The 278,757-nt window shown below is 47.2% G+C and overlaps 7 protein-coding genes, 1 long non-coding RNA gene and 21 pseudogenes across 10 annotated transcripts; 3 read left to right on the forward strand and 26 right to left on the reverse strand.

Moving 5' to 3' along the window:
- Positions 1 to 49,391: 49,391 nt before the first annotated feature.
- LOC125539783 (uncharacterized) lies at positions 49,392 to 52,892 on the forward strand. Of its 2 annotated transcripts, none has more exons than XM_048703299.2 (7): positions 49,392 to 49,600; positions 50,293 to 51,353; positions 51,727 to 51,780; positions 51,867 to 51,926; positions 52,006 to 52,086; positions 52,415 to 52,462; positions 52,559 to 52,892. In XM_048703299.2, the coding sequence occupies exons 2-7, from the start codon at positions 50,372 to 50,374 to the stop codon at positions 52,633 to 52,635; spliced, it is 1,302 nt and encodes a 433-aa protein (XP_048559256.1). In that variant the 5' UTR covers positions 49,392 to 49,600; positions 50,293 to 50,371; the 3' UTR covers positions 52,636 to 52,892. The 2 variants fall into 2 exon arrangements, with proteins under 2 accessions (XP_048559256.1, XP_048559255.1); XM_048703298.2 differs by having other exon boundaries at positions 50,311 to 51,353.
- Positions 52,893 to 54,005: 1,113 nt separating this feature from the next.
- Positions 54,006 to 55,238, reverse strand: LOC125534150 (BTB/POZ and MATH domain-containing protein 1-like). Its single transcript, XM_048697439.2, has one exon. The coding sequence runs from the start codon at positions 55,209 to 55,211 to the stop codon at positions 54,210 to 54,212; it is 1,002 nt and encodes a 333-aa protein (XP_048553396.1). The 5' UTR covers positions 55,212 to 55,238; the 3' UTR covers positions 54,006 to 54,209.
- A 2,894-nt stretch (positions 55,239 to 58,132) lies between these two features.
- On the forward strand, positions 58,133 to 60,637 carry LOC147986803 (uncharacterized). The gene is made up of 2 exons (XR_015617425.1): positions 58,133 to 59,856; positions 60,062 to 60,637. It is a non-coding gene; the product is annotated as an uncharacterized LOC147986803 (long non-coding RNA).
- A 123-nt stretch (positions 60,638 to 60,760) lies between these two features.
- LOC125539784 (BTB/POZ and MATH domain-containing protein 1-like) lies at positions 60,761 to 67,633 on the reverse strand (annotated as a pseudogene). The gene is made up of 2 exons (XR_015617424.1): positions 66,517 to 67,633; positions 60,761 to 66,049 (listed from the first exon to the last, which is right to left on the reverse strand). The product of XR_015617424.1 is annotated as a BTB/POZ and MATH domain-containing protein 1-like (transcript).
- Positions 67,634 to 70,098: 2,465 nt separating this feature from the next.
- On the forward strand, positions 70,099 to 70,671 carry LOC147986804 (uncharacterized). Its single transcript, XM_087542164.1, has one exon. The coding sequence runs from the start codon at positions 70,099 to 70,101 to the stop codon at positions 70,669 to 70,671; it is 573 nt and encodes a 190-aa protein (XP_087398290.1).
- A 706-nt stretch (positions 70,672 to 71,377) lies between these two features.
- LOC125537931 (BTB/POZ and MATH domain-containing protein 2 pseudogene) lies at positions 71,378 to 71,851 on the reverse strand (annotated as a pseudogene).
- A 2,795-nt stretch (positions 71,852 to 74,646) lies between these two features.
- LOC147986805 (BTB/POZ and MATH domain-containing protein 2-like) lies at positions 74,647 to 75,768 on the reverse strand. The gene has a single exon (XM_087542165.1). It carries the CDS (start codon positions 75,766 to 75,768, stop codon positions 74,647 to 74,649), a length of 1,122 nt encoding a protein of 373 aa, XP_087398291.1.
- Positions 75,769 to 102,320: 26,552 nt separating this feature from the next.
- On the reverse strand, positions 102,321 to 103,641 carry LOC125537932 (BTB/POZ and MATH domain-containing protein 3-like; annotated as a pseudogene).
- Positions 103,642 to 112,853: 9,212 nt separating this feature from the next.
- On the reverse strand, positions 112,854 to 113,579 carry LOC125537933 (BTB/POZ and MATH domain-containing protein 3-like; annotated as a pseudogene).
- Positions 113,580 to 116,164: 2,585 nt separating this feature from the next.
- Positions 116,165 to 116,748, reverse strand: LOC125537934 (BTB/POZ and MATH domain-containing protein 3-like; annotated as a pseudogene).
- Positions 116,749 to 119,716: 2,968 nt separating this feature from the next.
- Positions 119,717 to 121,235, reverse strand: LOC147986806 (BTB/POZ and MATH domain-containing protein 3-like; annotated as a pseudogene).
- Positions 121,236 to 121,693: 458 nt separating this feature from the next.
- LOC147986807 (BTB/POZ and MATH domain-containing protein 3-like) lies at positions 121,694 to 122,420 on the reverse strand (annotated as a pseudogene).
- Positions 122,421 to 125,005: 2,585 nt separating this feature from the next.
- Positions 125,006 to 125,589, reverse strand: LOC147986808 (BTB/POZ and MATH domain-containing protein 3-like; annotated as a pseudogene).
- Positions 125,590 to 128,558: 2,969 nt separating this feature from the next.
- Positions 128,559 to 130,077, reverse strand: LOC147986809 (BTB/POZ and MATH domain-containing protein 3-like; annotated as a pseudogene).
- Positions 130,078 to 130,540: 463 nt separating this feature from the next.
- Positions 130,541 to 131,261, reverse strand: LOC147986810 (BTB/POZ and MATH domain-containing protein 2-like; annotated as a pseudogene).
- Positions 131,262 to 137,394: 6,133 nt separating this feature from the next.
- LOC147986811 (BTB/POZ and MATH domain-containing protein 3-like) lies at positions 137,395 to 138,913 on the reverse strand (annotated as a pseudogene).
- A 458-nt stretch (positions 138,914 to 139,371) lies between these two features.
- LOC147986812 (BTB/POZ and MATH domain-containing protein 3-like) lies at positions 139,372 to 140,098 on the reverse strand (annotated as a pseudogene).
- Positions 140,099 to 142,683: 2,585 nt separating this feature from the next.
- On the reverse strand, positions 142,684 to 143,267 carry LOC147986813 (BTB/POZ and MATH domain-containing protein 3-like; annotated as a pseudogene).
- A 2,969-nt stretch (positions 143,268 to 146,236) lies between these two features.
- Positions 146,237 to 147,755, reverse strand: LOC147986814 (BTB/POZ and MATH domain-containing protein 3-like; annotated as a pseudogene).
- A 458-nt stretch (positions 147,756 to 148,213) lies between these two features.
- LOC147986815 (BTB/POZ and MATH domain-containing protein 3-like) lies at positions 148,214 to 148,940 on the reverse strand (annotated as a pseudogene).
- A 2,585-nt stretch (positions 148,941 to 151,525) lies between these two features.
- On the reverse strand, positions 151,526 to 152,109 carry LOC147986816 (BTB/POZ and MATH domain-containing protein 3-like; annotated as a pseudogene).
- A 2,969-nt stretch (positions 152,110 to 155,078) lies between these two features.
- Positions 155,079 to 156,597, reverse strand: LOC147986817 (BTB/POZ and MATH domain-containing protein 3-like; annotated as a pseudogene).
- Positions 156,598 to 157,055: 458 nt separating this feature from the next.
- Positions 157,056 to 157,782, reverse strand: LOC147986818 (BTB/POZ and MATH domain-containing protein 3-like; annotated as a pseudogene).
- Positions 157,783 to 160,367: 2,585 nt separating this feature from the next.
- Positions 160,368 to 160,951, reverse strand: LOC147986819 (BTB/POZ and MATH domain-containing protein 3-like; annotated as a pseudogene).
- A 2,970-nt stretch (positions 160,952 to 163,921) lies between these two features.
- LOC147986820 (BTB/POZ and MATH domain-containing protein 3-like) lies at positions 163,922 to 165,440 on the reverse strand (annotated as a pseudogene).
- A 463-nt stretch (positions 165,441 to 165,903) lies between these two features.
- LOC147986821 (BTB/POZ and MATH domain-containing protein 2-like) lies at positions 165,904 to 166,624 on the reverse strand (annotated as a pseudogene).
- Positions 166,625 to 219,941: 53,317 nt separating this feature from the next.
- On the reverse strand, positions 219,942 to 222,615 carry LOC147986822 (uncharacterized). Its single transcript, XM_087542166.1, has 4 exons — positions 222,490 to 222,615; positions 221,873 to 222,375; positions 220,236 to 221,564; positions 219,942 to 220,002 (listed from the first exon to the last, which is right to left on the reverse strand). The coding sequence occupies exons 1-4, from the start codon at positions 222,613 to 222,615 to the stop codon at positions 219,942 to 219,944; spliced, it is 2,019 nt and encodes a 672-aa protein (XP_087398292.1).
- A 761-nt stretch (positions 222,616 to 223,376) lies between these two features.
- LOC147986823 (uncharacterized) lies at positions 223,377 to 224,069 on the reverse strand. Its single transcript, XM_087542167.1, has one exon. It carries the CDS (start codon positions 224,067 to 224,069, stop codon positions 223,377 to 223,379), a length of 693 nt encoding a protein of 230 aa, XP_087398293.1.
- An 8,852-nt stretch (positions 224,070 to 232,921) lies between these two features.
- Positions 232,922 to 233,782, reverse strand: LOC147986824 (BTB/POZ and MATH domain-containing protein 3-like). Its single transcript, XM_087542168.1, has 2 exons — positions 233,625 to 233,782; positions 232,922 to 233,519 (listed from the first exon to the last, which is right to left on the reverse strand). Exons 1-2 carry the CDS (start codon positions 233,780 to 233,782, stop codon positions 232,922 to 232,924), a joined length of 756 nt encoding a protein of 251 aa, XP_087398294.1.
- Positions 233,783 to 278,757: the final 44,975 nt, after the last annotated feature.

A 278,757-nucleotide genomic window follows, 5' to 3' on the forward strand; every position in this document is an offset into this window, starting at 1 on the left:
ATTTCAAGCTACACCGAAGGAATCACTGATACGTCCATTTTGCATCATGATTTTATATCGATTTTTATTGCATTATGGGCTGTTATTTCACATTATGTCACAATACTTATGGCTATTCTCTCTTATTTTACAAGGTTTACATAAGGAGGGAGAATGCCGGCAGCTGGAATTCTAGGCTCGAAAAGGAGCAAATATTAGAGACCTATTCTGCACAACTCCAAAAGTACTGAAACTCCATGGAATACCTTATAATAAATAATGAAAAATCCTCGCCAAAGATGAAGACCAGGGGGCCCACACCCTTTCCACGAGGGTGCCCCGCCTAGGGCATGCCCCCTGCCTCGTGGGCCCCCTGGTGGCTCTCCGATGACCATCTTCTCCTATATGAAGTCTTTCGTCGAGAAAAAATAAGAAGCAACCTTTCGGGACGAAACTCCACCGCCACGAGGCGGAACCTTGGCGGATCCAATCTAGAGCTCCGGCGGAGCTGTTCTACCGGGGAAACTTCCCTCCCGGAGGTGGAAATCATCGCCATCATCATCACCAACGCTCCTCTCATCGGGAGAGGGCAATCTCCAAAAACATCTTCATCAGCATCATCTCATCTCAGAACCCTAGTTCATCTCTTGTATCCAATTCTTGTCTCCAAGTCCGAGATTGGTGCTAGTAGGTTGCTAGTAGTGTTAATTACTCCTTGTAGTTGATGCTAGTTGGTTTAATTGGTGGAAGATCATATGTTCAGATCCTTTATGCATATTATTACCCCTCTTATTATGAACATGAATATGCTTTGTGAGTAGTTACGTTTGTTCCTGAGGACAAGGGAGAAGTCTTGCTATTAGTAGTCATGTGAATTTGGTATTCGTTCGATATTTTGATGAGATGTATGTTGTCTAGCCTCTAGTGGTGTTATGTGAACATCGACTACATAACACTTCACCATTATTTGGGCCTAGAGGAAGGCATTGGGAAGTAATAAGTAGATGATGGGTTGCTAGAGTGACAGAAGCTTAAACCCTAGTTTATGCGTTGCTTCGTAAGGGGCTGATTTGGATCCATATGTTTCATGCTATGGTTAGGTTTACCTTAATACTTTTGTTGTAGTTGTGGATGCTTGCAATAGAGGTTAATCATAAGTGGGATGCTTGTTCAAGTAAGAAAAACACCCAAGCACCGGTCCACCCACATGTCAAATTATCAAAGTACCGAACGCGAATCATATGAACATGATGAAAACTAGCTTGACGATATTCCCATGTGTCCTCGGGAGCACTTTTCCTTATATAAGAGTTTGTCCAGGCTTGTCCTTTGCTACATAAAGGATTGGGCCACCTTGCTGCACTTTATTTACTTTTTTTACTTGTTGCTCGTTACAAATTATCTCATCACAAAACTATCTGTTACCACTTATTTCAGTACTTGCAGAGAATACCTTGCTGAAAACCGCTTAGCATTTCCTTCTGCTCCTTGTTGGGTTCGACACTCTTACTTATCGAAAGGACTACGATAGATCCCCTATACTTGTGGGTCATCAAGACTCTTTTCTGGCGCCGTTGCCGGCGAGTGAAGTGCCTTTGGTAGGTGGAATTTGGTAAGGAAAAATTTATATAATGTGCTGAAATTTACTGTCACTTGTTACTATGGAAAGTAATCCTCTAAGGCTTGTTCGGGGTATCTTCACCCCGACCAGTAGAGAAAATAGTTGCTCCTCAACCTACTGAACCTATTGAAAATGAAATTCCTTATGAGTATCCTTCGGGTATGATAGAAAAACTGCTAGCTAATCCTTTTACAGGAGATGGAACAAAGCATCCTGATGAACACCTAATATATGTGGATGATGTTTGTGGATTATTTAAGCTTGCAGGTATACCCGATGATGTTGCTAAGAAGAAGGTCTTCCCTTTATCTTTGAAGAGAGACGCATTGATATGGTATAGGCTATGTGATGATACGAGATCATGGAACTATAGAAGATTGAAATTGGAATTTCATCAAAAGTATTACCCTATGCATCTTGTTCATTGTGACCGCAATTATATATATAATTTTTGTCCTCGCGAAGGAGAAAGCATCGCTCAAGCTTGGGGGAGGCTTAAATCAATGTTATATTAATGCCCCAATCATGAGCTCCCAAGAGAAACCATTCTTCAAAAAAAATTATGCTTGGCTTTCTGAAAACAATCGCACCATTCTCGATACTTCTTGTGCTGGCTTTTTTATGATGAAGACTATTGGATTTAGATGGGATTTATTGGATAGAATTAAACACAACTCTGAAGATTGGGATCTCGACAAAGGTAAGGAGTCAGGTATGACACCTAAGTTTGATTGTGCTAAATCTTTTATGGATACCGATATTTTCCGTAAAGTTTAGCACTAAATATGGACTTAATTCTGAGATAGTAGCTTCTTTCTATGAATCTTTTGCTACTTATGTTGGTCTCCCTAAGGAGAAGTGGTTTAAATATCATCCTCACATTGAAGTAGTAGTTGCACCCATTAAAGTTGAAGAAAAGACTGTCACTTATAATGATCCTATTGTTCCTACTTGTTATGTTGAGAAACCACCATTCCCTGTTAGGATAAAGGGTCATGCTAAAGCTTCAATTGTGGTTCGTAAAAGCAATATTAAAACATATACACCTCCTGAGCAAGTTAAAGTAGAACCTAATATTGCTATTGTTAAAGATCTCTTGTCTGATAATATAGATGGGCATGTTATTTACTTCTGTAATGAAACTGCTAGAATTGCTAAACCCCGTGATACAGATAAACCTAGACATGTGGTAGGCATGCCTGTAATTTCTGTTAAAATAGGAGATCATTGTTATCATGGCTTATGTGATATGGGTGCTAGTGCTAGTGCAATACCTATTGACTTATACAAAGAAATTATGCATGACATTGCAGCTGTTGAGTTAGAAGAAATTGATGTTACTATTAAACTTGCTAATAGAGATACTATTTCACCAATGGGAATTATTAGAGATGTTGAAGTCTTGTGTGGGAAAACTAAATATCCTGCTGATTTTCTTGTTCTTGGTTCCCCACAAGATAGCTTTTGTCCCATTATATTTTTTAGACCCTTCTTAAATACTGTTAATGCTACCATAGATTGCACAAGGGATGTTGTTACTGTCGGCTTAGATGATATGTGTCATGAGTTTAATTTCTCTAAATTTAGTAAACAACACCATGAAGAAGAATTGCCTATTAAGGATGAAATTATTGGTCTTGCTTCTATTGTCGTACCTCCTAGTGATCATTTAGAATAATATTTGCTAGACCATGAGAATGATATGTTTATGAATGAAAGAAGGGAAATAGATGAAGTATTCTTTAAACATGAATCTATTCTGAAACACAATTTTCCTGTTGAAATCCTAGGGGATCTCCCTCCACCTAAGGGTGATCCCGTGTTTGAGCTTAAACCGTTGCCTGATAATCTTAAATATGCTTATCTTGATGAAAAGAAGATATATCATGTTATTATTAGTGCTAACCATTCAGAGCATGAAGAAGAAAGATTATTGAAAACTCTAAAGAAGCACCGTGCTGCTATTGGATATACTCTTGATGATCTGAAGGGCATTAGTCCCACTCTATGTCAACATAAAATAAATTTGGAAGAAGATGCCAAACCAGTTCGTGATCCTCAACGACGTCTGAATCCTAAAATGAAAGAAGTGGTAAGAAAAGAAATACTAAAGCTTCTAGAGGCAGGTATAATTTATCCCATTGCTGATAGTCGGTGGGTAAGTCCTATTCATTGTGTCCATAAGAAGGGAGGTATTACTGTTGTTCCTAATGATAAAGATGAATTGATTCCACAAAGAATTATTACAGGTTATAGGATGGTAATTGATTTCCGCAAATTAAATAAGGCTACTAAGAAAGATCATTACCCCTTACCTTTTATCGATGAAATCCTAGAAATATTATGCAAACATACACATTACTGCTTTCTAGATGGTTATTCTGGTTTCTCTCAAATACCTGTGTCGGCTAAAGATCAATCAAAGACTACTTTTACATGCCCTTTTGGTACTTTTGCTTATAGACGTATGCCTTTTGGTTTATGTAATGCACCTGCTACCTTTCAAAGATGCATGATGGCTATATTCTCTGACTTTTGTGAAAAGATTTGTGAGGTTTTCATGGACGACTTTTCCGTCTATGGATCTTCTTTTGATGATTGCTTGAGCAATCTTGATCGAGTTTTGCAGAGATGTGAAGAAACTAATCTTGTCTTGAATTGGGAAAAATGCCACTTTATGGTTAATGAAGGTATTGTCTTGGGGCATAAAGTTTCTGAAAGAGGCATTGAAGTTGATAAAGCCAAGGTTGATGCTATTTAAAAGATGCCATGTCCCAAGGACATCAAAGGTATAATAAGTTTCATTGGTCACGCCGGATTTTATAGGAGGTTCATTAAGGACTTCTCAAAAATTTCCCGGCCTCTAACTAATTTATTACAAAAAGATATACCATTTGTCTTTGATGATGATTGTGTAGAATCATTTGAAATACTTAAGAAAGCATTAGTCTCTGCACCTATTGTTCAGCCACCTGATTGGAATTTACCCTTTGAAATTATGTGTGATGCTAGCGATTATGCTGTAGGTGATGTTCTAGGGCAAAGAGTTGATAAGAAATTAAATGTTATCCATTATGCTAGTAAGACTCTAGACAATGCTCAAAGAAATTATGCTACTACTGAAACAGAACTTTTAGCAGTTGTATTTGCTTGTGATAAGTTCAGACCTTATATTGTTGATTCTAAGGTAACTATCCACACTGATCATGCTGCTATTAAATATCTTATGGAGAAGAAAGATGCTAAACCTAGACCTATTAGCTGGGTTCTCTTTCTACAAGAATTTGATTTGCATATTGTTGATAGAAAAGGAGCTGAGAACCCCGTTGCAGACAACTTATCTAGGTTAGAAAATGTTCTTGATGACCCACTACCTATTGATCATAGCTTTCCTGATGAACAATTAAATGTCATAAGTACTTCTCGTAGTACCACTTGGTATGCTGATTATGCTAATTACATAGTTGCTAAATTTATACCACCTAGCTTCACATACCAACAAAAGAAAAAGTTCTTCTATGATTTGAGACATTACTTTTGGGATGACCTGTTGGGGAACGTTGCAGAAAACAAAAAAAATTCCTACGTTTTCACCAAGATCCATCTATGAGTTCATCTAGCAACGAGTGATCGGATGCATCTACATACCTTTGTAGATCGCGAGCGGAAGCGTTCAAGAGAACGGGTATGAGGGAGTCGTACTCGACGTGATCCAAATCACCGGTGATCCTAGCACCGAACGGACGGCACCTCCGCATTCAACACACGTACGGTAAGCGTGACGTCTCCTCCTTCTTGATCCAGCAAGGGGGAAGGAGAGGTTGATGAAGATCCAGCAGCACGACGGCATGGTGGTGGATGCAGCAGTCACCGCAGCAGGGCTTTGCCGTTCTACTACAAGAGGGAGAGGTGTAGCAGGGGAGAGGGAGGCGCCAAGAATTCAGTGTGCAGCTTCCCTCCCTCCCCCCCTTTATATAAGCCCCCTAGGGGGTGCGCCGGCCCTAGGAGATGGGATCTCCTAGGGGGGGCGGTAGCCAAGGGGGAGGAGTGCCCCCCAAGGCAAGTGGAGGCGCCCCCTCCCCTAGGGTTCCCAACCCTAGGCGCATGGGGGCCCAAGGGAGGGTGCACCAGCCCACTATGGGTTGGTTCCCTCCCCACTTCAGCCCATGGGGCCCTCCGGGATGGGTGGCCCCACCCGGTGGACCCCTGGGACCCTTCCGGTGGTCCCGGTACAATAGCGTTGACCCCGAAACTCTCCCGATGGCCGAAACTGCACTTCCTATATATAATTCTTCACCTCCGGACCATTCCGGAACTCTTCGTGACGTCCGGGATCTCATCCAGGACTCCGAACAACTTTCGGATTACTGCATACTCATATCCATACAACCCTAGCATCACCGAACCTTAAGTGTGTAGACCCTATGGGTTCGGGAGACACGTAGACATGACCGATACGGCCCTCTGGTCAATAACCAACAGCGGGATCTGGATACCCATGTTGGCTCCCACATGCTCCTCGATGATCTCATCGGATGAACCACGATGTCGAGGATTCAAGCAACCCCGTATACAATTCCCTTTGTCAATCGGTACGTTACTTGCCCGAGACTCGATCGTCGGTATCCCAATACCTCGTTCAATCTCGTTACCGGCAAGTCACTTTACTCGTACCGTAATGCATGATCCTATGACCAGACATTTGGTCACTTTGAGCTCATTATGATGATGCATTACCGAGTGGGCCCAGAGATACCTCTCCGTCATACGGAGTGACAAATCCCAGTCTTGATCCGTGTCAACCCAACAGACACTTTCGGAGATACCCGTAGTATACCTTTATAGTCACCCAGTTACGTTGTGACGTTTGGTACACCCAAAGCACTCCTACGGTATCCGGGAGTTACACGATCTCATGGTCTAAGGAAAAGATACTTGACATTGGAAAAACTCTAGCAAATGAACTATACGATCTTGTGCTATGTTTAGGATTGGGTCTTGTCCATCACATCATTCTCCTAATGATGTGATCTCGTTATCAATGACATCCAATGTCCATAGTCAGGAAACCATGACTATCTGTTGATCAACGAGCTAGTCAACTAGAGGCTTACTAGGGACATGTTGGTGTCTGTGTATTCACACATGTATTACGATTTCCGGATAACACAATTATAGCATGAATAAAAGACAATTATCATGAACAAGGAAATATAATAATAATCCTTTTATTATTGCCTCTAGGGCATATTTCCAATAGTCTCCCACTTGCACTAGAGTCAATAATCTAGTTACATTGTGATGAATCGAACACCCATAGAATTCTGGTGTTGATCATGTTTTGCTCTAGGGAGAGGTTTAGTCAACGGATCTGCTACATTCAGGTCCGTATGTACTTTACAAATATCTATGTCTCCATCTTGAACATTCTCACGAATGGAGTTGAAGCGACGCTTGATGTGCCTGGTCTTCTTGTGAAACCTGGGCTCCTTGGCAAGTGCAATAGCTCTAGTGTTGTCACAGAAGAGTTTGATCGGCCCCGACGCATTGGGTATGACTCCTAGGTCGGTGATGAACTCCTTCACCCAAATTGCTTCATGCGCTGCCTCCGAGGCTGCCATGTACTCCGCTTCACATGTAGATCCCGCCACGACACTCTGCTTGCAACTGCACCAGCTTACTGCCCCACCATTCAAAATATACACGTATCCGGTTTGTGACTTAGAGTCATCCAGATCTGTGTCGAAGCTAGCGTCGACGTAACCTTTTACGATGAGCTTTTCGTCACCTCCATAAATGAGAAACATTTCCTTAGTCCTTTTCAGGTACTTCAGGATATTCTTGACCGTTGTCCAGTGTTCCTTGCCGGGATTACTTTGGTACCTACCTACCAAACTTACGGCAAGGTTTACATCAGGTCTGGTACATAGCATGGCATACATAATAGAACCTATGGTTGAGGCATAGGGGATGACACTCATCTCTTCTATATCTTCTGCCATGGTCGGACATTGAGCTGAGCTCAATTTCACACCTTGCAACACAGGCAAGAACCCCTTCTTAGACTGATCCATATTGAACTTCTTCAATATCTTATCAAGGTATGTGCTTTGTGAAAGACCTATGAGGCGTCTTGATCTATCTCTATAGATCTTGATGCCTAATATATAAGCAGCTTCTCCAAGGTCCTTCATTGAAAACTCTTATTCAAGTAGGCCTTAATGCTGTCTAAAAGCTCTATATCATTTCCCATCAAAAGTATGTCATCTACATATAATATGAGAAATGCTACAGAGCTCCCACTCACTTTCTTGTAAACGCAGGCTTCTCCATAAGTCTTCATAAACCCAAACGCTTTGATCATCTCATCAAAGCGAATGTTCCAACTCCGAGATGCTTGCACCAGCCCATAAATCGAGCGTTGGAGCTTGCACACCTTGTCAGCATTCTTAGGATCGACAAAACCTTTCGGCTGCATCATATACAATTCTTCCTTAAGGAAACCATTAAGGAATGCCGTTTTGACGTCCATTTGCCATATCTCATAATCATAGAATGCGGCAATTGCTAGCATGATTCGGACGGACTTCAGCTTCGCTAGCGGTGAGAAAGTCTCATCGTAGTCAACCCCTTGAACTTGTCGATAACCCTTAGCGACAAGCCGAGCTTTATAGATGGTCACATTACCATCCGCGTCTGTATGGCTCGCCTCTCAACGGGCAAGTCAGTCAAAGTCCATACTTCGTTTTCATACATGGATCCTATCTCGGATTTCATGGCTTCCAGCCATTTGTCGGAATCCGGGCCCGCCATCGCTTCTTCATAGTTCGAAGGTTCACCGTTGTCTAACAACATGATTTCCAAGACAGGGTTGCCGTACCACTCTGGTGCGGAACGTGTCCTTGTGGACCTACGAAGTTCAGTAGCAACTTGATTTGAAGTTTCATGATCATCATCATTAACTTCCTCTCTAGTCGGTGCGGGCACCTCAGGAACATTTTCTTGAGTTGCACCACTTTCCGGTTCAAGAGGTAATACTTCATCAAGTTCTACTTTCCTCCCACTTACTTCTTTCGAGAGAAACTCTTTCTCTAGAAAGGATTCATTCTTGGCAACAAAGATCTTGCCTTCGGATCTGAGGTAGAAGGTATACCCAATAGTTTCTTTAGGGTATCCTATGAAGACGCATTTTTCCGACTTGGGTTCGAGCTTTTCAGGTTGAAGTTTCTTGACATAAGCATCGCATCCCCAAACTTTTAGAAACGACAGCTTAGTTTTCTTCCCAAACCATAATTCATACGGTGTCGTCTCAACGGATTTCGACGGAGCCCTATTTAAAGTGAATGCGGCAGTCTCTAAAGCATAGCCCCAAAATGATAGTGGTAAATCGGTAAGAGACATCATAGATCGCACCATATCTAATAGAGTGCGATTACGACGTTCGGACACACCATTACGCTGAGGTGTTCCAGGCGGCGTGAGTTGTGAAACTATTCCACATTTTCTTAAGTGTGTGCCAAATTCGTGACTCAAGTATTCTCCCCCACGATCTGATCGCAAGAACTTGATTTTCCTGTCACGTTGATTCTCAACCTCACTCTGAAATTCCTTGAACTTTTCAAAGGTCTCAGACTTGTGTTTCATTAAGTAGACATACCCATATCTACTCAAGTCATCAGTGAGGGTGAGAACATAACGATAGCCACCGCGAGCCTCAACACTCATTGGACCGCACACATCAGTATGTATGATTTCCAATAAGTTGGTTGCTCGCTCCATTGTTCCTGAGAACGGAGTCTTGGTCATTTTACCCATGAGGCATGGTTCGCACGTGTCAAATGATTCGTAATCAAGAGACTCTAAAAGTCCATCTGCATGGAGCTTCTTCATGCGTTTGACACCTATGTGACCAAGGCAGCAATGCCACAAGTATGTGGGACTATCATTATCAACCTTACATCTTTTGGTACTCACACTATGAATATGTGTAGCATTATGCTCGAGATTCATTAAGAATAAACCATTCACCATCGGAGCATGACCATAAAACATATCTCTCTTATAAATAGAACAACCATTATTCTCGGATTTAAATGAGTAGCCATCTCGAATTAAATGAGATCCTCATACAATGTTCATGCTCAAAGCTGGCACTAAATAACAATTATTGAGGTTTAAAACTAATCCCGTAGGTAAATGTAGAGGTAGCGTGCCAACGGCGATCACATCGACCTTGGAACCATTCCCGACGCGCATCGTCACCTCGTCCTTCGCCAGTCTCCGCTTATTCCGCAGCTCCTGCTTTGAGTTACAAATGTGAGCAACTGCACCGGTATCAAGTACCCAGGAGCTACTACGAGTACTGGTAAGGTACACATCAATTACATGTATATCACATATACCTTTCGTGATGCCGGCCTTCTTGTCCGCTAAGTATTTGGGGCAGTTCCGCTTCAAGTGACCACTTCCCTTGCAATAAAAACACTCAGTCTCGGGCTTGGGTCCAATCTTTGGCTTCTTCCCGGCAGCTTGCTTGCCGGGCACGGCAACTCCCTTGCCGTCCTTCTTGAAGTTCTTCTTACCCTTGACTTTCTTGAACTTAGTGGTTTTATTCACCATCAACACTTGATGTTCCTTTTTGACTTCTACCTCTGCTGATTTCAGCATTGAAAATACTTCAGGAATGGTCTTTTCCATCCCCTGCATATTGAAGTTCATCACAAAGCTCTTGTAGCTCAGTGGAAGCGACTGAAGGATTCTGTCAATGACCGCGTCATCCGGGATATTAACTCCCAGCTGAGTCAAGCGGTTATGTAACCCAGACATAGTGAGTATGTGCTCACTGACAGAATTGTTTTCCTCCATCTTACAGCTGAAGAACTTGTCGGAGACTTCATATCTCTCGACCCGGGCATGAGCTTGAAAAACCATTTTCAGCTCTTCGAACATCTCATATGCTCCGTGTCTCTCAAAACGCTTTTGGAGCCCTGGTTCTAAGCTGTAAAGCATGCCGCACTGAACGAGGGAGTAATCATCGGTACATGTCTGCCAAGCGTTCATAACGTCTTGTTCTGCAGGGAGAACAGGTGCGTCACCTAGCGGTGCTTGTAGGACATAATCTTTCTTGGAAGCTATCAGGATGATCCTCAGGTTCCGGACCCAGTCCGTATAGTTGCTGCCATCGTCTTTCAGCTTGGTTTTCTCTAGGAACGCGATGAAGTTGAGGACAACGTTGGCCATTTGATCTACAGTACATGTTGTAAAGATTTTAGACTAAGTTCATGATAATTAAGTTCATCTAATCAAATTATTCAATGAACTCCCACTTAGATAGACATCCCTCTAGTCATCTAAGTATAACATGATCCGAGTTGACCAGGCCGTGTCCGATCATCACGTGAGACGGACTAGTCAACATCGGTGAACATCTTCATGTTGATCGTATCTTCTATACGACTCATGCTCGACCTTTCGGTCTTCTGTGTTCCGAGGCCATGTCTGTACATGCTAGGCTTGTCAAGTCAACCTAAGTGTTTGCATGTGTAAATCTGTCTTACACCCGTTGTATGTGAACGTTGGAATCTATCACACCCGATCATCACGTGGTGCTTCGAAACAACGAACTGTCGCAACGGTGCAGAGTTAGGGGAACACTTTCTTGAAATTATTATGAGAGATCATCTTATTACTACCGTCGTTCTAAGTAAACAAGATGCAAAAACATGATAAACATCACATGCAATCAAATAATAATAGTGACATGATATGGCCAATATCACATAGCTCCTTTGATCTCCATCTTGGGGCTCCATGATCATCTTGTCACCGGCATGACACCATGATTTCCATCATCATGATCTCCATCATCGTGTCTCCATGAAGTTGCTCGCCAACTATTACTTCTACTACTATGGCTAACACGTTTAGCAATAAAGTAAAGTAATTTACATGGCGTTTCTCAATGACACGCAGGTCATACAAAAAATAAAGACAACTCCTATGGCTCCTGCCGGTTGTCATATTCATCGACATGCAAGTCGTGATTCCTATTACAATAGCATGAACATCTCATACATCACATATATATCATTCATCATTCATCACAACTTTGGCCATATCATATCACAAAACACTTGCTGCAAAAACAAGTTAGACGTCCTCTAATTGTTGTTGCAAGTTTTACGTGGCTGCAATAGGGTTCTAGCAAGAACGTTTTCTTACCTACATGAAAGCCACAACGTGATTTGTCAACTTCTATATACCCTTCATAAGGACCCTTTTCATCTAATCCGCTCCAACTAAAGTGGGAGAGACAGACACCCGCCAGCCACCTTATGCAACTAGTGCATGTCAGTCGGTGGAACCGGTCTCACGTAAGCATACGTGTAAGGTTGGTCCGGGCCGCTTCATCCCACAATACTGCTGAAGCAAAATAAGACTAGTAGCGGCAAGAAAGTTGATAACATCTACGCCCACAACAAATTGTGTTCTACTCGTGCAAAGAGAACTACGCATAGACCTAGCTCATGATGCCACTGTTGGGGAACGTTGCAGAAAACAAAAAAATTTCCTACGTTTTCACCAAGATCCATCTATGAGGTCATCTAGCAAAGAGTGATCGGATGCATCTACATACCTTTGTAGATCGCGAGAGGAAGCATTCAAGAGAACGGGGATGAGGGAGTCGTACTCGACGTGATCCAAATCACCGGAGATCCTAGCGCCGAACGGACGGCACCTCCGCGTTCAACACACGTACGGTCAGCGTGACGTCTCCTCCTTCTTGATCCAGCAAGGGGGAAGGAGAGGTTGATGAAGATCCACAACACGACGGCATGGTGGTTGATGCAGCAGTCACCGCAGCAGGGCTTCGCCGTTCTACTGCAAGAGGGAGAGGTGTAGCAGGGGAGAGGGAGGCGCCAAGACTTCAGTGTGCGGCTGCCCTCCCTCCCCCCCTTTATATAGGCCCCCCAGGGGGTGCTCCGGCCCTAGGATATGGGACCTCCTAGGGGGGCGGCGGCCAAGGGGGAGGAGTGCCCCCCAAGGCAAGTGGAGGCACCCCCTCCCCTAGGGTTCCCAACCCTAGGCGCATGGGGGGCCCAAGGGGGGGCGCACCAGCCCACTATGGGTTGGTTCCCTCCCCACTTCAGCCCATGGGGCCCTCCGGGATGGGTGGCCCCACCCGGTGGACCCCTGGGACCCTTCCGGTGGTCCCGCTACAATACCGTTGACCCCGAAACTCTCCCGATGGCCGAAACTGCACTTCCTATATATAATTCTTCACCTCCGGACCATTCCGGAACTCTTCGTGACGTCCGAGATCTCATCCGGGACTCTGAACAACTTTCGGATTACTGCATACTCATATCCATACAACCCTAGCGTCACCGAACCTTAAGTGTGTAGACCCTACGGGTTCGGGAGACATGTAGACATGACCGAGACGGCTCTCTGGTCAATAACCAACAGCGGGATCTGGATACCCATGTTGGCTCCCACATGCTCCTCGATGATCTCATCGGATGAACCACGATGTCGAGGATTCAAGCAACCCCGTATACAATTCCCTTTGTCAATCGGTACGTTACTTGCCCGAGACTCGATCGTCGGTATCCCAATACCTCATTCAATCTCGTTACTGGCAAGTCACTTTACTCGTACCGTAATGCATGATCCCGTGACCAGACACTTGGTCACTTTGAGCTCATTATGATGATGCATTACCGAGTGGGCCCAGAGATACCTCTCCATCATACGGAGTGACAAATCCCAGTCTTGATCCGTGTCAACCCAACAGACAATTTCGGAGATACCCGTAGTATACCTTTATAGTCACCCAGTTACGTTGTGACGTTTGGTACACCCAAAGCACTCCTACGGTATCTGGGAGTTACACGATCTCATGGTCTAAGGAAAAGATACTTGACATTGGAAAAACTCTAGCAAACAAACTATACGATCTTGTGCTATGTTTAGGATTGGGTCTTGTCCATCACATCATTCTCCTAATGATGTGATCTCGTTATCAATGACATCCAATGTCCATAGTCAGGAAACCATGACTATCTGTTGATCAACGAGCTAGTCAACTAGAGGCTTACTAGGGACATGTTGGTGTCTGTGTATTCACACATGTATTACGATTTCCGGATAACACAATTATAGCATGAATAAAAGACAATTATCATGAACAAGGAAATATAATAATAATCCTTTTATTATTGCCTCTAGGGCATATTTCCAACATGACCCACATCTTTATAAAGAAGGAGTAGATGGTGTTATTAGACGTTGTGTACCTGAGCATGAATAGGAACATATCCTACGCAAGTGCCACTCCGAAACTTATGGAGGACACCACACGGGAGATAGAACCACACATAAGGTATTGCAATCCGGTTTTTATTGGCCTACTCTCTTCAAGGATGCCCGTAAGTTTGTCCTATCTTGTGATGAATGTCAAAGAATTGGTAATATTATTAGACGTCAAGAAATGCCTATGAATTATTCACTTGTTATTGAACCGTTTGATGTTTGGGGCTTTGATTATATGGGACCTTTTCCTACCTCTAATGGATATACACATATTTTAGTTGCTGTTGATTACGTTACTAAGTGGGTATAAGCTATTCCCACTAGTAGTGCTGATCATAACACTTCTATTAAAATGCTTAAAGAAGCTATTTTTCTGAGGTTTGGAGTCCCTAGATATTTAATGACTGATGGTGGTTCACATTTTTATTCATGGTGCTTTCCATAAAATGCTTGCTAAATATGACGTCAATCATACAATTGCATCTCCGTATCACCACAGTCTAGTGGTCAAGTAGAATTGAGTAATAGAGAACTCAAATTAATTTTGCAAAATACTGTCAATAGGTTTAGAAAGAATTGGTCCAAGAAACTTGATGATGCATTATGGGCCTATAGAACTGCATATAAAAATCCTATGGGTATGTCTCGGTATAAAATGGTATATGGAAAAGCATGTCACTTACCTCTCGAACTAGAACATAAGGCATATTGGGCTATTAAAGAGCTCAACTATGATTTCAAACTTTCCGGTGAGAAGAGGTTATTTGATATTAGCTCACTTGATGAATGGAGAACGCAAGCTTATGAAAATGCCAAGTTGTTTAAAGAAAAGGTTAAAAGATGGCATGACAAAAGGATACAAAAGCGTGAGTTTAATGTAGGTGATTACGTACTATTATACAACTCTCGTTTAAGATTTTTTGCAGGAAAACTTCTCTCTAAATGGGAAGGCCCCTATGTTATCGAGGAGGTCTATCGTTCTGGTGCCATAAAAATCAACAACTTCGAAGGCACAAATCCGAAGGTGGTAAACGGTCAGAGAATTAAACATTATATCTCAGGTAATCCCATAAATATTGAAACCAATATTATTGAAACTGTAACCCTGGAGGAATACATAAGGGACACTTTCCAGAACGTTTCAGACTCCGAAAAGGAATAGGTATGTGGTACGGTAAGTAAACTGACTCCAAAACAATTTTTAAGGCAATATTTCTCCGTTTTGGAATATTTAGAAAAATAGAAAATTAAGTAGCAGTCCGGGAAGGACACGAGGGCCCCACGAGGGTGGAGGGCGCGCCCTACCCCCCTGGGCGTACCCCCCTACCTCGTGAGCACCTCGTGTGCCTTCCGGACTCCGTTTTCTTGCACGATACATATTTTGGTCGGTAAAAATTCACTATATATTCCCCCGAAGGTTTTGACTCCCGTATCACGCAATTATCCTCTGTTTTTGTTTCGAGCAGTCCCGCTGCAGATTAGATCAACATGTCTTCCCAGGATTCGGAAGGAGAAAGCTATGTGGATGATTACTTAGCTAATCCTAAGGTCTATGGAGATGTGGAGCACGATGGTTGGACCACGGAGGAAGAAGAGGACTATGAACCCAATGGTAAGGAGGAGACGAGCTCAGATGAAGATGAAGCCCCATTACCTCAACCGGGGGATATGCACGTGGAGTTCAAAAAGTCAAGTCTCCCTGATAGGGTAAAGAAACCAAAATTTGAGTTTATCCATTTTCGTCTCTTGCACGAAAATAAGCAGGACCTATGCAAAAAGATATTAACCCTGGAGTGGGAGATTGATGATCTGAGGGATCAAAATGCCGTCCTCAAGCGTAAATTAAGGGAGAAGTCTATGCCATCAACTAAGTCAACAACACCTCCACCTTCTTCATCAACCAAGGAGATATAATCACATGGGTATGGGCACTCCCCTTGGCAACCGCCAAGCTTCGGGGAGGTGCCCCGGTATCGTATCACAATCACAACTCCTATCTTTACCGTTTTCCTTAGTTCGATCCTATTAGTAGTATTTTGATCTAGTAGAATAAAGTTTATGGCATGATCTAGTTTTGAGTTTTGCCTTATGTCCTTCTATGTAATCGAGTCCGTGAGCTATATAATAAAGATTAGTGTTGTGTCAGGGGCTTGATTTTCTTGCTATGATTTTGGGTGAATAAAAGAAAAGAGAAAAAGAATAAGAAGAAACAAAAGTTCATATTGATCTTATTGATAGTAATGACTTCACATAGAAAGAGTGTGACGATTAAAAGTTGTTGGGAGTTGGCAGGCATAGCTTTGGTCGTCGTTGCAATTAATAGGGAGTAATAAGGAAAGAGAGGTTTCACATATAAATATACTATTATTGACATCTTTTATGATTGGGAGCACTCATCGAAATATGACATGCTAAAGAGTTGATGTTGGATAAGGAAGACAACGTAATGGGTTATGTTTTCTTACATCTGAGATAATGTATGTTGTCATGGATCATCCAACATGTTGATCTTGCCTTTCCCCCTCATGCTAGACAAATTCTCAGCACCAAGTAGAGATACTACTTGTGCTTCCAAATACCCTTAAACCAGTTTTGCCATGAGAGTCCACCATATCTACCTATGGATTGAGTAAGATCCTTCAAGTAAGTTGTCATCGGTGCAAAGCAATAAAAATTACTCTAAATATGTATGATTGGTGTGGGAGAAATAAGCTTTATACGATCTTGTGATGTGGAAGTAATAAAAGCGACGGACTGCATAATAAAGGTTCATATCACAAGGGGCAATATAAAGTGACGTTCTTTCGCATTAAGATTTTGTGCATCCAACCATAAAAGCGCATGGCAACCTCTGCTTCCCTCTGCGAAGGGCCTATCTTTTATTATTATCTTCTACCTTATGCAAGTGTCATGGTGATCTTCACCTCTCCCTTTTTCATTTTATCCTTTGGCAAGCCCAGCATGTTGGAAAGAACCTGATATATATATATATATATATATATATATCTAATTGGATGTAGGGGGGCATGAGTTATTATTGTTGACATCACCCTCGAGGTAAAAGGTTGTGGGGCGAAACTATAAGCCCCTATCTTTCTCTGTGTCCGATTAAAACTCCGTAACCACAAGTATTGCGTGAGTGTTAGCAATTATGAAGACTAGATGATAGTTGAGTATGTGGACTTGCTTTTTAGCTCTGACATAGACTCTTTCTGATGTTATGATAAATTGCAATTGCTTCAATGACTGAGGTTATAGTTTGTTGGTTCTCAATAAGGTTTCTGATTCATACTTTTGCATTGTGAATAGATCATCACTTGAACATAAGTAATCATATGACAATATTTATGTATGTTGCTGTTATGAGAATAATCATGATGCCCTCATGTCTGTATTTTATTTTTATCGATGCCTCTATGTCTAAACATGGGGACATATTTATTGTTATCGGTTTTCGCTTGAGGACAAGCGAGGTCTAAACTTGGGGGAGTTGATACATCCATTTTGCATCATGCTTTTATATCGATATTTATTGCATTATGGGCTGTTATTTCACATTATGTCACAATACTTATGGCTATTCTCTCTTATTTTACAAGGTTTACATAAGGAGGGAGAATGCCGGCAGCTGGAATTCTGGGCTGGAAAAGGAGCAAATATTAGAGACCTATTCTGCACAACTCCAAAAGTCCTAAAACTCCACGGAATACCTTATAATAAATAATGAAAAATCCTCGCCAAAGATGAAGACTAGGGGGCCCACACCCTTTCCACGAGGGTGGGGGGCGCCCCCCTAGGGCGCGTCCCCCTACCTCGTGGGCCCCCTGGTGGCTCTCCGATGACCATCTTCTCCTATATGAAGTCTTTCGTCGAGAAAAAAATAAGAAGCAACCTTTCGGGACGAAACTCCGCCGCCACGAGGAGGAACCTTGGCAGATCCAATCTAGAGCTCCGGCAGAGCTGTTCTGCCGGGGAAACTTCCCTCCCGGAGGGGGAAATCATCGCCATCGTCATCACCAATGCTCCTCTCATCGGGAGAGGGCAATCTCCATCAACATCTTCATCAGCACCATCTCATCTCAAAACCCTAGTTCATCTCTTGTATCCAATTCTTGTATCCAAGTCCGGGATTGGTGCTAGTAGGTTGCTAGTAGTGTTAATTACTCCTTGTAGTTGATGCTAGTTGGTTTAATTGGTGGAAGATCATATGTTCAGATCCTTTATGCATATTATTACCCCTCTGATTATGAACATGAATGTGCTTTGTGAGTAGTTACGTTTGTTCCTGAGGACAAGGGAGAAGTCTTGCTATTAGTAGTCATGTGAATTTGGTATTCGTTCGATATTTTGATGAGATGTATGTTATCTAGCCTCTAGTGGTGTTATGTGAACGTTGACTACATAACACTTCACCATTATTTGGGCCTAGAGGAAGGCATTGGGAAGTAATAAGTAGATGATGGGTTGCTAGAGTGACAGAAGCTTAAACCCTAGTTTATGCGTTGCTTCGTAAGGGGCTGATTTGGATCCATATGTTTCATGCTATGGTTAGGTTTACCTTAATACTTTTCTTGTAGTTGCGGATGCTTGCAATAGAGGTTAATCATAAGTGGAATGCTTGTTCAAGTAAGAACAGCACCCAAGCACCGGTCCGCCCACATGTCAAATTATCAAAGTACCGAACGCGAATCATATGAACGTGATGAAAACTAGCTTGACAATATTCCCATGTGTCCTCGGGAGCGCTTTTCATTATATAAGAGTTTGTCCAGGCTTGTCCTTTGCTACAAAAAGGATTGGGCCACCTTGCTGCACTTTATTTCAGTACTTGCAGAGAATACCTTGCTGAAAACCGCTTATCATTTCCTTCTGCTCCTTGTTGGGTTCGACACTCTTACTTATCGAAAGGACTACGATAGATCCCCTATACTTGTGGGTCATCAATCACACCATAAGGCTGTGAAGCATATTCTTTGATATCTAGCTCACACACCAACACTTGGATTGTGGTACCCCAAGGGCTCGGCTTTTGATCTCATTGGATTTTCAGACTCAGACTATGTTGGTGATCGTGTGGACCGCAAGTCAACATCTGGCACATGCCATTTCCTCGGACGATCTTTGGTCTGTTGGTCCTCGAAGAAACATAACTGCGTATCACTGTCTACTGCTGAAGCTGAGTACATTGATGTTGGTTCTTGCTGTGCTCAACTACTATGGATGAAGCAAACACTCAAGGACTACGACATCAACGTGAAGAATGTGCCACTATACTATGACAATGACAGTGCCATCAAGATTGCTCATAACCCAGTTCAGCACTCGAAGACAAAGCACATTCAGTTTCGTCATCATTTTCTTCGCGATCATGTGTTGAAGGGCGACATCTCTATTGAGCATGTGAAGACTGAAGAACAGCTAGCCGATATCTTCACTAAGCCCTTGGATGAGAAGAGATTTAGCAAGTTGCGGTGTGAGCTAAATATCCTAGAATCTTCGAATGTTCTTTGAAAAGGACACTCATCCTAACACTTATGCAAAATTGATGACTTATTTGTGCAACACATGAAGAAACGTTTTTCTTCAATCAATGAAGAATAACACTCTAAGTGTGAAGAAATTAACGAAGAATTTGATTCTCAGAACCCTACGACAATTGTACGCCGGGTCTGAAATCATCATTCTTATACGGTGGGCCACGCCACCACAGAATGTTGAAAATCTTCAATTGAGTTTTTCCTCAGTTCTTTGAAATTCCTCAGTTGTTTTTCAACTTGCATTGTCTTCACCATTTCCGTCATTTTTCTTCATTGGATATATATGTTGGGGAACGTAGTAATTTCAAAAAAATTCCTACGCACACGCAAGATCATGGTGATGCATAGCAATGAGAGGGGAGAGTGTTGCCCACGTACCCTCGTAGACCGAAAGCGGAAGCGTTTGCACAACACGGTTGATGTAGTCGTACGTCTTCATGATCCGACCGATCAAGTACCGAACATATGGCACCTCCGAGTTCAGCACACGTTCAGCCCGATGACGTCCCTCGAACTCCGATCCAGCCGAGTGTTGAGGGAGAGTTTCGTCAGCACGACGGCGTGGTGACGATGTTGATGTTCTACCGACGCAGGGCTTCGCCTAAGCACCGCTACAGTATTATCGAGGTGGACTATGGTGGAGGGGGGCACCGCACACGGCTAAAGGCTCAAACGATCAATTGTTCTGTCCATGGGGTGCCCCCTTGCCCCCATATATAAATGAGCAAGGGGGTGCGGCCGGCCAGGGAGAGGGCGCGCCAGGAGGAGTCCTACTCCCACCGGGAGTAGGACTCCCCCCCTTTCCTAGTTGGAATAGGATTCGGGAGAAGGAAAGAGAGAGGGGAAGAAGGAAAGAGGGGGCCAGCCCCCCTTGCCCTAAACCAATTCGGTTTGGGACTTGGGGGTGCGCCCCACACTCCCCTTGCTTCCCTCTATTTCCACTAAGGCCCATGTAGGCCCATTAAGCCCCCGGGGGGTTCCGGTAACCTCCCGGCACTCCGGTAAAATCCCAATTTCACCCGGAACACTTCCGACATCCAAATATGGGCTTCCAATATATCAATCTTCATGTCTCGACCATTTTGAGACTCCTCGTCATGTCCTTGATCACATCCGGGACTCCGAACAACCTTCGGTACATCAAAACATATAAACTCATAATATAACAGTCATCATAACGTTAAGCGTGTGGACCCTACGGGTTCGAGAACTATGTAGACATGACCGAGACACGTCTCCGGTCAATAACCAATAGCGGAACCTGGATGCTCATATTGGCTCCCACATATTCTACAAATATCTTTATCGGTCAAACCGCACAACAACATACGTTGTTCCCTTTGTCATCGGTATGTTACTTGCCCGAGATTCGATCGTTGGTATCTCAATACCTAGTTCAATCTCGTTACCGGCAAGTCTCTTTACTCGTTTCGTAATACATCATCCTGCAACTAACTCATTAGTTGCAATGCTTGCAAGGCTTAATACAACATTCCTTTATGCTTTGCAGAATAATTCTACATTATCTCCTATCAACAATATGTCATTCACATATACTTATCAGAAATGTTGTAGTGCTCCCACTCACTTTCTTGTAAATACAGGCTTCACCGCAAGTCTATATAAAACTATATGCTTTGATCAACTTATCAAAGCGTATATTCCAACTCCAAGATGCTTGCACCAGTCCATAGATGGATCGCTGGAGCTTGCATATTTTGTTAGTACCTTTAGGATTGACAAAACCTTCTGGTTGCATCATATACAACTCTTCTTTAATAATCCATTAAGGAATGCAGTTTTGTTTATCCATTTGCTAGATTTCATAAAATGCGACAATTGCTAACATGATTCGGACAGACTTAAGCATAGATACGAGTGAGAAACTCTCATCGTAGTCAACACCTTGAACTTATCAAAACCCTTTTTGCAACAATTCTAGCTTTGTAGATAGTAACACTACTATCAGCGTCCGTCTTCCTCTTGAAGATCCATTTAATCTTAATGGCTCACCGATCAATGGGCAAGTCAATCAAAGTCCATACTTTGTTCCCATACATGGATCTCATCTCAGATTTCATGGCCTCAAGCCATTTCGCGGAATCTGGGCTCATCATCGCTTCCTCATAGTTCGTAGGCTCGTCATGGTCAAGTAACATGACCTCCAGAACAGGATTACCGTACCACTCTGGTGCGGATCTCACTCTGATTTACCTACGAGGTTCGGTAATAACTTGATCTGAAGTTACATGATCATCATCATTAGCTTCCTCACTAATTGGTGTAGTAGTTACAGGAACAGATTTATGTGATGAACTACTTTCCCATAAGGGAGCAGGTACAGTTACCTCATCAAGTTCTACTTTCCTCCCACTCACTTCTTTCGAGAGAAACTCCTTCTCTAGAAAGGATCCATTCTCAGCAATGAATATCTTGCCTTCGAATCTGTGATAGAAGGTGTACCCAACATTTTATTTTTGGGTATCCTATGAAGATGCACTTCTCCGGTTTGGGTTTGAGCTTATCAGGTTGAAACTTTTTCACATAAGCATTGCAACCTCAAACTTTAAGAAACGACAGCTTAGGTTTCTTGCCAAACCATAGTTCATACGATGTCTTCTCAACGGATTTAGATGGTGCCCTATTTAATGTGAATGTAGCTGTCTCTAATGCATAACCCCAAAACGATAGTGGTAAATCGGTAAGAGACATCATAGATCGCACCATATCTAATAAAGTATGGTTACGATGTTTGGACACACTATTACACTGTGGTTTTCAAGGTGGCATGAGTAGTGAAACTATTTCACATTGTTTAACTGAAGGCCAAACTCGTAACTCAAATATTTTACTTCTGCGATCATATCGTAGAAACTTTTATTTTTGTTACGATGATTCTCCACTTCACTCTGAAATTCTTTGAACTTTCCAAATGTATCAGACTTGTGTTTCATCAAGTAGATATACTCATATCTGCTCAAATCATCTGTGAAGATCAGAAAATAATGATACCTGCCACGAGCCTCAATATTCATCGGACCACATACATCAGTATGTATGATTTCCAACAAATCTGTTGCTCGCTCCATTGTTCCGGAGAATGGAGTCTTAGTCATCTTGCCCATGAGGCATGGTTCACAAGCGTCAACTGATTCATAATCAAGTGATTCAAAAATCCCATCAGCACGGATTTTCTTCATGCGCTTTACACCAATATGACCTAAACGGCAGTGCCACAAATAAGTTGCACTGTCATTATTAACTTTGCATCTTTTGGCTTCAATATTATAAAAATGTGTATCACCACGATCGAGATCCAACAAACCATTTTCATTGGGTGTATGACCATAGAAGGTTTTATTCATGTAAATAGAACAACAATTATTCTCTAACTTACATGAATAACCGTATTGCAATAAACATGATCCAATCATATTCATGCTCAACGCAAACACTAAATAACATTTATTTTAGGTTTAACACTAATACCGAAAGTATAGGGAGTGTGCGATGATGATCATATCAATCTTGGAACCATTTCCAATACACATTGTCACTTCACCCTTAACTAGTCTCTGTTCATTCTGCAACTCCCGTTTCGAGTTACTATTCTTAGTAACTAAACTAGTATCAAATACTAAAGGGTTGCTATAGACATTAGTAAAGTACACATCAATAACATGTATATCAAATATACCTATGTTCACTTTGCCAACCTTCTTATCCGCCAATTACTTGGGGTAGTTCCGCTTCCAATGACCGGTCCCTTTGCAGTAGAAGCACTCAGTTTCAGGCTTAGGTCCAGACTTGGGTTTTTTTCACTTGAGCAGCAACTTGTTTGTCATTCTTCTTGAAGTTCCCGTTTCTTCCCTTTGTCCCTTTACTTGAAACTAGTGGTTTTGTTTACCATCAACACTTGATGCTTTTCTTGATTTCTACCTTTGTCGATTTCAGCATCACGAAGAGCTTGGGAATCGTTTCTGTTATCCCTTGCATATTATAGTTCATCACAAAGTTCTACTAACTTGGTGATGGTGACTAGAGAATTCTGTCAATCACTATTTTATTTGGAAGATTAACTCCCACTTGATTCAAGCGATTGTAGTACCCAGACAATCTGAGCACATGCTCACTGCTTGAGCTATTCTCCTCCATCTTTTAGCTATAGAACTTGTTGGAGACTTCATATCTCTCAACTCGGGTATTTAATTGAAATATTAACTTCAACTCCTGGAACATCTCATATGGTCCATGACATTCAAAACGTCTTTGAAGTCCCGATTCTAAGCCGTTTAAGCATGGTGCACTAAACTATCAAGTAGTCATCATATTGAGCTAGCCAAACGTTCATAACATCTGCATCTGCTCCTGCAATAGGTTTGTCACCTAGCGGTGCATCAAGGACATAATTTTTGTGTGCAGCAATGAGGATAAACCTCAGATCACGGATCCAATCCGCATCATTGCCACTAAAATCTTTCAACTTAGTTTTCTCTGCGAACATATCAAAAATAAAACATGGGAGCTAAACGCGAGCTATTGATCTACAACATAGATATGCTAATACTACCAGGACTAAGTTCATGATAAATTTAAGTTCAATTAATCATATTACTTAAGAACTCCCACTTAGAAAGACATCCCTTTAATCTTCTAAGTGATCACGTGAACCAAATCAACTAAACCATAATCGATCATCACGTGAAATGGAGTAGTTTTCAATGGTGAACATCACTATGTTGATCATATCTACTATATGATTCACGCTCGACCTTTCGGTCTCAGTGTTCTGAGGCCATATCTGCATATGCTAGGCTCGTCAAGTTTAACCTGAGGATTCTGCGTGTGCAAAACTGGCTTGCACCCGTTGAAGATGGACGTAGAGCTTATCACACCCGATCATCACGTGGTGTCTGGGCACGATGAACTTTTGCAACGGTGCATACTCAGGGAGAACACTTTTATCTTGAAATTTAGTGAGAGATCATCTTATAATGCTACCGTCAATCAAAGCAAGATAAGATGCATAAAAGATAAACATCACATGCAATCAATATAAGTGATATGATATGGCCATCATCATCTTGTGCTTGTGATCTTCATCTCCGAAGCACCGTCATGATCACTATCGTCACCGGCACGACACCTTGATCACCATCGTAGCATCGTTGTCATCTCGCCGATCTTATGCTTCCACGACTATCGCTACCGCTTAGTGATAAAGTAAAGCATTACAGCGCAATTGCATTGCATACAATAAAGCGACAACCATATGGCTCCTGCCAGTTGCCGATAACTCGGTTACAAAACATGATCATATCATACAATAAAATTTAGCATCATGTCTTGACCATATCACATCACAACATGCCCTGCAAAAACAAGTTAGACGTCCTCTACTTTGTTGTTGCAAGTTTTACGTGGCTGCTACGGGCTTAGCAAGAACCGTTCTTACCTATGCATCAAAACCACAACGATAGTTTGTCAAGTTGGTGTTGTTTTAACCTTCGCAAGGACCGGGCGTAGCCACACTCGGTTCAACTAAAGTTGGAGAAACTGACACCCGCCAGCCACCTGTGTGCAAAGCACGTCGGTAGAACCAGTCTCGCATAAGCGTACGCGTAATGTCGGTCCGGGCCGCTTCATCCAACAATACCGCCGAACCAAAGTATGACATGCTGGTAAGCAGTATGACTTATATCGCCCACAACTCACTTGTGTTCTACTCGTGCATATGACATCTACGCATAAAACCTGGCTCGGATGCCACTGTTGGGGAACATAGTAATTTCAAAAAAATTCCTACGCACACGCAAGATCATGGTGATGCATAGCAACGAGAGGGGAGAGTGTTATCCACGTACCCTCGTAGACCAAAAGCAGAAGCGTTTGCACAACGCGGTTGATGTAGTCGTACGTCTTCACGATCCGACCGATCAAGTATCGAACGTACGGCACATCCGAGTTCAGCACACGTTCAGCCCGATGACGTCCCTCGAACTCCGATCCAGCCGAGTGTTGAGGGAGAGTTTTGACAGCACGATGGCGTGGTGACGATGTTGATGTTCTACCGACGCAGGGCTTCGCCTAAGCACCGCTACAGTATTATCGAGGTGGACTATGGTGGAGGGGGGCACCGCACACGGCTAAAGGATCAAATGATCAATTGTTGTGTCCATGGGATGCCCCCTTGCCCCCATATATAAAGGAGCAAGGGGGGTGCGGCCGGCTAGGGAGAGGGCGCGCCAGGAGGAGTCCTACTCCCACCGGGAGTAGGACTCCCCCCTTTTCCTAGTTGGAATAGGATTTGGGAGAAGGAAAGAGAGAGGGGAAGAAGGAAAGAGGGGGTCGACCCCCCTTTCCCTAAACCAATTCGGTTGGGCCTTGGGGGCGTGCCCCACACTCCTCTTGCTTCCCTCTATTTCCACTAAGGCCCATGTAGGCCCATTAAGCCCCAGGGGGTTCCGGTAACCTCCCGGTACTCCGGTAAAATCCCGATTTCACCCGGAACACTTCCGACATCCAAACATAGGCTTCCAATATATCAATCTTCATGTCTCGACCATTTTGAGACTCCTTGTCATGTCCTTGATCACATCCGGGACTCCGAACAACCTTCGGTACATCAAAACATATAAACTCATAATATAACCGTCATTGTAACGTTAAGCGTGCGGACCCTACGGGTTCGAGAACTATGTAGACATGACCGAGACACATCTCCGGTCAATAACCAATATCGGAACCTGGATGCTCATATTGGCTCCCACATATTCTATGAAGATCTTTGTCGGTCAAACCGCACAACAACATACGTTGTTCCCTTTGTCATCGGTATGTTACTTGCCCGAGATTCGATCGTCGGTATCTCAATACCTAGTTCAATCTCGTTACCGACAAGTCTCTTTCCTCGTTCCTTAATACATCATCCCGCAACTAACTCATTAGTTGCAATGCTTGTAAGGCTTAAGTGATGTGCATTACCGAGAGGGCCCAGAGATACCTCTCCGACAATCGGAGTGACAAATCCTAATCTCAAAATACGCCAACCCAACAAGTACCTTTGGAGACACCTGTAGAGCACCTTTATAATCACCCAGTTTGTAAGTGCATCTAGTGCCACCCCTAGTTGGTTTTGGAGTATTGACGACAAACCTAGCTGAGGGACTAATGTGTTTGTGAGAATTGCAGGAAAACACAGGTAGAAGTCCCTCATTGATTCGGTTTTACTACCAGAGATGACCCCTAAAAATGTACGAAGACATTGAAGACAATGGTGGTTTATGAAGATATTCATATTGAAGACAATGACAGGAGAAGACTCCCTATGAAGCTTTTGGAACTCGAAGACCTAGATCCTTCGTAGTTTTATTTCATTCATGTTGTGTCATAGGAACCACCGTACTGTTAAGTGGGGTCGAAGAGAACCAGTCAGAATGACTGAAGTGATGCCTAATTCAAATCCTATGTCTTCGAGCGAAGACTTTGAGAGAAAATCTTTCCAGAGTCAGACAAGTCAGCTTTACTTGTAGCCCAAGTAAAGTTGTCGTGTGAGTTCAAAATTCGACCGTTGGTACACGTGTCAGTTCCTTAGTGACCCAGGGTCATTTCGGACAGATCAGGTCGGGTTGCCAAGTGGCTATAAATAGTCCACCCCCCACAACCATAAACGGTTGGCTGCTCAGATTTCAGTGCACGGCTTTTGTCGTTTAAGAGCAACCCACCTCGAAGCCTTTAAAAGAAAAATTCCCAGTGAGGAGAAAAGCCCTAACCACCCAGAGCCAGAGCAAATTGGGCATCACTTAAGTCTTCGTGTCTGTGTGATCTGACGACTTATTACACTTGAGGACTGTGCATTCTCCAGACGGTTAGGCGTCGCGTTCTGAGCATCCAAGAGAAATTGTGGATTGTCAGTGAACGAAGTCTGTGAAGGTTTGGGAGTCTACCTTGAAGACTTACCTGAGTGATTGGGCGAGGTCTGTGTGACCTTAGCTCAAGGAGAAAACGGTGAGGACTGGGTGTCTTGGACTAAGTGTCCTTGACTGGGTGTCCGGGACTGTGTGTCCTTTGGTTTAAATACCTAGCCGCTCCAACCAGACGTACAGTTGTCACAGCAACTGGAACTGGTCCAACAAATCATTGTCTTCAACGCATCACTGGTTTCATCTTCACTTCCTTTCACTTACAGTTATTCATTGTGAAGCCATTGCATGCTTGCTTTATCTCTTGTCTTCACAACATGAATGTATGATCTGTTCGGCTTCATAACTTCTTCCTACCTGATCCTTATTACACTGAAGCTGTTTGTCATTGCGCTTTCACTCTATTGAATACATGACCATGGCTGGCCTAGTGTAATCTAACTTCCGCTGCATAGTAATAGGCATGATCTTCACTGTTTGTCTTCACAACTCTCACGTTTTGAAGACTTTCATAAAAATCGCCTATTCAGCCCCCCTCTAGTCGATATAACGCACTTTCAATTGGTATCAGAGCAGGGTGCTCCCTTGTTCTGTGTGATTCGGTTTAACCACCTGGAGTTTTAGCTATGTCGACTGCAGGGATAATCAAAGTCTCCGCTGCTTGTCCCGTCTTCGATGGAACTGAATATCCCTACTGGAAGAATAAGATGCGCATGCATCTTGAAGCCATTGACGTCGACCTATGGTATGTCGTCGAAAACGGCGTTCCCAAGGCTGGAGAAGGTGTCACTGCTGCTGATGTCAAGAAGTTCGTTCAACTGGACTCTACTGCCAAGAATATCATCTGTGGTCATCTGACCAAAGGACAGTATGGCCGTGTGAGTGCCTTGAAGACATCCAAACTGGTCTGGGATTGGCTCTCCAAAGTTAATGAAGGCATATCAACCCAGAGAGATCAAAGAATCAGTGTCCTTCGCAATCTCTTCAACCGCTTCAAACGAAATGACAATGAGAATGTCCAGCACACCTTTGATCGGCTCAATGACATCACAAATGAGCTTCAAGCCCTCGGCGCTACTGAGATCACCAAACATGAAATCGTCAAGACGCTGCTGAGATCACTTGATAGTTCGTTTGACATTCTGGCCCTGATGATTCAAGAACGTCCTGATTTCAAGACACTCGATCCGTCTGACATACTTGAGAGGCTCAACACACATGAGTTTCAGCTTTCTGAGAAAAGAGATATCTACGGTCCAAACTATGGGCGAACTCGTGCCTTGAAGGCAAAAGCTGTCTCCTCATCTGAAGAAGAATCTGACTGCAGTTTTGATGATCCTGAAGACATTGGAAGAGAACTTGCAATGCTAGTGAAGAAGTTCCAAAAATTCACTAAGAAGAAAGGCTTCAGGAAATCTTCACGATCAAGCTCAAGGAATGATGAAGCTTCTGCTCATGACTACAAGAAGAAAACATGTCACAAGTGCAAGAAAACTGGACACTTCATCTCTGAGTGTCCACACTGGGACAATGAGAACAGAAGGAAGAAGAAGAGCAAGGAATATGATTCTGACGACAAGAAGAAGAATAAATACTCAAGGTCTTCTTCCAAAACTTCATCAAGGTCTTCATCACACAAGAAGAGCTCATCTGGCAAGGCACGCGCGTTTGTTGGAAAGGAGATGGATTCAGAGGAGGAGTCCGCCTCTGAGGAGGCAGAGGTGGAGTCTGAGGAGGAGTCTGATTCTGGCATTGCGAGTCTGGCTACAGCATACGTCGCCAAGTCCATCTTCAATACTGAAGACAATGACTGCATCACCGACACCGACGCAAATGACAAGAACGACTCCACTCCTACCTACTGCTTCATGGCACGCGGTGCCAAGGTAATCACACGCACAACTCGCTATGAAACATCTAGTGACGATGACTCTGAATGTGATTCAAAACCTAGCTACAAAACACTTGCTAAAATTGCAACTGAACAACAGAAAGCTATGGAACATATTCAAAAATTGTTAGACAGAAGCGATGATCTGTTGGGTGCTGAAATGACTCGATCTGAATCCTTAATTGAAGACATAAAAAACCTTCACGTTAAGTATCAGGAACTTGAAGATCGTCATGATACTCTCTCAACAACTCATGAAAAGCTTTCCTATGATTATCTTCAAAGGAAGCAAGAACTTGAGAAATTGAGGGTGGCTCATGAAGATCTTCAAAAGGAAAACGAGTCACTTCGCGCTGAACAGATCAGTCCCGCTCAGGAAGGATTTGAACCACCATGTCTTAAATGCATTGAGCGTGATAATGCTGCTTCTGTTGCTGAATGTTCCTCTGCTACTACTGTTTCAATATCTTCAACTGTTGATGTGGTAACTAACCCCTCTGCTGAGGATACCACTGCTATTGCTGATGAGAATGCTAGGTTGAAGACATTGCTTGAAACAGGGATGTACAAAAGTCTGAAAGGGCATCAGACATTATGTGATGTCCTTAAGAAGCAGATTCTGAACCGAAACCCTAGGAAAGAGGGTGTTGGGTTCGTGAGGAAAATTAATGCAGATGGGTCTTACTGGAAACCTGAGCAGTACCCCAAAACTACGTGGGTTGCTGCAAAGGAACTTTCAGCAGATCCATCCAATTTATCTGGCTTCACTTGTGCTAACCCAATTGTCATTGATGAATCCTTTGATGCAAACTATAAGCTGTTTAAGAATCAGAATGGTGAAGTGTTTGCCAGGTACATTGGTACTAACTGCAGGAATGGACCGCCTATGAAGAAGATCTGGGTTCCGAAAACATGTCTGGAAAATCTTCCTGTGAATGTCTTCATGACACCTCACTTGAAGAAGACAAACCTCAAACCAAAGGCTTCATATGGTCCAAATGCTTCATACAAACAGGGAACTCACCTGAGTCGCACTAACGCAAATGTTTTGCAGGGGAACCATACTCAGGCATATGAATATGAGAGTGGTTCATCGAACCGTCATGTTCATATGACCAAAAATTATTCTGCTTATTCCTATGAGTATTATTGTCCCCCTGCTAGACTGTTTGCTAAGGCTTCAAAGCCAAAATTCTCAGATGCTGCTCTTAGACTCATAGCTTCTAAGCCACCCTTGATGTGGGTGGTTAAGAAAGCTTAACCTTTTTTTTGCAGGGAAAGGTCTCCAGCACAAAAACAAAATCTTCTGATGCTATTGCTGGGGACCATAAAAATCTTGTGGGGCGCAAGATAAACTGCCCAAATGGCATCATTATGTACTTCATTCCTGAATCGCATGCTACTCTCCCCATTAGTCCTAATCTGGATCTAAGTTTTCATAACCCACTGGTTCGCCAAATGTTTATGCTTCACAACACTCTTCGTGAAGCCTATCCCCCTAACTGCACTGTAGGGTACGATACCAGCGACTTCAAAGTCTTCAGAATGGATTATTGACAGTGGGTGTACAAATCACATGACTGGCAGAAGAAGCCTTCTTATGGACTCAACTTTACGTCCATCCGACAAGAGCCACATTACATTCGCTGACACTGGTAAAAGTAAGGTATTGGGTCTAGGTAGAGTTGCAATCTCAAAGGATCAACACATGGATAAAGTCATGCTTGTTGAATCCCTTGGCTTCAACTTAATGTCTGTCTCAATGCTTTGCGATTTGAATATGATTGTAATGTTTGGCAAATATCGCTGCCTGGTGCTAATGGAATCTGACAAATCTCTAGTGTTTGAAGGGTATAGGAAAGGTGATTTGTATGTGGTAGATTTCTCAGCAGGACCACAACTTGCAGTATGTCTTCTTGCAAAAGCTTCAGAATGCTGGCTTTGGCATCGAAGGCTTGGGCATGCTGGCATGAGGAACCTCCACACCCTTGCGAAGAAAAAGCACGTCATAGGCATCGAAGGCGTCAAGTTCAAGAAAGATCACTTATGCGGTGCCTGTGAAGCAGGGAAGATGACAAGGGCAAAACATCCTTCGAAGACAATCATGACCACTACTCAACCCTTCGAACTGCTTCACATGGATCTTTTCGGTCCCACTCACTACTCAACTTTTACTACTTCTGCATGCCTCTATGGCTTCGTAATTGTTGATGATTATTCTAGATATACTTGGGTGCACATAATCCTTTACAAGACTGAAGTGCAGGATGTCTTCAGACGCTTCACAAATCGAGCTATGAACAATTTTGGCGCCAAGATAAAGCACATCAGAAGTGACAATGGCACTGAATTCAAGAAAACTGGCCTTGATACATATCTGGATACCTTGGGCATCACACATGAATTCTCAGCTCCATACACACCACAGCAGAATGGCATCGTCGAACGCAAGAACAGAACACTCATTGAGATGGCCAGAACAATGCTAGATGAATACAAGACTCCAAGAAAATTCTGGACTGAAGCCATTGATACTGCATGCCATACAATCAATCGTGTTTATCTTCACAAGCTTCTGAACAAGACATCCTATGAACTCCTAACTGGCAAGAAGCCAAATGTCAGTTATTTCAGAGTATTTGGCGCAAAATGCTGGATCAAGGACCCACACCACAACTCAAAGTTTGCACCAAAAGCACATGAGGGCTTCATACTTGGATATGGAAAGGATTCGCACTCCTACAGAGTCTTCAACCTCTACCACTACAAAGTGGTTGAAACAGTGGATGTGCGGTTTGATGAAACCAATGGATCACAAAGAGAGCAATTGCCAAATGTGCTAGATGAAGTTCCAGCAAATGAATCAATCAAGCTTATGGGAACTGGAGAAATTGTACCTTCTGAAGCTCAACCTGAAGAAGAACTTATCATCTTAGCATCTGATCCACATGAAGACAATGCTCAGCCTGAAGATATACCTTCAAATGACCACACAGATCAGCAAGAGCAAAGTCTTCACCCCACACACCCTCGTGTTGCAAATGAAGTACAAATTGACAAAATACTGGACAACATCAATGCATCTGGTCCACTCACTCGTTCAAGGGCAACTCAGCTAACAAACTTCTGTGGGCATTTCGCATTCGTCTCAATATCAGAACCCAAGAAAGTTGAAGAAGCCTTCATGGAACCTGAATGGATTCAAGCTATGCAAGAAGAGCTTCAACAGTTTGAGCTGAATAATGTATGGGAACTGGTTAAGCGTCCTGATCCACGGAAGCACAACATAATAGGCACCAAATGGATATACCGCAACAAGCAAGATGAGCATGGTCAAGTTGTCAGAAACAAAGCTCGTCTAGTTGCTCAAGGATATACTCAAGTGGAGGGCATTGACTTCGATGAAACATTTGCTCCTGTGGCTAGGCTTGAAGCCATACGCATACTGCTGGCCTATGCAAATCATCATAACATACTTCTCTATCAGATGGATGTGAAAAGTGCCTTTCTCAATGGCAAGATTGAAGAAGAAGTGTATGTTGCACAACCACCTGGCTTTGAAAATCCAAAACATCCTGATATGGTATACAAGCTCAACAAGGCACTGTATGGCCTCAAACAAGCCCCTAGGGCCTGGTATGATACACTCAAGTACTTTCTGAAAAGCAAAGGCTTCATACCTGGTTCCCTGGATCCCACTCTTTTCACGAAGACATATGATGGTGAACTGTTTGTGTGCCAAATATATGTGGATGACATTATCTTCGGCTGCACCAATCAGAAGTATAGTGAAGAGTTTGGATACATGATGCAAGAGCAATATCAGATGTCCATGATGGGGGAGCTGAAGTTCTTTCTCGGTCTTCAAATACGGCAACAACGCAACGGCATCTTCATATCTCAAGAGAAATATCTTAAAGAGTGCCTGAAGAAGTTCGGTGTGCAAGACTGCAAAGGCTTCACAACACCAATGCCAGCCAAGCATCATCTGGGTCCCGACGACAATGGTAAAGAGTTCGATCAAAAGGTATACCGCTCCATGATTGGGTCTTTGCTTTATTTATGTGCATCTAGGCCAGATATCATGCTTAGTGTTTCCATGTGTGCTCGATTTCAAGCGACACCAAAGGAGTCGCATCACTTAGCTGTGAAGCGAATTCTTCGATATTTGGCTCACACCCCAACTCTAGGATTATGGTATCCAAAGGGCTCAGAGTTTGATTTAGTTGGATTTTCGGATGCTGATTATGCTGGTGACAAAGTTGATCGCAAGTCTACATCAGGCACATGTCAATTTCTGGGACGATCACTTGTATGTTGGTCTTCAAAGAAGCAGAACTGTGTATCACTCTCCACTGCTGAATCTGAATACATTGCTGCTGGATCTTGCTGCGCTCAGCTTCTGTGGATGAAGCAAACACTCAAGGATTATGGCATTCATCTGAAGCAAGTGCCACTTTACTGCGACAACGAAAGCGCCATCAAGATTGCCAACAACCCAGTTCAGCACTCGAAGACAAAGCACATTGAAATTCGTCATCACTTTCTCAGAGATCATGTTGTGAAGGAAGACATTGATATCATACACGTCAACACTGAAGAGCAATTGGCAGATATCTTCACAAAGCCCTTGGATGAGAAGAGATTTTGCAAGTTACGGTGTGAGCTAAATATCTTGGAATCCTCAAATGTCCTGTGATCAGGCACACATCCTAACACTTAAACATATTGATGACTTAGATGTGCAACACACGAAGTAGCGTATATCTTCAAACAATGAAGACATACATTCTAAGTGTGAATACATTAATGTGGAATTTGACTTCGGAGCGCCACGATAATTGTGCGCTGTGTCTGGGTCTAATACTTCCTATACGGTGGGTAACGCCACCACCAAACGTTCCATTTTGAAGCATTTCTCTCATGGCGTTACCTCTCAATGTCTTCACAATTGGTTTGGTTTAATTCTCAATATGTCTTCATGATTATCTTCACTGCGTTGATTATATGGATATATATGTACTGATGTTCTGTCCTCTACAGCATTCACTTATAGCTATGTCTTCTTGGTTGAATCTTTTGAACTAAGTGAATGTGATCGGACCCTAACCTCTCTATGCTTTCTATCTCAAACTCTATCTCTCCAAGTCATATGCATTCTGTTGAAACTGTCGAATGTCTTCACTGTGTCCTTGTCAGCCGAAGACATTAAGACAACCATAAAAGTCCGTTTTTAATGCTCATTCCTCCACATAAGATCCGGAGAAGCAGGAACGACCGTCCGACAATTTAGGCGTGCGTGGGACATGAAACAAATCCCAATAGCGTTGTGCCTCAAATGCGAACCGCCAGGGGCACCTGCGTAATAGCGCTGTGCCGCCTCTATCTCTATAAATACATGATTCACTGCGGTCATTATCTCCTTCTTCCACCCTCGCACGAACCCTAGCGCCACCGCTAGCACTCGACGACGCCGGCGACGACGCGCTTCATTGCCGCAACCTCTCCGACGCCGTTTTCACGCCGACCGCGGACATCGCTCTCTCCACCGTCGCCGTAGGTGTCTTCCGTCGCCAAGTTAGGGCACGGAGGATCGAACTGCTCGTCTCAACTCTCACTTCGTCTAGCAGTTCCAAGTGTGGTAAATAAAACCTCTTTTTACAGCTTCTTTTGATCCTACAGTTCAGTCACTTTCTGCCATAAGAAGTTTCTCTTCACACCAGTTAAATCTCTCGCTGCATCTCATAACATGCCTAGTATATTCACTTGTACTTCATAAAGTAGTTAGATTCCTCACTTGTACTGATCTATGGGTTCATACAAATCTGGAACCAACTTCTTATCTATAAGTGAATGTCTTCGCATAATGAGGTCAATGTCTTCTAAACCGATTTATCTTCAAAATCTTCTGAGAATGCATATGACCTCTTCCCCTTCCCTCGCACCTCAATGCTGTCACAGGTACATGTCCGTGGGAGAATCCTTTGGTTCTCATAGTCTGCATTCATTTGCAGAGTACTTGCAGCATCACATCAACTCGCCTGAAGCCAGTTCTTGCAAAAGGAAGCCTTTGAAACCTTTGAACATCTTGAAGCCTTCCAAGTTATTCATGGCTTCAGAAACAGTAGCAAAGAAGGGAGGCAGACAGCGACGTGGTGAAACGTCCAAAGATCTGCCTGATGAATTGGCAGAGATGTACAAAACTGATCCTGAAGAAAGCTATGGTCAGCGCAAGACACGAATCCAATGGATTCGAAGATATTGGGCAGAGCAATGGTTCCACTACCGCTTCGTCACTCAGGAATATGCGGAGAAGTGCGCCATCAAGAGACCGTGGGGAGATGTATTATACAAAAATCTCGTACCCAAGTCCAGAGACGAAGCCATTGCTCAAGGCTTCTATCCATGCATGGTGAGAGGACCACAGCCAGCTGAGGCACATCCGTCATCACTTCTCTGGTGTCGCGATGATAATCTCTTCAAGAGCAACTTTCAGTTTGCACAACAGTCAGCAAAGATAAACAAGAAGAAATTTGGGCTTGACTTCAACCCTGGTCCCTCCTCACCAAGGGCAGATGGCACACGCAACGCCGATCCCAATATCATCGGGCCGTATGCCAATCTTGAAGGCCTCATCACTCGCATCCTAGTCCAAGGGACTGCTGTGAATGACCCTCCAGCATATACTGAGTCAGATGACGCCCCTGCTGCTCCGAAGCCAAAGCAGAAGAAGCCAAAAGCACCAAAAGCTTCAAAGCCAGCCGCTTCTCCCAAGATCGCAAGAGTGAAGCCTTTAGCAACTGCACCTCCCGAAGCCAGTGTGCAGTCAGAGGGCTTATCACGAGTGTCCAAGCCCCAAGAAGCCTCAGCCACACACAGGCAAAGAGCTCACAGCTGCTGACATTCTGCGCTGCGAAGCCATTGATCTCTCAAGCGATGAAGATCTTGGAGATGATGCTCTTGAGCAGCTCATCAAGAGCAAGGAGGAAGCCGAAATCTTCAACAATCTGCCTCTGTTTGATGTCGCCATCATTCACAACTTCATCGATGAATGGTTTGACACACCTGACATAAGCTTCAATGATCTGCAGCTACCCATAGGCCTCAGTGTTGCCTTTCAAGGTGCAATTGCTTCAGAACTTGCAATAGCCCAGCAAATTGTAGAACTGAAGCAGAAAATTGATCATGAAAAGGCTCAGTTCAAGAAGCACGTGGCCAAGCTCAGTGTGCAAGAAGTGAAAAACTTCAAGATCATGTTGCACGAGCTGAAATAGAACTTCCTGAAAACGCGTGCCGAAGCTCAAGGCTCGCGAGAACGCATGAAGACTTTAGCTGAACGCTGCGTGCAAGCCTACAATGAGGCAGAAAAGCGCAAGGCACTTGGGCGTCCCGGCATTGACCCCAGGATGGCCGCGAAGAAGAAAAAGAAGGCGGCTGTGCCCGAACCTGAAGCGCCAAGGTCAGATCCTGATGCTCCGATTGTCTTCCCAGCTGCAACGACTGGCTCGAAGCCAAAGAGTCGATCAACCGCCTCACAGCACAAGAAGACACGGACTGCAGAGGCTAAAGCTAAGAAGAGAAAACATTCTGAAGCCTCTCCTTCTGAACCCATCATCAAGAAGCGCAAGACCAAGAAATCTCGGGCTGCTCCCACAGAGCCCCTGATAGTTGAACCACTCTGCGTCCGCTATCCTGACGCAGACCGTCAGTTGACAGTGCATGAGCCTGCTTACAAAGAGGCTCCGCACGCTGAAGACATTCCAACAGCCAACCCCAATGCTGCTGAAGACATTGGTCTCCAAGACAATGTGCAAGGTGATGCAGCCCTTCCTCAGCTTGAGACAAGCGAACAGATAAGTATTGGTCGTCCATTGACGCCAATCACACAAAATGCATCGTGGGCAGATCGCCCACAGGAGGAAGATGAGCCCCAACCCACTGCAACTCCACCAGCGCCTACATTCCATAGGCTTCGCAAAGGGCCAAGGGCTCAGGCTGCTGAAGACATTCCGGCTGCATCAGCCGAAGAGCAAGCAGAAATACCACAAGCTCCAACTCCCCCGCACCAACAATAAGCAGTTCTCAAGGAGAACGTGCCTGAAGCTGAAAATGTTGTGGCTGCCACAAACAACACCGAAGCAAATGTGGAGCCCTCCCCAACAACAGCTTCAGAAGACACCGAAGCTACTGCTCCTGAACATTCTGTGCCTGAGTCTGCTGCCGGACCACAATTCAACTATCATATTGTGCACAGGCCCCAGGTCCAGAAGCCGATCCCACGACTACCAAGGTTCCCAGGTCCTGCATCAGCTCCTGGTTCCTTCAACATCAACGGCTTCAGGGCAGATAACACGTTTTTCGACCGCTCCAAGAACCCTTATTCAAGGGAACGGATTGTATCAGATAGGTTCTGGAGCCATCAACAGCGCAGCTATTATTCATGCATCCTCTACAACCAAAGCCGCATCTTTCCTCACAAGCGCCTTGAGGTTGAAGCTGTTGCAGGTCTGCCTGGTCTGGAAGAAGCACTGGATTGCTTCAAGCAAGTGGGTTTGCTGCCATTTATCACTGACGAAGAGCACTGGAACGAAGAGCTTCTGCTCCAGTTCTATGCCACCTTGCATATCAAAGGCTATAACAGAGATCCGAAGACATGGATCCTGGAGTGGATGACAGGAAATATCCATCATGAAGCCAATGCTTTCGATCTAATTGAGCTTACCGGCCTTCCCACTCCTGGCGAATTCTTTGAAGAAGGTTGCCAACTCCATGCTGAAGCAATTGAGAGCATATTTCAGCGTCCTGAGCCAGATATGAGTCAAATGCTCTCAATGATGAAGCCATTTCCTCCAAATGCACCCTATCCAACTAAGTTCTTCGTTGAAGACTTAGAGTACCTGCCCAGAACAATATATCATATCATAAGGCGGACTCTATGGCCTGTAAAGGGACACTCTCGATATGCAACGATTGATGGTGCAATGAAGACTCTCATCTTCTGCATTCTTCACGGCAAATGCTTCAATACACAGGATCTCTTCATCCGTCAATTTGCAGCGTCTGCTTCAGAACTGTTTGGATTAAAGTTTTATGCTCCTTGGGTTATGAGGCTGATCAAGCTTCACTCTGCAATCTCCTATCAACCCTCAGCCCGCAATCATAGGATATTTTTGCCAGATATGGACACATCTGCTGAAGCAATATATCCAGAGCCGGCCAAGCAACCACTAAGTCTTCAGAATGCAGAACACCAGAGCTTCACTCAAAATATTGAAGGTGTTGAAGCTCTCTCCCGAGAGTATCCAATGGCTGGCACCACACGTGCCCCTGCATCAACTGAAGCCACCAACAGCACAGCTGCAAAGAGACCCAAGAAGCGCGCTCGTACACTCAATGACAGAGAGCTTCTTGTGGCTCTTCACCAAAAGCAAGATAGGCATCACGACTGGCTCAAGAGGCAGATGAGAAGCATCATGCAAGAAGTCAATCGCATTAGAAATCTGGCAACCAAGAATGCATTTGTCACACACGAGACCTGTCGCCGCACTTGGAAGGGCCTCACTATGATGTGCCCTGAAGCTGAACTGCATGAGGATGGCTTCACAGAGCACTTCAAATTTGACTCCACGCCTCCAAGAAGAGCGGTGATGCGCAGCACACCATCACTTGAAGAGTCAGAGTTCTCTTCTTCTGCTGCCACCGTGTCTGCCCGGATCATTGAAGAAGAAGACGACGCGACATCATCTCCACCTGCTTCAACGCACGTCGCATCTGCACCAAGCTCGTCTGCACCACCGCCAAACAACTCCACCGACCCTGCTGCGCCTGGGAACACGTAGAAACCTCTATGTCTTCAAGCCTTTTTGGTCATCACTGACAAAAGGGGGAGAAGCATATGATGGTTATAGTCTTCAAGCGGGTCATTATGGGCGGGTGCCTTCATATTTTTGCTATATTTTGCTTCGTGCTTACAACTCCCGTTCTTTTGCTACATTTGCTTCATTGAGTTGTAACACTTAGCCTTGATGGTCGTCTGCTACCTGTTTGTCACTCCGTTTTGCGAAGATAAATTCCGCACTTATCTCATTCTGCAGACGTCCATTTTCCATTATGCATGTCATTATCTTCATATACTTTTACATGCATAGTGGATTGTCATAAGTTGAAGTGGATCTCCACAAGTACAACCTGCCATGTGCATTTGCATTCAAGAAGCAAATTACTTATATGCACATCTTCAGGGGGAGCCCTTGCAACTTATGAAGAAAATTCTTTTACAATTTCACAAATTATGTTTCCCGTTGAAAACTTCAACTAGTTTGTCATCAATCACCAAAAAGGGGGAGATTGTAAGTGCATCTAGTGCCACCCCTAGTTGGTTTTGGAGTATTGACGACAAACCTAGCTGAGGGACTAATGTGTTTGTGAGAATTGCAGGAAAACACAGGTAGAAGTCCCTCATTGATTCGGTTTTACTACCAGAGATGACCCCTAAAAATGTACGAAGACATTGAAGACAATGGTGGTTTATGAAGATATTCATATTGAAGACAATGACAGGAGAAGACTCCCTATGAAGCTTTTGGAACTCGAAGACCTAGATCCTTCGTAGTTTTATTTCATTCATGTTGTGTCATAGGAACCACCGTACTATTAAGTGGGGTCGAAGAGAACCAGTCAGAATGACTGAAGTGATGCCTAATTCAAATCCTATGTCTTCGAGCGAAGACTTTGAGAGAAAATCTTTTCAGAGTCAGACAAGTCAGCTTTACTTGTAGCCCAAGTAAAGTTGTCGTGTGAGTTCAAAATTCGACCGTTGGTACACGTGTCAGTTCCTTAGTGACCCAGGGTCATTTCGGACAGATCAGGTCGGGTTGCCAAGTGGCTATAAATAGTCCACCCCCCACAACCATAAACGGTTGGCTGCTCAGATTTCAGTGCACGGCTTTTGTCGTTTAAGAGCAACCCACCTCGAAGCCTTTAAAAGAAAAATTCCCAGTGAGGAGAAAAGCCCTAACCACCCAGAGCCAGAGCAAATTGGGCATCACTTAAGTCTTCGTGTCTGTGTGATCTGACGACTTATTACACTTGAGGACTGTGCATTCTCCAGACGGTTAGGCGTCGCGTTCTGAGCATCCAAGAGAAATTGTGGATTGTCAGTGAACGAAGTCTGTGAAGGTTTGGGAGTCTACCTTGAAGACTTACTTGAGTGATTGGGCGAGGTCTGTGTGACCTTAGCTCAAGGAGAAAACGGTGAGGACTGGGTGTCTTGGACTAAGTGTCCTTGACTGGGTGTCCGGGACTGTGTGTCCTTTGGTTTAAATACCTAGCCGCTCCAACCAGACGTACAGTTGTCACAGCAACTGGAACTGGTCCAACAAATCATTGTCTTCAACGCATCACTGGTTTCATCTTCACTTCCTTTCACTTACAGTTATTCATTGTGAAGCCATTGCATGCTTGCTTTATCTCTTGTCTTCACAACATGAATGTATGATCTGTTTGGCTTCATAACTTCTTCCTACCTGATCCTTATTACACTGAAGCTGTTTGTCATTGCGCTTTCACTCTATTGAATACATGACCATGGCTGGCCTAGTGTAATCTAACTTCCGCTGCATAGTAATAGGCATGATCTTCACTGTTTGTCTTCACAACTCTCACGTTTTGAAGACTTTCATAAAAATCGCCTATTCACCCCCCCTCTAGTCGATATAACGCACTTTCACAGTTACGTTGTGATGTTTGGTAGCACACAAAGTGTTCCTCCGGTAAACGGGAGTTTCATAATCTCATAGTCATAGGAACATGTATAAGTCATGAAGAAAGCAATAGCAACATACTAAACGATCGGGTGCTAAGATAACGGAATGGGTCATGTCAATCACATCGTTCTCCTAATGATGTGACCCCGTTAATCAAATGACAACTCATATCTATGGCTAGGAAACTTAACCATCTTTAATTCAACAAGCTAGTCAAGTAGAGGCATACTAGTGACATACTGTTTGTCTATGTATTCACACATGTATTATGTTTCCGGTTAATACAATTCTAGCATGAATAATAAACATTTATCAGGATATAAGGAAATAAATAACTTTATTATTTCCTCTAGGGCATATTTCCTTCAATATATGTATGTGAGTTTATGTCCTCTACAGCATTCACTTATTGCTATTTCTTCAAGTTGCTTGTTCTGCTAAGTGAATGTGATCGAACCCTTTCCCCCTCTATGCTAAAGTCAACCCAGTCTATTCACAAATTCTTCATGTGCATTCTAGTTGAATCTCGTTTAAAATCTTCACTGTGCTCTTGTCAGCTGAAGAAATTGCGAACGGAACTTTAAAACCTATCTTATCTAAATTTTCGGCTTTGCCGCTCAAACCGTTCTGCATTCTATGCGATGTTTATCTTTTCACCCACGATCGCACACGATCGTCACCTCTCTATATGTGGGTGACACATGTCAAGAAAATGAGAAAGTTCAGGGGCACGTTCGTCCTATTTCCTCGGGCGAGCGGTTTTTCACTTCGGCTATAAATACCCCTCTCCCTTCCTCACTTCACTTTTACTCCGCTCGATCTCACTCCCTCGCTCGAGCTTCCCAACCATAGCGCCGCCGCTACCTCCATCGTCGCCGGTGAGGAAGAGCTTCACTGCCTCGACCTCGTCGCCGCCGTACTCACGCCGAAGGCGGATTTCTTCACTCCTCCGCCGTCGTAGCTGTCTTCCTCAGCCAAGTTAGGGCGTGGAAGATCTAAACCGACGAGCTTCAAATCTACACTTCCTAGTTCGTCGTGTTCTTCGTCAAGTGTAATTAAGAGTTACTTTTACTGCCCTTGTTGATTCTGATGTTTTCTTCAAATCTTCAAAAGGTGTTTATTCATCAACTCTTCACACACTAAACACCTCACATATCATCTGTTCTTGATCTGTTTCTCTAAGCAGTATTTTTCTTCAAGATTCCTCAATTATGTGGATTTTAAAATCTGTACAACTCTGGAACCTAAGTCAAAGAATGCTTAGTGAAATTCTTGAAGACTCATCTGGTCAATTTCCTCAAACTTGTTCTTTTTGCAAAAACTTTTGAGAATACATATGACCTCTCCAAATTCTTCGCACCTATACTCTGTTCACAGGTACTGATGTCCGCTGCTGAATCATTAGGTTCTCATCAACTTAACTCATTTGCAGCGTTCCTCGAAGAAAAGTTGCATACCTCTTCAGAGAACTCAATTGTTAAAAACCCTCAGCTGAAGAAAATGGAAGATGGCAAGAAACCTCGGAAGGGAGGAAAGAGGCTGGAAGTCAACACTGCATTTGAAATCCCTGAGGACATATACAAGGATTATTGCACTCCTGATGAGGCCACTCATGGAAAGGAAACCAAGAATGAGCGCAAAGTGCGCATCCAAAGAATAGAGAGGAGATGAGCACGGGAATGGAGGGAATACAGATATGTCACTCCCAAGTATATGAAGAAATTCACTCTTCATCCTCCTTCCCCAAGACCTCCCTTGGCACCTGGCCAAGAAGCTGATCCCACCAGCCTCAAGCGTGGTGAGGATTATCCTGATGAATGGGCCAAGCGCTAGGCCAAGCTTGCCAGAGTTGCTAAGGAAGTAGTGAGGAAATTCAATGAAGACTCTGCTGCTGCTGCCGCCACTACTGAGGCCTCTGCAAGTAAGCCCAAGAAGGCTATGCCAAAGAAGCCGACTCATAAGCCAAGTGCTTCTACTCAAATGCCCTCTCGGCCAAGTTTCTCAGCTATGCCCTCACGGCCAGTTTCTTCAAAGCCCTCACGGCAAATTCCTCAACCCTCACATGCTCCTCCAAAGTCCTCAGCTGCTCCGACCAAATCCTCAGCACATGTGCATCTCGCCACGTGCCAAAGGACAACAGGCATCTCTATTGCTTCAAGAGTATCTGGTAGTTCCTCAGCACCACTGCATTCTTCAATGGTCCCACTCTGTTGAAGACCAAGGCAACTGCTGGACGAGGCTCTTGACCAAGTCCTCAAAAAAAGTAGGTCACTTTTCAAGTACCGTCTGATGAAGACGAAGCTGATGATGAAGAACTTGCTGAAATCATCAGGGATAGACAAGTCAAGGCCGCTAGAGCCTAAGGCACAAGTGTGCCTCTGCTTTTGGATCCAAAGTTGATCCTTGATTACATTGATCTCTGGCACAAGTAACCCAACACTCCCATGCCTAATTTCAAGTTGACTCCTGGCCAAAATCATATGTTGACTCACTTCATTCAAGAAGAGAAATGGAAATTTTAAAAGGCCAGGCAAATCAAGAAAGCGCAGTATAAAAAGGAGCGCTTCCTTAAGAAAAACATTGTCTCTATGACAACTAAAGAACCCGTCAATATGCAGTCTGAGATCAAGAAACTCAGTGATGAATTTGACGCATACCATGCTGATTTGTTGGGAGCCAAGGTTCGTTTTGTGAGACTCATTGACAACTTCACCTCCGCTGTTGCTGCCCAATCACAACAAGAAATTCCTCAGGCTGCTGCATCTGCTCAGCCTACTGAAGAAAATGCCAGCACCACTGATGACACTCAGGCTGCTGAAGAAAATGCTAATTCCAGGGCTGATGACTGCATTTCAGCCGCTGAAGAAATTACCAGGGCAACCACTAGTGTTGTGCCTGAAGAAAATGAAGAAGTCAAGGCAACTACATCAGTTGCGCCTGAAGAAATTCAACCAAATTCCTCTGCTCCTCCTACGCCTACACCAACTCCGATCCTTCCATCTGCATCAGATGCGAAGAAACCAAGGCTGCAGAGCGTGTAGCTGTGAAGAAAAGGAAGGCATCAACTGCATCGGATTCTTCAACTTCGAAGAAAATGAAGCCACTGACAAGTTCCTATGACAATCCAATTGATGTTGTTCCTGTCTCATTCATGCCATCAAAGGACCTTGTTCCTTTTGATGAAGAATATGTGATCCCAAGCGGATCAGATGATGACATTCTTTTTGCTGCTTCGTCAGAGCAGTTGGATGAAGAAATTGAAGTGGATGAAATCCCTTCAACCCCACTTATCTCATCGCCCATGCCTCAGTTCACTGCTGAAGAGGCCGGCGTTAAAGAAATGGATGAAGAAGAAGATGTGGACATTGGAAGCACTACTCCAGTGATGAATGATGACTTTTGGGAAAGTCAGCACCCCAATTCTCCTCTGTTAACACCTCTTCAACAAATTCCTCAGTCCCCTGTAGCTACTGAAGTACAAATGGGATCTGAAGAACCGCATGCAATCCCATCTGTTCATGAAGAAATTCCAGCCACTAGTGCTGAAGAAAATGTAAATGAAGAATTGAAGTCTCAGGCTGCCACTGAAGAAGAACCTGAAATTCTCAGCCTGCGGAACCTGAGATCGAGATCCCTGAGGTTGTGATGCAATTGACTGACACTCCTCACCCCAAGCCAAAGGATCCCTTCTCGAAGAAGCAAAAATTCAAGGCTGATGACTTCTTTGGCGAGCATGTATTCTTCACTGACTACAATCCTTATGACTCTGCTCGTCTAAGGAGGAAGCATTTCTGGACTGCAAGCCAGGCAAACTTCTATTCTTCACTGCTTTTCAACAAGGACAAAATCTTCTACCATGAGCATATTCCTCACGTGGACATGGAATCATTGCCTTGTTTTTCTCCTATCCTCGGTGTGCTTCATGATGCAGGCCTCCTCAACTTTTGCTCTGACATTGTTGATTGGAATGAAGAGCTTATTCTTCAGTTCTACGCTACACTGCATATCACTGGTGATCCTGAAGATATCAACACCTGGGTCTTGGACTGGATGACCGATAACACTCACTATAAGGCACCGGCATCTGAATTACTTCATGCCCTGCCCATCAGTCCACCCAGTGAAGGAGCTCATTGCATGTACCAAGAACCTGAACTCACTGCTCATTACATGCAAGTTCTAATGAAGCCTCTGAAGCACGGTCAAGCCCCAAGGACCAAATTCCTTGTGAAGGACTTACTCTATGTGCCCAGAACAGTCTATCGCATTCCGACGAGGACAATGAGTCCTATCAAAGGCCACGATTCATCTGATGAGGACATTGTTAGCATCATGAAGAATTTGCTATTCAACATCATTCATAACATTCCTGTCAATTACTATGATTTCTTCATGAGGACTCTAGCAAATGTTGCACTCTCTCTGTTTGAGTTGAAGCCTTATGCTTCTTGGATTATGAGATTCCTCAGAACAAGGTCTTCACTCAACTACAAGGCTGATTTTCAGAATCACCTCAGCTACCTGCCCCCGATTAAAGTCCTCAAGCTGACCTTTACCTCAACCGATGAAAAAGGGAAGGCACTTGTTGTCATTTATGAAGGCATTCGTCCATTGGATGGTCAGTTTCGCAAAGTTGCATCTTATTCCACCAATGATGACTCTGCCACTCATGACTCTGCTGAAAATGCACCCAAGTCTACTCCTCAAGCCACAGCTCCAAGAGTGATGACTGACCGTGAGTTGCGTCTTAGTCTTCACCAGAAGGTGGATCGCAACCATAAATGGGTTAAGCGTCAGTTTGGTTCAATTCTTCACAACATGACTGCTACACATAATGTAGTGAAGAAAAACCATTACTACCTCCATGAAGTTTTCGGTCGCACCTGGGTTGTCTTATCACATCTGTATGGCGAGGAAGATCTGAAGCAAATGGGTCTCAAGGAGAACTTTGACTGGTCTGCACCTCCTCCAAAGAAATTCAAGAAGGTCAAAGTTCCTACCTTGGTGGCCAGCTCCTATTCTTCATCCCGCAACACCGACGAGTATGAAGACTTGGACGACACTGCGGCAGGCCCTACAACGACAAACGACCCCAACAACGCTGGCGCTCCTCCATCAACTTGATATTCTTCAGGGGCATTAGTCCTCATTTTTGATCCTTTTGGTCATTCGATGACAAAGGGGGAGAAATTTGAGTTAGTCTTCAAGCGGGTGTACTTATATGGGCATTTTTTTCTAAGTTACGACTCTCGTTCTTTTGAAGACTTTGCTGGATCGAGTTGTAAACTTAAACTCTATGGTGGTCTGATACTTTTGCTGAGTTTTTCTGCATGCTTATTCCTCATTAATGTTAATGCACACATGTTGAATTACATCAGTCACCATATTTCTTCATGCATTTCAAACTCTTCGTATTATATGTTAAATTCTTGTATGAATTACAAGATATAGGGGGAGATTTCCATGATTCGACTCTTCAAGTGTGCATTGCTTCAAAAGCAAATTCCTCACTATGCACATCTTCAGGGGGAGTTCTTCTATATCTTGCAATCAAAATCCTCAATATCAGTATTTACACTTCATATGTTTATTCCCGTTGAAAACTTAACCTATATTGTCATCAATCACCAAAAAGGGGGAGATTGTAAGTGCATCTAGTGCCCCTTAGTGATTTTGGTGTATTAAAGACTTATAAGTTAAGGGACTAATGCGTTTGTGAGTGTACACAGGTCTATAAGTCTATGAGGAGTTTGATGTTTACAGAGAAAGTCGACCCCTAAAAATGAAGTTCTTCGACTGAAGACTTTGTATTTCTGAAGACTTTCTGAAGACTTTGAAAGTGAAGAAATTGGTGTAATCCTGAAGACTTGGTATTCATTCGAGGAACATGAAGCATGAAGACTTTTGTTTTCGTAGTTTCATTTTCTCTTTATTGAGTCATAGGAAACACCGTACTATTAAAGGGGGTCGAGGAAATACTAAGGAAAAATTTCCAAGTAATGCTCAACTCAAATCCTATAGCTACCAATCCCTTCGAGTGAAGCCATTGGAAATCTCATACAGCTTAGTCAATTTCTTCAGTGACAGAGATGAAGTTCTTCTGGTCTCTGAGGAATTTGTTCTGACTGAGGAGTTAGGAATTCGCCAGTGCAGATTGCCTACACAGTGAGGAACATGATAGCCCTGAGGATTTTGCTACTCAAAATTCCGACTGTTGTTGTGCTATGCTCCAGTTGTCCCTAAATATCTACCCACCTAACGGTCATATCATTGAAGGGCATTTATGTCTTATCATGTCGGGTTGCTCCCTAGGCTATAAATAGCCGCCCCCTACAACCACTAGATGGTTGGCTGCTCTGAGAGAAACTGACACTTGTCATTTGAGAGCATCCCATCCTTCGAGGACTTTGAGTGAAAATCATCAAGTGAGGAAAACCCAAACCCAAAGTGATTGAGTATCACTGAAGAGATTGATCCTGTGTGGATCCGACGCTTGTTACCTTTGAAGATTGTGCATCTTCCAGACGGTTAGGCGTCATGATCTAGAGCATCCAAGAGGAAATTGTGGATCTCCGAGTGACCGAGTCTGTGAAGGTTTGGAAGTCACCTGAAGACTTACCACGAGTGATTGGGCGAGGTCTGTATGACCTTAGCTCAAGGGGAATACGGTAGGACTGAGTGTTCTGGACTGCGTGTTCAGAACTGTGTGTCCTCAGGTTTAAATACCTAGCCGCCCTAACCAGACGTACAACTGTCACAACAGTTGGAACTGGTCTATCAAATCATTGTCTTCACCAAGCTACCTGGTTCCATTTACTCAACCCCTTCATTTCCTCATTTCTGTGTTGTGAGCTTGTTCATATCTGTTTGAAGACTTTGACTGAAGACTTTCTCTATTTACTCAGTTCAATTTCTTCAGTCTGTTTGTCTTCATTCTGTGTTATACTGTGTTTACGCTTTCTGTACTTTGTGCTTGTTTTTCATTTCATCATGAAGACCATGCTCATGTTCTGTTATGTTTACTTCTGAGTACTTATTCCGTTGCAAGTAGTTCTTCACTCAGGAATTTCCTCACCCTGAAATTCCTCAGTGAAGATTTCATAAAAATCGCCTATTCACCCCCCTCTAGTCGATATAACGCACTTTCACACGGGCTCATCGCCGGGCAGTGCAATGCCAAGGGGTGTTGTGGGGTGCTTCAATGGCTACCCGAGAGACGATACCCGTTGATGCAAGAGACCACCAATGCTGCAAATGGGGTCACGCAACGGTGCTGCAATAGAGGGTCACCAGCGCTCCGCGCAATGCTTCAAGCAGGTGGCGAGTGCTGCAACTAGGGCTCGCTCACCATCTCGCAACATCTTTCTTGCTTCCAGGAGTCATCGGTGCTGCGATGGAGCACCACTGAGCTGTCGGTGCTTTAATGGAACCAACACGAGGTTGCTGCGAGGGTGTCACACGGTGCTACAAAAGCGTCGGCGCTGCAATGGTGCATCATCGGGCCGTCGGAGCATCATCGGTTCAAGAGGTGGTCGCAACAACGGTGTTGCTACAACCCAAAGCTCGTTGGGGCTGCTGCCGTGACCGGTGCATGGCGAGCTCGTCGGTGTTTTGTTGTGAGCTAACCGACGACGCAATTTCTGCATCTGAGTGTTGTGGCTATGCAAGCGAGCTGCGCATGTGGTGTGGGAAGCGGGGGTGTTATGTTGCAGCTTACCTGATGGTTGGAGACGCTCCGAGGAGACATGGAATGAGTAATGGTACATGTACAGACACTTACGGGCGGAATTTAATTACAGGGCATGCCTGTGATTGGAAAGAAGGGGAATGAAGCAGGCCACCCCGGTGGGAATTGGTGGGGGGGGGGGAAGAAATTTAGCGAAGGAGTGCATGTAATAGGCCTATATGTCTAGGATTATCGCGTGGGAATATTAGGATGGAAGTTATGGTGTGGCTTTTTTACCAGCGTATCAAGTGACCCACATCATATTACCAACCCAAATCATCGACTAGCTAGGCGACTGATCATTTCCTAAGATTAGTCGGCTGATGCCTAGCAGCTTTCATAGTTTATTCAGCGACAACCGAAGACAAATAATTATTTTTAGTAAAAATAATAATTTAGCAGATTTTTGGGAACCAACTGAAAGCAAATTTTTTTTAACAAATAACAAAGTTTTTTTTATTTTAGAACAAGATGATGACCTTCCTTAATTATGGCCTGCAGAGAACTGTCGGCCCATGTGAAATGTACCCACGTTCGCGGGCCGGACAACGGCAGGTGGACCTAGCAGCGCCACCAGTCCTCCGCCTCCTCCGGAGCCAGCCACGATTTGTATGGTGCGGCGGGGCGAGGCTGCCTGCCGTTTCAATCGAGCCACATCGTCCGCCCCCCCCTCCGATCCCCCGCCATTCCCTTCCCCCCAGCGAGGAGAACCCTAGCGCCCCGAGCTCCTCCGCCGCCAGCCCTGTCCGCGGCGTCCCTCCCCTCTCCTCCTCTCCCCCGCCCGCGGACGATCATCTCTCCTCCCCAAGGCGACGGCGCGCGGACGGAGGTCGTGATTTCAGGGGTAATCGCTCACTCCCATCTGTACTAGCCCACGCATGTATGGCTGGCTCATGTCTGGTTTGTTTCTTTCAGTTTTATTTTGTGAAAAATTCTGATCGGTTCTCCGAGTCTCAGATTGACTCTGGTTCCTCTGTTTTGATCCGATGATGTTTTGGGCCGTGCCACATGGTAGGACGAGATGGGATGATTTTCTAGATTGACCGGGTGGGAGGTTCTCACCCGTGCCCCTCTCGTCTGGATATTGGTTCGATTTTGTCTAACATGTTAATGCGTTGGATGGGATACTGATAAGAATTTGCCATTCAGATGTCAGCATCAAGCGTTTTATGTCCAGGAAATGTATGTTCTAGGAGCTCACTGTTTAGAATTTAAGATGTGTGGGTACATTAGTAAATGAAGAATTTAAGCCACTTGGATCGATTATTGCATAACATTTTAAATAAGGAAAGTAATTATGTTTTGTTAATGTGGGATTTATTAATTTGCTGTTATGGACAAAAATGGTTTGCAGCAGCATTCGGTTTGACTAGCTTGTGTACCTTTGTATTTTCAACATGCAGTTTACATCATTGATTTCAAACTGTGGCCATCTGGCTTCTGAAAACAGTATCATGAGAAACTGCCTTTTTTGCATTCAGTTACCGGCAGAGTTCTTGCCTCTTTTATAAAGAAAATCTGTTGTTCTGATTGAAGGTAAATTCAAACCAACAGGGTAGTCTCAGCACTCTTGGGTGAAGCTGCCGCTGCAAAAAGTTGAAGCAAGCCAGTAGAGATGACATCAGAAGGGAATAAAGCTGCTGCGCCTAATGAACCGCTGCCCATTGAGCCACTCGCAAGCTCTGGTGCAAAGCGTAAGCGTGGTCGTCCAAGGAAGTACGAGTATTCTACATTTGAACAGCCACACATGGCACAGCCCATTCAGAGCATTCCACCTCTTCGCAGTGCGCTGTATAACCCAAATATCCAACATGATGGGGTGCATATTAACCATAAATTAGGTGGTACTCTTGACACTAAAATGCACACAGTTTATGTGCTGCCTGCACAGCAGACTCAAGGTGATAGGCCCAGTCGACCTGTAGAGTCTGGTAGCACAGTCAAGTTTCGTGAAAATCAAGTCTCCAGCAGTAGTAGTGCTCATCTGCAAGGTAATTTAGGCAAGGATGTTATCATTGGCAAGCATTTTGTTGGAAAGATGACCAAGCAATGTCCTGGATTTTCTCTTATTACGGTGAGAGTGAAGGACAATCAGGTGCTCAGAGGTTGGATCCCAGATGAAACTAACCTACGCCCAATAACACCGAAGGATGATCTTGCCCCTGACCTCCCCATGCTCCAACCAAGTAAACTTCAAAAGAAAGCATCTGCAATCCACAGACAAGCTGCTCCTCCCTTACCAGTCCACTTAGAGAACGTTACAATTGCAAAGCCTCTTCAGATGAGGAGGCCTGTGGAGACATCTACCACTAAGCACATCATCCCTCCTGCTCCAAGACCTTACGTTGGTTCTGGGGTTGTTGCAGCAGCACCTGTTTCGGTTATATCTGGGAATGTATCAAGGCCTTTGCCCAAGCAAGACACTGGATATTTGAGCCAAGAACCATCAGCTACTGTGGTGCCAGTCACAGTTAAACCTGCCCAGCCTGTATTAGTATCATGCAGACATGTGGATCAAGATGTGCATGTTGAAGGAAAATCTGTCCCTGAGTTTAACACTGATTCTGAATCTTCAAGTGGAAGCAAGGAGTCATCAGGTATGCTTCTTGGATTAGATGCCCTTCTGTGGTTCAGATAAAATCCACATTGACCTGAAATCCTAATCTGTCCTTCCCCAGGACAAGTTCAGAAACTTGTCAACCCTGTCAGTTATGCATGACTCTCAGGAAACTTCGTGTACTATGTGAAGTTTTGATCTTGTGAGCTTTAATTGTATTTATGTTAATGCTCAGCACTTATTACCTGAAAAACTGAATACTGTTCTTGTGGACGTAGTTATGAAAGAATCTCCAGGTTAATCTAAGTTTTATGCAGTTAAGAAGCATGCAATTAAAAATTTGAACAAACGCTACCTGTAATATGGAAAAGAGTTCAGTTCATGTGTCATGATTTTGGATCTTATCTTGGCAGGCCAAACTCCGCGTGGTTTTCCAGCTGCCATGGACGAGACTGAGATAACATCAGGTATCACATTAGGCCCTGTATGCTTGCTCATGTCCTTGATGAGTAAATGGCTTCTTAATGAATAATTAACGGTGCTATTTTGGTAGGCTCCAAGGAACACTCAAATACTGCTAATAGCGACCAACATATTTGTAAGGAACCATCAGGTAATATGTAATTTTATTTTTATTTGGTTGATACGCTCAACAGTTATCCTGAGCTAATTCTTTGGGTGTGAAAATTCAGATAACCCAGAACTGTCTGATGAACCAAAGACAGAATCTAGCATCCTGAAAGGAGTTGATGGCTCAATGACAGAAGCCTCAGGTAGACCAAGACCCGACCTTTCTGATTAGTCTTTCTAATCATACCTTGGATGACTTTTGAGTCCTCATTTTATGAACAAAAAAATTATGATGAGTGAGATTTGTGTAGATCAGCTTAAACTGGAAATGAATGATTGGACTTGTTTGGCTGTATGAGACTAAAGTACAGTATAATACAAAATAAGAAGCTTCATTTTTTTCAAAACATCTTGATCATTTTTTCTCTTCACTCCCGTGAATAGTAATGCCACAATTACTATAGTTATATGCACATGCCAATATATTTCTTGTCTGCCATGTCAAAGTGTCCATAATTTCTTCTTTCGTAGGAACTACACCAGCGGCAGAGGCCTCAAGTGCAACTCCTAATCCCCTAGGTAGTTTACTCTGCTTGGAACATCAATTAAATTGATAGACTTCTTTTTCACTTCAAGGGCTAACAAACTGATGCGACCTTAATATTTGCATCCCAGATGATGTTCAGTCTGCTGTTAAGGAAGACGAACTGAAGGTTGACAGCAAAGAAAGCAGGCTGACAACGACGACATAGGTCCTGTTGTTTGGTTTATGCTGTTTCGGCCAAGCTTACAGGAATCTCAACGTAAAGTGGGGTCTTTCTGTGGATGGTTGAACCCTAGAGCACACTAGTATCATTCATTTTTTTATTCTTCTCTGACTTTATATGGTCAAAGGTTCAGAGGAGAAACAAATTCATAGAATCTTTTTGACCTTGCAGCTAGCTTATGGCAATGAGTAGAACGGAAAAAAATGTATATACATTTTAGCCTTTTAGGAAGATGACGAATATATACAAGCGTCTGGATGGTAAGTGGATCCTCTGCATTTCTCTCTTAAAATGCAGAGGCGCTACTGAGCTTGTGCTTTGTTAGCAGCGGTTCTACAATTGTTCTTTTGCCAAACGTTTGCTTCAGTGTAAACTACTCCCTCCGTCCCATAATATAAGACGTTTTTTGACACTACACTAGTATCAAAAAACGTCTTATATTTTGGGACGGAGGGAATACAGTATACGGCAACGGACAGGTGCTATTAAGCTTCTTCTGTTTCCCCTATACTTGCTTATCTGAGAAAAGATTCTCGAGCAACAGGAAAATAAAAGGCTGGCAGACCTGTAGGCCTGGATTGATTGATGGACTCGGCCTCAGAGGGTAGTCTGTTGTGTCATCCTCGATTGCTTAAAGGTCTAATTTTTTTTAACGCAGGTGGTTTGGAAAAGCAGAAGCCATGGTGATATCCGGCACTTTGGGTAGTTGTTTTTTAATGACCTCCGCTGGGAATTTCCTCCATCTCGAGAGGTTAAGAGGTAGGTGTAGGAACGAAAAAAACTAAGGGAAATGGAGATTCTTATACCAAACTACTCCTAGGCAACCCGTTTCATCAAACTATCCCACTGTTATTGGAATTCTGATTGATCAAACAAGAGAATCTATGCACTATTGTTATACGTTGGCCATACATAGCTATCACTTCTCATGCCACAGCGCTCCCCGGAGGAACACCCATCCACTAAGATTTAGCGCTAAATCAGTGACACTTATTTTGGAATGAAGGGAGTAACTTCTTCAAGGTCGAAGATGCCAAGCAACTTGTAGAAGGATGGCATTCATCTTTCCTTTTGCTTGAACAACCAAGTCAAACCCATAGCTATCACTTATCATGCCAAAGCGCTCTTATTCGGAGGTCCAAGATGCCATGCAGCTCGTAGAAGGCCAGCATTCATCTTCCTTTATTCTTGAACAACTCAGGCAAACCAAGCCATGTAGATGCTGAGGGGGGTGGGTGGGGGGGCAATAAGGTTTGCTAGCAATTCCAAGGTGCATTAGACGATTGCGGCAGTATGTATGTATGCAAATTCATAAGAAGCCAGAAGCTATGAGCTTTAATTTGGCAATACCTAAACCCCCATAGGTTTTCGACTTGAAAACAAAAAAATTACCCACACAACTAGGCACTTGGCTAAGGTTATTTATTCAAAATAAATTTTACATTGGTTTTTTGTACGGATACTTCAAAATTTCCAACTTCGATCAATTTCTTCTTCTCAAAGGCTTCCCTTTGTCGCCGGGTTTCTCTTGAAAAGCCAGTGGGAGGTGCTTAAACCCGTCAGTCGGTCGCCGTGGTCACCGACAAAACTTTTGTCAATTGGGATAATTCAAACTTCTGGCATGCATCCTTGAGCCGCTCGCAGTGGTGCTGATCCGCCAATGCCGACGTGGTTGTGAAGGTCTCCGCGTCGATCCTTTGGCACAACTCTTCTTCGCACATCAACTTCAGCCTGTCCAACCCGTACCTATCCGATGCAACCAGTAAATGTTGCATCACTGCCGTACTGTAGCCTTCTTCATCATCACATATAGGCCTCCAATCCGTGTAGATGTAGTGAAGTATCATGTCAAAGATGGCAGGCTCCATGTCGACGACCTTGACGCACTGCATATCCTTGTCCGCCATGGGGCCAAATAGCTGCGCCTCGAAGACGGCCGATCGCGCGGCCAAGAGGGGCCTGTGCGCGCGAAACTCCTGGCCGTCCACACGGAACGTGACGTCCGTTTCTCTCCCGTCCCTGCGCATGCCCTCCAGGTCGCGGGGCAGTTCCATCGCCGGTGACTCGTCGATGATGACGGTGAAGACACAGAGTATCGTGAAGCAGCCGTCGCCGAGTTCCGACAGGGAGTCTAGCTTGGCCTTCTTCACGAATTCGGGATAGCCCCAGTTGCAGAGTTTCCTCCGAGTGAAGACGCACTTCCCCACCATGGGGCTGACCACGTCTACCTGGCTCTTTTTCTCCAGCATGCTAAGTGCCCACCTGGTGCTCACAGGCTCCTCCTTGCGCGCGTTGAGGTAGTACACAAGCACTGAGGCGTTGTCATCACATTCGTTGTTGCAGCCATCCGGGTAGAACCTCATCTCCCAGTCGTTCCCACCGACCTTGAAGACGCGCGATTTGATGCACTGGCCCACGCCCATGCCCTTGAGCTTCGGGTAATCTGTCACCTCGAGACTGAGCGTCGCGGTGCTCTCCGTGACAGTGATGCTTCTCGACGTGGTGATCTCGGAATCCTCGGGTACGCGCTCCTCTGCTGCCGACGTTGAGCTTTTAGCCATGGCGAAGGTAAACGCCCGAGGGCCGAGGGAAACTGGCGTCTTATTTTAGGGAGAGAACGTGGATAGGGAAAACAAACATGGAAGTAATAATGACTCTACATGATACGATGGGAGGCTCTCGCAGGAACCGTGAAGAGCCAAAACTGTTGGTCCAGTCTACGCAGGAACGGTACGGTTCAACAGGGCTGAACAGAGGTAAATCATCGATCATATTCAGCAAAAACACTAAGGCGGCTGCCAAACATGCGATGATGGCAACCTTGGTATTACAACAGGAGGCGGCCAACAGGAAGTACATGGGTCTGCCACTACAAGGAAAAACACATGTTGCCTTGTAAGTTAAAAAACACTCGGCTTATAGAACCGTAAGAACTAAATTGCTCTTCTCGGTTTAGATATATAAGCCGAGTGTGAGTCCACAGAATGCACGGCTTACAGGTAATACGTGCCAGCAACCTGGATCCCCGGATGGTCACAGAACACCATGAGGTGGCACTCGGTTTATGTATAAATCGTAATAGCAGGAACGACACTCGGCTTACATGGGCGTGCCGGCTTATAGCCACGCCACGTAGCGCCACCTTAGGTGCTGTCGGCTGTGATCTCCTATATACGCCGGCTACAAGCATATTATACTCGGCTTACAAATAAGCCGTGTTTTCAATCTTTAAAACACGGCTTACATACCCTAAGCCGAAACACTCTAAGCCATGATGTTTAAACCGAGTGTAACACTCGGCGTACGCTAAGTCGTGGTTAAAATGGCCTTTGCCGTGTATGAAACATACACGGAATGCTTTTCTGGTAATGTGCTGATGTATATTGGACGTTCTATTGCACAATGCTTTGAGTATATCGAGGAGCGAGACTGTGAAGCACAGGTTTGACTTTCATGAAAAGCACAAGCTTGCTTTTTGTGAAGCACAACTATGACTTTCAAAAAAAAAACTATGCTTTCACGAGAAGCACAAGTTTGCTTTCATGAGAAAGCACAACTGTGTTTTACAAAATAAAAATGAGTTTCCACAAGAATCACATATTTGCTTCCCCGAGAAGTATAGTTATACTTCTCTAGGAAGAAAGGAAAATCACAGTTTGTGCTTCTATAAACAAAGTGAAAAACCACAACCGTGCTTGTTGGCTTTGGTTTTATTCTTCCATTTTTAGGTATTCATTTTTGCACGAACCGTTTTATTTTGGTTTTCGTCTTTTGGATTTCGTTTTTTGTTTTTTTTCTGTTTATGTTTTTTTGTGAAATGAAAAGTTCATCGCAACATATTAGCATGTGATTTAGTTTCAAAGATCATGACGCGAGAAATGCAACGGTGAAAACGGTTCAGTATTTGGATGCAAGGTTTAAGAGATAAAAACGTTAAAAAATGAATCTATGAAAATAAGGGAAACTGTCAAGTTGCAACAAGTGGCCTCCATGTCATGTGTGAAACAAAATACTTTTGAAAGCATTTTGGAGGACTGACTTTTTTTTGCCACGCCTTCCACGAATGTGATCTCGTAAGAAAAATTTGCAATCAATTAGAATATTTGTTGAAGTTTGCAACAAAAAAAATCAGTTTATTTTTTATTTTTACTGTTTATCCTAGCTCATTTGAGCTCGAGCTCAGAAGGGTACTTTCGGGAAGGAGTGAGTTTTTGCAAGGGATACCATTTAAATAGTGATTCCGCGACAGGCTAACTTTCATTTTCCCTACATATGGGTTGGGAATTTTTGCAGGCCACATGCCATTGCTTGCGTAGCCTGGGGCCAAGCTCCGCCTTTGCTCGCAGAGCTGTCTTGCGGACAGATGAACTTGTGTACTTTCTATGTATCGGTGTATTAGGCACATTACGAAAATCGAATAATTCCAAAACACTTAAGTGTGATGCATTAATTTCCCACCTCGGTTCCTATTTCTTGCCATGTAAAAAGTAATCAACAAATACGAGACATGAGGCGCGTATGCCTTCAATGACTTGAGACTATATAGCACATCAATGTCGTGATTAGTTCTCTGCATGCAAATGGTATTTGTAATTAGCAAATAAACATCAAGTTTCTTTCTTTCTTTTTTCTCCGTCTAGGTCGCGGTGCACAAACTAAGATGGACTGATATGGAGGGAGTATTTTATAACTTAATTATTCCCGCGGTTGAAGGGGAAAATTAGTCTTAATGTTCCTGGTTGAGGATCTATTTGCATGTCGCTCCAATGTAAAACGCCATTCCTTTAATGGCAACTTAATGAAACCGGGCTAACAAAACGCTTCTTTTTAATGAGCAACTCAATTAAACCAAGCTAACCAGCTCGTTGAAGATAAATATGTAAGTCATATTGGCCCCATCTCTATTACGATTTTAGCATAACGGTACAAGTTGAAGTTGCCTAAGAAAATCCATAGTGCATAACTAGCTATGTCTAGTTCAGAAAGCTAATCCTATATACCTAAGAGACTCATCCTCACTATCATATTTATCTTAACATGCAGCCTATCCACATCATCGAGTGAGTCCCAACATCACGACACATGCCACATCACAAATTATTTTATTTTTCTTTTTTTTTGTCCTCTAAACTTGCATGCATAAGCTGAAGCGACGTCCTCCCGTCTTTTTCCACATTTTTTATTTTGATTAGCCTCCGACTGGTGTTTTTTTGCTGCTATTTATGCGTCAGTGCCTTCAGTTATAGTTGTTGTTCCGTCCCCCCACTCATGCATGTGTGGAAACGAACTGATGGGATCATTAAATCCGGCCAGACATTCAAGCGGCAGGCCATCTGTCCGCAAACATATAACAATCGCATCACATCGGTGCCTCACAATATCCCCAGATCTTGAATAACTTTCATGTTGAGCATGTCAGGTGTTGTGGTGGCTCCCCTGGATCTCCCTCGACTATCTAATAGGTGCCTTATTGGTTGGTTGTCTCCTTTTTTCTGACCTGTGTTTCTTTTTGTGGAATCGTGAAGATATACGGAATATGTATTTAGTTTCTCAGATGAAAATTTGGTGTCGATGGACATGTTGTTTGCCTCCCTTGCACATATCCTGCTCCCTCATATTTCTCAACTGTTTTGAAACACTACAACTGCTATATAGATTAAAGATTTGCCTGCTAAAAAGAGCAACGCCCCGCGTCGTCTCGGCTGAGGTGGCACGGGCGGAGACTCAGTCGCGCCGCCGGGCCGCCCTCCCGCCCCCCTCCTTCTTCCCCTCGCCGTCGCCGGAGGAGGCCGCCGGGCTAAGCCCTGGCGGCGGACGGCGGCGGCGGGGGCGTTTTCCTCTCGCCAGGCCGCGAGATCTCGGGATGGGAAGGCTCGATCCCCTTTTTCCGCGTCGCGCGATGGATCCGTCGGGGGCTTCTGCTGCGGCTCCGGCGGGCCCCTGTGTCTCCTGGCAGCGGCCTTCGCGGGTGGAAGCCGCAATAGCCCCGTCGGCGGGCGCCTGGCCTCCGGCCCGGCTGCTCCTTTCCGACGCGTCGGGGCAGGCGCGGCCCCCCCGCCTGCCTTGTGGGGCGCGGTCCCCGGTCGGGCCGGTGGTGGGCTGGCCTCTGGTGGCTCCTGTTGCGCAGCGGTGGTGGGATGCCAGATCGGCCGGATCTGGCCTGTCGGCGTCTTCTCATCCGGTGGGGAGGTGAGGTGTGGTGGCTCTCCGATGCTGCTGGCGCGGTGGCTTCGCGAGAGGTGGGCGGGTCAGCGAAGGTGCAGTGCGTAAGGGTGCTGGTGGTGTTGGGGATACTCCGGGCGAAAGCTTGGCTGGTCTTGCCGACCGGCGGCGTCGGCGTCTGTGGACGTCGTTTAACCTCCTTGGAGGCGTCGTTGTGGAGTCCGGCATCCCCTTACGCCCTCGGATCTTGCTCTTCGGGTGAAAGCCTAAGGCCCGGCTGGGTCGGGCGACGGCGTCGACATGGTCGCTTCCCTCTTTGGGGTGTCGCCTTGAAGAGCTTCAGATCCCGGTTGCATGCTTCATGGGTTGGATGCTCGCGGCATTGTGGTCGGCAGGTGCCCGTCTGGCAATGCGGATGTTGCGCGGCTTCTTGTTTGTGGCAACGATGGCGGCTTCGGGCGGAGTCAGGTTTGCTGATGGTTCTTGGTAGTCGGTCTTTTCCGGCGTGTTCGAGGAGTCGCCGCTCTGGCGCTGGCTCGGCGCAAGCCCAACGCTCTTCTCCTGCAATGCTCGTCGACAGAGTCGGAGCTGCCTAGTCGCCGGCGCGTGTGGTTGGCTGTTTGGCATCGGCCGGCGCAAGCCTCGACGCTTCCCCTCGGTGGCGTGTGTGTGTTCTTGTGTGGGTTGTCAGGTCGCCCTGTGTGCCTTGTTTCTGCGGGCCAGTTGTGACGGTTTTCGCCCGGTTTTCCGTTTATTAACCGGGCAATTCTCTTCGAGCTTATTTAATGAATCGGACCCTAAGGGACTGCGTTTCAAAAAAAAAAAGATTTGCCTGCTCTGGGAAGTTACTGCAGCCTATTTAGTCTTTTTGCACTGTATTTCTACAATTGTATATTCTTGCCACTGACTAGGTGATTCCTTGAATTATTCAGGTCGTTGTAGCATACCAGTTTGATGGCCTAAATTCTATGGAGAGAAAATTTGGTTTCCGGAATCGATCTACTCAAATCAACAGGTTTTTCATATCACAAACACATGCATATTGTAAGTTCCATCCATGAAGCAATGAAATAGGCCGACACATGCAGCTAGTTTGCTGTTCTGACATTTTCCCTTTTTAAGTATATTACTTTTCTCTCTATCTGCATATTGGGTTGTCAATCTTTCCTGGAGTGGATTTTCTGCTACAGCTTCTAACAGTAACTAATCCAGGAAAGAACTTCTGATCTTTTATCTAACTGTTTTGTAGAACCCCCCAGATTGAACATATATATTGCATGCTGTCCATCCACAATAGATTTTTTGTCCATTGTTTTCAATAATCAAGATGCAACAACTGGATCAAAAAACTATGGTTTTCCTACCTAACATGTGTTCTGAGGGTTCAAGCTACAAGAAAACCTATTACTACCATAATGCCTATATATGTCCATTCAGTTGTTTGGATGCATATTATGCTGTGTAAAATACATACATATACCGTTACAATATGTCTCAAAGAAGTCGACAAAAATTTCCACTGCAACGCGTGGGGAATTTTCTAGTATGTACAAAGTTCGAGCACCGAGGCTCATCACCAGGTCCACAAGGCTGGTCATAGTGGTGAGTAACTTAGACCAGTAACATGTACATGTTACTAGTCTATGCTACTATTTAGTGATTAGTGTTATATGTATGATAACATAGAGAACTTTATTTACCCGCAAAAAAAAACATAGAGAACTTTAGTTATTACTTTGTAGAATCATTTTTTCATTGGAAACTACTATTGATTGTAACATATTATGTTACTCAATTTGTCTCTCCTCATTAGCTACTTGAGATATCATCTTTTTTGCTTATGTAGCATGCATGTTAGTACTACTTATATTACTCTCCCACTATGAGGGGCCTAAACGTTTTACCCATGTTTTGACATCTGACAAAGCAATACATGTAACATCAATCAAAATGCCAAAAGTTTTCCGCGATATAATACGACCAGAGAGAACCCTGATGTTCCATCGAACAAAAAGCCCACCAGACTGTTAGCAAATAAGCCACGGCGGGGCACTTGTCTGACCATAGTCTGGGTTGTGTCCGACTATTGTATGGCTTGGCCATAGTCTGGGCATAGTCCGACTGGTATCTTGGGTTAGTCTGACTTGTGTCTAGGCTTAGTCCAGCTAGTGTACGGGTGCGTGCGTGTGCGGTGAGTGTGCTGGATGCGAGTCCGTGGCCGCGCCCAGTCAGTGGCAAGTGTGCGTGCGTGTGTGTGTGTGTAGCAGCACGTGTACGTGCGCGCGTGCGTGTGTGTGTGTGTGTAGCAGCACGTGTACGTGCGCGCGTGCGTGTGTGAGCTGGTTGGCGAGGAGCCAGGAGGTGTGACCGCGTCGCCCGTGATGGGAGTGGTCGCATCGTCCGTGGGCACGGCCTGGCGTATGTGCGTAGGCGTATAAGGCTCCCCTATCCCTCTGTGTATTGCTGAAGCAGCTGGACTGAGTTCGTGCTCAGGAAAAAAGAGAACGCCGTTCGTGCGGTGGGTGGTGTACGTGCGCCGGAAAATACTTGTGTCCCTGTGAACTTCTTCTTCCTCCAGTTCAGTTCTTCCTCGAGTGCAGAGAGAGAGATAGAGGTAGAGCTCCGGTGAGTGAGGGAGAAGGGGCGCGGCAACAACACAGAAACACAAGGAAAATGATCAAACGAATACAAATTTGCAAATTAACGAGCAATCAAAACACTTTTCCTAGTCTATTGCAAACACACGACCGAGAGGGCACTTTCTTCAATCTTATTTCTAGGCGCAGGCCATTTGAAATTGACATTCAGACCAACAGGGAAACGTTCTTCAAAACAGATCTATGACCGACGACGACGCCATACCCTGAACTGAAACGACAGACTGAGAAAAGACACGAGCACTAAGGGGTTGGCGAAGAGGATGCTCCTCCCTCCGTGAGCTCCGCTGAAACAATTGCACTCGCCGTGAGCACATCGGATTTCTTACGCCTAGCTAGAAGAGGTTCAGGGGAGCGCCATCTCAACATATCCTTCCTTGTCACTTCTAAGAACACGAGGAGCTTGGTGTCACTTCTTAGACCACGACGGAGCTTGGTGCCGACGATGGGTGTGGTTGACTTGACACGTTTACCTCGAGGACGCCCACGTGCGGCAGCCGGAAACAACTCTAGGCATGCATCCTTGAGTCGCTTGCAGTGGTGCTGATCTGCCAGCATCGACATGGTTGCGATGGTCTCCGCATCGATTCTTTTGCACAACTCTTCCTCGCATATAAGTTTCAGTCTGTCAAGCCCATACCTATCAGCCGCGACCAGTAAATGTTGCATGGCCGCTGTGCTATAGCCTCCTCCTTCATCGGGGCATGGCGGTAGGAAGTCCGTGTAGATGTAGTGAAGCATCGTCTCAAAGATGAAAGGCTTCACGCCGACGATCTTGACGCGCCCCATGTCCTTGTCCGCCATGGGGCCATAGAGCTGAGCTTCGAAGACGGGCGACCGTGCGGCGAGGACGGGACTGTGAGCGTGGAACTTCCGACGGCCCACGTGGAACGTAACGTCCGTGCCTCTCCCGTCTCTGAGCACGCGTCCGAGGTGGAAAGGCAGCTCCACCGGCAGCGAATCGTGTGTGACGGTCACGTCGCACAGTACCGTGAAGCAGCCGTCCCCGAGCTGCGACAGCGATTCCAGCTTGGCCTTGTCCACGAATTTGTAGTGGCCCCAGCTATCGTCCTTGTATGGCCCCGAAGAGAAGACGCGCTTCGACACGTCGAAGCTTGCTACCGGCGGTGACCGGCCCTTCTTCTCCAGCATTCTCATCCCGAACTTGGTGCTCACGTCCACGTCTTGGCCAAGATAGGTCAGGAACGCTGAGGCGTTGCCGGCACAGTCCTCGTTTTCTCCGTCCGGGAAGAAGTCGATGCGCCAGTCGTAGCCGCCGATTCTGAAGGCCGGGAAGAAACGAACTTGCTGACGCCCATGCCCGTGAGCTGCAGGTAGTTGGTCACCTCGAGAGATAGAGTCGCGGTGGTTTCTGCGAAGATCGTCGACGACGTTATCTTCTCAGGTAGGCGCTCTCCTGCCATGGAGAAGGTAGGCCAGAACGCATTCACGCGGAAAACAACCTGAAGGGAGTTTTCTTTTGGAGAGACTAGTAAGCGTGCACGTGCAACGCACGTATAACCCTATGACAAGAAAACAAAAATGCTCCAAAACAAAAGTGATTAAAGACTGGACAGTTGACTGTCTAGGGTTACATCTAGCATTACGTCTAATGCCCTATCACTACAATCAACCTATCATTGGCTTCATCAACAAGTTCTGGGCCCACTATGATGCCACTTAAAAAGTTGACGTCTGTCTTGCGGAACAACGTATCTACCTTCCAGACTCACGCAGATACATGATAATTGTACTGCCAGCTTCTATTACCTCGTTACTATGAGGTATAGGTTGTATGCCCTCCATGTAGTTTGCATACAAAAGAAGGCATTAACCAGCACCATGTAGGAGAGATGACATTCAGAAGCATTTATGTAAGAACCAGTCCAAGGAAGCTTGCGAGCACCTTCAATATACTTTGGAACCTTGGCTGTTGCAGCATTCTCTTGTATCTTGTATTTTGATTTCCTTACCAACACTTCTTGTATATATCCAATAAGATACCAGTAGAACCATCTATCACAGTCACACACACACCCATCTTTTCTTTAAATGCATATGTACCAAGAAATATCTGCGATCTGGTAGCATACAGCTTCACCTCCTCACATCACCAGAGCATTAACGCTCTAAACTCATGTTGAAACACCACAACTGAAACTCAGATGTCTTTCCACGTCTGGTTCATTCAGGTTTAGGAGAGCATAGTTCTGTTGATAGAGCACAACACAATTTTGGTCCTATCTTTTTATTTCAAAACAGAATGTATGTTTTGAATTATCACCAAGTCAGAAATTAGAGAAGAGTAATAGTTATGCAAACAACCTAAATACATGGGGGATTCCTCTATACACATCCCCAGAAAGTACCATAGTAACCATCTTGTGGTAAAGTGCAGCTGTATATTTTGTCTACACCCCAAGGAAACAATGTCATTTTTTAGGTGCAGCTGCATATTCCTGTTGCATATTTTTCACATACACAATCTAATCAGACTATCAGGCACTCAATTTTGAGTGAACAAAACATTCTCATTAAGCGATTAAAAGTTTATCATGATATCTATGGTATAATAAAATAAACAAACCAAATACAAGCTATATATATGATTACTGAAAATAGTTGTTTGCTATCAAGAAAAGTAATGGTGTTGCAGCAAGATGATCTGAATGTAAATCAAATGGAGCCGAATGCTGAACCTACTTCTTGCGGCTAGCTCGTCTAACAACGGAATATGAGTAACCCATTTGTATGAGAAGACAAGTGAGTCAGAACTCTCGTGTATTCACATTGAGCGATTACATGGGTTTATATACATGCATGTCCAACGATTGAGCCCTATCTAATCATGATAAGCATGAGGATCGTGCGGAGTGCTACGGCCGTTGCGGATCGCTCCTAAAGACTCGGTGCAGCCGGTGGAGTGGGAATCGTGAAAGGGGTTCCAACAGTATGCACTACCTTATTGCAGTAGCTAAAGGGGCCTGTCCCCCACTCGCTCATGTCATCGGCTATCAGCTATCAAGGATGATGAGATGTATCATGTATGCTCTTAGCATTACTAAAAAAAGGATACCTGAACGATAAGATGTATTCTCTTAGAATTACTCAAAATCAAAGAGTCCACTTTTAAATTTCCCAACATCTGAGTTGGAACTTTATATCTCTAATTATCCTCTACTAAAAAAACATGTCAATTACTCGCAAAACCTGCCATCACCAAGACATCAAACACTTGCAGCATAGAGCATCGTATCTACCATTATATATCATCGGCTCGTCTCATGTTGCCTAAATCTACATGGACCAATCAAATAGATAGCATATGAAAGGCAAAACTGAACCAGTTCAAACAAAGGCAAAGAATCTTCAGGCTCTGTACCAACAATGGGATTGCTCCTATTTTTGATAGGCTACAGCCATGGAAAAGATGCAGCCGATGGGCGGCCCGAAGATGATGTTGACTCGGCGGCCGGCAGTGGGGAGGAGGCCATAGAGAAAGGTGGCGGCATGAGGAACACGAGAGATAAGGTAGGTGGTGTCAGGTGTGGTTGTAAGATGCATAAGCTTTCAGGGACACTAATAAATACAAAAACGGTGCTAAGATGCTTCATAATTTACATTCATCTGCCTACATGATTCTTCTCCTAGCATGTTATGAGTTTGTGAGAAAAAACAGACCCAAAGAACAATACGGCATTAATGGCACAAGTTTACATTTAGAAAGGGTAAAGGTTTCAGTTTCATCAGGGAATATATCTATTTCACGATCGACTGAAAACCAATTAGCATTCATTCAATTTTTCCAGCTAGTAGAAGATTCAAAACTGTATGTATGACTCGTGTACTGTATGTCCTGTGTGGACAACCCCAAAAAAAGGACTGAAAATGGTCAGCTTCATTTAAATTTGAGACCAAATGAAAAGCTTACAACTATATGTATGACAAAAACGTAACATGGTCTGCATGTCAGTTCTAAAGGATCTTAAAGCTGATTTCTTTGTAGCCCATTTACAACCGGACATACAGCAACTTGTGCATATACCGACACTAATTCCCATACAATCCTGGTTCATGCAAATTTAAGAAACAAGATATACAACTCCATTTCAGAAATTTCAGTACACCTAGAAAATACTGTAAAAATGTATAGCCAAATAGTAAGTCATGAGTATTTCAGTAGTAAATCATGTGCACTGAAATCGTGGATGCTGCCAAAAAATGACACCTGCTTGTGTCGAGATAATCTATCATCTTTCAAAAAGATATTGTATCATGTTAACTCTTAAATCCACTCACAACCATAAGGTGCAGTAATCTAAAGCCGAACAATGCGTTAAATCAGCTTTTCTAACAAAGCTCTATAACAGAACAAATTATGCACAACAACAATGTACAAAAGAAAGAGAAAACTCTAAACTGCTCTTTGGTAAATCGCTGCTCGATTGTAGGTTGCCTTTCACTTAAAGTTACCAAAGAAATGTAAAAGAATCAACAACAAGTTGTAACATAAATGATAGAGGAACAAACTGGAATTCTGTTGTAGAGCTCCGTATCTAAAAATGGGAAGCGAGGTGATTCTGGAAAAAATGGGAAGGGAGGCCCAATCAGTTTACTGAAAATCAAGAAATTGGAATTCTTTATTACAAATGCACTTCTGAAGAATGAATTGTACGACCAGTTTCGCAAAGGAGCTCATTTTGCCTAATATAAAAGTTAAACACCGGTATCTATAAAGTTTGTAGAAACTTTGCTCCATCCGAATTAGGATTTTCAATCATGAATTTCGTGAGCACATAGTAACCATGCACATGCAACGCATGTGTAACCATATGACCGAGGAATGCATTTTTTTCCAGCATCTTTACTCCATGTTTTATTCTAGTGCGTTAACTGATCATGAGCTCTTATTGTAGCGCGCTAACTGATCCTCTTACACATGGAATTTAATCACAACAACATTAATTTCATACAAATGTCGTTAGATATTACTGTATTAAGAACTGTAGAAATATATATTTTTAGCCATCAGGATCAGAAACTATACCTGGAATGCAGAATTGTTAGGTGACGCCTCCATAGCCAAATCATAGTCCCGCACTCTCGCTACTTCCCATAAGATCATAGTTCAGAAAGAAAAAATGTTCAGTCCGTTAAATGCGGCCTCAAACCTTACAGACAAATCTGTTAACAATCAACTAAATTCATGTTAACAAAAGAAAAAGTCTTACATCTCTATCAACAGAACTTGGGAGCAAGCATGAATCTTTGGCCACTAATAAATATGAACTGAAAAGATAGTAAATCAGTACAGGGGAGATGTAACCTTGAAGAAGATGCTGAATCAGCTGTGAAACAACCCTCTTGTATCCTCTGTATAACCCAAAAGTTCTGTAATAGTCACATAGAACAAATATCAAACATTTGGTGTGCACTAACAAATATAGTTAACCATCAGTTTCTGTACGTTCATAAGGATATAAGTTCAATCAGTCTGTTACTTCTGATCTTATGAGCTGAAGAGTGGCGCACAGAGCTGAAAAGACCAATTCCGTCAGCAACAGAGCCACTGAATAGGCATCCGACGAACGCTCCCCCCAAACATATGCTCCCCACGAAAATCGGCAGCAAAACGAACGGAATGCGCCCAAAGGGGATCGACGGGGCTGTCGCACGGACCTGGGTCAGCAGAGGAGAACGGCAGGCGGCCACGGTGCCCCACGCTCATGTCCGTGGGGCAGCAGAGGTGGAGCGGACGATGGTGCCGGAGACCCTCGCTTGCATCCATGAGGCGGCAGAGGAGAGCGGCAACCGGCGGACGGCGGCATGTGCTCGCATCCTTGAGGCGAGGAGGAGCGGACGGCGGCGACTGAGTTTTGTGTTCGCGTCCGAGCAGTAGCAGAAGAGGAGCGGACAACGGCGACGTCGATCCACGCTCGCGTCCATGGGGCAGCAGCCAGCAGAGGAGGAGCGGTGGGCGGTGGCGGCGATCTGCTCTCGCGTCGGTGGGGCAAGAGGAGGAGAGACGGCGTGTTGTGAGGGAGAGAGAAGATTACGGGATAGAAATCCCCTATCCCATTAATTGAGGACGAAGGAGGAGCGTCTGCTGGCAGAACATTTAATCTGCATCGTTCATTTGTGTGACAGACCCCTAATGTAATATGGATTGTTAGATATGATTTAGTTGGATTAATCCAACGTTTTTGGTGATTCTGTATACATTTTATGGCGTGTCTGTTGGGAAATTATGTTTGCTTTTTTAATAGTAGTATAGATGTAAACTACTTGAATAGGAAGACCAAATCATGGAAAGAAATCAAGGACTCTGATCGACTGGACTCGTAGAGTCGTAGGGAACCGTATAAAGAGCCAAAACTGTAGGTCCAGCGTAAAGGTCAAGGGCATCGGCGTATATTTATTTTGACCTTTACTCAGCTTAAATTTTGTACCAGATATTTCCAAACCAAAAATGAAGGAGTATTGGTACTCCCAAAATAAACATGGAAGTTCCAAACACACCTGACCATGCATTGAGGAGTATTGAGGTGTATATTATGGGAAACGTTTGGGGCCGGGGCACCGGCGGAACATTGGGCCGGTCTCCCTCTTCCTCGCGTCTCCTTCATCGCAGCTCCCCCACATCTCGCGCAGCTCGCCGGGGCGCGCGCCGCCCTCTTCTTCTGCCCCTCCACCCCATCCCTTCCCCCTCCCCCCCTCACCCCCCGGTCGCAGCACCACGCCTCCCCTCCCCGCTCGAAGCTTCCATGGCTTTGCGCGGTGACCATCCCATCTCGCCGGCGACCACGGGAGATGCTGCAACTGGGGGCGACGGGGTGCTACCACAGCGACGCGCTACCTCGCAGCATCGGAGCTCTGCCTACCTCACCGGACCTGGCCACGCCGGAGCTACAACCAGCCATGGCAGACTACACCCCCATAGCGATTTTTTTGCTGAAACTGGTTGTAGCAAATTCAATCGCCGGTGGTAGCAAAAATCTACTACGCTTGCAGCAAAACGGCGTCATTGTCATCACGGGGTCGCAGCTGAGATAAGAAGTTTGAAACTTTTTTCAATGCGGTTGTAACTTTTATAACTGTCGGTTGCAACTTTTCCTTTTTCGTCCATGGCTTCGTTTCCACGGCTGAAACTTTTTTTATAGTCGGATGAATCTTTTTTCATCGCTAGATGAAGCTTTTTCTGTCATCGGTTGTAACTTTTCGTCCATGCCTTCGTTTCCACGGTTGAAACTTTTTTTATAGTCAGATGAAGCTTTTTTCATCGCTAGATGAAGCTTTTTCTGTCACTGGTTGTAACTTTTCATCCATGCCTTCGTTTCCATGGTTGAAACTTTTTTTATAGTCGGATGAAGCTTTTTTCATCGCTAGATGAAGCTTTTTCTGTCACCGGTTGTAACTTTTCTTGGTCATCCATAACTCCAGTCGTATACTGGTTGAATCTTTTTTCGTAGCCGGTTGAAGCTTTTCCTATCGCTAGTTGTAGCTTTTTTTCGTTGTAGTTTGCAGCACTGGGCATCTCCCTGGGCGCTCGATTTTTTTTGTTCGCAAGCGGGGGATGAGCGCCGGCGAGCACACCGATGAGCACGCCGGTGAGCTCCAGTCGTCGCCACCGGAGCTGCAACGGTGGCCATGGAAGCTACAACCGCAGGGATTTGCTATTTGCATGGGACGAAGCTGGTGAAGAGGATGGTCGCCGAGGACTGGGACCGGGACGACCGGCGACCAGGGCGGCCGGGAAAGACGGCTAGTGAGGACGGCGACCAGGGACGAGGAGGGCAGGCGAGGGAGGAGCGGCGACGAGGGGGGACGCGGGGCGGCCGTCGAGATGGGGTTCACGAGAGGAAGACGACGATCTGGTTGGATAAGGATCCAACGGTTCGGGACGGGCCGATCTGACGGCTAGGGTGCGACCGGCCGAAGCGTTCGGCCGGCGCACCGACGCCTAGCATCGCCCGCATATTATGGACTTTTGCCTGACAGAAATAAAAAACCCTCGATCAAGATCAAGTTTTGGATTTTTTTTTAATAGAGAAGGCAGATGCTGGACTTTATTATAAATAAAGTCATCACGGCAAAAGTTTTTTCTTCCAACAACTAGACGATCGTAGGAGTAATAGAGCTTTAAGGTCTTTTAAGATTTGGGTGCTTCAAGCACACGGCCGGACAGACGACGGCCGGTTTGGGACCTGATATGGAAGAACGCAGCTCCAGCGAAAGTTCGTGTTTTTGCATGGCTTGCAGCTCGTGAGTCCCTTGCAACGCAAGCCACCAAGCATCATAGACATATGGAAAACGACCTTCCATGCTTGATGTGTGGTCATGCAACGGAGGATGTACACCACGCAGTGGCATTTTGGGAAGCTATGCGTGAACAGTGGGATCTTCCATCTACTGCTGTCCTGCGCGATGCCGAGCCTGACTGGATCTTTCGCCTGTTGGAGAAACTCTCTGACGTCCAGCGGCTGGCGTCTCTGATGATTATGTGGCGAATTTGGTATGCTAGAAATGAGGTTACTCACCACAAAACACCAGTCCCGATTGAGGCTTCGCGCAGATTTCTTACTAGCTATATCACGTCCCTGCTGGCCATTAGCAACATCCGAAGGCCGACATGACAAAGGGCAAGCAGATGATCAACTTCTCAAGCAGTCTCCAGGTGAACATACCTGAAGTAACACACACTCCATGCTGGGAGGCTCCTCCAGCAGGTCATGCAAAACTGAACATTGATGGTTCTTTTCTGAAGGAAGATGGAACGGCTGGAGCTGGTATGCTCTTGCGGGATCATGAAGGTGTTGTGATCTTCGCAGCGACAAGGGTGCTCTTCAATTGCGGTGACCCCCTAGAAACTGAAATGACGGCGATGGAAGAAGGACTTCGGCTTGCCCTCCACTGGTCTGACCTACCATTGATTGTTGAGACCGATTGTGCTGAGTTGTTGAAGGTGGTGCAATTTAAAGGTACGGACCGTTCGAGGCATGCATTTCGTATTAATGGGATCAGAAGCATTCTGCTGACTCTAGAAAGAAACATTAGTCTAGCTAAGATCAGTAGGCACACGAACATGGCGAGTCATACTCTTGCTTGTATGGGCCGTTCGCAGCAATGCACGGCGTGCTGGCTTCGGAACTCGCCTATGGAGATAGCTAGCATTGTGGACTCTGAATGTAACCATCATGGTTGATTAATGAAAAGTTCCTTTCCCGCAAAAAAGTCTTTAATACCTAATAAATAATAATACATGTTTTTCCAGAAAAGAAATAATCATACATATACCTTTATTACTTTTAAATTTGTTTTCCTCGAGTCTTTCTACAGGGGCTATCGACGCGTTTGTTTTGAAAGAATGGCGACAGTTTCCCATTACTACGCTTTCTGAAACGGCACCCAACATTTGGTACGCCAAGAACGTATTTCGTAGCAGTGTCTTCCGATACGGAGGTTCACAAACTCGAAAACACCCAAATCGAGGCTGATTAGGAAAGCGGGAGTGGGGCGGCCAAACTAAACACATCACGTATTCGTAAAGAAGAAAAGGGAACCGGAGCTTCCCAATACCTTAACCGAAGACATTACCTGAGGACGAACCAAACGCGTCTATGTGGTTCATGTCCTTTCAGATATGGTGCTGAAGTTGGTGTTTCAACATTTGTGGTTTAGAAATATCTGGTACAACATTTATTTCAAAGAACACCTCCTCACAAAATTATTGTTATGCAAAAGAACAATTAACATTTAACATTCTGTAGGTGTCTTTCTAATCAATTTTATCCTCTCGACTACTACTTTGGTCCTTGAATCCCCCCCTGCAAAGCACCATATGTGAAGACACTTGTGATGAACTGCATGCTCCAAGAAACTTATCAATCGGTCGCCAAGACGGGCAGCCATTACTTGGTCGATGATTTGAACTCCGTGCATGCAACTTTGAGGCGTTTGCACCGGTGCTGATCTGCCAACGCCGACATGGTTGTGATGGTCTCTGAGTCGATTCTTTTGCACAGTTCTTCTTCGCATACCAGCTTCAACCTTTCTAGGCCGTACCTATTTGCTGCCACCAGTAAATGCTGCATCACCCTGATGTTGTTTCCGCCTTGATCGTCGTACGGTGGCAGCGACTCCGTGTAGATGTAGTGAAGCATCATCTTGAATATGGCAGGCTCCACGTCCACGATCTCCACTCGCCGCACACCCTCCATTAGGTCAAATAGCTGCGCCGCAAAGACCGGCGATCGCGCCGCCAGGAGAAAACTGTGAGCGCGGAACTCCTGGTTGGCCACGCTGAACGTCACGTCGGCGCCCCTCCCGTCCTCGAGCATGCGCTCGAGGTGGCTGTGCAGCTCCAGAGGCGGTGGCTCGTCCATGACGACGGTGACGACGCACAGTATCGTGAAGCAGCCGTCCCCGAGCTGCGACAGCGATTCCAGCTTGGCCCTCTCCACGAATTTGGGGTGGCCCCACTCGTCGTATCTCGTTGCTTTTGGAGAGAAGACGCGCTTCCTCGGGTCGAAGCTTGCTACCTGCACCTGGCCCTTGGTGTGCAGCATGCTCAACGTGAACCGGGTGCTCACGTCCTTCACTTGGCTGCGGCAGAACACGTACGCGGAGGCGTTGCCGGCACAGTGCCAGTCTTTTCCGCCTGGGTAGAACCTCATCTCCCACTCGTAGCCACCGACCGGGAAGACGCGCGAGCTAACGAACTCGCCGACGCCCATGTCCTTAACCTGCAGGTAGTCGGACACCTCCAAACTGAGTGTGTCCGTGTGCTCCTTGAAGCTGCTTGACGACATGGTCTCCCGTACACGCACCACTGCCGTGGTCGAGCTTTTACCCACGGCGAAGGTAGACGATCGACGACGGATCACGGGCAAACACGATCGAGCCAAATAAATAACTTGGAAAGGAAGAACAGATTATATGGAATTAATCAACCCAAGGACTCCTATACGATATCGGTCTGGTAGGCACCGTAAAGAGCCAAAACTGTAGGTTTTGTATGGTCACCCAAATACTCGTGGTAGGAAGGTCATTAGCCAGGGTCTATACACAATGGACAGCACTAGGCGCCGGTCGACCGGCCGCCGCGTGCCCCATCCGATTGACCCCGCCCGCACAATTGGATTCCTCTTGCTTTTTTTTAGAAACACATGCAATTTTATTTATACTCGTAACAATTACAGATACACTGATTTAGATCTAAAATCAAAAAAAAAATATAACTCCTATGACTAAGAATTACAATGAAATTTTGGAAACATATTCTACTTGAAAAAAAATACTTCAAAGAGGTCCGTAAAGAGGCTGCAATTGGACTGGAGCAACGATTTTTTTTTTTGAAATGGAGGAGGACCCCCTGCCTCTGCATCTGGACGATGCATGCAACCACTTTATTAAAAATTCAACAAGACCTTACAAAGTCATACAAAAGTAAGCCTAAAGCCACCGCCTATGCAACATCTGTCGCTACTCCTATCCAGTTGATGTAGGGATGCTGATAGTCTGAGCCTAATACCAAACAGACCTCACAGCCAAACCTAACATCTAAGACCTAAGATCCCAACCAGGACGCCTGCCGAGTATGGGTCACCCACCAGTCCGTCACACTTCTCAACTAGGACGCCTGCTGGGTATGGGGCCGCCGCAGCTACCTGCCACCAATCCATCTTCAGAGTTGTACTGTTGCATCTACTGTGCCAGGTCTCTCTGCCATCGATGCCACCACGATGCCAGACAACGTCGTCCTCCTGCGCTAGTCCATCTTCGTACATCGGGCGTTGAGTCTCCACTGCGCCACATCAATGTGTAGGATGAAGCACCACTCCACCAAGAAATCCACCCACTGGTCCCTCGATCCCGTGTACGCCTCCAAGAATGACGCCCCAAAGGAGGAAACGACACCAATGCGCCGTCGTCATCCGATCTACTGATTTAGGGTTTCCCCAGGAGGTAGTAGATAGATGTCTTGAACTTCTCCTTGGCGATGCCTTCAAGAAGGAAACACCGCATACCAGCGCCGTCACCGCCGGCCTTGGCCAGGTTTTCACCCGGATCAGAACAGAGGACCTCCATCAAGCAACTTGTACACGAACCGTCACCATCACTGCCGAGGACTGGACGGAGAATCCAGGCCGCCGCCGCCTGACCGGCCATGGCGCCACCATGGTGCCTAGGCCGGCGTCGTCAGGCCCACCATGCCCGCCTATAGACGCTCACCAGATCCGCCGGCCAGCCGAAACCCATTTAGCCGAAACCCACAGGGGCTCCTCTGCCACAGTATCGCGCTGTCACACTCGCCGCCGGGAACCCGCCGCTCCACGCCGCCGGGAACTCGCAGTTCCGTGCGTCGCCGCCATCATCGGCCAGGCTACGGGCGTGGCCTCTGGTGGCGGCAGGGGAGAGAGGACGTGGGAGGAGGCCTTTGGGCCGGCGGCAGATCTCGCCCCCGTGTCGCCTAAGGCGACGCGGGGGCAGGGGAGAAGACGCGATTTGTTCTGTCAGCCCTGATAAATTGCTCTGGTACAACAATGTTTCACTCTTTCACCCGCTATAGTACCAGCCAAGTTTTTTTTACAGCCGGTTTGTAACAGTGGGGTCTGCTACATTTCATGTGATTGTTGTTCTGGTGCTTTGGTCCTTTAGGGTCTTAGCACTACGATTCCCCGATTGTCTACGACAATAAGTTGTGCCCGGCTCCGTCAAGGGAGGAGCGATGACGGTGGCGTGCCTTCGGCTCGCTTCAGTGCTTGTAGTCGTGGCTAGATGGTCTATGGATCTGGATGTAATTTTTATTTCTGATGTTCGTTGTACTGCCATGATTGGAAATGAATAGATTGGAAGTTTTCACGCAAAAAAAAAGTTTGATGTTCAAGGGTCCTTTGGGGCCGATCGATCTTCTCCGTGGCGCAAAGGACTCTTGATGTTCAAGGGTCTTTATTATACATATAAAAAAATTGTGGTCTTAAAAACATGACCTCATCAGTCAATGCGGCAATAGCTCATGCAAAATATAAGTATTTGCAACTCAAAAGGAAAACATACGTAGTACTCCCTCTGTCTGGAAATACTTATTACAGAAAAGAATAAAAATGAATGTATTTAGAACTAAAATATATCTAGATATATCCATTTCTCCGACAAGTATTTTCGGACGGAGGGAATATCAACTTCCTAAGAAACTGCGGTCCGTCTTTAATTTCTGGCCTGGATCAGTTTCTTCCTCTGGATGGCTACGCTTATTTGTCCCCGGGACATGATCCCCCTCCAGAGGCAATGGTCGGTAATTTGTCATGCAGAGCTCGTTGAACCCGCTACTCTCAAGGACGGTGCCTAGGACTTCCGGCGACCACGTAAGAAACTGGAGGCATGCATGCTTGAGCCGATGACAATGGTGCCGATTTGCGAGCGCGTGCATGGACATGATGGTCTGTGCGTCGATCCTCCGGCACAGCTCTTCCTCGCACATGAGCTTCAGCCTGTCCAGCCCGTACCTGTCCGCCGCGACAAGCAAACGCTGCATCACCGCAGCGCTGCGGCCGCCTTGGTCGTTGCATGACGGCAGTGAGTCCGTATAGATATAGCGAAGCATCATCTTGAAGATGACCGGCCTCATGCCGACAACCTTTATGCGCCGCATGTCCTTCTCCGCCATGGGGCCAAAGAGCTGAGCTTCGAAGACGGGCGACCGCTCGGCCAGGATAGAGCTGTGCGCGCGGAAGTTTCGGCCGCGCACCCGAAACCGGACGTCCGCGCGTCTTCCGTTCTCCAGCATGCGCTCGAGGTGGCCGGGCAGCTCCATCGGCCGGGACTCGACGTTGATGATGGTGAGGACGTACTGTAACGTGAAGCCGCCGTCCCCGAGCTCGGACAGCGGTTTCAGCTCTGTGCCCCAGCAGTTGTTGGGTTCCACCGGAGAAAAGAGTCCCTCAAACACGCCGAAGCTGGCTACCGGTTCCTCTCCCTCGTTACCCAGCACGCTCAGCGTGTACTTGGTATGCACAGGCCCGGCAGGGCTGAGAAACCACAAGTAGGCCATGGCATTGCTGGCCTGGTTGGCGTCCCACCACCCGTACGGGTACAAATCGATGCCCCAATCGTAGCCGCCGAAGCTGTAGACGTCTGATCTAGCGCACTCGTCCACGCCCATGGCTTCGAGATTGGGGTAATGAGCAGCTGCCACCTCGAAGCTGAGAGTCCCAGTGACGGTGCTCTCCGGGATGCATCTCGACGATGTGATCTCGGGCACCCGCACCCTCTTCCCTAACAAGTTCCAGCGGTTGGCCATGGCAACGGTGCCAAGAAAAGGGAGACGGGTCACGGGAGTTGGTCTGCGGCCTTGAACAGAGAGAGTTTGCATATTTAAGAGAAGAACGTGGATAGGCAGAACAAATCGGATCTAGTCAAGGACTCCTTTTTTTTTGCAATCCAATCCGAGAGCTTTTATTCAACAAAGGTGTTGTGATTAATTAGCATATATTAATTAGAAGGAAAATCTCCTCTTGTCTAATAGTGCGTGTGGTTCTCTATAGCAACCGACGCGTCTCTTTTTCTCAACCGTCGTGACTTCTAGCCTATGACAATTCATGTAAAGACGCCTTCTACTTGCGTCCTTTGTACTCATATAAATAGCTACTCTATCAATACAAAGATCAGTCGATCATTTTTCACTCAAACACGTTATCACGCACGCTCTGCCGAGAGCACACGAAGGCCTCGCCAACGTTCTCTACGGTAACAATCCGATGGAAGAGGAATTATGCCTTGTGGATAGTGCAACCACAAACTCCATACTGAGGGAGATGAAATATTTTCAAACTCTGAAAAAGATGAATGGAGATATTCTAACTATCGCTGGACGCGATACGGTAATCGTTGGCACTGGACGTGCCATATTTACCCTCCCAGGTGGTACACAAGTGACAATTGAGGATGCTTTGTTGTATCCCGACTCATCACATACCCTAATCAGTTATCGAGATATCCGTAAAAATGGATTTCACATTGAAACCCATGAAGACAACAAAGAGGAGTATCTACTCTTCACCAAAGATCATGGATATGGCAAGCAGGTACATAAAAAAATTCCTTCTCTATCGTCTGGTTTGTACTATACGTACATCAAACCCGTAGAACATGTTGCATACAAAATAATTTTTTTAAAATGTTGACGCATTTCAAACCTGGCATGATCGCCTAGGCCATCCCAGGATCGGGATGATGAGAAAAATTACTAGCAATTTCATTGGTCATAATTTGCTTGAGTCAAAATTTCCTCAATCTTCAGACTTTGTGTGCACATCTTGTGCCACGGGAAAGCTAATTTTGAGACCCTCTCACCTCAAAATACAAGCTGAACCACTTCGGTTTCTTGAACGTATTCAAGGAGACATTTGTGGTCCCATCCAACCATTATCTGGACCTTTCCGGTATTTCATGGTTCTAATTGATGCATCTACATCACACGTGTGTCTTCTGTCCACACGAAACCATGCATTTGCCAAGATAATGAGGCAAGTCATTAAGTTACAAGCCCATTATCCAGAAAGTCGAATTAAGACAATTCGCATGGACAACGCTGCAGAATTCTCCTCACGTGCTTTCAATGATTATTGCATGGCCCTCGGGATTGAAGTTCAGCATTCCGTTCCATATGTCCATACACAAAATGGTTTGGCTGAATCATTGATTAAAAGGATTAAACTCATTGCAAGACCTTTGTTAATGAATTGCAGCTTGCCAACCTCTTGTTGGGTTCATGCGGTTCTACACGCTGCTGACTTGATACAATTGAGGCCTACTGCATATCACAGTACTTCCCCTCTGCAATTGGTACGTGGAAATCCTCCTAGCATTTCCCATCTGCGTAAGTTCGGATGTGCTGCATACATCCCGATCTCACCACCACAGCGGACATCCATGGGCCCACATAGGAAATTGGGGATCTATGTAGGGTACAAATCACCGTCGATTATTAAGTACCTGGAACCCCTTACTGGGGACCTGTTCACAGCCCATCACGCTGATTGTATATTTAATGAGGAACACTTTCTAGCATTAGGGGGAGACTTCAAGTACCAGAAAGAATGTCCGGAAATTGATTGGAATGCTTAACCCATTTCGTCCTCTGATCCACGTACACAAGAGACCGAACTCCAAGTTCGAAAAATCATTAATTTGCAACATCTTGCAAATAACCTGCCAGATTCATTTACTGATCTAAAAGGTGTTACAAAGTCCTTAAACCCGGCCAGAAATGCGCCCAAAAGAGTGGAGGTACCAATAAAAACCACTCAACTCCCTGTTCCTAAAAAGAGGGGAGTAGTACGGTCTCTGACCTAGAACAAGCTTCCAGCAAGCAACAAAGGAAATCGAGGAGAAAAACCTCGGAGCCAGTAAATGCAAGTCAGCTCAACGTTGACAAACACCTTATGGGTAGTATACACCCAGTGGAAGGCCAACCTCCACAACCCAACTTCAGTTTGCACACACTGGCTGGGCCATCGGAACACCCAGACTCATGTGTATTGGGAAATCATGAAGAGTCACTAGGAGTGCAGAAAATTTCCATCAACTATATCAATTCTGGAGAATCTTTTGATCATAAGTCTACGACTGTCGACATTTATTTTGCTGAAAAAATTGCAGATATCCTTCTCACAGATCATGATCCAAAGACCATCGTTGAGTGCCAAAAGCGTTCCGACTGGCCTAAATGGAAGGACGCAATACAAGCAGAAGTTGCCTCGCTTAATAAAAGAAAGGTATTCACTGAAGCAATACCGACACCTCCCAATGTTTTCCCCGTCGGATACAAATGGGGTTTTCTCCGGAAACGGAATGAGAACAATGAGGTGGTGAGATACAAAGCAAGGCTCGTAGCACAAGGGTTCACGCAGAGACCCGGCATTGATTTCAATGAGACATATTTTCCTGTAATGAGTGGAACCACTTTCCGATATCTTATATCTTTGGCAGTGCAAAACCGTCTATCTATGCAGTTGATGGATGTTGTGACCGCATATCTTTACGGGTCACTAGATTCGGACATGTATATGAAGGTTCCTGATGGAATCTCTATCCCGAATACAAGCGCAAAACGCAACATGTATTGTGTAAAACTTAATAAGTCAATATATGGCTTAAGACAGTCGGGACGGATGTGGTACAACCGACTTAGTGAGTTCCTTCTACAAAAAGGCTACTCCAATAGTAGTGATTGCCCATGTGTCTTTATCAAAAAGTCCTCTACAGGATTTTGCATCATTTCCGTGTACTTCGATGACCTCAACATAATTGGCAACATACATGACATTGATGAGGCATGCAATCACCTAAAGATGGAATTTGAGATGAAGGATTTGGGTAAAACCAAATTTTGCTTAGGTATTCAATTTGAGCACCTTCCCTCAGGAATCATGGTATACCAAGCTGCTTATATCCAGAAAATATTGGAGAAATTCAATATGGACATATCCTACCCATCTAAAACTCCCATGGTGGTTCGCTCTCTAGACGTAGAGAAAGATCCGTTCAGGCCAAGGGACGATGGAGAAGAAATATTGGGACATGAGGTTCCATATCTTAGTGCCGTTGGAGCGCTCACGTATCTTGCAAATTGCACGAGACCTGACCTCGCATTTGCAGTGAATCTACTTGCTAGACATAGCGCAGCTCCCACCAAACGCCATTGGTCCGGAGTTAAGAATATCTTTCGATATCTCCAAGGCACAAAGGATCTTGGCCTATTCTTTCAGTTCCGGAGAAATCAGGACTCTGATATGATTGGATACGCCGATGCTAGCTATTTATCTGATCCCCATAATGCCAGATCGCAGTCCGGCTTTGTGTTCCTACATGGTGGAACTGCCATATCATGGAAGTCTTCTAAACAGACTTTGGTGGCAACATCTACCAATCATTCTGAAATTATTTCACTATTTGAGGCATCACGCGAATGTGTGTGGCTTCGCAGAATGATAAACCACATACAACAGTCATGTGGAATTGGTTCAATAGAATCACCTACCATTATCTACGAAGATAATGCGGCTTGTGTTGCACAGATGCAAACATGATACATCAAGAGTAATATCACTAAGCATATTTCTCCTAAGTGGTTTTTCCCGCATGAACTTCAGAAAAGTGGGGAAATAAATATCTTGCAAATTAAATCATGTGAAAATCTTGCTGATTTATTTACCAAGTCTCTACCAAATTCTACATTCCAAAAATATGTTCATGGAATTGGTATGCGACGACTTCGGGACTTGCAAGAATCAGGGGGAGTGTCTCCCTGAACTGTACCTGTTTGAACTATCATATTACATTTCTTTCTCTCTGTGAGTTTTATGTTTCAGGTTCTCATCAAGAATGTTAATGAAGAATTGCCGGAGAAGAATCCTTTTTGAGATGATGATGCAGCCTAGACAATCTTTCGAAATGACGATTCTACCTGATGATCATATGACGATTCTACATGGACAAGCGTAGATTAGGGGGAGTGTTGTGATTAATTAGCATATATTAATTAGAGGGAAAATCTCCTCTTGTCTAATAGTGCGTGCGGTTCTCTATAGAAACCGACGCGTCTCCTTTCCTCAACCGTCGTGACTTCTAGCCTATGACGATTCATGTAAAGACGCCTTCTACTTGCATCCCTTGTACTCATATAAATAGCTACTCTATCAATACAAAGATCAGTCGATCATTTTTCACTCAAACAAAAGGCACTCCTAGCATCATCCGCCAAAAGGCTGGTGAGTAGGAAGGACGGTCTCGAACCAATCCAACTCTCGGTGACCAACAGTGTGCTTACATGTTTAGCACAAAGGTGGGCCGGTACGTTGGCTGATCTTATTACATGTTGAACAACGAAAGAAGAAAAAGAGGAAGCTAGCTCTCCAATTTCTAAAAGTAAAGGAGCCACAACAGAAAGGCTGTTATGATGAGTATTCCAGAGATTGACTATCTCCAGGCAGTCTGTTTCCATGATCACATGTGAGAAACCGCGTAGGCTAGCAAAAATAACTCCATCGCGCAAAGCCATGGTCTCTCCAATGAACGGATCTGATAACCCCGGATAGGGTTTACTCCAAGCTCCCAACAAGGCCGTGGTGGAACGTGCTACACCTCCCGCTTCAACCTTATTGGAGTCCAAATTCACAGCCGCATCAGTGTTTATCTTGATCACCCCCTCCTCGGGAGGTGTCCATCCAAAACCTGGCAGCACCGAAGCATGTGGAAGAGGAATATCGAGTAACGCCAGGTCCTCTCGAATCCTCTTAACTGATGTAACTGGATCAAGTTGATCATCATCATGAGTAACTCTATTTCTAGAGTGCCAAATAGCCCACATCACTGAGATCATCTGAGACCTTTCCAAATCAGAAAAACGCCCATCATAGATTATATCACGGGCCCATGTATCCGGGTGCAATCGTGGCCGACGGAGATCGAACATTGCAAACGCCTGCTCCCAGAACAACTTGGCATGAGAGCAATGCACTAGAGCGTGCATTAAATCTTCATCCATCGCATGACAAACATTACATCGACTGATGAGTTTGATATGGCGGTACCTCAGAGTGCATTCATCAGGAAGGATACCACGGACGACGCTCCACTAGAAAACACGCACCTTCGGCAAAACCTTGAGCTTCCATAACGACTTCCACATCTGCTCTTCAGTCTGTGAGGTTCCGGTAACCGTCCCTTCCTCTAGAGCAATACGCTCTTTTTGATTCACAAGAGAACGGTACGCCGACTTGACAGAATAGATGCCGCTTCTTTCATGGGCCCAAGCAAAAAAATCATCACCGCCACCACTGCGTAGTGGAATATTGAGTATCGCATCCGCGTCGGGTGCAGCAAACACATCACGGATTAGTTCCCGACGCCATGACCAATTGTCTGTATCAATTAGTTGGTCCACTGTTTCCAGCGTCGTTCCTCCGGGTACAATCATAGGGGATAGTGTATCTAAACCTGGGATCCATTTGTCATGCCAAATGGAGATAGTATTCCCGTCACCAACCCTCTTGATTAGACCAACATCGAGCGCCTTCCTGCCTGCGACAATCGCTCGCCAAATGGCAGACGCCGTCTTCGGCACCGTGGCCACCAGGAAATTCCCATCGGGAAAATACCGGCCCTTTATAACCCTGGCGCATAATGAATCCGGATTGGTAATGAACCTCCAACCGTGCTTCCCGAGCAGCGCCAGGTTGAACAATTTCATGTCGCGGAAGCCCATACCCCCTCGAGCTTTTGGAGATGCAAGTTTATCCCATGCCAACCAATGCATCGAACGTCGGTCAAGGGATCCACTCCACCAGAATTTAGCCATGCTAGCCGTCAAACTTTTGCATACCTTATTTGAAAGAAGGAAGCAACTCATACTGAACATTGGGATTGCTTGGATAACGGACTTGATAAGTGTTTCTCTCCCAACGCAAGCTAGAAGTCTCTCTGCCCAACCATTCATTTTACCCCTCGATCGCTCCCCAATGTGATCAAACGTACCACTGGAGATCCTCCCAACCGCTGTTGGTAGTCCAAGGTAACGATCGCTGAAAGCCTCCACTTGGATGCCTAGTAGCAGTTTGAGATCATGTCGCCGGCCCACTGGGGTATTTGGCGAAAAGAAAACTGCACTTTTATCTCTATTAACCGACTGACCTGAGCATGAAGCATAGATAACCAAGATTTCATTCAGCCAGATCACGCTCTCCTGCGTTGCACTGATGAAGATGAGGCTATCATCGGCAAATAACAAATGGCTCACCCACGGTGCCCGCAATGACACTCGGATGCCTCTGTCGATACGCGGGTAGCCATAGGAGTTCAACAAAGATGTAAGGCCTTCTGCACATAACAAGAAGAGAAAAGGAGATACTGGATCACCTTGTCTCAAACCACATGAGGGAGTAAAGTATGGCAAAAGCTCTCCATTAACTCTGATTGTAAACTGAACCAAAGAAACACACTTCATTATGAGGGAAACAAAACTCCTGCTGAAACCAAGCTTAGTCATGATTGCCTCGAGGTAAAGCCATTCGACTCAGTCATAGGCCTTCATCATATCTAACTTGACAGCACATGAGTAATTCTTCCCCTTCTTCTTTCGTCTCATTGTGTGGACGCTCTCAAAGGCTACCACCACATTATCAGTAATCAATCTCCCGGGAACAAACACACTTTGTTCTTCTCCAACCACTGTGTCCATAAACTCTTTTAAACGATTAGTAATCATCTTCGCCCCAATCTTGTAGGGAACCGAACATAATGATATGGGTCGGAATTGAGCGATACATTGGGGTTGCGTACCTTTGGTATGAGTGTGATCGATGTGTCGTTAAACCCCAAAGGCAGCTCGCCACCATTAAGAAAACCCAAGATGGCTGGAACTAGATCTTGTTGAAGAATATTCCAGTGTCGTTGAAAGAAACCCGCCGTAAACCCATCAATTCCCGGAGCCTTCGAAGGTGACATTTGAAAGAGGGCTGCACGGACCTCCTCCGGTTCATAGGGTTTATCAAGCAACATATTCATGTCACCCGTTACGCGCTCGGGGACAAACTGCAGCAGCTCGTTCATATCGTTATAGCCTTGTGAGGAGTACAAATTCTGATAAAACGACTGCACTTCCACCATATCCTCCTGTTCGGATGCACACACTGTTTCGTCCGCCCGACGAAGATTGGAAATTCTGTTCAAACGTTTGCGCTGCGCCGCTTGTGCATGGTAATAAGCTGTGTTACGATCACCTTTCCGGAGCCATGGCACATGCGAGCGTTGTTTCATCCATATTTCCTCTTGCCTCAAAGCCTCACGGAGCTGCAGCACCGTGGCCTTTTTTTCATCATTCGGTCCTCTGCCAATAGACTGCTTCCTCAAGGTTTCAAGTCTGGATTGTAGTTTCTTTACCTTTTTGGCGAGACACCCAAACTCCCGGGCACCCCACGCTCCAAGCTTGCCTTGGAGTTTCTGCAGGGTATCCTGGATACCTGCAAGCCCCTGACCGGCACGATTCCTCCTCCACGCCTCAGCAACAAAGTTATCGTACTCAGCGTGGGACTGCCAAACATCTTCATAACGAAACAGTTTCGGTCCCCGACGTGGTTACACTTGTTGTGACTCCACCAACACGAAGCAGTGATCCGATTCCACCGCACTAATGTGGCGAACACGCACAAGATCGAACCTTTGTAGGAACTCCTCGTTCGCTACACCACGATCAAGACGGGCTTTTACATTCATCGCCCCCCCCCCCCCCCCCCCCCCCCCCGCCCCCTTGTTTATTATCCCATGTGTATGGTACCCCTGAGAACCCCAGGTCCTGGCAGGGAACAATCTTCCAATGCTTCCCGAAAGGCTAGCATTTGCACTTCCGGTCTCGCAGCCCTGCTGAAATGTTCTGTACCAAAAAGTGTCTCATTGAAATCTCCAAGGCACATCCATGCTTGGTGCGGTATATCATTCAGCATCCTCAAACAGCGCCAACTATGGTGCCTGTCCTCTTTCAAGGACTCCTTTTTTTATCCGTAGTCAAGGACTCCAATACGGAATAGACCCCTCCAACACCTATACAAATACAGTAGCCTTTTTTTTTGAGCAACGACCGTAGCCATGTAGGAACCGTAAAGAGCCAGAACTGTACGTCTAGGTGTTCAACAAAAATGCTACACGTACGGGACTTTACAGGCTGTTACGGACTCCTTCCCAACTTAATAAACATGCTATCGCAAAAAAAAAAACTTAATAAACATGCCCCCTGATTTTTTTTTGAACGTAGACGCTAGTCGCGTCCGGCTTTAAATTAATAAAGCCACACAGACAGCATCCAAGGTTTGCACATCACAAACAACACATAACATAACAGTCTCAAGAGGCTACATCAGCCACGCACAACACATCGAATATAACAGTCTCAGGGAGGACCCGACCCACTCTAGCTCACAAACTAGACCCAAAAGGGAACAGAAGACGCTTCAATTCGCTTGCCGCAGACTTGGGATACATGCAGCGATCTGCTCCATAGTGCTCTTCATCTGGTCGGCATCACATTGCTTCCCCAACGGTGCCCAGCTCTGTAAAAATAAATGACATTTGAAAATAACATCAGTCGGATTGGACGGAAACTTGTGTTCCATAGTCATTTTGTTACGCACAGTTCAAAGGGACCAAAGCAATGCTCCCACGCAAATCCACAGAATCCTGGCCTTGGTGCCCCTCTGCGCCTGTAATATAACTAACAACTCGGTCCCAGTACTAGGATTCCAATTCTGTTAGAAAACCTGTCGCACCGCGCTCCAGGCAAAGCGAGCCAGTGCGCATTGGAACATGGCATGGTTCGCGTCCTCTAGCGACTCACATACCACACACGTCCCGTCCGAGGGCCCGTTGCGTTTAGCCACGTTCTCAGCCGTCGGTAACCTATTGCGGAATAATTGCCACAGAAAAATCTTAATCTTTAGCGGCACCCTAGCCTTCCAAAGGTTCCTGGCAATATCTAACGAAGGGCCCTCCGTCAGCTTATTGTAAAGGGACTTCACCGTGAATTTACGAGACACCGACAGGTCCCAAGAGACAACATCCTCATCTAGGTTCATAGTAATGTGTCCCAGCCGCGCCAGAAGCAAGTCCCAGCTTGCTATTTCCGCCGCGTTCAACTGTCTCAGAAAGTTAATCGCAGGCGGTGTCGAGCGTAAAGCCTCTCCCACCAGGATTAGCGGGTCCGTTGTCACCTGGTATAACTGCGGAAACTCTTGCCACAGCAGCCTGTCGCCCAACCAACGATCCAACCAGAACCTAGTCGATCTGCCGCTATTCACCTCAAATCTCGCCCCTAACGAGAAGGCTGGCCTAACCGCCTGTAGCCCATTCCAAAACGGCGAGCCCGAAGCCTTGGCAGAAAATACATCGCCGTCCGGGAAGTATTTTGCCCGCAGGAGGTCCGCCCATAGACCCCCTTCCTTAGAAGCTAACTTCCACCACCATTTGGAAAGCAACGCCACATTCATAAGTTTGGAATTAGTGATCCCTAACCCACCATACTTCTTAGGGCGGCAGACCGCCGCCCATTTTAACATATGGTATTTCTTTTTAAGTCCCACTCCCTCCCAAAAGAATTTAGAGCGCGGCGTATCTAACTTCCCGTGCACCCCGTCTGCCAACAAGAACATACCCATCGTAAACAGAGGGAGGGATGACAGACTCGAATTGGTGAGAACCAATCGAGCCGCCGAAGACATAAAACGTCCCCGCCATGGACTAACCCTATTGGCGACTTTACCATACAACGGTTCCCATTCGGAGATGGCAAGCTTTTTATGCGAGATCGGTAACCCGAGGTACTTAATTGGAAAACTCCCTAGTTTACAATTAAGGAGGTTAGCAATCCTGACACGCTCGTGCTGGTCCATTCCCATTATAATAACCTCACTCTTGAGGAAATTAATCTTGAGCCCCGATGGCATTTCAAATGCTAGGAGGAGCAGCTTGATAGTAGCAATGTTGTGTTCATCAGGTTGGAACAACAACATCGTATCATCAGCGTATTGCAGATGCGTCACCCCCCCTGGGATGAGGTGTGGCACTACGCCTTTCACATGACCCGCCCCTTGGGCCCTTGCCACCATTGCAGCAAGCGCGTCTGCCACAAAATTAAAAATCAAAGGGAAGCTAGGGTCTCCCTGCCGAAGACCCCTTTTGTTTCGGAAGAATTTTCCCATCTCCCCATTAATCGACACTGCTGTTTGCCCACAGCTAATCAGGTGCATAATCCTATGAACAAAGCCCGCGTCAAATCCCTTTTTGAGCAGCACCTCCCGCACGAACTCCTAGTTCACGCGGTCATAGGCTTTCTCGAAGTCGAGCTTGAGCAGAACCCCTTGCCCTTTCGTTCGTTTTAGCTCATGCACGATCTCCGCTAGCGCAACTGGTCCCTCCAAAATATTGCGCCCCTTGATGAACCCAGTCTGACACCTACTGATCACCCTTTGAGCAATAGGTGTCAGCCGGACAGTGTAGGCTTTGGCGCACAGCTTGAACGGTACATTAATAAGCGTGATAGGCCTAAATAACTTGATGCTGCCCGCGCCCTTAACTTTGGGAATGAGACTAATCACCCCAAAATTTAAACGGGCCAGGTCCACTTGGTCCAACGCAAAGCCATTGACGATTGCGTGAAACACATGTTTCAGGCTAGGCCAGAATTTTTTAAAAAACTCTACCGGCCACCCATCAGGACCTGGGGCCGTGCCCGTTTTCATGGAGGCCAGCACACGGTCAATCTCATCCGGTAGAAAAGACAGGACAAGTCCTGCGTTTTCTTCCTGTGAGACCCGCTCGGTAGGACCCCACAAATCCTCCCGAAGGCAGAGTTGCTTCTCCTCAGCCGTCCCCAACAGGCCAATGAAGAAGTCATATATATGCTTACAGATCTCCGCCTGGGTGACCAATACCCTATCCCCATGATTAAGGCGAAGTATAGCACATTTACGTTTTCTCCCGTTGGCGAATGCGTGAAAGTAACCTGTATTTGCGTCGCCTTTGGTCACCCACTTGATGCCGCCCCTACGGCGCCAGTACTCCTCTTCAGCTCTCAGAATGGAGAGCACTTGGTCTTCCGGCGCGTATCTCTGAGCCCACTCCTGCTCAGAAAAGGCTCGAACATCCGCTTCCGCGTCAAGCGTTGTGATTTGTGCCACAAGCTTGGCACGCTCCTTTTTGGATTCGCTACCAAAATTCGCTCCCCAACCCCTGAGGAACGCACGCAGCCTAGCCGCAGCTACCGACCAAAACTCAGCCGGGCCCCTTTGGGGGCCCAACTGAGACACAATAGCATCCCACCTCTCACGCACCATGGTCTCGAAGCCCTCTGCTTCAAACCAGGCAGTTTCGAAAAAGAATCTGCTACTACGGCGAATCTGCTCCTCCCCTGAGGAGAAGACCAGAGGGATGTGATCAGATCCGATCCTAGTTTCTGCCATTAACGAGCACATCGGGAAAAGAGCTTCCCACTCCGGGGTGAAGAAGACACGATCAAGAACTGACCTAACCAGATGGACCTGTTTGTTGGTCCACATAAATCTCTCCCCGGTCCGAGCAGCCTCCCGTAACGAGGCTGCCGCAATTGCGTTGTTGAAAAGGGACACCCTAGCCCAGTCCACAATGCCATTATTCTTATCCGAACCCGATCGGATCAAGTTAAAGTCGCCTCCTACAATGACCGGGAGGTTAGCTGTCCGTTTGGCCCCCACCATCGCTGAAACCTCATCTAAAAAGCCTGCCGACTTCGAGTGATCCGCAGGCCCATAGACACCAATGACTACCCAAACCAGATTCGAAGCACGGTGCCTAACCGTGGCCATAATGCAAAACACACCAAATTCCCACACCAAGACATCACAAACATCATTATTACAACCCATGAGAAGGCCACCCGAATGGCCCGAAGAAGGAACCCAACACCAATTAAATCGCTGTAAAGGATCGATCGCAAGTAAATCACGAGGGGAAAAGTCGGCCTTGATGGTTTCCTGTAACGCAACAATATCGGTACGCTCCTTGGCCATGTATTCCCTGAGCTGCGTGCGACACCCTACGTGCCCACAACCCCGAATATTCCAAAAGAGAAACCGCATTATAGCACCCAATTACGAAGGCGAACTCCTCGCGAGCTCACCGCCTTTTGCACTCTTCCTAGCCGGCGCACGGCTGGAAGAGGGGATGTCAGAGCCTTCCCTCGGCTCTACTTCCCCTTCGGACACCACCACAACCAACTGACCCCCTGGGCAGTTTTTCTATGCATCCGAGGCCTGGCATCGCGCTGCCGCCTCGGCCAAGGCAGCTTGTGCCTCCTCGCGCGCGCACTAACGGGATAATATCAGCAGAGCTAGACCCCAGCTCCACCCCACTATCATGTAAAATCGAAGCAAGATGTTCGTCCGAGAACGCGCTGAGAATTTTAAAAGAGGGGAGGGGGTTACCTGACACGTCCAAGTTCTTGTCCGCCGCACGCAGTTTTGCGCTCTCCATGGATGAAAGATCTCCCAGCTTGGCCTTCGCCCTGGTGCTCGGCTCCCGCGTCGCCACCGGCGTGGCCTTGGAGCGCTTGGCCTTGAAGCCCACATCCCCCGCCGCCAACTCCGACCCCAGCTCGCCACGCAGAGACGCCACCATGCTTGGAGCGGGCTGGGCCACGGTCTTGTGTCCCGGCTTCCTGCCCGCCGTCTTCTTGGGCGGCCTGCCCGCTCCCCCTGAGCCCTGCTTGCCCGAGGCAGGAGTAGCACCTTCCTTGGTTAGATCAGCAACCCCGGCCTGCGCAGCCATCGGAGAGGAGGGGATTGAGGTCCTCCCCCCCACCAGCCCCGCACCATCATCAGCCCCGGATACCAACGCCAGTGAGGGGCGAGGCGTAGGGAACTGCTGCGCCAAGTTGGATCCATACACATCAAAGGCTCCTGCCAAGTCGCGCGCCAGGTTCGGACCGCTAACGGCAGTATCCTGGGTCGCCACCACCATCGCCCGCCCTTCCATCGCGCCAATCTTGTCCCACGTCTCTGTGTCAATGGAAGTGTCTTGCATGCTGTCTTCAAGATCCTCTTCTTGCCCTCCCATAACCATGTCCTTATGCTGCTGTCCTGCACTCTGCCCAGCCTCCGGCCTGCCTTTGTCAGCACTAGGAGCCACCGGAGCCGGGTCCCCGTCTTTGGACGGAGGGGGAGGTTGGGACGCTCCCGATCCCCCAACACCTGACCCCGCTCCACCCACGCCCCTGCGCTGGCTCGGCCGCTCCACCTCAACCTTGATCTGATACCCTTCATGGTTAAACCACACTTCCACCGTGCCATTCAGCTTCTCTGGTGCCTTACAAGCAAGTTTCATCCTCACTGGCCCCAACCGAATAAGAGACAATTCATCCACCACAATTGGACGCCCCAACATCTTAAAGCCTTCCTTTACCCTCTCCTCCCCGCGGTGCTTTTGTGGGATGCCGTGGAGCTTAACCCACACTTCCGGCATGCTCATCGGTTGGATCACCTCATGAAGCCTGTCCCGCACCCTTGCGATGATGTCGTGGGAAGGGAGGAAAAGTTTTCCACTTGACTTGGCCATGTGCAGAAGATCTGCTGAGGGAAACACCACCAGGAAGTCATCGTCGCCCACTTGCGTAACCTGCCAGTCCCAATCGCTTGTGACGATGTTCTTGAGTTCTTGTTTCAGAATCCTCAGATTGAGCTTGCCCGGATCCGCCGAGAGGATCGCCGCGTTTGCCACCTTCTGGTCGACCGGCCGTTCCTCCTCCGCATCTTCGGCAAATTCGAGACAGAAGAATCCCTCTCCCGAAGTTGCACTCCCCATGATCTGCAGCTTGGCCGCCCTGCCGCGCGAGGGGCAATCAGCGGAGGCGTGGCCCTCCTCCTTGCACAGCACACACAATGGTTTGAAAGTGCACTTGGATTGGTAGTGCCCAAGTCTGCCGCACTTGAAGCACTCCACATCCGGCACATCTTCCACCGGGATGGGCTCCCCCACCATTCCCTTCGCTGTCAGGAGCGGCGCCCCCCCGCGCGATTCGGCTGGCGCCCGCTGCTACTGTGCCAGGGGATCCCCATGTCCCCCACCCCAGTAGGGGTGCTCCACCGCCTTGCGTTCCAGCTCCCGACGCCGTTGCGTGGCCTTCTTCCTCTTCTTCTTTTCTTGTTGTTGCTGAATCCACCATGGAGGAGGAGGACCCCAATCCCCCTCGCGTCCATGTGGCTCCGCCTGCGCGCCGCGCTCCTCCCGAGCCGCACGTGACTCCCTCTCGCCTCTGCCGTCTCCCTTGCCACGCATCGCCCGCTTCGCCTTCTCTCACAGCTCCCGCTCCCGCCTGCGCTCCGCCTCCAGATCCGCCGCCTCCATCGGCCTCTTCTCCGCCCGCCGGTCCCCCATCACCGCCTCCGCAAAGGATCTGCGAAGGGGAGAGAGTGGAGGATCAAGCTTGATGCGCCGAGCCAAGTGAGCCCAGCGCCGCACTTCTCTTTTGGCTGCGGGAAACCCTAATCAGCGCTCCCGACTGCCCTTCGCTACCCATTTATATCCAAGCGCCGGTCTAGTGGGCGGGCCAGATGGGCTGGGCCTCTCTCGCCCCTCCTCGGGCCGCGTCAGGCCACCCACCAAGGCCACTTCCAGAGTGGGCGACCCCGCACTTGTCGTAGCAGGCCCCGCACCACCTAGGCCCACTCCGGCCCGAAGCCCAGCACCCGCAACCCTAGGCTCCCGAACCAGAGGCGCTCCTGCCCCGAGCCCCGCCGCCGCAGTCGCTACCGCCGCCGCCACCGCGCGACAGGGGGTGGGGGGGGGGGCTAGACACAGCCACTCCAGATTGCCCGCCGCCTCCGCCGGCGACTCCCCTGCGCCAACCAGCAACCCCGCCAACTTGGACCGAATGGCCCCGGCCGCCACCGCCGCAGCGTTCCCACTGTTCGGCGTCGCCGGTTTCCATACGCGCGCAGCCAACGCCCGGTGGCCCCTGCCTCCCGGCGCGAACCTACGCCGCCGCCGCGCCGACCCGGACTGCTCCCTCGCAGCAAACGCCACAAAGTCGCCAATCGTTGGTCCCGCCGGCGCCGCCCTTCGGTCCTCCGCTTCGCCTTCTTCCGCCTCGCACTCCGACTCCGCCTCCGCCTCCGACCCCGCGAATGCCCAAAAGCGACTGCCCCCCGGCCACGCCGCCACGCCCGCCGGCGTCCCCGGGGCCGGGGACGGCGGGCCGCGCCCCGGCGAGCTCACCGCGCCCCTACGAACCAGCTGCCAGCCGGTCGCAGGCGCCGGCCCCGCCGTCGCGCACTCCTCGCTCGCCCGTTCGCCAGACCCTGGCTCCAACGGCTCGCTCATTTCGAACCCTCACCAATTTTCTTCTTTATTGATAGATCTGCCCCCTGATTTTCATGAGGGTAGGCCCGCGTCCTCCCCTTACATCCAATCAAAAACTGCCACGTCAAATCAATCATGTAAACTCCTGTAAAAACCTGTAGGTGTTCAAACAGGCCCGTTGACCAGAAAAGGGGGGCCCTAGAAAATCCGGGTCTACAAATCTAAAGAAATCAAGACAAAAAGCCCGTACAATCGGCCACTACCCAAGGGATACCGGTTCGCTTTGTAAATTCTTTGTTATATGAAGGTGCTAGAATGTTCTGTCCTAGGTCTTATTTTTTCTTTGTTTCTGTGTTTTTGTGTTGATTTTCTTGCTTTCTTCTTATTATTTTCTTTCATATAATTTCCTTGGCCATTATTTTTGAATTTTCTTTATTTTTCGTTTTTTAATTCAATAAATATTAAACTCATGAATTTTTCAAATTCTCATTTCAGAATATACGTTTTAATAATCATGAAGATTTTTTAATTCATGAGAAACTTTCAACTGTGCATACATTTTTAAAATCCATGAAGATTTTTTTAAAAATCGTTAACATGTTTTAAAATTCTCTAAGCTTTGAAACTTCGTGAATATTTTATAATTTATGAAAATTTTAAATTCCTTGTATATTTTTAACCCATGCAAATCTTTTACTAAAAAGAAGGCCAAAAAATGTTGGAGTAAAATAATCGGTCAAAAAATTGGCTGGAAACCTTCAAACAATACCGGAATTGGCTGAAAGCCAACAAGACGATACAAAACACAGTCCTCGTGCTTGTGCCACAGGCTGCTCGGGATTTGGTGCACTGTTCAAGAGATAAAACGTTTTGAATAAACAAATATACAAAAAAAGGAACTTATAGGTTGTGACAACTTGCGCACATGCAGTGCGTCATTTGTCAGTGCCTCACAAGATGGGGAGTGAACTTTCGCAATTTGATGCAAACTACAAACAAACAGTCGAGCATTTGCACATGGAGCACTCGCTTGGGCGGACCCATATAGCACAAGCCCAACAGTGAGCATTTCCTCTACCTATTCCTTTTTTGTTTATATTATTTGTTACTTTTGAATTAGTTTTTATTTTGGGGATTTCCAAATAAACATGATATTGTTTTGAAACATAGAATATTTTGAAATTGATTTCTTTACAATTTTTGCAAACATTTATTGCAACCAGCGTCCTTCCCTGCCTCCGAATCGAAGGAAGAGAGTGAGCAGGTTGCGGGCGTGCATCTATGGCGGTCGGGGCGCGATTGTGGGATCGGGCGTGCATCCACGGTGGTCGGGCGCGAGAGCGTGCATCCATGGCAGGTGGGGTGTCGAGCTCCTCGCGGTGGTCAACGGGGGGAGACAGAGGTCTATGGCGAAGACCGCGTGGGTCGCAACGTTGGAGGGAGCCCCGCCTTCTCCCACCTTGATCCATCGCGATCGTAATCCGAGGTCCATGGCCATATGGTGGTTGTGCGTGCGGTGGGTGCTGGGGCGTCGGAGGGCGGAATGTGCCATCCAAGCGTCCTTGCTCGAGCTCGCTGGAGACCACCAGGTGCAGGTAACACGGCGGCGTCTCACTCACGCTAGGCCTACCCCACACAAAGAGACTGGGTATCAGAGAGTCAGATGAGGCTGCGAGAGAGACAAAGTTATGAACGAAAGTGTTCTTCCTTAGGTGAGTAGTAAAATCAAAAGAAAATGCAAAAAAATGAAAAAAAAATTGAATATTTTTTGTGATAACCTTTGGCAAATGTTTTCTATGCTTGAAAATGTTCGTCACAAGATGACATTCCTTGAAGTCATGATAAAAAAAATCTGTACTCCAAAATGCTTTAAAAAATAGGATGTTTCGGAGTACATCCCTTGAAGTCATGATAACATTTTTTTTGCCACGTTCTCTTCCAGAAATATTCATTCATGATAACCTTTTGCAAGCACATAGAACATCCGTCAAAGTTTACCGCAAAAAATCAAACTTTTTTGAATTTGTTTACTATTTTTTCGATTTTACTGTTCACCAAGATCATTTGAGCTCGGGTGCAAATACTCCACATAAATAGAGTTTTTCTTTTTCTTTGGTGGGGTCCCTCGTGTAAGTTAGAGGTAGGGAGAGGGAGTTTTCCCTTTCCTTTTTGTTAGAACTAGATATAGCATGCCAATTAGCTGATGTTTCAGATGTATATTGCGGAAGAAAATAACATGAAGAAAAATATTGGTCGTGTAATGCTAAATTTTTTATTGCGTGCACAAAAGGATTAACCCGAAGGCTACTTAGCAAAATGTAAGTGAGGTTGCTTAGTCAGACTGAGCCAGCGGACTATACGATCGTATGCACCTATGAGATTAACTGTGAGAACATTCTATGTTGTTAAGTAGACTTCCAAAATAAACTATGTTGTAAATGTTATAAAAAATTTGTGCAGGAAGGGATGCAAAATAGTTAATACTTGACATTAATGACCACACAGAGAAAATGTTATACTGGATCTTGACTGACAACCTGCAACACCTACATACATGAACAAACAGTTGAGAAGATCTCAAAGAAAGAAGAGCTGCTCATATCAATCAATGAGGATCTTAACCTCGTATCATTGATATCTATTAGAATGGTCATGCATGCGAATAAAGCATACGTGCAACTAAATTGATGTAACATGATCAATAGTACACAAGAATCATCAAAGGGACAACCACTGCCAAACCACATCAAAATGGACTCGCTGTTTAATTGAGAAATTGAGCTACTAATTCTGTAGTCAAGGGAAACACAGCTAGCAAAATAATGAAATCCAGTTTAGTTAATCTAATCCACAAATGATGAGTAAGATATGAAAAAATACCATCCAGAATTAACATGAGTGAGTCCTTGAGGCATGGATTAATGGATATATAGCTAGCTTACAGAGTCCAGAGTCTATTTGAGAGTTGATCAGACATATCTGTATATAATATATAGACATCTATTGAATATTAAAATGCATGACAATCCACATGCTCGTACCTTCAGCATACCCAAGACTGCTACTCTGAAGTAGAATAGTGGCTACTGATACAGGGAAAGTCACAAACCAAAAATTGCATAGACCACGATGAAAACTGTTTGCACACGAACACAACTTGCTGTCAACAGGAAACCAAGAATCCTCAAACGACAAAGAACATGGGTGTACTGCTTACCCGGCCAAGACATCAGTAATAGGAAGAGGAAACGAGACTTGTAGGGCTCGAAGTAAGATTATAATGGCCAGATCTACCACCTCAAAGATCAAGTCGATGGCAACATGAAGAGAAAACAGCGAGGCCAGATCGGCGACAATACGTTGAGCCGAGCTGCTCCTGCGGAGAGGGGAGGAAGAGGCCGAGAGTCAGAGATGCAGTATGCGAGGAAGGAAAAGGGAATCCATCTATTTGTGCTGAAAATCAGCAGTGGGATTTGATGGCATGGAAAAGGGAACGATGTGATAGGTGTCTAGAAGAAATAAATGACTCTCGGGTGGCAGAAGAAGGGAAGCATTGCCATGTGAACACGCTAGAAAAGGTCCGATTGCCAACCTGCAAGTGTTCTGGTAGAAAATACGATGTGGGAAAAGGCATGGGATTTTGTGCAGAAGATGAAGAGATCGACGGTTTCATCAGTTTCCTGTGCTGTTTGTTGTTAATTATTGGGTTAGCTTTAATGTTGGGCAGCATTTGCGTGGAGTAATGGGCTGCATGTTCTTGCTATTCAGCCTGCAAAAGAAACCAGGAAAAAAACCCGGAACATGTCATTTTTTGTGAGATGGAACGTTGTTGACAACCGCTGATGTGGCAGATCGTTTGAGAAGTGAATGCTGATGTGTAATCATGATGATGTGGATAGTGTGCATGATGAGAGAATAGGGAGTAGTGGGGAGCAACTTCTTAAGAATGGTAGATGGGTGTCACATGAAAGGGGAGCCTTGGAGCAACTGTAAAACTGTTTCCTTGTGACCATGAGGTCACGGGTTCGAGTCCCATAAACAATCTCTTGCAAAAATATAAGGAAACGCTGGGTACCATAGACCTAAAATTGTCGGATCCTTCCCCAGACCCTGTGCACGCGGGATTACGTGCACTGGTCCCACATGTAAGGGACGTATGACATGGGAAAAATTGTCTAGAAAATGTCTTTTAGATGGTCAAATCCTTTTGACGGGACAGAACAACATGGAAGGTAAAAAAAATTGGTGTAAATATCGGTAGTGGGTTCGAGTTTGGGAAAAAAATGTAAATGTCCCATAGACAAGTGAGTCATCAGACCTAAACATGAGATTCGTTCAACGAGGTTTTTTACATATAGTATAAAAGAGAAGATATTGATATGATAACAATCTATTTTCTGAAAATTAACCATTTTTAAGTTGATTGTCTTATAAAGTTCCCTTTTATGAGGCAACTTTCTTGGAAGAAATCACTATGCATGGTGAAAAGACGAAATGAGAAGGAACACAATATTTAATATGATAATGTCATAAGAAGGCAACCCTTTCGAATTTGGAGCTCTTTAATTAATGGCAGGATCCATTACCACCGGCAAACTAGAAGTTGCCGGTGACTATGGTATGGTTTACGGGGTTCGGCTGGTCGTAATGGGGAGTATCATGCATATGATACTAGTGTATGATACTACTTTTGTAATGCATAGTATCATACTTTTGTAATGGGGAGTAAGTTAGCATCTTAGGTTGCCTTATTAATTGTCATACATGACACAAAGTAGTACAATATTTAATACTCCCTCCGTTCCTTGATATAAGGTGTATAGATTTTTGAGAAAAAGTCCAAAATATAAGGTGTATTGCGTTGCACCACTTATTTGGATAATTTTTTAAGGGATTTGATTACATTTCCTTATATAGGGAAAGCTCCTCTATTTTCTCATGTCAATTAGTCAGGTGTAATCTCTTCCAAAACTTGTGAAATTTTTCCTCCACATGGGTTCTTTAATTTCCGTGCCAAAAACTATACACCCTATATTTAAGAACGAAGGGAGTATGATACAGTATCATAATATGCTGCCACATCTTCTCTTTTCTCATTTAATTGTCTGCCACCTTATTCAAAAAGTCTAGTTGACATGCATTATACTACTTATGATACTCCAATTACGACCAGCCTTCTAAAGTTTTCCTGAGCATTAGTTTTTCACTATTACCTTAACCATTGAATTCTTCTATCTTACAGACAATGTCATGTGCAATGAGGCACTTGGCTCCCCTACAAAATCTCTACTACTAATGTCTGAGTTGGTAGGATTGCGTCCATGGTTTATTTTCGTCTGGTTATATTTCGTCTGGTTTATTTTCGTCCGGTTTATTTTCGTCTCACATCCCATCAGCATCTCTCCTCACGTTGATTTTTTTACCCTTAGAATAAAAACTTTCCTAATCTTTCCAAAGTTTCCTAACTAGACACGTTATAAACGGGCAGGAACTGATAGCGCGTTACCAATCAGTAAAATTTAGTTTCATCACAATCAATTCCAAATCCTAATTTTTAAACTTTCCTAACTAGGCACGTCACAAACAAGCATGTAATAATATCACGTTACCAAACAATAAAACCTTATTTCATAAAAATCAAATCAAAATCCTAACTTTCCTAACGCATCGATTGTTACCTTTCCTAATCTCTACTCTTAGTATGTCGTTCGTTCCTGCTTCCTGCCCAACGTACCATCAATCGAAGGCATCCCCGCTACCGATTCTTTTACCGCTTCTTTGACGGTCGTCGGTTCGTCCCTGCCCGCACACCCATACATGGGCCAAGCGCTGCAAGAGAATGAGATCCAACCCACGTCTCTGTGTCAACAAAAGCACGGCACGCTAGGGTTAGCAGCTGCCAGCCACACCCGCTGCTCGATTGGCTCCTCCGCAAGCGCCATCGTGCTCTGGCGCACGACGCTGGCCGCTGTCTTCAATGTCCCCTCGCACCCGCCAACACACCACCGGCCCACGTCGCTTTTGCTGCCTCTCCTTATCGATACCTCCTTGCCGATCTTCCTCTCATCCTCCGTCCTTCGTCGTCGCGCAGCACATCATTGCGATGGACTCGAACTTCTGATGCTACGAGGAAGCTGGATCCAATCCCACCCTGAGGGTTTGACCTTCTCGACCTGAGGCTGCAGTGAGTTGCAGAACTCCTCGGTGACAAGCCCAACAGCGATGTACTTCGCCCGCACAAGCACCATTGGGTCAACATCATTGCCAGCGGCTGCAGCCATGCTTTTGGAAATTCCATGGCATGATGCATATAAATTGGATCTGTAGGTGGATTAAGATAATAGGGTTCAGACGATGATTTTCTTTCTATGCTTCCCCTATGGTGGGTTCGGTTTTGCATTATTGAATTTTGCTAATCTGTTGTTTCTGCAATGTACCTTACATTTTTTAGTATACTAATTTCAAATAATTAAATCATTTTCTATTGATCAGATTCATTAAGCTCCAACCGAGCAAGAAGTTTCAGTCCACCTATACTCATGGCCTCCCCTTCTGGTTTGGTAACTCACGTGCCCATTTTGTCCTGAAGATAGCACAAACTAATCTTTTATCAGGCCACAAATGCCATGTCCTAGCACTGGCCAAAATCCTTTTTTCATGTGTGAACCATATACACAAAACTGCATGATACATGCTGAAATCTGGAGCTCACTTTTATAATAGCTGATTTTTTCACCCAGCAAGTGAACTTAGGAAAGCTGTTTTTTTTTTCTTTTGTAATGAATTTTTTCCAGTCCTTTGGGTTAACAACTGGATTTTTCTTTCCCCTTTAGGTTGCAGAAGTGCAACTGCAACTGTATGCGTTCACTAGCGACAACACTCATAGATAACAATACACGTCTATTACATGTTGATGCTGCCCGCTCTTGTTATACATTTATTTTGCAGCGGTCGCTCTGTTCAATCATGGTCCATGCTATGTTTAATGCACATGTCGGATCAAAATCAATATGAGGTTATTGCAGCTTGTCTAACCACATCCGGACTTCAAATTTCAAGTTTTTGTCTTGCTGTCAGGTGCAACCAGGCCTTGGCAATCTAAACAAGCTTTATGCGACTGGCACTCTTGTTGATCCCTTATCACTCTTTCAAGCCATTTTGAGCGCAAGGTCGAGATAGTTGGGGCTTGTAACTGTGTTTTGGTGAGCTTCTTCCTTTCTTTGAGGGTTTCCCAATCCCTCCTCAATCCTAAGTTCTGGCTCAGGCTGTGATTATAATGCTTATTTGCCTAGATCTGATGGTGATAGTTAGGAATAATTCAACTTTTTTTCAGAGTATATTGAACTGCACACATAAGTAATATATATTAACCTATGTTAACACTAATATTTGTAATTTGTTGCACCATGATGTTTAATATCGCCAGGAGAAAGACATGCTGATAGCACATCCGGTTCCAATTATCATCACACTGTGTACTAATATATGCTCTCAATGATAATATGCCAACTTGCGTTGACGACACACATAGCATGTTCTTCTTTAGTATAATTATACACTATAAAATTATTGTATGCTTACCTTTTATGGAATTTCAGAGTTGAAAGGACATGAAGTTCCGATGCGAGGGGAGTTAATTTTTGTTGTCCTTTGTTTCATAAAAAATGTTGGTAGCATTTAGAACTATGTTTAGTTGGTGTAACAAGAAGTAATCACTGGTTAAAATATACAAAGAGTCTCTCTATTGGAAGGGAAAAAAATGTTACACACCATTTATTTTTCTGCTCGCTTATGCATGAAATGTATCATTTGGCCTTGATTTAATGTACTGCACTTTTCTTCATTGCTCTATGTTCTTCAGTAAGTTAGAATCATATAGAACCTGATATTTCTTGGTGATGTCTTCAGAACCCATGAATGTCATTTTGCACTGAAGGCTTGTAACCACTGGGAACTATTTGCCCTGATGTATCAAGTTGCCATGGGGGTGAGGAGGTGAAAGCTAGCAAGCCATCTCCTGATATTTGTCATTTTGCACTGAAGGCTTGTAACCACTGGGAAGTGTTTGCCCTGATGTATCAAGTTGCCATGGGGGTGAGGAGGTGAAAGCTAGCAAGCCATCTCCTGATATTTTTCTTACTGCTATAAGGAGGTTTGAGGTATTAGAATTATTGTTTTAGAGGTCCTTTTCTTACTAGCAAGCTTAATGCGGAACACTTATATTTCAGTACTTGTTTTTTTAACCGTGTTATTTATCTGCGGGTCTCTTCTTTGTCCAAAGTATGTGGTACTTATATTTCATTAATTGATACACCATTTGATACATCTGTTTACAAAAATAAATACATTAAATAGCTACCTACTTACCTTTAATTTCTTTGTGAATTACTGTAATTTTATTCCAACAAAGTTTGAGAAAAAATATAGTAGCAGTAAGTACATCTTGATCATTGCTGATAATGAATACTCCCTCTGTCCCAAAATAAGTGTCTCAACTTTATACTAGCTTTAGTACAAAGTTGTACTAAGGTTGAGACACTTATTTTGGGACGGAGTGAGTATGTATGACCATGGTTTAAAGAATCTCTACTATATTCAAACGTGCCAAGTTATTTCTGGGTTATATTGAAGCTTACCTATTCTCCAATTGATATAGACATCAAATATTCTAAGCTTTCCTTTTGTTAGCAAACAACTTCTCAAACAAGTCAGCATTATCATTCACTCAGTAGGTTATTGCAAATGGAGCTGGGAGGAACCTCCTCCTACCGCTCAGAAAAACTCACCTCTCTACGACCCAAAATGGTGACAGATTCTCTATACTAAATTATTCCTTGCGAAGAACAAGTGAATACAGCGGTCAAGGCCTTTTCTAGGTTGTTAAAGATTCTCTTCATAGTTTTTTTACAATTGGTCAAATTAGGGGTAGTTTTCTTTTCTTTGTTACCACAACAAAAAATTCGGTTATATGTAGCTTCAGTGTAAATTATAACAAGATGTACCTTTCCATTAGCTTTATTTATTGAGAACTATGTATATTTCATATTCATCTCAATATAGTTCTATGAATCTACTAAAATATATTGAAATTTGATTGTTAGCTGGATGTGCCATTGAGTATGGTTGCAAGAATGTATTAGATAGGCGGAGATGGTGGGTAGAGGAAGAAGAAAAAGGGTGATGAGTTGGTAAATAAGTTGACAATACTAAAATACATGGTTGACACAATTGTTTATGCCCTATTTGCAACACACGGGCAATGACCTATTTTATTAGAATGCCTCTCCATCTCATGTTGCATCATGTAAAGTTTTTCTTCCTATTTCTTTGTCCATATTGCGATTATGGCCAATTGGTTATCCCTTCTTTTACTATGGAGAAAAAGTTGACACTTTAATCCCATATGCTCGAAATTTTTTCATACTGTGATGATTTTAGATGAACAACAATTGTACTATACTCGGCATTTTTTTGCCATTTACTCTAACTCAGTTCAGTCCATTTATGCTTGTTATTGCAGAGAACTGTACTTGACCATGAATAGAAAATGCATGTTAGGATGAAAATCCACCTTCAATCTATAAAATTTTATTCTTACACATACTCTAGGAAAAAAACTGGAAAGAAAATGTCTCAGTAAATGTATGCGCATTACAAAGGTTAAACTATTTACTCACTCCCTTGGAGGTTATATTCCTTGTAGTTTACACAGCCGGTCCCTTTTATTAAGTTGTTGGTATTCTTATCACAGTGCCTCGCTCCACTTGAAAAGCTCACACCTCCATGCTCGAAGAACAGAAATGCTGGTACATTGTTTGCATTTTTTTTGTGTTCCACTGTTGTGTTAGAGCCCGGGATGAATGGTGGGTCCAATTTAGAACTAGGAGGTACTAGAACTAAGATAGAAAGGTGGTTGTTGTCCTTGTCCCTTGTTGTCCTGCTGCGGCGTCATCGATCACTGGCTCACTAAGAACATGAGTTAGTGGATTTTTTATAAGAGTGAGGGTTTAGAGTGAGCGGGGCGGGGGTTGGGATTGGTCTATTCAGTTATGAGCGGAATAATTTCCCTACTTTAAAAAATATGGCAAATTGCATTTCATTAGAGATGGCTTTGAAGCAAATTGCATGAGCAAGCAATTCATATATTGTTTTTGATCAAGTCATACAATTTTCTGGTTAGGATCGAAAGGTAAATGCATTGGTTTATTACTTCAAGAGTTAATAATGGACATGGTAGCATATCAGTTGCAAGCCCAATAATGGACATCATATTTTGTTTCGTGATAACGCACGACATTCAACTGTATGTTACAATGCGGCAATTTCTCAGGAGACATTGGATCTGTCTTCTTGGCTTGTGGGCGGGGGCGGCACACGCCTCGTCCTCCTTGATGATGGTGGCGGATCGGCATGAACACGGGGGGGGGGGGGGGGGAGGGGATCAGGGCAGAGAGCGGGGTGGTTGGTGGGGAGGGGGCTCCTCCTTAACGGTCTATGGGAAAGTACGGTGTGAAGGAAAGAAGTGCCATGACGAAGGTGGCGTGGGCGTCATACGGTTTTAAAGGATAGGGCTCTAGCGGGAAATCGAGTGGGAAGGGAAGGGTTCGACAGGAAAAGGGAAAGTGCGTCGTGGGGTTGTGTTTTTGTTGTGGGGACCAGGTGTTTGAGATAACATGGTGAATTGTTCGGTTAACCAGTGTTGTGGGGACCAGGTGTTTGAGATAACATGGTGAATTGTTCGGTTAACCAGAACCCTGTATATGGGTTTGAATTGGGGGTACAGGCGGTTGGATTTTTGGGAGCCCACTGGACGCTTATTTGGTGTTCGAACATGCTTGGACGTATGAGGAAAAAATGAGCTTCGACCTTAAAGATGACCTTAAGCATTTGGTTATTTTATTTACATGCATTGTAGCCCGTAGCAACGCACGGACATTCTGCTAGTACTATTAGTTATGCAAAATGAAAGTAAGTTCACTGCTTTGTACGGATCTTTTTGATCTTTTTCTTGTTTGGATCAGTTTTTTCCTCTCGGCGTCTACATTTTCCCCCTGAAGTTCCCTCCTCCAAAGCCATTGGGCGGCAACTTGGCATGAAGTGCTCCTTGAATCCCTCGGTCTCTAAGACGGCGCCAAGGACTTTTGGCGATGACATAAACCACACGCAATTACTCTTGAGAAGCTCGCAGTTGTGCTGACTCGCCAATGCGAAGGTGGACCTGACAGTCTTGACATCGAGCTTTTCACACAGCTCCTCCTCGCACATGGGCCTCAGCATGCTCAGCCCATACCTATCCGCGGCGACCAGCAAATGCTGCAGCGTCGCGACGCTGTGCCCGTCTCTGTGGTGGCACGGTGGCAGCGAATCCGCATAGATGTAGTGAAGCATCATTTGGAAGATGGTCGGCTCCACATCCACGACCTTGACGCGTCCCATGTCCTTCTCCGCCATGGGTCCAAAGAGCTGAGCTCGAAAGACTGGCGACCGCGTGGCCAGGAGGATCCGGTGTGCTGGAAACTCCTGGACGCCCACGCGGAACGTGACGTCCACGCCTGTCGGGTCACCGATACAGGGCTCGAGGTCGCCCTACAGCACCAGTGGAGTCTCCTTGCTGACGGTGAGCACGCACCGTATCGTCATTCCGCGTAGAGAAGACGTACTCCTTCGCGCGCCAGCTGACCACCTCTGCTTGGCTGCTGGTCCTTAGCATCCTGAGCGCGAACTTGGCCTTCACATCCTTGGCTCCGCCGAGGTAGCGAACGTAGCATGAGGTGTTATCGCCACACCTGTACTGGGTGATCCCATCTGGGTAGAAGTTGAGCTCCCACTTGTAGCCGCCGACTTTGAAGACGGACGAGGTAACGAACTTGCCGACGCCCATGCCCTTGACTCCTTGAGCTGCAGGTAATCGGTCACCACGAAATCAAATGTCGTGGTGATGACGTGTAATGGATGTGGAGGACGTGGCCTCGGGTATCCAGTAGTAATCCCCCGCAGAGGTTGCGCCGTCTTTGTTAGCCATGGCCATCAAAGCTTTTGAGAATAAGCGACGGGTCTGATCGACAGACAGGAGTTGGCCGTAATCTTTTGCACGCCTAACCGTGTTATATGGAGATAGAGGACTTGTAAAGGCTGTGGAAAATACAAAGCGGTGACGGACTCCATGGCCGAGGAGGATACGGAGAGGAACATACCGTAAACTTGTACTCGACCTGAGGTTACGCCACCTTTCTGGTCGGTTGGAAAGTATTACGGCCTCTCCTTCGCAGCTCGCAAACTGCATCTCCATCTCCATCTCCACTATTATTAAACAATCAAACAAAACTTTCTTAAGTGCACCCCGCAATTACCCCCAACACATCGAACGACCCATTCACCACCGCATGATTAGTCCCACAAATCTGAATCTAACAACCATCATTGAGCTACTACCTCTATGGTGTGCACATAGCAATTTACATTGGCTGGCCGTCACTAGTAGAAAAAGGGCCATTTGTCCCGGTTCTTAAGGGCCTTTTGTCCCGGTTGTTGAACTGGGACTAAAGTGTCGTTACTAATGCCCTGGGCCTTTAGTCCCGGTTCTTACATGAACCGGGACAGATGGGCCTCCACGTGGCCCGTGCGGCGAGCCCAGGCAGGAGGCCCTTGTTGGAGAACATAGCAGAAAACAAAAATTTTCCTACGGTTACACCAAGATCCATCTAGGAGTTCATCTAGCAACGAGTGATTAGATGCATCTACGTACCTTGTAGATGGCGAGCGGAAGCGTTCAAAGAACGGGGATGATGTAGTCGAACACGACGTGATTCAAATCACCGATGATCTTAGCACCGAACGGACGGTGCCTCCGCGTTCAACACACGTACGGAACGGATGACGTCTCCTCCTTTCTTGATCTAGCAAGGGGGGAAGAGAGGTTGATGAAGATCCAGCAGCACGACGGCGTGGTGGTGGATGCAGGGCGTCACAGTAGCAGGGCTTCGCCTATACTGCGAGGGAGAGACGTAACGGGGAGAGAGGAAGCACCAAAGGCTGAGGTATGAAATCCCTCCTCTCCCCCACTATATATAGGAGGGCCAAGGGGGGGTGGTGCGCAGCCTAGGAGATCCAATCTCCTAGGTGCGGCGGCCAGGGGAGGGTTTCCCTCCCCCCCAAGGCACCTCGGGGTGCCTTCCACCACTTGGACTCCTCCGTGGTGGAAACCCTAGGCGCATGGGCCTAGTAGGGCTGGTGCCCTTGGCCCATGTAGGCCAAGGCGCACCCCTACAGCCCATGTGGCCCCCCGGGACAGGTGGCCCCACCCGGTGGGCCCACGGGACCCCTCCGGTCGTCCTGGTACAATACCGATAACCCCGAAATTTGTCCCGATGGCCGAAACAGCACTTCCTATATATAATTCTTTACCTCCGGACCATTCCGGAACTCCTCGTGACGTCCGGGATCTCATCCGGGACTCCGAACAACATTCGGATTACTGCATATACATATCTTCACAACCCTAGCGTCACCGAACCTTAAGTGTGTAGACCCTACGGGTTCGGGAGACAAGCAGACATGACCGAGACGACTCTCCGGTCAATAACCAATAGCGGGATCTGGATACCCATGATGGCTCCCACATGCTCCATGATGATCTCATCGGATGAACCACGATGTCGAGGATTAATCAACCCTGTATACAATTCCCTTTGTCAATCGGTATGTTACTTGCCCGAGACTGGATCGTCGGTATCCCAATACCTTGTTCAATCTCGTTACCGGCAAGTCACTTTACTCGTACCGTAATGCATGATCCCGTGATCAACCACTTGGTCACCTTGAGCTCATAATGATGATGCATTACCGAGTGGGCCCAGTGATACCTCTCCGTTATCCAGAGTGACAAATCCCAGTCTCGATCCGTGTCAACCCAACAGACACTTTCGGAGATACCTGTAATGCACCTTTATAGTCACCCAGTTACGTTGTGACGTTTGATACACCCAAAGCACTCCTACGGTATCCGGGAGTTACACGATCTCATGGTCAAAGGAAAAGATACTTGACATTGGAAAAGCTCTAGCAAACGAACTACACGATCTTTGTGCTATGCTTAGGATTGGGTCTTGTCCATCACATCATTCTCCTAATGATGTGATCCCGTTATCAATGACATCCAATGTCCATAGTCAGGAAACCATGACTATCTGTTGATCAACGAGCTAGTCAACTAGAGGCTTACTAGGGACATATTATGGTCTATGTATTCACACGTGTATTTACGATTTCCGGATAATACAGTTATAGCATGAATAAAGACAATTATCATGAACAAAGAAATATAATAATAATGCTTTTATTATTGCCTCTAGGGCATATTTCCAATAGTCTCGCACTTGCACTAGAGTCAATAATCTAGTTACATTGTGATGAATCGAACACCCATGGAATTCTGGTGTTGATCATGTTTTGCCCTAGGGAGAGGTTTAGTCAACGGATCTGCTATATTCAGGTCCGTATGTACTTTACAAATCTCTATGTCTCCATTTTGAACATTTTCACGAATGGAGTTGAAGCGACGCTTTATGTGCCTTGTCTTCTTGTGAAACCTGGGCTCCTTGGCAAGTGCAATAGCTCCAGTGTTGTCACAAAAGAGTTTGATTGGCCCCGACGCATTGGGTATGACTCCTAGGTCAGTGATGAACTCCTTCACCCATATTGCTTCATGTGCTGCCTCCGAGGCTGCCATGTACTCCGCTTCACATGTAGATCCCGCCACGACACTCTATTTGCAGCTGCACCAGCTCACTACTCCACCATTCAACATATACACGTATCCGGTTTGTGACTTAGAGTCATCCAGATCTGTGTCGAAGCTAGCGTCGACGTAACCCTTTACGACGAGCTCTTCGTCACCTCCATAAACGAGAAACATTTCCTTAGTCCTTTTCAGGTACTTCAGGATATTCTTGACCGCTGTCCAGTGTTCCTTGCCGGGATTACTTTGGTACCTTCCTACCAAACTTACAGCAAGGTTTACATCAGGTCTGGTACACAGCATGGCATACATAATAGAACCTATGGCTGAGGCATAGGGGATGACACTCATCTCTTCTATCTCTTCTGCCGTGGTCGGACATTGAGCTGAGCTCAATTTCATACCTTGCAAAACAGGCAAGAACCCTTTCTTGGACTGATCCATTTTGAACTTCTTCAAAATCTTATCAAGGTATGTGCTTTGTGAAAGACCTATGAGGCGTCTTGATCTATCTCTATAGATCTTGATGCCTAATATATAAGCAGCTTCTCCAAGGTCCTTCATTGAAAAACTCTTATTCAAGTAGGCCTTGATGCTGTCCAAGAGTTCTATATCATTTCCCATCAAAAGTATGTCATCTAAATATAGTATGAGAAATGCTACAGAGCTCCCACTCACTTTCTTGTAAACGCAGGGTTCTCCATAAGTCTGCGTAAACCCAAACGCTTTGATCATCTCATCAGAGCGAATGTTCCAACTCCGAGATGATTGCACCAGCCCATAAATCGAGCGTTGGAGCTTGCACACCTTGTCAGCATTCTTAGGATCGACAAAACCTTCCGGCTGCATCATATACAACTCTTCCTTAAGGAAACCATTAAGGAATGCCGTTTTGACGTCCATTTGCCATATCTCATAATCGTAGAATGCGGCAATTGCTAACATGATTCGGACGGACTTTAGCTTCGCTACCGGTGAGAAAGTCTCATCGTAGTCAATTCCTTGAACTTGTCGATAACCCTTAGCGACAAGACGAGCTTTATAGATGGTCACATTACCATCCGCGTCTGTCTTCTTCTTGAAGATCCATTTATTTTCTATGGCTCGCCGTTCAACGGGCAAGTCAGTCAAAGTCCATACTTCGTTTTCATACATGGATCCTATCTCGGATTTCATGGCTTCTAGCCATTTGTCGGAATCCGGGCCCGCCATCGCTTCTTCATAGTTCGTAGGTTCACTGTTGTCTAACAACATGATTTCCAAGACAGGGTTGCCGTACCACTCTGGTGCGGAACGTGTCCTTGTGGACCTTCGAATTTCAGTAGGAGCTTGATCAGAAGTATCTTGATCATCATTAATAACTTCCTCTCTAGTCGGTGCAGGTGCCTCAGGAACATTTTCTTGAGTTGCGCCATTTACCGGTTCAAGAGGCAATACTTCATCAAGTTCTACTTTCCTCCCACTTACTTCTTTCGAGAGAAACTCTTTCTCTAGAAAGGACCCATTCTTGGCAACAAAGATCTTGCCTTCGGATCTGAGGTAGAAGGTATACCCATAAGTTTCTTTAGGGTATCCTATGAAGACGCATTTTTCCGACTTGGGTTCGAGCTTTTCAGGTTGAAGTTTCCTGACATAAGCATCACATCCCCAAACTTTTAGAAACGACAGCTTAGGTTTCTTCCCAAACCATAATTCATACGGTGTCGTCTCAACGGATTTCGACGGAGCCCTATTTAAAGTGAATGCGGCAGTCTCTAAAGCATAGCCCCAAAAAGATAGCGGTAAATCGGCAAGAGACATCATAGATCGCACCATATCTAATAGAGTGCGATTACGACGTTCGGACACACCGTTACGCTGAGGTGTTCCAGGCGGCGTGAGTTGTGAAACTATTCCACATTTTCTTAAGTGTGTGCCAAATTCGTGACTCAAGTATTCTCCTCCACGATCTGATCGTAAAAACTTGATTTTTCTGTCACGTTGATTCTCAACCTCACTCTGAAATTCTTTGAACTTTTCAAAGGTTTCAGATTTGTGTTTCATTAAGTAGACATACCCATATCTACTCAAGTCATCAGTGAGGGTGAGAACATAACGATAGCCACCGCGAGCCTCAACACTCATTGGACCACACACATCAGTATGTATGATTTCCAATAAGTTGGTTGCTCGCTCCATTGTTCCTGAGAACGGAGTCTTGGTCATTTTACCCATGAGGCATGGTTCGCACGTGTCAAATGATTCATAATCAAGAGACTCTAAAAGTCCATCTGCATGGAGCTTCTTCATGCGTTTGACACCTATGTGACCAAGGCGGCAGTGCCACAAGTATGTGGGACTATCATTATCAACCTTGCATCTTTTGGTACTCACACTATGAACATGTGTATTAATACGCTCGAGATTCATTAAGAATAAACCATTGACTATCGGAGCATGACCATAAAACATATCTCTCATATAAATAGAACAACCATTATTCTCGGATTTAAATGAGTAGCCATCTCGTATTAAACGAGATCCTGATACAATGTTCATGCTCAGACATGGCACTAAATAACAATTATTGAGGTTTATAACTAATCCCGTAGGTAAATGTAGAGGTAGCGTGCCGACGGCGATCACATCGACCTTGGAACCATTCCCAACGCGCATCGTCACCTCGTCCCTTTCCAGTTTCCGTTTATTCCGCAGCTCCTGTGGTGAGTTACAAATATGAGCAACGGCACCGGTATCAAATACCCAGGAGTTACTACGAGTACTGGTAAGGTACACATCAATTACATGTATATCAAATATACCTTTGGTGTTGCCGGCCTTCTTATCCGCTAAGTATTTGGGGCAGTTCCGCTTCCAGTGACCCTTCCCTTTGCAATAAAAGCACTCTGTCTCAGGCTTGGGTCCATTCTTTGACTTCTTCCCGATAGCTTGCTTGCCGGGCGCAGCAACTTCCTTGCCGTCCTTCTTGAAGTTCTTTTTACCCTTGCCCTTTTTGAACTTAGTGGTTTTATTCATCATCAACACTTGATGTTCCTTCTTGACTTCTACCTCTGCTGATTTCAGCATAGCAAATACTTCAGGAATGGTCTTTACCATCCCCTGCATATTGAAGTTCATCACAAAGCTCTTGTAGCTTGGTGGAAGCGACTGGAGGATTCTGTCAATGACCGTGTCATCCGGGAGATTAACTCCCAGCTGAGTCAAGCGGTTATGTAACCCAGAGATAGTGAGTATGTGCTCACTGACAGAACTATTTTCCTCCATCTTACAGCTGAAGAACTTATCGGAGACTTCATATCTCTCGATCCGGGCATGAGCTTGAAAAACCATTTTTAGCTCTTCGAACATCTCATATGCTCCATGTCTCTCAAAACGCTTTTGGAGCCCCGGTTCTAAGCTGTAAAGCATGCCGCACAGAACGAGGGTGTAGTCATCAGTACGTGTCTGCCAAGCGTTCATAGCGTCTTGGTTCTGTGGGACGGGTGGATCACCTAGCGGTGCTTTTAGGACATAATCTTTCTTGGCAGCTATGAGGATGATCCTCAGGTTCCGGACCCAGTCCGTATAGTTGCTGCCATCGTCTTTCAGCTTGGTTTTCTCTAGGAACGCGTTGAAATTGAATACAACGTTGGCCATTTGATCTACAGGACATATTGTAAAGATTTTAGACTAAGTTCATGATAATTAAGTTCATCTAATCAAATTATTAATGAACTCCCACTCAGATTAGACATCCCTCTAGTCATCTAAGTGTTACACGATCCAAGTCGACTAAGCCGTGTCCGATTAACACGTGAGACGGACTAGTCATCGTCGGTGAACATCTCCATGTTGATCGTATCTTCCATACGACTCGTGTTCGACCTTTCGGTCTCTGTGTTCCGAAGCCATGTCTTCACATGCTAGGCTCGTCAAGTTAACCCTAAGTGTTTTTGCATGTGTAAAACTTCTTACACCCGTTGTATGTGAACGAAAGGATCTATCACACCCGATTAACATGTGGTGCTTCGAAGCGACGAACTGTAGCAACGGTGCACAGTTAGGGGGGAACACTTCTTGAAATTGTTGTAAGGGATCATCTTATTTACTACCGTCGTTTTAAGTAAACAAGATCCAAAACATGATAAACATCACATGTAATCAAATAATAATAGTGACATGATATGGCCAATATCACATAGCTTCTTTGATCTCCATCTTGGGGCTCCATGATCATCCTTGTAGATCGTCATACTCATCGACATGTAAGTCGTGATTCCTTGTACAAGAACATGATCAATCTCAACATCACATATATCATTCATCACATCCTTTTGGCCATATCACATCACATAGCATACCCTGCAAAAACAAGTTAGACGTCCTCTAATTGTTGTTTGCATGTTTTACGTGGCTGCTATGGGTTTCTAGCAAGAACGTTTCTTACTTACGCAAAGACCACAACGTGATATGCCAATTGCTATTTACCCTTCATAAGGACCCTTTTCATCGAATGCGATCCGACTAAAGTAGGAGAGACAGACACCCGCTGGCCACCTTATGCAACTAGTGCATGTCAGTCGGTGGAACCTGTCTCACGTAAGAATACGTGTAAGGTCGGTCCGGGCCGCTTCATCCCACGATGCCGCCGAATCAAGATAAGACTAGTAACGGCAAGCATATTGAACAAAATCAACGCCCACAACTACTTTGTGTTCTACTCGTGCAAGAGAACTACGCATAGACCTAGCTCATGATGCCACTGTTGGAGAACGTAGCAGAAAACAAAAATTTTCCTACGGTTACACCAAGATCCATCTAGGAGTTCATCTAGCAACGAGTGATTAGATGCATCTACGTACCTTGTAGATGGCGAGCGGAAGCGTTCAAAGAACGGGGATGATGTAGTCGAACACGACGTGATTCAAATCACCGATGATCTTAGCACCGAACGGACGGTGCCTCCGCGTTCAACACACGTACAGAACGGATGACGTCTCCTCCTTTCTTGATCCAGCAAGGGGGGAAGAGAGGTTGATGAAGATCCAGCAGCACGACGGCGTGGTGATGGATGCAGGGCGTCACAGTAGCAGGGCTTCGCCTATACTGCGAGGGAGAGACGTAACGGGGAGAGAGGAAGCACCAAAGGCTGAGGTATGAAATCCCTCCTCTCCCCCACTATATATAGGAGGGCCAAGGGGGGGTGGTGCGCAGCCTAGGAGATCCAATCTCCTAGGTGCGGCGGCCAGGGGAGGGTTTCCCTCCCCCCCAAGGCACCTCGGGGTGCCTTCCACCACTTGGACTCCTCCGTGGTGGAAACCCTAGGCGCATGGGCCTAGTAGGGCTGGTGCCCTTGGCCCATGTAGGCCAAGGCGCACCCCTACAGCCCATGTGGCCCCCCGGGACAGGTGGCCCCACCCGGTGGGCCCACGGGACCCCTCCGGTGGTCCCGGTACAATACCGATAACCCCGAAACTTGTCCCGATGGCCAAAACAGCACTTCCTATATATAATTCTTTACCTCCGGACCATTCCGGAACTCCTCGTGACGTCCGGGATCTCATCCGGGACTCCTAACAACATTCGGATTACTGCATATACATATCTTCACAACCCTAGCGTCACCGAACCTTAAGTGGTAGACCCTACGGGTTCGGGAGACAAGCAGGCATGACCGAGACGACTCTCCGGTCAATAACCAACAGCGGGATCTGGATACCCATGATGGATCCCACATGCTCCATGATGATCTCATCGGATGAACCACGATGTCGAGGATTAATCAACCCCGTATACAATTCCCTTTGTCAATCAGTATGTTACTTGCCCGAGACTCGATCGTCGGTATCCCAATACCTTGTTCAATCTCGTTACCGACAAGTCAGTTTACTCGTACCGTAATGCATGATCCCGTGATCAACCACTTGGTCACCTTGAGCTCATAATGATGATGCATTACCGAGTGGGCCCAGTGATACCTCTCCGTTATCCAAAGTGACAAATCCCAGTCTCGATCCGTGTCAACCCAACAGACACTTTCGGAGATACCTGTAATGCACCTTTATAGTCACCCAGTTACGTTGTGATGTTTGATACACCCAAAGCACTCCTACGGTATCCGGGAGTTACACGATCTCATGGTCAAAGGAAAAGATACTTGACATTGGAAAAGCTCTAGCAAACGAACTACACGATCTTTGTGCTATGCTTAGGATTGGGTCTTGTCCATCACATCATTCTCCTAATGATGTGATCCCGTTATCAATGACATCCAATGTCCATAGTCAGGAAACCATGACTATCTGTTGATCAACGAGCTAGTCAACTAGAGGCTTACTAGGGACATATTATGGTCTATGTATTCACACGTGTATTTACGATTTCCGGATAATACAGTTATAGCATGAATAAAGACAATTATCATGAACAAAGAAATATAATAATAATGCTTTTATTATTGCCTCTAGGGCATATTTCCAACAGCCCTTTGGTCCCGGTTGGTGGCACAAACCGAGACTAATAGGCATCCACGCGTCAGCAGCTGGCAGGAGCTGAGGTTTTTTTTGAAAGGGGGTGGTTTAGGGGTTTTGGGGGGTTAATTTAGGTGTTTCTTATATTGTGTTATCTAGCTAATTAATAGAGAGAAGTGTCCTCTCTTATCTTCGTGCTTGGTCGACGTACGCTACGTATTATATATACGTATAGAGAGGACTCGGCACGCTAGCTAGTAAGCAAATGAAGGAAACAGAAGATCGTCATGAACATATGCATACAGAGAGAAGTGATAACGACTACCTCTCCTTCTTCGACAGATTGGTCGGCTCCACATCCACGACCTTGACACGCCCCATGTCCTTCTCCGCCATGGGTCCAAAGAGCTGAGCTCGAAAGACTGGCGACCGCGCGGCCAAGAGGATCTGGTGTGCTGGAAACTCCTGCCCGCCCACGCGGAACGTGACGTCCGCGCCTGTCGGGTCACCGATACAGGGCTCGAGGTCGCCCTCCAGCACCAGCGGAGTCTCCTTGCTGACGGTGAGAACGCACCGTATCGTGAAGCAGTCGTCGCCTTAGCCTTCGCGGGACAGGGATTTCAACCTCCACCTGCTCACGAACTGCGGCGGCCCAGCTCATCATTCCGCGTAGAGAAGACGTACTCTTCGCGCGCCAGCTGACCACCTCTGCCTGGCTGCTGGTCCTCAGCATGCTGAGCGCAAACTTGGCCTTCACATCCTTGGCTCCGCCAAGGTAGCGAATGTAGCATGAGGTGTTATCGCCACACCTGTACTGGGTGATCCCATCTGGGTAGAAGTTGAGCTCCCACTTGTAGCCGCCGACTTTTAAGACGGACGAGGTAACGAACTCGTCGACGCCCATGCCCTTGACTCCTTGAGCTGCAGGTAATCGGTCACCACAAAATCAAACGTCACGGTGTGATGACGTGTAATGGATGTGGAGGACGTGGCCTCGGGTATCCAGTAGTAATCCCACACCGAGGTTGCGCCGTCTTCGTTAGCCATGGCCATCAAAGCTTTTGAGAATAAGCGACGGGTCTGATCAACAGACAGGAGTTGGCCTTAATCTTTTGCACTCCTAACCGTGTTATATGGAGATAGAGGACTTGTAAAGGCTGTGGAAAATACGAAGCGGTCACGGACTCCTTGGCCGAGGAGGATACGAAGAGGAACATACCATAAACTTGTAGTCGACCTGAGGTTACGCCACCTTTCTGGTCGGTTGGAAAGTATTACGGCCTCTCCTTCGCAGCTCGCAAACTGCATCTCCATCTCCATCTCCACTATTATTAAACAATCAAACAAGAACTTTCTAAAGTGCACCCCGCAATTACCCCCAACACATCGGACGACCCATTCACCACCACATGATTAGTCCCACAAATCTGAATCCAATAGCCATCATTGAGCTACTACCTCTATGGTGTGCACATAGCAATTTACATTGGCTGGCCGTCACTAGTAGAAAAAAGGCCATTTGTCCCGGTTCTTAAGGGCCTTTTGTCCCGGTTGTTGAACCGGGATTAAAGTGTCGTTTCTAATGCCCTGGGCCTTTAGTCCCGGTTCTTACATGAACCGGGACAGATGGGCCTCCACGTGGCCCGTGCGACGAGCCCAGGCAGGAGGCTCTTTAGTCCCGGTTGGTGGCACAAACCGAGACTAATAGGCATCCACGTGTTAGCAGCTGGCAGGAGCTGAGGTTTTATTTGAAAGGGGGTGGTTTAGGGGTTTTGGGGGGTTAATTTAGGTGTTTCATATATTGTGTTATCTAGCTAATTAATAGAGAGAAGTGTCCTCTCTTATCTCCGTGCTTGGTCGACGTACGCTACATATTATATATACGTATAGAGAGGACTCGACATGCTAGCTAGTAAGCAAATGAAGGAAACAGAAGATCGTCATGAACATATGCATATAGAGAGAAGTGATATCGACCACCTCTCCTTCTTCGAGAGATTGGTTGGCTCCACATCCACGACCTTGACGCGCCCCATGTCCTTCTCTGCCATGGGTCCAAAGAGCTGAGCTCGAAAGACTGGCGACCGCGTGGCCAAGAGGATCCGGTGTGCTGGAAACTCCTGCCCGCCCACGCGGAACGTGACGTCCGCGCCTATCGGGTCACCGATACAGGGCTCGAGGTCGCCCTGCAGCACCAGCGGAGTCTCCTTGCTGACGGTGAGCACACACCATATCGTGAAGCAGCTGTCACCTTCGCCTTCGCGGGACAGGGATTTCAGCCTCCACCAGCTCACGAACTTGCGGCAGTCCCGCTCAACATTCCTCGTAGAGAAGACGTACTCCTTCACGCGCTAGCTGACCACCTCTGCCTAGCTGCTGGTCCTCAGCATGCTGAGCGCAGACTTGGCCTTCACATCCTTGGCTCCGCCGAGGTAGCGAACGTAGCATGAGGTGTTATCGCCACACCTGTACTGGGTGATCCCATCCGGGTAGAAGTTGAGCTCCCACTTGTAGCCGCCGACTTTGAAGACGGACGAGGTAACGAACTCGCCGACGCCCATGCCCTTGACTCCTTGAGCTGCAGGTAATCGGTCACCACGAAATCAAACGTCGCGGTGTGATGACGTGTGATGGATGTGGAGGACGTGGCCTCGGGTATCGAGTAGTAATCCCCCGCAGAGGTTGCGCCGTCTTCGTTAGCCATGGCCATCAAAGCTTTTGAGAATAAGCGACGGGTCTGATCGACAGACAGGAGTTGGCCGTAATCTTTTGCACGCCTAACCATGTTATATGGAGATAGAGGACTTGTAAAGGCTGTGGGAAATACAAAGCGGTCATGGACTCCTTGGCCGAGGCGGATACAGAGAGGAACATACCGTAAACTTGTACTCGACCTGAGGTTACGCCACCTTTCTGGTCGGTTGGAAAGTATTACGGCCTCTCCTTCGCAGCTCGCAAACTGCATCTCCATCTCCATCTCCACTATTATTAAACAATGAAACAAGAACTTTCTTAAGTGCACCCCACAATTACCCCCAACACATCGGACGACCCATTCACCACCGCATGATTAGTCCCACAAATCTGAATCTAACAGCCATCATTGAGCTACTACCTCTATGATGTGCACATAGCAATTTACATTGGCTGACCATCACTAGTAGCAAAAAGGCCATTTGTCCCGGTTCTTAAGGGCCTTTTGTCCCGGTTGTTGAACCGGGACTAAAGTGTCGTTACTAATGACCTGGGCCTTTAGTCCCGGTTCTTACATGAACCGGGACAGATGGGCCTCCACGTGGCCCGTGTGGCGAGTCCAGGCAGGAGGCCCTTTGGTCCCGGTTGGTGGCACAAACCGAGACTAATAGGCATCCACGCGTCAGCAGCTGGCAGGAGCTGAGGTTTTTTTGAAAGGGGGTGGTTTAGGGGTTTTGGGGGATTAATTTAGGTGTTTCGTATATTGTGTTATCTAGCTAATTAATAGAGAGAAGTGTCCTCTCTTATCTTCGTGCTTGGTCGACGTACGCTATGTATTATATATATGTATAGAGAGGACTCGACACGCTAGCTAGTAAGCAAATGAAGGAAACAGAAGATCGTCATGAACATATGCATACAGAGAGAAGTGATATCGATCACCTCTCCTTCTTCGAGAGATTGGTTGGCTCCACATCCACGACCTTGACGCGCCCCATGTCCTTCTCCGCCATGGGTCCAAAGAGCTGAGCTCGAAAGACTGGCGACCGCGCGGCCAGGAGGATCTGGTGTGCTGGAAACTCCTGCCGCCCACGCGGAACGTGACGTCCGCGCCTGTCGGGTCACCGATACAGGGCTCGAGGTCGCCCTGCAGCACAAGCGGAGTCTCCTTGCTGACGGTGAGCACGCACCGTATCGTGAAGCAGCCGTCGCCTTCGCCTTCGCGGGACAGGGATTTCAGCCTCCACCTGCTCACGAACCTGCGGCGGCCCCGCTCGTCATTCCGCTGAGACAAGACGTGCTCCTTCGCGTGCCAACTGACCACCTCTGCCTGGCTGCTGGTCCTCAGCATGCTGAGCGTGAACTTGGCCTTCACATCCTTGGCTCCGCCGAGGTAGCGAAAGTAGCATGAGGTGTTATCACCACACCTGTACTGGCTGACCCCATCCGGGTAGAAGTTGATCTCCCACTTGTAGCCGCCGACTTTGAAGACGGACGAGGCAACGAACTCGCCGACGCCCATGCCCTTGAACATACCGTGAACTTGTGCTCGACCTGAGGTTATGCCACCTTTCTGGTCGGTTGGAAAGTATTACGGCCTCCTTCGCAGCTCGCAACCTGCGTACTTACAATGATCTAATCACTAGTAGAAAAGGGGGCAAAGGTCCAGGCCGGGTCAGCCCATTAGTCCCGGTTCAGTCCAGAACCGGGACCCATGGGGGCATTGGACCCGGTACGTGAGCCCAGGGGGCCGGCCGGGCCACGTGGGCCATTGGTCCCGTTTCGTCTGGACCTTTTGGTCCCGGTTGATGGGAAGAACCGGGACCAATGGTGCTGGCTCCTGGCCCACCACCATTGGTCCCGGTTGGTGGCTTGAACCGGGACCAAAGGCTCCCCTTTAGTCCCGATTCATGCCACCAACCGGGACCAATGAGGTGCCTATATATACCCCCTCGCGTAAGAGCAGAGCACACTGCTCTGTTTTTTCTGGCCGCCGAGGGGGAGAGGGCTTGGTGGTGCTCTAGCTCACCTCCTATGCACACAAGGTGTTCGATGGAATGCCCGAGCCACACTACTTAAGCTTTCTCCTCTCCAAGCTCGACCTCCAAGCTCCATTTTCCTCAATATTTGTCTAGGTTTAGCGGTCCGTCACGCCCCGTCCCCGTCTTCACCGCCGTCGATCACCCGTGCCGAGCTCATCGCCGGCACCACCGTGGTGAGCCTCTTGTTCTTATCTTCTTTCTGAAAGGAAAAATATTCTTACTTGTATGTTTACATAGATACTTGTATTATTTTCTTAAGTTTATTATTGCATCTTATATAGTGCGATGGTTTTGGTATCCGCCCCCGTCGGCCCTCGTCCTGTCTATGATTCGGATGAGGTATATATTATATTTATAACTATTGGTTCATTTATTGTTTATGAAAATTATGCCGACCAACGTGACATAGATTTTATTTATATAGGAGGTATGTGAACCGGAAATTCCAACCGACCTTATTGTCGAGAGGTTAAATTTAGTTGAAGAAGAAAACAATTTCTTGAAGGAAAAAATAAAAAAAAATTGAGGAGGAGAAGATGATATTGGAGTTGCATGTTGCGGATGTCATCGATGATCACAAGATCAAGATGGATGCAATGCGCTTGAAGATTAGAAAGATTAGAAAATATGCCATTCATACCGAGGCTTGGTATCATTATGCCATTGGATCAATTGTTACCTTGGTTGCGATTATGATCGCATTTGTTTTCGCATTGAAATGTTTTACATAGTTTCAATGTATGGTTTAATTAATTAGATGTTCTGGAGAGCTATATGTTGTTAGATGAGAACTATGTATGTACTTTGGTTTTAATGTGATGATGAACTTCTATTAATTTGGTCACTTAATTATCTATTCATGATGTTCTGTAATGGTTTTTGACACACTTAATTTTTCATACTGTGATGATTTTAGATGAACAACAATTGTACTATACTCGGCATTTTTTTGCCATTTACTCTAACTCAGTTCAGTCCATTTATGCTTGTTATTGCAGAGAACTGTACTTGACCATGAATAGAAAATGCATGTTAGGATGAAAATCCACCTTCAATCTATAAAATTTTATTCTTACACATACTCTAGGAAAAAAACTGGAAAGAAAATGTCTCAGTAAATGTATGCGCATTACAAAGGTTAAACTATTTACTCACTCCCTTGGAGGTTATATTCCTTGTAGTTTACACAGCCGGTCCCTTTTATTAAGTTGTTGGTATTCTTATCACAGTGCCTCGCTCCACTTGAAAAGCTCACACCTCCATGCTCGAAGAACAGAAATGCTGGTACATTGTTTGAATTTTTTTTGTGTTCCACTGTTGTGTTAGAGCCCTTGATGAATGGTGGGTCCAATTTAGAACTAGGAGGTACTAGAACTAAGATAGAAAGGTGGTTGTTGTCCTTGTCCCTTGTTGTCCTGCTGCGGCGTCATCGATCACAGGCTCACTAAGAACATGAGTTAGTGGATTTTTTATAAGAGTGAGGGTTTAGAGTGAGCGGGGCGGGGGTTGGGATTGGTCCATTCAGTTATGAGCGGAATAATTTCCCTACTTTAAAAAATATGGCAAATTGCATTTCATTAGAGATGGCTTTGAAGCAAATTGCATGAGCAAGCAATTCATATATTGTTTTTGATCAAGTCATACAATTTTCTGGTTAGGATCGAAAGGTAAATGCATTGGTTTATTACTTCAAGAGTTAATAATGGACATGGTAGCATATCAGTTGCAAGCCCAATAATGGACATCATATTTTGTTTCGTGATAACGCACGACATTCAACTGTATGTTACAATGCGGCAATTTCTCAGGAGACATTGGATCTGTCTTCTTGGCTTGTGGGCGGGGGCGGCACACGCCTCGTCCTCCTTGATGATGGTGGCGGATCGGCATGAACACGGGGGGAGGGGGGAGGGGATCAGGGCAGAGAGCGGGGTGGTTGGTGGGGAGGGGGCTCCTCCTTAACGGTCTATGGGAAAGTACGGTGTGAAGGAAAGAAGTGCCATGACGAAGGTGGCGTGGGCGTCATACGGTTTTAAAGGATAGGGCTCTAGCGGGAAATCGAGTGGGAAGGGAAGGGTTCGACAGGAAAAGGGAAAGTGCGTCGTGGGGTTGTGTTTTTGTTGTGGGGACCAGGTGTTTGAGATAACATGGTGAATTGTTCGGTTAACCAGTGTTGTGGGGACCAGGTGTTTGAGATAACATGGTGAATTGTTCGGTTAACCAGAACCCTCTATATGGGTTTGAATTGGGGGTACAGGCGGTTGGATTTTTGGGAGCCCACTGGACGCTTATTTGGTGTTCGAACATGCTTGGACGTATGAGGAAAAAATGAGCTTCGACCTTAAAGATGACCTTAAGCATTTGGTTATTTTATTTACATGCATTGTAGCCCGTAGCAACGCACGGACATTCTGCTAGTACTATTAGTTATGCAAAATGAAAGTAAGTTCACTGCTTTGTACGGATCTTTTTGATCTTTTTCTTGTTTGGATCAGTTTTTTCCTCTCGGCGTCTACATTTTCCCCCTGAAGTTCCCTCCTCCAAAGCCATTGGGCGGCAACTTGGCATGAAGTGCTCCTTGAATCCCTCGGTCTCTAAGACGGCGCCAAGGACTTTTGGCGATGACATAAACCACACGCAATTACTCTTGAGAAGCTCGCAGTTGTGCTGACTCGCCAATGCGAAGGTGGACCTGACAGTCTTGACATCGAGCTTTTCACACAGCTCCTCCTCGCACATGGGCCTCAGCATGCTCAGCCCATACCTATCCGCGGCAACCAGCAAATGCTGCAGCGTCGCGACGCTGTGCCCGTCTCTGTGGTGGCACGGTGGCAGCGAATCCGTATAGATGTAGTGAAGCATCATTTGGAAGATGGTCGGCTCCACATCCACGACCTTGACGCGTCCCATGTCCTTCTCCGCCATGGGTCCAAAGAGCTGAGCTCGAAAGACTGGCGACCGCGTGGCCAGGAGGATCCGGTGTGCTGGAAACTCCTGGCCGCCCACGCGGAACGTGACGTCCACGCCTGTCGGGTCACCGATACAGGGCTCGAGGTCGCCCTACAGCACCAGTGGAGTCTCCTTGCTGACGGTGAGCACGCACCGTATCGTCATTCCGCGTAGATAAGACGTACTCCTTCGCGCGCCAGATGACCACCTCTGCTTGGCTGCTGGTCCTTAGCATCCTGAGCGCGAACTTGGCCTTCACATCCTTGGCTCCGCCGAGGTAGCGAACGTAGCATGAGGTGTTATCGCCACACCTGTACTGGTTGATCCCATCTAGGTAGAAGTTGAGCTCCCACTTGTAGCCGCCGACTTTGAAGACGGACGAGGTAACGAACTTGTCGACGCCCATGCCCTTGACTCCTTGAGCTGCAGGTAATCGGTCACCATGAAATCAAACGTCGCGGTGATGACGTGTAATGGATGTGGAGGACGTGGCCTCGGGTATCCAGTAGTAATCCCCCGCAGAGGTTGCGCCGTCTTTGTTAGCCATGGCCATCAAAGCTTTTGAGAATAAGCGACGGGTCTGATCGACAGACAGGAGTTGGCCGTAATCTTTTGCACGCCTAACCGTGTTATATGGAGATAGAGGACTTGTAAAGGCTGTGGAAAATACAAAGCGGTCACGGACTCCATGGCCGAGGAGGATACGGAGAGGAACATACCGTAAACTTGTACTCGACCTGAGGTTACGCCACCTTTCTGGTCGGCTGGAAAGTATTACGGCCTCTCCTTCGCAGCTCGCAAACTGCATCTCCATCTCCATCTCCACTATTATTAAACAATCAAACAAAACTTTCTTAAGTGCACCCCGCAATTACCCCCAACACATCGAACGACCCATTCACCACCGCATGATTAGTCCCACAAATCTGAATCTAACAACCATCATGGAGCTACTACCCCTATGGTGTGCACATAGCAATTTACATTGGCTGGCCGTCACTAGTAGAAAAAGGGCCATTTGTCCCGGTTCTTAAGGGCCTTTTGTCCCGGTTGTTGAACTGGGACTAAAGTGTCGTTACTAATGCCCTGGGCCTTTAGTCCCGGTTCTTACATGAACCGGGACAGATGGGCCTCCACGTGGCCCGTGCGGCGAGCCCAGGCAGGAGGCCCTTTGGTCCCGGTTGGTGGCACAAACCGAGACTAATAGGCATCCACGCGTCAGCAGTTGGCAGGAGCTGAGGTTTTTTTTTGAAAGGGGGTGGTTTAGGGGTTTTGGGGGGTTAATTTAGGTGTTTCATATATTGTGTTATCTAGCTAATTAATAGAGAGAAGTGTCCTCTCTTATCTTCGTGCTTGGTCGACGTACGCTACGTATTATATATACGTATAGAGAGGACTCGGCACGCTAGCTAGTAAGCAAATGAAGGAAACAGAAGATCGTCATGAACATATGCATACAGAGAGAAGTGATAACGACTACCTCTCCTTCTTCGACAGATTGGTCGGCTCCACATCCATGACCTTGACACGCCCCATGTCCTTCTCCGCCATGGGTCCAAAGAGCTGAGCTCGAAAGACTGGCGACCGCGCGGCCAAGAGGATTTGGTGTGCTGGAAACTCCTGCCCGCCCACGCGGAACGTGACGTCCGCGCCTGTCGGGTCACCGATACAGGGCTCGAGGTCGCCCTGCAGCACCAGCGGAGTCTCCTTGCTGACGGTGAGAACGCACCGTATCGTGAAGCAGTCGTCGCCTTAGCCTTCGCGGGACAGGGATTTCAGCCTCCACCTGCTCACGAACCTGCGGCGGCCCTGCTCATCATTCCGCGTAGAGAAGACGAACTCTTCGCGCGCCAGCTGACCACCTCTGCCTGGCTGCTGGTCCTCAGCATGCTGAGCGCAGACTTGGCCTTCACATCCTTGGCTCCGCCGAGGTAGCGAACGTAGCATGAGGTGTTATCGCCACACCTGTACTGGGTGATCCCATCCGGGTAGAAGTTGAGCTCCCACTTGTAGCCGCCGACTTTGAAGACGGACGAGGTAACGAACTCACCGACGCCCATGCCCTTGACTCCTTGAGCTGCAGGTAATCGGTCACCACGAAATCAAACGTCGCGGTGTGATGACGTGTGATGGATGTGGAGGACGTGGCCTCGGGTATCCAGTAGTAATCCCACGCCGAGGTTGCGCCGTCTTCGTTAGCCATGGCCATCAAAGCTTTTGAGAATAAGCGACGGGTCTGATCAACAGACAGGAGTTGGCCGTAATCTTTTGCACTCCTAACCGTGTTATATGGAGATAGAGGACTTGTAAAGGCTGTGGAAAATACGAAGCGGTCACGGACTCCTTGGCCGAGGAGGATACGAAGAGAAACATACCGTAAACTTGTAGTCGACCTGAGGTTACGCCACCTTTCTGGTCGGTTGGAAAGTCTTACGGCCTCTCCTTCGCAGCTCGCAAACTGCATCTCCATCTCCATCTCCACTACTATTAAACAATCAAACAAGAACTTTCTAAAGTGCACCCCGCAATTACCCCCAACACATCGGACGACCCATTCACCACCACATGATTAGTCCCACAAATCTGAATCCAATAGCCATCATTGAGCTACTACCTCTATGGTGTGCACATAGCAATTTACATTGGCTGGCCGTCACTAGTAGAAAAAAGGCCATTTGTCCCGGTTCTTAAGGGCCTTTTGTTCCGGTTGTTGAACCGGGATTAAAGTGTCGTTTCTAATGCCCTGGGCCTTTAGTCCCGGTTCTTACATGAACCGGGACAGATGGGCCTCCACGTGGCCCGTGCGGCGAGCCCAGGCAGGAGGCTCTTTAGTCCCGGTTGGTGGCACAAACCGAGACTAATAGGCATCCACGCGTTAGCAGCTGGCAGGAGCTGAGGTTTTATTTGAAACGGGGTGGTTTAGGGGTTTTGGGGGGTTAATTTAGGTGTTTCATATATTGTGTTATCTAGCTAATTAATAGAGAGAAGTGTCCTCTCTTATCTCCGTGCTTGGTCGACGTATGCTACATATTATATATACGTATAGAGAGGACTCGACATGCTAGCTAGTAAGCAAATGAAGGAAATAGAAGATCGTCATGAACATATGCACATAGAGAGAAGTGATATCGACCACCTCTCCTTCTTCGAGAGATTGGTTGGCTCCACATCCACGACCTTGACGCGCCCCATGTCCTTCTCTGCCATGGGTCCAAAGAGCTGAGCTCGAAAGACTGGCGACCGCGTGGCCAAGAGGATCCGGTGTGCTGGAAACTCCTGCCCGCCCACGCGGAACGTGACGTCCGCGCCTATCGGGTCACCGATACAGGGCTCGAGGTCGCCCTGCAGCACCAGCGGAGTCTCCTTGCTGACGGTGAGCACACACCATATCATGAAGCAGCTGTCGCCTTCGCCTTCGCGGGACAGGGATTTCAGCCTCCACCTGCTCACGAACTTGCGGCAGTCCCGCTCATCATTCCTCGTAGAGAAGACGTACTCCTTCACACGCTAGCTGACCACCTCTGCCTGGCTGCTGGTCCTCAGCATGCTGAGCGCAGACTTGGCCTTCACATCCTTGGCTCCGCCGAGGTAGCGAACGTAGCATGAGGTGTTATCGCCACACCTGTACTGGGTGATCCCATCCGGGTAGAAGTTGAGCTCCCACTTGTAGCCGCCGACTTTGAAGACGGACGAGGTAACGAACTCACCGACGCCCATGCCCTTGACTCCTTGAGCTGCAGGTAATCGGTCACCATGAAATCAAACGTCGCGGTGTGATGACGTGTGATGGATGTGGAGGACGTGGCCTCGGGTATCGAGTAGTAATCCCCCGCAGAGGTTGCGCCGTCTTCGTTAGCCATGGCCATCAAAGCTTTTGAGAATAAGCGACGGGTCTGATCGACAGACAGGAGTTGGCCGTAATCTTTTGCACGCCTAACCATGTTATATGGAGATAGAGGACTTGTAAAGGCTGTGGGAAATACAAAGCGGTCATAGACTCCTTGGCCGAGGCGGATACAGAGAGGAACATACCGTAAACTTGTACTCGACCTGAGGTTACGCCACCTTTCTGGTCGGTTGGAAAGTATTACGGCCTCTCCTTCGCAGCTCGCAAACTGCATCTCCATCTCCATCTCCACTATTATTAAACAATCAAACAAGAACTTTCTTAAGTGCACCCCACAATTACCCCCAACACATCGGACGACCCATTCACCACCGCATGATTAGTCCCACAAATCTGAATCTAACAGCCATCATTGAGCTACTACCTCTATGATGTGCACATAGCAATTTACATTGGCTGACCATCACTAGTAGCAAAAAGGCCATTTGTCCCGGTTCTTAAGGGCCTTTTGTCCCGGTTGTTGAACCGGGACTAAAGTGTCGTTACTAATGCCCTGGGCCTTTAGTCCCGGTTCTTACATGAACCGGGACAGATGGGCCTCCACGTGGCCCGTGTGGCGAGTCCAGGTAGGAGGCCCTTTGGTCCCGGTTGGTGGCACAAGCCGAGACTAATAGGCATCCACGCGTCAGCAGCTGGCAGGAGCTGAGGTTTTTTTGAAAGGGGGTGGTTTAGGGGTTTTGGGGGATTAATTTAGGTGTTTCGTATATTGTGTTATCTAGCTAATTAATAGAGAGAAGTGTCCTCTCTTATCTTCGTGCTTGGTCGACGTACGCTATGTATTATATATACGTATAGAGAGGACTCGACACGCTAGCTAGTAAGCAAATGAAGGAAACAGAAGATCGTCATGAACATATGCATACAGAGAGAAGTGATATCGATCACCTCTTCTTCTTCGAGAGATTGGTTGGCTCCACATCCACGACCTTGACGCGCCCCATGTCCTTCTCCGCCATGGGTCCAAAGAGCTGAGCTCGAAAGACTGGCGACCGCGCGGCCAGGAGGATCCGGTGTGCTGGAAACTCCTGCCGCCCACGCGGAACGTGACGTCCGCGCCTGTCGGGTCACCGATACAGGGCTCGAGGTCGCCCTGCAGCACAAGCGGAGTCTCCTTACTGACGGTGAGCACGCACCGTATCGTGAAGCAGCCGTCGCCTTCGCCTTCGCGGGACAGGGATTTCAGCCTCCACCTGCTCACGAACCTGCGGCGGCCCCGCTCGTCATTCCGCTGAGACAAGACGTGCTCCTTCGCGTGCCAACTGACCACCTCTGCCTGGCTGCTGGTCCTCAGCATGCTGAGCGCGAACTTGGCCTTCACATCCTTGGCTCCGCCGAGGTAGCGAAAGTAGCATGAGGTGTTATCGCCACACCTGTACTGGCTGACCCCATCCGGGTAGAAGTTGATCTCCCACTTATAGCCGCCGACTTTGAAGACGGACGAGGCAACAAACTCGCCGACGCCCATGCCCTTGAACATACCGTGAACTTGTGCTCGACCTGAGGTTATGCCACCTTTCTGGTCGGTTGGAAAGTATTACGGCCTCCTTCGCAGCTCGCAACCTGCATACTTATAATGATCTAATCACTAGTAGAAAAGGGGGCAAAGGTCCAGTCCGGGTCAGCCCATTAGTCCCGGTTCAGTCCAGAACTGGGACCCATGGGGGCATTGGACCCGGTACGTGAGCCCAGGGGGCCGGCCGGGCCACGTGGGCCATTGGTCCCGTTTCGTCTGGACCTTTTGGTCCCGGTTGATGGGACGAACCGGGACCAATGGTGCTGGCTCCTGGCCCACCACCATTGGTCCCGGTTGGTGGCTTGAACCGGGACCAAAGGCTCCCCTTTAGTCCCGATTCATGCCACCAACCGGGACCAATGAGGTGCCTATATATACCCCCTCGCGTAAGAGCAGAGCACACTGCTCTGTTTTTTCTGGCCGCCGAGGGGGAGAGGGCTTGGTGGTGCTCTAGCTCACCTCCTATGCACACAAGGTGTTCGATGGAATGCCCGAGCCACACTACTTAAGCTTTCTCCTCTCCAAGCTCGACCTCCAAGCTCCATTTTCCTCAATATTTGTCTAGGTTTAGCGGTCCGTCACGCCCCGTCCCCGTCTTCACCGCCGTCGATCACCCGTGCCGAGCTCGTCGCTGGCACCACCGTGGTGAGCCTCTTGTTCTTATCTTCTTTCTGAAAGGAAAAATATTCTTACTTGTATGTTTACATAGATACTTGTATTATTTTCTTAAGTTTATTATTGCATCTTATATAGTGCGATGGTTTTGGTATCCGCCCCCGTCGGCCCTCGTCCTGTCTATGATTCGGATGAGGTATATATTATATTTATAACTATTGGTTCATTTATTGTTTATGAAAATTATGCCGACCAACGTGACATAGATTTTATTTATATAGGAGGTATGTGAACCGGAAATTCCAACCGACCTTATTGTCGAGAGGTTAAATTTAGTTGAAGAAGAAAACAATTTCTTGAAGGAAAAAATAAAAAAAAATTGAGGAGGAGAAGATGATATTGGAGTTGCATGTTGCGGATGTCATCGATGATCACAAGATCAAGATGGATGCAATGCGCTTGAAGATTAGAAAGATTAGAAAATATGCCATTCATACCGAGGCTTGGTATCATTATGCCATTGGATCAATTGTTACCTTGGTTGCGATTATGATCGCATTTGTTTTCGCATTGAAATGTTTTACATAGTTTCAATGTATGGTTTAATTAATTAGATGTTCTGGAGAGCTATATGTTGTTAGATGAGAACTATGTATGTACTTTGGTTTTAATGTGATGATGAACTTCTATTAATTTGGTCACTTAATTATCTATTCATGATGTTCTGTAATGGTTTTTGACACACTTAATTTTTCATACTGTGATGATTTTAGATGAACAACAATTGTACTATACTCGGCATTTTTTTGCCATTTACTCTAACTCAGTTCAGTCCATTTATGCTTGTTATTGCAGAGAACTGTACTTGACCATGAATAGAAAATGCATGTTAGGATGAAAATCCACCTTCAATCTATAAAATTTTATTCTTACACATACTCTAGGAAAAAAACTGGAAAGAAAATGTCTCAGTAAATGTATGCGCATTACAAAGGTTAAACTATTTACTCACTCCCTTGGAGGTTATATTCCTTGTAGTTTACACAGCCGGTCCCTTTTATTAAGTTGTTGGTATTCTTATCACAGTGCCTCGCTCCACTTGAAAAGCTCACACCTCCATGCTCGAAGAACAGAAATGCTGGTACATTGTTTGAATTTTTTTTGTGTTCCACTGTTGTGTTAGAGCCCTGGATGAATGGTGGGTCCAATTTAGAACTAGGAGGTACTAGAACTAAGATAGAAAGGTGGTTGTTGTCCTTGTCCCTTGTTGTCCTGCTGCGGCGTCATCGATCACAGGCTCACTAAGAACATGAGTTAGTGGATTTTTTATAAGAGTGAGGGTTTAGAGTGAGCGGGGCGGGGGTTGGGATTGGTCCATTCAGTTATGAGCGGAATAATTTCCCTACTTTAAAAAATATGGCAAATTGCATTTCATTAGAGATGGCTTTGAAGCAAATTGCATGAGCAAGCAATTCATATATTGTTTTTGATCAAGTCATACAATTTTCTGGTTAGGATCGAAAGGTAAATGCATTGGTTTATTACTTCAAGAGTTAATAATGGACATGGTAGCATATCAGTTGCAAGCCCAATAATGGACATCATATTTTGTTTCGTGATAACGCACGACATTCAACTGTATGTTACAATGCGGCAATTTCTCAGGAGACATTGGATCTGTCTTCTTGGCTTGTGGGCGGGGGCGGCACACGCCTCGTCCTCCTTGATGATGGTGGCGGATCGGCATGAACACGGGGGGAGGGGGGGAGGGGATCAGGGCAGAGAGCGGGGTGGTTGGTGGGGAGGGGGCTCCTCCTTAACGGTCTATGGGAAAGTACGGTGTGAAGGAAAGAAGTGCCATGACGAAGGTGGCGTGGGCGTCATACGGTTTTAAAGGATAGGGCTCTAGCGGGAAATCGAGTGGGAAGGGAAGGGTTCGACAGGAAAAGGGAAAGTGCGTCGTGGGGTTGTGTTTTTGTTGTGGGGACCAGGTGTTTGAGATAACATGGTGAATTGTTCGGTTAACCAGTGTTGTGGGGACCAGGTGTTTGAGATAACATGGTGAATTGTTTGGTTAACCAGAACCCTCTATATGGGTTTGAATTGGGGGTACAGGCGGTTGGATTTTTGGGAGCCCACTGGACGCTTATTTGGTGTTCGAACATGCTTGGACGTATGAGGAAAAAATGAGCTTCGACCTTAAAGATGACCTTAAGCATTTGTTTATTTTATTTACATGCATTGTAGCCCGTAGCAACGCACGGACATTCTTCTAGTACTATTAGTTATGCAAAATGAAAGTAAGTTCACTGCTTTGTACGGATCTTTTTGATCCTTTTCTTGTTTGGATCAGGTTTTTCCTCTCGGCGTCTACTTTTTCCCCCTGAAGTTCCCTCCTCCAAAGCCATTGGGCGGCAACTTGGCATGAAGTGCTCCTTGAATCCCTCGGTCTCTAAGACGGCGCCAAGGACTTTTGGCGATGACATAAACCACAGGCAATTACTCTTGAGAAGCTCGCAGTTGTGCTGACTCGCCAATGCGAAGGTGGACCTGACAGTCTTGACATCGAGCTTTTCACACAGCTCCTCCTCGCACATGGGCCTCAGCATGCTCAGCCCATACCTATCCGCGGCGACCAGCAAATGCTGCAGCGTCGCGACGCTGTGCCCGTCTCTGTGGTGGCACGGTGGCAGCCAATCCGTATAGATGTAGTGAAGCATCATTTGGAAGATGGTCGGCTCCACATCCACGACCTTGACGCGTCCCATGTCCTTCTCCGCCATGGGTCCAAAGAGCTGAGCTCGAAAGACTGGCGACCGCGTGGCCAGGAGGATCCGGTGTGCTGGAAACTCCTGGCCGCCCACGCGGAACGTGACGTCCACGCCTGTCGGGTCACCGATACAGGGCTCGAGGTCGCCCTACAGCACCAGTGGAGTCTCCTTGCTGACGGTGAGCACGCACCGTATCGTCATTCCGCGTAGAGAAGACGTACTCCTTCGCGCGCCAGCTGACCACCTCTGCTTGGCTGCTGGTCCTCAGCATCCTGAGCGCGAACTTGGCCTTCACATCCTTGGCTCCGCCGAGGTAGCGAACGTAGCATGACGTGTTATCGCCACACCTGTACTGGGTGATCCCATCTGGGTAGAAGTTGAGCTCCCACTTGTAGCCGCCGACTTTGAAGACGGACGAGGTAACGAACTTGCCGACGCCCATGCCCTTGACTCCTTGAGCTGCAGGTAATCGGTCACCACGAAATCAAACGTCGCGGTGATGACGTGTAATGGATATGGAGGACGTGGCCTCGGGTATCCAGTAGTAATCCCCCGCAGAGGTTGCGCCGTCTTTGTTAGCCATGGCCATCAAAGCTTTTGAGAATAAGCGACGGGTCTGATCGACAGACAGGAGTTGGCCGTAATCTTTTGCACGCCTAACCGTGTTATATGGAGATAGAGGACTTGTAAAGGCTGTGGAAAATACAAAGCGGTCACGGACTCCATGGCCGAGGAGGATACGGAGAGGAACATACCGTAAACTTGTACTCGACCTGAGGTTACGCCACCTTTCTGGTCGGTTGGAAAGTATTACGGCCTCTCCTTCGCAGCTTGCAAACTGCATCTCCATCTCCATCTCCACTATTATTAAACAATCAAACAAAACTTTCTTAAGTGCACCCCGCAATTACCCCCAACACATCGAACGACCCATTCACCACCGCATGATTAGTCCCACAAATCTGAATCTAACAACCATCATTGAGCTACTACCTCTATGGTGTGCACATAGCAATTTACATTGGCTGGCCGTCACTAGTAGAAAAAGGGCCATTTGTCCCGGTTCTTAAGGGCCTTTTGTCCCGGTTGTTGAACTGGGACTAAAGTGTCGTTACTAATGCCCTGGGCCTTTAGTCCCGGTTCTTACATGAACCGGGACAGATGGGCCTCCACGTGGCCCGTGCGGCGAGCCTAGGCAGGAGGCCCTTTGGTCCCGGTTGGTGGCACAAACCGAGACTAATAGGCATCCACGCGTCAGCAGCTGGCAGGAGCTGAGGTTTTTTTTGAAAGGGGGTGGTTTAGGGGTTTTGGGGGGTTAATTTAGGTGTTTCATATATTGTGTTATCTAGCTACTTAATAGAGAGAAGTGTCCTCTCTTATCTTCGTGCTTGGTCAACGTACGCTACGTATTATATATACATATAGAGAGGACTCGACACGCTAGCTAGTAAGCAAATGAAGGAAACAGAAGATCGTCATGAACATATGCATACAGAGAGAAGTGATAACGACTACCTCTACTTCTTCGAAAGATTGGTCGGCTCCACATCCACGACCTTGACACGCCCCATGTCCTTCTCCGCCATGGGTCCAAAGAGCTGAGCTCGAAAGACTGGCGACCGCGCAGCCAAGAGGATCTGGTGTGCTGGAAACTCCTGCCCGCCCACGCGGAACGTGACATCCGCGCCTGTCGGGTCACCGATACAGGGCTCGAGGTCGCCCTGCAGCACCAGCGGAGTCTCCTTGCTGACGGTGAGAACGCACCGTATCGTGAAGTAGTCGTCGCCTTAGCCTTCGCGGGACAGGGATTTCAGCCTCCACCTGCTCACGAACCTGCGGCGGCCCAGCTCATCATTCCGCGTAGAGAAGACGTACTCTTCGCGCGCCAGCTGACTACCTCTGCCTGGCTGCTGGTCCTCAGCATGCTGAGCGCGAACTTGGCCTTCACATCCTTGGCTCCGCCAAGGTAGCGAATGTAGCATGAGGTGTTATCGCCACACCTGTATTGGGTGATCCCATCCGGGTAGAAGTTGAGCTCCCACTTGTAGCCGCCGACTTTGAAGACGGACGAGGTAACGAACTCGTCGACGCCCATGCCCTTGACTCCTTGAGCTGCAGGTAATCGGTCACCACAAAATCAAACGTCACGGTGTGATGACGTGTAATGGATGTGGAGGACGTGGCCTCGGGTATCCAGTAGTAATCCCCCGCCGAGGTTGCGCCGTCTTCGTTAGCCATGGCCATCAAAGCTTTTGAGAATAAGCGACGGGTCTGATCAACAGACAGGAGTTGGCCGTAATCTTTTGCACTCCTAACCGTGTTATATGGAGATAGAGGACTTGTAAAGGCTGTGGAAAATACGAAGCGGTCACAGACTCCTTGGCCGAGGAGGATACGAAGAGGAACATACCGTAAACTTGTAGTCGACCTGAGGTTACGCCACCTTTCTGGTCGGTTGGAAAGTATTACGGCCTCTCCTTCGCAGCTCGCAAACTGCATCTCCATCTCCATCTCCACTATTATTAAACAATCAAACAAAACTTTCTTAAGTGCACCCCGCAATTACCCCCAACACATCGAACGACCCATTCACCACCGCATGATTAGTCCCACAAATCTGAATCTAACAACCATCATTGAGCTACTACCTCTATGGTGTGCACATAGCAATTTACATTGGCTGGCCGTCACTAGTAGAAAAAGGGCCATTTGTCCCGGTTCTTAAGGGCCTTTTGTCCCGGTTGTTGAACTGGGACTAAAGTGTCGTTACTAATGCCCTGGGCCTTTAGTCCCGGTTCTTACATGAACCGGGACAGATGGGCCTCCACGTGGCCCATGCGGCGAGCCCAGGCAGGAGGCTCTTTAGTCCCGGTTGGTGGCACAAACCGAGACTAATAGGCATCCACGCGTTAGCAGCTGGCAGGAGCTGAGGTTTTTTTGAAAGGGGGTGGTTTAGAGGTTTTGGGGGATTAATTTAGGTGTTTCGTATATTGTGTTATCTAGCTAATTAATAGAGAGAAGTGTCCTCTCTTATCTTCGTGCTTGGTCGACGTACGCTATGTATTATATATACGTATAGAGAGGACTCGACACGCTAGCTAGTAAGCAAATGAAGGAAACAGAAGATCGTCATGAACATATGCATACAGAGAGAAGTGATATCGATCACCTCTCCTTCTTCGAGAGATTGGTGGGCTCCACATCCACGACCATGACGCGCCCCATGTCCTTCTCCGCCATGGGTCCAAAGAGCTGAGCTCGAAAGACTGGCGACCGCGCGGCCAGGAGGATCCGGTGTGCTGGAAACTCCTGCCGCCCACGCGGAACGTGACGTCCGCGCCTGTCGGGTCACCGATACAGGGCTCGAGGTCGCCCTGCAGCACAAGCGGAGTCTCCTTGCTGACGGTGAGCACGCACCGTATCGTGAAGCAGCCGTCGCCTTCGCCTTCGCGGGACAGGGATTTCAGCCTCCACCTACTCACGAACCTGCGGCGGCCCCGCTCGTCATTCCGCTGAGACAAGACGTGCTCCTTCGCGCGCCAACTGACCACCTCTGCCTGGCTGCTGGTCCTCAGCATGCTGAGCGCGAACTTGGCCTTCACATCCTTGGCTCCGCTGAGGTAGCGAAAGTAGCATGAGGTGTTATCGCCACACCTGTACTGGGTGATCCCATCCGGGTAGAAGTTGAGCTCCCACTTGTAGCCGCCGACTTTGAAGACGAACGAGGTAACGAACTCGCCGACGCCCATGCCCTTGACTCCTTGAGCTGCAGGTAATCGGTCACCACGAAATCAAACGTCGCGGTGTGATGACGTGTGATGGATGTGGAGGACGTGGCCTCGGGTATCGAGTAGTAATCCCCCGCAGAGGTTGCGCCGTCTTCGTTAGCCATGGCCATCAAAGCTTTTGAGAATAAGCGACGGGTCTGATCGACAGACAGGAGTTGGCTGTAATCTTTTGCACGCCTAACCATGTTATATGGAGATAGAGGACTTGTAAAGGCTGTGGGAAATACAAAGCGGTCACGGACTCCTTGGCCGAGGAGGATACAGAGAGGAACATACCGTAAACTTGTACTCGACCTGAGGTTACGCCACCTTTCTGGTCGGTTGGAAAGTATTACGGCCTCTCCTTCGCTGCTCGCAAACTTCATCTCCATCTCCATCTCCACTATTATTAAACAATCAAACAAGAACTTTCTTAAGTGCACCCCACAATTACCCCCAACACATCGGACGACCCATTCACCACCGCATGATTAGTCCCAAAATCTGAATCTAACAGCCATCATTGAGCTACTACCTCTATGATGTGCACATAGCAATTTACATTGGCTGACCATCACTAGTAGCAAAAAGGCCATTTGTCCCTGTTCTTAAGGGCCTTTTGTCCCGGTTGTTGAACCGGGACTAAAGTGTCGTTACTAATGCCCTCGGCCTTTAGTCCCGGTTCATTCATGAACCGGGACAGATGGGCCTCCACGTGGCCCGTGTGGCGAGTCCTGGCAGGAGGCCCTTTGGTCCCGGTTGGTGGCACAAACCGAGACTAATAGGCATCCACGCGTCAGCAGCTGGCAGGAGCTGAGGTTTTTTTGAAAGGGGGTGGTTTAGGGGTTTTGGGGGATTAATTTAGGTGTTTCGTATATTGTGTTATCGAGCTAATTAATAGAGATAAGTGTCCTCTCTTATCTTCGTGCTTGGTCGACGTACGCTATGTATCATATATACGTATAGAGAGGACTCGACACGCTAGCTAGTAAGCAAATGAAGGAAACAGAAGATCGTCATGAACATATGCATATAGAGAGAAGTGATATCGATCACCTCTCCTTCTTCGAGAGATTGGTTGGCTCCACATCCACGACCTTGACGCGCCCATGTCCTTCTCCGCCATGGGTCCAAAGAGCTGAGCTCGAAAGACTGGCGACCGCGCGGCCAAGAGGATCCGGTGTGCTGGAAACTCCTGCCGCCCACGCGGAACGTGACGTCCGCGCCTGTCGGGTCACCGATACAGGGCTCAAGGTTGCCCTGCAGCACAAGCGGAGTCTCCTTGCTGACGGTGAGCACGCACCGTATCGTGAAGCAGCCGTCGCCTTCGCCTTCGCGGGACAGGGATTTCAGCCTCCGCCTGCTCATGAACCTGCGGCGGCCCCGCTCGTCATTCCGCTGAGACAAGACGTGCTCCTTCGCGCGCCAACTGACCACCTCTGCCTGGCTGCTGGTCCTCAGCATGCTGAGCGCGAACTTGGCCTTCACATCCTTGGCTCCGCCGAGGTAGCGAAAGTACCATGAGGTGTTATCACCACACCTGTACTGCCTGACCCCATCCGGGTAGAAGTTAATCTCCCACTTGTAGCCGCCGACTTTGAAGACGGACGAGGCAACGAAATCGCCGATGCCCATGCCCTTGAACATACCGTGAACTTGTGCTCGACCTGAGGTTATTCCACCTTTCTGGTCGGTTGGAAAGTATTACGGCCTCCTTCGCAGCTCGCAACCTGCATACTTATAATGATCTAATCACTAGTAGAAAAGGGGGCAATGGTCCAGGCCGGGTCAGCCCATTAGTCCCGGTTCAGTCCAGAACCGGGACCCATGGGGGCATTGGACCCGGTACGTGAGCCCAGGGGGCCGGCCGGGCCACGTGGGCCATTGGTCCCGTTTCGTCTGGACCTTTTGGTCCCGGTTGATGGGACGAACCGGGACCAATGGTGCTGGCTCCTGGCCCACCACCATTGGTCCCGGTTGGTGGCTTGAACCGGGACCAAAGGCTCCCCTTTAGTCCCGATTCATGCCACCAACCGGGACCAATGAGGTGCCTATATATACCCCCTCGCGTAAGAGCAGAGCACACTGCTCTGTTTTTTCTGGCCGCCGAGGGGGAGAGGGCTTGGTGGTGCTCTAGCTCACCTCCTATGCACACAAGGTGTTCGATGGAATGCCCGAGCCACACTACTTAAGCTTTCTCCTCTCCAAGCTCGACCTCCAAGCTCCATTTTCCTCAATATTTGTCTAGGTTTAGCGGTCCGTCACGCCCCGTCCCCGTCTTCACCGCCGTCGATCACCCGTGCCGAGCTCATCGCCGGCACCACCGTGGTGAGCCTCTTGTTCTTATCTTCTTTCTGAAAGGAAAAATATTCTTACTTGTATGTTTACATAGATACTTGTATTATTTTCTTAAGTTTATTATTGCATCTTATATAGTGCGATGGTTTTGGTATCCGCCCCCGTCGGCCCTCGTCCTGTCTATGATTCGGATGAGGTATATATTATATTTATAACTATTGGTTCATTTATTGTTTATGAAAATTATGCCGACCAACGTGACATAGATTTTATTTATATAGGAGGTATGTGAACCGGAAATTCCAACCGACCTTATTGTCGAGAGGTTAAATTTAGTTGAAGAAGAAAACAATTTCTTGAAGGAAAAAATAAAAAAAAATTGAGGAGGAGAAGATGATATTGGAGTTGCATGTTGCGGATGTCATCGATGATCACAAGATCAAGATGGATGCAATGCGCTTGAAGATTAGAAAGATTAGAAAATATGCCATTCATACCGAGGCTTGGTATCATTATGCCATTGGATCAATTGTTACCTTGGTTGCGATTATGATCGCATTTGTTTTCGCATTGAAATGTTTTACATAGTTTCAATGTATGGTTTAATTAATTAGATGTTCTGGAGAGCTATATGTTGTTAGATGAGAACTATGTATGTACTTTGGTTTTAATGTGATGATGAACTTCTATTAATTTGGTCACTTAATTATCTATTCATGATGTTCTGTAATGGTTTTTGACACACTTAATTTTTCATACTGTGATGATTTTAGATGAACAACAATTGTACTATACTCGGCATTTTTTTGCCATTTACTCTAACTCAGTTCAGTCCATTTATGCTTGTTATTGCAGAGAACTGTACTTGACCATGAATAGAAAATGCATGTTAGGATGAAAATCCACCTTCAATCTATAAAATTTTATTCTTACACATACTCTAGGAAAAAAACTGGAAAGAAAATGTCTCAGTAAATGTATGCGCATTACAAAGGTTAAACTATTTACTCACTCCCTTGGAGGTTATATTCCTTGTAGTTTACACAGCCGGTCCCTTTTATTAAGTTGTTGGTATTCTTATCACAGTGCCTCGCTCCACTTGAAAAGCTCACACCTCCATGCTCGAAGAACAGAAATGCTGGTACATTGTTTGAATTTTTTTTGTGTTCCACTGTTGTGTTAGAGCCCTGGATGAATGGTGGGTCCAATTTAGAACTAGGAGGTACTAGAACTAAGATAGAAAGGTGGTTGTTGTCCTTGTCCCTTGTTGTCCTGCTGCGGCGTCATCGATCACAGGCTCACTAAGAACATGAGTTAGTGGATTTTTTATAAGAGTGAGGGTTTAGAGTGAGCGGGGCGGGGGTTGGGATTGGTCCATTCAGTTATGAGCGGAATAATTTCCCTACTTTAAAAAATATGGCAAATTGCATTTCATTAGAGATGGCTTTGAAGCAAATTGCATGAGCAAGCAATTCATATATTGTTTTTGATCAAGTCATACAATTTTCTGGTTAGGATCGAAAGGTAAATGCATTGGTTTATTACTTCAAGAGTTAATAATGGACATGGTAGCATATCAGTTGCAAGCCCAATAATGGACATCATATTTTGTTTCGTGATAACGCACGACATTCAACTGTATGTTACAATGCGGCAATTTCTCAGGAGACATTGGATCTGTCTTCTTGGCTTGTGGGCGGGGGCGGCACACGCCTCGTCCTCCTTGATGATGGTGGCGGATCGGCATGAACACGGGGGGAGGGGGGGAGGGGATCAGGGCAGAGAGCGGGGTGGTTGGTGGGGAGGGGGCTCCTCCTTAACGGTCTATGGGAAAGTACGGTGTGAAGGAAAGAAGTGCCATGACGAAGGTGGCGTGGGCGTCATACGGTTTTAAAGGATAGGGCTCTAGCGGGAAATCGAGTGGGAAGGGAAGGGTTCGACAGGAAAAGGGAAAGTGCGTCGTGGGGTTGTGTTTTTGTTGTGGGGACCAGGTGTTTGAGATAACATGGTGAATTGTTCGGTTAACCAGTGTTGTGGGGACCAGGTGTTTGAGATAACATGGTGAATTGTTCGGTTAACCAGAACCCTCTATATGGGTTTGAATTGGGGGTACAGGCGGTTGGATTTTTGGGAGCCCACTGGACGCTTATTTGGTGTTCGAACATGCTTGGACGTATGAGGAAAAAATGAGCTTCGACCTTAAAGATGACCTTAAGCATTTGGTTATTTTATTTACATGCATTGTAGCCCGTAGCAACGCACGGACATTCTGCTAGTACTATTAGTTATGCAAAATGAAAGTAAGTTCACTGCTTTGTACGGATCTTTTTGATCTTTTTCTTGTTTGGATCAGTTTTTTCCTCTCGGCGTCTACATTTTCCCCCTGAAGTTCCCTCCTCCAAAGCCATTGGGCGGCAACTTGGCATGAAGTGCTCCTTGAATCCCTCGGTCTCTAAGACGGCGCCAAGGACTTTTGGCGATGACATAAACCACACGCAATTACTCTTGAGAAGCTCGCAGTTGTGCTGACTCGCCAATGCGAAGGTGGACCTGACAGTCTTGACATCGAGCTTTTCACACAGCTCCTCCTCGCACATGGGCCTCAGCATGCTCAGCCCATACCTATCCGCGGCAACCAGCAAATGCTGCAGCGTCGCGACGCTGTGCCCGTCTCTGTGGTGGCACGGTGGCAGCGAATCCGTATAGATGTAGTGAAGCATCATTTGGAAGATGGTCGGCTCCACATCCACGACCTTGACGCGTCCCATGTCCTTCTCCGCCATGGGTCCAAAGAGCTGAGCTCGAAAGACTGGCGACCGCGTGGCCAGGAGGATCCGGTGTGCTGGAAACTCCTGGCCGCCCACGCGGAACGTGACGTCCACGCCTGTCGGGTCACCGATACAGGGCTCGAGGTCGCCCTACAGCACCAGTGGAGTCTCCTTGCTGACGGTGAGCACGCACCGTATCGTCATTCCGCGTAGATAAGACGTACTCCTTCGCGCGCCAGATGACCACCTCTGCTTGGCTGCTGGTCCTTAGCATCCTGAGCGCGAACTTGGCCTTCACATCCTTGGCTCCGCCGAGGTAGCGAACGTAGCATGAGGTGTTATCGCCACACCTGTACTGGTTGATCCCATCTAGGTAGAAGTTGAGCTCCCACTTGTAGCCGCCGACTTTGAAGACGGACGAGGTAACGAACTTGTCGACGCCCATGCCCTTGACTCCTTGAGCTGCAGGTAATCGGTCACCATGAAATCAAACGTCGCGGTGATGACGTGTAATGGATGTGGAGGACGTGGCCTCGGGTATCCAGTAGTAATCCCCCGCAGAGGTTGCGCCGTCTTTGTTAGCCATGGCCATCAAAGCTTTTGAGAATAAGCGACGGGTCTGATCGACAGACAGGAGTTGGCCGTAATCTTTTGCACGCCTAACCGTGTTATATGGAGATAGAGGACTTGTAAAGGCTGTGGAAAATACAAAGCGGTCACGGACTCCATGGCCGAGGAGGATACGGAGAGGAACATACCGTAAACTTGTACTCGACCTGAGGTTACGCCACCTTTCTGGTCGGCTGGAAAGTATTACGGCCTCTCCTTCGCAGCTCGCAAACTGCATCTCCATCTCCATCTCCACTATTATTAAACAATCAAACAAAACTTTCTTAAGTGCACCCCGCAATTACCCCCAACACATCGAACGACCCATTCACCACCGCATGATTAGTCCCACAAATCTGAATCTAACAACCATCATGGAGCTACTACCCCTATGGTGTGCACATAGCAATTTACATTGGCTGGCCGTCACTAGTAGAAAAAGGGCCATTTGTCCCGGTTCTTAAGGGCCTTTTGTCCCGGTTGTTGAACTGGGACTAAAGTGTCGTTACTAATGCCCTGGGCCTTTAGTCCCGGTTCTTACATGAACCGGGACAGATGGGCCTCCACGTGGCCCGTGCGGCGAGCCCAGGCAGGAGGCCCTTTGGTCCCGGTTGGTGGCACAAACCGAGACTAATAGGCATCCACGCGTCAGCAGCTGGCAGGAGCTGAGGTTTTTTTTTGAAAGGGGGTGGTTTAGGGGTTTTGGGGGGTTAATTTAGGTGTTTCATATATTGTGTTATCTAGCTAATTAATAGAGAGAAGTGTCCTCTCTTATCTTCGTGCTTGGTCGACGTACGCTACGTATTATATATACGTATAGAGAGGACTCGGCACGCTAGCTAGTAAGCAAATGAAGGAAACAGAAGATCGTCATGAACATATGCATACAGAGAGAAGTGATAACGACTACCTCTCCTTCTTCGACAGATTGGTCGGCTCCACATCCATGACCTTGACACGCCCCATGTCCTTCTCCGCCATGGGTCCAAAGAGCTGAGCTCGAAAGACTGGCGACCGCGCGGCCAAGAGGATTTGGTGTGCTGGAAACTCCTGCCCGCCCACGCGGAACGTGACGTCCGCGCCTGTCGGGTCACCGATACAGGGCTCGAGGTCGCCCTGCAGCACCAGCGGAGTCTCCTTGCTGACGGTGAGAACGCACCGTATCGTGAAGCAGTCGTCGCCTTAGCCTTCGCGGGACAGGGATTTCAGCCTCCACCTGCTCACGAACCTGCGGCGGCCCTGCTCATCATTCCGCGTAGAGAAGACGAACTCTTCGCGCGCCAGCTGACCACCTCTGCCTGGCTGCTGGTCCTCAGCATGCTGAGCGCAGACTTGGCCTTCACATCCTTGGCTCCGCCGAGGTAGCGAACGTAGCATGAGGTGTTATCGCCACACCTGTACTGGGTGATCCCATCCGGGTAGAAGTTGAGCTCCCACTTGTAGCCGCCGACTTTGAAGACGGACGAGGTAACGAACTCACCGACGCCCATGCCCTTGACTCCTTGAGCTGCAGGTAATCGGTCACCACGAAATCAAACGTCGCGGTGTGATGACGTGTGATGGATGTGGAGGACGTGGCCTCGGGTATCCAGTAGTAATCCCACGCCGAGGTTGCCCCGTCTTCGTTAGCCATGGCCATCAAAGCTTTTGAGAATAAGCGACGGGTCTGATCAACAGACAGGAGTTGGCCGTAATCTTTTGCACTCCTAACCGTGTTATATGGAGATAGAGGACTTGTAAAGGCTGTGGAAAATACGAAGCGGTCACGGACTCCTTGGCCGAGGAGGATACGAAGAGAAACATACCGTAAACTTGTAGTCGACCTGAGGTTACGCCACCTTTCTGGTCGGTTGGAAAGTCTTACGGCCTCTCCTTCGCAGCTCGCAAACTGCATCTCCATCTCCATCTCCACTATTATTAAACAATCAAACAAGAACTTTCTAAAGTGCACCCCGCAATTACCCCCAACACATCGGACGACCCATTCACCACCACATGATTAGTCCCACAAATCTGAATCCAATAGCCATCATTGAGCTACTACCTCTATGGTGTGCACATAGCAATTTACATTGGCTGGCCGTCACTAGTAGAAAAAAGGCCATTTGTCCCGGTTCTTAAGGGCCTTTTGTTCCGGTTGTTGAACCGGGATTAAAGTGTCGTTTCTAATGCCCTGGGCCTTTAGTCCCGGTTCTTACATGAACCGGGACAGATGGGCCTCCACGTGGCCCGTGCGGCGAGCCCAGGCAGGAGGCTCTTTAGTCCCGGTTGGTGGCACAAACCGAGACTAATAGGCATCCACGCGTTAGCAGCTGGCAGGAGCTGAGGTTTTATTTGAAACGGGGTGGTTTAGGGGTTTTGGGGGGTTAATTTAGGTGTTTCATATATTGTGTTATCTAGCTAATTAATAGAGAGAAGTGTCCTCTCTTATCTCCGTGCTTGGTCGACGTATGCTACATATTATATATACGTATAGAGAGGACTCGACATGCTAGCTAGTAAGCAAATGAAGGAAATAGAAGATCGTCATGAACATATGCACATAGAGAGAAGTGATATCGACCACCTCTCCTTCTTCGAGAGATTGGTTGGCTCCACATCCACGACCTTGACGCGCCCCATGTCCTTCTCTGCCATGGGTCCAAAGAGCTGAGCTCGAAAGACTGGCGACCGCGTGGCCAAGAGGATCCGGTGTGCTGGAAACTCCTGCCCGCCCACGCGGAACGTGACGTCCGCGCCTATCGGGTCACCGATACAGGGCTCGAGGTCGCCCTGCAGCACCAGCGGAGTCTCCTTGCTGACGGTGAGCACACACCATATCATGAAGCAGCTGTCGCCTTCGCCTTCGCGGGACAGGGATTTCAGCCTCCACCTGCTCACGAACTTGCGGCAGTCCCGCTCATCATTCCTCGTAGAGAAGACGTACTCCTTCACACGCTAGCTGACCACCTCTGCCTGGCTGCTGGTCCTCAGCATGCTGAGCGCAGACTTGGCCTTCACATCCTTGGCTCCGCCGAGGTAGCGAACGTAGCATGAGGTGTTATCGCCACACCTGTACTGGGTGATCCCATCCGGGTAGAAGTTGAGCTCCCACTTGTAGCCGCCGACTTTGAAGACGGACGAGGTAACGAACTCACCGACGCCCATGCCCTTGACTCCTTGAGCTGCAGGTAATCGGTCACCACGAAATCAAACGTCGCGGTGTGATGACGTGTGATGGATGTGGAGGACGTGGCCTCGGGTATCGAGTAGTAATCCCCCGCAGAGGTTGCGCCGTCTTCGTTAGCCATGGCCATCAAAGCTTTTGAGAATAAGCGACGGGTCTGATCGACAGACAGGAGTTGGCCGTAATCTTTTGCACGCCTAACCATGTTATATGGAGATAGAGGACTTGTAAAGGCTGTGGGAAATACAAAGCGGTCATGGACTCCTTGGCCGAGGCGGATACAGAGAGGAACATACCGTAAACTTGTACTCGACCTGAGGTTACGCCACCTTTCTGGTCGGTTGGAAAGTATTACGGCCTCTCCTTCGCAGCTCGCAAACTGCATCTCCATCTCCATCTCCACTATTATTAAACAATGAAACAAGAACTTTCTTAAGTGCACCCCACAATTACCCCCAACACATCGGACGACCCATTCACCACCGCATGATTAGTCCCACAAATCTGAATCTAACAGCCATCATTGAGCTACTACCTCTATGATGTGCACATAGCAATTTACATTGGCTGACCATCACTAGTAGCAAAAAGGCCATTTGTCCCGGTTCTTAAGGGCCTTTTGTCCCGGTTGTTGAACCGGGACTAAAGTGTCGTTACTAATGACCTGGGCCTTTAGTCCCGGTTCTTACATGAACCGGGACAGATGGGCCTCCACGTGGCCCGTGTGGCGAGTCCAGGCAGGAGGCCCTTTGGTCCCGGTTGGTGGCACAAACCGAGACTAATAGGCATCCACGCGTCAGCAGCTGGCAGGAGCTGAGGTTTTTTTGAAAGGGGGTGGTTTAGGGGTTTTGGGGGATTAATTTAGGTGTTTCGTATATTGTGTTATCTAGCTAATTAATAGAGAGAAGTGTCCTCTCTTATCTTCGTGCTTGGTCGACGTACGCTATGTATTATATATATGTATAGAGAGGACTCGACACGCTAGCTAGTAAGCAAATGAAGGAAACAGAAGATCGTCATGAACATATGCATACAGAGAGAAGTGATATCGATCACCTCTCCTTCTTCGAGAGATTGGTTGGCTCCACATCCACGACCTTGACGCGCCCCATGTCCTTCTCCGCCATGGGTCCAAAGAGCTGAGCTCGAAAGACTGGCGACCGCGCGGCCAGGAGGATCTGGTGTGCTGGAAACTCCTGCCGCCCACGCGGAACGTGACGTCCGCGCCTGTCGGGTCACCGATACAGGGCTCGAGGTCGCCCTGCAGCACAAGCGGAGTCTCCTTGCTGACGGTGAGCACGCACCGTATCGTGAAGCAGCCGTCGCCTTCGCCTTCGCGGGACAGGGATTTCAGCCTCCACCTGCTCACGAACCTGCGGCGGCCCCGCTCGTCATTCCGCTGAGACAAGACGTGCTCCTTCGCGTGCCAACTGACCACCTCTGCCTGGCTGCTGGTCCTCAGCATGCTGAGCGTGAACTTGGCCTTCACATCCTTGGCTCCGCCGAGGTAGCGAAAGTAGCATGAGGTGTTATCACCACACCTGTACTGGCTGACCCCATCCGGGTAGAAGTTGATCTCCCACTTGTAGCCGCCGACTTTGAAGACGGACGAGGCAACGAACTCGCCGACGCCCATGCCCTTGAACATACCGTGAACTTGTGCTCGACCTGAGGTTATGCCACCTTTCTGGTCGGTTGGAAAGTATTACGGCCTCCTTCGCAGCTCGCAACCTGCGTACTTACAATGATCTAATCACTAGTAGAAAAGGGGGCAAAGGTCCAGGCCGGGTCAGCCCATTAGTCCCGGTTCAGTCCAGAACCGGGACCCATGGGGGCATTGGACCCGGTACGTGAGCCCAGGGGGCCGGCCGGGCCACGTGGGCCATTGGTCCCGTTTCGTCTGGACCTTTTGGTCCCGGTTGATGGGACGAACCGGGACCAATGGTGCTGGCTCCTGGCCCACCACCATTGGTCCCGGTTGGTGGCTTGAACCGGGACCAAAGGCTCCCCTTTAGTCCCGATTCATGCCACCAACCGGGACCAATGAGGTGCCTATATATACCCCCTCGCGTAAGAGCAGAGCACACTGCTCTGTTTTTTCTGGCCCCCGAGGGGGAGAGGGCTTGGTGGTGCTCTAGCTCACCTCCTATGCACACAAGGTGTTCGATGGAATGCCCGAGCCACACTACTTAAGCTTTCTCCTCTCCAAGCTCGACCTCCAAGCTCCATTTTCCTCAATATTTGTCTAGGTTTAGCGGTCCGTCACGCCCCGTCCCCGTCTTCACCGCCGTCGATCACCCGTGCCGAGCTCATCGCCGGCACCACCGTGGTGAGCCTCTTGTTCTTATCTTCTTTCTGAAAGGAAAAATATTCTTACTTGTATGTTTACATAGATACTTGTATTATTTTCTTAAGTTTATTATTGCATCTTATATAGTGCGATGGTTTTGGTATCCGCCCCCGTCGGCCCTCGTCCTGTCTATGATTCGGATGAGGTATATATTATATTTATAACTATTGGTTCATTTATTGTTTATGAAAATTATGCCGACCAACGTGACATAGATTTTATTTATATAGGAGGTATGTGAACCGGAAATTCCAACCGACCTTATTGTCGAGAGGTTAAATTTAGTTGAAGAAGAAAACAATTTCTTGAAGGAAAAAATAAAAAAAAATTGAGGAGGAGAAGATGATATTGGAGTTGCATGTTGCGGATGTCATCGATGATCACAAGATCAAGATGGATGCAATGCGCTTGAAGATTAGAAAGATTAGAAAATATGCCATTCATACCGAGGCTTGGTATCATTATGCCATTGGATCAATTGTTACCTTGGTTGCGATTATGATCGCATTTGTTTTCGCATTGAAATGTTTTACATAGTTTCAATGTATGGTTTAATTAATTAGATGTTCTGGAGAGCTATATGTTGTTAGATGAGAACTATGTATGTACTTTGGTTTTAATGTGATGATGAACTTCTATTAATTTGGTCACTTAATTATCTATTCATGATGTTCTGTAATGGTTTTTGACACACTTAATTTTTCATACTGTGATGATTTTAGATGAACAACAATTGTACTATACTCGGCATTTTTTTGCCATTTACTCTAACTCAGTTCAGTCCATTTATGCTTGTTATTGCAGAGAACTGTACTTGACCATGAATAGAAAATGCATGTTAGGATGAAAATCCACCTTCAATCTATAAAATTTTATTCTTACACATACTCTAGGAAAAAAACTGGAAAGAAAATGTCTCAGTAAATGTATGCGCATTACAAAGGTTAAACTATTTACTCACTCCCTTGGAGGTTATATTCCTTGTAGTTTACACAGCCGGTCCCTTTTATTAAGTTGTTGGTATTCTTATCACAGTGCCTCGCTCCACTTGAAAAGCTCACACCTCCATGCTCGAAGAACAGAAATGCTGGTACATTGTTTGAATTTTTTTTGTGTTCCACTGTTGTGTTAGAGCCCTGGATGAATGGTGGGTCCAATTTAGAACTAGGAGGTACTAGAACTAAGATAGAAAGGTGGTTGTTGTCCTTGTCCCTTGTTGTCCTGCTGCGGCGTCATCGATCACAGGCTCACTAAGAACATGAGTTAGTGGATTTTTTATAAGAGTGAGGGTTTAGAGTGAGCGGGGCGGGGGTTGGGATTGGTCCATTCAGTTATGAGCGGAATAATTTCCCTACTTTAAAAAATATGGCAAATTGCATTTCATTAGAGATGGCTTTGAAGCAAATTGCATGAGCAAGCAATTCATATATTGTTTTTGATCAAGTCATACAATTTTCTGGTTAGGATCGAAAGGTAAATGCATTGGTTTATTACTTCAAGAGTTAATAATGGACATGGTAGCATATCAGTTGCAAGCCCAATAATGGACATCATATTTTGTTTCGTGATAACGCACGACATTCAACTGTATGTTACAATGCGGCAATTTCTCAGGAGACATTGGATCTCTCTTCTTGGCTTGTGGGCGGGGGCGGCACACGCCTCGTCCTCCTTGATGATGGTGGCGGATCGGCATGAACACGGGGGGAGGGGGGGAGGGGATCAGGGCAGAGAGCGGGGTGGTTGGTGGGGAGGGGGCTCCTCCTTAACGGTCTATGGGAAAGTACGGTGTGAAGGAAAGAAGTGCCATGACGAAGGTGGCGTGGGCGTCATACGGTTTTAAAGGATAGGGCTCTAGCGGGAAATCGAGTGGGAAGGGAAGGGTTCGACAGGAAAAGGGAAAGTGCGTCGTGGGGTTGTGTTTTTGTTGTGGGGACCAGGTGTTTGAGATAACATGGTGAATTGTTCGGTTAACCAGTGTTGTGGGGACCAGGTGTTTGAGATAACATGGTGAATTGTTCGGTTAACCAGAACCCTCTATATGGGTTTGAATTGGGGGTACAGGCGGTTGGATTTTTGGGAGCCCACTGGACGCTTATTTGGTGTTCGAACATGCTTGGACGTATGAGGAAAAAATGAGCTTCGACCTTAAAGATGACCTTAAGCATTTGGTTATTTTATTTACATGCATTGTAGCCCGTAGCAACGCACGGACATTCTGCTAGTACTATTAGTTATGCAAAATGAAAGTAAGTTCACTGCTTTGTACGGATCTTTTTGATCTTTTTCTTGTTTGGATCAGTTTTTTCCTCTCGGCGTCTACATTTTCCCCCTGAAGTTCCCTCCTCCAAAGCCATTGGGCGGCAACTTGGCATGAAGTGCTCCTTGAATCCCTCGGTCTCTAAGACGGCGCCAAGGACTTTTGGCGATGACATAAACCACACGCAATTACTCTTGAGAAGCTCGCAGTTGTGCTGACTCGCCAATGCGAAGGTGGACCTGACAGTCTTGACATCGAGCTTTTCACACAGCTCCTCCTCGCACATGGGCCTCAGCATGCTCAGCCCATACCTATCCGCGGCAACCAGCAAATGCTGCAGCGTCGCGACGCTGTGCCCGTCTCTGTGGTGGCACGGTGGCAGCGAATCCGTATAGATGTAGTGAAGCATCATTTGGAAGATGGTCGGCTCCACATCCACGACCTTGACGCGTCCCATGTCCTTCTCCGCCATGGGTCCAAAGAGCTGAGCTCGAAAGACTGGCGACCGCGTGGCCAGGAGGATCCGGTGTGCTGGAAACTCCTGGCCGCCCACGCGGAACGTGACGTCCACGCCTGTCGGGTCACCGATACAGGGCTCGAGGTCGCCCTACAGCACCAGTGGAGTCTCCTTGCTGACGGTGAGCACGCACCGTATCGTCATTCCGCGTAGATAAGACGTACTCCTTCGCGCGCCAGATGACCACCTCTGCTTGGCTGCTGGTCCTTAGCATCCTGAGCGCGAACTTGGCCTTCACATCCTTGGCTCCGCCGAGGTAGCGAACGTAGCATGAGGTGTTATCGCCACACCTGTACTGGTTGATCCCATCTAGGTAGAAGTTGAGCTCCCACTTGTAGCCGCCGACTTTGAAGACGGACGAGGTAACGAACTTGTCGACGCCCATGCCCTTGACTCCTTGAGCTGCAGGTAATCGGTCACCATGAAATCAAACGTCGCGGTGATGACGTGTAATGGATGTGGAGGACGTGGCCTCGGGTATCCAGTAGTAATCCCCCGCAGAGGTTGCGCCGTCTTTGTTAGCCATGGCCATCAAAGCTTTTGAGAATAAGCGACGGGTCTGATCGACAGACAGGAGTTGGCCGTAATCTTTTGCACGCCTAACCGTGTTATATGGAGATAGAGGACTTGTAAAGGCTGTGGAAAATACAAAGCGGTCACGGACTCCATGGCCGAGGAGGATACGGAGAGGAACATACCGTAAACTTGTACTCGACCTGAGGTTACGCCACCTTTCTGGTCGGCTGGAAAGTATTACGGCCTCTCCTTCGCAGCTCGCAAACTGCATCTCCATCTCCATCTCCACTATTATTAAACAATCAAACAAAACTTTCTTAAGTGCACCCCGCAATTACCCCCAACACATCGAACGACCCATTCACCACCGCATGATTAGTCCCACAAATCTGAATCTAACAACCATCATGGAGCTACTACCCCTATGGTGTGCACATAGCAATTTACATTGGCTGGCCGTCACTAGTAGAAAAAGGGCCATTTGTCCCGGTTCTTAAGGGCCTTTTGTCCCGGTTGTTGAACTGGGACTAAAGTGTCGTTACTAATGCCCTGGGCCTTTAGTCCCGGTTCTTACATGAACCGGGACAGATGGGCCTCCACGTGGCCCGTGCGGCGAGCCCAGGCAGGAGGCCCTTTGGTCCCGGTTGGTGGCACAAACCGAGACTAATAGGCATCCACGCGTCAGCAGCTGGCAGGAGCTGAGGTTTTTTTTTGAAAGGGGGTGGTTTAGGGGTTTTGGGGGGTTAATTTAGGTGTTTCATATATTGTGTTATCTAGCTAATTAATAGAGAGAAGTGTCCTCTCTTATCTTCGTGCTTGGTCGACGTACGCTACGTATTATATATACGTATAGAGAGGACTCGGCACGCTAGCTAGTAAGCAAATGAAGGAAACAGAAGATCGTCATGAACATATGCATACAGAGAGAAGTGATAACGACTACCTCTCCTTCTTCGACAGATTGGTCGGCTCCACATCCATGACCTTGACACGCCCCATGTCCTTCTCCGCCATGGGTCCAAAGAGCTGAGCTCGAAAGACTGGCGACCGCGCGGCCAAGAGGATTTGGTGTGCTGGAAACTCCTGCCCGCCCACGCGGAACGTGACGTCCGCGCCTGTCGGGTCACCGATACAGGGCTCGAGGTCGCCCTGCAGCACCAGCGGAGTCTCCTTGCTGACGGTGAGAACGCACCGTATCGTGAAGCAGTCGTCGCCTTAGCCTTCGCGGGACAGGGATTTCAGCCTCCACCTGCTCACGAACCTGCGGCGGCCCTGCTCATCATTCCGCGTAGAGAAGACGAACTCTTCGCGCGCCAGCTGACCACCTCTGCCTGGCTGCTGGTCCTCAGCATGCTGAGCGCAGACTTGGCCTTCACATCCTTGGCTCCGCCGAGGTAGCGAACGTAGCATGAGGTGTTATCGCCACACCTGTACTGGGTGATCCCATCCGGGTAGAAGTTGAGCTCCCACTTGTAGCCGCCGACTTTGAAGACGGACGAGGTAACGAACTCACCGACGCCCATGCCCTTGACTCCTTGAGCTGCAGGTAATCGGTCACCACGAAATCAAACGTCGCGGTGTGATGACGTGTGATGGATGTGGAGGACGTGGCCTCGGGTATCCAGTAGTAATCCCACGCCGAGGTTGCGCCGTCTTCGTTAGCCATGGCCATCAAAGCTTTTGAGAATAAGCGACGGGTCTGATCAACAGACAGGAGTTGGCCGTAATCTTTTGCACTCCTAACCGTGTTATATGGAGATAGAGGACTTGTAAAGGCTGTGGAAAATACGAAGCGGTCACGGACTCCTTGGCCGAGGAGGATACGAAGAGAAACATACCGTAAACTTGTAGTCGACCTGAGGTTACGCCACCTTTCTGGTCGGTTGGAAAGTCTTACGGCCTCTCCTTCGCAGCTCGCAAACTGCATCTCCATCTCCATCTCCACTATTATTAAACAATCAAACAAGAACTTTCTAAAGTGCACCCCGCAATTACCCCCAACACATCGGACGACCCATTCACCACCACATGATTAGTCCCACAAATCTGAATCCAATAGCCATCATTGAGCTACTACCTCTATGGTGTGCACATAGCAATTTACATTGGCTGGCCGTCACTAGTAGAAAAAAGGCCATTTGTCCCGGTTCTTAAGGGCCTTTTGTTCCGGTTGTTGAACCGGGATTAAAGTGTCGTTTCTAATGCCCTGGGCCTTTAGTCCCGGTTCTTACATGAACCGGGACAGATGGGCCTCCACGTGGCCCGTGCGGCGAGCCCAGGCAGGAGGCTCTTTAGTCCCGGTTGGTGGCACAAACCGAGACTAATAGGCATCCACGCGTTAGCAGCTGGCAGGAGCTGAGGTTTTATTTGAAACGGGGTGGTTTAGGGGTTTTGGGGGGTTAATTTAGGTGTTTCATATATTGTGTTATCTAGCTAATTAATAGAGAGAAGTGTCCTCTCTTATCTCCGTGCTTGGTCGACGTATGCTACATATTATATATACGTATAGAGAGGACTCGACATGCTAGCTAGTAAGCAAATGAAGGAAATAGAAGATCGTCATGAACATATGCACATAGAGAGAAGTGATATCGACCACCTCTCCTTCTTCGAGAGATTGGTTGGCTCCACATCCACGACCTTGACGCGCCCCATGTCCTTCTCTGCCATGGGTCCAAAGAGCTGAGCTCGAAAGACTGGCGACCGCGTGGCCAAGAGGATCCGGTGTGCTGGAAACTCCTGCCCGCCCACGCGGAACGTGACGTCCGCGCCTATCGGGTCACCGATACAGGGCTCGAGGTCGCCCTGCAGCACCAGCGGAGTCTCCTTGCTGACGGTGAGCACACACCATATCATGAAGCAGCTGTCGCCTTCGCCTTCGCGGGACAGGGATTTCAGCCTCCACCTGCTCACGAACTTGCGGCAGTCCCGCTCATCATTCCTCGTAGAGAAGACGTACTCCTTCACACGCTAGCTGACCACCTCTGCCTGGCTGCTGGTCCTCAGCATGCTGAGCGCAGACTTGGCCTTCACATCCTTGGCTCCGCCGAGGTAGCGAACGTAGCATGAGGTGTTATCGCCACACCTGTACTGGGTGATCCCATCCGGGTAGAAGTTGAGCTCCCACTTGTAGCCGCCGACTTTGAAGACGGACGAGGTAACGAACTCACCGACGCCCATGCCCTTGACTCCTTGAGCTGCAGGTAATCGGTCACCACGAAATCAAACGTCGCGGTGTGATGACGTGTGATGGATGTGGAGGACGTGGCCTCGGGTATCGAGTAGTAATCCCCCGCAGAGGTTGCGCCGTCTTCGTTAGCCATGGCCATCAAAGCTTTTGAGAATAAGCGACGGGTCTGATCGACAGACAGGAGTTGGCCGTAATCTTTTGCACGCCTAACCATGTTATATGGAGATAGAGGACTTGTAAAGGCTGTGGGAAATACAAAGCGGTCATGGACTCCTTGGCCGAGGCGGATACAGAGAGGAACATACCGTAAACTTGTACTCGACCTGAGGTTACGCCACCTTTCTGGTCGGTTGGAAAGTATTACGGCCTCTCCTTCGCAGCTCGCAAACTGCATCTCCATCTCCATCTCCACTATTATTAAACAATGAAACAAGAACTTTCTTAAGTGCACCCCACAATTACCCCCAACACATCGGACGACCCATTCACCACCGCATGATTAGTCCCACAAATCTGAATCTAACAGCCATCATTGAGCTACTACCTCTATGATGTGCACATAGCAATTTACATTGGCTGACCATCACTAGTAGCAAAAAGGCCATTTGTCCCGGTTCTTAAGGGCCTTTTGTCCCGGTTGTTGAACCGGGACTAAAGTGTCGTTACTAATGACCTGGGCCTTTAGTCCCGGTTCTTACATGAACCGGGACAGATGGGCCTCCACGTGGCCCGTGTGGCGAGTCCAGGCAGGAGGCCCTTTGGTCCCGGTTGGTGGCACAAACCGAGACTAATAGGCATCCACGCGTCAGCAGCTGGCAGGAGCTGAGGTTTTTTTGAAAGGGGGTGGTTTAGGGGTTTTGGGGGATTAATTTAGGTGTTTCGTATATTGTGTTATCTAGCTAATTAATAGAGAGAAGTGTCCTCTCTTATCTTCGTGCTTGGTCGACGTACGCTATGTATTATATATATGTATAGAGAGGACTCGACACGCTAGCTAGTAAGCAAATGAAGGAAACAGAAGATCGTCATGAACATATGCATACAGAGAGAAGTGATATCGATCACCTCTCCTTCTTCGAGAGATTGGTTGGCTCCACATCCACGACCTTGACGCGCCCCATGTCCTTCTCCGCCATGGGTCCAAAGAGCTGAGCTCGAAAGACTGGCGACCGCGCGGCCAGGAGGATCTGGTGTGCTGGAAACTCCTGCCGCCCACGCGGAACGTGACGTCCGCGCCTGTCGGGTCACCGATACAGGGCTCGAGGTCGCCCTGCAGCACAAGCGGAGTCTCCTTGCTGACGGTGAGCACGCACCGTATCGTGAAGCAGCCGTCGCCTTCGCCTTCGCGGGACAGGGATTTCAGCCTCCACCTGCTCACGAACCTGCGGCGGCCCCGCTCGTCATTCCGCTGAGACAAGACGTGCTCCTTCGCGTGCCAACTGACCACCTCTGCCTGGCTGCTGGTCCTCAGCATGCTGAGCGTGAACTTGGCCTTCACATCCTTGGCTCCGCCGAGGTAGCGAAAGTAGCATGAGGTGTTATCACCACACCTGTACTGGCTGACCCCATCCGGGTAGAAGTTGATCTCCCACTTGTAGCCGCCGACTTTGAAGACGGACGAGGCAACGAACTCGCCGACGCCCATGCCCTTGAACATACCGTGAACTTGTGCTCGACCTGAGGTTATGCCACCTTTCTGGTCGGTTGGAAAGTATTACGGCCTCCTTCGCAGCTCGCAACCTGCGTACTTACAATGATCTAATCACTAGTAGAAAAGGGGGCAAAGGTCCAGGCCGGGTCAGCCCATTAGTCCCGGTTCAGTCCAGAACCGGGACCCATGGGGGCATTGGACCCGGTACGTGAGCCCAGGGGGCCGGCCGGGCCACGTGGGCCATTGGTCCCGTTTCGTCTGGACCTTTTGGTCCCGGTTGATGGGACGAACCGGGACCAATGGTGCTGGCTCCTGGCCCACCACCATTGGTCCCGGTTGGTGGCTTGAACCGGGACCAAAGGCTCCCCTTTAGTCCCGATTCATGCCACCAACCGGGACCAATGAGGTGCCTATATATACCCCCTCGCGTAAGAGCAGAGCACACTGCTCTGTTTTTTCTGGCCGCCGAGGGGGAGAGGGCTTGGTGGTGCTCTAGCTCACCTCCTATGCACACAAGGTGTTCGATGGAATGCCCGAGCCACACTACTTAAGCTTTCTCCTCTCCAAGCTCGACCTCCAAGCTCCATTTTCCTCAATATTTGTCTAGGTTTAGCGGTCCGTCACGCCCCGTCCCCGTCTTCACCGCCGTCGATCACCCGTGCCGAGCTCATCGCCGGCACCACCGTGGTGAGCCTCTTGTTCTTATCTTCTTTCTGAAAGGAAAAATATTCTTACTTGTATGTTTACATAGATACTTGTATTATTTTCTTAAGTTTATTATTGCATCTTATATAGTGCGATGGTTTTGGTATCCGCCCCCGTCGGCCCTCGTCCTGTCTATGATTCGGATGAGGTATATATTATATTTATAACTATTGGTTCATTTATTGTTTATGAAAATTATGCCGACCAACGTGACATAGATTTTATTTATATAGGAGGTATGTGAACCGGAAATTCCAACCGACCTTATTGTCGAGAGGTTAAATTTAGTTGAAGAAGAAAACAATTTCTTGAAGGAAAAAATAAAAAAAAATTGAGGAGGAGAAGATGATATTGGAGTTGCATGTTGCGGATGTCATCGATGATCACAAGATCAAGATGGATGCAATGCGCTTGAAGATTAGAAAGATTAGAAAATATGCCATTCATACCGAGGCTTGGTATCATTATGCCATTGGATCAATTGTTACCTTGGTTGCGATTATGATCGCATTTGTTTTCGCATTGAAATGTTTTACATAGTTTCAATGTATGGTTTAATTAATTAGATGTTCTGGAGAGCTATATGTTGTTAGATGAGAACTATGTATGTACTTTGGTTTTAATGTGATGATGAACTTCTATTAATTTGGTCACTTAATTATCTATTCATGATGTTCTGTAATGGTTTTTGACACACTTAATTTTTCATACTGTGATGATTTTAGATGAACAACAATTGTACTATACTCGGCATTTTTTTGCCATTTACTCTAACTCAGTTCAGTCCATTTATGCTTGTTATTGCAGAGAACTGTACTTGACCATGAATAGAAAATGCATGTTAGGATGAAAATCCACCTTCAATCTATAAAATTTTATTCTTACACATACTCTAGGAAAAAAACTGGAAAGAAAATGTCTCAGTAAATGTATGCGCATTACAAAGGTTAAACTATTTACTCACTCCCTTGGAGGTTATATTCCTTGTAGTTTACACAGCCGGTCCCTTTTATTAAGTTGTTGGTATTCTTATCACAGTGCCTCGCTCCACTTGAAAAGCTCACACCTCCATGCTCGAAGAACAGAAATGCTGGTACATTGTTTGAATTTTTTTTGTGTTCCACTGTTGTGTTAGAGCCCTGGATGAATGGTGGGTCCAATTTAGAACTAGGAGGTACTAGAACTAAGATAGAAAGGTGGTTGTTGTCCTTGTCCCTTGTTGTCCTGCTGCGGCGTCATCGATCACAGGCTCACTAAGAACATGAGTTAGTGGATTTTTTATAAGAGTGAGGGTTTAGAGTGAGCGGGGCGGGGGTTGGGATTGGTCCATTCAGTTATGAGCGGAATAATTTCCCTACTTTAAAAAATATGGCAAATTGCATTTCATTAGAGATGGCTTTGAAGCAAATTGCATGAGCAAGCAATTCATATATTGTTTTTGATCAAGTCATACAATTTTCTGGTTAGGATCGAAAGGTAAATGCATTGGTTTATTACTTCAAGAGTTAATAATGGACATGGTAGCATATCAGTTGCAAGCCCAATAATGGACATCATATTTTGTTTCGTGATAACGCACGACATTCAACTGTATGTTACAATGCGGCAATTTCTCAGGAGACATTGGATCTGTCTTCTTGGCTTGTGGGCGGGGGCGGCACACGCCTCGTCCTCCTTGATGATGGTGGCGGATCGGCATGAACACGGGGGGAGGGGGGGAGGGGATCAGGGCAGAGAGCGGGGTGGTTGGTGGGGAGGGGGCTCCTCCTTAACGGTCTATGGGAAAGTACGGTGTGAAGGAAAGAAGTGCCATGACGAAGGTGGCGTGGGCGTCATACGGTTTTAAAGGATAGGGCTCTAGCGGGAAATCGAGTGGGAAGGGAAGGGTTCGACAGGAAAAGGGAAAGTGCGTCGTGGGGTTGTGTTTTTGTTGTGGGGACCAGGTGTTTGAGATAACATGGTGAATTGTTCGGTTAACCAGTGTTGTGGGGACCAGGTGTTTGAGATAACATGGTGAATTGTTCGGTTAACCAGAACCCTCTATATGGGTTTGAATTGGGGGTACAGGCGGTTGGATTTTTGGGAGCCCACTGGACGCTTATTTGGTGTTCGAACATGCTTGGACGTATGAGGAAAAAATGAGCTTCGACCTTAAAGATGACCTTAAGCATTTGGTTATTTTATTTACATGCATTGTAGCCCGTAGCAACGCACGGACATTCTGCTAGTACTATTAGTTATGCAAAATGAAAGTAAGTTCACTGCTTTGTACGGATCTTTTTGATCTTTTTCTTGTTTGGATCAGTTTTTTCCTCTCGGCGTCTACATTTTCCCCCTGAAGTTCCCTCCTCCAAAGCCATTGGGCGGCAACTTGGCATGAAGTGCTCCTTGAATCCCTCGGTCTCTAAGACGGCGCCAAGGACTTTTGGCGATGACATAAACCACACGCAATTACTCTTGAGAAGCTCGCAGTTGTGCTGACTCGCCAATGCGAAGGTGGACCTGACAGTCTTGACATCGAGCTTTTCACACAGCTCCTCCTCGCACATGGGCCTTAGCATGCTCAGCCCATACCTATCCGCGGCAACCAGCAAATGCTGCAGCGTCGCGACGCTGTGCCCGTCTCTGTGGTGGCACGGTGGCAGCGAATCCGTATAGATGTAGTGAAGCATCATTTGGAAGATGGTCGGCTCCACATCCACGACCTTGACGCGTCCCATGTCCTTCTCCGCCATGGGTCCAAAGAGCTGAGCTCGAAAGACTGGCGACCGCGTGGCCAGGAGGATCCGGTGTGCTGGAAACTCCTGGCCGCCCACGCGGAACGTGACGTCCACGCCTGTCGGGTCACCGATACAGGGCTCGAGGTCGCCCTACAGCACCAGTGGAGTCTCCTTGCTGACGGTGAGCACGCACCGTATCGTCATTCCGCGTAGATAAGACGTACTCCTTCGCGCGCCAGATGACCACCTCTGCTTGGCTGCTGGTCCTTAGCATCCTGAGCGCGAACTTGGCCTTCACATCCTTGGCTCCGCCGAGGTAGCGAACGTAGCATGAGGTGTTATCGCCACACCTGTACTGGTTGATCCCATCTAGGTAGAAGTTGAGCTCCCACTTGTAGCCGCCGACTTTGAAGACGGACGAGGTAACGAACTTGTCGACGCCCATGCCCTTGACTCCTTGAGCTGCAGGTAATCGGTCACCATGAAATCAAACGTCGCGGTGATGACGTGTAATGGATGTGGAGGACGTGGCCTCGGGTATCCAGTAGTAATCCCCCGCAGAGGTTGCGCCGTCTTTGTTAGCCATGGCCATCAAAGCTTTTGAGAATAAGCGACGGGTCTGATCGACAGACAGGAGTTGGCCGTAATCTTTTGCACGCCTAACCGTGTTATATGGAGATAGAGGACTTGTAAAGGCTGTGGAAAATACAAAGCGGTCACGGACTCCATGGCCGAGGAGGATACGGAGAGGAACATACCGTAAACTTGTACTCGACCTGAGGTTACGCCACCTTTCTGGTCGGCTGGAAAGTATTACGGCCTCTCCTTCGCAGCTCGCAAACTGCATCTCCATCTCCATCTCCACTATTATTAAACAATCAAACAAAACTTTCTTAAGTGCACCCCGCAATTACCCCCAACACATCGAACGACCCATTCACCACCGCATGATTAGTCCCACAAATCTGAATCTAACAACCATCATGGAGCTACTACCCCTATGGTGTGCACATAGCAATTTACATTGGCTGGCCGTCACTAGTAGAAAAAGGGCCATTTGTCCCGGTTCTTAAGGGCCTTTTGTCCCGGTTGTTGAACTGGGACTAAAGTGTCGTTACTAATGCCCTGGGCCTTTAGTCCCGGTTCTTACATGAACCGGGACAGATGGGCCTCCACGTGGCCCGTGCGGCGAGCCCAGGCAGGAGGCCCTTTGGTCCCGGTTGGTGGCACAAACCGAGACTAATAGGCATCCACGCGTCAGCAGCTGGCAGGAGCTGAGGTTTTTTTTTGAAAGGGGGTGGTTTAGGGGTTTTGGGGGGTTAATTTAGGTGTTTCATATATTGTGTTATCTAGCTAATTAATAGAGAGAAGTGTCCTCTCTTATCTTCGTGCTTGGTCGACGTACGCTACGTATTATATATACGTATAGAGAGGACTCGGCACGCTAGCTAGTAAGCAAATGAAGGAAACAGAAGATCGTCATGAACATATGCATACAGAGAGAAGTGATAACGACTACCTCTCCTTCTTCGACAGATTGGTCGGCTCCACATCCATGACCTTGACACGCCCCATGTCCTTCTCCGCCATGGGTCCAAAGAGCTGAGCTCGAAAGACTGGCGACCGCGCGGCCAAGAGGATTTGGTGTGCTGGAAACTCCTGCCCGCCCACGCGGAACGTGACGTCCGCGCCTGTCGGGTCACCGATACAGGGCTCGAGGTCGCCCTGCAGCACCAGCGGAGTCTCCTTGCTGACGGTGAGAACGCACCGTATCGTGAAGCAGTCGTCGCCTTAGCCTTCGCGGGACAGGGATTTCAGCCTCCACCTGCTCACGAACCTGCGGCGGCCCTGCTCATCATTCCGCGTAGAGAAGACGAACTCTTCGCGCGCCAGCTGACCACCTCTGCCTGGCTGCTGGTCCTCAGCATGCTGAGCGCAGACTTGGCCTTCACATCCTTGGCTCCGCCGAGGTAGCGAACGTAGCATGAGGTGTTATCGCCACACCTGTACTGGGTGATCCCATCCGGGTAGAAGTTGAGCTCCCACTTGTAGCCGCCGACTTTGAAGACGGACGAGGTAACGAACTCACCGACGCCCATGCCCTTGACTCCTTGAGCTGCAGGTAATCGGTCACCACGAAATCAAACGTCGCGGTGTGATGACGTGTGATGGATGTGGAGGACGTGGCCTCGGGTATCCAGTAGTAATCCCACGCCGAGGTTGCGCCGTCTTCGTTAGCCATGGCCATCAAAGCTTTTGAGAATAAGCGACGGGTCTGATCAACAGACAGGAGTTGGCCGTAATCTTTTGCACTCCTAACCGTGTTATATGGAGATAGAGGACTTGTAAAGGCTGTGGAAAATACGAAGCGGTCACGGACTCCTTGGCCGAGGAGGATACGAAGAGAAACATACCGTAAACTTGTAGTCGACCTGAGGTTACGCCACCTTTCTGGTCGGTTGGAAAGTCTTACGGCCTCTCCTTCGCAGCTCGCAAACTGCATCTCCATCTCCATCTCCACTATTATTAAACAATCAAACAAGAACTTTCTAAAGTGCACCCCGCAATTACCCCCAACACATCGGACGACCCATTCACCACCACATGATTAGTCCCACAAATCTGAATCCAATAGCCATCATTGAGCTACTACCTCTATGGTGTGCACATAGCAATTTACATTGGCTGGCCGTCACTAGTAGAAAAAAGGCCATTTGTCCCGGTTCTTAAGGGCCTTTTGTTCCGGTTGTTGAACCGGGATTAAAGTGTCGTTTCTAATGCCCTGGGCCTTTAGTCCCGGTTCTTACATGAACCGGGACAGATGGGCCTCCACGTGGCCCGTGCGGCGAGCCCAGGCAGGAGGCTCTTTAGTCCCGGTTGGTGGCACAAACCGAGACTAATAGGCATCCACGCGTTAGCAGCTGGCAGGAGCTGAGGTTTTATTTGAAACGGGGTGGTTTAGGGGTTTTGGGGGGTTAATTTAGGTGTTTCATATATTGTGTTATCTAGCTAATTAATAGAGAGAAGTGTCCTCTCTTATCTCCGTGCTTGGTCGACGTATGCTACATATTATATATACGTATAGAGAGGACTCGACATGCTAGCTAGTAAGCAAATGAAGGAAATAGAAGATCGTCATGAACATATGCACATAGAGAGAAGTGATATCGACCACCTCTCCTTCTTCGAGAGATTGGTTGGCTCCACATCCACGACCTTGACGCGCCCCATGTCCTTCTCTGCCATGGGTCCAAAGAGCTGAGCTCGAAAGACTGGCGACCGCGTGGCCAAGAGGATCCGGTGTGCTGGAAACTCCTGCCCGCCCACGCGGAACGTGACGTCCGCGCCTATCGGGTCACCGATACAGGGCTCGAGGTCGCCCTGCAGCACCAGCGGAGTCTCCTTGCTGACGGTGAGCACACACCATATCATGAAGCAGCTGTCGCCTTCGCCTTCGCGGGACAGGGATTTCAGCCTCCACCTGCTCACGAACTTGCGGCAGTCCCGCTCATCATTCCTCGTAGAGAAGACGTACTCCTTCACACGCTAGCTGACCACCTCTGCCTGGCTGCTGGTCCTCAGCATGCTGAGCGCAGACTTGGCCTTCACATCCTTGGCTCCGCCGAGGTAGCGAACGTAGCATGAGGTGTTATCGCCACACCTGTACTGGGTGATCCCATCCGGGTAGAATTTGAGCTCCCACTTGTAGCCGCCGACTTTGAAGACGGACGAGGTAACGAACTCACCGACGCCCATGCCCTTGACTCCTTGAGCTGCAGGTAATCGGTCACCATGAAATCAAACGTCGCGGTGTGATGACGTGTGATGGATGTGGAGGACGTGGCCTCGGGTATCGAGTAGTAATCCCCCGCAGAGGTTGCGCCGTCTTCGTTAGCCATGGCCATCAAAGCTTTTGAGAATAAGCGACGGGTCTGATCGACAGACAGGAGTTGGCCGTAATCTTTTGCACGCCTAACCATGTTATATGGAGATAGAGGACTTGTAAAGGCTGTGGGAAATACAAAGCGGTCATAGACTCCTTGGCCGAGGCGGATACAGAGAGGAACATACCGTAAACTTGTACTCGACCTGAGGTTACGCCACCTTTCTGGTCGGTTGGAAAGTATTACGGCCTCTCCTTCGCAGCTCGCAAACTGCATCTCCATCTCCATCTCCACTATTATTAAACAATCAAACAAGAACTTTCTTAAGTGCACCCCACAATTACCCCCAACACATCGGACGACCCATTCACCACCGCATGATTAGTCCCACAAATCTGATTCTAACAGCCATCATTGAGCTACTACCTCTATGATGTGCACATAGCAATTTACATTGGCTGACCATCACTAGTAGCAAAAAGGCCATTTGTCCCGGTTCTTAAGGGCCTTTTGTCCCGGTTGTTGAACCGGGACTAAAGTGTCGTTACTAATGCCCTGGGCCTTTAGTCCCGGTTCTTACATGAACCGGGACAGATGGGCCTCCACGTGGCCCGTGTGGCGAGTCCAGGTAGGAGGCCCTTTGGTCCCGGTTGGTGGCACAAGCCGAGACTAATAGGCATCCACGCGTCAGCAGCTGGCAGGAGCTGAGGTTTTTTTGAAAGGGGGTGGTTTAGGGGTTTTGGGGGATTAATTTAGGTGTTTCGTATATTGTGTTATCTAGCTAATTAATAGAGAGAAGTGTCCTCTCTTATCTTCGTGCTTGGTCGACGTACGCTATGTATTATATATACGTATAGAGAGGACTCGACACGCTAGCTAGTAAGCAAATGAAGGAAACAGAAGATCGTCATGAACATATGCATACAGAGAGAAGTGATATCGATCACCTCTTCTTCTTCGAGAGATTGGTTGGCTCCACATCCACGACCTTGACGCGCCCCATGTCCTTCTCCGCCATGGGTCCAAAGAGCTGAGCTCGAAAGACTGGCGACCGCGCGGCCAGGAGGATCCGGTGTGCTGGAAACTCCTGCCGCCCACGCGGAACGTGACGTCCGCGCCTGTCGGGTCACCGATACAGGGCTCGAGGTCGCCCTGCAGCACAAGCGGAGTCTCCTTACTGACGGTGAGCACGCACCGTATCGTGAAGCAGCCGTCGCCTTCGCCTTCGCGGGACAGGGATTTCAGCCTCCACCTGCTCACGAACCTGCGGCGGCCCCGCTCGTCATTCCGCTGAGACAAGACGTGCTCCTTCGCGTGCCAACTGACCACCTCTGCCTGGCTGCTGGTCCTCAGCATGCTGAGCGCGAACTTGGCCTTCACATCCTTGGCTCCGCCGAGGTAGCGAAAGTAGCATGAGGTGTTATCGCCACACCTGTACTGGCTGACCCCATCCGGGTAGAAGTTGATCTCCCACTTATAGCCGCCGACTTTGAAGACGGACGAGGCAACAAACTCGCCGACGCCCATGCCCTTGAACATACCGTGAACTTGTGCTCGACCTGAGGTTATGCCACCTTTCTGGTCGGTTGGAAAGTATTACGGCCTCCTTCGCAGCTCGCAACCTGCATACTTATAATGATCTAATCACTAGTAGAAAAGGGGGCAAAGGTCCAGTCCGGGTCAGCCCATTAGTCCCGGTTCAGTCCAGAACTGGGACCCATGGGGGCATTGGACCCGGTACGTGAGCCCAGGGGGCCGGCCGGGCCACGTGGGCCATTGGTCCCGTTTCGTCTGGACCTTTTGGTCCCGGTTGATGGGACGAACCGGGACCAATGGTGCTGGCTCCTGGCCCACCACCATTGGTCCCGGTTGGTGGCTTGAACCGGGACCAAAGGCTCCCCTTTAGTCCCGATTCATGCCACCAACCGGGACCAATGAGGTGCCTATATATACCCCCTCGCGTAAGAGCAGAGCACACTGCTCTGTTTTTTCTGGCCGCCGAGGGGGAGAGGGCTTGGTGGTGCTCTAGCTCACCTCCTATGCACACAAGGTGTTCGATGGAATGCCCGAGCCACACTACTTAAGCTTTCTCCTCTCCAAGCTCGACCTCCAAGCTCCATTTTCCTCAATATTTGTCTAGGTTTAGCGGTCCGTCACGCCCCGTCCCCGTCTTCACCGCCGTCGATCACCCGTGCCGAGCTCGTCGCTGGCACCACCGTGGTGAGCCTCTTGTTCTTATCTTCTTTCTGAAAGGAAAAATATTCTTACTTGTATGTTTACATAGATACTTGTATTATTTTCTTAAGTTTATTATTGCATCTTATATAGTGCGATGGTTTTGGTATCCGCCCCCGTCGGCCCTCGTCCTGTCTATGATTCGGATGAGGTATATATTATATTTATAACTATTGGTTCATTTATTGTTTATGAAAATTATGCCGACCAACGTGACATAGATTTTATTTATATAGGAGGTATGTGAACCGGAAATTCCAACCGACCTTATTGTCGAGAGGTTAAATTTAGTTGAAGAAGAAAACAATTTCTTGAAGGAAAAAATAAAAAAAAATTGAGGAGGAGAAGATGATATTGGAGTTGCATGTTGCGGATGTCATCGATGATCACAAGATCAAGATGGATGCAATGCGCTTGAAGATTAGAAAGATTAGAAAATATGCCATTCATACCGAGGCTTGGTATCATTATGCCATTGGATCAATTGTTACCTTGGTTGCGATTATGATCGCATTTGTTTTCGCATTGAAATGTTTTACATAGTTTCAATGTATGGTTTAATTAATTAGATGTTCTGGAGAGCTATATGTTGTTAGATGAGAACTATGTATGTACTTTGGTTTTAATGTGATGATGAACTTCTATTAATTTGGTCACTTAATTATCTATTCATGATGTTCTGTAATGGTTTTTGACACACTTAATTTTTCATACTGTGATGATTTTAGATGAACAACAATTGTACTATACTCGGCATTTTTTTGCCATTTACTCTAACTCAGTTCAGTCCATTTATGCTTGTTATTGCAGAGAACTGTACTTGACCATGAATAGAAAATGCATGTTAGGATGAAAATCCACCTTCAATCTATAAAATTTTATTCTTACACATACTCTAGGAAAAAAACTGGAAAGAAAATGTCTCAGTAAATGTATGCGCATTACAAAGGTTAAACTATTTACTCACTCCCTTGGAGGTTATATTCCTTGTAGTTTACACAGCCGGTCCCTTTTATTAAGTTGTTGGTATTCTTATCACAGTGCCTCGCTCCACTTGAAAAGCTCACACCTCCATGCTCGAAGAACAGAAATGCTGGTACATTGTTTGAATTTTTTTTGTGTTCCACTGTTGTGTTAGAGCCCTGGATGAATGGTGGGTCCAATTTAGAACTAGGAGGTACTAGAACTAAGATAGAAAGGTGGTTGTTGTCCTTGTCCCTTGTTGTCCTGCTGCGGCGTCATCGATCACAGGCTCACTAAGAACATGAGTTAGTGGATTTTTTTATAAGAGTGAGGGTTTAGAGTGAGCGGGGCGGGGGTTGGGATTGGTCCATTCAGTTATGAGCGGAATAATTTCCCTACTTTAAAAAATATGGCAAATTGCATTTCATTAGAGATGGCTTTGAAGCAAATTGCATGAGCAAGCAATTCATATATTGTTTTTGATCAAGTCATACAATTTTCTGGTTAGGATCGAAAGGTAAATGCATTGGTTTATTACTTCAAGAGTTAATAATGGACATGGTAGCATATCAGTTGCAAGCCCAATAATGGACATCATATTTTGTTTCGTGATAACGCACGACATTCAACTGTATGTTACAATGCGGCAATTTCTCAGGAGACATTGGATCTGTCTTCTTGGCTTGTGGGCGGGGGCGGCACACGCCTCGTCCTCCTTGATGATGGTGGCGGATCGGCATGAACACGGGGGGAGGGGGGGAGGGGATCAGGGCAGAGAGCGGGGTGGTTGGTGGGGAGGGGGCTCCTCCTTAACGGTCTATGGGAAAGTACGGTGTGAAGGAAAGAAGTGCCATGACGAAGGTGGCGTGGGCGTCATACGGTTTTAAAGGATAGGGCTCTAGCGGGAAATCGAGTGGGAAGGGAAGGGTTCGACAGGAAAAGGGAAAGTGCGTCGTGGGGTTGTGTTTTTGTTGTGGGGACCAGGTGTTTGAGATAACATGGTGAATTGTTCGGTTAACCAGTGTTGTGGGGACCAGGTGTTTGAGATAACATGGTGAATTGTTTGGTTAACCAGAACCCTCTATATGGGTTTGAATTGGGGGTACAGGCGGTTGGATTTTTGGGAGCCCACTGGACGCTTATTTGGTGTTCGAACATGCTTGGACGTATGAGGAAAAAATGAGCTTCGACCTTAAAGATGACCTTAAGCATTTGTTTATTTTATTTACATGCATTGTAGCCCGTAGCAACGCACGGACATTCTTCTAGTACTATTAGTTATGCAAAATGAAAGTAAGTTCACTGCTTTGTACGGATCTTTTTGATCCTTTTCTTGTTTGGATCAGGTTTTTCCTCTCGGCGTCTACTTTTTCCCCCTGAAGTTCCCTCCTCCAAAGCCATTGGGCGGCAACTTGGCATGAAGTGCTCCTTGAATCCCTCGGTCTCTAAGACGGCGCCAAGGACTTTTGGCGATGACATAAACCACAGGCAATTACTCTTGAGAAGCTCGCAGTTGTGCTGACTCGCCAATGCGAAGGTGGACCTGACAGTCTTGACATCGAGCTTTTCACACAGCTCCTCCTCGCACATGGGCCTCAGCATGCTCAGCCCATACCTATCCGCGGCGACCAGCAAATGCTGCAGCGTCGCGACGCTGTGCCCGTCTCTGTGGTGGCACGGTGGCAGCCAATCCGTATAGATGTAGTGAAGCATCATTTGGAAGATGGTCGGCTCCACATCCACGACCTTGACGCGTCCCATGTCCTTCTCCGCCATGGGTCCAAAGAGCTGAGCTCGAAAGACTGGCGACCGCGTGGCCAGGAGGATCCGGTGTGCTGGAAACTCCTGGCCGCCCACGCGGAACGTGACGTCCACGCCTGTCGGGTCACCGATACAGGGCTCGAGGTCGCCCTACAGCACCAGTGGAGTCTCCTTGCTGACGGTGAGCACGCACCGTATCGTCATTCCGCGTAGAGAAGACGTACTCCTTCGCGCGCCAGCTGACCACCTCTGCTTGGCTGCTGGTCCTCAGCATCCTGAGCGCGAACTTGGCCTTCACATCCTTGGCTCCGCCGAGGTAGCGAACGTAGCATGACGTGTTATCGCCACACCTGTACTGGGTGATCCCATCTGGGTAGAAGTTGAGCTCCCACTTGTAGCCGCCGACTTTGAAGACGGACGAGGTAACGAACTTGCCGACGCCCATGCCCTTGACTCCTTGAGCTGCAGGTAATCGGTCACCACGAAATCAAACGTCGCGGTGATGACGTGTAATGGATATGGAGGACGTGGCCTCGGGTATCCAGTAGTAATCCCCCGCAGAGGTTGCGCCGTCTTTGTTAGCCATGGCCATCAAAGCTTTTGAGAATAAGCGACGGGTCTGATCGACAGACAGGAGTTGGCCGTAATCTTTTGCACGCCTAACCGTGTTATATGGAGATAGAGGACTTGTAAAGGCTGTGGAAAATACAAAGCGGTCACGGACTCCATGGCCGAGGAGGATACGGAGAGGAACATACCGTAAACTTGTACTCGACCTGAGGTTACGCCACCTTTCTGGTCGGTTGGAAAGTATTACGGCCTCTCCTTCGCAGCTTGCAAACTGCATCTCCATCTCCATCTCCACTATTATTAAACAATCAAACAAAACTTTCTTAAGTGCACCCCGCAATTACCCCCAACACATCGAACGACCCATTCACCACCGCATGATTAGTCCCACAAATCTGAATCTAACAACCATCATTGAGCTACTACCTCTATGGTGTGCACATAGCAATTTACATTGGCTGGCCGTCACTAGTAGAAAAAGGGCCATTTGTCCCGGTTCTTAAGGGCCTTTTGTCCCGGTTGTTGAACTGGGACTAAAGTGTCGTTACTAATGCCCTGGGCCTTTAGTCCCGGTTCTTACATGAACCGGGACAGATGGGCCTCCACGTGGCCCGTGCGGCGAGCCTAGGCAGGAGGCCCTTTGGTCCCGGTTGGTGGCACAAACCGAGACTAATAGGCATCCACGCGTCAGCAGCTGGCAGGAGCTGAGGTTTTTTTTGAAAGGGGGTGGTTTAGGGGTTTTGGGGGGTTAATTTAGGTGTTTCATATATTGTGTTATCTAGCTACTTAATAGAGAGAAGTGTCCTCTCTTATCTTCGTGCTTGGTCAACGTACGCTACGTATTATATATACATATAGAGAGGACTCGACACGCTAGCTAGTAAGCAAATGAAGGAAACAGAAGATCGTCATGAACATATGCATACAGAGAGAAGTGATAACGACTACCTCTACTTCTTCGAAAGATTGGTCGGCTCCACATCCACGACCTTGACACGCCCCATGTCCTTCTCCGCCATGGGTCCAAAGAGCTGAGCTCGAAAGACTGGCGACCGCGCAGCCAAGAGGATCTGGTGTGCTGGAAACTCCTGCCCGCCCACGCGGAACGTGACATCCGCGCCTGTCGGGTCACCGATACAGGGCTCGAGGTCGCCCTGCAGCACCAGCGGAGTCTCCTTGCTGACGGTGAGAACGCACCGTATCGTGAAGTAGTCGTCGCCTTAGCCTTCGCGGGACAGGGATTTCAGCCTCCACCTGCTCACGAACCTGCGGCGGCCCAGCTCATCATTCCGCGTAGAGAAGACGTACTCTTCGCGCGCCAGCTGACTACCTCTGCCTGGCTGCTGGTCCTCAGCATGCTGAGCGCGAACTTGGCCTTCACATCCTTGGCTCCGCCAAGGTAGCGAATGTAGCATGAGGTGTTATCGCCACACCTGTATTGGGTGATCCCATCCGGGTAGAAGTTGAGCTCCCACTTGTAGCCGCCGACTTTGAAGACGGACGAGGTAACGAACTCGTCGACGCCCATGCCCTTGACTCCTTGAGCTGCAGGTAATCGGTCACCACAAAATCAAACGTCACGGTGTGATGACGTGTAATGGATGTGGAGGACGTGGCCTCGGGTATCCAGTAGTAATCCCCCGCCGAGGTTGCGCCGTCTTCGTTAGCCATGGCCATCAAAGCTTTTGAGAATAAGCGACGGGTCTGATCAACAGACAGGAGTTGGCCGTAATCTTTTGCACTCCTAACCGTGTTATATGGAGATAGAGGACTTGTAAAGGCTGTGGAAAATACGAAGCGGTCACAGACTCCTTGGCCGAGGAGGATACGAAGAGGAACATACCGTAAACTTGTAGTCGACCTGAGGTTACGCCACCTTTCTGGTCGGTTGGAAAGTATTACGGCCTCTCCTTCGCAGCTCGCAAACTGCATCTCCATCTCCATCTCCACTATTATTAAACAATCAAACAAAACTTTCTTAAGTGCACCCCGCAATTACCCCCAACACATCGAACGACCCATTCACCACCGCATGATTAGTCCCACAAATCTGAATCTAACAACCATCATTGAGCTACTACCTCTATGGTGTGCACATAGCAATTTACATTGGCTGGCCGTCACTAGTAGAAAAAGGGCCATTTGTCCCGGTTCTTAAGGGCCTTTTGTCCCGGTTGTTGAACTGGGACTAAAGTGTCGTTACTAATGCCCTGGGCCTTTAGTCCCGGTTCTTACATGAACCGGGACAGATGGGCCTCCACGTGGCCCATGCGGCGAGCCCAGGCAGGAGGCTCTTTAGTCCCGGTTGGTGGCACAAACCGAGACTAATAGGCATCCACGCGTTAGCAGCTGGCAGGAGCTGAGGTTTTTTTGAAAGGGGGTGGTTTAGAGGTTTTGGGGGATTAATTTAGGTGTTTCGTATATTGTGTTATCTAGCTAATTAATAGAGAGAAGTGTCCTCTCTTATCTTCGTGCTTGGTCGACGTACGCTATGTATTATATATACGTATAGAGAGGACTCGACACGCTAGCTAGTAAGCAAATGAAGGAAACAGAAGATCGTCATGAACATATGCATACAGAGAGAAGTGATATCGATCACCTCTCCTTCTTCGAGAGATTGGTGGGCTCCACATCCACGACCATGACGCGCCCCATGTCCTTCTCCGCCATGGGTCCAAAGAGCTGAGCTCGAAAGACTGGCGACCGCGCGGCCAGGAGGATCCGGTGTGCTGGAAACTCCTGCCGCCCACGCGGAACGTGACGTCCGCGCCTGTCGGGTCACCGATACAGGGCTCGAGGTCGCCCTGCAGCACAAGCGGAGTCTCCTTGCTGACGGTGAGCACGCACCGTATCGTGAAGCAGCCGTCGCCTTCGCCTTCGCGGGACAGGGATTTCAGCCTCCACCTACTCACGAACCTGCGGCGGCCCCGCTCGTCATTCCGCTGAGACAAGACGTGCTCCTTCGCGCGCCAACTGACCACCTCTGCCTGGCTGCTGGTCCTCAGCATGCTGAGCGCGAACTTGGCCTTCACATCCTTGGCTCCGCTGAGGTAGCGAAAGTAGCATGAGGTGTTATCGCCACACCTGTACTGGGTGATCCCATCCGGGTAGAAGTTGAGCTCCCACTTGTAGCCGCCGACTTTGAAGACGAACGAGGTAACGAACTCGCCGACGCCCATGCCCTTGACTCCTTGAGCTGCAGGTAATCGGTCACCACGAAATCAAACGTCGCGGTGTGATGACGTGTGATGGATGTGGAGGACGTGGCCTCGGGTATCGAGTAGTAATCCCCCGCAGAGGTTGCGCCGTCTTCGTTAGCCATGGCCATCAAAGCTTTTGAGAATAAGCGACGGGTCTGATCGACAGACAGGAGTTGGCTGTAATCTTTTGCACGCCTAACCATGTTATATGGAGATAGAGGACTTGTAAAGGCTGTGGGAAATACAAAGCGGTCACGGACTCCTTGGCCGAGGAGGATACAGAGAGGAACATACCGTAAACTTGTACTCGACCTGAGGTTACGCCACCTTTCTGGTCGGTTGGAAAGTATTACGGCCTCTCCTTCGCTGCTCGCAAACTTCATCTCCATCTCCATCTCCACTATTATTAAACAATCAAACAAGAACTTTCTTAAGTGCACCCCACAATTACCCCCAACACATCGGACGACCCATTCACCACCGCATGATTAGTCCCAAAATCTGAATCTAACAGCCATCATTGAGCTACTACCTCTATGATGTGCACATAGCAATTTACATTGGCTGACCATCACTAGTAGCAAAAAGGCCATTTGTCCCTGTTCTTAAGGGCCTTTTGTCCCGGTTGTTGAACCGGGACTAAAGTGTCGTTACTAATGCCCTCGGCCTTTAGTCCCGGTTCATTCATGAACCGGGACAGATGGGCCTCCACGTGGCCCGTGTGGCGAGTCCTGGCAGGAGGCCCTTTGGTCCCGGTTGGTGGCACAAACCGAGACTAATAGGCATCCACGCGTCAGCAGCTGGCAGGAGCTGAGGTTTTTTTGAAAGGGGGTGGTTTAGGGGTTTTGGGGGATTAATTTAGGTGTTTCGTATATTGTGTTATCGAGCTAATTAATAGAGATAAGTGTCCTCTCTTATCTTCGTGCTTGGTCGACGTACGCTATGTATCATATATACGTATAGAGAGGACTCGACACGCTAGCTAGTAAGCAAATGAAGGAAACAGAAGATCGTCATGAACATATGCATATAGAGAGAAGTGATATCGATCACCTCTCCTTCTTCGAGAGATTGGTTGGCTCCACATCCACGACCTTGACGCGCCCATGTCCTTCTCCGCCATGGGTCCAAAGAGCTGAGCTCGAAAGACTGGCGACCGCGCGGCCAAGAGGATCCGGTGTGCTGGAAACTCCTGCCGCCCACGCGGAACGTGACGTCCGCGCCTGTCGGGTCACCGATACAGGGCTCAAGGTTGCCCTGCAGCACAAGCGGAGTCTCCTTGCTGACGGTGAGCACGCACCGTATCGTGAAGCAGCCGTCGCCTTCGCCTTCGCGGGACAGGGATTTCAGCCTCCGCCTGCTCATGAACCTGCGGCGGCCCCGCTCGTCATTCCGCTGAGACAAGACGTGCTCCTTCGCGCGCCAACTGACCACCTCTGCCTGGCTGCTGGTCCTCAGCATGCTGAGCGCGAACTTGGCCTTCACATCCTTGGCTCCGCCGAGGTAGCGAAAGTACCATGAGGTGTTATCACCACACCTGTACTGCCTGACCCCATCCGGGTAGAAGTTAATCTCCCACTTGTAGCCGCCGACTTTGAAGACGGACGAGGCAACGAAATCGCCGACGCCCATGCCCTTGAACATACCGTGAACTTGTGCTCGACCTGAGGTTATTCCACCTTTCTGGTCGGTTGGAAAGTATTACGGCCTCCTTCGCAGCTCGCAACCTGCATACTTATAATGATCTAATCACTAGTAGAAAAGGGGGCAATGGTCCAGGCCGGGTCAGCCCATTAGTCCCGGTTCAGTCCAGAACCGGGACCCATGGGGGCATTGGACCCGGTACGTGAGCCCAGGGGGCCGGCCGGGCCACGTGGGCCATTGGTCCCGTTTCGTCTGGACCTTTTGGTCCCGGTTGATGGGACGAACCGGGACCAATGGTGCTGGCTCCTGGCCCACCACCATTGGTCCCGGTTGGTGGCTTGAACCGGGACCAAAGGCTCCCCTTTAGTCCCGATTCATGCCACCAACCGGGACCAATGAGGTGCCTATATATACCCCCTCGCGTAAGAGCAGAGCACACTGCTCTGTTTTTTCTGGCCGCCGAGGGGGAGAGGGCTTGGTGGTGCTCTGGCTCACCTCCGATGCACACAAGGTGTTCGATGGAATGCCCGAGCCACACTACTTAAGCTTTCTCCTCTCCAAGCTCGACCTCCAAGCTCCATTTTCCTCAATATTTGTCTAGGTTTAGCGGTCCGTCACGCCCCGTCCCCGTCTTCACCGCCGTCGATCACCCGTGCCGAGCTCATCGCCGGCACCACCGTGGTGAGCGTCTTGTTCTTATCTTCTTTCTGAAAGGAAAAATATTCTTACTTGTATGTTTACATAGATACTTGTATTATTTTCTTAAGTTTATTATTGCATCTTATATAGTGCGATGGTTTTGGTATCCGCCCCCATCGGCCCTCGTCCTGTCTATGATTCGGATGTGGTATATATTATCTTTATAACTATTGGTTCATTTATTGTTTATGAAAATTATGCCGACCAACGTGACATAGATTTTATTTATATAGGAGGTATGTGAACCGGAAATTCCAACCGACCTTATTGTCAAGAGGTTAAATTTAGTTGAAGAAGAAAACAATTTCTTGAAGGAAAAGATAAAAAAAAATTGAGGAGGAGAAGATGATATTGGAGTTGCATGTTGCAGATGTCATCGATGATCACAAGATCAAGATGGATGCAATGCGCTTGAAGATTAGAAAGATTAGAAAATATGCCATTCATACCGAGGCTTGGTATCATTATGCCATTGGATCAATTGTTACCTTGGTTGCGATTATGATCGCATTTGTTTTCGCATTGAAATGTTTTACATAGTTTCAATGTATGGTTTAATTAATTAGATGTTCTGGAGAGCTATATGTTGTTAGATGAGAACTATGTATGTACTTTGGTTTTAATGTGATGATGAACTTCTATTAATTTGGTCACTTAATTATCTATTCATGATGTTCTGTAATGGTTTTTGACACACTTAATTATATATAATGCACGCAGATGAACTGGCAATGGATGTACGGTGACAGACACACCTCCGAGTACATTAAGGGCGTGCATGAGTTTCTTGAAGCGGCTGAGGCAAACAAGCAGAATGGTTTTATGTGCTGTCCATACACTAAATGTGGGAATACGATGTCTTACTCTAACCAAAAAATCCTTCACTCCCACCAGCTTTACAAGGGTTTTATGCCACACTATAATGTTTGGACGAGGCGCGGAGAAATAGGGGTTATGATGGAAGACGGCGAAGAAGAAGAGTACGATGACAACTATGTGCCCCCTGAATATGGTGATGCTGCAACGGGGGGAGCTGGTGAAGATCAAGAGGAACCGGACGATGTGCCCAATGATGCTGCAACGGGTGAAGCTGCTGAAGATCAAGAGGAACCAGACGATTTGCCCGATGATGATGATCTCCGCCGGGTCATTGTCGATGCAAGGACGCGATGCGAAAGTCAAAAGGAAAAGCTGAAGTTCGATCGCATGTTAGAGGATCACAAAAAGGGTTGTACCCCAATTGCGAAGATGGCAACACAAAGCTCGGTACCATTCTGGAATTGCTGCAGTGGAAGGCAGAGAATGACGTGCCTGACAAAGGATTTGAGAAGCTACTGAAAATATTGAAGAAGAAGCTTCCAAAGGATAACGAATTTCCCGACAGTACATACACAGCAAAGAAAGTCGTATGCCCTCTAGGATTGGAGGTGCAGAAGATACATGCATGCCCTAATGACTGCATCCTCTACCGCGGTGCATACAAGGATCTGAACGCATGCCCGGTATGCGGTGCATTGCAGTATAAGATCAGACAAGATGACCCTGGTGATGTTGACGGCGAGCCCCCCAGGAAGAGGGTTTCTGCGAAGGTGATGTGGTATGCTCCTATAATACCACGGTTGAAACGTCTATTCAGAAACGGAGAGCATGCCAAGTTGATGCGATGGCACAGTGAGGACCGTAAGAAAGATGGGAAGTTGAGAGCACCCGCTGACGGGTCGCAGTGGAGAAAAATCAAGAGAAAGTACTGGGATGAGTTTGCAAAGGACCCAAGGAATGTATGGTTTGCTTTAAGCGCGGATGGCATTAATCCTTTCGGGGAGCAGAGCAGCAATCACAGTACCTGGCCCGTGACTCTATGTATGTATAACCTTCCTCCTTGGATGTGCATGAAGCAGAAGTTCATTATGATGCCAGTTCTCATCCAAGGCCCTAAGCAACCCGGCAACGACATTGATGTGTACCTAAGACCATTAGTTGAATAACTTTTACAGCTGTGGAATGGAAACGGTGTACGTACGTGGGATGAGCACATACAGGAGGAATTTAACCTAAAGGCGTTGCTGTTCGTGACCATCAATGATTGGCCCGCTCTCAATAACCTTTCAGGATAGACAAACAAGGGATACCACGCATGCACGCACTGTTTAGATGACACTGAAAGTATATACCTGGACAAATGCAGGAAGAATGTGTACCTGGGCCATCGTCGATTTCTTCCGAACATCCATCAATGTCGAAAGAAAGGCGAGGCAGATCACCGGAAGAAGCCCGCCTTGCGTACCGGTGATCACGTACTTGCTATGGTCAATGATTTACACGTAATCTTTGGAAAGGGTCCCGGCGCACTAGCTGTTCTGAATGACACTGAGGGACACGCACCCATGTGGAAGAAGAAATCTATATTTTGGGACCTACCCTACTGGAAAGACCTAGAGGTCCGCTCTTCAATCGACGTAATGCACGTGATGAAGAACCTTTGCGTGAACCTGCTAGGCTTCTTGGGCGTGTATGGAAAGACAAAAGATACACCTGAGGCATGGGAGGACCTGCAACGTTTGCACGAAAAAGATGGCATGCCTCCGAAGCAGTATGAAGGTCCTTCCAGCTACGCTCTTACGAATGAAGAGAAAGAAATCTTCTTTGAATGCCTGCTCAGTATGAAGATCCCGACTGGCTTCTCGTCGAATATAAAGGGAATAATAAATATGCCAGAGAAAAATTTCCAGAACCTAAAGTCTCATGACTGCCATGTGATTATGACGCAACTGCTTCCGGTTGCATTGAGGGGGCTTCTACTGGAAAACGTCCGAATTGCCATTGTGAAGCTATGTGCATTCCTCAATGCAATCTCTCAGAAGGTGATCGATCCAGAAATCGTACCAAGGCTAAGGAGTGATGTGGCGCAATGTCTTGTCAGTTTCGAGCTGGTGTTCCCACCATCCTTCTTCAATATCATGACGCACGTCCTAGTTCATCTAGTCGACGAGATTGTCATTCTGGGGCCCGTATTTCTACACAATATGTTCCCTTTTGAAAGGTTCATGGGAGTCCTAAAGAAATATGTCCATAACCGCGCTAGGCCAGAAGGAAGCATCTCCATGGGCCATCAAACAGAGGATGTCATCGGGTTTTGTGTTGACTTCATTCCTGGCCTTAAGAAGATAGGTCTCCCTAAATCGTGGTATGAGGGGAGACTGACTGGAAAAGGCACGCTTGGAAGGGACTCAATAATATGCAGGGACGGATATTCTTGGTCTCAAGCACACTACACAGTTCTACAGAACTCTACCTTGGTGACCCCGTATGTCGATGAACACAAGAACAGTCTACGCTCCAAACACCCGGAGCAGTGCGACGACTGGATTACATGTGAACACATCAGGACTTTCAGCAGTTGGTTGGACACACGTCTCAGAGGTGACAACACTGTTTGTGATGAGCTGTACTTGTTTTCCAGGGGACCATCTTTGACTGTATTGATTTACAAAGGATACGAGATACATGGGAATACATTTTACACGATTGACCAAGATCAAAAGAGCACCAACCAAAACAGCGGTGTCCGCTTTGATGCAACAACCGAGAGGGGAAAGGACACATATTATGGTTACATAGTGGACATATGGGAACTTGACTACGGACATGATTTTAAGGTCCCTTTGTTTAAGTGCAAATGGGTCAATTTGTCAGGAGGCGGGGTACAGGTAGACCCACAGTACGGAATAACAACAGTGGATCTAAAAAATCTTGGGTACACTCACGAACCGTTCTTCCTAGCCAATGATGTGGCACAGATTATCTATTTGAAGGACATGTCTACCAGACCGAGAAAAAGAAAAGATAAGGAAGCAAATACATCATACGATGAGCCAAAGCGCCACATAGTTCTTTCAGGAAAAAGGGACATCCTAGGAGTGGACGGGAAGACAGACATGTCTGAAGATTATGAAAAGTTTCATGAAATTCCTCCCTTCAAAGTCAAGGCTGACCCAAGCATCCTGAGAAACGATGAAGATTATCCATGGTTACGGCGCAATAAGCAAATGACACAAGCGAAGAAAAAGCGAAGACTTTCTCCCGCAACTATTATGATGATACCATGCCAACTTTGTAACAGGCGAGTATGATTCCATCGTCCATTTTGTACATGCACATGCTATGCCAACTTTTTCAGAGTTCATTTGAAATGCTTTAATGTCTTATGGTTTGGCCCTCGTAATACCATTAATCCCTGTTCGCTCCTTGTCAACTATATTCTCACCAAGAACACTCTCAAGAGGGCAGCCACGTGGGCCATTGGTCCCGCTTCGTCTGGACCTTTTGGTCCCGGTTCCACGCACGAACCGGGACCAATGCGCCTCGCCCCTGGCCCATGACCATTAGTCCCGGTTTGTGCCACAAACCGGGACTAAAGGGTTGGTCCTCGTTGCGCTCAGAGTTTAGTCCCAGCTCGCCAACCGAAGGGCGCTCACACCGGTTTATAAGCCCGTCCCTCTCTGCCTTGTTGAGCTCCTCTCAAAGTGAAAATAGATGACCCTATACAGGGAATTTGACCTAAATTCATAGTGAATTTCTCTCAAATTCATAGAAATTTATTATGAATTTAGGTTGAATTTTCTCTATAGGCGCATCTATGTTCATTTTTTAGTAAAGTTAATCACAAACTTATAATTTTTAGCAAAAAGAATTAAAAAATAACGCAAAAAACAAAAGAAAGAAATAATGCAGAAAACAAAACAAAAAAACTGGAAAAAAATTTAAAAATAGCAACAATAAGTATTTTGTTGTAAGTAGAAACAAAATAAAATAAATGAAGCAACAAAGAAAACAAAGAAACAAAAAATGTGTTTTCAAATTTGAAAATTAATGGCACTAACACAAAGTTTATAATTTTTCTAAAACTAAAAGCAAAAAGAATTAAAAAATAAATCAAAAAACAAAAGAAAATAAATAATGCAGAAAACAAAACAAAAAAACAGGAAAAATAAATAAAAATAGCAACAATAAGTATTTTGTTGTAAGTAGAAACAAAATAAAATAAATAAAGCAACAAAGAAAACAAAAAAGTGTTTCCAAATTTGAAAACTAATGGCACTAATAGAAAGTTTATAATTTTTCTAAAACTAAAAGCAAAAAAAATTAAAAAATAAAGCAAAAAACAATAGAAAATAAATAATGCAGAAAAAAAAACAAAAATACTGAAAAAAATAAAAATAGCAACAATAAGTATTTTGTTGTAAGTAGAAACAAAATAAAATAAATAAAGCAACAAAGAAAACAAAAAAAACAAAAAAACTGTTTTCAAATTTGAAAACTAATGGCACTAACAGAAAGTTTATAATATTTCTGAAACTAAAAGCAAGAAGAATTAAAAAATAAAGCAAAAAACAAAAGAAAATAAATAATGCAGAAAACAAAACAAAAAAAACTGGAAAAAAATAAAAATAGCAATAATAAGTATTTTGTTGTAAGTAGAAACAAAATAAAATAAATAAAGCAACAAAGAAAACAAAAAAACAAAAAAATTGTTTTCAAATTTGAAAACTAATGGCACTAACAGAAAGTTTGTAATTTTTCTAAAACTAAAAGCAAAAAGAATTAAAAAATAAAGCAAAAAACAAAAGAAAATAAATAATGCAGAAAACAAAACAAAAAAACTGGAAAAAAATTAAAATAGCAACAATAAGTATTTTGTTGTAAGTAGAAACAAAATAAAATAAATAAAGCAACAAAGAAAACAAAAAAACAAAAAAAGTGCCTCCTACTGGGCCCCACGGTCTGAATACGACTAGAAACCCTACCATGGGCCAGGATTCAGGCCCGCAGGAGGCCCAGTAGGCCCACAGGCACACAGCGCACAGTTAGGCCGGAAAGCCTGCAATTGAGAGGAGCTCGAGAGGGAAGGCGCAGCAGCGCTTATAAACCACTCTCGAGCTCTCTCAGCTAGCGAGGTGGTACTAAACTTTTGACGTGAGGCAGCACAAGGCCTTTGGTCCCGGTTAGTGCCACCAACCGGGACTAAAGGGGGGCATTGGTCCCGGTTGTCCTTTGGTCCCGTTTGGTGGCACCAACCGGGACTAAAGGGGGGCATTGGTCCCGGTTCGTGGCATGAACCAGGACCAAAGCCTTTCCTATATAACCAAACACTTAGGAAATTTTCCCGCACCCACCATTCTTCTCTCCTACGCCGCCAGGCTGCTGCGCTGCTCCTCGACGCCGGCCCTTGCCCCGACGTCGCCGTCGCCTCCCCTAGCCGCTCGAGGTCGCCGTCGCCGCCCGCTCGCCGTCGCCCGTGCCCTCGCCCGACGCCGTCGCCGCTCGCCTCCTGCCCCGAGGCGCGTCGCGCGCCCCGGCCCGCTCGTCGCCGTCGCCCTGCCCCACCCGTCGCCGTCACCCCTGCCCCGCCCGTCGCCGTTGCCCCGCCCCGCCCGTCGCCGTCGCCCCACCCCGCCCGTCGCCGTCGCCCTGCCCCTTCGTTGGTTCGGCCGGCGCCCCTCCCCTGTTTTTTTCCATATATTATATGCTTGTGTATATTGTGTATATTGCTTCTTTGTGTTATTATGTATATATGTCAGTATATGTATTGTGTATATTGCTTCTTTTCAGATTTTTTTTCATATATATGTTTGTATTTTGTATTTTGCTTTTTTATAAAAATGTATATATGTTTGTATGTTCTCTGTGTATATATGTTCATATATGCAAAAGTTAGATTTAAATATTTAGAAAAGGATTATCTAAATATGTTCTCCGATTTAGTACATTTTAGGTTAGTTTCTTTTTTAGAAAAGTTTTATATATTTAGGAGAGGAAAAAGGAAAATAAGAAGAGGAAAAAGGAGAAGAAGAGGAGAGGAAGAAAAGGAAGAGGAGAAGAAGAGGAGAGCAAGAAAAGGAAGAGGAGAAGAAGAAAGGAATAGAGGAGAAGAAGAAAAAATAGAATTTTTTCTATTTTTTCTTCTTCTCCTCTATTCCTTTCTTCTTCTCCTCTTCTTTTTTTCTTCTTTTTTTTCTTCGATCTTCTCCTCTATTCCTTTCTTCTTCTCATCTTTTTATTTGTTCTTTGTTTTCTTATGTTTTATCGGGTCTGTCGTCGTCGATATACCCCTCCCGATAACTTTAACACAATGGGTGGGGGTCGATATACCCCCTCCCGATAACTTCAACACGAGGGGGGGGGTCGATATATATACCCCCTCCCGATAACTTCAACACGTGGGGGGGGTCGATATACCCCCTCCCCGATATATTATTTTCCCATGTACGTATGTCGTCGTTGTCGATATAAACCCCTCCCGATAACTTCAACACGTGGGGGGGGGGGGTCGATATACCCCCTCCCCGATATATTATTTCCCATGTACGTATGTCGTCGTTGTTGATATAAACCCCTCCCGATAACTTCAACACGTGGGGGGGGGGGTCGATATACCCCCTCTCAATAACTTCAACACGTGGGGGGTGGTCGATATAACCCCTCCCCGATAATATTATTTTCCCATGTATGTATGTCGTCGTTGTCGATATACCCCCTCCCGATAGCTTAAACATGTGGGGGGGGGGTCAATATACCCCCTCCCTGATATATTATTTTCCCATGTATGTATGTTGTCGTTGTCGATATTACCCCCTCCTTGAAGCATTCTCGAGGCCACCCCAAACCCTTGAAGCGTTCTCGAGGCCACCCGAAACCCTAGAGAAGCAGCGTCGAGGCCACTAATTAATATGATTCCTTACTATGATTAGCTAGCTAGTTCTACGTTTGCCACTAATATATCCATCTGTCATGTTTGAATAATAATTGCCATGTTGTAACTATTTGTAGAAACTATGGACACCCCCCTAGACGAAGCACAAGAAGTGTTGTTGGGGGACATAATCACACAAGGAAGTGATGGCGTCTGCTCATTGTTTCTCAACGACACCGATGGTCTGGAAGGAGAGGGTGAAGAAGCAGCTGGCTATGATTATGATGGCTCCGGTGACCCAATGCCGGTGCAGGAAGGAGACCGTGAGGACCGCTCCGGTGACCGAACCGAGTCCGGCCAGGTATATATATTAGTTAAGCCTGTGCTGACTTGCTAATTGATGCATTCATTGTTTGGTATGTACACATATTAATTAACTCTTGTCTTTGTTCTTTTTTCTAGCCCTCCGGATCGAGCACAACTTCGGTAAAGAGACGAGGCCCGAAGAAAAAGTTGAGCTCGGATGAAAGGTTTGAGATCATAGCAATCGTGCGCCACGGCCAACCGATTGAACACATCCGGACAAAGAACACATTTGTTGCTCAGTGCGGGGTCCTGGTTAGGGACAAGATCCCGATCAGCATCTAGCAATGGTTAAAGCCAGCTAAAGAAGACCCTGAGGTGTCTTATGTCATTGATATGCAGAAAAATGATCTTTGGACTGAGCTGAAGTCAAATTTCACCCTACCGCCAGAGGATGATCCGGAGAAGCCAGTTAAAGAGCAATTAATCAAGTCTTTTGCTCTTAAGAAGATGGCAGAACTATTCAGGAGGTGGAAGAAAGACCTGAATAGGTTTTTCGACAAAGAAGAGACACCAGAATTCAAGGGTAAATATGAGAAGATCAGAGATTACTGGCCCGCATTTGTGGCCCACAAGACATCGAAAAAGAGTAAGAAGATGTCGGCAAAAAACAAGCAAAATGACGTGAAGAAGAAGCTTCACCATCGCACGGGGTCAGGTGGCTACCTCAAAGCCCGGCCTAAGTGGGCCAAGGCTGAGAATGATCTGCTTGATAAAGGGATCGAACCAGAGACAATGAACTGGCCAGACCGTTGCCGGACTTGGTTCTTCGGGGCTGGCAGAACCTTGGACCCTGTATCACGGAAATGCATTTGGACGAATGAGCAAATGGAAATACCCGTCAAGAAGCTTCAGCACTATATCGATGCAGCGCAACAAGGGACGTTCGTTCCAGACAGAGAGAACGACAAGCTCACAATGGCCCTCGGGAATCCTGAGCACCCTGGACGGACACGAGGCACGCCAGGCTCCGTTCCGTGGAAGGCTGGTTTTCCAGACGCAGGCGGTTGCAAATGTCAGGACAGGAGGAAGAAAGTGCAGCAGACCAAACTGCACGCGCTGCACGCAAGGGTACAAGCGATAGAGGAACGAGAAGCAAATCGCAGCAAACGAACTGCGAAGGTTCCCCCGAAGCTACCCCGCCATCTTAGCGGAGAAGCAGCGTGGCTTCCACCGAGCTGCTTCAGCAGAAGCATGTCTTGACGGCTCCTGCCAGCTATCCCGTGGATGCTATCATGGAGTCTCAAAATTTCCACCTTATGACGCAATAGATGAATATGAAGGTCAAGGCGGCTGTTGGCTCTGTTTATCCTACCGAACCCGGCGCAACTTTTCACTGCCGGCCGATTCCAGAAGGATATGATAGGGTGATGGTGGATGAAATAACGGAGGGATTTGAGGACCTCCAGCTTGACCACCCTACCGGTGAAGGGGAGACTCGGCTGGGTTCTGCTCTGAAGACTCCATGCCTATGGCGGAAGGAGCTCATCAACCTTCTGAACTGGACACCCCCGCCTCCTCCTCCTCCTCCGGCGAGTCAGGGCACTCCGCCTCCTCCATCGCCTCCTCCTCCGGTGAGTGACAATCAGGGCACTCGGCCGGCTCCTTCTCCGGCGCGTGGCAGCACTCCGCCTCCTTCTCCGCCTGTGCCGGCGCGCCCGAGCAGCCAGCCTCCTCCTTCTCCGCCTCGTTAGCAAGGGCGGAAGAGACCCGCCGCCGCTCCGGCTGCTCCGGTGCGTCGTAGTCCTTCTCCTCCGCCTCGTAAGCAAGGAAAGAAGACAACCGCTCCGTCTGCTCTACTGGCGTCTAGCAGTACAGCCAGAGGTGGGAGGAAATATAGATTCAGTCCTTCTCTGAAGACTCCAGAGAAGTTACCATACGAGATGACCCCGGCGGAGAACGCGAAGATCACGCGAACCGAAGTGAAGGACTGGTTTCAAGGGTTGAAAGCACAGAGACATCCACCTCCGGAGGAGAAGGTAGATCCGGTGAAAGCGAAGCGCACTCTGGCTGCCCTGAGAAAACCACCAAAGTCTCTGCCGAAAGGCAACTATGAGCGCATTCTTGGAAAGACATTTGTCGAAGCGGAGCAGTCGAGAAGTACTGTCAGTGATCAAAGGTTAAAAGAACGACGAGCTAGGAAACAAATTGCCCAGTTCGGCGAACAAGAGAAGTAATCGTGCCCCCCGCTCAAGGTGCCTAGCGACATCGTCACTAATGATTCGAGGATGGTGCCTGGTTATAGCAATCTTGGAGATTACCTGCTCGACGATGTACATTATGATTTCTTGGAGGTGGAGGCGGTACACAGATTCGAGTACAGGAAGCCTCTCGTCAATGATGAAAGATCTCTATCAACGATGATGCGAAGATTGCATGATTGGTACATGAAAACCTGCAGAGAGTCTAGGGGGAGGAATACTTTGACGCTGAGAGTTAGAGAGGAGCATGACCTCATTGGAATTGAACTGTTGAATTATCCATTTGAGGAGTTCTTCCAGTTTTTCAATCAAAGGGCCCTCGATAAAGCAACGGTCACCTGCTACTGTCTGTAAGTACTACTACTTCTGTCATTAAGTCTCTGTATATAGGTCAGCTCTTTCATTGCATGTATTTATAATTATCCTCACTATATTATGCAGATTGAAGATCGCTGAATTGAAGAAAAGACAAGTCGGTGATATTGGGTTCATTAACACAAATCTCATAGATGCAACTGAGGTTAAATTTCATGCCGAAGATACCGAGGCCAACTTGCTACGATCATTCAAAATAAATGAAAACAAAGATATAATACTCTTTCCTTACAACTTCAAATGAGTGTTACTGTCTTGTGCATATTCGGTTTCCCTTATATACTAGTCCAGGTTATAGTAATGTAATTGATAAGTTATGCATGCGTGCGCAGTTTCCACTATATTCTCCTAGAGATTAAGCTTGAGCAGGGACTAGTAACCGTCTTAGACTTGAGACGAAAAGATCCCTAGGAGTATGCGGACATGACTGAAATCCTCGAGAAGTAAGTTAAATCGATCATTATCCACCATATCAACAACTTTGTTCATTTCCTGATATCAAGTAATTGTTTTATTTTGTCTGGCAGGGTTTGGAGGAACTTCACTAGAGAAGCTCCAGGACTGCCGAAGAAGCTGCAATTTAGATACCCGAAAGTAAGTACTACAGTAGCATGTTCCGCGCGTCTCCTAGTGATTCAAGCGCTAGTTTCATCAATACCATTTGGCATGCTTGCTTATCCGTTTGATTGACCTCCATTTCTTGTAAAGTGGTTGTGGCAGGATCAAGGAATGATTTCTGTGGATACTACGTTTGCGAGTCCATCCGCTACACGACCTGTGAATGGGGGTACACTGAAGAACAATATGAAGTGCGAAAGCAATAATATTCACAATTTTAATTTATTACCATCATTTGTGTTGAGTTTCATTTATACATATATATATATATATATGTATTGACCCCCTTCTTCAAATTAGATCTTTCGGATGCGGGATGAACTCCTACGACCAGATCGTATGCGAGCAATTCAAGAGGAATTGGCGACATTCAAGACGGAGAATACCATGTGGAGCTTGACTTCGTATATAATTAGGAGATTATATTGTAAGAGATAATTATTGTATATATATGTAGCCGGTAGTGTCGGATAGATATACGAGAACTTGTTGTTCGACCAAATCTCTCGGAGAAGGAGAGGTGGTCGATATCACTTCTCTCTGTATGCATATATGTTCATGATGATCTTCTGTTTCCTTCGTTTGCTTACTAGCTAGCTAGCGTGTCTAGTCCTCTCTATACGTATGTATAGTACGTAGCGTCGACCAAGCACGGACAAAAGAGAGGACACTTCTCTCTATTAATTAGCTAGCTAACACAATATATGAAACACCTAAATTAACCCCCCAAAACCCCCAACCCCCCCTCCTTTCAAAAAAAACAAAAACCCGAGCCACAGAAATGCTGACGCGTGGATGCCTATTGGTCCTGGTTGGTGCCACCAACCGGGACCAAATGCCCTCCTGCTTGGGCTCGGCGCACAGGCCACGTGGAGGCCCATCTGTCCCAGTTCTGGACTGAACCGGAACTAATGGGCTAGGGCATTAGTAACGAACCTTTAGTCCCGGTTAAGGAACCGGGACAAAAGACCCTTACCAACCGGGACAAATGGGCCGTTTCCTACTAGTGAATTAAAAGCAAGACAAATGAACCAGCAAACCATGAGGCCTCTCCAGCTTGTATTGCTTCGCCAGGGTGGCGGCCAAGAACATCGGTGACAAGGCGATGCTTATTCTGCCATGTTTTCGGAATTGCGCTAACACACACTCGTACACGGAGTACAGGCTCGGCATTACGGTTAACAACACTGCCCAAGGCACAGGCGGATGACTTGCTTAATGCACTGTCAAAGGTCAGTAGTGCCACGAGCTCAGGCCCGACTCTAAAATGTCGTATGCCTGCGCTACCTCATGCGCACACGGTCGGACATCACGTCCGTCGTTGGCTATGGCCCTGTTTGGTTTAGATTTTCTGGCCAGATTCCACTACGTCACAACCGAATCCTAACCAAACGGGTAGGCCCGCGCAGCTGATTCCACCAAAATCCAGACCAAAACGGTCGTAATGTATTGATGTATTGATCAATGATGAAATATTTGGGTTCAATTGCTAGTTCATTCTGTAATAACTAGTGTGCTATTTCTATTTCTGTGCTACATGATGATCCTTATAAAAAATGCTATGTCAAAAATATAAAAGTTGATCATGGTATATAGTTGGATAATTATTTAATTATGTTTTATTAGTGCTCTAAATCAGTATGTAATGTTGTTATTATCATTAAACACCGTGCAACCAATTTCTTAGCTCTTAGGGGTATTTTAGACATTTATCTCCACAGCCACAACTCATACAACTGGTTTGCCAAGTGGCCTACAGCTTTTTCACAACATACTTTGTACAACAGATTTTTCACAGCAGATTCTCCGCAGTAGCTTTTAAAAATCCATAGCTAAACCAAACACCGCCTATGTCAACCGGTTAATGCAGTAGCCCACCGGCGAGCACTGGGGTGGTGAAACACCTCCACCAGGCTACATGATGCTACGATTCTGACCTTGCCTGAAAACTCCACAACCGGAAGAGCACAAGCGGCATGCTGTTCTTCTATGGAAACGCCAGAGGACACGAGTCGTGTGGGCTGTGTCAAGTTTGTAGGCTACCGTGGGTGCATGCTCAGTTGTGGATGGCACGATCTGACAAGAGTGGTAGCGCCACTGTCTTATTTGCTTTAGTCATCAAGGAAATAAAAGAGAGAAGAAACAGAAAGCAACAACACATTAAGCTACACCAAAATTCTTGTCTCTGTGAGCTCATCAACGAGATTTAGAGGCTACAAGTATCAGATACACTACCAGAAAAACTTGCGATGCCGACGGCCAAACCTATGCCGACGGCCCCCGTTGGCATAGATGGGCATATCCCGGCGACACAGCTAAAGCCGTCGGCGTAGAAAGGCAGTCGACGTATATTCATCTATGCCGACGGCACCCGTCGGCATAGATCAGCCGTAGGCATCGCAAGAAATATGCCTACGGCATAGGGTAGGCCGTCGGCATATCACGTGGGCCCGGCTACCCGGGCGGCAACGGCCGTTTGACGGCGTCAGGCTACACCGACTGGCTAATGGTGGCCGTCGGCATAGATATACCGACGTCATCGATCTGCGGCGCCCGCCACATCATCAATCCGCGTCGCTTGCTGGTCCCGTGGGTGGCATGTCTATGCCAACGGCCTCGCCGTCGGCATAGGCCTGGCCCATGGATCTTGCCACGTCATCGATCCCCGCCCTACGCTACATCATCGATCCAGGGCTCTACCATTTCGTGGCCGGACCTATGCCGGTGGCTTTGCCGTAGGCATAGATTTCTAATAATATTTTATTTATTTTCTCTTTTTTATTTTTTCCAAAACTAATTTCATTAATTTCAATGTGCCTTAAATGTATAGAAAACATATATCGATTGCCCTCCCCCACATGGGCCTTGCTTCCGTCGTGTCACGAAGAGGTTAGACCCCGGTGACGCGTGTTGCCTCTTCATACATGCCATCACACCCGCCAACATGTATGAGGGCCCGGTGCGATGCTCCGGTGGCATTGCTACCCCCACCCGGTCAAACCTCGTTCGGCGAAAGTCAAAGGGCTAGATTCGGCGGTCGCCTTTGTCAGGGTTAGACGGGATGGGGTACGTGGGGGGGGGGTAGTAATGCCGCCAGGTGTTGCGGTGGGCCCTCCTATGGTTGTGGAAGCGTGGTGGCAGGCGCAGGCACCCGGCACGCGGCTCCGGGGTGTGCCCTCCCCTCACAGGCGTCGCTGCCGCCGTGTCCCGGAGGGGGGAAACGGCCATGCCGGGCTGACACGGAGGGAATCTTGGGGTGGGTTGGGCGAGGATGGTGTTGGGGGTGTAGCTATGGTCTGGGCTATGACAACCAGGTGAAAAGGTCCATCGGTCAAACCCGTCCGGTGAAAGTCAAAGGGATAGTCCCGGCGGTCGTCTGTGTCAGGGTTATACGGGACGGTGTACCTGGGGGGTAGCAATGCCGCCAGGTGTTGCGGTGGGCCCTCCTACGGCTGTGGAAGCATGGTGGCAGGCGTAGGCACCCGACACGCGGCTCCGGGGTGTGCCCTCCTCACGGGCATCGCTGCCGCCGTGTCCTGGAGGGGGGAAATGGCCACGTCGGGCCGACACAGAGGGAATCTTGGGGTGGGTTGGGCCGGGACGGTGTTGGGGGTGTAGCTATGGGCTGGGCTATGACAACCAGGTGAAAAGGTCCATCGGTCAAACCCTGTCTGGCGAATCCGGCGGTCAGGTGTGTCAGGGTTAGACGAGACGGGGTACCTGGGGGGTAGCAATGCTGCCAGGTGTTGCGGTGGGCCCTCCTACGGTTGTGGAAGAATGGTGGCAGGCACAGGCACCCGGCACACGGCTCCGGGGTGTGCCCCCCTCACGGGCGTCTCTGCCGCCATGTCCCGGAGGGGGGAAACGGCCTCGCCGAGCCGACACAGAGGGAATCTTGGGGTGGGTTGGGCCGGGACGGTGTTGGGGGTGTAGCTATGGGCTGGGCTATGAAAACCAGGTGAAAACGTCCACCGATCAAACCCCGTGCGGCGAAAGTCAAAGGGCTAGACCCGGCGGTCATCTGTGTCAGGGTTAGACGGGACGGGGTACCTGGGGGGGGGGTAGCAATGCCGCCAGTTGTTGCGGTGGGCCCTCCTATGGTTGTGGAAGCATGGAGGCAGGCGCAGGCACCCGACACACGGCTCCGGGGTGTGCCCCCCTCATGGGCGTCATTGCCGCCGTGTCCCGGAGGGGGGAAACGGCCACGCCAAGCCGACACAGAGGGAATCTTGGGGTGGGTTGGGCCATGACGGTGTTGGGGGTGTAGCTCTGGGCTGGGCTATGACAACTAGGTGAAAAGGTCCATCGGTTAATCACTTTGGGTTTGTAGGTGTTTGGGTTTGGGTTTTCCTCACTTGATGATTTTCGCTCAAAGTCCTCGGAGGATGGGATGCTCTCAAATGACAAGTGTCAGTTTCTCTCGGAGCAGCCAACTAGCTAGTGGTTGTAGGGGGCGGCTATTTATAGCCTAGGGGGCAGCCCGACATGATAAGACATAAATGCCCTTCAATGATATGACCGTTAGGTGGGTAGATATTTTGGGACAGCTGGCGCGTAGCACAACAACGGTCGGAAATTTGACTATCAAATTCCTCAGGGCTATCATGTTCCTCACTTGTAGGCAATCCGCACTGGCGAATTCCTAACTCCTCAGTCAGAACAAATTCCTCAGAGACCAGAAGAACTTCGTCTCTGTCACTGAAGAAATTGACTGAGTTGCATGATATTTCCAATGGCTTCACTCGAAGGGATTGGTAGGTGTAGGATTTTGAGATGAGCACCACTTGGAAAGTTTTCCTTAGTTTTTCCTCAACCCCCTTTAACAGTACGATGTTTCATATGAATCAAGAAAGAGAAAATGAAACTACGAAAACAAAAGTCTTCACGCTTCATGTTCCTTGTATGAATACCAAGTCTTCATGGTCACACCAATTTCTTCACTTTCAAAGTCTTCAGAAATCCGAAGTCTTCAGTCGAAGACATTCATTTTTAGGGGTCGACTTTCTCTATAAATATCAAACTCATCATGGACTTATAGTCCTATGTACACTCACAAACACATTAGTACCTTAACCTATAAGTCTTCAATACACCAAAATCACTAAGGGGCACCAGATGCACTTACAATCTCCCCTTATTTGGTGATTGATGACAATATAGGTTAAGTTTTCAACGGGGATAAAACTTATGAAGTATAAATACTAATATTGAGGAATTTGATTGCAAGATATAGAAGAACTCCCCCTGAAGTTGTGCATAGTGAGGAATTGCTTTTGAAGCAATGCACACTTGAAGAGTAGAATCATGGAGATCTCCCCCTATATCTTGTAATTCATACATGCATTTAACATATAATATGAAGAATTTGAAATGCATGATGAAATATGGTGACTCAACTAATTTAGCATGCGTGCATTAACATATATAGGACGCCTAGGCGCGCCCTGGTGGGTTGTGCCCACCTCGGGTGCCCCCCGAACCGCCTCTTTGCTCTATAAATACACCAAGAATCCAAAAACCCTAGGGTAGTCGACGAAATATTCATCCAGCCACCGCAGAGTCCAGAACCACCAGATTGAATCTAGACACCATCACGGAGGGGTTCACCACTTCCATTGGTGCCTCTCCGATGATGCGTGAGTAGTTCTTTGTAGACCTTCGGGTCCGTAGTTAGTAGCTAGATGGCTTTCTCTCTCTCTCTCTCACTGATTCTCAGTACAATGGTCTCTTGGAGATCCATATGATGTAACTCTTTTGCGGTGTGTTTGTTGGGATCTGATGTACTTCGAGTTTATGATCAGTTATACCTTTTTATATTCATGAAAGTTATTTGAGTTTCTTTGATCTCTTATATGCATGATCTCTTATAGCCTCGTATTTCTTCTCCGGTATTTGGGTTTTGTTTGGCCAACTTGATCTATTTATGTTGCAATGGGAAGAGGTTCCCGGTAGTGGGTTCGATCTTATGGTGCTTGATCCCAGTGACAGAAGGCGAACAGACACATATGTATCATTGCTACTAAGGATAAAAATACGAGATCTATATCTACCCCTTATAGATAAACAGATCTTGTCTACATCATGTCATCGTTCCTATTGCATTACTCCGTTTTTCCATGAACTTAATACACTAGATGCATGCTGGATAGCGGTCGATGTGTGGAGTAATAGTAGTAGATGCAGGCAGGAGTCGGTCTACTAATCTTGGACGTGATGCCTATGTAATGATCATTGCCTGGATAGCATCATGACTATTTGAATTCTATCAATTGCCCAACAGTAATTTTTTTACCCACCGTTTGCTATTTTTCTCCAGAGAAGCCACTAGTGAAACCTACGCCCCCCGGGTCTTATTTCTTATATATTTTCCTTGTGATCTACTTTTCCTTTGCGTTTTTATTCAGATCTATTAAACTAAAAAAATACAAAAATATCTTGCTGCACTTTTATTTATTTGCGATCTATTATTTCAATCTATTGCAATTTACCTCACGTACGTTTGCCTATCTTGAGGCGTCTTACCCTAGAAGGGATTGACAACCCCTTTAACACGTCGGATTGCGAGGTTATGTTATTTGTGTGCAGGTGCTGCTTACATTTTGATTACTTGGTTCTCCTACTGGTTCGATACCTTGGTTTCATAACTGAGGGAAATACCTGCCGTTGCTGTGCTACATCATCCTCTCCTCTTGCGGGAAATACCGACATAGTTCCAGTGATCAACAAGCAGAATTTCTGGCGCCGTTGTCGGGGAGGATCTTCAACATAACTAGGTTCCTAATCACAAATCTCATCTCCTCGCAATTTACATTATTTGCCATTTGCCTCTCGTTTCCTCTCCTCCACTTCACAAAAATTTGTCGTTTTATTCGCCTCTCTTTTTCCGTTAGCCGTTTCCTTGCCGGATCTGTTTTTGAGTGCAATCTTGTTGTGTGGTCATCATGACTCAAGAGAACACCAAGTTATGTGATTTCTCAAATATCAACAACAATGATTTTATCGGCAGTCCGCTTGCTCCTCCTGCTACTAGTGCGGAGACTTGTGATATTAATACTGCTTTGCTGAATCTTGTTATGAAAGACCAATTTTCCGGTACTCCTAATGAGGATGCCGCGTCCCATCTTAATACCTTCGTGGTTATGCGATACGCAAAAAAAGAAGTAGACAATGATGTGGTCAAGATGAAATTATTTCCGTTTTCTTTGTGTGATTCTGCAAAAATTTGGTTCTCTTCTTTGCCTCGCAATAGTATCGATTCTTGGAACAAGTGCAAAGGTGCTTTTACCACCAAGTATTTTCCGCCCACAAAAAATATTTCCCTTAGAACCCAGATCATGAATTTCAAGCAACTTGAACACGAACATGTTGCACAATCTTGGGAAAGGATGAAAATGATGCTAAGGAATTGCCCAACTAATGGGTTAAATCTTTGGATGATCATACAAAAATTTTATGTGGGGCTGAATTTTGTTTCTCGTAATCTTTTAGATTCCGCTACGGGTGGAACTTTTATGTAAATTACTTTGGGTGAAGCCACAAAATTGCTTGATAATATCATGGTAAAATTTTCACAATGGCATACCGAAAGGGCTCCTACTAGTAAAAAAGTTAATTCGGTCGAAGAAATTTCTTCTTTGAATGATAAAGTTGATGCTCTTATGAAATTGGTTGCTAGTAAATGTGCTCCTATTGATTTTAATGATATGACTTTGTCCACTTTGATTGAGCAAAATAGTGATACCATTGATGTGAATTTTATTTCTCGCAACAATTTCAACAACAATGCTCCTAGAGGAAATTTAAATCCTAGGCCTTTCCTAGTAATTCCTCTAATAATTATGGTAATTCCTATGTAAATCAATCATACAATAATAATAGGAACACCTCTGATCTTGAGAATAATATTAAAGAATTTATCAACAAACAAAAAGTTTTTAACACTTCCATAGAAGAAAAATTAAACAAGATTGATGATTTGTCTAGAAGTGTTGATAGAATTGATCATGATGTGGAAAATCTCAAGATGAAATTTTTTGTGCCTAAAGTAGATGAATCAATTAAAGCTCTTTATGTCTCTACGGATGAAAGTAAGAAAAGAACTGCTATGCTTAGAGCTAAAAGAGAAGTTTTAGAAAAAAACTTTTTCTAGTGATTATTCTTGCAAAAGTGATGAAGATCTTAAAATGATTGGTGTTACTTCCATTGATTCCTTGTTTAGTAAAGTTAAGAATGACGAAAAGGGCACTGTAGAAGAGTCAACTTTAGGTAGAAGGCGTCCCAATATTTCGGAGGGTGAAAATCTTGTTGAGAAAATTGATGAAAGTGGGTTTGGAGAGGTCAAAACTTTAGCTAGTGATGCACCCACTATTTTTTATTACAAAGACTTTAATTATGATAGTTGATCTTTGATTGATTGTATTTCTTTGTTGCAATCCATGTTGAATTCATCCCAGGCTTATGAACAAAACAAAGCTTTTACTAAACATATTGTTGATGCTATGATGAAAGCTTTGGAAGAAAAATTGGGATTAGAAGTTTCAATTCCTGGAAAATTGCATGATGAGTGGGAACCTACTATCACAGTCAAGATTAAAAATTATGAGTGTTTTGCTTTGTGTGACTTGGGTGCTAGTGTTTCTACTATTACGAAATCTTTATGTGATGTGCTTGGTCTTACCAATATTGAAGAATGTCATCTGAGTTTGCACTTGGCGGATTCTACTATTAAAAAGCCTATGGGAAGAATTAATGATTTTCTTATTATTGCAAATAGGATTTATGTGCCCATATATTTTATTGTTCTTGATATTGATTGCAACCCGTCTTTCCCAATTATTCTTGGTAAACCGTATTTACGCACTATCAGTGTCGTGAGAGATATGAAAGAAGGCAATATTAATTTCCAATTTCCTTTGAGGAAAGGGATGGAACACTTTCCTATAAAAAAAGTTAGGCCACCTTATGAATCAATCATGAGGGCATCTTATGGATCTAGAACCGAAGATGACAAAACATAGATCCTTGCTTTATGCCTAGCTAAGGGCGTAAAACTATAGCGCTTGTTGGCAGACAACCCAATGAATAAAATTTATTTTTGCTTTTTTCTTTCTGTTCTTGAGTGTTTACACAATTATGTCTCTGGTATGATTGTGTTTTTTATATTTTAATTAGTGTTTGTGCCAAGTAAGACCGATAGGATCTTCTTGGGTGATAGTTGTTCGATCTTAATGAAAAATACAGAAACTTTGTGCTCACGAAAACAATTGTTAAAAATCACCAGAACGTGATAAAATGTGAATTCTTTTTGCAGAAGATTAATATACAAATTACCCAGATCGTCCAATTTTGGTAGAATATTTGGAGTTCAGAAGTATTCGCCAAAGTCAGATTACTACAGACTGTTCTGTTTTGACAGATTCTGTTTTCTTTGTGTTGTGTGCTTATTTTGATGGCTCTATGGTTTTCTTTGATGAGGTTTGCCATAAAAACGTTGGAATACAGTAGATATAATACAAAAACAAAATATGAATTGGTTTGATACAACACTTATAGTAGTAGTTTTCTTTCTTATACTAACGGATCTCACAAAGGTTTTGTTGAGTTTTGTGTGATTGAAGTTTTCAAGTTTTGGGTTATCTTATGATGGATGAAGGAAGGATGTAAGAGCCTAAGCTTGGGGATGCCCCGGCATCCCAAGATATTATCCAAGAATGAGAAACCAACTAAGCTTGGGGATGCCCCCGAGTGGCATCCCCGCTTTCTTCCAACAAATATCGGTATTTTACTCGAGACTATATTTTGATTCGTCACATGATATGTGTTTTGCTTGGAGCGTCTTGCATGATATGTGTCTTTGCTTGTTTTATACTGTGTTTTAAGTCATCAATCCTTGCTGGACACACCTATTTGAGAGAGCCAAAATTATATCATGACTTGTTAGAATTGCTCTCTTTGCTTCACTTAAATCTTTTATGAGCTAGGACTTGCTCTAGTGCTTCACTTATATCTTTTTGAGCATGGTGTGCTTTAGTATTTTTGAATAAATTCTCTCTTGCTTCACTTAGATTTATTTGAGAGTTAGTAAAATTTTGAAGAAATTCTCTCGTGCTTCACTTAGATTATTTTGAGAGAAAGAAAATTTGTTATGCTCATGATGTTCACTTATATTTGTTTGAGCTTATGAAAAGCAACACTTAAAAATTAGTCCCAAAGTGATAGATATCCAAGAAGGATAAAGTGAAAATGTCATGAAGATCATTGGGCAAAATAAACTTGATTCTTAGTAATAGTTTTGAGATATGATGATGTGATATGTGAGTTATGTTGATGAGTAATTGTACTCTAGTAAGAATATTGGTGTTAAGTTTTGTGATTCCCTATGCATGCACGAAAGTCAATAATCATGCAATGAAAATTATATCCTACTTGTGGTGCATTATTCGGTGTTACTTATGCTTAATGCTTGCTTTATGAAATTATTCGTTTCTTGGTTGGTCGCTTCTCAATCTTTTTGCCAGCCTTCATTTTGCACCAAGTATGATCTCTACTTGTGCATCCAAAATCCTTTAAACCAGGTTTGCCACATGAGTCCACTATATCTACCTATATGCGGTATTCTTTTGCCGTTCTAAGAAATTTTGCATGAGCCATCTCTAATTTTCAAAATAAACTTCTCTTTTGTGTATTTTCTTTCGCTCACGGAATGGTAACGGGTGGCTAATATTTTCCATGCACGAGAGTAAGGAAAAGATTTTAGGGATGCCCAGTCCAGAAATGCAAAAAAATATTTACTTTATGTTGACAAATAATAAATATCTTGGAAAGTGTTGGTATGGAGGGCACCCATGGATACGGTTAGCCATGGAAAGTGAAAGAAATGGTGGAAAAGGAATAACCTTTATTTTCTGTTTGGGAATCGCCTATGGCATATCTAGCATGGAAAGTGTTCGTAGCTCTACGTCGTTTTCGTTGGTGGGATGGATACAGCTCCCAAAATGTTTTTATCTCTAATTTTTTTTTGCTTTGAGCTCTCGCACCTCTACAAATCCCTACTTCCCTCTGCGAAGGGCCTTTCTTTTACTTTATGCAATTTTTACTTTTGAATTTGAGTCTCCATCTTCTCTTACAAAAGCACCAAATAAGGGCCAATATGATCGTGAGTAACTATTGGGTGTAGCTAATATTCGAGTGTGTTTCATGAATGGATCAATGTTTGAGCATGATGGGCTAGGGATAACTTGTTTTAGCTTTGATATTTTGAAAGACATGGTTGCTTGTTGATATGCTTGAGTATCTAAATTATTATGTCAAAATTAGACTATTGCTTTGAATCACATAAAAGTCCAAATGTCCATGGTATAAAGAAAAGAATATGATATGACTTGATGAACAACACTCCACATAAAAAAATCTATTTTTATCACTTACCTACTCGAGGACGAGTAGGAGTTAAGCTTGGGATGCTGATATGTCTCCAAGGTATCTATAATTTTTTATTGTTCCATGTTGTTTTATTATAAATCTTGGATGTTTTATAATCATTTTATATCTATTTTTGGTACTAACCTATTGACATAGTGCCAAGTGCCAGTTGTTGTTTTTTCCATGTTTTTACATCGCAAGAAATCAATATCAAACGGAGAACAAATGCCTCGAAACTCCACGATGATTGTTTATGGTCCAGAAGGAAGGCAATGGGCCCTGGTTGCACCTGGGGGATGCCCCAGGGGGGCAACCCACCAGGGCGCGCCAGGAGGCCCAGGCGCGCCGTGGTGGGTTGTGCCCACCTCGGGTGCCCCCTGGACCGCCTCTTTGCTCTATAAATACCCCAAAAATCTAAAAAACCCTAGTGGAGTCGACGAAATATTCATCCAGCCGCCACAGAGTCCAGAACCACCAGATCCAATCTAGACACCATCACGGAGGGGTTCACCACTTCCATTGGTGCCTCTCCGATGATGCGTGAGTAGTTCTTTGTAGACCTTCGGGTCCGTAGTTAGTAGCTAGATGGCTTTCTCTCTCTCTCTCTCTCTCTCTCTCTCTCGCTGATTCTCAATACAATGGTCTCTTGGAGATCCATAAGATGTAACTCTTTTGCAGTGTGTTTGTTGGGATCTGATGTACTTCAAGTTTATGATCAGTTATACCTTTTTATATTCATGAAAGTTATTTGAGTCTCTTTGATCTCTTATATGCATGATCTCTTATAGCCTCGCATTTCTTCTCCTATATTTGGGTTTTGTTTGGCCAACTTGATCTATTTATGTTGCAATGGGAAGAGGTGCCCGGTAGTGGGTTCGATCTTATGGTGCTTGATCCCAGTGACAGAAGGGGAACCGACACATATGTATCGTTGCTACTAAGGATAAAAAGACGAGATCTATATCTACCCCCTTATAGATAAACGGATCTTGTCTACATCATGTCATAGCTCTTATTGCATTACTCCGTTTTTCCATGAACTTAATACACTAGATGCATGCTCGATAGCGGTCGATGTGTGGAGTAATAGTAGTAGATGTAGGCAGGAGTCGGTCTACTAATCTTGGACATGATGCCTATGTAATGATCATTGCCTGGATATCGTCATGATTATTTGAAGTTCTATCAATCGCCCAATAGTAATTTGTTTACCCACCGTTTGCTATTTTTCTTGAGAGAAGCCACTAGTGAAACCTAAGGCCCCTGGGTCTTATTTCTTATATGTTTCATTGCGATCTACTTTTCCTTTGCATTTTTATTCAGATCTATTAAGCTAAAAAATACAAAAATATCTTGCTTTATTTGCGATCTATTATTTCAATCTATTACAATTTACCTCACGTCCGTTTGCCTATCTTGAGGCGCCGTACCTCGGAAGGGATTGACAACCCCTTTAACACGTCGGGTTGCGAGGTGTTGTTATTTGTGTGCAGGTGCTACTTACATTGTGATTGCTTGGTTCTCCTACTGGTTCGATATCTTGGTTTCATAACTGATGGAAATACCTGCCGTTGCTGTGCTACATCATCCTCTCCTCTTGGGGGAAATACCGACGTACTTCCAGTGATCAATAGGGGCGTGGTCTCGAGCTCCTCGCGGTGGTCGACGGGGGAAGACGGAGGACTATGGCAACGGCCGTGCAGGTCGCAGCGTTGGAGGGAGCACCACATTCTCCGACATCGGTACATCATGGCCGTAGTCCGAGGTCCATGGTCATATGGTGGCTGTGCGTGCGGTGGGTGCTGGGGCGTCGAAGGGCAGAATGCGGCATCCAAGCGTCCTTGCTCGAGCTTGCTAGATACCACCAGGCGCGGCCAACAATGCGGCATCTTTCTCACGCTAGGCCTACCTCACATAAAGAGATTGGGTATCAGAGAGTCCGATGAGACTGCGAGAGAGACAGAGTTAAGAGCGAAAGTGTTGTTGCTCGGGTGAACAGTAAAATCAAAAGAAAATGCAAAAAATTGAATTTTTTCTAAATGTTTTTGTGATAACCTTTGCAAAATGTTTTCGATGCTTGAAAATGTTAGTCACAAAATGACATTCCTGGAATTCATGAAAAAAAATCAGTACTCCAAAATGCTTTAAAAATAGCAATCTTGGAGTAACGATTTTTTTTTGCCACGGCTTCTAGGAATATTCATTCATGATAAATTTTTGCAAGCACATAGAACATTTTTCAAAGGATACCACAAAAAAATTCAGTTTTTTTGAATTTGTTTACTATTTTTCCTGATTTTACTATTCATCAAGAGCATTTGAGCTCGGGTGTAAATACTACATGTAAATAGAGTTTTTCTTTTTCTTTGGTGGGGTCCCTCGTGTAAGTTAGAGGGAGGGGTAGAGGGGAGTTTTCCCTTTTATTTTTGTTAGAATGGGTCTCACATGGAAGGGGAGCCTTGGCGCAACAGTAAAGATGTTTCCTTGTGACCATGAGGTCACAGGTTCGGGTTCTGAAAACAACCCTTTTGCATAAATGTAGGAAAAATTGTCCAGAAAATGTCTTATAGAGGAATGTTAACTATCTATATATCTTCTAAAAATTAACCATTTTTGAGTTGATTGTGTCATAAAATTTCTTCACTAGTAGAAAACAGGGCTTTGGTCCAGGCTGGGTCAGCCCATTAGTCCCGGTTCAGTCTAGAATCGGGAGCAATGTGGGCATTGGTCCCGGTTCGTGAGCCCAGGGGGCCGGCCGGGCCATGTGGGCCATTGGTCCCGGTTCTTCTGGACCTTTTGGTCCCAGTTGGTGGGATGAACCGGGACCAATGGGCCTCGCTCCTGGCCCACCACCATTGGTCCCGGTTGGTGGCTTGAACCGGGACCAAAGGCTCCCCTTTAGTCCCGGCTCATGTCACCAACCGGGACCAATGAGGTGCCTATATATACCCCTCGCTCGCGAGCAGAGCACCCCAGTGCTCTGTTTTTCTCTGGCCGAGGGGGAGAGGGCTTTGTGGTGCTCTAGCTCACCTCCTATGCACATGAGTTGTTTGATGGAATGCCCGAGCCACACTACTTAAGCTTTCTCCTCTCGAAGCTCGACCTCCAAGCTCCATTTTCCTTGAGATTTGTCTAGATTTAGCGGTCCATCACGCCCCGTCCCCGTCTTCACCGCCGTCGATCACCCGCGCCGATCTCATCACCGACACCACCGTGGTGAGCCTCTTGTTCTTATCTTCTTTCTGAAAGGAAAAATATTCTTACTTGTATGTTTAGATAGATACTTGTATCATTTTCTTACATTTATTATTGCATCTTATATAGTGTGATGGTTTTTGGTATCCGCCCCCGTCGGCCCTCGTCCTGTCTATGATTCGGATGTGGTATGTATATTATCTTTATAACTATTGGTTCATTTATTGTTTATGAAAATTATGCCGACCAACGTGACATAGATTTTATTTATCTAGGATGTATGTGAATCGGAAATGCCAACCGACCCTATTGTCGAGAGGTTAAATTTAGTTGAAGAAGAAAACAATTTCTTGAAGGAAAAAATAAAAAAAATTGAGGAGGAGAAGATGATATTGGAGTTGCATGTTGCGGATGTCGTTGATGATCACAAGATTAAGATGGATGCAATGTGCTTGAAGATTAGAAAGATTAGAAAATATGCCATTCATACCGAGGCTTGGTATCATTATGCCGTTGGATCAATTGTTACCTTTGTTGCGATTATGATCGCATTTGTTTTCGCATTGAAATGTTTTACATATTTCAATGTATGGTTTAATTAATTAGATGCTCTGGAGAGCTATATGTTGTTAGATGAGAACTATGTATGCACTTTGGTTTTAATGTGATGATGAACTTCTATTAATTTGGACACTTAATTATATATAATGCACGCAGATGAACCGACAATGGATGTACGGTGACAGACACACCCGCGAGTACATTAAGGGCGTGCATGAGTTTCTCGATGCGGCTGAGGCAAACAAGCAGAATGGTTTTATGTGTTGTCCATGCACTGAATGTGGGAATACGAGGTCTTACTCTAACCGGAAAATCCTTCACTCCCACCTGCTTTACAAGGGTTTCATGCCACACTATAATGTTTGGACGAGGCACGGAGAAATAGGGGTTATGATGGAAGATGGCGAAGAAGAAGACTACAATGACAACTATGTGCCCCCTGAATACGGTGATGCTGCAACGGGGGGAGCTGATGAAGATCAAGAGGAACCAGACGATGTGCCCAATGATGCTGCAACGGGTGAAGCTGCTGAAGATCAAGAGGAACCAGACGATGTGCCCGATGATGATGATCTCCGCCGGGTCATTGTCGATGCAAGGACGCAATGCATTAGTCAAAAGGAGAAGCTGAAGTTCGATCGCATGTTAGAGGATCACAAAAAAGGGTTATACCCCAATTGCGAAGATGGCAACACAAAGCTCGGTACCGTACATGAATTGCTGGAGTGGAAGGCAGAGAATGCTGTGGCTGACAAAGGATTTGAGAAGCTACTGAAAATATTTAAGAAGAAGCTTCCAAAGGATAACGAATAGCCCGACAGTACATACGCAGCAAAGAAGGTCGTATGCCCTCTAGGATTGGAGGTGGAGAAGATACATGCATGCCTTAATGACTGCATCCTCTACCGCGGTGCATACAAGGATCTGAACGCATGCCCGGTATGCGGTGCATTGCGGTATAAGATCAGACGAGATGACCCTGGTGATGTTGACGGCGAGCCCCCCAGGAAGAGGGTTCCTGCGAAGGTGATGTGGTATGCTCCTATAATACCACGGTTGAAACGTCTGTTCAAAAACGAAGAGCATGCCAAGTTGATGCGATGGCACAGTGAGAACCGAAAGAAAGATGGGAAGTTGAGAGCACCCGCTGACGGGTCGCAGTGGAGAAAAATCGAGAGAAAGTACTGGGATGAGTTTGCAAAGGACCCAAGGAATGTATGGTTTGCTTTAAGCGCGGATGGCATTAATCCTTTCGGGGAGCAGAGCAGCAATCACAGCAACTGGCCCGTGACTCTATGTATGTATAACCTTCCTCCTTGGATGTGCATGAAGCAGAAGTTCATTATGATGCCAGTTCTCATCCAAGGCCCTAAGCAACCCGGCAACGAAATTGATGTGTACCTAAGGCCATTAGTTGAAGAACTTTTACAGCTGTGGAATGAAAACGGTGTACGTACGTGGGATGAGCACAGACAGGAGGAATTTAACCTTAAGGCGTTGCTGTTCGTGACCATCAACGATTGGCCCGATCTCAGTAACCTTTCAGGACAGACAAACAAAGGATACCACGCATGCACGCACTGTTTAGATGACACTGAAAGTATATACCTGGACAAATGCAGGAAGAATGTGTACCTGGGCCATCATCGATTTCTTCCGACCAACCATCAATGTCGAAAGAAAGGCAAGCATTTCAAAGGCGAGGCAGATCACTGGAAGAACCCCGCCATGCGCACCGGTGATCACGTGCTTGCTATGGTCAATGATTTACACTACATAATCTTTGGAAAGGGTCTCGGTGGACTAGCTGTTCTGAATGACGTTGAGGGACACGCACCCATGTGGAAGAAGAAATCTATATTTTGGGACCTACCCTACTAGAAAGACCTAGAGGTCCGCTCCTCAATCGACGTGATGCATGTGACGAAGAACCTTTGCGTGAACCTGCTAGGCTTCTTGGGCGTGTATGGGAAGACAAAAGATACACCTGAGGCACGGGAGGACCTGCAACGTTTGCACGAAAAAGATGGCATGCCTCCGAAGCAGTATAAAGGTCCTGCCAGCTACGCTCTTACGAAAGAAGAGAAAGAAATCTTCTTTGAATGCCTGCTCAGTATGAAGGTCACGACTGGCTTCTCGTCGAATATAAAGGGAGTAATAAATTTGCTAGAGAAAAAGTTTTAGAACATAAAGTCTCATGACTGCCACGTGATTATGATGCAACTGCTTCCGGTTGCATTGAGGGGACTTCTATCGGAAAACGTCCGATTAGCCATTGTGAAGCTATGTGCATTCCTCAATGCAATCTCTCAGAAGGTGATCGATCCAGAAATCGTACCAAGGCTAAGGAGGGTGGGCGCAGCAGCGCTTATAAACCACTCCCGAGCACTCTCAACTAGCGAGGTGGGACTAAACTTTTGGGGGCGGGGCAGCACAAGGCCATTGGTCCCGGTTGGTGGCACCAACCGGGACTAAAGGGGGCATTGTTCACGGTTCGTGGCGCCAACCGTGACCAATGCCCCCCTTTAGTCCCGGTTGGTGCCACCAACCGGGACCAAAGGCCTCCGCTTCCCGCCCTTTGGGCTGCTGAAAAGAGACCTTTGGTCCCAGTTGGTGCCACCAACCGGGACTAAAGGGGACCATTTGTCACGGTTGGTTCCACGAACCGGGACCAATGGTCTCAGTATATAAGAAAACACTTGTGAAATTTTCATTCAGTTCCTCATTCTCCCGCTGTCCCGCCGCCCTCTACCCCGTCGCCCGTGCCCGTCGCCGCCGCCGTCGTCGCCCGCGCCCATCGTCGCCGCCCCCGTCGCCGCGCGCCACCCCGCGTCGTCGCCGTCTGCCTCACCGCGCCGCCCCGACGCCGTCGCCGCCCCGCTCCACCGCTGCCTCGACCTCGCCGCCTCGACGCCACCGCTGCCCCGCGTCGCCCTGACGCCGTCCCTGCCCCACGCGCCATCGCCTCTACCTCTACCTCGACCTCTCCCCGCGCTGTGAGCCCCTGCCTCCTCCCCTTTCCTTCTCATTGCCGTCCCCGCATGCCATCCGTAAGCTCCACCGCCAACCATCGTCGTCGTCGCCGACGACCACCGCGGCCTATTTTTCATTTTTTTTGTTAAGATGTATGTATGTATAATGCTCTTTATATGCTCTGTATATGCTCTGTAATGCTCTGTATATGCTGTATAATGCTCTTTATATGTTGGAGAAGAAAAGAGGAAGAAGGAAGAAGAAGGAAAAGAAGGAGCGTGTATATGTCCTTTTTTAGATTTTTTGTTGTTTGCATTTTTATAAAAATGTATATATGTATGTATGTTCTCTGTGTATATGGCAAAATTTCAGAATTTTTTGATTGGTTTAGAATAGGTTTTCAGCAAGGAATAGTTTTTATATATGACTATGGATATATGAGCAATGATGATCCATGGATGTATGCATTGATATATATGTATTTTTGTTCATAGCATTTTTTCCATTTATATATGTATGTGGCTATAGATGGATATATATGAGAGGTTTCCTAGTGTCAAATTAGTATTGAAGAAATCCATGGAAGAAGGAAGAAGAAGTAAAAGAGGGTCGAGGGGGGGGGTCGATATACTCCCTCCCCGATAACAATTTTTTCCATGTATATATGCAAAAGTTACATTTTTAGAAAAGTTTCATATATCTAGCTAGAAAGAAGGAAGAAGAAGAAAAAGAAGGAGAGGAAAAAGGAAAATAATAAGAGGAAGAAAGGAGAAGAAGAGCAGAGGAAGAAGGGGAAAAATAAATAAGAAAAAGAAAAAAAGAAGAGGAGAAGAAGAAAGGAATAGAGGAGAAGAAGAGAAAATAGAATATATTCCCTCCCCGATAACAATTTTGTCCATGTATATATGCAAAAGTTACATTTTTAGAGAAGTTTTATATATCTAGCTAGAAAGAAGGAAGAAGAAGAAAAAGAAGGAGAGGAAAAAAGGAAAATAAGAAGAGGAAGAAAGGAGAAGAAGAGGAGAGGAAGAAGGGGAAAAATAAATATGAAAAAGAAAAAAAAGAAGAGGAGAAGAAGAAAGGAATAGAGGAGAAGAAGAGAAAATAGAATATATTCTATTTTCTCTTCTTCTTCTCTATTCCTTTCTTCTTCTCCTCTTTTTTTTCTTATTTTTTTTCTTCGATCTTCTCCTCTAGATATTCCTTTCTTCTTCTCCTCTTTTTATTTCAGGGTCGTCTAGGGGTCGAGGGTTCCAGGGTCATCGAGGGTCCGAGGGGTCGAGGATCGCCGAGGGGTCGAGAGAGGTTTCCTAGTGTCAAAGTATTGAAGAAATCCATGGCTTCATCATTAGCCGGAAGTAACCAGGGCATGACGAAGTCCTCCAAAGTTATTTTGGAATGGTGTCCCGGATAGGATAATTTGCCTTTTTGTATGAATTTCAGCAAAGGCCTTCCAAATAACAATATTTGGAAGGTGTTGCTGAACTTTGTACCAAAAAGCGAATTATCTTATCTGGGACTCCGTTCCAAAATAACTTTGGAGAGCTTCGTACCATCATGCACATGTTACTTTCACCTAATGATGAAGACATGGTTTTGTTGAATCCTTTGACACTAGGCAACCTTCCGACCCCTCGACGATCCTCTCGAACATGAGAGGAAGAACAGGATAAAAAAAGAAGAGGAAGAAGAAAAAAAAGAGGAGAAGAAAGAATAGAGGAGTTCTTCTCCTCTATTCTTTCTTCTCCTCTTTTTTCTTCTTCTTCTTCCTCTTTTTTTATCGGGAACGAGGGTCGTAGAGGGACATATAGATGTAGTGTCGTCGTTGTCGATATATACCCCCTCCCGATAGCTTCAACATGTGGGGGGGTGGGGGTCGAGGCCACTAATTAATATATATGATTCCTTACTATGATTAGGTAGCTAGTTCTACGTTTGGCACTAATATATCCATCTGTCATGTTTGAATAATAATTGCCATGTTGTAAATATTTGTAGAAACTATGGGCACCGCCCTAGACGAAGCAAAAGAAGCGTTGTTGAGGGACATAATCGCAGAAGGAAGTGATGCCGTATCGTTATTTCTCAACGACACCGATGGTCTGGAAGGAGAGGGTGAACAAGCTGGCTACGGTGACCTAATGCCGGTGCAAGAAGAAGAACATGAGGACGGCTCCGGTGACCCAATGCCGGTGCAAGAAGGAGACCGTGATGACGGCTCCGGTGACCGAACCGAGTCCGGCCAGGTATATATATTAGTTAAGCCTGTGCTGACTAGCTGATTGATGCATTCATTGTTTTGGTATGTACACATATTAATTAAGTCTTTGTTCTTTTTTCTAGCCCTCCGGATCGAGCACAACTTCGGTAAAGAGACAAGGCCCGAAGAAAAAGTTGAGCTCGGATGAAAAGTTTGAGATCATAGCAATCGCGCCCGACGGCCAACCGATTGAACCCCTCCGGACAAAGAGCGCATTTGTTGCTCAGTGCGGGGTTCTGGTTAGGGACAAGATCCCGATAAGCATCCAGCAATGGTTTAAGCCGGCTACAGAAGACCCTGAGGTGTCTTATGTCAATGATATGCAGAAAAATGATCTTTAGACTGAGATGAAGTCAAATTTCACCCTACCGCCAGAGGATAATCCAGAGAACCCAGTTAAAGAGCGATTAATCAAGTCTTTTGCTCTTAAGAGGATGGCAGAACTATTCAGGAGGTGGAAGAAAGAGCTGAATAAGTTTGTCAAAAATAATGAGACACTAGAATTCAAGGGCAGATATGAGAAGATCAGAAATCACTGGCCCGAATTTGTGGCCCACAAGACATCGGAAAAGAGTAAGAAGATGTCGGCGACAAACAAGCAAAATGCTGCGAAGAAGATGCTTCACCATCGCACGAGGTCAGGTGGCTACCTCGTAGCCTGGCCTAAGTGGGCCAAGACTGAGAAAGATCTGGTTGATAAAGGGATCGAACAAGAGACAATTAGCTGTCCAGACCATTGCCGGACTTGGTTCTTCGGGGCTGGCGGAACCTTGGACCCTGTAACAAGGAAGTGCATTTGGACGAACGATCAAATGGACATACCAGTCAGGAAGCTTAAGCAGTATATCGAAGCAGCGCAGCAAGGGAAGTTCTTTCCAGACAAAGAGAACGACGAGCTCACAATGGCCCTCGGGAATCCTGAGCACCCTGGACGGACACGAGGCACGCCAGGCTCCATTCCATGGAAGGTTGGGTTTCCGGACGCAGGCGGTTACAAATCCCATGAGAGGAGGAAAAAAGTGCAGCAGACCCAAATGCAGGCTCTGCAAGCAAGGGTAGACGCATAGAGGAACGAGAAGCAAATCGCAGAAAACGTACTGCCGAAGCCTCCCCCGAAGCTACCCCGCCATCTCAGCGCAGAAGCAGCGTGGCTTCCACCGAGCTGCTTCAGCCGGAGCATGCCTTGATGGCTCCTGCCAGCTATCCCATGGATGCTATCACGGAGTCTCAAAATTGCCACCTTATGACGCAATGGATGAATTTGAAGGTCAAGGCGGCTGTTGGCTCTGTTTATCCTACTGAACCTGGCGCAACTTTTCACTGCCGGCCGATTCCAGAAGGATATGCTAGGGTGATGATGGATGAAATAACGGAGGGATTTGAGGACCTCCAGCTTGACCACCCTACCGGTGAAGGGGAGACTCGGCTGGGGTCTGCTCTAAAGACTCCATGCCTATGGCGGAAGGAACTCATCAACCTTCTGAACTGGACGCCTCTGCCTCCTCCTCCTCCTCTGGCGAGTCAGGGCACTCCGCCTCCTCCACCGCTGATGAAGACATGTACCTAGGGTAGGGACACGGACCTGACCGAAGAGTCCTACTCTAGGACACCCCTGGGAGAAATCACCTTTCAATCAACTTGAAGGCATCCCACTCGACAGGTTCTAGACACTCGACCAACAAGCTATCACTCGACCATGAAACCAATCACTCGACCGCCAGAAGATCTATAGTCACTCCGTAGGCAAACGGTCAGCTGTTAAGTAGTCTTCATGGTCATTACGGCACTTTATTAGAGGTGTTACCAGTAACGCCCCATCTTAAATGTACTTTAAACCCTGCATTACTGAGGGCAGGAGGGGGCCGGCGAACTCTATATAAGCCACCCCCCTCCTCAGTAGGAACGGTTCGCACCCCTGTAATCTATACACGCATAATCCAGTCGACCGCCTCCGGGCTCCGAGACGTAGGGATATTACTTCCTCCGAGAAGGGCCTGAACTCGTAAACCTCGCGTGTAACAACTTCCCAATAGCTAGGATCTCGCCTCTCCATACTCACCCCCCTACATCACTGTCAGAATTAGAACCACGACAGTTGGCGCCCACCGTGGGGCTGGAATCTTAGCGCTTAGTTGGAGAAGTTGCGATCTTTTCCGATCCCTTTGATCATGGTTTCTTGCGGAGTTTTGGTGGAGAGCTGCGAGATCCGTCTCGGCACGCTTACCTTCATCGTCGACGACTCCGCCTGGCTTCAGGAGGCACCGCTCGACATCGACGCGCTCCCCGCCCACGGTGCGACACATTTCCGCGCATGCGTTCATGGCGTCCTCCTACGGCAACCGTCGACCCAATATGGGTCGGCCCCCGTATCATCTCCCCGCCCGGTCTCCCACCAGCGCAAGCGCTCCGGTCGGTCAAGACTTCAGCGGTGGGTGAGGCACGCCGTGGCCCGCCAATCGGCAGCCCTGCAAGTCGCGGCCATCGAGCCCGTCGAATCCCTCTACGGCCTGTTCGACCTGTCGACTAGCTCTGTGGAGACCGCATCCGAATGCGACAGCAGCGATCCAGCGGCTGAGGTTCTGGCGGTCGATGGAACACGCAGTCCCCCTGGTTTCCCTCGCACTGATGGGGGCGCAGGTGGGGGCGATCCGTCGCATCCCCACGATGAGTATCTCCCCGAACCTCTCACGTCGTTGCAGCGAGAGGAGCTTCGCCGCCGGAACATGGACGCACTCCGCACTCCTATCGTCGGAGAGACCCCCGAGGCCCGGGCCTTGGAGGACGCGCGTTTGGCCAACTTGGCCGAGCGCACTCGACTGGAGAATCTCCAGCGAGCACTCGACGAGCGAGCGCGTCAGCGGGCTCCCGAGTCTAGTCGACGCCAGCTCTTCCCGCCGACGCAGGTATATCGAACCCCAGTTCAAAATTTGGCCGCCGCAGCTCGTATAGCAGAATCAATTCAGCCATCCCAGTTAGAGGCAGGCAGGGGCTTGTTACAGATCAGAGAATTGCTCCGGGCGGCGGGAGACCAGAATTCCGCTGTCTCTCAGTCACGGAATAGGATCCACAGTCGGTCTGTCGCAACAGATACAGTCGAGTCAGCTCACAGCCCGAGGTCGCCCCCAAGGCGTGAGGGACGTGGTGGCCAGCATGATCAGTACAGGAGGAATGAGCAGTATGATCACCAATCCGACCGTGATGATCGACGTCGAGTGCCAACTCCTCCCCCGAGGAGTGGGTCATATGCGCCTCGACGGCAAGATGATAGACGCCCTCATAGTGTTGGGCAGAGGATTCCAGTCGACCCCAGAGACCCAGGCTTTGATGCGAGATCCATCCTAGTTCAAGGTTTGGTCGACATGAACAGAGCTCATCGAGAAGGCCACAACAGAGATGCGCCTGCCAGCAGCAGAGTACGTGCTTCAGGGCCAGAGTGTTTCAGTCGAGCCATCAGAGCCGCAGTGATACCTCCCAATTTCAGGTTGGCGACTGGAATCGGTAAGTTCACCGGTGAATCTAAGCCTGACACCTGGCTCGAAGATTACCGAGTGGCTGTTCAGATTGGCGGTGGCAATGACGAGGTGGCCATGAAGCATTTGCCTCTCATGTTAGAGGGCTCGGCCAGAGCATGGCTAAATCAGTTGGCACCGAGCAGCATTTACACTTGGGAGGACCTCTCCCGAGTGTTTATCACAACCTTTGAAGGAACATGCAAGCGACCTGCAGGCCTAACCGAGCTGCGGTCTTGTGTGCAGAAGCCGAATGAGACTCTGAGGGAATACATCCAGAGGTGGATCACGCTGCATCACTCTGTTGAGAACGTGCCAGACCATCAGGCGGTTTGTGCCTTCAAGGAAGGTGTTAAATACAGAGAGTTGAATCTGAAGTTCGGTCGAACTGGAGAGATGCCTCTGAATCGGATGATGGAAATTGCCACCAAGTATGCTAACGGAGAAGATGAAGATCGACTCCGGAGTGGCAAGCAGAAAGTGGTCGCCCAAGAAACCGGAGGCAATTCCAGTCGGAAGCAGAAGCGGAAGGCCGAGCCAGCCGCTCCTGGGGAGGCCCTGGCCGTAGCCCAGGGAAACTTCAAGGGAAAATCCAAGGGCACCTGGAGGCCCAAGAAAGTCAAGGATCAAGACGGAAATGATGTTTTGGATTTGCCATGTCACATCCACATCAAGAAGGATGAGGAGGGTAATTTTATTTACCCAAAGCATACCACTCGACAGTGCCGACTCCTGATCCAGCAGTTCCAAGGAAAGCAGTCCAAGGATAAGGAAAAAGAGCCGGACAGAGTCGAGGACAAGGAAGACAGTGACGATGGATACCCCCAAGTCAATTCCACCCTGATGATTTTTGCCGATGTCGAAAGCAAAAGTCGACTGAAAGTCATTAACCGAGAGGTGAACATGGTTGCCCCGGCGACACCCAGTTACCTGAAGTGGTCTCAGGCTGCCATCACATTCGACCGGTCTGATCACCCGACGCACATCGCCACCCCTGGGAGGCAAGCTTTGGTGGTCGACCCAATTGTTGAAGGCACTCGACTGACTAAAGTCCTGATGGACGGGGGCAGTGGCCTGAACATACTGTATGCTGAAACATTGAAAGGAATGGGCATTCCGATGTCTAGACTCAGCACCAGTAACATGAGTTTCCACGGAGTCATTCCTGGGAAGAAAGCCCAATCACTCGGCCAGATCTCTCTTGATGTGGTTTTCGGTGATTCGAAGAATTACCGCAAGGAAAAGTTGACATTCGAGGTTGTGTACTTCCAAAGTGCTTATCACGCCATTTTGGGCAGGCCAGCTTACGCGCGCTTCATGGCCCGACCATGTTACGTGTATCTCAAACTGAAGATGCCTGGCCCCAAAGGTGTGATCACTGTCACAGGCAGTCGGAAGAAGGCGGAAGAGTGCTTTCAGAAGGGCTCAAAGATTGCAGATGCTCAGATGGCAGTGGTCGAGCTGCAAGAGTACCAAAAGACTGCCGACCCAATCGAGTTGCTACGAGCCAAGAAGCCCGCTTCAGAATCAGCTTTTCAGTCGTCCGGTGAAACAAAAACAGTCGACATTCACCCGACCGACCCCGACGCTGCCCCGACTCACATCTCAACGACGCTTGACTCCAAATAGGAAGAAGCGCTCATCCAGCTCCTCCGTGAGAACTGGGACATCTTCGCATGGAAACCCTCCGACATGCCTGGAGTTCCCAGGGGGCTGGCTGAGCACCGTCTTCGGGTCGACCCAAAATTCAAGCCTGTGAAGGAACATCTTCGACGGTCCGCCGTCCAGAAGAAGCAAGCCATTGGCGAGGAGGTGGTTCGGCTCTTAGCAGCAGAGTTCATCCGAGAAATTTACCACTCCGAGTGGCTCGCCAATGTCGTCATGGTCCCCAAGAAGGACAAGTCACTTCGCATGTGCATTGATTTCAAACATATCAATCGGGCCTGCCTGAAAGATCATTTTCCTCTCCCTCGCATCGACCAAATAGTCGACTCGACTGCAGGGTGCGAGAGATTGTCTTTTCTAGATGCTTATTCCGGGTACCATCAGATCCGTCTGTATGGACCCGACGAAATCAAAACAGCTTTCATCACCCCATTCGGATGCTTCTGTTATGTCACTATGCCGTTCGGCCTCAAGAACGCCGGAGCCACATTCATGAGAATGATTCAGAAGTGTTTACTCACTCAAATCAGTCGGAATGTGGAGGCATACATGGATGATATTGTGGTCAAGTCACGCAAAGGTTCCGACCTGCGAGCTGACCTTGCCGAAACTTTTGCCAACCTCAGGAGGTATGATATCAAGCTCAATCCATCAAAATGCACATTCGGAGTTCCAGGCGGGAAGTTACTCGGTTTTCTCGTTTCCGAACGAGGGATCGACGCCAATCCTGAGAAAATTGGCACCATACTCCGGATGAAGCGTCATGTGCGCGTGCACGATGTCCAAAAGCTTACAGGCTGCTTGGCCGCTTTGAGTCGATTCATTTCTCGCCTCGGTGAAAAGGCATTGCCTCTCTACCGACTGATGAAGAAGTCTGACAAGTTCGAGTGGACTCCAGAAGCTGACGCAGCTTTTGCAGAACTCAAAGCTCTGCTCTCCACCCAGCCGGTGCTTGCTGCCCCAATCAGCAAAGAGCCTCTGCTGCTGTACATTGCGGCCACAGGACAAGTTGTCAGTACAGTACTCACGGTCGAGCGGGAAGAAGAAGGAAAGGCCTTCAGGGTTCAGCGCCCAGTCTATTATCTGTGTGAAGTTTTGACCCCTTCAAAACAAAGATACCCTCACTACCAGAAGCTTGTATATGGGATTTACATGACCACGAAGAAGGTTGCACATTACTTCTCTGACCACTCCATTACAGTCGTCAGCGACGCCCCACTGTGAGAGATACTGCATAACAGAGATGCAACCGGTCGAGTGGCCAAGTGGGCGATTGAACTCCTTCCCTTAGATATCAGGTTTGAAGCAAAGAAGGCTATTAAGTCCCAAGCAATCGTAGATTTCGTCGCCGAGTGGATTGAACAGCAGCTTCCGACTCAAGTTCACTCGGAGCACTGGACCATGTTCTTCGATGGATCTAAGATGCTGAATGGTTCCGGTGCTGGGGTAGTTCTAGTCTCCCCCCGAGGAGATAAGCTAAGATATGTTCTCCAGATTCACTTCGATTCCTCCAACAATGAAGCAGAGTATGAAGCACTTTTGTATGGGTTGCGCATGGCCATTTCACTCGGCGTCCGTCGCCTCATGGTCTATGGCGACTCAGATTTGGTGGTCAATCAGGTGATGAAGGAGTGGGACGTCAGAAGTCCAGCTATGACTGGTTATTGCAATGCAGTGAGAAAGCTAGAAAAGAAATTCGAGGGGTTAGAGCTTCATCACATCCCTCGACTCAAAAATCAAGCAGCCGATGATCTGGCAAAGATAGGCTCCAAGAGAGAAGCCATTCCCAGCAATGTGTTTTTGGAGCACATCCGCTCGCCGTCGGTGCAGGAGGATCCTTTCACAGAAGAAGCCCCACAAGCGAAAAGTGCCACAGATCCGACTGAAGTCGAAGTTCCTACTGTGGTCGACCTGATCATGGAAGTCTTGGCCATTACTCCCGATTGGACGATACCATACATCGGATATATCCTAAGGAAAGAGCTCCCAGAGGACGAGGAAGAGGCTCGACAGATCGTCCGCCGATCCAAGGCCTTCACAGTCATAAAGGGGCAGATGTACAGAGAAAGCGCGACTGGAATCGGTCAGAAGTGCATAACTCCGGAAGAAGGTCAGATGATCCTTGATGAGATCCATTCGGGGACCTGTGGTCACCATGCGTCCTCCCGGACCATTGTGGCCAAAGCATACCGAGCGGGATTTTACTGGCCAAGAGCGAATGAGATGGCAAAGGAGATAGTTGACAAGTGCGAGGGGTGTCAGTTCTACTCCAACATGTCCCACAAACCCGCATCAGCCCTGAAGACCATTCCACTCGTCTGGCCCTTCGCTGTCTGGGGACTGGACATGGTCGGCCCTCTGAAAACAGGCAGGAGCGGTTTCACCCATGTGCTCATGGCAGTCGACAAGTTTACCAAGTGGATTGAAGCTAAACCCATCAAGAACCTCGATGCTGGCACCGCTATTAGCTTCGTCAGAGGACTAACATTCAGATATGGAGTCCCTCACAGCATCATCACTGACAATGGGTCAAACTTCGATTCAGACCAGTTCAGAGCCTTTTGCGCCTCTCAAGGCACTCGGGTCGACTATGCGTCAGTCGCCCATCCCCAGTCGAATGGACAAGCTGAAAGAGCAAATGGTCTGATCCTCAAAGGATTAAAACCTCGACTAATGCGTGATCTCAAGCACGTAGCAGGTGCGTGGGTCGATGAGCTTCCATTAGTTTTGTGGGGATTAAGGACCACCCCTAACCGGTCGACTGGAAGAACCCCATTCTTTCTTGTTTATGGAGCCGAAGCCGTTCTGCCAAGTGATCTCCTTCACAACGCTCCCCGAGTCGAGCTTTACACCGAAGATGAAGCAGAACAGGCTCGGCAAGATGCAGTAGACCTCCTGGAAGAAGAAAGAGAGATGGCCATGATCAGATCGACCATTTATCAGCAAGACTTGCGTCGATTCCATGCCCGACAGGTGAAGAGTCGAGCCTTCCAAGAAGGAGATTTGGTCCTCCGAGTGGATCAACAGAAACCTCACAAGCTTGCTCCTACTTGGGAAGGCCCCTTCATCATCACCAGAGTCCTCCACAACAGAGCGTACCACCTCTACAATGTTGATCGCCAGATTGACGAGCCGCGAGCTTGGAATGCGGAACTACTCCGCCCCTTTTACACTTAAGTTCCTTCCCATAAAGGTGTAATAAGAGAAACTTCCGCAGTTCATTTTTATCAAAGTCAAGAGTGTTCCAATGATTGTTGTCACTTCTGTTTACATACAAGAACCCCCAGTGGGTGACTTAGCCGTGAACCCGTTTCTCCTAAGTTCAAAAGAAAATCCTACCGAGTGGAGAGCAAACCTCCCACTCGGGGGCTTAGCTCCAGTCCAGCACTCGCCTAAGTTCTCCTACACAGAGACTTAGATGCAGTCAGCGCTCGCCTAAGTTTGAAAAATCCTACCGAGTGGAGAGCAAATCTCCCACTCGGGGGCTTAGCTGCAGTCCAGCACTCGCCTAAGTTCTCCTACACAGAGACTTAGCTGCAGTCAGTACTCGCCTAAGTTTGGAAAATCCTACCGAGTGGAGAGCAAGCCTCCCACTCGGGGGCTTAGCTGCAGTCCAGCACTCGCCTAAGTTCTCCTACACAGAGACTTAGCTGCAGTCAGCGCTTGCCTAAGGTTGAAAAATCCTACCGAGTGGAGAGCAAATCTCTCACTCGGGGGCTTAGCTGCAGTCCAGCACTCGCCTAAGTTCTCCTACACAGAGACTTAGCTGCAGTCAGCACTCGCCTAAGTTTGAAAAATCCTACCGAGTGGAGAGCAAACCTCCCACTCGGGGGCTTAGCTGCAGTCCAGCACTCGCCTAAGTTCTCCTACGCAGAGACTTAGCTGCAGTCAGCGCTCGCCTAAGTTTGAAAAATCCTACCGAGTGGAGAGCAAACCTCCCACTCGGGGGCTTAGCTGCAGTCCAGCACTCGCCTAAGTTCTCCTACACAGAGACTTAGCTGCAGTCAGCGCTCGCCTAAGTTTGAAAAATCCTACCGAGTGGAGAGCAAATCTCTCACTCGGGGGCTTAGCTGTAGTCCAGCACTCGCCTAAGTTCTCCTACACAGAGACTTAGCTGCAGTCAGCACTCGCCTATGTTTGAAAAATCCTACCGAGTGGAGAGCAAACCTCCCACTCGGGGGCTTAGCTGCAGTCCAGCACTCGCCTAAGTTCTCCTACGCAGAGACTTAGCTGCAGTCAGCGCTCGCCTAAGTTTGAAAAATCCTACCGAGTGGAGAGCAAACCTCCCACTCGGGGGTTTCGCTGCAGTCCAGCACTCGCCTAAGTTCTCCTACACAGAGACTTAGCTGCAGTCAGCGCTCGCCTAAGTTTGAAAAATCATACCGAGTGGAGAGCAAATCTCCCACTCGGGGGCTTAGCTGCAGTCCAGCACTCGCCTAAGTTTGAAAAATCCTACCGAGTGGAGAGCAAACCTCCCACTTGGGAGGCTTAGCTGCAGTCCAGCACTCGCCTAAGTTCTCCTACACAGAGACTTAGCTGCAGTCAGTACTCGCCTAAGTTTGAAAAATCCTACCGAGTGGAGAGCAAACCTCGCACTCGGGAGGCTTAGCTGCAGTCCAGCACTCACCTAAGTTCTCCTACACAGAGACTTAGCTGCAGTCAGTACGCGCCTAAGTTTGAAAAATCCTACCGAGTGGAGAGCAAACCTCCCACTCGGGGGCTTAGCTGCAGTCCAGCACTCGCCTAAGTTTGAAAAATCCTACGGAGTGGAGAGCAAACCTCCCACTCGGGGGCTTAGTTGCAGTCCAGCACTCGCCTAAGTTCTCCTGCGCAGAGACTTAGCTGCAGTCAGTACTCGCCTAAGTTTGAAAAATCCTACCGAGTGGAGAGCAGTCCTCCCACTCGGAGGCTTAGCTGCAGCCCCGCGCTTGCCTAAGTAAGAAACACTTCTCATTTCCCAAGGACGACGAGGGGCAGGTCGACCGCCACCTTCCCTTTCGGAGCTGCACCACGGACACAAAGTTATTTCGAGTGAAGATCAAATCCCACTCGACGGGTCATCCACAAAGAGACCTCAGATCAAAGTACTTGAGCCCACAGCTCGGTAGAGTTTAGCTGTTACACTTCCACTCGGCATTCCGAGGCGAATTTAAGGCAGAGTTTGACAGATTACAGAATATACTCGGCATCCCGAGGCAAGTTTTTTCATTCCTCAGGAGGAGGAGGACTGGCAGGAGCGACAAACTCATCCAAGTCGATCCCATCTGCGATGCGGGTAGCAGTAGCAATGAATGTCTCCATGAAGTCCTGGAAGTTGTGCTTCCTCGTGTTGGCGACTTGGATGGTGGCCAGCTTCTCCTCCCGCACCTCCTTACAGTGGACGCGGACCAGAGACAGAGCCACGTCAGCGCCACACCGAGCTGAAGACTTCTTCCACTCCTGCACTCGGTCAGAGATTCCATTGAGTCGAGTCATCAGAGACTCGAGATCATTCTGGAGCGTAGATTCTGGCCAAAGTGTCGGGTCGATCCGCGTCATGGCAACCTTCAGTCGAGCCAAGTAATCCACGACGCCGTCAACACGAGACTCCAGACGGAGCACGTTCATTGCGGCCTCGTCCTTCACAAGAGAGTTAACAGGGTCCAAGCTCGGCTCCACTCGACTGGTCTCCTCTTCAAAATTCTGGCAAAGCTCTGCATACAAGATTCAAGGATAAGACAATTTTCACAGAATGAGTCGACTCAAAAACCAGTCGGAACTGAATGCGCACCTCCAAGCTTAAGGTACAACTTCTTGGCGAGGCTCCCCAAGTAGCTCTCCAGGTCGTTTCTCCCGCGAGCGAGACCTTCCAGCTTCTCGCTCAGGGCGAGGTTCTCCTTCTTCCAACGTGAACACTCCCTGTTGGCTTCATTCAGAGCAGTTTTGAGCTTGGTATTCTCTTGTTCTAAGTGGTCGACCGAAGCTAGCTTCTGTGCGGCCAGAGCGGTCTTGTCTTCAGCCTCCTTGCGGGCAGCAGCCAAGTCCTGATCCTTCTTCGCTAGAGCTTCTTTCAGTGTTTCTACAAAAACGATGATTGAGTCGGAGAAAGCGAAGAGATACTAACCAGTCGACAAAGGCGTCTTACCTGCGATGCCGTCTCTGACCTTCTGCAGCCCCGTCCTGGCCAGCTCCAGATCGAGGTTCATTTGAATTTGCTGCTTCTCCAAGTCAGCCAAGCGGGTTCCAAGATCACAAGATTTCTGAAGTCAAAGAGGAGGAGTTACAATTTCAGTAAAAAGGAAAAAGCAACAAAGGCAGTAAATACTAAGACTATAGTCGACCGCCAGCAGTCCACCGTAGTCTCGGGGACTACACCCAGTGGGTGCACTTAGCATGCCCCCACCGGTTCCTATCCCACTCGACCGATCCCTGAAGTTGAGTCCAAGACAAGCTGCTTCCGAGCAGTTAAGAGACAATAACAGAGTTTCTAAGACTACAGCCGAAGCAAAACATTCGACAGTAGGCTCGGGGGCTACACCCAGTGGGTGCACTCAGCGTGCCCCCACAGTAAAAAAAAAGAGAAAAAAGAGAGAAAGACGTCGACTGCCCGCAGTCGACAGGATTCCGTTCCATTCGACATGACCCGATCAGACAGAGCGAAGAAATTCAACTACAACGACTCAATTTAAAGACTACAGTCGACCGCCAGCAGTCCACCATAGTCTCGGGGACTACACCCAGTGGGTGCACTTAGCGTGCCCCCACTCGTCCAAGAATTGGCAAACACACCCAGTGGGTGTACAAACTTAAAGACCTTCGGAAAAGAGAATCTTCAAAGGACATATCAAAACAGACCAAGTGTTGAAGTCGACTGACCTGGACATTGCTTTGAAGAGCCGAGCTTGCGTCGTAAGCCGCCTGGCAAGCCTCCCGAGCCACTTTTACCTGTTCCATCATGACTCCAGCCTGGCGTACAGCCTCCTTCGCAGCAGCCGCTTGGTCCTCAGGGACGGGGTACGCAGCAAAAAGCGAAGACGGATCTGCAGTCGACGCTGAAGGCTGCACACTCGTCAAAGGAACAGCGAAAGTCACGGAAGCCCGAGTGGGTTCGCCATCATCCCGAGCTGCAGCCTCAGACGCGGGAGTGGATTGCGGAGTCTTGCCAGCCAACACCTTCTTCTTCCTCTTCACCCTCAGTGGTGCGTCGTCGTCGTCGTCCGGGAGGTCGATAACATGAGGAGGAGCTGCAAGGAAAACATTCAATAGACCAACTCTTCAGTCGACTCGTAAGCAGGACGGCAGTGATCGTACCAGGGTTGGAGGTGACAGCGTCCTCCATCTCTTGGTCGTCGTTCCTGGCAGAGACCTCAGAAGTTGCACCACTACAAATCTCAAAAGATTAGTCAGTTGGCCCAGCGAATCGACCAAGGATCCGTCCACAGTCGACAAAGGAAAACAAGTGTTGTTCTTACCCCGAATGGTGGGAACAGCTATCTTCATCTTGGGCAAGGCCTTGGGCGGCTTAGATGGCGCCGTTCGTGGGTGCTTGGGAGCCTTCCCGGTCGGCGGAGGAGAAGAAGTCCGAGGGCGTTTCGACGACTGCCCAACAGGAGCGGTCGCCTTGCCACGTTCCTGCGCTGGATCGTGGGAGAGCTTGGACCATCCCTCCGGGCGGGAGGGTTCAGCCTCCTCCTCCTCTTCACTGGAGAAGATGTCGTCGCCCTCCTCTCCCTCACCGTCGGACTCCCACTCGACCTGGTCGTCCCCGCTCTCGCCTCCGCTCCCCTCACCTTCCTCGGTCGGCCCTTGCGCTCCGTTGGGTGTCGAGTACATCTCAGTGGTAGCCTGGAGGACAACGGACAGGACGAAAGTCAGTCGACTTACACAAAGAAGACTAATACAGAAGGTCAGATATCCGACACAAAGACATACCTGATCCACTTCATATGAGTTGTCGAGTGGAATCACCCTTCTGGCTCCTCGGGGGTTGTCTTTGTTCCCCGTGATGCTTGACAACCACCCCTCCAGCATCTCATCGGTGACCTCCTCCGGGTGGATTCGAGTGGTGTCGTCAAGGCCAGAATACAGCCACATCGGATGGTCTCGTGCCTGGAGCGGTTGGATGCGCCTCTGGAGAAAGACCTCTAACAGGTCCATCCCAGTCACCCCCTCACGGACAAGTTCAACCACTCGACCCGCCAATACCTTGACTTGGGCGCTTTCCTCCGGCGTGACTTTCAGAGAGATAGGCTTCTCGGCTCGGTCGAGTGAAAAAGGAGGAAGACCGGTCGACTGTCCAGGGGTCGCCTGGTCCTGGCAGTAGAACCAGGTCGACTGCCAGCCGTGGACTGACTCCGGGAAGGTGATAGAGGGGAAACAGCTCTTCCCCCTCGTATGGATCGCCAGACCCCCGCACAACTGGATGACTTGCGTCTTCTCGTCACTCGACTTGGCCTTCTTCACCGACTGAGAGCGGCAAGTAAAGATATGCTTGAAAAGCCCCCAATGCAGACGGCAACCCAGGAAGGCCTCGCACATGGAAATGAACGTGGCAAGGTAGACTATGGAATTGGGGGTAAAGTGATGGAGCTGCGCTCCGAAGAAATTCAAGAAGCTCCGGAAGAATGGATGGGGAGGCAGAGAAAACCCTCGGTCGATGTGGGTGGCGAGGAGCACGCACACACCGTCGCGGGGTTTCGGCTCGATCTCCCTCCCCGGGAGACGCGCGGCCTCGTGGGGAATGGCTCCTCCCTCGACCATGTCGTCGAGGTCTTCCTACCGGAGCACCGATGGCATCCAATCGCCCTGAATCCAACCCTTGGGCAAGGTGGTCCGGGAGGAAGATCCGCCTCGCGAAGACTTCTTCCCCTTCCCCGCCGCCGCCGCCTTCTTCGCGCGCTCCAAAGCAGTGGTCTTGCCCTTCACCACGCCGGAGAGATCTCGCACGGGCTCGCGGCGCTAGGGTGCGGCCGAGGGTCGCAGGAGGGCTGGCGAAGGAAGAGAGGAAGAAAGAAAGAAGGAAGCAAAAGAGAGCGCACGGCTTAGAAACCCCGAGCCGGCAACTTATAAGGGGCCGCTCCCGAGTGGCTAGCCGGTAGGCCCAGGCCATCCAGTCAAATCCCGCAACAGACGCGCATGTAGTACGTGGCGAAAAAGGCGATGCGGAGATCGAGGAACTTCCGCTTTATCGCTTCCGATTACTGCGGCTGCTCCCGTCCCACGCGCTTCCCAAAATCCAAATCCCGCGACATCCGCGGGCCACGGAACAACTTGCTAAAAAACAGAAGACCCCGATCGCGCCGGCACTCGGTATGGCACAAACAAAGAAATTCACTCGACGGAAGGCCTGGAATGGATCAAGGCGACTGAAAAAGGTTGGCAACGTCATCTGTGACGATTGTCCCGAAACGAGGCGCTCACATAGCCCGAAGAACCAGTCGGAAAGATCTCCAACTCTTTCCCCACCCTAACCTCGATCCATTCGGGGGCTAATGATGAAGACATGTACCTAGGGTAGGGACACAGACCTGACCGAAGAGTCCTACTCTAGGACACCCCTGGGAGAAATCACCTTTCAATCGACTTGAAGGCATCCCACTCGACAGGTTCAAGACACTCGACCAAGAAGCTATCACTCGACCATGAAACCAACCACTCGACTGCCAGAAGATCTATAGTCACTCCGTAGGCAAACGGTCAGCTGTTAAGTAGTCTTCATGGTCATTACGGCACTTTATTAGAGGCGTTACCAGTAACGCCCCATCTTAAATGTACTTTAAACCCTACATTACTGAGGGCAGGAGGGGGCCGGCGAACTCTATATAAGCCACCCCCCTCCTCAGTAGGAAGGGTTCGCACCCCTGTAATCTATACACGCATAATCCAGTCGACCGCCTCCGGGCTCCGAGACGTAGGGCTATTACTTCCTCCGAGAAGGGCCTGAACTCGTAAACCTCGCGTGTAACAACTTCCCAATAGCTAGGATCTCGCCTCTCCATACTCACCCGCCTACATCACTGTCAGAATTAGAACCACGACAACCGCCTCCTCCTCCGGCGAGTGACGATCAGGGCCCTCGGCCGGCTCCTTCTCCAGCGCGTGGCGGCACTCCGCCTCCTTCTCCGCTTGCGCCGACGCGCCCGAGCAGCCAGCTTCCTCCTTCTCCGCCTCGTCAGCAAGGGCGGAAGAGACCTGCCGCCGCTCCAGCTGCTCCGGCGTGTCGTAGTCCTTCTCCTCCGCCTCGTAAGCAAGTAAAGAAGACAACCGCTCCGTCTGCTCGGTCGGCGTCTAGCAGTACAACCAGAGGGGGAGGACATACAGATTCGGTCCATCTCTGAAGACTCCAGAGAAGTTACCATATGAGAGGACCCAGGAGGAGAACGCCGAGATCGCCCGAACCAAAGTGGATGACTGGTTTCAATGGTTGAGAGCAAAGAGACATCCACCTCCGGAGGAGAATCTAGATCCGGTGAAAGTGAAGCGCACTCTGGCTGCCCTGGCAAAACCACCCAAGTCTCCGCCGAAAGGCAACTATGAGCGCACTATTGCAAAGACATGGGCCGAAGAGGAGCGGTCGGGAAGTACAGTCAGTGATCAAAGGCTGAAAGAACGACGAGCAGCTGGGAAACAAATTGCCCAGCTCGGCGAACAAGCGAAGCAATCGTGCCCCCCCCTCAAGGTTCCTAGCGACATCGTCGATCCGAGGATGGTGCCCGGTTATGGCAATGTTGACGATTACTTGCCCAACGATGTACATTATGATACCATGGAGGTGCAGATACACAGATACGAGTACGGGAAGCCTCTCGTCAAAGATGAAAAATCTTTAACAACGATGATGCGAAGATTACATGATTGGTACTTGAAAATCTGCAGAGAGTCTGGGGGGAGGAGTACTTTGTATGCGAGAGTTAAACCGGAGCATGACCTCATTGGAATTGAACTGTTGCCTATTCCATTTGAGGAGTTCTATCAGTTTTTCAATCAATTGGCCCTCGATAAAACAACGATCACCTGCTACTGTCTGTAAGTACTACTACTTCTGTCATTAAGTCTCTCTATATAGCTCATCTCTTTCATTGCATGTATTTATAATTATCCTCACTATATTATGCAGAATGAAGATCGCCGAATTGAAGAAAAGACAAATCGGTGATATTGGGTTCATTAACACATATCTCATAGATGCAACTGAGGTTCAACATCGTCCCGGAGATACCGAGGCCAACTTGCTACGATCATTCAAAAAAATAAAAACAAAGATATAATACTCTTTCCTTACAATTTCAAGTGAGTGTTACTGTCTTGTGCATATTCGGTTTCCCTTATATATTAGTCCAGGTTATAGTAATGTAATTGATGAGTTATGCATGCGTGTGCAGTTTCCACTATATTCTCCTAGAGATTAGGCTTGAGCAGGGAGTAGTAACCGTCTTGGACTCTAAACGAAAAGATCCCCAGGAGTATACGGACATGACTGAAATCCTCAAGAAGTAAGTTAAATCGATCATTATCCACCATATCAGCAACTTTGTTCATTTCCTGATATCAAGTAATTGTTTTCTTTGTCCGGCAGGGTTTGGAGAAAATTCACCAGAAAAGTTCCGGGACTGCCGAAGGAGCTGGAATTTAGACACCCGAAAGTAAGTACTATAGTAGCATGTTCCGCGCATCTCCTAGTGATTCAAGCGCTAGTTTCATCAATACCATTTAGCATTCTTGCTTATCAGTTTGATTGACCTCTATTTCTTGTAAAGTGGTTGTGGCAGGAACAAGGGAATGATTTCTGTGGATACTACGTCTGCGAGTCCATCCGCCACATGACCTGTGAGCGGGGCGGGTACTCTGACGAACAATATGAAGTACGTAAATGCTGACGCGTGGATGCCTATTGGTCCTGGTTGGTGCCACCAATCGGGACCAAAGGATCTCCTGCCTGGGCTCCGCGCACATGCCACATGGAGGGCCTTTAGTCCCGGTTCTGGATTGAACCAGGACTAAAGGGGCAGGGCATTAGTACCGACACTTTAGTCCCGGTTCAGGAACCGGGACTAAAGGCCCTTACGAATCGGGACAACAGGCCCTTTTTCTACCAGTGCTTGTAGAGGAAAGTTCGGATGTCATAACTATCTATATATCTTCTGAAAATTAACCATTTTTAAGTTGATTGTGTCATAAAAGTTCCCTTTTATGAGGCAATTTCTTGGAGGAAAGCACTATGCATTGTCAAAAGACGAAATGAGAAGGAACACAATAGTTAATATGAGAATATCATAAGAAGCCAGCCCTTTTGAATTTGTAGGTCTTTAATGGCGATTAATGGCAGGATCCACTCCCTCCGCTCCACAATGTACTGTATAGATTTTTTAGAAAGTCAAACTTTGACTAAGTCTATAGAGAAAAACATATAGACATCTATAATACCAAATACATATCATTAAATACATCACAAGAGCTATTTTCATATTGTGTATATTTCATATATAGATATAAATTATTTTCTCTATAAATTTGGTCAAATTTTGTAAACTTTGACTTTTGAAAAAGATCTATATGCACTACATTATGAAACATAGGGTGTATGATTTACGGGGTTCCATGGCTTTCCTGAGCTTCAAATTTTATATACCTTATTAACCATTAAATTCTTGTACCTTACAGACATTGTCATGTGCAATGAGGTACTTGGCTCCCCTACAAAATACAGTTACGCAAAATGAAACTAAGATCACTGCTTTGTACGGATCTTTTTGATTCTTTTTCTTGTTTGGATCACTTCCTTTCTCTCGACGTCTACATTTTTTCCCTGAAGCCCCCTCCTCCAAAGCCATTGGGCGGCAACTCGGCATGAAGTGCTTCCTTGAATCCCTCGGTCTCCAAGACAACGCCAAGGACTTTTTTTTGAGCGAAGCATTTAGCTTTATTACGAGACACTTTGGGCAATATCGCCCATCACACGGTCAGCTACATCAGCTGGAACATCGTCATCTACATTAAGCACTCCTCCTACCGGGAGACTCTGGCCTAATTGCGCAAGACAATGGGCAGGCATATTTGCATCCCTTTTACAGTGGTGAAACTCACAAGATGAGAACCAAAGCCTAGCCTGCACCTTGATGTCCTCGATCGCCTGGGCCTCCTTAGAGTAGTCGGGGGTACGTCTGTTAAGAGCTTGGACCACCAGCAAAGCATCCGACTCCACAATTATTCTGATCGCGCGGAGCTCCGCAGCCAGGTCGATGGCCTTCTCCACTGCCCACAGTTCAATACTCAGCGCATCAGACACATGCATGGTGTTTCCTGCTCTGGCCGCCATCACCTGCCCAGTGCTCACAACAACGCCCCATGTACCTTGCTGCTGTCCCGGTATATGAGCCCCGTCCACATTGAATTTCAACATGTCTGCCGGTGGTAGAACCCAACGAGGTTTCTTCTCTTGTTGTTGCTTGTTCTCTTTGCAGAAACATCCCTCATACTCCGAAGCAGTGCATGCAACTCTGAACGCGAATTGCTTGGCATCCATAGGCTTCTCCCCCTCCCGTACTTTATTTCTTTGTGACCACCACTGGTACCACATTGTGACTATCACCACCCGTTCCTTCACAGGGAGTTGCCACAGTACGTCTAGAGTTTCTTGGATGCTATCACAGTCGGCCAGCCTCGCCCGTGCACACTCTAGGTTCAGTTCTTCCCAGACCCGCTTGACCTCGTCGCACTCGACGAACAGGTGCTTGCCCGACTCTGCACTTATATTGCAGAGGAAGCATTTGTGATCGTCAATATTCATCCCCCTTCTGCAAAGAATGTCCTTGGTGTCTATGGTGTTGTGAGCACATCTCCATATGAAATGCTTGATTTTCCCCGGACAGGGCATCTTCCATATTCTTTTCCATCGCTCATCACCACCCTCATTCAGACTCCCCACTTCCCCCTCGTTCCCCACACCTCCACCCAGTTCGTTTTCATTTAGTGCTCTTTGTAGCTTGTATGCCTGTTTGACAGTAAACACACCCTTCGGATCAAAGTGCCATGCCATGAAATCCTCCGACCCCTCCCGTAGTGGCATCTTGAGGATTTGCTGAGCATCCTCCTCCCAAATGGTGTCATTTACAAGTTGTTCGTCCCACTTGCCGGTGAGAGGATCAATGAGTTCTGAAACCTTAGTGAGCAGGTGTCCTCCTCTCGGTGTGATGACTCGTCTAGTCCAGGCTCGTGGGACCCACGGGTCTTCCAGATTCTGATATTCTCTCCATTCCCTACACGCCACACCACCCATTGCTTCACTAGTTCAATGCCATGGGTGATACTCCTCCATGCGTATGACATATTGCTTGTTTGTTCCGCCTCGAGCACACTTGACTGGGGATAGTACTTGGCCTTCAGGAGCTGTGCACATAGGCTCTCGGGGTGCTGGAGCAATCTCCACACCTGCCTTGCCAACATGGCAATATTGGAATCATGGATATCCCGAAAGCCTAGTCCTCCTCTCCCCTTCGACCTCGTCATCTTGGGCCATCCTACCCAATGGGTCTTGTTTTCACTGTCCTGCTGGCTCCACCAATACCTTGCAATCATGGCACTCAATTCATCACAAAACATGCGGGTCAGATAGAAGCAAGACATGGCAAAGGTTGGTATAGCCTGAGCCACTCCCTTTACCAGGAGTTCCTTCCCCTGCCTTGAGAGTGTCCTTTCGTTCCAGCCTTGCACATGATTCCAAATGGAGTCCTTCAAGTACGCAAAAGCTTTCCTTTTTGACCGGCCAATATAGACAGGGAGCCCGAGATACTTTTCATTGTAAGCTTCACTCGCTATTCTCAGAACCTGCTTGACAACCCCCTTGTCCTCCGGCTTGATGTTTTTACTAAACATTACCGCCGACTTCTCCTGATTCACACTTTGTCCTGAGCATCCCTCATAAACTTCCAGAATCCGCTTCAACTCCTGTGCCTCCCTCTCATTCGCCTTCATTAGCATGACAGAGTCATCAGCAAAGAATAAGTGCGATAACGTGGGTGCTCCTGGGAAGATTTGGACACCACTGAAGTTGCCCCTCCTTTCCGAGTCCTTTAACAGCGCCGACAGCCCCCCCGCGCAGATGACGAACAGGTAGGGTGATATGGGATCACCGTGCCGCAGCCCCTTGGTTGGAGAGAATTGCTGGGATAGTTCTCCATTCACCTTGATTTGATACTTGACCGTAGTCACACACTTCATAACCAGATCCACCCAGCTCCTCGCAAACCCCAACTTGGTCATGATCGCTCGCAGGAATGACCATTCGACACGGTCGTAGGCTTTGCTCATGTCCACTTTAACTGCTGCATACGCGTCCTTCCCGGCTCTCTTGTTCATCAAGAAATGTGAGACCTCATATGCCATCAAGATATTGTCCGTGATCAACCTCCCGGGGACAAATGCACTTTGGTTCTCCAAAATGATCTCAGGTAGTATGAGTTTTAACCTATTTGCCAGCACTTTGGAGATGATCTTGTAGAGCACGTTTCAAAGACTGATAGGGTGAAGATCTTTGACTCTGGAGGGATTCTTCACCTTGGGGATGAGCACTATATTGGTATTATTCCACCCCGTTGGGGTCTCTCCTCCCTTGAGCACCTGCATCACCTCATGGACAATATTCTGCCCCATAAAGTGCCAATACTTCTTAAAAACCACAGCCGGCATCCCGTCAGGCCCTGGAGCTTTAAGATCCCCGATTTGGTCTAGGGCTGCCTTTATTTCCATCTCAGTGAACTCAGCAGTTAAACTCTCATTCATGGCATTGGTGACCTTGTTGGGGCTGTACGGAGGACTTCTTCAAAATCATTGTTTTCATTGGTAGTAAAAAGCTCCTGAAAATAAGAAAGAATATAGTTAGTAAGCCCCTCTCCCTCCGCCACCTCTGTCCCGTCCTCCCGCTTCAACCTCCGGATTCTATTAGCTCTCCTTCAGGCGGATGCATATCTGAAGAAAAATTTGGTGTTCCTATCTCCTTCCTTCAGCCACCAAGCATGCGCTCTTTGCCTCCATTTTATATCCATAGCTTCCTCCAAGTGATCGACAAGGCATCAGAGCCGTACCTCCTTGTCCACCTTCTCCGGAGATATCTCCCTATTCATGCACTCCTCCAGTTCCTTTTTTGCCTCCCGCAGCTTCTTGTCTAGATCACCCACCACCTCTCTACTCCACTTTGTAAGATCTTTGGCCACACCCCGTAGCGCCCCTGCTATATCACTTTCCCCCTCCTCCCACACCCTTCGCCAAGCTTCTTCAATCACTGCTTCACACCCATCCTCCCTGAGCCATCGAGCCTCGAAGCGAAACCCGCCCCCACCTCCCTTCCTTCTATCCCCCGCATCCACTATGTCCACCACCACCAGTCGGTGATCAGAGTGCCTTGGTAGTTCATTTCTCACTCGGAATTTAGGAAACTGCGCGCACCATTCAAGATTTGCAGTAGCTCGGTCTAGACGGCCACAAATATATCCCTCCACGTCCGTGCAATTATTCCTCCATGTAAACCGATCTCCCTCATAGCCGAGGTCACTTAGCTTGCCTTCCTCCAAGGCATTACGAAATTGGTCCATACAAGATTGAGCCCAATCAACCCCTCCTTTCTTCTCCTCATTCACCAATATTTCATTGAAGTCTCCCAAACATAACCATGGCCTACCTTCTTGGTGTTGCTGACACAACAAATGTAATGTTAGCCAAGTCTCCTTCTTCCTACTAGCTTGAGATTCCCTGTATATGGCCGTCATTCTCCACACCGAACCATCCTCCTCCGTTATGTCAGCGTCAATGTGTCTCCTGCCCACTAACCTCAGCGATAGATTTACTTCTCGTCTCCAAAAGATAGCCAGCCCTCTACTTCTTCCATCCGGATTCTTGACACACATATTCGGTAAGCCCAACTTCCATCTCTACTTCTCAATCTCCCCCTGGAATAACTTGGTCTCGCACAAAACAACACATCGGGATCCTCCGCCCTCTTGAGATCCAAGAGGCCACGAACTGATGGGCCGTTCCCGAGTCCCCGGCAGTTCCAGCTGATAACTCTCATTGCACTCGGCGGGGCTGCTCCTGCAGCCCGGCCGATATTGAATTCACAGTACTGGTGTTACCAGCATGCAACATCTCCCCATCTTCCGCTAGCTCTGCCCTCTTCTCTCTTTTCCCTGACATGTGTTCATCATCTGTCTCAGCCACCCTTTTGCACCCCAACACCCTTTCTGATTCTTTTGGTGTGCCAGACATCACATAGCCTTCCCTCCTTGACTTCTTGTATTTCTGAGGAGCCGAGCTGGTGGTTTTGTCATCTGGCTTTGGCGGATTCAGGTTCACCTTTACTATACTTCCCCTTGCTCCGTCTACTGTATCGCGTCTCCCCCCTTGCAAAACCTCCTTCCCACTGGGATTCACATCCACACTCCCCTCTCCCTTAAACCCTTCCACGTCCTGGTTGGCCATCTTGTCACCCCCGATAACAACCTGCGTCATGACATTCTCCTTGTCTACTAGAGTGCCAAACTCCAGCCTCTTCTGACTACCTCCCCATCCCCCTTTTGTGGCTAACTTGCTAGGGCTCGTAACCTCCTCCCCCTCTTCATGGCCCTGTCCGCTATCCCTCGACCCCGTCTTTCTCCATGACAAGCTATCACTCCTTGATCTCCCCCCGGTGCGGCCAAAGCCGTAACCCCTACTACCACTTCCACCGCTGCAGCTACTTCCACTCCTCCAAGCCCTTCCTTCATCCCCACCCCTCCTTCTCCCCAAATCTGCTTTGAGACATCTACCAAATTGTTGTGTTTCTCCTCTTTTCAGCTTGATAGAGCATTCTTTGTCCACATGGCCAATTTTTCCGCAGACATAGCAGAAATCCGGAAGGTACTCATATTCAAAGTAACAGAAGTGTCGCCCGTCCTTCCCTTCCTCCTTGCCTTCCCCACCCCTCTTCATGTCTTTGACCCCATCATTACGTTCCTCCTCCCCTTCTGAATCCTCATCAAGATAGAAACCCCTCATAATTGGCTTTGCGAGTGGCAGACGAACTTTAACTCGCATGAATCTTCCCACTGCACTGCCGTCTACCCAGTATCCATCTCCACATAGTTTCCCACCATATTGCCAATCACTACGGCCAGGTCCTCCTCCATCTTCCCTAGCGGTAGACCATAGACTCGAAACCATATAGGTATGTCAGTGAATTCATACTGATTGATCCTCTTACTTGGGTCGAAGTCCACCACCAGAACCGCCTCATTCTCAAACATCCACGGACCATCCTCCAAAGCCTTCCTCTTGCCAGACTCCTGTTTGAAAGTGAATAGGAAGATATTTCCCCCCAGCTCCTTGCAATCCAGCCCCTTCAAAGGGCACCAGCACCGGCTCAGCGCATTCCCCACAGCGTCCGGATGTGCCGGTTTCTCGGACAAGAGCTTCCCAACCGCCTGGATCTGACCTTGTTTTGTCTTCTCCTTCGAGGACCACCTGATCTTCACTCCCTTCCGCTCCTCCTCTGACAACTTCATCTTCTCCAACATCCCCGCCATCCGATCCATGGTGCCTCTCCTCTACCCCCTGACTCCGATCCTACAACTATCCTGAGTTTTGTGTTTTACGATCGGATGCCTCAGGAGCACACCCGAAAGGCTTATGGAGTGGAAGGGGAGCAGGAACCTAAACCTATGGCTGGGCGAGGATCCCGACGACGGGGGAACCCTGCGGGGGGAGCTGGCGGCGAGATCTGACACTAGTAGAAAAGGGGGCTTTGGTTCAGGCCGGGTAAAGCCCATTAGTCCCGGTTCAGTCTAGAACCGGGACCAATGGGTGCATTGGACCTGGTTCTTGAGCCCAGGGGGCCGCCCGGGCCACGTGGGCCATTGGTCCCGGTTCGTCTAGACCTTTTGGTCCCGGTTGGTGGGACGAACCGGGACCAATGGGCCTCGCTCCTGGCCCACCACCATTGGTCCCGGTTGGTGGCACGAACCGGGACCAATAGATCCCCTTTAGTCCCGGTTCATGCCACCAACCAGGACTAAATGGTTGGTCCTCGTTGCGATTCACAGTTTAGTCCCACCTCGCCAACCGAAGGGCGCCCACACCGGTTTATAAGCCCGTCCCTCTCTGCCTTGTTGAGCTCCTCTCAAAGTGAAAATAGATGCCCCTATACAGGAAATTTGACCTAAATTCGTAATGAATTTCTATGAAATTCATAGAAATTGATTATGAATTTAGGTTGAATTTTCTCTATAGGCGCATCTATGTTCATTTTTTTAGTAAAGTTGATCACAAACTTTCTAATTTGAAAACTAATGGCACTAACAGAAAGTTTATAATTTTTGGTATCTCTGTGGAGAAAGATTGTAGATAGTAAATATAAAACTAAAAATCCTAATATTCTGTAAGTAGAAACAAAATAAAATAAATAAAGCAACAAAGAAAACAAAAAAAGTATTTTCAAATTTGAATACTAATGGCATTAACAAAAAGTTTATAATTTTTCTAAAATTAAAAGCATAAAGAATTAAAAAATAAAGCAAAAAACAAAAGAAGAATTCCAGCTGCTGGCATTCTCCCTCCTTATGTAAACCTTGTAAAATAAGAGAGAATAGCCATAAGTATTGTAACATAACGAAAATAACAGCCCATAATGCAATAAATATCGATATAAAAGCATGATGCAAAATGGACGTATCACCTGCCCGCGCACCGTTTTGGGCCTGGCCCAACAACGTGCCGCGCTTATGTGTGGCCCAGGCCCGGGGGCTCCTGTCGGTGTACAAAACAAGGGGCGCTTTTTTGAACCCCTTTCCTGTGCACGGGCAGTCAAAGCCGCGCCCACGGCCACACCAAGTAGAACGAGGGAGGTGAGCCAAGGTAAGATCGAAGCCCTCACCAAAGACGGCAGCGGGGCCACCGCCAGGCCCGTCGACGACCAAGCTCCCATCACCGTTCACACACGGCCGCCAACCCAACCAGCTGGGCAGGCGCCTGCGTGGCAACATGCAGCTCCCAGGCCAACTTATCGAGCGCCTGCGTGGCGGCATGCAGATCTTCGTGAAGGCTCCACCATGGCGCCACCTCAGCTGCCTACCTGCCTACGTGGCACCACACGCATCGCTGGCCAAGGCGCGTGTCGAAGCAAGGAAGAGTGGCGACGGACGGGATGGGCCTCGCCCCTGTCCCCAATAAAGCAAGGAGACACCTAAGCGATGCATTAAATGCATCTTGTCCTGTAATACGAGGGATAACCTCGCAACACTGTACACCTTTCCACCTCCTGTGTGCCACTGTGGCAACCCCCTTTTCCTATAAAAGGAGGCCCGAGGCGACCAGGAGAAGGATTCGGCTCTTTCGAACCACGCGCTAACCACATCTAGTTCGAGAGCTCAAGAACTCTCAGGAATACACCCACCAAAGCAGGACTAGGGTCTTACGCATCCTCGCGACCCGAACCTAGGTAAACGGTCCTTGTGCTGTCTACTAGCCCTGCTCTCCTTGCAACCCTGCGCCCCGGCAACCGTAGTAGGGATCTTTGTGATCCCATAGGTGTCGTAACACGCCGACACCCGACAAGTCCCTTGCCGGGGCAACTTGCCCGATGCCATCAGAGCAGGCCACCCTTGAGACCATGAGTTCCAAACACCGCCAACAACTATGTTGGAACCAAGGCTCGGGAGGCACTTCTATAGTGACATGCAGATCTTTGTCAAGATCATAAACATGCGAGATCAGATGAGGACCAGGAGACGGCGACCCTCGGCGGGATCCTAGCCGAGGAGATCCAAAAGACCCCCGGCAAGCACCTTGCCGGGGATGACTGCAACGCCCCGGCAACGTCCTTGCCAAGGGCGTCAGCGGGGCCACAGCCAGGCCCGCGTCAACCAAGACTCCACCGCCGTTCGCATGCAGCTGCCAGCCCAACCAGCTGGGCAGGCACGTGCGTGGCAACGAGCGGCTTCTGATCCAACTCAGCAAGCACGTGCATGGTGGCATGCAGATTTTCGTGAAGACCCTACCACCACGCCACCTCACCTGCATTTTGTTGTATTTTGTTGTAAGTAGAAACAAAATAAAATAAATAAAGCAACAAAGAAAACAAAAAAAATAAAAAAAGTGTTTCCAAATTTGAAAACTAATGGCATTAACAAAAAGTTTTTAATTTTTGTAAACTAAAAGCATAAAGAATTAAAAAATAAAGCAAAAAACAAAAGAAAATAAATAATGCAGAAAACAAAACAAAAAATCTGGAAAAAAATAAAAATAGCAACAATAAGTATTTTGTTGTAAGTAGAAACAAAATAAAATAAATAAAGCAACAAAAAAACAAAAAAACAAAAAAGTGTTTTCAAATTTGAAAACTAATGGCATTAACAAAAAGTTTATAATTTTTCTAAAACTAAAAGCATAAAGAATTAAAAAATAAAGCAAAAACAAAAGAAAATAAATAATGCAGAAAACAAAACAAAAAATCTGGAAAAAATAGCAACAATAAGTATTCTGTTGTAAGTAGAAACAAAATAAAATAAATAAAGCAAAAAAAAACAAAAAAAATTGCCACCTACTGGGCCCCCACGGCCTGAATATGACTAGAAACCCATCCATGAGCCAGGATTCAGGCCCGCAGGAGGCCCAATAGGCCCAAAGGCATAGTAGTGACAATTAGGCCCGTAAGCCTGCAATGGAGAGGAGCTCGAGAGGGGTGCGGTAGTGGGGCTTATAAACCACTGCGCACCCCTCTCAACTAGCGAGGTGGAACTAAACTTTCGACGCCGCAGCAGCACAAGGCCTTTGGTCCCGGTTGCTGGCACCAACCGGGACTAAAGGGGCAACGGTACCGGTTCGTGGCACCAACCGGTACCAATGCCCCCCTTTAGTCCTGGTTGGCGCCACCAACCGGGACCAAAGGCCGCCGCTTCCCACCCTTTAGGCTGCCGAAAAGTGGCCTTTGGTCCCGGTTGGTGCCACCAATCGGGACTAAAGGTGGCATTGGTCTCGGTTTGTGCCACGAACCGGGACCAATGCTCTGTCTATATAAGCAAGACTTGTGAGAATTTGGGGTCAGTTCTTCGATCCTGCCCCGACGACGCTGCCAGGCTTCCTCTGCGTCGTCGCCGTCGTCGCCGCGCGCCGTCTCGCGCCGCCCTGACGCCGTCGTCGCCCCGCGCCACCCCGACGTGGCCGCCCTCTGCACCGACCTTGCCGTCGTCGCCCTCTGCCGCGCCTCGTCGTCGCCGCCAAGTGAGCCCCAGCCCCTCCCTTCCCCCACGCCACCGCCCCTGCCTTCTCTGCTTGCCGCGCGCCGCCGCCACCGCCCCGGCCTGCTCTGCTTTGTCGCGCGCCGCCGCGCGCCGCCCCGGCCTGCTCTTGTTTTTTTCATATTTTTTTTGTAATTCATTGATGTATGTATATATGGATGTTGTATGTATATGTATATATGCAGATGTATGTATGATCCATTGATATGTATGAATTGATGTATGATTTTTTTTGTTCATATAATTATTTTTTCAATTTATGTATATATATGTTCGTATATATATGTGCATATTTAGAAAAAAAAATTGTGTTGCAAAAGTTACATTTAAGGTTAGTTGATTGAATGCATTTGAGGTTATTAGTTCTATTGTTAGTGCATTTTAGGATAGTACATTCTAGGTTAGTGCTTTGAACTAGTTTAATTAGTAGTTGAATTAGTTGATTTAATAAGTACTACTTTATTTTACTATATATACAAGTAGTTTATTTTTAGTTAGTACTACTTTATTTTATTTATAGTAATTAACTACTTATATTAGTAGTAGTTGAACTGGTTGATTTAATAAAACTAGTTTATTTACTATATATATAGAAATAGTTTATTTTTAGCAAGAAAATTAATAGAACTAGTTTATTTTTTTAGTTAAAGCAATTTTTCCCGCATCGACGTGGACGATGCCTATCCCGCATCCTCGTCGTCGAGTCGGCGGAGGACGACACCTGCTTGACCAGATGGGCCATGTCCGGGACTGGGCTCTGCCGGGGTGGTACTGGGAGGCGCTACCTTCCGGGGGGCGTAGCTTGGTGAGGAGCCAGCCCGTCGTTGACCCGATCCTTGTTTGGTGGCGGTCGCGTGGGCCAGTGACAGTGCCGAGGCTTCCGGACACTGCGGAGGTGGTACGTCACCGTGTCAGCGAGGAGGACCAGCACGTCCGTCGCTACATGGTTGCGTTGGAGGGAAGGTTCGAGAATACCTGGCAGGTTCTTCAGGGATCTCACTGGAGCTGTGATCCTGTGATGGTTCTTTCCCTTTGGGTGTCCACCGCCCGCGCCGATACCCGTCGGGCGCTATGGTTCTAGCTGTACTAGCGATATGTATGATAGTATTCGACGTGTATTAGTGATAATATTCGACGATGTACGGACACATGGAGATGATGTAGTTTTTCTTATAATTGAATGCATCCTAATTTGAATACTACTTTATTTTGCGATTTGATTTTTCTTATTGAATGCTCAAATTGGAGAGCACTATGCAAGGCATATGCATATGATTAGTTGAATAATAACGATCTAATTTAGTTTTTGTAGTACATATATATATATATATATATATATATATATATTTAATTGTACATGTTTGATCTTTGAATTATGAACATAGGAAATGTCATCATCGGACGATGGAAGTCTCCCGGGGGAGTGCGACTGGTGCCACGACGATAGAGGTCTGTGCGACAGGCCTCACCTGGACAATGATCGGCGCTTCAGCATTAAGCTCGAGGAGACCTTCGAAGTTGAAGCGGTACGCAACGACGACAAGTGTTTTTTTCATAATTAAGCATGACTTCAACTATTTCAACGTGTAATTTTCATCTTTTACAATTGAGTATAGTTTATCCCATGCCATGCAAGACACTATGTCTTGGAGAGGATGGATTTTGAAGACCATGAAAATTTTGAAACGAAGAAAATTCACCTAAGGACCCATCATGATGTGGATTTTGAAGTAAAGCTGTATAATGCTGAGAGCGTAGCCCATTTTGGTTGCAAAAATTGGGAAGCATTTTGCAAACTGTATGGTTTTGATGAGGGTATGCTTGTCACCATGGATCTTGGTGATCCTGAAATCGGGCAAGACAATATGGACATTTGGGTCCTTGTTGAGACGCCTCCAGTTCTACCGCTATGCGAGTTTCTCAAACATAGTTAATTATTAACTAATTTATATTGTTCATTTCAAAATAGTTGACAGCTTATTTCCATTGACAGCTTATTTTGAAGTATCAAAGAATGTGCAGAAGATAGTAGATAGAACTTACTACACCGATGGCTCTGAGTTAACTTACAAGGAGAAAAATCATCTGGTTGGATTTTGTAATGATCTTGAGAATTACAATATCTACAATCAAACTCCTCAACATTATGCTCAATACGTGCCACTAGTGCACGTGTTGAACTACGGTAACTACTATGGAGATACCCTGGTAAGATTTTTTACTATTACGACATACGTGCATTTTTGCATACTTCTATAAAACTAGTACTTCATTGCTAACTATGAAGTTATTACCATGTTTTTCAACAGATAATCCCAGAGGATTGTGTGCCTCATCTGATGTATGAGCATGGTCGCCTTGATGTTTTGAACATATATCCAGGTCATCCTACGAATCTCAACAGTCCATACCGGATTTCTAAAAGAAGTGGAGACATGCAAATCAGAGAATGGAAAAATGTATGGACACTCGTAAAGTGGTTCTTGGACGCAAAAGGAAGCGCGGCGCAAGAATTGGAGACAGGATGATCTCCATTCTCCATAATGGAGAGTCAGGGTCTATACTGTTTTATGCTATTTTACCTTAAAGAGGGTATTTAGGTCCTACCTAATACTGATGATCATGTGCTAAGAACAATTAAGTAGGGTTGGTTCGATGACTATGAGGATGATGATCGTATGACTTGTTATTAATAACGAGTAGAAGTTGTATCATGATGATTAGTATGACTTATTATTATGATGATGCATGATGTGAGCATGAAGAGTTATTATATATCAGTGGGTGAAATGAACATGGATTGGATTGAAGTGAAGGCAACATGCATGTGGTGCATGTCGAAAGTAGTACTAATCCAAACTTGATCAAGTTAGGATTAATTAGTATTACTTTCGACATGCACCACATGTTGCCTTCACTTCAATCTAAGCCATGTTTAGGCATAGCATAGCGTTGGTATAAACCAAGCACAGAGATATAAGAGAGGACACTTCTCTCTATTAGCTAGCTAATAACAAACTAAATTAACCCCCCAAACCCCTAAACAAGCCCCTTTAAAAAAACAAAAACCCCAGCCACAGAAATGCTGACGCGTGGATGCCTATTGGTCCCGGTTGGTGCCACCAACCGGGACCAAAGGCCCTCCTGCCTGGGCTCAGCGCGCAGGCCACGTGGAGGCCCATCTGTCCCGGTTCTGGTTTGAACCGGGACTAAAGGGTCAGGGAATTAGTAACGACCCTTTAGTCCCGGTTCAGGAACCGGAACAAAAAGCCCTTATGAACCGGGACAATAGGCCCGTTTTCTACTAGTGTGAAGGACGCGCACATCGCCTCCGTAATCGCCGGACAGGGACTCTAACCGTCACCAACATGGGACGGAAAAAAACCTTGACGCACTGGTGATGACATAAACCATAGGCAATCACTCTTGAGCCGCTCGCAGTTGTGCTGGTTCGCCAGTGCAAAGGTGGATCTGACAGTCTTGACATCGATCTTTTCACACAGCTCCTCCTCGCACATGAGCCTCAACATGCTCAGCCCATACCTATCTGTGGCGACCAGCATATGCTGCAGCGTCGCGACGCTGTGCCCGTCTCTGTGGTGGCACGGTGGAAGCGAATCCGTATAGATGTAGTGAAGCATCATTCGGAAGATGGTTGGCTCCACATCCACGACCTTGACACGCCCCATGTCCTTCTCCGCCATGGGTGCAAAGAGCTGAGCTCGAAAGACTGGCGACCGTGTGGCCAGGAGGATCCGGTGTGCTGGAAACTCCTGGCCGCCCATGCGGACCGTGACGTCCGCGCCTGTCGGGTCACCGATACAGGGCTCGAGGTCGCCCTGCAGCACCAGCGGAGTCTCCTTGCTGACGGTGAACACACACCATATTGTGAAGCAGTCGTCGCCTTCACCTTCGCGGGAGAGGGATTTCAGCCTCCACCTGCTCACGAACCTGCGACAGCCCCGCTCGTCATTCCGTGTAGAGAATACGTACTCCTTCGCGTTCTAGCTAACCACCTCTGCCTTGCTGCTGGTCCTCAGCATGCTGAGCGCGAACTTGGCCTTCACATCCTTGGCTCCGCCGAGGTAGTGAATGTAGCATGAGGTGTTATCGCCACACCTGTACTGGGTGATCCCATCCGGGTAGAAGTTGAGCTCCCACTTGTAGCCGCCGACTTTGAAGACGGACGAGGTAACGAACTCGCCAACGCCCATGCCCTTGACTCCTTGAGCTGCAGGTAATCGGTCACCACAAAATCAAACGTCGCGGTGTGATGACGTGTAATGGATGTGGAGGACATGGCCTCGGGTATCCAGTAGTAATCCCCCGCCGAGGTTGCGCCGTCTTCGTTAGCCATGGCCATCAAAGCTTTTGAGAATAAGCGACGGGTCTGATCGACAGACAGGAGTTGGCCATAATCTTTTGCACGCCTAACCATGTTATATGGAGATAGAGGACTTGTAAAGGCTATGGAAAATACGAAGCGGTCACGGACTCCTTGGCCGAGGAGGATATGGAGAGGAACATACCGTAAACTTGTACTCGACCTGAGGTTACGCCACCTTTCTGGTCGGTTGGAAAGTATTACGGCCTCTCCTTCGCAGCTCACAAACTGCATCTCCATCTCCATCTCCACTATTATTAAACAATCAAACAAGAACTTTCTTAAGTGCACCCCGCAATTACCCCCAACACATCGGACGACCCATTCACCACCGCATGATTAGTCCCACAAATATGAATCTAACAGCCATCATTGAGCTACTACCTCTATGGTGTGCACATAGCAATTTACATTGGCTGACCGTCACTAGTAGCAGAAAGGCCATTTGTCCCGGTTCTTAAGGGCCTTTTGTCCCGGTTGTTGAACCGGGACTAAAGTGTCGTTACTAATGCCCTGGGCCTTTAGTCCCAGTTCTTACATGAACCGGGACAGATGGGTCTCCACGTGGCCCGTGCGGCAAGGCCAGGCAGGAGGCCCTTTGGTCCCGGTTGGTGTCACAAACCTAGACTAATAGGCATCCACGCGTCAGCAGCTGGCAGGAGCTGAGGTTTTTTTTTGAAAGGGGGTGATTTAGGGGTTTTGGGGGGTTAATTTAGGTGTTTCATATATTGTGTTATCTAGCTAATTAATAGAGAGAAGTGTCCTCTCTTATCTCCATGCTTGGTCGACGTACGCTACGTATTATATATATATATATGTGTGTAGAGATGATTCGACACGCTAGCTAGTAAGCAAATGAAGGAAACAGAAGATCGTCATGAACATATGCATACAAAGAGAAGTGATATCGACCACCTCTCCTTCTTCGAGAGATTGGTCAAACAACAAGTTCTCGTATATCTATCCGACGCTACTGGCTACATATATACAATATAATTATGTCTTACAATATAATCTCCTAATTATATATGAACTCAGGGTCCATATGGTATTCTCCGTCTTTAGCGATCACGTGGTCAAGGAAGAATGTCGCCAATTCCTCTTGAATTGCTCGCATACGATCTGGTGGTAGGAGTTCATCCTGCATCCAAAAGATCTAATTTGAAGAAGGGGTCAATACATATATATACATATACATATATATATATATGAATAAATGAAACTCAACACAAATGATGGTAATAAAAAAATTGTGAATATTATTGCTTACACACTTCATATTGTTCATCAGAGTAGCCCCACTCACAGGTCGTGTGGCGAATGGACTCGCAAATGTAGTATCCACAGTAATTATTCCCGGCTTCCTGCCACAACCACTTTACAAGAAATAGAGGTTAATCAAACTAGCGCTTGAATCACTAGGATATGTGCGGAACATGCTAGTAGTACTTACGTTCGGGTGTCTAAATTGCAGCTTCTTCGGCAGTCCCGAAGCTTTTTTTGGTGAATTTTGTCCAAACCCTGCCAGACAAAGAAAACAATTACTTGATATCAGGAAATGAACAAAGTTGCTGATATGGTGCGATAATGATCGATTTAACTTACTTCTCGAACATTTCAGTCATGTCCGCATACTCCTTAGGATCTTTTCGTCTCGAGTCTAAGACGGTTACTAGTCCCTGCTCAAGCTTAATATCTAGAAGAATATAGTGGAACCTGTGCACGCATGCATAACTCATCAATTACATTACTATAACCTGGACTAATAAGGGAAACCGAATATGCACAAGACAGCAACACTCACTTGAAGTTGTAAGGAAAGAGTATTATATCTTTGTTTTCATTTATTACCAACAATCGTAGCAAGTTGGCCTTGGTATCTTTGGCATGAAATTTGACCTCATTTGCATCTATGAGATTTGTGTCAATGAACCCAATATCATCGATTTGTCTTTTCTTCAATTCGGCGATCTTCAATCTGCATATATAATATAGTGAGGATAATTATAAATACATGCAATTAAAGAGCTGACCTATATGTAGAGACTTAATGACAGAAATAGTACTACTTACAAACAGTAGCAAGTGACCGTTAATTTATCGAGGGCCATTTGATTGAAAAACTGGAAGAACTCCTCAAATGGAACACGCAACAGATCAATTCCAACGAGGTCATGCTCCTCTTTAACGAACATCATCAAAGTATTCGTCCCCCCAGACTCTCTGCAGGTTTTCATGTACCAATTATGGAATCTTTGCATCATCGTTGTTAGAGATTTTTCATCTTTGACGAGAGGCTTCCCGTACTCGTATCTATGTTCGTCCACCTCCAAGAAATTATAATGTACATCGTCGGGCAATTAATCTCCAAGATTGCTATAACCGGGCACCATCCTCGGATCATTAGCGACGATGTCGCTAGACACCTTGAGCGGGGGGCATGATTGGTCTGCTTGTTCGCCGAGCTTTACAATTTTTTCCCACCTGCTCGTCGTTCTTTTAACGTTTCATCACTTCTAGTACTTCCCGACCGCTTCGCTTCGAGAAATGACTTTTCAATAATGCGGACATAGTTGGCTTTCGGCGGAGACTTTGGTGGTTTCTTCAGGGCATCCAGAGTGCGCTTCGCTTTCACCAGATCTATCTTCTCCTCCGGAGGTGGATGTTTCTTTGCTTTCACCCCTTCAAAGAATTTCGTCACTTCGGTCCGCACGATATTCGCGTTTTCCTCCACGGTCCTCTCGTATGGCAACTTCTCTGGAGTCTTCAGAGAAGGACCGAATCTGTATTGCCTCCCGCCTCTGGCTGTTCTGCTAGACACCGGAGCAGACAGAGCAGCTACGGCTGTCTTCTTTCGTGCTTGCTTACGAGGAGGAGGAGAAGGACTACGACGCTCCGGAGCAGCCGGAGCGGCGGCGGGTCTCTTCCGCCCTTGCTGGCGAGGCGGAGAAGGAGGAGGCTGGCTGCTCGGGCACGCCGGCGCAGGCGGAGTGCCGCCACGCGCCAGAGAAGGAGGCTGAGTGCCCTGATCACTCGCCAGAGGAGGAGGCGGAGGAGGAGGTGATACGTCTCCAACGTATCTATAATTTTTGATTGCTCCATGCTATATTATCTACTATTTTGGACAATATTGGGCTTTATTATTCACTTTTATATTATTTTTGGGACTAACCTATTAACCGAAGGCCCAGCCCAGAATTGCTGTTTTTTTGCCTATTTCAGAGTTTCGCAGAAAAGGAATATCAAACGGAGTCCAAACGGAATGAAACCTTCGGGAACGTGATTATTAGGAAGATTATGATCCAGGAGACTTGGAACCTACGTCAAGAAACAAAAGAGGAGGCCACGAGGTAGGGGGGCGCGCCCATCCCCCAGGGCGCGCCCTCCACCCTCGTGGGCCCCTGTTGCTCCACCGACGTACTCCTTCCTCGTATATATACCTACGTACCCCCAAACGATCAGATACGGAGCGAAAAACCTAATTCCACCGCCGAAATCTTCTGTTCCCATGAGAACCCATCTTGGGGCCTGTTCCGGAGCTCCGCCGGAGGGGGCATCCATCACAGAGGGCTGCTACATCATCACCATAGCCTCTCCGATGAAGTGTGAGTAGTTTACCTCAGACCTTGGGGTCCATAGTTATTAGCTAGATGGATTCTTCTCTCTTTTTGGATCTCAATACAATGTTCTCCCCCTCTCTCGTGGAGATCTATTTGATGTAATCTTCTTTTTGTGGTGTGTTTGTTGAGACCGATGAATTGTCAGTTTATGATGAAGATTATCTATGAACAATATTTGAATCTTCTCTGAATTCTTTTATGTGTGATTGGTTATCTTTGCAAATCTCTTCGAATTATCAGTTTGGTCTGGCCTACTAGATTGATCTTTCTTACAATGGGAGAAGTGCTTAGCTTTGGGTTCAATCTTGCGGTGTCCTTTCCCAGTGACAGTAGGGGTAGCAAGGCATGTATTGTATTGTTGCCATCGAGGATAACAAGATGGGGTTTTATCATATTGCATGAATTTATCCCTCTACATCATGTCATCTTAATTAAGGCGTTACTTTGTTTCCATGAACTTAATACTCTAGATGCATGCTGGATAGTGGTCGATGAGTGGACTAAAAGTAGTAGATGCAGGCAGTAGTCGGTCTACTTGTCTTGGACATGATGCCTATATACATGATCGTACCTAGATATTCTCATAACTATGCTCAATTCTGTCAATTGCTCAACATTAATTCGTTCACCCACCGTAAAATACTTATGCTCTTGAGAGAAGCCACTAGTGAAACATATGGCCCCCGGGTCTATCTTCATCATATTAATCTTCAAATACTTAGTTATTTCCTTTGCTTTTTACTTTGCTTTTATTTTACTTTGCATCTTTATCATAAAAATACCAAAAATATTATCCTATCATATCTATCAGATCTCACTCTCGTAAGTGACCGTGAAGGGATTGACAACCCCTTATCGCGTTGGTTGCGAGGATTTATTTGTTTTGTGTAGGTGTGAGGGACTCGTGCGTAGCCTCCTACTGGATTGATACCTTGGTTCTCAAAAACTGAGGGAAATACTTACGATACTTTGCTGCATCACCCTTTCCTCTTCAAGGGAAAACCAACACAGTGCTCAAGAGGTAGCAAGAAGGATTTCTGGCATCGTTGCCGGGGAGGCCTACGCAAAAGTCAACATGAAAGTGCGTTATATTGACTAGAGGGGGGGTGAATAGGCGATTTTTATGAAAGTATTCAAAACGTGAGAGTTATGAAGACAAACAGCGAAGATTATGCCTATTACTATGCAGCGGAAGTTAGATTACACTAGGCCAGCCATGGTCATGTATTCAATAGAGTGAAAGCACAATGACAAACAGCTTCAGTGTAATAAGGATTAGGTAGGAAGAAGTTATGAAGCCAAACAGATCATACATTCATGTTGTGAAGACAAATGATAAAGCAAGCACGCAATGACTTCACAATGAGTAACAGCAAGAGAAGGAAATGAAGATGAAACCAGTGACTCGTTGAAGACAATGATATGTTGGACCAGTTCCAGTTGCTGTGACAACTGTACGTCTGGTTGGAGCGGCTAGGTATTTAAACATTAGGACACAAAGTCCCGGACACCCAGTCCTGAACACACAGTTCAGGACACCAAGTCCTCACCGTAATCTCCTTGAGCTAAGGTCACTTAGTCCTCGCCCAATCACTCTGGTAAGTCTTCAAGGTAGACTCCCAAACCTTCACAGACTTCGTTCACTAGCAATCCACAATGTCTCTTGGATGCTCTGAACGTGACGCCTAACCGTCTGGAGGATTCACAGTCCTCAAGTGTAATAAGTCTTCAGATCACACAGACAAGAAGACTTAAGTGATGCCCAATTTACTCTGGCTCTGGGTGGTTAGGGCTTTTCTCCTCACTAGGAATTTTCTTTCAAAGGCTTCGAGGTGGGTTGCTCTCAAACGACAAAAGTTGTGCACTAAAATCTGAGCAGCCAACCGTTTATGGTTGTAGGGGGTGGGCTATATATAGCCACTTGGCAACCCGACCTGATTTGTCCGAAATGACCCTGGGTCACTAAGGAACTGACACGTGTTTCAACGGTCAGATTTCGAACTCTCATGGCAACTTTACTTGAGCTGCAAGTAAAGCTGACTTGTCCGACTCTGGACAAGATTTGCTCTCATAGTCTTCGCTCGAAGACATAGGTTTTGAATTAGGCATCACTTCTGTCATTCTGACTGGTTCTCTTGGACCCCACTTAACAGTATGGTGGTTCTTATGACACAACATAAATGAAATAAAGCTACGAAGGATCTAAGTCTTCGAGTTCCATAAGCTTCATAGGGAGTCTTCTCATGTCATTGTCTTCAATATGAATATCTTCATAAACCACCACTGTCTTCAATGTCTTCGTACATTTTTAGGGGTCATCTCTGGTAGTGAAACCGAATCAATGAGGGACTTCTACCTGTGTTATCCTGCAATTCTCACAAACACATTAGTCCCTCAACTAGGTTTGTCATCAATACTCCAAAACCAACTAGGGGTGACACTAGATGCACTTACAATCTCCCCCTTTTTGGTGATTGATGACAAACTAGTTGAAGTTTTCAATGGGGAATATAATTTGTGAAATTGTAAAGGGATTAGGTAGGAAGAAGTTATGAAGCCAAACAGATCATACATTCATGTTGTGAAGACAAATGATAAAGCAAGCACGCAATGACTTCACAATGAGTAACAGCAAGAGAAGGAAATGAAGATGAAACCAGTGACTCGTTGAAGACAATGATATGTTGGACCAGTTCCAGTTGCTGTGACAACTGTACGTCTGGTTGGAGCGGCTAGGTATTTAAACATTAGGACACAAAGTCCCGGACACCCAGTCCTGAACACACAGTTCAGGACACCAAGTCCTCACCGTAATCTCCTTGAGCTAAGGTCACTTAGTCCTCGCCCAATCACTCTGGTAAGTCTTCAAGGTAGACTCCCAAACCTTCACAGACTTCGTTCACTAGCAATCCACAATGTCTCTTGGATGCTCTGAACGTGACGCCTAACCGTCTGGAGGATTCACAGTCCTCAAGTGTAATAAGTCTTCAGATCACACAGACAAGAAGACTTAAGTGATGCCCAATTTACTCTGGCTCTGGGTGGTTAGGGCTTTTCTCCTCACTAGGAATTTTCTTTCAAAGGCTTCGAGGTGGGTTGCTCTCAAACGACAAAAGTTGTGCACTAAAATCTGAGCAGCCAACCGTTTATGGTTGTAGGGGGTGGGCTATATATAGCCACTTGGCAACCCGACCTGATTTGTCCGAAATGACCCTGGGTCACTAAGGAACTGACACGTGTTTCAACGGTCAGATTTCGAACTCTCATGGCAACTTTACTTGAGCTGCAAGTAAAGCTGACTTGTCCGACTCTGGACAAGATTTGCTCTCATAGTCTTCGCTCGAAGACATAGGTTTTGAATTAGGCATCACTTCTGTCATTCTGACTGGTTCTCTTGGACCCCACTTAACAGTACGGTGGTTCTTATGACACAACATAAATGAAATAAAGCTACGAAGGATCTAAGTCTTCGAGTTCCATAAGCTTCATAGGGAGTCTTCTCATGTCATTGTCTTCAATATGAATATCTTCATAAACCACCACTGTCTTCAATGTCTTCGTACATTTTTAGGGGTCATCTCTGGTAGTGAAACCGAATCAATGAGGGACTTCTACCTGTGTTATCCTGCAATTCTCACAAACACATTAGTCCCTCAACTAGGTTTGTCATCAATACTCCAAAACCAACTAGGGGTGACACTAGATGCACTTACAATCTCCCCCTTTTTGGTGATTGATGACAAACTAGTTGAAGTTTTCAATGGGGAATATAATTTGTGAAATTGTAAAGGGATTAGGTAGGAAGAAGTTATGAAGCCAAACAGATCATACATTCATGTTGTGAAGACAAATGATAAAGCAAGCACGCAATGACTTCACAATGAGTAACAGCAAGAGAAGGAAATGAAGATGAAACCAGTGACTCGTTGAAGACAATGATATGTTGGACCAGTTCCAGTTGCTGTGACAACTGTACGTCTGGTTGGAGCGGCTAGGTATTTAAACATTAGGACACAAAGTCCCGGACACCCAGTCCTGAACACACAGTTCAGGACACCAAGTCCTCACCGTAATCTCCTTGAGCTAAGGTCACTTAGTCCTCGCCCAATCACTCTGGTAAGTCTTCAAGGTAGACTCCCAAACCTTCACAGACTTCGTTCACTAGCAATCCACAATGTCTCTTGGATGCTCTGAACGTGACGCCTAACCGTCTGGAGGATTCACAGTCCTCAAGTGTAATAAGTCTTCAGATCACACAGACAAGAAGACTTAAGTGATGCCCAATTTACTCTGGCTCTGGGTGGTTAGGGCTTTTCTCCTCACTAGGAATTTTCTTTCAAAGGCTTCGAGGTGGGTTGCTCTCAAACGACAAAAGTTGTGCACTAAAATCTGAGCAGCCAACCGTTTATGGTTGTAGGGGGTGGGCTATATATAGCCACTTGGCAACCCGACCTGATTTGTCCGAAATGACCCTGGGTCACTAAGGAACTGACACGTGTTTCAACGGTCAGATTTCGAACTCTCATGGCAACTTTACTTGAGCTGCAAGTAAAGCTGACTTGTCCGACTCTGGACAAGATTTGCTCTCATAGTCTTCGCTCGAAGACATAGGTTTTGAATTAGGCATCACTTCTGTCATTCTGACTGGTTCTCTTGGACCCCACTTAACAGTACGGTGGTTCTTATGACACAACATAAATGAAATAAAGCTACGAAGGATCTAAGTCTTCGAGTTCCATAAGCTTCATAGGGAGTCTTCTCATGTCATTGTCTTCAATATGAATATCTTCATAAACCACCACTGTCTTCAATGTCTTCGTACATTTTTAGGGGTCATCTCTGGTAGTGAAACCGAATCAATGAGGGACTTCTACCTGTGTTATCCTGCAATTCTCACAAACACATTAGTCCCTCAACTAGGTTTGTCATCAATACTCCAAAACCAACTAGGGGTGACACTAGATGCACTTACAATCTCCCCCTTTTTGGTGATTGATGACAAACTAGTTGAAGTTTTCAATGGGGAATATAATTTGTGAAATTGTAAAGGGATTGTCTTCATAAGTTGCAAGGGCTCCCCCTGAAGATGTGCATATAAGTAATTAGCTTCTTGAATGCAAATGCACATGGCAGGTTGTACTTATGGAGATCCACTTCAACTTATGATGACAATCCACTATGCATGTAAGAGTATACGAAGATAATGACATGTGTAATGGAAAATGGACGTCTGCAGAGTGATCTAAGTGCGGAATTTATCGTCACACATGCGGAATTTATCTTCGCATGACAGAGTGACAAACAGGTAGCAGACGACCATCGAGTCTAAGTGTTACAAATCAAAGAAGCAAATGTAGCAGAACGGGAGTTATAAGCACGAAGAAAAATGTAGCAAAATATAAAGGCACCCGCCCATAGTGACCCGCTTGAAGACTATAAACATCATATCCTTCTCCCCCTTTTGTCAGTGATGACCAAAAAGGTTTGAAGACATAGAGTTTTCTACGCGTTCCCAGGCGCAGCAGGGTCGGTGGAGGTGGGTGGCGGTGCAGACGAGCTTGGTGCAGATTCGACGCGCGCTGAAGTAGGTGGAGGTGATGTAGCATCGTCTTCTTCTTCGATAATCCGGGCGGACACCGTGGCAGCAGAGCAAGAGAACTCTGAATCTTCAAGAGATGGTGTGCTTCGCATCACAGCTCTTCTAGGAGGTGTGGAGTCAAACTTGAATCGATCTTTGAAGCCATCCTCTTGAAGTTCAGCTTCAGTGCACATCATGGTGAGGCCTTTCCAAGTGCGGCGACAGGTCTCGTGTGCTACAAATGCATTCTTGGTTGCCAGATTTCTGATGTTATTGACGTCTTTCATGATGCTTCTCATCTGCCTCTTGAGCCAATCGTGATGCCTATCTTGCTTTTGGTGAAGAGCCACAAGAAGCTCTTGGTCATTGCGTGCACGAGCGCGCTTCTTGGGTCTCTTTGCAGCTGTGCTGTTAGTGGCTTCAGTTGATGCAGGGGCACGTGTGGTGCCAGCCATTGGATACACTCAGGAGAGAGCTTCAACACCTTCAATATTTTGAGTGAAGCTCTGGTGTTCTGCATTTTGAAGACTTAATGGTTGCTTGGCAGGCTCTGGATATATTGCTTCAGCAGATGTGTCCACATTTGGCAAAAATATCCTATGGTTGCGGGCTGAGGGTTGATAGGAGATTGCAGAGTGAAGCTTGATCAGCCTCATAACCCAAGGAGCATAGAACTTCAATCCAAACAATTCTGAGGCAGACGCTGCAAGTTGACGGATGAAGAGATCCTGTGCGTTGAAGCATTTGCCATGAAGAATGCAGAAGATGAGAGTCTTCATTGCACCTTCAATCGTTGCATATCGAGAGTGTCCCTTAACGGGCCAGAGAGTCCGCCTTATGATGTGATATATTGTTCTGGGCAGGTACTCTAAGTCTTCAACGAAGAACTTAGTTGGATAGGGTGCATTAGGAGGCAATGGCTTCATCATTGAGAGCATCTGACTCATATCTGGATCAGGACGCTGAAATATGCTCTCAATTGCTTCAGCATGGAGTTGGCAGCCTTCTTCAAAGAATTCGCCAGGAGTGGGAAGGCCGGTAAGCTCAATGATGTCGAAAGCATTGGCTTCATGATGGACATTGCCCGTCATCCACTCCAGGACCCATGTCTTCGGATCTCTGTTGTAGCCTTTGATATGCAGGGTGGCATAGAATTGAACCAGAAGCTCTTCGTTCCAGTGCTCTTCATCGGTGATGAACGGCAGCAGACCCACTTGCTTGAAGCAATCTAGTGCTTCTTCCAGACCGGGCAGACCAGCAACAGCTTCAACCTCAAGGCGCTGGTGAGGAAAGATGCGGCCTTGGTTGTATAGGATGCATGAATAATAGCTGCGCTGTGAATAGCTCCAGAACCTGTCTGATACAATCCTTTCCCTTGAATAGGGGTTCTTGGAGTTATCGAAAAATGTGTTGTCTGCCTTGAAGCTGTTTACATCAAAGGAGCCAGGTGCTGATGCAGGACCTGGGAACCTTGGAAGCCTTGGGACTGGCTTCTAGACATGAGGCCTGTGCTCTATGTGGTAGTAAAATTGTGGACCTGCAGCAGACTCAGGCACAGAAGGTTCAGGAGCAGTAGCTTCGGTGTCTTCTGAAGCTGTTGTTGGGGAGGGCTCCACATTTGCTTCGGCGTTGTTTGTGGCAGCCTCAACATTTGCAGCCTCCACACGTGTAGTGGGAGGGATGAACTCGGGCACGTTCTCCTGGAGAACTGCTTCTTGTTGGTGCGGGGGAGTTGGAGCTTGTGGTATTTCTGCATGCTCTTCGGCTGATGCAGCTGGAATGTCGTCAGCAGCCTGAGCCCTTGGCCCTTTGTGAAGCCTACGGAATGTAGGCGACGCCGGTGGAGTTGCAGTGGGCTGGGGCTCATTATCTTCCTCCTGTGGGCGATCTGCCCACGATGCATCTTGTGTGATTGGCGTCAATGGACGACCAATGCTGATCAGTTCGCTTGTTTCAAGCTGAGGAAGGGCTGCATCACCTTGGACATTGTCTTGGAGACCAATGTCTTCTGCAGCGTTGGGGTCGGCTGCTGGAATGTCTTCAGCGTGCAGAGCCTCTATGAAAGCAGGCTCATGCACTGTTAACTGACGATCTGTGTCAGGATAGCGGACGGAGAGGGGTTCAACTATCAAGGGCTCTGTGGGAGCAGCCCGAGATTTCTTGGTCTTGCGCTTCTTGATGGTGGGGTCAGAAGGAGAGGCTTCAGAGTGTTTCCTCTTCCTAGCTTCAGCCTCTGCAGTCCGTGTCTTCTTGAGCTCTGAGGCGGTTGATCGACTCTTTGGCTTCGAGCCAGTCGTTGCAGTGGGGAAGACAATCAGAGCAGTTTCTGACCTTGGCGCCTCTGGTTCAGGCACAGTAGGCTTCTTTTTCTTCTTCGCGGCCACCCTGGGGTCAATGCCGGGACGCCCAAGTGCCTTGCGCTTCTCGGCCTCATTGTAGGCCTGCACGCAGCGATCAGCTAGAGTCTTCATGCGCTCTCGCGAGCCTTGAGCTTCGGCACGTGTCTTCAGAAAGTTCTCTTTCAGCTCGTGCATCATGATCTTGAAGTTTTCACTTCTTGCACGCTGAGCTTGGCCACGTGCTTCTTCAACTGAGCCTTTTCAAAATCAATTTTCTGCTTCAGTTCAACAATGCGTTGGGCTATTGCAAGTTCTGAAGCAATTCCGCCTTGAAAGGCAACGCTGAGGCCTATGGGCAGCTGCAGATCGTTGAAGTTGATGTCCGGTGAGGCAAACCATTCATCGATGAAGTTGTGGATGATGGCGACATCAAACAGAGGCAGATTGTTGAAGATTTCAGCCTCCTCCTTGCTCTTGATGAGCTGCTCAAGAGCGTCATCTCCAAGATCTTCATCGCTTGATAGATCAATGGTTTCGCAGCGCAGAATGGCAGCAGCTATGAGCTCTTTGCCTGTGTGAATGACAGCGCAGAATGACAGCGCAGAATGGCTGAGGCTTCTTGGCTTTTTGGGGCTTGGAGACTCGTGATAAGTCTTCAGACTGCACACTGGCTTCAGGAGGTGCAGTTGCCAATGGCTTCACTCTTGAGATTTTGGGAGATGCGGCTGGCTTTGAAGCTTTTGGCTTCTTCTGCTTTGGCTTCGGCGCAGCAGGGGCGTCATCAGACTCAGTATCTGCTGGAGGGTCATTCACGGCAGTCCCCTTGGACTAGGATGCGGGTGATGAGGCCTGCAAGATTGGCATACGGCCCGATGATATTGGGATCGGCGTCGCGTGTGCCATCTGCCCTTGGTTCAGAGGGACCAGGGTTGAAGTCTAATCCCAGCTTCTTCTTGTTTTGCTTTGCAGAGTTCTGAGCAAATTGGAAGTTGCGCTTGAACAGATTGTCATCGCGATACCAGAGAAGTGATGACGGATGTGCTTCAGCTGGCTGTGGTCCTCTGACCATGCATGGATAGAAGCCTTGAGCAATGGCTTCATCTTTGGACCTGGGTACGAGATTTTTGTATAATACGTCTCCCCACGGTCTCTTGATGGCGCACTTTTCGGCATACTCCTGAGTGATGAAGCGGTACTGAAACCATTGCTCTGCCCAATATCTTCGAATCCATTGGATTCGTGTCTTGCGCTGACCATAGCTTTCTTCAGGATCAGTTTTGTACATCTCTACCAATTCATCAGGCAGATCTTTGGACGTTCCACCATGTCTCTGTCTGCCTCCCTTCCTTGCTGCTGTTTCTGAAGCCATGAATCTTAACTTGGAAGGCTTCAAGATGTTCAAAGTCTTCAAAGGCTTCCTTTTGCTTGACCAACAAGAACTGGCTTCAGGAGAGTTGATGTGATGCTGCAAGTACTCTGCAAATGAATGCAGACTATGAGAACCGAAGGATTCTCCCACGGACATGTACCTGTGACAGCATTAAGGTGCGAGGGAAGGGGAAGAGGTCATATGCATTCTCAGAAGATTTTGAAGATAAATCGGTTTAGAAGACATTGACCTCATCGTGCGAAGACATTCACTCATAGATAAGAAGTTGGTTCCAGATTTGTACGAACCCACAGATCAGTACAAGTGAGGAATCTAACTACTTCGTAATGCACAAGTGAATATTCTAGGCAGGTTATGAGATGCAGACTGAGAGAGATGTAACTTGTGAGAGCAGAAACTTCTTATGGCAGAAAGTGACTGAACTATAGGATCAAGAGAGGCTGTAAAAAGAGGTTTTATTTACCACACTTGGAACTGCTAGACGAAGTGGGAGTTGAGGCCGAGCAGTTCGATCCTCCGTGCCCTAACTTGGCGACGGAAGACACCTACGGCGACGGTGGAGAGAGCGATGTCTGCTGTCGGCGTGAAAATGGCATCGGAGAGGTTGCGGCAGTGAAGCGCTTCGTCGCCGGCGTCATCGAGAGCTAGCGGTGGCGCTAGGGTTCGTGCGAGGGTGGAAGAAGAGATAATGACCGCAGTGAATCGTGTATTTATAGGGATAGAGGCGGCACTGCGCTATTACTCAGGTGCCAATGGCGATTCGCATCTGAACAGCACGTGGCCATCATGCGGTGTTTTGGGGGCAGTTCCACATCCCACGCACGCCTTGATTGTCGGGTGTCGTTCCTACTTCTCCGGATTTCTTGTGGATGAATGAGCATTGAAAACGGTTTTAAAGTTTGTGTCTGTGTCTTCTGCTGACCAGGATGCAGAGAAGACATTCGACAGTTTCAATAGAATGCATACGACTTGGAGAGATAGAGTTTGATATAGAAAGCATAGAGAGGTTAGGGTCCGATCACATTCACTTAGTTCAAAAGATTCAACCAAGAAGACATAGCTATAAGTGAATGCTGTAGAGGACAGAACACTTAGAGCATATATATATATATATAATCAACGTAGTGAAGATAATCATGAAGACATGTTAAGTTCGAAGCCAAACCAATGTGAAGATATTTCAAGGTAACGCCATGAGTTAAACACTTCAAAATGGAACGTTTGGTGGTGGCGTTACCCACCGTATAGGAAGTATTAGACCCAGACACGGCGCACAATTATCGTGGCGCTCCGAAGTCAAATTCCACATTAATGTATTCACACTTAGAATGTATGTCTTCATTGATTGAAGATATACTTTACTTTGTGCGTTGCCCATCTAAGTCATCAAGATGCATAAGTGTTAGGATGTGTGCCTGATCACAGGACATTAGAGGATTCCAAGATATTTAGCTCACACCGTAACTTGCAAAACCTCTTCTCATCCAAGGGCTTGGTGAAGATATCTGCCAATTGCTCTTCAGTGTTGACGTGTATGATATCAATGTCTTCCTTCACAACATGATCTTTGAGAAAGTGATGGCGAATTTCAATATGCTTTGTCTTCGAGTGCTGAACTGGGTTGTTGGCAATCTTGATGGCGCTTTCGTTGTCGCAGTAAAGTGGCACTTGCTTCAGATGAATGCCATAATCCTTGAGTGTTTGCTTCATCCACAGAAGCTGAGCGCAGCAAGATCCAGCAGCAATGTATTCAGATTCAGCAGTGGAGAGAGATACACAGTTCTGCTTCTTTGAAGACCAACATACAAGTGATCGTCCCAGAAAGTGACATGTGCCTGATGTAGACTTGCGATCAACTTTGTCACCAGCATAATCAGCATCCGAAAATCCAACCAAATCAAACTCTGAGCCCTTTGGATACCATAATCCTAGAGTTGAGGGGTGAGCCAAATATCGAAGAATTTGCTTCACAGCTAAGTGATGCGACTCCTTTGGTGCCGCTTGAAATCGAGCACACATGCAAACACTAAGCATGATATCTGGCCTAGATGCACATAAATAAAGCAAAGACCCAATCATGGAGCGGTACACCTTTTGATCGAACTCTTTACCATTGTCGTCAGGACCTAGATGATGTTTGGCTGGCATTGGTGTTGTGAAGCCTTTGCAGTCTTGCATACCGAACTTCTTCAGGCAATCTTTGAGATACTTCTCTTGAGATATGAAGATGCCATTGCGCTGTTGTCGGATTTGAAGACCAAGAAAGAACTTCAGCTCCCCCATCATGGACATCTGATATTGCTCTTGCATCATATATCCAAACTCTTCACTGTACTTCCGATTGGTGCAGCCGAAGATAATGTCATCCACATATATTTGGCACACAAACAGTTCACCATCATATGTCTTCGTGAAAAGAGTGGGATCCAGAGAACCAGGTATGAAGCCTTTGCTCTTCAGAAAGTACTTGAGTGTATCATACCAGGCCCTAGGGGCTTGTTTGAGGCCATACAGTGCCTTGTTGAGCTTGTATACCATATCAGGATGTTTTGGATTTTCAAAACCAGGTGGTTGTGCAACATACACTTCTTCTTCAATCTTGCCATTGAGAAAGGCACTTTTCACATCCATTTGATATAGAAGTATGTTATGATGATTTGCATAGGCCAGCAGTATGCGTATGGCTTCAAGCCTAGCCACAGGAGCAAAAGTTTCATCGAAGTCAATGCCTTCTACTTGAGTATATCCTTGAGCAACGAGACGAGCTTTGTTTCTGACAACTTGACCATGCTCATCTTGCTTGTTGCGGTATATCCATTTGGTGCCTATTATGTTGTGCTTCCGTGGATCGGGACGCTTAACTAGTTCCCATACATTATTCAGCTCAAACTGTTGAAGCTCTTCTTGCATAGCTTGAATCCATTCAGGTTCCATGAAGGCTTCTTCAACTTTCTTGGGTTCTGATATTGAGACGAATGCGAAATGCCCACAGAAGTTTGCTAGCTGAGTTGCCCTTGAACGAGTGAGTGGACCAGGTGCATTGATGCTGTCAAGTTTGCTAGCTGAGTTGCCCTTGAACGAGTGAGTGGACCAGGTGCATTGATTCTGTCAATCTACACTTCATTTGCAACACGAGGATGCATAGGGCGAAGACATGCTCTTGTTGATCTGCGTTGTTGTTTGGAGGAATGTCTTCATGCTGAGCATTGTCTTCATGTTGATCAGGTGCTGAGATGATGAGTTCTTCTTCAGGATGAGCTTCACAAGGCATAATCTCTCCAGTTCCCATAAGCTTGATTGATTCACTAGCTGGGACTTCATCTAGCACATTTGGCAGTTGCTCTCTTTGTGAACCATTTGTTTCATTAAACCGCACATTCACTGTTTCGACCACTTTGTAATGGAAGAGATTGAAGACTCTGTAGGAGTGTGAATCCTTTCCATATCCAAGCATAAAGCCCTCATGTGCTTTTGGTGCAAACTTTGAGGTGTGATGTGGGTCCTTGATCCAGCACTTTGCGCCAAATACTCTGAAGTAACTGACATTTGGCTTCTTGCCAGTTAGGAGTTCATAAGATGTCTTGTTCAGAAGCTTGTGAAGATAAACACGATTGATTGTGTGGCATGCAGTATCAATGGCTTCAGTCCAGAATTTTCTTGGAGTCTTGTATTCATCTAGCATTGTTCTGGCCATTTCAATGAGTGTTCTGTTCTTGCGTTCGACGACGCCATTCTGCTGTGGCGTGTACGGAGCTGAGAATTCATGTGTGATGCCCAAGGTATCAAGATATGTATCAAGGCCAGTGTTCTTGAATTCAGTGCCATTGTCACTTCTAATGTGCTTTATCTTGGCGCCAAAATTGTTCATAGCTCGATTGGCGAAGCGTCTGAAGACATCCTGCACTTCAGTCTTGTAAAGGATTATGTGTACCCAAGTATATCTAGAGTAATCATCAACAATGACGAAGCCATAAAGGCAAGCAGAAGTAGTAAAAGTTGAGTAGTGAGTGGGACCGAAAAGATCCATGTGGAGCAGTTCGAAGGGTTGTGTAGTAGTCATGATTGTCTTCGAAGGATGTTTTGCCCATGTCATCTTCCCTGCTTCACAGGCACCGCATAAATGATCTTTCTTGAACTTGACGTCCTCGATGCCTATGACATGCTTCTTCTTCGCAAGGGTGTGGAGGTTCCTCATGCCAGCATGCCCAAGCCTCCGATGCCAAAGCCAGCATTCTGAAGCTTTTGCAAGAAGACATACTGCAAGTTGTGGCTCAACTGAGAAATCTACCACATACAAATCACCTTTCCGATACCCTTCAAACACTAGAGACTTGTCAGATTCCATTAGTACCAGGCAACGATATTTTCCAAACATTACGATCATATTCAAATCGCAAAGCATTGAGACAGACATTAAGTTGAAGCCAAGGGATTCAACAAGCATGACTTTATCCATGTGTTGATCCTTTGAGATTGCAACTCTACCTAGACCCAATACCTTACTTTTACCAGTGTCAGCAAATGTGATGTGGCTCTTGTCGGATGGACGTAAGGTTGAGTCCATAAGAAGGCTTCTTTTGCCAGTCATGTGATTTGTACACCCACTGTCAATAATCCATTCTGAAGATTTTGAAGTCGCTGGTGTCGTACCCTACAGTGCAGTTAGGGGGATAGGCTTCACGAAGAGAGTTGTGAAGCATAAACATTTGACGAACCAGTGGGTTATGAAAACTTAGATCCAGATTAGGACTAATAGGGAGAGTAGCATGCGATTCAGGAACGAAGTACATAATGATGCCATTCAGGCATTTTGTCTTGCGCCCTACAAGTTTTTTAAGGCCCCAGCAATAGCATCAGAAGATTTTGTTTTTCTGCTGGAGACCTTTCCCTGCAAAGGAGAGTTAAGCTTTCTTAACCACCCACATTTTCAAGGGTGGCTTAGAAGCAATAAGTCTAAGTGCAGCATCTGAGAATTTTGGCTTTGAGGCCTTAGCTAGCAGTCTAGCAGGAGGACAATAGTAATCATAAGAATAGGCAGAATAGTTCTTATTCATATGAACATGGCGGTTTGATGAACCGTTCTCATTTTCATATGCCTGATTATGATTTCCCTGCAAAACATTTGCGTTAGTGCGACTCTGGTGAGTCCTCTGTCTGTATGATGCCTTTGGACCATATGAAGCCTTTGGTCTGAGGTTTGTCTTCTTCAAGTGAGGTGTCAAGAAGACATTCATAGGAAGATTTTCCAGACACCTTTTCGGAACCCAGATCTTCTTCATAGGCGGTCCATTCCTGCAGTTAGTACCAATGTACCTGGCAAACACTTCACCATTCTGATTCTTAAACAGTTTATAGTTTGCATCAAGGGATTCATCAATGATAATGGGGTTAGCACAAGTGAAGCCAGATAAGTTGGATGGATCTACTGAAAGTTCCTTTGCAGCAACCCATGTGGTTTTGGGGTACTGCTCAGGTTTCCAGTAAGAGCCATCTGCATTGATTTTCCTCACAAATCCAACACCCTCTTTCCTAGGGTTTCGATTCAGGATCTGCTTCTTGATGACATCACATAGTGTCTGATGTCCTTTAAGACTTTTGTACATCCCTGTTTCAAGCAATGTCTTCAACATAGCATTCTCATCAGCAATAGCAGTGGTATCCTCAGCAGAGGGGTTAGTTACCACGTCAACAGTTGAAGATATTGCAACAGCAGTAGAAGTGGAACATTCAGCAACAGAATTAGCATTATCACGCTCAATGCATTTAAGACATGGTGGTTCAAATCCTTCCTGAGCGGGACTGATCTGTTCGGAGCGAAGTGACTCGTTTTCCTTTTGAAGATCTTCATGAGCCACCCTCAATTTCTCAAGTTCTTGCTTCCTTTGAAGATAATCATAGGAAAGCTTTTCATGAGTTGTTGAGAGAGTATCATGACGATCTTCAAGTTCCTGATACTTAACGTGAAGGTTTTTTATGTCTTCAATTAAGGATTCAGATCGAGTCATTTCAGCACCCAACAGATCATCGCTTCTGTCTAACCGTTTTTGAATATGTTCCATAGCTTTCTGTTGTTCAGTTGCAATTTTAGCAAGTGTTTTGTAGCTAGGTTTTGAATCACATTCAGAGTCATCGTCACTAGATGTTTCATAGCGAGTAGTGCGTGTGTTTACCTTGGCACCGCGTGCCATGAAGCAGTAGGTAGGAGTGGAGTCGTTCTTGTCATTTGCGTTGGTGTCGGTGATGCAGTCATTGTCTTCAGTGTTGAAGATGGACTTGGCGATGTATGCTGTAGCCAGACTCGCAATGCCAGAATCAGACTCCTCCTCAGACTCCACCTCTGCCTCCTCGGATGTGGACTCCTCCTCTGAATCCATCTCCTTTCCAACAAACGCACGAGCCTTGCCAGATGAGCTCTTCTTATGTGATGAAGACTTTGATGAAGACTTGGAAGAAGACTTTGAGTATTTCTTCTTCTTCTTGTCGTCAGAATCATACACCTTGCTCTTCTTCTTCCTTCTGTTCTCATTGTCCCACTGTGGACATTCAGAGATGAAGTGTCCAGTTTTCTTGCACTTGTGACATGTTTTCTTCTTGTAGTCATGAGCAGAAGCTTCATCATTCCTTGAGCTTGATCGTGAAGATTTTCTGAAGCCTTTCTTCTTGGTGAATTTTTGGAACTTCTTCACTAGCATTGCAAGTTCCCTTCCAATGTCTTCAGGATCATCAGAACTGCTGTCAGATTCTTCTTCAGATGAGGAAACAGCTTTTGCCTTCAAGGCACGAGTTCGCCCATAGTTTGGACCGTAGATATCTCTTTTCTCAGAAAGCTGAAACTCATGTGTGTTGAGCCTCTCAAGTATGTCAGATGGATCGAGTGTTTTGAAATCAGGACGTTCTTGAATCATCAGGGCCAGGATGTCAAACGAACTATCAAGTGATCTTAGCGGCGTCTTGACGATTTCATGTTTGGTAATCTCAGTTGCGCCGAGGGCTTGAAGCTCATTTGTGATGTCAGTGAGCCGGTCAAATGTGTGCTGGACATTCTCATTGTCATTTCGCTTGAAGCGGTTGAAGAGATTGCGAAGGACACTGATTCTTTGATCTCTCTGAGTTGAGATGCCTTCATTGACCTTGGAGAGCCAGTCCCAAACCAGCTTGGATGTCTTCAAAGCACTCACACGGCCATACTGCCCTTTGGTCAGATGACCACATATGATGTTCTTGGCAGTAGAGTCCAGTTGAACGAATTTCTTGACATCAGCAGCAGTGACACCTTCTCCAGCCTTGGGAACGCCGTTCTCGACGACATACCATAGGTCGACGTCAATGGCTTCAATATGCATACGCATCTTATTCTTCCAGTAGGGATATTCAGTTCCATCGAAGACGGGGCACGCAGCAGAGACTTTGATTATCCCTGCAGTCGACATAGCTAAAACTCCAGGTGGTTAAACCAAATCACACAGAACAAGGGAGCACCTTGCTCTGATACCAATTGAAAGTGCGTTATATCGACTAGAGGGGGGGTGAATAGGCGATTTTTATGAAAGTCTTCAAAACGTGAGAGTTATGAAGACAAACGGCGAAGATTATGCCTATTACTTATGCAGTGGAAGTTAGATTACACTAGGCCAGCCATGGTCATGTATTCAATAGAGTGAAAGCACAATGACAAACAGCTTCAGTGTAATAAGGATCAGGTAGGAAGAAGTTATGAAGCCAAACAGATCATACATTCACGTTGTGAAGACAAATGATAAAGCAAGCATGCAATGACTTCACAATGAGTAACAGCAAGAGAAGGAAATGAAGATGAAACCAGTGACTCGTTGAAGACAATGATATGTTGGACCAGTTCTAGTTGCTGTGACAACTGTACGTCTGGTTGGAGCGGCTAGGTATTTAAACCTTAGGACACACAGTCCCGGACACCCAGTCCTGAACACACAGTTCAGGACACCAAGTCCTCACCGTAATCTCCTTGAGCTAAGGTCACTTAGTCCTCGCCCAATCACTCTGGTAAGTCTTCAAGGTAGACTCCCAAACCTTCAAAGACTTCGTTCACTGGCAATCCACAATGTCTCTTGGATGCTCTGAACGCGACGCCTAACCGTCTGGAGGATTCACAGTCCTCAAGTGTAATAAGTCTTCAGATCACACAGACAAGAAGACTTAAGTGATGCCCAATTTACTCTGGCTCTGGGTGGTTAGGGCTTTTCTCCTCACTAGGAATTTTCTTTCAAAGGCTTCGAGGTGGGTTGCTCTCAAACGACAAAAGCCGTGCACTAAAATCTGAGCAGCCAACCGTTTATGTAGGGGGTGGGCTATATATAGCCACTTGGCAACCCGACCTGACTTGTCCGAAATGACCCTGGGTCACTAAGGAACTGACACGTGTTCCAACGGTCAGATTTCGAACTCTCATGGCAACTTTACTTGAGCTGCAAGTAAAGCTGACTTGTCCAACTCTGGACAAGATTTGCTCTCATAGTCTTCGCTCGAAGACATAGGTTTTGAATTAGGCATCACTTCTGTCATTCTAACTGGTTCTCTTGGACCCCACTTAACAGTAGGGTGGTTCTTGTGACACAACATAAATGAAATAAAGCTACGAAGGATCTAAGTCTTCGAGTTCCATAAGCTTCATAGGGAGTCTTCTCATGTCATTGTCTTCAATATGAATATCTTCATAAACCACCATTGTCTTCAATGTCTTCGTACATTTTTAGGGGTCATCTCTGGTAGTGAAACCAAATCAATGAGGGACTTCTACCTATGTTATCCTGCAATTCTCACAAACACATTAGTCCCTCAACTAGGTTTGTCGTCAATACTCCAAAACCAACTAGGGGTGGCACTAGATGCACTTACACAACATACCAAGTACCCATCACAAACCCTTATCTCCCGCATTACATTATTTGCCATTTGCCTCTCGTTTTACTCTCCCCCACTGCCGGGGTTTCTGATCCACGGGCACCTATGGGACCGGCGGACCGGGTCATTTTTGGTTCGGCGGGGGGCGGAGGTTGCGCAAAGAGCAGATCGAGGCGAAGCAAGCGGGTGGTTGGTCGTGCGAGGAGTAAATCGAGGCGAAGCACGCGAATGATTTACCCAGGTTCGGGCCGCACGGATGCATAAAACCCTACTCCTGCTTTGTGGATTGGTATTGATTTCTAGCTCGGGAGCGAGCGTGAGTGTGTGGAATTGCTGAACCTCGCGAGAGCTCTCGAGATGGCCGACCCCCTCTACGTTGCACTCGGGCCTCCTTTTATACTCAACGGGTTACCGACATAGAGCAATGGGGGCCAAGGGAAAAAATGGAAAGGGTGCCGTGGGTAGGCACAGCTAGGTGCTGTAGTAGGCACAGCTAGCTGCTACAGTGTTATCATACCTAACCCTGACGGCAGGGGATAAGGGCATTAAATGCCTGTCTGTGTCGCCTAGACAGCACCGAAAGGGACCACTAGGGACGCCACCGTCTTGCCACGATGGTTGTCTTGTCAGCGCCTGCGTGCCACCGCACGCCCCTAGCTGCACAGCCTCCTGCCACGTGCGCTCGGGAGGGGCCCCAGAGCGACACGTGGGTGGATGTGCTGGAGCGCGGGCATGGAGTGGGGGCTTGCCGCGGCAAGCGCCTTGCCGAGGCCGTTGACTTGTCGCTTCCGGGAGCTTGTCGCTCACCGGGCCTTGTCGGGACGCGTAGCGCGCCGCGGCAAATTCCTTGGAATGCCTCGGACGGCCTTCCCGGCAAGCGCCTCTTGCCGGGGTCTTGGGACGCTTCTGATGGCCTTCCCGGCAAGCTCCTCTTGCCGGGGTCTTGCCTTCTTCCCAGCAAGCTCCTCTTGCCGGGGTCTTGTCTTGAGTACTTTGTTCTTGAATGGTCTTTAGAGGGACCACGGGGAATCTTGGCGGTGACCTGGCAGGCCTTGCCGCGGGACGCGGCGACTGCCCGTGCACAAGTTCGGGGTACAAGGGTACCCCTACTCTAGTACACCCACAGGAGCCCCCGGGCCTGGGCCAGACACGGTGTCGAGCGCTGTTGGGCCAGGCCCAAAATAGTGCACGGGCACGCGCGGCCTAGGTCACGCCGAGTCTTCCTCCGCCTCCACCGCGCCCTCCCCCCGACGGCATGCGTTGAATGCGGCGTCGTGGGGGAGGTTGTGGGGGTTCCTTCTGTCGAAATTCGGAATGTCCGCCCCTTCCCCCTTTAAGAGCAAGGGAAGCGGGGGCAGTTGGCCCATTCGCCCGTTGCCGTTCCCAATCTCGGAAATCTCTGCCGCCCTCTCGCCTCCCCAAAGCAGAGAGAGAGAGAGCAGCGCTCCGCCCTCCCCCGTCGCCAGCACCACCAACGCCGTCGATCCCCTCCACTGCTTCCGCCATGGCTCCGAAAGCCGACAGGGGGAAGACTGTGAAGACGACCGAGGCGCAGCGGCTCGCGGCGCTGCGGAGGACGCGGGCCGTTTTCCCCCCCAGGCTCGGCGCGACGGAGCTGAAGGCGGACTATTCTCTGTTCTGGTCGGCGGAGACGCGCGCGCATCGGCGCACAAGAGTTCTCCCCGCCGCCGCCTGTAAGACTGCCCCAAATGGGTACGCCTTCTTCGCGTTGTTCTTCTATTGCGGGCTCTGCCCGCCCTTCTCTGATTTCTTCTGCGACGTCATGAACACCTATGGGTTCCACCTCCTCGACTTCACCCCCAATGCCGTTCTGACGATGGCAGTTTTCGCGCATCTCTGCGAAAACTTTGTCGGAGTTCTTCCCAATGTAACCCTCTTCCGCCATTTCTTCACCCCTCGAGTAGAGAGGGGAGAGCCTCTATCGGGCGGGATCGCCTGGATCTCGAGGACCGGCAAGAAGGAGACCTACCTAGAGGGAGAGTTCCGCGGCAAGTGGGAGGAGTGGAGGGCTGATTGGTGCTGGATTGTCGAGGAGAGTCCGCAGCCTTTCACCGCCCGGCACCAAACCCCGATGGCGCGCGGCGACGACTGGAGCGACCTGGCCCCGGAGGACGACAGGCTGGGGATCGCCGTCACCAGGATCCTGCGCCTCCGGAATGCCGGGCTCACTGTCAGCGCGGTTGGCGCAGACTTCCTCCGCCGCCGCATCGCCCCCCTGCAAGAGCGGGGGAGGCCAACTTGGGAGTTCAAGAACGCAGCAGACATTATGAGGCTGCGGCCGGGCCTCAACTACAACTTCACAGTTCTGGAGCTCCATGCGATGTTGCAGGAGTTGTTCAAGTATGACCCCCAGCATCCCGAGGTGTTCAGGTTGCCGGGGGGCGTCGTGCCTTTGTGCAACAACTCCGCGCTCGACCGCATCCGTGCAATGATGCCGGAATGCGACTCGCACGGGATTGTGCCAACTTGGCAGGAGCCTGCCGACGAGGTCGTGCAGCACTTCTTCGACAACTTGGTGGAAGTGGCCGTCCGCCTCGACGAGAAAGACGGCCTCACCCGCGACACCACCGATGCGGAGATGGCGCGCATTGCCACCAGGCTGGAGGAGGCGGCGGCAGCTGCAGCCGTGGGCGAGTTTGGGTTCACCACCGCGGAAGCAGACGCGGCAGAAGTGGCGAGCTGTGGCGAGCAAGGGGAGTCTACCAGCAAGGAGGGGCTTGCCGGGCAAGATGCTGAGCCGAGCGAGCCTACCAAAGATACGGGCAGCTCGCGGCAAGTCGACTCCTCTTCCTCCTTGCCTCCGGACGGCCCACCAGAATCAGAGGCCCCAACGCCGCCCAGGAGGCGTCTCCGCGAGGCTGGCGATGAGGCGGAGCGGCAAGCGGGTCAACAGTCGCCACGCCGCGTGACGCGCTCGACCTCGGCAAACACCGTTGCCGCGGGAGCGCCTCATGCTACGACGGCAACTGGAGCGGGGTCCAGCCGGACCACCGCTTCGGTCCCTGCCGCTTCCTGTGCCGTGCCGACAGCCGGAGCGGGGTCTTCTCAGACCGCCACCACTGCTCCCGCTAAGCGGCCAAGGGAAGCTTCTCCTCCGCCTCCTTGCTCTGGGAGTGCGCCGGGCTTTGACTTCTCCGCGCTGAGCTCCGACGAGGAGGATGAAGAGTAAGCTTCTCTTGCTGTACTCGCATTTCTTCGGTTTTTGTTGTTGTTCTTGCTTCTCAATTGCTTTTCCCTGAGCCTGCTCCTTTTTAGGACTCTGGCCCAGAGAGCGGCAAAGAGAGCTAAGGCCCCGGTGGTCATCGTTGAGGACGTGCCCACTGCGACAACAAGTGGCGCGCCCGAGACAACCTTGCCGGACCTGGCGACTTTCCTCCATGGCAGCCCCCAGCGTAAGTGCGTGAACTTTTTGCCGCAGTGAGGCGCGCATGGGTACTTGTCTTTGCTGATATCTGCTTGTTGCCTTGTGTAGGAGTAGAGCAGCCTCACCAGGAGCGTCCGGAGACAGCCCCCGGCATGCCATCTGCTTCAACTACGCCGCCCAGGGAAAATTCTCCGGCAAGAGATTCATTGGCAGGGGGTGGCTCTCCGGCAAGGGGAAGCTCTCCGCCAAGGGACGGCACCAGCATCCCCCCAGCGGCAGAGACCATGGCCACCGAGCCCAGTGCAGGTAATCTCCTTGCTTCAAATCTTCCCTTGGGTTCTTCTTCTTTTGGTCTCGTTGAGTTTTTGGCTGGATCTTGTTTGACTCTTTCCCCCTTTGCCGGCCATCAGACCCATCCGCTGCGGAGCGGGTGGAGACCGAGGTCGCCGCTGAGGACGCAGCCGGTGGTGGCGACGCCGCCAGCGCCGAGGCCGCCGAGGCTGGCGCCGCGGCGGCTGGCGAGGGATCTGGCGATCATACTGACGGCCCAGAGGCCGCAGGAGCGCCAGGCGCTGCACCGACCGCCGACCCGTCCGCCGACCCGTCCGCCGAAGCCGCAGCGCCAAGCATCGAGGAGCCCCAGCCGGGCGTTTACTTGAAAGCCGGCGAAGGCGTCTTCATCAACCTCCCCTGGGCATCAAGCTCCAGGGCGCCGGTCGAGGGGGAGGTCTTCGACGGGGAAGTGCTTGCCTCCACGGGTCTGAAGCTGGTCGACGCACCGAGCAGCAGTAGCAATGAGCCCGAAGAGGAGCGGCTGCTGCGCATGTTGATGTCGCTCTACCGCGCGCGACAAGCCAAGCTGGAGTCCCGCGAGGCGCTTGTCGCGAAGGCGGGAGCAGACATTGAGAAGCGCGCAGACGAGCTCGCGGGTTTCCACCGGGAAGCCGTCCGATCCTTGGCAGAGGAGCGGGAGTAGCTCGCTGAGGCGAAGAAGGCCTTTCTCCTCGAGAAGGCCGAAGCCGAAGAGCTGCAGCGACTTGCCGCCGTGAAGCTAGCCGCGGAAGTGGGCGAGCAGGCGCAGCGGAAGGTCGACCTCGACGCTCACGAGGAAGAGCTTGCCGCGCGCGAGGAGAAACTGGGCGGAGCCCTCAAGCAAGCGGAGGACGCTGCCGCCACTGCCGAGGCCGCCAAAAAGGTGATGGAGATGAAGGTGGTGCAGCTGGAGGCCGACCGCAAAGCATATGGCGAAGAGCTCAGCGCCGCCAAGGACTCCAACGCCGCCCTCGAGTCAAGGCTGGTCGCTTTGACCAAGGCGCTGGACGGCGTCAAGGAGCGGGAGGCGGCCTTGAAGAAGGAGATCGATGCCGATAAGGCGTTGCTGGAGAGTGCTGCCACCACCCAAAACGCCTTTAGGGATACGGTGGAGCACTGGACAGAGAGCCTCGTGAACGCCGCCGGGGACATCGACAAGGAGCTGGCGCAGCTGGGGGTGGAGGACTTCGGGTACTCCTCCGACGAGAACCTCCAACCTAGCGCCAGGCTCACTATGTTCTTCCAAGGCGTGGCGACAGCACTCCAGCGGCTCCGGGATGAGATCCCGAAGCGGCTGGCCGACGAGTCGCGCGAGATTTGTGCGGGAGCCCTTCAGAAGGTGTTGATGAAGGTCGCCTTCCGCAATCCAGGCCTCCGCCTCCACAACGTCCTCAGATCCTTGCCGCCTGATATCGATCAGGAAGAGCTCAAGGCCCTTGTCGCACCCATTGTGGACAAGGTGAGCGGTATCAAGAGGGTCGAGGGCGACCGCGTCGACTAGGCCGCCGGCTTCCTTCTTTCCTTGTCGCTGCTAGCTATGTCATAGAAAACATTTATTAGAGCTGCGACAAGCTATTTTGTAATATAACTTTCTTCTGGGTAGGCATTGCAATGTTATTCCCTTTACTTGACTCCTCCCTTTGTATGTTTTTGCCCTACGCTTTTAGGGAACTTGCCGGTGCAGGCATCCGGACCGCGAGCGCTGGGCGCGGAACTGGCGGTGTCGCTACCGGCAAGAAACCTTGTCGCAGCCAGCTGCAGCTCACTTAAGTTGCTGAGCGGGGCTCGAAGCAAAGTAAGGGCGCGGCTAGTGTAGCAACTAGCCGCAGCTAACTTACGTTGTTGAGCAGGCTCAATGCAAGGGCGCGGCTAGTGTAGCAACTAGCCGCAGCTCACCTAATGCTGTTGAGCGAGCTCGAAACAACGCAAGGGCGCAGCCAGCTACGAGTTGGCTCCTCTGCGCACAGGTTTCCCATACAAAGTGCAGTCGTTCAAGGGATATAACTTAAAATTTAAAAAACTTGGCTACTCAAACTTTGGCAACTTAGCTTTTCTGTCGTTTGCTTCCCGGCAAGGCGAAATTCTTGAACGACGCCTGGTCCATATCCTTTTCTTCTCCCTTCCCCCCCGGCAAACTTGTGGGTGTGGGAGCCTTTCTTTCCTTGGAAGAAGGAAGAAAATAAAGAAGAGAAAATAAAGATATAGAGCCTTGCAGCTCGTTATCGCTTACCGTGGGGTTGGTGCTGCACAAATGTCACATCATACATGCCGGAAAATAGAAAGCATAAAATCGACAAAATGTGCGGAGCACGCGAGCTTTACTGCGCACGGGATCTGCGCCCGGCCTCGTACAAAGGATTACATGCAACAGCGGCAAGACTTTGTACGAGAGGTGGTTGCCGGAACGGGTTCCGACAACCGCGCCTTACGGGTAAAACTTACGAAGATGCTCGATGTTCCAGGAGTTGCTCACTGGGAGGCTATCTTCGGTCTCAAGGCGGACAGCGCCGGGCCCAGTGACTGGTTTCACCCGGTAAGGGCCTTCCCACTTCGGCGTCAACTTTGTATGTTTTTGCCCTACGCTTTTTAGGGAACTTGCCGGTGCAGGCATCCGGACCGCGAGCGCTGGGCGCGGAACTGGCGGTGTCGCTACCGGCAAGAAACCTTGTCACAGCCAGCTGCAGCTCACTTAAGTTGCTGAGCGGGGCTCGAAGCAAAGTAAGGGCGCGGCTAGTGTAGCAACTAGCCGCAGCTAACTTACGTTGTTGAGCAGGCTCAAAACAATGCAAGGGGGCGGTCAGTGTAGCAACTAGCCGCAGCTCACCTAATGTTGTTGGGCGAGCTCGAAACAACGCAAGGGCGCAGCCAGCTACGAGTTGGCTCCTCCGCGCACAGGCTTCTCATACAAAGTGAGCCGATCCGCGGGGAATAGCTTAAAAATTAGAGATCTGGTTGATCAGGCTTTGGCAACTTATCTGTTCTGGGTGTGTTGATGTGCATGGTGGTCTTGGGCACTCCGAGATCCACCAGCTCGATCTTGATCCAGCGAGCGCATGGTACCGTGAGTACCATGACGCTGCCGGTCCCGCGCCTCCTGAGATGGGCGCGGTGCATGCACGGACGCCGAGGCCTTGGAGTGCGCCCGGTCGTTGTGGGAGCCGGCTACGCCGCTGGCGGGCAGTGCAGCCTTGCCCTGGGACCTGGCAGCACCGCGAGTTCCCTCGTGGACGCATGTTCCTCCGTCGGCGCCTGCCCCACCATCCGTTTGCTCCGGCGGTGGGTGGCTCGGCGTGGACGGAGCAGCTGCCTCCAAGACTTTCTTCTTCGGTGGCATGTTGATGAAGAAGATGAAGATCTAGCTCGCAAGAACGCCGGATCTGATTCACACCACTTCGACGCCCCCTACCTGGCGCGCCGGAGATGCCGGGGTTTCTGATCCACGGGCACCTATGGAACCGGCGGACCGGGTCCCTTTTTGGTTCGGCGGGGGGCGGAGGTTGCGCAAAGAGCAGATCGAGGCGAAGCAAGCGGGCGGTTGGTCGTGCGAGGAGTAAACCGAGGCGAAGCACGCGAACGATTTACCCAGGTTCGGGCCGCACGGATGCGTAAAACCCTACTCCTGCTTTGTGGATTGGTATTGATTTCTAGCTCGGGAGCGAGCGTGAGTGTGTGTAATTGCTGAACCTCGCGAGAGCTCTCGAGATGGCCGACCCCCTCTACGTTGCACACGGGCCTCCTTTTATACTCAAGGGGTTACCGACATAGAGCAACGGGGGCCAAGGGCAAAAATGGAAAGGGTGCCGTGGGTAGGCACAGCTAGGTGTTGTAGTAGGCACAGCTAGCTGCTACAGTGTTATCATACCTAACCCTGACGGCAGGGGACAAGGGCATTAAATGCCCGTCTATGTCGCCTAGACAGCACCGAAAGGGACCGCTAGGGACGCCACCGTCTTGCCACGATGGTTGTCTTGTCAGCGCCTGCGTGCCACCGCACGCCCCTAGCTGCACAGCCTCCTGCCACGTGCGCTCGGGAGGGGCCCCGGAGCGACACGTGGGTGGATGTGCTGGAGCGCGGGCGTGGAGTGGGGGCTTGCCGCGGCCGTCGACTTGTCGCTTCCGGGAGCTTGTCGCTCACCGGGCCTTGTCGGGACGCGTAGCGCGCCGCGGCAAGTTCCTTGGAATGCCTCGGACAGCCTTCCCGGCAAGCGCCTCTTGCCGGGGTCTTGGGACGCTTCTGATGGCCTTCCCGGCAAGCTCCTCTTGCCGGGGTCTTGCCTTCTTCCCGGCAAGCTCCTCTTGCCGGGGTCTTGTCTTGAGTACTTTGTTCTTGAATGGTCTTTAGAGGGACCACGGGGAATCTTGGCGGTGACTTGGCAGGCCTTGCCGCGGGACGCTGCGACTGCCCGTGCACAAGTTCGGGGTACAAGGGTACCCCTACTCTAGTACACCGACACCCACTTCACCCTTGCCGTTTTATTCGCCCTCTCTTTTCCGTTCGCCTCTTTTTCGCTTCCCTTTTGTTTGCTCGTGTGTTGGATTGCTTGTTTGTCATGATGGCTCAAGATAATACCAAATTGTGTGACTTTACCAATACCAACAATAATGATTTCCTTAGCACTCTGATTGCTCCTCTTACCAATACTGAATCTTGTGAAATCAATGCTGCCTTGTTGAATCTTGTCATGAAAGATCATTTTTCCGGCCTTCCTAGTGAAGATGCCGCTACTCATCTAAATAGCTTCGTCGATTTGTGTGATATGCAAAAGAAGAAAGATGTTGATAATGATATTGTTAAATTGAAGCTATTTCCTTTTTCGCTTAGAGATCGTGCTAAAGCTTGGTTTTCGTATTTGCCTAAAAATAGTATTGATTCTTGGGACAAGTGCAAAGATGCTTTTATCTCTAAGTATTTTCCTCCCGCTAAGATCATCTCTCTTAGAAACGATATTATGAATTTTAAGCAACTTGATCATGAACATGTTGCACAAGCTTGGGAGAGGATGAAATTAATGATACGTAATTGCCCTACTCATGGTTTAAATTTGTGGATGATTATACAAAAAATTTATGCGGATTGAATTTTGCTTCTAGAAATCTTTTAGATTCGGTCGCAGGAGGCACTTTTATGGAAATCACTTTAGGAGAAGCTACTAAACTCCTAGATAATATTATGGATAATTATTCTCAATGGCACACTGAAAGATCTACTAATAAAAAAGTGCATGCGATAGAAGAAATTAATGTTTTGAGTGGAAAGATGGATGAACTTATGAAATTATTTGCTAGTAAGAGTGTTTGTTATGATCCTAATGATATGCCTTTGTCTACTTTGATTGAGAATAATAATGAATCTATGGATGTGAATTTTGTTGGTAGGAATAATTTTGGTAACAATGCGTATAGAGGAAACTTTAATCCTAGGCCTTATCCTAGTAATCCCTCTAATAATTATGGTAATTCCTACAACAATTCTTATGGAAATTTTAATAAGATACCTTCTGAATTTGAGACTAGTGTTAAAGAATTTATCAATTCGCAAAAGAATTTCAATGCTTTGCTTGAAGAGAAATTGCTTAAAGTTGATGATTTGGCTAGGAACGTTGATAGAATTTCTCTTGCTGTTGATTCTTTAAAGCTTGGATCTATTCCTTCTAAGCATGATATCAATGAGTATCTCAAATCCATGAGAATTTCCATTGATGAGTGCAAAGAAAGAACCGCTAGGATGCGTGCTAAGAAAGATGCCTTTATAAGAGCGTGTTCTTCTAGTTCCTATGAAAATAAAGATGAAGATCTAAAAGTTATTGATGTGTCCCCTATTAAATCTTTGTTTTTCATTATGAATCTTGATAATGATGGGATTGAATATGATCCACCTTTACCTAGAAGGCGTTCTAAAAATTCGGAGTTTTTAGATCTTCATGCTAAAAGTGATAAAAGTGGGATTGAAGAAATCAAAACCCTAGATACTAATAAACCCACTATTTTGGATTTCAAGGAATTTAATTATGAAAATTGCTCTTTGGTTGATTGTACTTCCTTGTTGCAATCCGTGCTAAATTCTCCTCATGCTTATAGTCAAAATAAAGCCTTTACCAAACATATCGTTGATGCCTTAATGCAATCTTATGAAGAAAAACTTGAGTTGGAAGTTTCTATCCCTAGAAAACTTTATGATGAGTGGGAACCTACTATTAAAATTAAGATTAAGGATCATGAGTTCTATGCTTTGTGTGATTTGGTTGCTAGTGTTTCCACTATTCCCAAAACTTTATGTGATTTGCTAGGTTTCCATGATTTTGATGATTGCTCTTTAAATTTGCACCTTGCGGATTCCACTTTTAAGAAACATATGGGAAGAATTAATGATGTTCTTATTGTTGCAAATAGGAACTATGTGCCCGTAGATTTTATCGTTCTTGATATAGATTGTAAGCCTTCATGTCCTATTATTCTTGGTAGACCTTTCCTTAGAACGATTGGTGCAATTATTGATATGAAGGAAGGGAATATTAGATTTCAATTTCCATTGAGGAAAGGCATGGACCACTTACCTAGGAAGAAAATAAAATTACCATATGAATCTATCATGAGAGCCACTTATGGATTGCCCACCAAAGATGGCAATACCTAGATCTGTCTTTGCTTTTATGCCTAGCTAGGGGGGGGGGGGGTTACACGATAGCGCTTGTTGGGAGGCAACCCAATTTTATGTTTTTAGTTTTTTTGCTTTTTGCTTCTCTTTAGGAATAAATATTTGTTCTAGCCTCTGGTTAGATGTGTTTTTATGTTTTAATTAGTGTTTGTGCCAAGTTAAACCTATAGGATCTTCTTGGATGATAGTTATTTGATCTTGCATAAATTTCCAGAAACTTTCTGTTCACGAAAACAATTGTTAAAAATCACCAGAACATGATAAAATACTGATTCCAATTTCTGCTGATCAATAAACAAATTGTATAGGTCTCCCAATTTTGGTAGATTTTTTGGAGTTAAAGAAGTTTGCGTTAGTTACAGATTACTACAGACTGTTCTGTTTTTGACAGATTCTGTTTTTCGTGTGTTGTTTGCTTATTTTGATGAATATATGGCTAGTAAAATAGTTTATAAACCATAGATAAGTTGGAATACAGTAGTTTTAACACCAATATAAATAAAGAATGAGTTCATTACAGTACCTTGAAGTGGTCTTTTGTTTTCTATCGCTAACGGAGCTCACGAGATTTTCTGTTGAGTTTTGTGTTGTGAAGTTTTCAAGTTTTGGGTGAAAGATTTGATGGATTATGGAACAAGGAGTGGCAAGAGCCTAAGCTTGGGTACACCATGAATCCAAAGCTTGGGGATGCACCGGAAGGCATCCCCTCTTTTCGTCTACTTCCATCGGTAACTTTACATGGAGCTATATTTTTATTCACCACATGATATGTGTTTTGCTTGGAGCGTCTTGTATTATTTGAGTCTTTATTTGTTAGTTTACCACAATCATCCTTGCTGTAAACACCTTTTGAGAGAGCCATACATGATTTGGAATTTCTTAGAATACTCTATGTGCTTCGCTTATATCTTTTGAGTTATATAGTTTTGCTCTAGTTCTTCACTTATATCTTTTAGAGCTCGGTGGTGGGTTTGTTTTATAGAAACTATTGATCTCTCATGCTTCACTTAGATTATTTCGAGAGTCTTAAATAGCATGGTAATTTGCTTAAATAATCCTAATATGCTTGGTATTCAAGATTAGTAAAAACTTTCTTATGAATGTATTGAATGCTAAGAAACGTTTGATGATTGATAATTGTTTTGAGATATAAAGATGGTGATATTAGAGTCATGCTAGTTGAGTAGTTGTAAATTTGATAAATACTTGTGTAAAGTTTGTGATTCCCGTAGCATGCACGTATGGTGAACCGTTATGTGATGAAGTCAGAGCATGATTTATTTATTGATTGTCTTCCTTATGATTGGCGGTCGGGGACGAGCGATGGTCTTTTCCTACCTATCTATCCCCCTAGGAGCATGCGCGTAATACTTTGCTTTGATAACTTGTAGATTTTTGCAATAAGTATATGAGTTCTTTATGACTAATGTTGAGTCCATGGATTATACACACTTTTCTTCCTTCCACCATTGCTAGCCTCTCTAATACCACGCACTTTTCGCCGGTATCATACCCCCACCATATACCTTCCTCAAAATAGCCACCATTCCTACCTATCATGGCATTTCCATAGCCATTCCGAGATATATTGCCATGCAACTTTCCATCGTTCCGTTTATTATGACACGCTCCATAATTGTCATATTGCTTAGCATGATCATGTAGTTGGCATCGTATTTGTGGCAAAGCCACCGTTCATAATTCTTTCATACATGTCACTCTTGATTCATTGCATATCCCGGTACACCGCCGGAGGCATTCATATAGAGTCATATTTTGTTCTAAGTATCGAGTTGTAATTGTTGAGTTGTAAGAAATAAAAGTGTGATGATCTTCATTTTTAGAGCATTGTCCCAAGTGAGGAAAAGGATGATGGAGACTATGATTCCCCCATAAGTCGGGATGAGACTCCGGACAAAAAATAAAAAAATAAAAAAAAGAGGCCATAAAAAAAGAGAAAAGGCCCAAATAAAAAAAATGAGAGAAAAAGAGAGAAGGGACAATGTTACTATCCTTTTACCACACTTGTGCTTCAAAGTAGCACCATGATCTTCATGATAGAGAGTCTCTCATTTTGTCACTTTCATATACTAGTGGGAATTTTTCGTTATAGAACTTGGCTTGTATATTCCAATGATGGGCTTCCTCAAAATGCCCTAGGTCTTCGTGAGCAAGCGAGTTGGATGCACACCTCTTAGTTTCTTTTGTTGAGCTTTCATATACTTATAGCTCTAGTGCATCCGTTGCATGGAAATCCCTACTCACTCACATTGATATCTATTAATGGGCATCTCCATAGCCCGTTGATACGCCTAGTTGATATGAAACTATCTTCTCCCTTTTTGTCTTCTCCACAACCACCATTCTATTCCACATATAGTGCTATATCCATGGCTCACGCTCATGTATTGCGTGAAGATTGAAAAAGTTTGAGAATGTCAAAAGTATGAAACAATTGCTTGGCTTGAAATTGGGGTTGTGCATGATTTAAATACTTTGTCTGGTTAAGATAGAGCATAGCCAGACTATATGATTTTGTAAGGATAACTTTCTTTGGCCATGTTATTTTGAGAAGACATGATTGCTTTGTTAGTATGCTTATAGTATTATTATTTTTATGTCAATATTAAACTTTTGTCTTGAATCTTTCGGATCTGAATATTCATACCACAATTAAGAAGAATTACATTGAAATTATGCCAAGTAGCACTCCGCATCAAAAATTCTGTTTTTATCATTTACCTACTCGAGGACGAGCAGGAATTAAGCTTGGGGATGCTTGATACGTCTCCAACGTATCTATAATTTTTAATTGCTCCATGCTATATTTTCTACTGTTTTGGACAATATTGGGCATTATTATTCACTTTTATATTATTTTTGGGACTAACCTATTAACAGGAGGCCCAGCCCAGAATTGCTGTTTTTTGCCTATTTCAGAGTTTCGCAGAAAAGGAATATCAAACGGAGTCCAAATGGAATGAAACCTTAGGGAACGTGATTTATAGGAAGATTATGATCCAGGAGACTTGGACCCTACGTCAAGAAACAAAAGAGGAGGCCACGAGGTAGGGGGTGCGCCCAACCCCCAGGGTGCGCCCTCCACCCTCGTGGGCCCCTGTTGCTCCACCGACGTACTCCTTCCTCCTTTATATACCTATGTACCCCCAAATGATCAGATACGGAGACAAAAACCTAATTCCACCGCCGCAACCTTCTGTACCCACGAGATCCCATCTTGGGGCCTGTTCCGAAGCTCCGCCGGAGGGGGCATCCATCACGGAGGGCTTCTACATCATCACCATAGCCTCTCCGATGAAGTGTGTGTTGGGGAACGTAGTAATTTCAGCAAATTTCCTACGCACACGCAAGATCATGGTGATGCATAGCAACGAGAGGGGAGAGTGTTGTCTACGTACCGTCGTAGACCAAAAGCAGAAGCGTTAGCACAACGCGGTTGATGTAGTCGTACGTCTTCACGATCCGACCGATCAAGTACCGAACGTACGGCACCTCCGTGTTCAGCACACGTTCAGCCTGATGATGTCCCTCGAACTCCAATCCAGCCGAGTGTTCAGGGAGAGTTTCGTCAGCACGATGGTGTGGTGACGATGTTGATGTTCTACCGACGCAGGGCTTCGCCTAAGCACCGCTACAGTATTATCGAGGTGGACTATGGTGGAGGGGGGCACCGCACACGGCTAAGAGATCAATGATCAATTGTTGTGTCTATGGGGTGCCCACCTGCCCCCGTATATAAAGGAGCAAGGGGGGTGCGGCCGGCAAGGGAGGAGGCGCACCAGGAGGAGTCCTACTCCCACCGGGAGTAGGACTCCCCCCTTTCCTAGTTGGATTAGGACTTGGGAGCGGAAAGAGTGGAGGAGAAGAAGGAAGGGGGCACTGCCCCCCTCTCCTTGTCCTATTCGGACTGGGGGGAGGGGCACGCAGCCCTGCCCTAGCCGCCTCTCCTCTCTTCCACATAGGCTCATTAAGGCCCATTAAGTCCCCGGGGGGTTCCGGTAACCCCTCGGTACTCCGGTAAAATCACTATTTCACCCGGAACACTTCCGATATCCAAACATAGGCTTCCAATATATCAATCTTCATGTCTCGACCATTTCGAGACTCCTCGCCGTGTCCGTGATCACATCCGGGACTCCGAACAACCTTCGGTACATCAAAACACATAAACTCATAATATAATTGTCATCAAAACGTTAAGTGTGCGGACCCTACGGGTTCGAGAACTATGTAGACATGACCGAGACACGTCTCCGGTCAATAACCAATAGCGGAACCTAGATTCTCATATTGGCTCCCACATATTCTACGAAGATCTTTATCGGTCAGACCGCATAACAACATACGTTGTTCCCTTTGTCATCGGTATGTTACTTGCCCGAGATTCGATCGCCGGTATCTCAATACCTAGTTCAATATCGTTACCGGCAAGTCTCTTTACTCGTTCCGTAATACATCATCCAGCAGCTAACTCATTAGATGCAATGCTTGCAAGGCTTAAGTGATGTGCATCACCGAGAGGGCCCAAAGATACCTCTCCGACAATCGGAGTGACAAATCCTAATCTCGAAATACGCCAACCCAACAAGTACCTTCGGAGACACCTGCAGAGCACCTTTATAATCACCCAGTTACGTTGTGACGTTTGGTGGCACACAAAGTGTACCTCCGGTTAATGGGAGTTGCATAATCTTATAGTCATAGGAACATGTATAAGTCATGAAGAAAGCAATAGCAACATACTATACGATCGTGTGCTAAGCTAACGGAATGGGTCATGTCAATCATATCATTCTCCTAATGATGTGATCCCGTTAATCAAATGACAACTCATGTCTATGGTTAGGAAACATAACCATCTTTGATTAACGAGCTAGTCAAGTAGAGGCATACTAGTGACACTCTGTTTGTCTATGTATTCACACATGTATTATGTTTCCGGTTAATACAATTCTAGCATGAATAATAAACATTTATCATGATATAAGGAAATAAATAATAACTTTATTATTGCCTCTAGGGCATATTTCCTTCAGTCTGAGTAGTTTACCTCAGACCTTCGGGTCCATAGTTATTAGCTAGATGGCTTCTTCTCTCTTTTTGGATCTCAATACAATGTTCTCCCCCTCTCTCATGGAGATCTATTTGATGTAATCTTCTTTTTGCGGTGTGTTTGTTGAGACCGATGAATTGTGGGTTTATGATCAAGATTATCTATGAACAATATTTGAATCTTCTCTGAATTCTTTTATGTATGATTGGTTATCTTTGCAAGTCTCTTCGAATTATCAGTTTGGTTTGGCCTACTAGATTGATCTTTCTTGCAATGAGAGAAGTGCTTAGCTTTGGGTTCAATCTTGCGGTGTCCTTTCCCAGTGACAGTAGGGGCATCAAGGCATGTATTGTATTGTTGCCATCGAGGATAACAAGATGGGGGTTTTATCATATTGCATGAATTTATCCCGCTACATCATGTCATCTTGCTTAAGGCGTTACTCTGTTTCCATGAACTTAATACTCTAGATGCATGTTGGATAGCGGTCGATGAGTGGAGTAATAGTAGTAGATGCAGGCAGTAGTCGGTCTACTTGTCTCGGACGTGATGCCTATATACATGATCATTTCTATCCCAACAGTAGTAGCACGGGTTTTGAGGCTAGCAGCAGCTCGGGTGGCCGTGCTACTAATAAGGCGCTATAGCTAACTTATAGTAGTAGCGCGGTCCGTACCCGCGCTACTACTGTTGGGATAGAAATGGACTCTGCAACAAACTACACAGCAAAATTTAAGAATAGGTGCAAGACAAGGAATAATCTAGTGTGAAAAAGAAATAGTCAATGACACTGTTCTCACGTAGATATGTAAATTCTATCCAATTTTTTTCACATGCAACAAAAAATATTATTAGTGTGAGGAAAATGTAATGGGTGCATGGGAAACAATAATTTCTGCTTCAAACATGTTAGTTACAGCACAAACACTTGTTGCATTACGAAAAAAATGTATGGTATATGAAGCAAATAAATATTCATAACAGCGCGGTTGTATGTTGGGAGAGAGCAAGTTGCAAGACTAAACAGATTCCTTATAATTATAAGGAGAATAACAAGGCTAGTCTAAGCTATTGGGAACGCATTCAGAAGAGGCATAATCTGTAGTTTCACTTTGACAACAAGGATATAACCAAATGTTGTGCTCCAGAAAAACAGTCAGAAAAGGACAAGAAGTTATACCATTGTCAATATGTATCTGGAAGTTGGATGTGCACGGATTTGGTGAACACGGCCTCGATCTGCACGGATCCGGATCCGGTGACCTCGATCTGCACGGATCCGGCTATGACAAGTTGGATCTATGGAAGGGATGATCATGGCAACGACGCCATCGCTACAGATCGACACGCATGAACGCATGATGCGGGACAGGGCATCCATCTGTTGTATCTAGATACCAGAACACTTCCTTGACTGAATGTAAAAGTGTTAGGACAACAAATGCATCATTCTTAAGTCTTTTATTCCTGAGATTTTAGTTATATATCAGTCTTCAGACCCTCTTGTTTTATTTTTTTTCTCTTTGCCAATCAGTGTTTTTAGTCATATTCCCTCAAAAAAATATGTCCTTACTATATTCTATCTTCTGTCTATTTGTTTTTTTCAAAGATATGATCTTATTCCATAAATTGTAGGCATCGGTGAGAAATATGGATGATGCACGTGAACGGATTGGCACTCCCATCTCCACTGCACTGAAGGAGATCAAGCCCATTTCCATCAGCATCAACTAGAACCTCCCTCGACCTGCATCCTTGTCCTTTCTTTTTTCTCTCCCCAAGGTAAGTTGGCATGCTCCCTGTTCGTGCAGAAGGATGGTGAGATGAATATCGGTTTGGTATTATGTTGATGAAGTGTGCATTTGCCAGACTATCAAACCAGATGATCCTGAAAGGAACTAAGAGAAATGACTATTCATTTACCAATCTTGTCATTCTCTGTATTGTCAATTTGTCAATTCGACTGATGCTTGAATGTATTAGTAGAAAAAATGACATGTTTGTTGATCAGCTATGATATGTGTTTCCACTGACTACTTGTCGCTTTCTGAGGGGTAAATTTTAGCTTGAGAAGATTTTTGTGAAAACATAGCGGTGCTCTTGCTCTGATGGAAATACAGAGTAGGGTGTTCCAAACTAAATTGATACATGTAGGAATTTGTGACTGAGTTTTATGCTCAGAGCTACATACATGCTCGCGGCGCTTCACCTATCCTAGAACTTTCATTTCATTTTTTGTGTTGCTATAATCTGTCCATTAATCGGTATTCTAGCTGAAAGTTTCAAAGTTGACAATTGTTTTCAAAACTGGTTCGCAGAGTAGCTGGTCCTTTTTTGGGACATATTTGTTGTGTCTTTTCCCCATTTTGTCTTGTATTTTGTCATACACGGTTCAATTAGCTAATTGTTATTATGCCATAGCTAAATTGTGCAACCTATTATCGCTCTGCCATGGGTCACATGGCCATCCTTCATACACTGCTTCACTATGACTAAGGCCGAAGTACAGATGATGGTATGTAAGTTTTCACTATTTCCTCAGTTGATCCTTTTGTTTTCCACAGTTTTCTAATTGGGGCCCTCACACATTTTTTGTGTGTGTACATTACAGGGCATCTAGAAAATTCCAAAAGAAGTTGCCTCTTATTTGGACATCCTGAAGCATGTGCTGGAAATACTAAGATTGGGGAAAGAGAGCTTCAGGAGGACCGAGTATGACACCTCACTCAGACGGTCTATTCATCAAGCCAGGATGGAAGCAGGAGGATCGAGTATGACACCTCACTCGACGGTCTATTCTTCAAGCAAGGATGGAAGAAGTTCCTCATGAAACATGACATGAGATTGGCACTGCTATACTAATTACATTTAAGACCGTCACCAACAATGAGTTGGAGATTATAGCACTAGTAGAAAAAGGGCCATTTGTCCCGGTTCGTAATGGCCATTTGTCCCAGTTGTTGAACCGGGACTCAAGGGTCGTTACTAAATCCCTAGGCCTTTAGTCCCGGTTCTTACACGAACCGGGACAGATGGGCCTCCACGTGGCCGGTGCGGCGAGCCCAGGCAGGAGGCCCTTTGGTCCCGGTTGGTGGCACCAACCGGGACCAATAGGCATCCACGCGTCAGCATTTCAGGGGCTGGGGTTATTGTTTTTTTTGAAAGGGGGGGGGTTTGGGGGTTTTGGGGGGTTAATTTAGGTGTTTCATATATTGTGTTAGCTAGCTAATTAATAGAGAGAAGTGTCATGTCTTATCTCCGTGCTTGGTCGATGCTATGTACTATACGTATAGAGAGGACTAGACACGCTAGCTAGTAAGCAAATGAAGGAAACAGAAGATCATCATGAACATATGCATACAGAGAGAAGTGATATCGACCTCTCCTTCTCCGAGAGATTGGTTGAACAACAAGTTTTCATATATCTATCCGACGCTACTGGCTACATATATACAATATAAGATCTCTTACAATATAATCCCCTAATTATATATGAACTCAGGGTCCACATGGTATTCTCTGTCTTTATCGATCACGTGATCAAGAAAAAATGCCGCCAATTCCTCTTGAATTGCTCACATGCGATCTGGTTCTAGGAGTTCATCCCGCGTTCCAAACATCTAAATTTGAAAAAGGGGGTCAATACATATATATGAATGAATGAAACTCAACACAAATGATGGTTATAAAATAAAATTGTGAATATTATTGCTTACGCACGTCATATTGTTTTTTAGTGTAGCCCCGCTCACAGATCGTGTGGTGGATGGACTCGCAAACATAGTATCCACAGTAATTATTCCTGGCTTCCTCCAACAACCAATTTACAAGAAATAGAGGTCAATCAAACTGATAAGCAAGCATGCTAAATGGTATTGATGAAACTAGCGCTTGAATCACTAGGAGATGCGCGGAACATGCTACTATAGTACTTACTTTCGGGTTTTAAATTGCAGCTTCTTCGGCAGTCCCGGAGCTTTTGAGGTGAATTTTTTCCAAACCCTGCCAGACAAAGAAAACAATTACTTGATATCAGGAAATGAACAAAGTTGCCGATATGGTGCGATAATGATCGATTTAAGTTCTCTACCATTCAGTCATGTCTGCATACTCCTTGGGATCTTTTCGTCTCGAGTCTAACACGGTTACTAGTCCCTACTCAAGCTTAATCTCTAGGAGAATATAGTGGAACCTGCGCACGCATGCATAACTCATCAATTACATTACTATAACCTCGACTACTAAGAGAAACCGAATATGCACAAGACAGTAACACTCACTTGAAGTTGTAAGGAAAGAGTATTATAGCTTTGTTTTGATTTAATAAAAACGATTGTAGCAACTTGGCCTCGGAATCTTTGGCTCAACCATATATGCATCTATGAGATTTGTGTTAATGAACCCAATATCACCAATTTGTCTTTCCTTCAATTCGGCGATCTTCAATCTGCATAATATAGTGAGGATAATTAAAAATACATGCAATGAAAGAGCTGACCTATATATAGAGACTTAATGACAGAAGTAGTACTACTTACAGACAGTAGCAAGTGACCGTTAATTTATCGAGGGCCTTTTGATTGAAAAACTGGAAGAACTCCTCAAATGGAACATTCAACAGATCAATTCCAACGAGGTCATGCTCCTCTTTAACTCTCAGCGTCAAAATATTCGTCCCCCCAGACTCTCTGCAGGTTTTCATGTACCAATCATGGAATCTTCGCATCATCGTTGTTAGAGATCTTTCATCTTTGATGAGAGGCTTCCCGTACTCGTATTTGTGTTCGTCCACCTCCAAGAAATCATAATGTACATCGTCGGGCAGGTAATCTCCAAGATTGTTATAACCGGGCACCATCCCCAGATCATTAGCGACGATATTACTAGACACCTTGAGCGGGGCGGACGATTGGTTCGCTTGTTCGCCGAGCTGGGTAATTTTTTTCCCAGACCGTCGTTGTGCTAACCTTTCGTCACTAATAGTACTTCTCGTCCGCTCCAATTCGATAAATGACTTTTCAATAATGCGCTCATAGTTGCCTTTCAGCGGAGACTTTGGTGGTTTCTTCAGGGCATCCACAGTGCGCTTCGCTTTCACCGGATCTATCTTCTCCTCCGGAGGTGGATGTTTCTTTGCTTTCACCCCTTCAAAGAAGTTCATCATTTTGGCTCGCACGATCTTTGCGGTTTCCTCCTCGGTCCTCTTGTATGGTAACTTCTCTAGAGTCTTCAGAGAAGGACCGAATCTGTATTGCCTCCCGCCTCTGGTTGTACTGCTAGACGCCGGAGTAGACGGAGCGGCTGCGGCTATCTTCTTTCCTTGCTTACGTGGCGGAGGAGAAGGACTACGATGCTCCGGAGCAGCCGGAGCGGCGGCGGGTCTCTTCTGCCCTTGTTGATGAGGCGTTGAAGGAGGAGGTTGGCTGCTCGAGTGCGCCGGCATAGGCGGAGAAGGAGGCGGAGTGCCACCACACGCCAGAGAAGGAGGCTGAGTGCCCTGATCACTCGCCGGAGGAGGAGGTGGAGGAGGAGGCGGAGTGCCCTGACTCGCCGGAGGAGGAGGAGGCGGAGGCGTCCAGTTTGGAAGGTTGATGAGCTCCTTCCTCCATAGGCATGGAGTCATCAAAGAAGAACCCAGCCGAGTCTCCCCATCACCCGTAGGGTGGTCAAGCTCGAGGTCCTCAAATCCGTCTGTTATTTAATCCACCATCACCCTAGCATATCCTTCTGGAATCGGCCGGTAGTGATAAGTTGCGCCAGGTTCAGGAGGTGCAATAGAGCCAACAGTCGCCTTGACTTTTAATTTCATCCATTGCGTCATAAGGTGGCATTGTTGAGATTCCTTGATAGCATCCACGGGGTAGCTAGCAGGAGCCGTGAAGACAGGCTCCTATTGAAGCAGCTCGGTGGAAGCCACGCTGCTTCTCCGTTGAGATGGCGGGGTAGCTTCGGGGGAAGCTTCGGTAGGTCGTTTGCTGCGATTTGCTTCTTGTTCCTCTATAGCTTGTACCCTTGCGTGCAGCGCCTGCAGTTGGGTATGATCTACTTTCTTCCTCCTCTCCTGGCATTTGTAACCGCCTGCATCCGGAAACCCAACCTTCCATGGAAAGGAGCTTGGCATGCCTCGTGTCCGTCCAGGGTGCTCAGGATTCCCGAGGGCCATTGTGAGCTCGTCGTTCTCTCTGTCTGGAACGAACGTCCCTTCCTGCGCTGCAACGATATACTCCTGAAGCCTCATGACGGGTATTCTCGGTTGCTCGTCCGTCCAAACGCGCTTCCCTGATACAAGCTGCAAGATTCCGCCAACCCCGAAGAACCAAGTCCAGCAACGGTTTGGCCAGTTCAATGTCTCTGGTTCGACCCCTTTATCAAGCAGGTCATTCTCAGCCTTGGCCCACAACGGCCGGGCTTTGAGGTAGCCACCTGACCCCGTGCGATAGTGATGCTTCTTCTTCGCAGCATTCCTCTTGTTTTTCACTGACATCTTCTTACTCTTGTACGATGTCTTGTGGGTCACAAATGCGGGCCAGTGATCTCTGATCTTCTCATACCGGCCGATGAATTCTGGTGTCTTTTCTTTGTCGACAAATTTTTTCAGCTCATTCTTCCACCTCCTGAATAGTTCTGCCATCTTCTTAAGAGCATAAGACTTGATCAATTGCTCTTTAACTGGCTTCTCCGGATCCTTCTCTGGCGGTAGGGTGAAATTTGCCTTAAGCACGGTCCAAAGATCATCTTTCTGCATATCGTTGACATAAGACACCTCAGGGTCTTCTTTAGACGGCTTAAACCATTGGTGGATTCTTATCAGGATCTTGTCCCTAACAAGAACCCCGCACTGAGCAGCAAATGCTTCCTTTGTCCGGATGGGTTCAATCGGCATGCCATCGCGCGCGATTTCAATGATCTCAAACCTTTCATACGAGCGCAACTTTTTCTTCGGGCCTCTTCTCTTTACCGAAGTTGAGCTCGATCCGGAGGGCTAGAAAAAAGAAGAAAGACGAGAGTTCATTAATATGTGTACATACCAGAAACAATTAATGCATCAATTAGCTATAGTCAGCACATGCTTAATTAATATATAAACCTGGCCGGACTCCGTTCGGTCACCGGAGCCGTCATCACGGTGTCCTTCTTGCACCAGCATTGGGTCACCGGAGCCATCATGATCATGTCCTTCCTCCTCCATTATTGTTCGATCACCATAGTCTGCTTCTTCACCCTCTCCTTCCAGACCATCGGTGTCGTTGAGAAACGACAAGATGGCCTCACTTCCGTGTGCGATTATGTCCCCCAACATCGCTTCTTTTGCTTCGTCTCGGGGGTCCATAGTTTCTGCAAATATTTACAACATGGAAATTATTATTCAAACATGACAGACGGATATATTAGTGGAAAACGTAGAACTAGCTAGCTAATCACAACAAGGAATCATATTAGTGGCCTCGACGCTGCTTCTCTAGGGTTTGGGGTGGCCTCGATCGGCAACGCTTCAAGGGTTTGGGGTGGCCTCGACAACGCTTCAAAGGTTTGGGGTGGCCTCGACGACAACGCTCTTTTAACTTGGTAAATTTG

The sequence above is a fragment of the Triticum urartu genome, chromosome 2A (genome assembly GCF_056163025.1).
Source record: "Triticum urartu cultivar PI428250 chromosome 2A, HENAU_Tu73, whole genome shotgun sequence".
NCBI lineage: Eukaryota > Viridiplantae > Streptophyta > Magnoliopsida > Poales > Poaceae > Triticum > Triticum urartu.

Bases quoted from the DNA above. Each gene is read 5' to 3' on its own strand.
- LOC147986805 (XM_087542165.1), bottom strand. From the start codon at position 75,768: ATGGCCAACCGCTGGAACTTGTTAGGGAAGAGGGTGCGGGTGCCCGAG.
- LOC147986823 (XM_087542167.1), bottom strand. From the start codon at position 224,069: ATGACGGCCATATACAGGGAATCTCAAGCTAGTAGGAAGAAGGAGACT.
- LOC147986824 (XM_087542168.1), bottom strand. From the start codon at position 233,782: ATGGGCGTTGGCGAGTTCGTTACCTCGTCCGTCTTCAAAGTCGGCGGC. The intron at 233,520-233,624 runs GTTCGCGCTCAG...GGGCTGTCGCAG, and splicing joins GCCAAGGATGTGAAGGCCAA to GTTCGTGAGCAGGTGGAGGC.
- LOC125539783 (XM_048703299.2), top strand. From the start codon at position 50,372: ATGACATCAGAAGGGAATAAAGCTGCTGCGCCTAATGAACCGCTGCCC. The intron at 51,354-51,726 runs GTATGCTTCTTG...TTATCTTGGCAG, and splicing joins TGGAAGCAAGGAGTCATCAG to GCCAAACTCCGCGTGGTTTT. The intron at 51,927-52,005 runs GTAATATGTAAT...GTGAAAATTCAG, and splicing joins TATTTGTAAGGAACCATCAG to ATAACCCAGAACTGTCTGAT.
- LOC125534150 (XM_048697439.2), bottom strand. From the start codon at position 55,211: ATGGCTAAAAGCTCAACGTCGGCAGCAGAGGAGCGCGTACCCGAGGAT.
- LOC147986822 (XM_087542166.1), bottom strand. From the start codon at position 222,615: ATGAGCAAAGCCTACGACCGTGTCGAATGGTCATTCCTGCGAGCGATC. The intron at 222,376-222,489 runs GTGAATGGAGAA...GCGCTGTTAAAG, and splicing joins CGGTCAAGTATCAAATCAAG to GACTCGGAAAGGAGGGGCAA. The intron at 221,565-221,872 runs GTATTGGTGGAG...TGTGGCGTGTAG, and splicing joins TTGAGTGCCATGATTGCAAG to GGAATGGAGAGAATATCAGA.
- LOC147986804 (XM_087542164.1), top strand. From the start codon at position 70,099: ATGACAAAGGGCAAGCAGATGATCAACTTCTCAAGCAGTCTCCAGGTG.